At 55.5% G+C, this 243,793-nt stretch overlaps 11 protein-coding genes, 2 long non-coding RNA genes and 1 other non-coding gene across 41 annotated transcripts in view; 11 read left to right on the forward strand and 3 right to left on the reverse strand.

The window, feature by feature from the left end:
- The window catches only part of LOC112579898 (SEC14-like protein 4), a 15,015-nt gene extending 12,676 nt beyond the window's left edge, over positions 1-2,339 (forward strand). The window contains exon 12 of one of the 3 annotated variants that reach the window (XM_044929950.2): positions 1-2,320. This exon is cut by the window's left edge and continues 224 nt beyond it. The gene's annotated coding sequence lies outside the window, so the exon portion shown is untranslated. The other 2 variants (XM_044929952.2, XM_044929951.2) reach the window with 2 other exon arrangements.
- A 9,757-nt stretch (positions 2,340-12,096) lies between these two features.
- On the forward strand, positions 12,097-21,025 carry LOC102412653 (SEC14-like protein 3). 3 transcript variants are annotated; one of them, XM_006069817.4, is made up of 12 exons: positions 12,097-12,231; positions 13,081-13,156; positions 13,422-13,465; positions 13,572-13,631; positions 14,862-15,050; positions 15,925-16,020; positions 16,909-16,969; positions 18,209-18,292; positions 19,117-19,223; positions 19,615-19,754; positions 19,857-20,026; positions 20,887-21,025. In XM_006069817.4, the coding sequence occupies exons 1-12, from the start codon at positions 12,178-12,180 to the stop codon at positions 21,006-21,008; spliced, it is 1,203 nt and encodes a 400-aa protein (XP_006069879.1). In that variant the 5' UTR covers positions 12,097-12,177; the 3' UTR covers positions 21,009-21,025. The 3 variants fall into 3 exon arrangements, with proteins under 3 accessions (XP_006069879.1, XP_006069880.1, XP_044785888.1); XM_044929953.2 differs by having other exon boundaries at positions 12,111-12,231; positions 12,968-13,156; XM_006069818.4 differs by lacking the exon at positions 14,862-15,050.
- MTFP1 (mitochondrial fission process 1) lies at positions 17,076-30,235 on the reverse strand. Of its 4 annotated transcripts, none has more exons than XM_025267360.3 (4): positions 29,762-30,218; positions 28,609-28,736; positions 28,003-28,235; positions 17,076-17,103 (listed from the first exon to the last, which is right to left on the reverse strand). In XM_025267360.3, exons 1-4 carry the CDS (start codon positions 29,826-29,828, stop codon positions 17,091-17,093), a joined length of 441 nt encoding a protein of 146 aa, XP_025123145.2. In that variant the 5' UTR covers positions 29,829-30,218; the 3' UTR covers positions 17,076-17,090. The 4 variants fall into 4 exon arrangements, with proteins under 4 accessions (XP_025123145.2, XP_006069877.3, XP_006069876.2 ...); XM_006069815.4 differs by lacking the exon at positions 17,076-17,103 and adding an exon at positions 21,920-24,035 and having other exon boundaries at positions 29,762-30,224; XM_006069814.4 differs by lacking the exon at positions 17,076-17,103 and adding an exon at positions 26,321-26,922 and having other exon boundaries at positions 29,762-30,196.
- Positions 30,236-33,006: 2,771 nt separating this feature from the next.
- On the reverse strand, positions 33,007-54,492 carry SEC14L2 (SEC14 like lipid binding 2). Of its 4 annotated transcripts, none has more exons than XM_006069821.4 (12): positions 54,314-54,481; positions 52,081-52,156; positions 47,192-47,235; positions 46,786-46,845; positions 46,058-46,246; positions 44,139-44,234; positions 43,941-44,001; positions 43,451-43,534; positions 39,466-39,572; positions 39,239-39,378; positions 38,922-39,091; positions 33,007-33,308 (listed from the first exon to the last, which is right to left on the reverse strand). In XM_006069821.4, exons 1-12 carry the CDS (start codon positions 54,365-54,367, stop codon positions 33,178-33,180), a joined length of 1,212 nt encoding a protein of 403 aa, XP_006069883.1. In that variant the 5' UTR covers positions 54,368-54,481; the 3' UTR covers positions 33,007-33,177. The 4 variants fall into 4 exon arrangements, with proteins under 4 accessions (XP_006069883.1, XP_006069885.1, XP_025123138.1 ...); XM_006069823.4 differs by lacking the exon at positions 54,314-54,481 and adding an exon at positions 53,668-53,915; XM_025267353.3 differs by lacking the exon at positions 54,314-54,481 and adding an exon at positions 53,549-53,915.
- A 15,918-nt stretch (positions 54,493-70,410) lies between these two features.
- Positions 70,411-74,490, forward strand: RNF215 (ring finger protein 215). Of its 3 annotated transcripts, none has more exons than XM_006069907.4 (9): positions 70,411-70,725; positions 70,967-71,110; positions 71,613-71,684; positions 71,767-71,852; positions 72,291-72,447; positions 72,865-72,984; positions 73,073-73,216; positions 73,468-73,570; positions 73,660-74,490. In XM_006069907.4, the coding sequence occupies exons 1-9, from the start codon at positions 70,426-70,428 to the stop codon at positions 73,680-73,682; spliced, it is 1,149 nt and encodes a 382-aa protein (XP_006069969.4). In that variant the 5' UTR covers positions 70,411-70,425; the 3' UTR covers positions 73,683-74,490. The 3 variants fall into 3 exon arrangements, with proteins under 3 accessions (XP_006069969.4, XP_025123151.3, XP_025123152.3); XM_025267366.3 differs by having other exon boundaries at positions 72,868-72,984; XM_025267367.3 differs by lacking the exon at positions 72,865-72,984.
- A 1,822-nt stretch (positions 74,491-76,312) lies between these two features.
- On the reverse strand, positions 76,313-88,446 carry CCDC157 (coiled-coil domain containing 157). 5 transcript variants are annotated; one of them, XM_025267363.3, is made up of 11 exons: positions 88,228-88,446; positions 83,957-84,215; positions 82,070-82,241; positions 80,575-81,199; positions 79,826-79,903; positions 79,389-79,447; positions 78,726-78,902; positions 78,469-78,637; positions 77,256-77,395; positions 76,746-76,834; positions 76,313-76,646 (listed from the first exon to the last, which is right to left on the reverse strand). In XM_025267363.3, the coding sequence occupies exons 2-11, from the start codon at positions 84,202-84,204 to the stop codon at positions 76,397-76,399; spliced, it is 2,007 nt and encodes a 668-aa protein (XP_025123148.2). In that variant the 5' UTR covers positions 84,205-84,215; positions 88,228-88,446; the 3' UTR covers positions 76,313-76,396. The 5 variants fall into 5 exon arrangements, with proteins under 5 accessions (XP_025123148.2, XP_044785891.2, XP_044785892.2 ...); XM_044929956.2 differs by having other exon boundaries at positions 79,257-79,447; XM_044929957.2 differs by having other exon boundaries at positions 77,256-77,411; positions 79,257-79,447.
- Positions 88,447-88,480: 34 nt separating this feature from the next.
- Positions 88,481-107,504, forward strand: SF3A1 (splicing factor 3a subunit 1). Of its 2 annotated transcripts, XM_044929955.2 has the most exons (17): positions 88,481-88,620; positions 92,421-92,542; positions 96,867-97,074; positions 98,169-98,426; positions 99,397-99,471; positions 100,479-100,629; positions 100,956-101,149; positions 101,988-102,105; positions 102,363-102,548; positions 103,265-103,386; positions 103,485-103,730; positions 104,256-104,463; positions 104,967-105,121; positions 106,076-106,177; positions 106,289-106,360; positions 107,006-107,124; positions 107,359-107,504. In XM_044929955.2, exons 1-16 carry the CDS (start codon positions 88,558-88,560, stop codon positions 107,105-107,107), a joined length of 2,382 nt encoding a protein of 793 aa, XP_044785890.1. In that variant the 5' UTR covers positions 88,481-88,557; the 3' UTR covers positions 107,108-107,124; positions 107,359-107,504. The 2 variants fall into 2 exon arrangements, with proteins under 2 accessions (XP_044785890.1, XP_025123146.1); XM_025267361.3 differs by having other exon boundaries at positions 107,006-107,504.
- Positions 107,505-116,145: 8,641 nt separating this feature from the next.
- On the forward strand, positions 116,146-145,011 carry TBC1D10A (TBC1 domain family member 10A). Of its 3 annotated transcripts, none has more exons than XM_006069830.4 (10): positions 116,146-116,459; positions 123,997-124,029; positions 134,177-134,276; positions 138,309-138,416; positions 141,728-141,834; positions 142,432-142,546; positions 142,630-142,695; positions 143,264-143,453; positions 143,578-143,732; positions 144,177-145,011. In XM_006069830.4, the coding sequence occupies exons 1-10, from the start codon at positions 116,149-116,151 to the stop codon at positions 144,645-144,647; spliced, it is 1,656 nt and encodes a 551-aa protein (XP_006069892.4). In that variant the 5' UTR covers positions 116,146-116,148; the 3' UTR covers positions 144,648-145,011. The 3 variants fall into 3 exon arrangements, with proteins under 3 accessions (XP_006069892.4, XP_006069895.3, XP_025123153.2); XM_025267368.3 differs by lacking the exon at positions 123,997-124,029 and adding an exon at positions 133,231-133,431 and having other exon boundaries at positions 116,323-116,459; XM_006069833.4 differs by lacking the exon at positions 123,997-124,029 and having other exon boundaries at positions 116,151-116,459.
- Positions 145,012-147,265: 2,254 nt separating this feature from the next.
- CASTOR1 (cytosolic arginine sensor for mTORC1 subunit 1) lies at positions 147,266-151,812 on the forward strand. 3 transcript variants are annotated; one of them, XM_006069834.4, is made up of 9 exons: positions 147,266-147,527; positions 148,098-148,168; positions 149,381-149,568; positions 149,674-149,806; positions 150,081-150,207; positions 150,655-150,768; positions 150,936-151,018; positions 151,123-151,217; positions 151,306-151,812. In XM_006069834.4, exons 1-9 carry the CDS (start codon positions 147,415-147,417, stop codon positions 151,372-151,374), a joined length of 993 nt encoding a protein of 330 aa, XP_006069896.1. In that variant the 5' UTR covers positions 147,266-147,414; the 3' UTR covers positions 151,375-151,812. The 3 variants fall into 3 exon arrangements, with proteins under 3 accessions (XP_006069896.1, XP_006069897.1, XP_025123154.1); XM_006069835.4 differs by having other exon boundaries at positions 147,269-147,527; positions 150,084-150,207; XM_025267369.3 differs by lacking the exon at positions 147,266-147,527 and adding an exon at positions 147,890-147,908.
- A 5,715-nt stretch (positions 151,813-157,527) lies between these two features.
- LOC123329901 lies at positions 157,528-158,094 on the forward strand. Its single transcript, XR_006545469.1, has 2 exons — positions 157,528-157,640; positions 157,860-158,094. It is a non-coding gene; the product is annotated as an uncharacterized LOC123329901 (long non-coding RNA).
- A 7,938-nt stretch (positions 158,095-166,032) lies between these two features.
- OSM (oncostatin M) lies at positions 166,033-170,377 on the forward strand. 2 transcript variants are annotated; one of them, XM_006069836.4, is made up of 3 exons: positions 166,348-166,477; positions 168,071-168,204; positions 168,775-170,377. In XM_006069836.4, the coding sequence occupies exons 1-3, from the start codon at positions 166,444-166,446 to the stop codon at positions 169,318-169,320; spliced, it is 714 nt and encodes a 237-aa protein (XP_006069898.3). In that variant the 5' UTR covers positions 166,348-166,443; the 3' UTR covers positions 169,321-170,377. The 2 variants fall into 2 exon arrangements, with proteins under 2 accessions (XP_044785897.1, XP_006069898.3); XM_044929962.2 differs by lacking the exon at positions 168,071-168,204 and having other exon boundaries at positions 166,033-166,477.
- An 11,462-nt stretch (positions 170,378-181,839) lies between these two features.
- LIF (LIF interleukin 6 family cytokine) lies at positions 181,840-196,596 on the forward strand. 2 transcript variants are annotated; one of them, XM_044929844.2, is made up of 6 exons: positions 181,840-182,768; positions 185,558-185,680; positions 187,396-187,574; positions 188,322-192,758; positions 193,396-193,546; positions 194,347-196,596. In XM_044929844.2, exons 2-4 carry the CDS (start codon positions 185,662-185,664, stop codon positions 188,730-188,732), a joined length of 609 nt encoding a protein of 202 aa, XP_044785779.1. In that variant the 5' UTR covers positions 181,840-182,768; positions 185,558-185,661; the 3' UTR covers positions 188,733-192,758; positions 193,396-193,546; positions 194,347-196,596. The 2 variants fall into 2 exon arrangements, with proteins under 2 accessions (XP_044785779.1, NP_001277854.1); NM_001290925.1 differs by lacking the exons at positions 181,840-182,768; positions 193,396-193,546; positions 194,347-196,596 and having other exon boundaries at positions 185,662-185,680; positions 188,322-188,732.
- Positions 196,597-216,330: 19,734 nt separating this feature from the next.
- Positions 216,331-240,685, forward strand: LOC123329902. Of its 5 annotated transcripts, none has more exons than XR_006545474.2 (3): positions 216,331-217,696; positions 217,823-218,527; positions 240,086-240,685. It is a non-coding gene; the product is annotated as an uncharacterized LOC123329902 (long non-coding RNA). The 5 variants fall into 5 exon arrangements; XR_006545471.2 differs by lacking the exon at positions 240,086-240,685 and adding an exon at positions 221,847-222,343; XR_006545473.2 differs by lacking the exon at positions 240,086-240,685 and having other exon boundaries at positions 217,823-218,138; positions 218,279-219,479.
- On the forward strand, positions 230,431-230,502 carry TRNAG-CCC. Its single transcript has one exon. It is a non-coding gene; the product is annotated as a tRNA-Gly (tRNA).
- Positions 240,686-243,793: the final 3,108 nt, after the last annotated feature.

Genomic DNA, 243,793 nt, shown 5'->3' on the forward strand with positions numbered 1-243,793 from the left:
GGGGACCACGGAGAGCCTCCCACCTCACCTCACCTCGCTGTCTCAGCTCCTTGTGGGCCCGCCTGGCTCGGTGGCCCAGCAGGAAGGGGACCCCCGGTGTGTGGATCACGGGAAGATCCTGGCAGACACCCCATCCCCTGTTCACAGAGAGCCAGTGTCCAGGAGGAAAGATCCTGCCTGCAGAACCTGCCCTTGTGTCCTTCCCGACAAGGTCCCCGCATCCTAGGGCACACCCACGCCTGGCCCTGGTTTGGTGGAGGTGTGCCTGAGCCCCGGCTGCAGGGAGCACTGCTCAGGCCTGAAGAGCAGGGAAGCCCCATTCTCCGCACGTAGGGGCTCAGCAGGGATGCACCGCAGGGCTGGCTGAAGGCGGCTGGGGAGAGGGATGGGCAGGCCTGCGGGGGGGGGGGGTGGCGGGCAGCGGCGGGGGGGGGGGGGGGGGCGGTCTCTGTTCTGGCAGAGCGTCAGCTCTCCAGGTTGGCTCTACCGCCTTTGGAGGGAAAATCAGAAATAGAGAGTGAGCCATCAGTGAAGAGCCACACTCAGCCTTCCGCAAAGCCGAGTCTCCCGGGAATTCCCAGTTTGTCTCTCACCCCGTCCCCACCCGCTGTGATCCAGCCGACCTCCAGCCTGGTTTCTTTCTGGCTCTGAGTGGGGCCAGGACCCAAGCAGAGCTGGAGGGAGATGCAGTGGGCGTGCTGGGGTGCAGAGTGGAGCTGCCATCCCAGGGCACCCAGCCTGGACTCAGACTTGCTCCTTAGGAGAACCATCAGGCTTTTCCTCCATCTTTGCGTCTCACCAGGGGGACAGCTGAAGGTCGGCTGCCAACCCTTCCCCTCCCGCGCCCCAAATGCGACTCAGCAGCAGGCCAGTGAAGGCTTTGTTCCTCAATGGCTGGCTCTCCTGGGGCCCACAGCCCACAGTCAGGATCACTGCCGGCTCTGCTGGAAGGACTGCACCCAGCAGGAAGCTGCCAAGCTGACTGTGGCTCTGAGGTTGACTCTAGTTGTCAATGAAGCCATCCACCAGGGCCTGAGAGTGCTGCCCCACGACCCTGCACCCTGCCCCCTGCCCTCTGGCTGGGCCAGGCCAGCGGCCCCCAGTACCTCTGAAGATCCGGCCCCCGGCTCTGGATTCCTGCTCCCGTACTGCTATCCCACAGGGTGGAATGCTGGCCACTCGGGTGACGTCCCCAGGAGTGAATGGCCAGACGTCCCTGTGAAAGGGGTCCTTGCTGCCAAGTATTAGCATCCTGGCCGCCCAGGCCCTTCCCAGGGACTGCAAGCCTCCTTGAGCCCCACTCTCCAGGTGCTTCACCAGCAAGAAGCCCCCCTCTGGTCCCTTCCCCACTTTCAAACTCTGTGCTCTCATCTTCCCTGGTTAATAAGAGGTTTCTCGATTTCCCAGAGCCTGTTTTAGGCAAGGAAATAATGAGGCTTGGGAAGGTGGGGGTCTTCCAGTGAGCCAGGTGAGGCCCCAGGCCTCCTTCTGCGGACCCAGCCCTCCATCCACCAAGAACGATAGAGCACAGAGTCTGAGCAGGGTCTCTGCCACTATGCAAAGCAAACTAACTGAATGCCAGTACTTTCCTGGTGGTCCAGTGGTTAAGATTTCACCCTCCAATGCAGGGGGTGTGAGTTTAATCCCTGACTGGGGAGTTAAAAGTCCCACATGCCTCAGGGCTAGAAAACCAAAACATAAAGCAGAAGCAATGTTGTAACAAATTCAATAAACACTAAAAAAACATAGTCTACCTCAAAAAATCTTTAAAGAAAGAAATAAAGAAACTGAATATCATAAGCCAATGCTGCAAGGCACTCTGGTCCAAAGGAGTGTTTAAATCATTTGGCAAGAAAAAAAAAACAAAAAAACTGCCCCACCATCACCAAGGGGACGGCCTGGGTCCATCAGGAAAAAATTCACACAGCATCTCAAGTCCAAGAGCATTCCCACATCCCGGATGTGGTAGGCTTTCCCATCACCCCACTTGCACAGGTCACCCTCTGTGCAGCCTCCCAGTTGAAGGGACATCTAGAGCCCTCCAGGTCCTGGCTTACCAGGGCCATCTTCCCACCGCCCGTGGCAGGCTGTGGAGGGCACAGCCAGCGGGGGGAGGGGGACCCTGTGCAAGGTTTCACTGGGCCCAACTGTCATGACGGCGACTCCCAGTGCTTTCCTGCCACCTTCACATCCCTTGCCTAAAAACAAGAGGTTTGTGGATATGAATGCTGACCCTGGCCTTTCTAACCACCTTTCTAACCACCACTTTAAAAAGGAAGTAGCCCAGAAAGGGGCTGGTTTACCCGGAGCTTGTTTTCTTGTTTGTTCACTCATTCATCAATGTTTACTGAGTGCCCAGTGCCAGGCACTGCAGGCCGTGGGTATCCTGGGGACACTGGACTGATTTGACTCCGCTAATGGGAAGGCTGCCCACAGCGAGGGAGGCAGAAGTGACTCCTATGATTATCAAGTGGGAGGGTGCCATCACGTGGGCTTAGAGGGGCAGGAGCCAAATTCTATGGGACCGTTGAAGGCATAACTGAGAGACGTGGCAGGGGTGGGGGTGGGGGGTGACCAGATGCAACGGGCTTTCCAGACGGAGGAATGGGGTGAGGGCGCCTGTGGGGTGTTTGAGGCCGGAGGGAAGCCAGAAGGGCTCTTGGGCGGCGCTGCTAACGGCTCTCTGATGTTTGTCATTTCTGTGTGTACGCATCTGGTGGTTATTAACAAAGCAAAACCATTTTTTAAGGCAGGTTGCAAAACGGCCCTGTTGTTTGTCAGAAAAGAATGGCAAAATCTCCCAGTCCTCACCTGCCCAGGGGAATGGAGGCAGGGCCTGCCGTCCTGCCCTCCTCCTGGCTGCAAAGCCGCATGACCTTCTGGGGGGTCCAGGGGGAGGGATAGAGGCAAGGGGCCTACAGGGGTTTTTCGAATGTAGTTGGAAAGGCTCTCGGGCCCCTCAGATCTCCACTGCTGTCCAGCTCACCTTCCAAAAGCCCAGGCTGAAGGGGACATCACCATGAGACAGTCACAGCTTCACCAGCGCTCCGTGGCATGGCACTCCAGTTTGCACAGACCCTTTATATGCAACCCTGAAGCACCCAGGAATTATAGCCCATTTTACAGGTCCAGGAACCAAGACTCGATGAGCGGGAAAGCCTTGGCCAATAGCTCCATGTCCAACGGCAGAGGTGGAGCCAGAACTCTGGTCAGCTCCCAGCAGTGGCCCTGCCCTGCCTCTCAGGGGAAGGGAGGGTCCATGTGGGACGGTGGGCCCCTGCCAGGGAGCGCCAGCCTGGGGCAGGGGGCACATAGCGGGACTGGGCAAACGGCTAGGTTCCTGGGGGTGGGGTGGAGATGCCCAGGGTCTGGACAAAGCTGCCCGGGGATTTGTGCCTCCGTGGGACGTGACTCTACTCCAGCTCCGCCCCCACAACTGGGCACCAGGCCTGGGCTGAAGCTTCGCCTCCAGAAGCTGGGGAGAGTGAGGATCAGGGCGGGAAGAGACTTTTCAGGTCGATGAACAACATGAAGAGGAGGAGGGGACTCCCCTGGTGGCCCAGAGGTTAAGAACCCTGCCTGCCGGTACAGGGGACACGGGCTTGATTCCTGGCCCAGGACGATCCCACATGCCGTGGAGCAAACCAAGCCTCTGCGCCACAACTACTGAGCCTGAGCTCTGGAGTCTGCAAGCTGCAACTTCCGAAGCCCCCGCACCCTAGAGCCCTTGCTCTACAAGAGAAGCCACCATTCGCTGCAACTAGAGAGAAAGCCTGCACGCAGCAATGAAGACCTGGTGCAGCCAAAAATAATTTTTTTTTAACTTTTAAATAAATATTTTTTTAAAAGGGAGGAGACGAGATGTGAACCCAGGGCCATCTGTGCAGACAGCACGGAGCTTGCTGAGCACGCTCGGTGGGTGGGCTTTGCATCAGGAGGCTTCAGAGAGGAGGTGGCGACAGGCCTGGGCTGCGGGACTGGTGACTGTGGCAACCTCGCCTTCGGCCATCAGGGGGCGGTGTTGGGCTAGCAGGGCCTCTGTCCCCGAAGAAGCAGGAACTGGGTCTCTCGGCACTCTGCTCAGGAATGCATTGCCCTTGAGACCCAAGAAGCCAAGCTCAGCAGGCCCTGGGCTGTCTGGGGCCATCTGCAGAGGCAGAAAGAGGGGGTCCGACCGGGGTTCGTGTCCTGGTTCTCAGCTTGCTGGCTTGCTCACTAAATACGTCTGGACTGCACCCCCAGCCCCACGGCCACTGCCCTGGTCTGGGCTTCCGTCATCTCTTGCTTGGATGTTTAGAAAGGAGCACATGAGTTTCTCTATGCCGCTTCCTGCCCTCTTCTGCCACACTCCACAGGGCAGCCAGAAAAAATCTCTGAAATGAAAATCTGATCACATGGTTCCTTGCATAAGCCCTCCACTGGCTACCCGTTTCCCCCCAAGAAGGGTCATTCTCAGTGGTGGCTGACCAGGTCCTCTGGGACTTGACCACACTGGGCCTTAACCGCATCTCCCCCAACCCCAACAACCTGAACTCACCAATTCGTCAAGCTCTGTCCTTCCTCCCTGCCTTTGCCCAGCCTGGACTTCCTCCCCAATCTTTTTTTAAAATTTTTGGCCACACCATGCAGCACACAGGGTCTTAGTTCTCTGACCAGGGATCAAACCCATGCCACCTACCCTGGCAGCGCAGTCTTAACCACCAGGGAAGTCCATCCCTCCCTGATATTGCTGCGTGCACCCTCAAGGCTCCCAGAGCCCTCATCCGGGAGGCCTTCCCTAGGCCCCTTCCCGCCCCCCAGCAGGGTTCAGGTGCCTTCTCCGTGTTCTCGGAGCGATAGGACCAGCGCTCATCACACAGGGGAATTGTCACCTGCCTCGTGCTGACTCCTGTTGACCCCCACCTACACTATCTTGTGTTGATTCTGAGAAATAAACATCGTCTTCCCTGCTTTTCAGGGGAGGAAAGTAAGGCTGAGAGACACGTTCATTTGCTCAGTGATGGTGCCAGGCTTGGAATTTGGGATGTCAGGCTCCAGAGCCCTGCGTCCCCCCCACCCATCTACCCCCAGAGGTTGGGTCATACCAGGAGTACAGCTGGAGGAGGGCAGAACCTGGCAGCGTGACTCAGCACTCTGGAGAGACCCAAGGAGAGGGTTGGGTGGGGCAGCTGCAGAGAGAGAAGGACCCAGAAAGGATGGGCTCACCTAGCTATGTCGGTGTCCTGGAGTTGAGGGCAGGCGGGGTGAGCGGCCCAAACATAACCATAAAAACCAGGTCTACTGATCACTTGTCATGTGCCGGGAGGTGGTGAAATACCTTACTGGCCTCTTCTAACCATCCCAGTAAACTTATAAGAAGGGAGTATTATTAGCGCCAATTTACAGATGAGAAATCTGACACTCGAGCTCACCTAGCACATTAGAGGGGATGCCAAGGTTCAAACTCAGCTGTTTCAGCACCATATATTTTTGAACCATTTGAGGATGACTTGCTCAGTGTTGGGAGAGAAACTACAGCTGCTGGGTAGTTTGTTTGCAATCACCACCAGACTCGGCCTCCCCCACAGCAGTCTTGGGCCCTCCAGGTTCCCAAGAATGGCCATAAAAGCAGAGACCAGTTTGGCATAATCTTGGAACACTCCATGGCTTTAGGGTGGCCCCTGGTATCGTGAGCAGGGGTGTGCCAGCTCTGGCCCTGGACAGCGTACAAGCTCCTCCACTTTGCAGCCTCCTTAACAGCCCTACTCCATGCTCCTATCACCATAGCAACCCATTCCTATGGTAAGCAGCAAGGGCATGTTGGCTGAAAACACGGGGGACGGCTTCATGACATTGGATTTGGCAGCAATGACTTCTTGAAAATGACACTAAACACACAAGTAACAAAAGAAACAACAGATGAACTGGACTTCATTAAAATTTAAAACTTGTGTGCTTTAAAGGACCTATCAACAGAGTGAAAAGGCAACCCATGAAATGATAAAATATTTGCAAATCATGTAGCTGATGAGATTAAAACTCAGAATGTGTAAAGAACTCCTACAAGTCAATGACAACAACAACAAACTTCATTTAAAAGTGAATTAAAAAATAGATGTTTCTCCAAAGAAGATGTACAAAGGGGCAACAGCTCATGAAAAGATGCTGAACATTACTGATTATTAGGGAAAGCAAAGCAAAACCACAGTGAAACATCACCTTGCACCCCTGAGGATGGCTATTATCAAACAACAGAGAATACTAAGTATTGGTGAGGACGTGGACAAACTGGAACGCTTGTGCATGGCTGTGAATGTAAAATGGTGCAGCTCCTGTGCAGAACAGTATGACAGCTCCTTAAAAAATTAAACATAGAATTATGTTATGATCCAGAAATTCTACTTCTGGGTAGAATTGAAACCTGGGGCCTCGAACAGGTATTTGTACACCAATGTTCATAACAGTTTTATTCAAAGGCGGAGACAACCCATGTGTCCATTAAGAAATGGATGGATAAACAAAATGTATTCCATTCATACCATGGAATATTATTTAACCTTTAAAAAGGAATGAAATTCTGACACATGCTACAACATGAATGAACCTTCAATGACATTAAACTAAGCAAAAGAAGCCAGACGCAAAAAGACAAATACTATATGATCCTACTCCCAAGAAGCACCTGGAGTAGTCAGATTTGTATAGACAGAAAGTAGGATGGTGGTTGCCAGGGTTACTGACCTTTCCAGTCAGGCCCCAACACGGGTCCCCCTACCTGTAGTCATTCAAGTCAAAAGAATGGGACAGAGTTAAGTTTTGAAAGAAGTTTGCATGCATGCTCAGTCGAGTCCAGCTCTTTGCAAACCCATGAACTAAACCCCGCCAGGCTCCTCTTTCCATGGAATTTTCCAGGCAAGATTACTGGAGTGGGTTGTCATGTCCTACTCCAGGGTATTTTCCCGACCCAGGGATCAAACCCACGTCTTCTGCATCTCCTGCATTGGCAGATGGATTATGTACCACTGCGCCACCTGGGAAAGCTTTATTTCTTTCATCAAAGAATGAAGGGGTGCAAGCTCAGGCTCTGGAGTCCAGGGTCTCCTGACAGGCCGCGGGCAGGGCTGCTTTATAGGGTCAGGGGGGAGTGGGCGGAGTTCTGCAGAGCTGCGCTGCTCCTGGCTTCAGATCGCAGTGCGGGGTGCAGCATCTCTGCACACGGCTCGCTGCCGCCATCTTGAATTGAGTGTCGTGTGCAGCACTTCTGCACACGGCCCACTGAGCCAAGGCTTGCCGCAGCCATTTTGCACTAGGAACTCCGGTCTGAAGAGCCGATGCAAGGTCTCTGCATGCAGCCCCCTGTGAGCGATTGGAACTAGACTAAGCACAGAGGAAAAAGGAAAAAAAGTTAGCCTTTATTTCCTTACCCACATTCTATTTTAATTTCCCGAGAATTGTTCCTGAGCTTTGCCAATGACACCAGGGGCTTTAAGGAGAGGAAGCAATGGAAAGTTAATGTTTGATGGGTACAGAGTTTCAGTTTGGGAAGATGAAAAAGCTCTAGAGATGAATGGTGGTGATGGCTGCCCAACAGTGTGAATGTACTTAATGCCACTCAACTGCACTCTTAAAAATGGAAAATTTTGTGTTAGGCATATTTTACCACAATAGAAAAAAAATTTTTTTTTAAACAGAGAGACTTAAATATAAGAGCTAAAACTAAATCTTGGGACTTCCCTGGCAGTCCAGTGGTTGGGAATTTGTCTTCCAATGTCAGCAATATGGGTGTGGTCAGGGAGCTGAGATTCCCACATGCTTTGCAGCCAAAAACCAAAACGCAAAACAGAAGCAATATTGTTACAAGTTCAATAAAGACTTTAAAAAGGGTCCATATCAAAAAAAGAAAAGGTTGAACATAGAATTACTACCTGCAATTCCACTCCTAAAGATACACCCAAGAGAAGTGAAAACATGTTTTCACAAAAATTTGTACAAAAAATGTTCATAGCAGCATTAATTCATAATACCCCAAAAGTGGAAATAACCCAGATGTCCATCAACTGATGAATGGGCAAGCAAAATGTGGTGTATTCATGCAAAAAATGATTATTCAGCTATGAAAAGAAGCGACGTAGTGATGCCGGCTACAGTAAGGATGAGCCTTGTCTACATTATGCTACGTTAATGAAGCCAGTCAAAAGATCACATACTCTATGATTCGATTAATACAAAATTTCCAGAACAGGAAAGTCTCGCGCGATAGGAAGTAGATTAGTAGTTGCCAGAGGCAGGAGCAGGAGTGCAGGAAATGGGGAATGACTGATAGAGGGTACAGTGGTTTTTGAGGTGGGGATAATGAAAATATTCTGCAATTAGGAACTTCCCTGGTAGTCTAGTGGTTGAGAACCCAGCCTTCCGATGCAGGAGATGCGGGTCCCATCCCTGGTGTGAGAACTAAGATTCCATATGCCTCGGGGTGACTAAGCCCATGCGTTGAAAACTACAGAGCCCACATGCTCTGGAAGCCATGTGCCACAACTAGAGAAAAGTCTGCCAGCTACAAGAAGATCCTGCGTGTGCCGAAGCTGAGAACCCAACCCAACCAAATAGAAAATAAACATTTGTAAACAATATTCTGCAATTAGACAGTGATTGTATAAGATTATACAACCTTGTGAATATACTAATTTTACACTTTAAGAATGGTGAACTTGTATGTGAATTCACACTTTAATAAGAAGGAGGTGAAACTGCCCAGAGGGGAAACAGGGAAAGCAGACCGCCGCAGGGTTCTACCCAGACCACCACTGGGACCGGGGCAAGGCACGCCCACCTCCAGCTCCCACAGTTCCCCTTTCACCTCTCCTTTTCAGGCCACCCCACCTCACCCCACTGTGTTCTGAACCCCACCCTGGCCTCTTCCCCAGCAACATTCACCTCAGGGTGAGGCTCCCTCACCCCCTGGGCCCCCTCTGTACTCACCCAACTGGTTCTGATACGATGGCATTTCGCATTTCCTAGTAACTAGCGTCTGGAAGGAGGGGTCAGGGTGCGGAGCGGGTGGCCCTGTCTACCCCCTGCGATTGTTTGCTTGTGGCCTTGTTGTTGCCATGGGCCCCTGAGAGCTTGGCAAACTAGGACTTGGAGAAGATGGGTACTGTGGGTGGAGGTTCGGGGTGGTTCTTTTTCACCGAGGTCTTTGCTTTGAGGTAGGGAAATCTATTCTCCTGGGCTCAGAAAACGCTGCAGCCCGAGGTGCGTGGATCCAGGTTTCCTAACACACGATGATTATTCACTTTTACTGAGCGGCCTCCTACATGCCGGGTACAACCTTGAGCCGTTTGGGGGAAGGCGCAGCTGGGTGGTGGCTCCATTATAGGTTTCAGAGTCAGACGGGCTTGAGTTCAAATCCTGGCTTCCCATTTCTGGGCTGTGAGTCTTCAGAAAAGTTTCTTAATCTCTCTGGCCTTTCATATCCTTAACTGTAAAATGAGGATACCCTTACCTGTTTCCAAGCGGTTTGATAAGGACGTAATGTCCTCAGCACAGAAATGCAGACTGAGTTCCTTGCAGGCAGGGACCCGATCCATCGTGTTTACGTCCCCAGCTCTGCCCTCCCAAGACAGCCCAGGTGTGCTTTTCACCTGCCCCGCTCCACACCATGGCTCACGCCATGCCCTCTGCAGGGTGTCGGGGGTTGCCCTTTCCTCTACCCCAGTCTCCACTGATTGACATCCTCCCTTTCTTCAAGGTCTGGCTCAATGCCACCTGCATCCTTGTGGGGTGATTTCTGTGCCTGGATCCTCTCCCTGTTTGGGGTGGAGCCTCCAGAGCTGAGGCTGAGGGGCGGCTTCCAGCATGACAACAAAGTGATGAACTGCATGTGCTTCTCTCTGGATAGGCCACTGACCTCCTCTGTACCTCAGTTTGCTTGTCTGTAAACTGGACTTAATGATAGTGGCTACCCAGAAGGGGGCTCTGACGTTTAAATGAGGCGATGCGCTTAGCTTGGGGCCTGACATGTACAAAGCCTTCAATAAACAATGTAGATCTGTATTAATATGGTAGCCATGTGGGACAATCTACAATAAAATTAATCGAAATATAAGTTAATTAAAACTAACCACATGCCGGGAAAGATTGAGGGCAGGAGGAAGAGGCGACAGAGGATGACATGGTTGGATGGCATCACCAACTCAATGGACATGAGTCTGGGCAAACTCCAGGAGATAGTGAAGGACAGGGAAGCCTGGCGTGCTGCAGTCCACGGGGTTGCGAAGAGTGGAACACGACTTAGTGATTGAATAATAACAACAACCACATTTCACATGTGGCAACTGGCTACCAGTGATGTCCACTAGAAACCGCCCCCCCCCACCAGATACAGAACATTTCCATTGCTAAAGAAAGTTCCAGTGCATAGTGCTGTCAGTCATGATGATGATAATGTGAATTTGTGGTCTGGGTCAGGAAAAGCTCTTAAGGGTATCTCTCATACCCCTCAGCTCCTCATAGCTCCTGGGGGGACCCCCAACTCCTCCTCCTGGCCCTGCCTGCCCAGTCTCTGACGTCCCCAGGGGTAACCAGAGACCCTCCCATCAGGAGGATTAGGGCGAGAAAGGAGACTGGTGAGAACCAAGCAGGATTAGGGGCTAATGAGAGCGCAGTGGAGGAACCCAATCCCTGCCTGCTGCCCGCCTGGTGGGAAGTGGGTGTGGGTGGCGGCAGAAAGAGGCTGGAATGTGAAGAGGGGAGGGACCAGAGGGTGGAGAATTACCTAACTGCTCCAGAGTGTATGCAGTAGGCGCCCTGGACGGAGGGAGATGGCTCCCCTTCTCCCTCACCCGATTCTATCAGGGCCCAGAGCAGGGAGGTTTCAGCACTCACCTGCCTCAGCTAAATCGGTCCCAAGAGAGCCCAGGCATGGGGACCTGCAGTGTTCTGAGGGTAGGAGAGCCCTGGGAACAGGGCCTTGGGCTAGCCCAGCTGTTGGGTCCGAGGCTAGGCCAGGGGAGAGTTTCAGCCCACTTGGACCCGCCTCCCAAGGCCTGGAAGAGGTAGCCACATATCTATACTGTGGTCTCCAGCAGATGCACTCCTGGTTTCCTTACAGACAGTCATGGACAATGTGGCCTCTGCCCTCGGAGCTTCCGATAGCTGGAGGATAAATCTCTTAGAGGTGCACAACCCTTGACAGTCTCCATGTCTCAGTCAAAGGACAGGGGAACCTTCTGGGTTTCCCTCATCACCTGGCAGAGTGGTGGGGCACCCCTCACTGATCAGATGTTTAAAATCCTGAGGAACACCGATACCGCCTCCCGGGCATCAGCATGCCCCTCCTCCCCCTTAGGACGCAGGAGAAGGGGGATCTTGGACAAGGCCTCCTGTGTCCTCGTGACATCTGCCATGAGAAGGGAGGTCGGCAGGGCTGGGGGCCCTCAGCCCTTCCCTGTATTGAAGGCGCAGGACGGGCACCGCAGGAGAGAATTTGAAAGACAGGAAGAGCAGTAACATGCCCTGTAGAAAAACAAGCCTTTAGCGAGGACACCTTTTGAGTTCCATTTTTTCTGCCCAGCCTGCCTTCTCTTGAATATGGACACTTGTTGCAAAAAGCCATGAGCCTCCCACCCGAAAAAGTGACCAACATATTTACGAGACTAAGTCCCTGACTGCCAGCCAGCAGAGCTGGGTAAGGGTGATCTTAGCAGGACCGTAGGTGCAGGGTTTCATCAGTGAGAGCAGAAGACCGAGGGTCAGAGAGGACGGTGCCTGCAGGGAGCACACCCATTGTTTTGCTAGTATTTGCCGGCAGCACTCGGATTAGTACTCTTCCTCCCTGAAGTTCCCCTGCCCCTGGAGGCCTGGGAGCACTGAGGGGGTTCGACAGGCACCCAGGCTGCACACGCACACCTTGGGAGGCCAGCCTCGTTCCCTCCCAGCCTCCTCGCCCTGGCAGGGGACCTCTGACACACCCTGCTTTCCCCACCTGCTCCCCACCCACCCCCCAGAATCATCCAGAGCCAAGCATGGGACCTCAGTTAATCCCAATTATGTAACGTGCAATCCAACGGTTGGCCAAGGAGGAGGTGCCCTGGAGCCACGCCCAGGAGTGGGGTCAAAAGACCTGGCTTGGTCAGGGCCACAGAGCAGGCTCGGCCTCTGACTGGAGTAGCCCCCGCCCCTGCAGCCTCCCCCAGCGCCATGAGCGGCCGAGTGGGAGACCTGAGTCCCAAGCAGGCAGAGACCCTGGCCAAGGTGAGCTGAGGCAAGGGGCAAGGGCTGAGGGGCTGCGGGAGCACGGGGGCTGGAACCCTCCCCCTCTGCTGGGCTCAGCACGTCCTCGACACTGTCTCTTGGCCATCACCTCACCCGGGGTCAGGGCCTACGGTGTCCAGTGACGTCCGCCCTGTCCAGGGCAGCGGCCGGGGGAACAGCACCACTTGCAGACAGAAGGGCAGGTGCCAGACCTGAGAACTTTACCTGACCTGCCCCCTCCCCACCTCCCCATAGGTAGGTGCTGAAGATGCTGAGGCTCTGCCCTCGGACTCTGTTCCGTTTCACTTCCCGGGACCCTGAAAGCTCTTACCTGTGTGTAAGAGTTAAGAGTCAGGGCAGAGTGTGTATGTCATCCCCACGGTCAATGGGGAAGAGGATGCATAATTACCAGCCATGTTTTCACGGAAAATGGGATGGGAAGAAAGAAGCTTTGGGGGGCTAATGAATGAAAAGAACAAAGAATATTCACCCCTCAACCCAGCTACCCACCAACCCCCCCATCTATCTTTTCCTTCATTACTCCTCCCCCCCGCCCCACCCAACGATCTCTCCTCCTCTGTCCACTCACGCCCCATCTCTCCTTCTGTCCCTTCACTGGTTTCCTCTTCATTTTGTCCCATCCATCCACCCACCCATCCATTCTTCTATTTACTCATCCATCTAACCTTCCCTTCACCTCCCCATCCCTCCGCCCACCCGTCTTCCATCACTGCAGGCCAGACTGCACTGGAAGAGAAGGAACGAAACTGAAAAAAAAAAAAAAGTATCACTGAGTCTGAGCTCAAGGCTCAGTGTGAACACCTCTTCAACCAGCATCTCTCTTCCCAGTTCCGAGAAAATGTCCAGGACGTGTTGCCCGCCCTGCCCAACCCTGATGACTATTTCCTTCTCCGCTGGCTCCGAGGTGAGGGCAGACGTGGGGGAGGTCAGGGCGAGGGGCAGCAAGAGGGACCTGGTACCAACTGCTCCAGAAGAACCCATGGCTCGCAGGATCTGACCACATCATCTTGCTTCACGTTCAGGTCCCGGAGAGGGGAGGGGACAGGAAAGGAAGGTCCCCTCTAAGGCCCCAGTGCCCTCCATAGCCCCGCCTCCTGCCCAGGACCAGGACAAGATGACTGCAAGGCAGCCTCTTTCACACCTCACCCCTTCCTTCCATCTTCCCACAGCTCGGAATTTTGACCTGCAGAAATCAGAGGCCATGCTCCGCAAGGTGAGACCTATCCCCCCCAGAAAATTTGGTGAGGGCGTTTGTTGGGGGCAATTCCTGCCTCCAGCCTCTACCTCCATCCCCTTCTTACCACTCATTTCCCTTTCAGTACATGGCGTTCCGGAAGACCATGGACATTGACCACATCCTTGAATGGCAGCCCCCCGAGGTGAGCCAGCAGCACCCCCCACACCCCTAGTTTTTGACAGACATACCACCCAACAGCCTTGGCATCACTGGGGACTGTGAGTACAGGGCAGCAAGCCTGAGAGGCCTGTGGAACCCCCGGGAAACTGCAGCCAACTCTCCTGTAATAATTATGAGTATTTCCTATTAAGAGCCAAGCTTGAGTTAAGACTTTACCTGCATGAACTCATTTAATCCTCACAAATGCCTGAGATGGATACAGCTGGACCCATTGTACACATGAGGACACTGAGGCCCAGCAGCGGTTAAGCAGCCACCCAAAATCCCAGAGCTCCTAGGTGGAGCTGGGATTTGAGCTCAAGCCTCCAAACACAGGCTCTTCAGCAGCACAGTTAGCTCGTGGCTCTGAGCCATTACCCCCTGGAGCCTTGCTCAAAGCATCCTGTCTAGGGGGAAAAGAAACTTCACCCACTGAGGAGTCGGGAAGAACAGACCCATCGTGGTGCCTTAGCTAAACAACAGTCCTGGTTTCATTTGTGGAGCACAAGCTCTGAGCCAGGCAGGCTGCTATGCCAGTGTGATCTTGAGGACTTTCCCCAGCAGAGGAAGGGGAATGGGGCTCAGAGGGGTGATGTCACTTGTTCAAGGGTGCACAGCAGGGAAGCAGCCGCATCTGTTTTTTGAAGCAGGACTGCTCACCTTCAGTATCCGTGTTTTTCATCACTAAGCCCAACCCATCTCCATGGAAGGGGGCACGGGAGACTCTGTGGGCAGAACTCAGGAAGGCCTCCGGCAGGCCTGGCTGAGTCCTGCCTTTGCCATGCATCTGCCGTGAGCAAGCGCCTCCCCTGCAAGCCCCTCAGCTTTCTCACCTGGACGTAAGGCCGCCCTCCAGGGAAGGGAAGGTGATTGTACCATGGTGTGTATAGGCTCAGACCACCCAGGGCAGCCTGGTTTGGTGAGAGGGCGGGGTGGGGCGGCGATCTTTGGGCATGGTCACTTACTCGTGTCCGACTCTTTGCGACCTCATGGACTGCACCCCACCAGGCTCCTCCATCCATGGGATTCTCCAGGCAAGAATACTGGAGTGGTTTAGCCCTGCCCTCCTCCAGGGGATCTTCCCAATCCAGGGATCGAACCCAGGTGTCCTGCACTGCAGGCGGATTCTTTTCCATCTTTTCCACCAGGGAAGCCCAAGGTGGTCTCTGGGAGGTTGCACACTGCACAGTTCCATGTGTCTGGGCTCACGCAGGTGATCCAGAAGTACATGCCTGGAGGCCTGTGTGGCTATGACCGAGACGGCTGCCCCGTGTGGTACGACATCATTGGGCCGCTGGACCCCAAGGGCCTGCTCTTCTCGGTCACCAAGCAGGACCTGCTCAAGACCAAGATGAGGGACTGTGAGCGCATCCTGCACGAGTGTGACCTGCAGACCGAGCGGGTGAGGCTGCCCGGGCCCGTGGCCCCAGGAAGACACCTGCGCCCTCAGCGTCACGGTCAGAGGGCTCTGGGCTCACACGCCAGCTCCGACACGTCCCAGCTGTGCCACCTTGGAAAGTCACCTCACCCCTCTCTGAGCTTGTCTCCTCACCTCCAAAACTGACACAATAATAATGGTTGCAGAGATGAAGTTAGATAACAGAGCATGTGGCCGGCACCTGGGGCCTCTCAGCAATGCTAGCTACTATGATTCCCTCTGAGTCTTTGCCCTTGCTGCTCCTTCTGTTGGGATAATCCCACCCCCAGCACACACACATTCCCCCCACGCCTTCACTGGCTCTGCCCTATCCATCTTTCAAGGCTCAGACTGTCCCCTTCGCTGAGGCCCCCATCTGGGTTAACGTGCATCCCTACACCTCTGTGCGTCCAGTCGCGGCTCTCAGCTCAGGACCGTGGTGACCCGGTTGCTGGTCAGTCTCCCCAACCAGACTGAACTCTAAGGATAAGAACTCTGGATTATTGAGCTATATGCCATACTCTCAGTGCCTGGCTCAAAATAGGTGTTTAATAAATATTAGCTGGACAAATGGAGGGATGAGTGGATAAATGAACAGCCGTATGAAGGGAAGGATGGGTGAATTGATGAATAGGTGGGTCAATTAATGGATGGGTGGATAGGCAGATGGAGGGTGGATGGATGATGAATGGGTGATGGACAGTGGATGGACAGATGGTAGATGCAGTCACCGTTTTGTCTGCTCATTCCTCTGGGGACAGAGCAGGGAGCTGGGAGAAGCCCTGGGGGGGGGTCACGTGCTGAGGCACCATCTCCAAGTTCTGAGCCCGCACCCTGATCCTTGCTCTTGTCCTTGCAGCTGGGGAGGAAGATTGAGACCATCGTGATGATATTCGACTGCGAGGGGCTGGGGCTGAAGCACTTCTGGAAACCCCTGGTGGAAGTGTACCAGGAGGTGAGCAAAGGCCCCGGGCGCCCCTGCTTGCTTTAACCACCAGCTTGCCCAGCAGTGACTGGCTGCTCGCTCAGAGCCAGGATCTAGTGACAGGTGGTGGCCTTTCCACCACTGCAGCCCGGGCCCCATCACTGTGTTTCCCGAAGACTGCACAGAACAGGCCTCGGGCACAGCACGTACTGACGCCACAGGGGCAGCTTCCAACAAACCGTCCCCTGCCTGTCACCTCCGCTCTGTGACAGGGGCAAGTCACTCTATCCCACCATGCTCCATTGTCCTCACTTACAAAAGGAGGGTACTGATTGTCTGCACTCCAAAGGGACATAGCCACACTTCTGTGAGTTGATATATAAACTGCACACACCGCGCTTGGCAAACGAGCGTGCTTTCTCACTCGCTCCATCGTGACCGACTCTCTGTGACCCCATGGACTGTAGCCCGCTAGGCTCCTCAGTCCTTGGGATTCTCCAGACGAGAATACTGGAATGGGTTGCCATTTCCTACTCCAGGGGACCTGCCCGACCCAGGGATCGAGCCTGTGTCTCCTGCATCTGCTGCGTTGGCAGGTGAATTCTTTACCACTACCGTGAAGCCCCAGTAGTGAACACGCAACGAATAGTAGCCGTTATTATCACTGTACTACTGTTGAATAGTAGTACAGAGTAGAACAAATATAAGATTTATTCTAAAGATGCTTAATATTATGTAATTATTATGAGAGTGTGGTCACAATAGTCTGTGGAGAGGTTTCCTCCAGGGACCATGGAAGTGATGGAAAGAAGGGAATCCCTCTGCAGCCTTCTGAAACCTCCAAGGGGAGGTTGCAAAGGGACGGGGGTAGGCGAAGAGGAGGTACGGGCTCTGATGGGGTCTTTCTTGTTTCCACAGTTCTTTGGCCTCCTTGAAGAGAATTACCCAGAGACCCTGAAGTTCATGCTCATTGTGAAAGGTCTGTGGCAGGTGACTGCACTCCTCTGTGCCTCCAGTCCCTTATCTGAACTCTGGGGACAGTAATAGTGCCTTCTTTCTGGGAAGCAGAGAGGCAGGTTGGTTGCTTGGCTGCATGCAGATCACTCAGAGTGCCTAGAACAGAGTAAGTGCTCCATAAACGGTAAATTCTACGGTTGGTTTTCCTGCAAGAAAAGGCAGCTCCAACCCCAGCTTGTCCAGGAATCCCCGCTCACCTCTCCTACCCACGTCTATCTCTCCCTCCTCAAACTGCCTCTCCCACTGGCAGCCAGTGCAGCCCAGTCTGGCCTTTCCTGCCCACTGCCTTCTGAGCCTCCAGTTAGCTTTATGTATTCATCCTGCTTTCCTTGAGTTGTCTACTCCTTGAAGGCAAAGCCTTTGATTCTTCACTTCTATTGTATCCCTCACAGGCTTGGGGCCAGGTGGGAACTCAATAGTATTTGGGTAGTTGTTATCTGGGTGGGTGGATTGATGGAAGGATGGTTGTATGTTGGTGGTTGACTGGACTGGTTGACTCATTGCTCCGTCTGTTGTCTGTTTAACTGGCCAGTTGGTTAGCTGACTAGTTGACTGCCTGGTGGTTGATTGCATATCTGATTGGCTAGTTGGATAGTTGTTAGTTTGGTAGACTGATTGAGTGACTAGTTAGCATTCTGGTTGGCTATGAGGGTGAGTGTCTAGTTGGCAGACTGGTTAGTTGGTTTGGCTGGATTGCGGATGATTGACTGCTGGTTGTTTGGCTGGTTGGATGGTTGGTTATTTGAATGATTGGCTGACTGGAAAAGGCAGTTGGTTGGGCAGTTAGCTAGTTGTTTAACTGACTGATTGGTTTTCTGATTGACTGACGTGTCAATTGGTTTGGTAGGGTTTGATTATTTGGTCGGGTGGCTAGTTGATTGGTAGGCTGGTTGATGGGTTGGTGAGAATTGATTGGCTGTTTGTTGGCTGGTCTGCTGGCTGTTTGAGACATTGGATGATTGGATGGTGGGTTGTTGGCTGTTTGTTGGCTGGTCTGCTGGCTGTTTGAGACATTGGATGATTGGATGGTGGGTTGTTGGCTGCTTGTTGGCTTAGTTGGTTGGATGGTTTGCCAGGTGCAGGGCATTGAAACTTGCCAACCTAATTCATGGTTCCTCCATGCTGTTGGCTCTGACTGTTATGGAGAGAATGGCCCGATGGAATCATTTTTTCCCCATTATACTTGCTTATATCTCTCCAGCCACCAAACTGTTCCCTGTGGGATACAACCTCATGAAGCCCTTCTTGAGTGAGGACACTCGCAGGAAAATTGTAGTGTTGGGAAGTAAGTCGTTCCAGCTCCATCCCCTGAACTCTATTCATGAGCTCTGGAGTAAGTTGGTCCATCACCCCCATCCAGAGGTCCACATATCACCTGGAGTCAGAGGCTCCTCCTTCTCAAAGGTGTAGTGGGTCTTACACTATGGAGTCTATCCAGTTACCTCTGTCTTACTCCCTGCCATACCTCTTTGGCAACTAAGGCCTCCACATCTTCCTCCTTACCAGTTTCAGTTTGATTGCTGGTCAACCTCTGGGCTATGGGCTCAGTTTCTTTATATTAACCTTCTATGGCCATGTAGGGGGGATAACTTGGATTGGTTATAGGGGTGGGGCCATGTGACACCTGAGAATCCAGAACACAGAGCTTTGCACAGGGTGTGAAGAACAGTAATGGGCTTTATGATTGTGATGATGAAGCAGCAAGAGGGGGAGGTCCTTTCAACGATCCCAGGCTAACCCTCTTCCACCCAGAGGTCTGACTTGGGTGGGCCATTTGCACACTGCAAGGCCCCCAACATGGTCCTTGACCTCATTGGGATTTAAAGTCTCCTAAGGCACATAGACAACACTAATCTTGACTACTCATCACTGGGAGACCATCAAAAATGGGCAAACTGATCAGCCAGGGGAAACATGTTACCATAGCAACACAACGCCGGAAGACACTTCTACAGCCCAAGGCCTGAAAGGCTGGGGAATCAGCCCTGGCAACCCAGCTCCTGTAGGGCTTCCTCCACCTGCCAAGCTCAGGCCCTCCTGGTAGGAATAGGGGGCACTGGCAGGACCCCTCCATGCTCAATAGTCACCCTTCAACCTCTCTGCCCACAGGCAACTGGAAGGAAGGATTGCTAAAACTCATCAGTCCTGAGCAACTGCCTGCCCAGTTTGGGGGGACCCTGACCGACCCAGATGGGAACCCCAAATGTTTAACCAAGGTATGAAGAGCCCCAGAACGGGAGGGTAGAGGTGTCAAGCTGGGTTTCTTTCTCATCCACTCATTCATTCCACTAGTGTCTATGGAGAGACACCTGTGAGCCAGGTATTGAGTTAGTCCCAGCCCTGCCCTAACAGAGCTCTCAGCAGCTGTTCAGGCAAATGAGAAATGGGAGAATTTTGACCCAGAGGGATGAGCTGAGAGAAAAAGTTCCCAGAAGAGGCCCTGACCGAGGCTGGTGGGACACAGAAGGCTTCCTGCTGAGGGGTGGGGGAGGATAGGATGAGCAGAATACTTCCGGACGATGGGGAAACATCTCAGTCAGGAGACACAGCCTGAAAGATGCAATGGCTGGGAGCAGGGAGCAAGCCCATCCTGCTCTGTGTCCACAGATCAACTATGGTGGGGAGATCCCCAAGTCCATGTACGTGCGGGACCAGGTGAAGGCTCAGTACGAGCACTCGGCGCAGATCAGCCGCGGCTCCTCGCACCAGGTGGAGTACGAGATCCTGTTCCCAGGCTGTGTCCTCAGGTAAGGCTCAGGCCACCGCCCACACCCCAGCTGGACCCTCGCCCCTCGGGGGTCTCTCAGACTCAGCAGCAGCCCATGCTCCTTCCCCTCCCCCCAACACAGGTGGCAGTTCGCGTCGGACGGAGGAGACATTGGCTTCGGAGTTTTCCTGAAGACCAAGATGGGGGAGCGGCAGCGGGCCGTGGAGATGACAGAGGTGCTGGCCAGCCAGCGCTACAACTCCCACATGGTGCCCGAGGACGGGAGCCTCACCTGCACGGAAGCCGGTGTCTGTGAGTCTGCCCTGGTTGGGCCCCAGCTCTGGAAGGATGGAGCCACCTGTCCCGTGGTTTAGAGAAAGCAATGGAGAGGCAGTGACAGCCCCCTCCCAGGGACATACAGCCTGGGTCAGTGCTGTTCATCCACAGAGTCACTCATGCGGCCCACACTCCAGGGCACCTGTGGTGTGTGGGGAGCCAAACAGGCCTTGAAGGGGTTGAGAGCATCACAGGTCACAGGCAAGGGACAGCAGGGAAGATGACTTTCCCCAGGAGGAAACCAGGGCTCTGAGAAGCAAGTCAACTTCAGAGCCACACAGCTGCATGTGGCGCCAGGGTTCTAGCTCAGCCTGGTGGTAGCAGCATAACCCTGGGCAAAAATCCTGAAAGTCTCACCAACCTGGAGGCTTGGTTTGCTCACCTGTGAAGCAGAGGTTACGACTCCTACCTCTCAGGGTGCTTGTAAGGAGGTTTGTAAGTAGGGGAGGCAGGAGGTGTGTGCAGGCCTAGCCCAGCACCCCACTTCATCCTTGGGGGCTGGGAGGCCTCTGACATTCCCAACTGCCCCCCGAGGACACCCCATCATGTGAGTGTCCAAGTGTGGAGACAACAGGGTGCAGTGGCCATTGTTCTCGTTGCCAGTTGGTACAACTAAAGCCAGGCTGGGCATGTGCCAGGGGGAGGTCAGGGTCTGTTTACAGGCCCTGCTCAGGAGGGGTAGTTCCCATGGGGGAGAGAAGAAGAGTGGGAGGAGTTTGGCCCCTCTTGGCAAACACAACAGGTGGGAACACAACCTGTTCTCCCCCATGGCTGGGGCAGGGTGCAGGGAGTATGGAGTCAGGCCCAACTACCCATTTTTCCATCTGTCTCCCCAGACGTCCTGCGCTTTGACAACACCTATAGCTTTGTCCATGCCAAGAAGGTCAGCTTCACAGTGGAGGTGCTGCTCCCAGATGAGGGCATGCAGAAATACGACAAAGAGCTCACCCCTGTCTAGGCAGCTCCCTCACTTCCCAGAGACCCTGACCCTTTGCTTTCTGTCTCTATATTCTTCTCCCCACCTCCCTCCAAAAATAGCTCAGTTGTCCTCTTGACTCTGACACTAGTCAGAAGAGAAAGGGCTGCCTTGGGGAAAACTCAGGCGCTGTGATCAGATCAGGAAAAGTGGGGGAGGCACCACTTTGGAGGATGCTGAGGCTGCAGAAGAGGAAAAAGCAAGGGCAGGAACAAGAGTGGATGTCCCTGCAACCCGAGAAAGAGAAAGGAATCTCCCGGCCTTTGTCCTCACTTCTCCTGAGGCATTTGTGTGCTTGAATTTCTTCCCTATGAGTTATCAGCAACTTGGGTCAGAGATGTATCTAAATTCTTATAAGTAAATGCTCAACTAATGTGAAGTTGAATGGAGGTAGGGAGCAAATGGGTGTGCAAGATAAAAAGAATTCTACAAGGGGAGATTTCAGCACCTCGGACAGGGGCTGTGGCGGGGATGGTCTCTCCTGAGACTCACGTGACCCACCCCCCAGATTTCTGGCAGTGGCTGCCCCCTGGGGTAGTTAGGAGCTGTCTATAGAAGGCTTTGTCTGACTCAAAACACACAGCTTTCCCAACCTCTCACTCCCACCCTTACCACCTCCCCTTGGAACTCACAGCTTATGTTTCAAGCAATTAAAGGCACTTCCCTAAAAGCAAAGGAAGTCACATCTGGCTCTAGCTGCTGCCTGGCAATAAAAAAAAATCACAGCTGCCATTCAGTGAGTTCTCTCGATGTACCATAGATGGTGCCAAGTGCTCTATGAGTTTAGCTCATTTCACGCTCACGCCTGCCCTGGGGTTACATATCACAGCCACACATGCATAAGGAAACTAAGACTCAGAGAGGTGAAGTCACTCTCCCAACACCACACAGCATCCAAGACCCAGGTGTGTGTTTGTTTGTTTTTAACTCCAAAGACATTGCTCTTAATTGCTCCATAATACCACCACCTAAGACTCTACTTTTACAGAGAAGAAGGAATATCTTAGATTGTCCAGTGGAAATGTCTTGGATGTCACCCTCTCCAATCCCAGTTTGTGGGCAGAAGAGGATTATGCCCATTGAGCAGTTGGAACAATGGAGACCCCCGACGCTGATTAAGCAGGTCATCCAAGGAAACTCACAGCAGAGCAGGCAGGGCTTGTGCTTCAGAGCCCAGCATCCAGTCCACCGCTCACATGGCCGCTGAGAAGCGTGGCCTCTTGCTACCCACCATGACCCTGGGTGACTCAGGGAGACATCACGGCCCCAGGAGCTTTCTGCTTCGGGGACATGGAGCTGCTGGCTTGAGCCCCAGGTCCTGGTACATCTCTTGACAGGAGGAGAGGAGTTCCACAGAGAACATGGGTGGGTGGGGACCGAAGGTCTTGACGTTCCTTGGGAATGAGCTGAGAGCCCAGCCTGCTGGGGTGAGCCCCGCCACAGGCAGAAGAGGCCTGAGTCCAAGACCATTCAAGCTAACATGCAGCAGCGGCTAGCACTTTCCATCTGCACTTAGGGATACATTTTATAGATCAAAAACAGTACTGGCCTCGTTTCCTTCAGCCCATGGGTGGCAGAAATAGGACTGGAGCCAAAGCCTCCCTCCTCCCACCTGCCGCCTCCCTCCTCCCACCACTAATTCCCGTTACTGCAGCAACTTGCCAGAACAGGACAAGACCGCCGACTCTCCGAGCAGGGGGCTGGGAGAGGGGTGGATAGGAAGGAGGAAGAGAAGAAAGGGTTGTCAGATTTAGAAGAAGAAAAAAAGCAATACTTGGGACATGCTATTTATCTGAAACTAAAATTTAACTGGGTGTCCTATATTTTATCTGGCCACCCTACAAATAAGGGATGGGGAGGTAGGCAGAGATGGATGGATCCATGCTCTTGGAAGATGGTGGCAGTGTCTGCAGGTGGGGCAAGGATGTGGTGGGGGAGGATGGCTCAGCATCGGGTCTCACCCTTGCCCCCTGAGGGAAAGGTCCCACCCCTAGGCTGCAGCAGGGGTGCAGAGGAAGAAGGGGTGGACCCTTTCCACCCTTGGGGCCGAGGCTGCTGTGAGCTGTGTTGTCAGATTATCCACATCTGTCCCAGCTCCTTGACCACAGTTCACAGACCCCACTGTGGACAGAGGCGTGGACTTGTACCAGGAGGGAGGTCAGGGGTAGCACAGAGAGCCTAGCCTAGGGCTGCAGCCAAGAGCCAAAAGATGCCCCTTGGCATCCACCAATGCCCAGCTACAGTCAATGGGCAGGAGCCCTCCAGCTCCCAGCTTCCGGGTGCCCAGTCTCACTCAGGGGCCAGGCGCTTTGTTCTGAGTGTCCAGGAGGTGAAATGGGGAGAGAAAGAGACCCTGCTTAGCCTTGGCCAACAGGCACCCCCATTTCAGCTGTGGTCAGCGAGCAGCATAGCAGCAGGAAGACGGAGGCCTGAAAGCTGCCCACTGTGTGAAGGGGGGGACCCAGACTGCAGAGAAGCAAGACCTGAGCAACCCACAGAAGCCTCCTGGGGGCAGCCATAATGAGGAGACATTTTCCCCCTCCCCAGCCTCCTTAAATTGGCCCAGAGGAGGCTGAGGAAGGAACGAGCCTCACCTGGAGCCCACACGGGAGCCCAGGGCCTGGCCGAGCTGGGCCAGGCTGAGCACGTGCACGTTCCCCCACCCCAGGCCCCCACATCCTCCTGCCTGCAATGCCTCCTTTTAGAAAATGCTCTGAAGCCTCCTCACTCACGTGGGATTTAGTGACAGTTAACTGCTGACGGAAGGCTCACTGCACGTGGACTTCACTTTCTCATCTGTGGGATGATAACGGTGGCACCAGGTGCCGAAAAGGCCGTGACAGAGTTTCCGTAACACAGCGCCTGGCATGTAGGAAGCACTCCGGCTGTGTTCTCCGTGGGTGTCATTTGATGATTCTTGTCCAAGGAGAGGGGCTGCATGATGATGAAGTGGGGAAGGTGGCAGGGAGGGTTCAAGGAGCAGGTACCATTAGAGATGGATCTTGAAGGCTGAGAACAGAGGGAAGTGGGGGTGGAGAGGGCATTCCCAGCAGGCGGCATGACCTGAGCAAAGGCTCAGAGACTGGGGGGGTCAGGGGAAGGCAAGGACAGAGGTGCAGGATGTGTCATGGTGAGAGATGAGACTGCCTCGGCGGGGAGGCTCTGAAATCTGGGATGTTCAGACTGGATCCCGGGGACTTCCAGGAGTCATAGAAGATACCAGGACACAGAAAGGACTTGGGGAGACTCAGTAACAAGCAGGATCAGATCGGAAGAATGCTCCTTTACGCACTGCGCCTTTAAGGGGTGCCCAAGACTTTCTCGTATAAAAATAAAACCATGACGATCACCCTCAGATGCACATCTTCGAATCACCATCCAATTATTTCCTCTGAATAAATCTTTAGGGCTGGAGTTCCTGAACCATATATTTGGCATACTTGCTCTCTAAATTACTCATCTGATGGCACAGTCACCAATTGTGTGTTCTTCAAGTGTCTTGCCTATTATAGTCATAATACCGATTAAATAGCCCCCTCTGTGAGACCCACTCTGGCCGAATTTGCAAGCCATTTCTCCTGTAACCCTCTCAGCAGCTTCAGAGGGCCGTTACGGAGTATTGTACAGTGAAGGAACCAAGACTCAGAGGTTACGTAACTTGCCCAAGGTCGCACAGCCTGTGAGTCAGCTCTAGGTCTGAGTCTATAGAGAGCCATGGGCTGGAAGGCAGTAGGAAAGGGGGATGGGGGAGGTGGGGGGGGGCCAAGGGACTCCCACTCCAGGAAACAGAGACCCGACCACAACGTGGTTGTACAGAGTAAATACGCCACATCACAGGAAACATTTAGCATGGCTTCAGGTCTACTAGGGGCGATTCAATAGCATGTACGCTTCTCAGTCATCTTGAAAGTGGCTTGAACCAGCCAAGGTGGGCGGATCGGGAGGTGCTGCCTCCTTGTGGTGGTCCTGAGCATTGCATGACGCGGCCACTGGGGGACCTAACTCCCAGCGTGCCCCAGCTCAAAGGCCACCAGGCCCCAGGGTGGGAAGAGACATCTCCCCCAACCCCACCCGGGGTCTGCCTTATTCTCTTAGGCCCCAGGAAAGCAATTTCCTATTACACCCAGCATCTGCCACCTCCAGTCCGGTTGACCGACCTCTCTGTCTGTTTCCCATCAAATAGGATAACACAAGTTAGTCCAGTCACAAAGAACTGTCCCCTGTCCCGGAAAGAGGCAGCTGGAGACTATTTCCTACCTCTAGAGGGCTGGGGTGTTTGGGGGAGGTGTTCCAGCTCCATGGATGCCCGCCACCCCAGAGAAGAGTTGCAGATAAATACAGGATGCCTCGTTAAATTTGAATTTCAGATAAACAAGGAAGAACTTTTCAGTGCATATACATTCCATGCCATATTAGGGACATACTTGTACTAAAGTCTTATTTGTTGTTTAAACCAAACAAATTTAATGGCGCATCCTGTTACTTTATTTGTTATATCCAGCAGCCCTACCCTGCAGCATTCAGAGCAGAACCGGGAGGGGCAATGGCCCATTCTGTGCCTGGTGCTCCGGGCTTCCCAGGTCAGCTCTCACAAACTGGTAGGAGTCTGCTGACCCTACCTTACTGAGGGGGGCTTCCCTGGTGGCTCAGCTGGTAAAGAACCCCATCTGCCAGTGCAGAAGACTCAAGAGACTCAGGTTCGATCTCTGAGTCGGGAAGATCCCCTGGAGAAGGAAGTGGCAACCTGCTCCAGCATTCTGGACTGGAAAATGCCATGGACAGAGGAGCCTGGTGGGCTACAGTCCATGGCGTGACAGAGTCAGACACAACTGAGCACATACGCATGCGTACACACACTGGGGCTGCAGCTTCTAGGACAGATGGAGGCCCTGGCCCTAGGGACTCACATGGGGTGGGGCGGGGCTATAAGCACAGCAGTGGAGGGAGCCCCGAGGAGGCTGTGGAGACAGAGGTTATCTTGAGGGGGTGAACCGAGGGAAGACTGGGCTGCAGTCAGGCTCAGGTGGTATCTGCCCAACAGACTCCCCTCCTAGTGTGTATCTTAGGAGACTTGCAGAAAAAGGACAATGCCCATCCCAGAGGAGGCTGGCAGCACCAAGGTGGAATTCCAGGCACGTGCAGGGGACCACTGGTGGGCAGGGAGGTACCAGACAGGCCCACTGCTGGCCACTGTGAGCGGCGCATTCCCAGAGACACCAGCCTCCACCTCTGAGGCTCCCGCCCTGCTCCCCTTCACCACGTCCCTGCTCATCTCCAACAGAAACAGAGAAAACTCAACTTCTTGAGGATTTATTGGACTGAGAGCTGGCATGCCGTCCAGCCAGGCCCCAGCAGGCCTTGACCAGGAAGGGGCAGAGACTCTGTCCTCAGGGTCCCCGCGGGTGTACGCCTGTTTCTCTGAGTGACTTGCTGCTCCGCCCTCAGGGTGACCTGGCTGAGCCTTTGGGAGTCCTGGGTCCCCAGCTTGCTAAGTGATCTTGGCCATGCTCCTCGCCTTGGCTGGGCCTCAGGTGCTTTACCCTCCATGGGAGGATGTTATTGTCCTGGGCTGGGCCCACTCAGTCCAGTCCGGCTCAGCACCACGGAATCCATGGGAGCGGACGGGCTTCAAGTCCTGCCTGTGGCTCACTGCAGCTGCTGCTCTGAGGTCTTTGTCTTTTGGGTTCCGAGCAGCTTAAACCCACTCAGGTGCCAGGGCTTCGGACCCCAGAGAGCGAGGCATCCGCATCCCCTGGCAGGAGGAAGGAGTGGGAACAGAGCAGGGAATGGGCTGGCCCACAGGCCAGGGATGGCGGGGGAGGATCAGGAGGAGCTGGGCTTCTCCACTGAGGGGTAGAGCTTGCGCAGGCTGGAGTCCAGGAGGAAGTCCACCGACCTGTGGGGCAGTGTAGGGTCATGACCCAAGCTGACCAAGGGATGCTAATGGGGGAAGGGGAGGCAGGAGACCAGGGCTAGGAAAGGAACTCCTGGACACAAGGAACAAGTGCCATCCAGGTGGCGGCCATCACCCTCTTCCTTACCCAGTTGGGAAAACTGAGGCCCAAAAACATAAAAGATTCATGCAGGGCCTCAGGGTCAGCTCTGTTCCCGTGGGGAAAGACTCTTCCTCCCACTCCATGTTGGTCTGTTTCGGTTGGTCCCCTCTCTGGTTCTAAGGGCAGGCACATGACCCAAGCCTGGCCAATCAGAAAATGGAAACTGGTTCAGGGGTGGGCACCCAGTCCGGGATGAACCAATGACAGCCTTCCCTGGGATTTTTGCTGTCACTATTAAGACGCCTCCTATGGGCTTGCTAAGCTGGTGGGAGGGGAGCTAGGAGTTGCTGGGAGCCATCTCTGCTCCTCCTGCTGCTACTGCTGCTAAGTTGCTTCAGTCGTGTCCGACCCTGTGCGACCCCATAGACGGCAGCCCGCCAGGCTCTGCCGTCCCTGGGATTCTCCAGGCAAGAACAAAGGAGTGGGTATCTCTGCTCCTAGAAAGAGGGAAAGTGACTAAAGCCAAGACGGGATAGGGTGGGGAGAAGACCAGCAGAGAGACCTATACGCCTAAGAGCATCAGTTGGTTTCTTGGTCCCAAGCAGCATAACCCTGAACTTTTCAGTTACATGAAACAATCAATTCCTATTTTACTTAACCCAGTTTCAGATGGACTTCTGTCACCAAAACTTCTCAAAACCCATCCCTTCCAGGGTGCACCTGTTCCTGCCTAACTCTGGTTGTTTTCTGAGTTTTCTTTCTGGGAACTGACTTGCCCTGTGTCCCCTACTCTCATGGCACCTCCTACTTTTACTGCCGATGTACCTGCCAGATCGTATGACAAGGGCCCAGACCGTCCTTTCCATCTCAGGAGCCGCAAGAGCAGCGCTGCCTCTGCCGCAGGCGTTACGCTCCACCCCTCCCAAAGCTCAGCTCTGCCGGTACAGTGGGCGACCCCTGGGGCTGGGGGGCGCACCCACCTGTCGATGGGGTGGATGATGACGGGGATGGTGAGCAGCCCCAGCGTGGTGGTGGTCCACTTGCGGACAGCCAGAGGCCAGCGGGTGGCAGTGCTCAGGATGTAGAGGGAGGCCGCACACACGCGGTTGATAGTGAAGCCTGGGATGGCCACAGAGGCCAGAGCCTGCCACACAAAGGTGTCCACCACGGCCACGGTCACCCTGCTGCTGCGGCCTGCCTCAGGGCCCGGTACCTGGTGAGCACAAGAGACACTTAATCCAGCAGGGGCAGAGGCGGGAAACCCTGTGGACAGGGGGCATGAGACTGGACCAGGGAGAGGGAAGGGAAGTGGGGGTTGGGGACAGAGCCACATTAGTGTTGGGTTCTGGGCTCTACCAATTCAGGGCTGAGTGTGGACTCACATCCACAACCAGGGTATAGACTATGTCACCCGCAGGACTGGGGGCGGGGGTCACTACCCTACAAAGGAGAGGGTAAAGAGTGTGCCAGGCCAGGCTGTGGGGACTGGACTGTCCTACAAGGGACTTAACCATGTGCAAGGCTGTGGACTGACCACAAGGGGGCGCAGGCCAGGGTGAGGGGGCGCGGGGCAGGTTAACACTCACATCTCTGGCTTTCTTGCCCTTGTCAATGGCATCGGCCAGCACGTAGGAGCTGGACACGCCGTAGCTCAGCCACACGACAGCTGCCGGCACCAGGGAGCGGAAGGCCTCCCCCACCTCATTGGCGTAGCCTGGTGGGGAGAGGCTAGTCAGTTCCTGAGCCCTTGGGTTGTTCCACAAGGGGGCACTGGAGCCAGCTGGTTCTTACCTCAGCCTTCTGAGGAGCGGCTGGGTGACTGTGTAGATAGACAGGCGATCTTACCCCTCTGAGCTTCCGTTTCCCAGCCTATGAAATGGTACCCATGATGCCCACCCCAGCTGTCCTCTTGTGGAAGAGCTGAGCACAGACACCTTTCTCATCACTCACCTGCCTTCACAGCGTGGCTTCTAGAAGCATTTGAGCTGGTGGGCACAGAGGCAGTGAGAGAGACGAAGGGCCGCCCCACTGACCAGGCACTCACCACATGCCCGGCCTTTCTGTACCTTATCTCATTCTACCATTACAACTACCAGGCAATGAGAGAGACCCAGGGTTCACCCCTTTACCCTGAGGAGTAAACAGGCTCAGATGCAGCCAGTGAGGAGCCAAGATGGGAGTCCTCGTGCCCTGACTCTACAGCCCCTGAGGGGCATGCCAGAGAGGAGAGCTCGCTCACCCGTCCTCTGAGCTGGGCTGCAGCTTCCACCTGGGAGCTGCTGCTGCTGCTAAGTCGCTTCAGTTGTGTCCGACTCTGTGCGACCCCATATACGGCAGACCACCAGGCTCCCCCGTCCCTGGGATTCTCCAGGCAAGAACACTGAAGTGGGTTGCCATTTCCTTCTCCAGTGCATGAAAGTGAAAAGTGAAAGTGAAGTCGCTCAGTCCTGTCCAACTCTGTGCGACCCCATGGATTGTAGCCCACCAGGCTCTTCCATACATGGGATGGAAATCCACCTGGGAGACTGACCAGCAAAAACCCCAAGGGCAGGGCTGGGCAGACCAGAGCTGTGTGACCCTGAGCAAGTTCAGAGCCCTCTCTGTGCCCAGTCTCTGTCCCCGGCTGAAAAAGAACTAAAGATCCTCCCACCATCTCCAGGTCCCTCACCGGCCTCTAGCAATTCCCGCTTCCCTAGCCACGTGGTGTGGGGGTCGCTGTGCCCCTTGCCAGGAGCTCACCCAGGTACCGCACCCACGTGTCCCGGAAAAGGTCGCGCTCGGCCCCCCGCGAGGGCGGCTCGGACATGGCGCTTCCGCCAGGGTCTCAGCCGCTGCTGCAGGTCCTACCGCCTCGGCTTCCACCAGCTCTCCCGTTCGCCGCGGCGGGACCGGCCGAAGGTCCCGGACTGAAGGACAGGTCGTGCTATCCCCGCCAGAAGGGAGCGTCTGCAAATTCCCCCGCACACCGGAGCCCCTTTCCCTGGCTTGGGTTTTACAGATTAATTTTCTTCACGGTTTTCTCTGGAGTTAAGAGATCGGCACCATCTTCTTCCATCACTAACTGTGGTGTTGGAGCCCAAGAAAGGCGATTCAAATACGGGATGCTGCGCAGCACAGCTATGTGACCTTGGGCAAGAGCCTGTAACCTCTCTGAGCCTCGGTTTATTCATTTGTTACATGAGGAACAGGACAGGTTTACTTCTGGGACGATTTCCAGGATTAATTACACAGTCATTGCTGATTGAATTTACTACCGGCCAGACCATTGGCTAAAGAGTAGATGAATTGCTTCTTTTAAACCTTCCCACCAGCCTCCCCCACCCCCATCCCACTCCATTTTACAGGTGAGGAATAGAGACAGAAAAAATAGATCACTTCCCCAGGACAAAAAACTGCTGAGTAGTGAAACCGGCATTTGATTCCAGGCAGCGCAGCTCCAGTTCCCATGCTCCTAAGGCAGGGGTGGGTGAACGGTGAGAGCCCTACTGAGGAGGATGTTTGAACTTTTTTTTTTCCGGCTGTGCTGGGCAATGTGGGATGTTAGCTGCACAACCAGGAATGGGACCCACCTGCTACATTGAAGTGTGACAGAGTTTTAACCACTGGACCCCCAGCGAAGTCGCTGCTTGAACTCGTATTGGAGACCCTTCCCCGCAGGGCCCGTGCTCTCAAGCACTGGGGTCTCACTAGGCTGCCCTCCTTCCGGGCAGGACCTCGAATGAACTATAAAGGAATGAGGCCAGGGAAACAGAGCTGGGGTACAAAACTTCGGGGAAATGAGCGGAACAGAATCCCAGGACATGGGGTTATTGATCACTAAAGAGGAAACTCTTCGCCACCTGGACCCCAGTTTACCCACGTGAGGAATAAGTGCATTTCACTAAAGCTCTGTGACTCCCTTGGGGAGCAGGGTTAGGTATCAGCAAACAAAGGCATAGCCTTTAAACACAGGCACTCCTGGGTTCAAATCCCAGTTGTGCCACCTACGAACTGTCAGCCAGGTCTGTAAGAAATGAAAAGTGGCCAATATTTACTGAGCGTATCAGGCTTTCTAAGCGCTCTGCATCTATTATTGTTTCCTTGAATCCTTGCAGTAACGCTAAGAGGTAAGCACAGGGCTGTGGCCTGGTACCCAGGAAATGTTCATTAAAGAATTAGCTTTAGCCTCCCATTGAGAGCCGTTTTCAGCCCAGGGAGGCTTTATCATTGTAGGATCGTGTAGGGCAGCCAGGTCAGCGGGATCTTGCAGGAAGCTGGGCTCAGGACCTAAAGGCGATCCCCGGCCCCGGAAACACTGGTAGTGCCTGCGCGGAATTAGGAGACGGTCCCTAACGCCACGTGATCGTCGCTTCGCCGCCACCCTCCCAATCCAGGCCCACCACAAGCTCTGCGCGCGCTCGCCGGACCCACACTAGGTAGCTGCTTGGAGAAGCCGGAGCGGAGCGAGGCGGGGCCTCCGCCCTGACCTTGAAGGCAATCAGGAGGACCATTAGTGCCCTTAGCAAAGATGGCGGAAGACAGCCCACAGGCCGGGCCAATCTGGGGACGCGCTGGCCGTGGGGGCGCGCACACGAGGTAGCAGGTGGCTCCTGCGCATGCGCCCCGCTTATTGGCGGGTAGACGTTAGGGTCCTGAGGCGGAAGTTGGCCTGAGTGAGGAAGTGTGAGGAGCGAGACAGAGGGCGCAGACTTCCACGCTCTGCGCGCTGAACGTTCTTTATTCATTGGCTACTTTTCCTAACAGAGCGTTGTAAACAAAGGTCGGGATGTCCTCCTGAGGGGGCTGGCTGGGGCTTGTGCGGCCTCGGGCCTCCTGTCGGCGCCAGCCTCCCCCCTACTCCCGCTCCCTCAGCTTGGCCAGACCACCTCCCCAGGCTGGGCCAGGGCCTGGGTTTCTGAGCGGAAGGAATGCCCCAGGCAGTGAGGGCCGGGGCAGGGAGCCTTCCCCGGCTCTGTGCAGCCCAGGACCTGGTGTCCGTTTGGAAGACCTGGGACTGGGCTAAGGGTCGTGATTGCCCGCAGGGCCTGTGACCTGCAGCCCCTGGTCGCCGAGCCGCCACTCCTAACCGCCCCCTACCCACCGTGGGCGGAGGGGGTGGGGGCCCGCGAGGCTACCTGTGGCTGCCCTGAGCCCCTGCCGTGGAAGCCTCCCCAGCAGGCACCAAGAACCCGCGGCACCCACCATGTGCCTCCCAGAGACGGGACTGCTAAGGCCTCGCTCAGGTCAGTGAGGAAGTGGGCTGTCGGGCAGCCTGGGAGATTCAGCGCCCTCACTGCCTTGATCCCAGCTGTCACTTTTGGGTGGGGTGCTCAAATGGAGAGTTAATTGATGAAAGCCTGGCGGCACTAAAAATAGGGGTGGAAGCCTCCGAACTCGCTCCCACCACCAGCCTCTCTGGCACTTCCCAGAGCTGGGATCTCGGGAGGTGACTTCCCTGCGCTCTGTTTGCATCTGAGGACAGTGGCTGGGTACCAAAGCTCACCGTCCCAGGAAGCTCTGAGTCACTGACAATCATTAGTAATCAAAGAGGCAGCCAGCGGGACCCAGGGGTTGCTGGATTCCTCGAGGTGAGGGAGAGGCCTGCCTCTCACCATTAAAGGGGAAGATCTGTGCTGATTCAGGCCACTGTCCAAGACCTGGGAAAAGCCAAAAGAGCCCAGCCTCGGAGACAAAGGGCAGAAGAGCCTCAGAACCCCCACCATAACTCTAGAAACTGGCTGCCTTGCTATTCCTCATTACCATCTAGATTTACATGTTCATTTGGGAGCAAGTTCCCACCCCCTGCAGCTGGCTTCCCTTAAGTGTTAGGTCTCAATCTCTCCCCTTTTTCCTAATGTCTTCCCTGCCACCCCATGGCACCTGCCTTCCTGTCTCAGCTGACACTGGACAGGTGAAGTTGGCACAGTTTACAAGGCAGATACTATCTCGGTGCCCAACCCCTGGGACTCCTTAGTAATATGAGAGGCAAGGAGACCCACTCCAGCTACTCTCCCAGTCTTTCTTATTCTCAAATGAAGGCTCCCCAGATCCAGCTCCAAGGTCCTTCTTCTAGCCCAGTTTTTCTGGGTGTCTGAGTGCTGGGGAAATGACCATTACAAGGGGCAGAAACTGATGGGGAGACACTGAGGGAGCCAGGCCTGCTGTGGGGGGAGGCATTACTTTGGGGTGACTGCCCCCAACTGTTGCATCTTCTCTTCTGAGGCTTTGTCTGGAAGCAGGACCTCCACGGTGAAACTGACCTTCTTTGCGTGAATGAAACTGTAGGTGTTGTCAAACCGCAGGACATCTGAGGGGAGGCAAAAAGACAGACACTCAGGCAGCCCCACAGAGCTTAGAGACAGCGATATTTGTTGACTGAGCGAGTCAGTGTGGTAGGTAATGAGGATGAAGGTGGCGTAAGCAATGGTCCTTAACCTTCTGAAACCCAGTCTAGGTGGGTTACAAGATGTTCATGAAGAGGGAAAAAAAAAAAGAACATGCCAAGTGCCAGATAAGTGGCAGAGACAGTCACATCTGTTAACAGCTTGGAAGGAGGGGGCCTATAGACTGAAATCATGAGAAAAGCTTTTTAAAGGAGTTAGAGCTTGAACTGGGTCTTGAAAGGGGGGGAACAGAGTTAGTAGCAGCAGTACTTGTTAAAATAATGATAGTAATGGTAACAACGGCTATTCCTGTGACTCAGGAAAGGGTTGGCAATCTATATTATTCATGGTAACTCTTGAGTTCAACTTTAGTCTTGTTTATAGAAAAAGGAAGTCACTATGTCACATGTGAGGAAGGGATGGAGCTGGAATTTCCCTCTGGTCTGCACTGCTGCCTGACTTGGGCCCTGGAAAGCCCAGTCCTGTTCATTTTCTGAAAAAAGTAAAATAGGCAACCTTTTTTTTAGGCAAACTTTTTGAACCAGAAATTTATCCCACAGAAAGATAAATGGACAAAGATGCTCAATGCACCCCTATTTGTAATCATAAAAGATGAGGAAAACTAAAATGTTCAAAGGAGAACTGCTTTAAAAGATTTTATTGAAATACTATACTGGATAAAAAGGAGGTGAGCTTCATGAGAATTAACCAGGGAAACTGTTGACAATATATCCTTAGGCCAAAAAAGCAAACTGCAGAATAGTCTGTAGACTGTTTACAACATTTTTGTTAGTATCGGTGAGTGCTTAGCTGCTTAGACATATCCAGCTCTGTGACCCTATGGACTGTAGCCCACCAGGCTCCTCAGTCCATGGGATTCTCCAGGCAGGATTACTGGAGTGGGCTGCCATGCCCTCCTCCAGGGGATCTTCCCGACCCAGGGATTGAACCCACGTCTCCTGCATTGCAGGTGGATTTGTTACCGCTGAGCCACTGGGGAAGCCCTTTTTGTTAATATATGTAAAAAAAATTTTTTTTTGTCTTTGTTATTTGGCCCACCTACACTGACAAATTTTACAGTGTCAAAACTCCTTCAAATATACACTGAATGACAGATGTTAATTCCTATGAATGTGTATGTGTGGGCACATGTCCTATATATTATGGAGACATGTAATGCTCCTAAAGGGATGGAAAATATTTGGTAGGATAATTCACAAGACCTGTTAGTGATTTCTTTGGGAGAGAGAAAATGGGCATGCAGTTGGCAGAGAAGGCTTCCAAGCCTTGGCCAACAAACAGACTGCTTTTAATCTAACCCTTCTTTTTTTGAGTTGTTCCATTCCAGTCAAACACCCCTTCCAAAGAACAGGGTGGGAAAACAAAAACACTAGCTCTGCTCTTTCTGCATCCTTGTCTTCTCTCACTTTTCCCAGCCAAAAAATACCCTGTGTATTTAATCCTGAGATGTAATCTTCCCCTTTTCTGACCCTGGATAAAATGCATAGTTGAAACCAAGGGTAGACATACCACCCACCCTTTTCTTCACGGTATGGACTGAGTAATAACAGTCATCAATTTTCTCTCTGTGCCAGAGTTCTTCAGGACCAATGGTGCCTCTGGAAAGAAGGAAACTTCCTCTCTGCCCTGGATGACAGAGCCTTAGCAACCAGAGTCAGTCATGCTAGAAGTCTTTGAGCTCCTTGGACCAAGCACCAGGGCTGAGATGACTCTGCCTAGCATGACATTCTGCCCTCAGAAACAAGCAAAGGGCTGTTCTTAGGCCCAGGCCTGAGGGAAGTGGAGGTCATGAATTGCAGTGGTTCATTTTGACACTAATTATGTACTCACAGACTCGTAGAGGCCCCAGAGATCCTCCAGGCTAGGGCTTCTTCACTTTTGTAGGGGAACTGATCCCCTTGAGAATCACAGCATACAATTTCAGATCCCACAGAGCCCATCATGGACCCTCTGGGGCAGTGGTTCCCAGTAGGAAAGTTACCATTCTGAAGATAGGTGCTGGGGGTAACCGTGCCCTCTCATTCGTGAAAGAGTCTCAATTAGTGTCCTTTAATTTCTCTTTTATATTCCAGATTAAAATGACAGTGTTAGTTGCTCTGCTGCTGCTGCTGTTAAGCCGCTTCAGTTGTGTCCGACCTTGTGCGACCCCATAGATGGCAGCCCACCAGGCTCCCCCGTCCCTGGGATTCTCCAGGCAAGAACACTGGAGTGGGTTGCCATTTCCTTCTCCAGTGCATGACAGTGAAAAGTGAAAGTGAAGTCGCTCAGTCATGTCCGACTCTTAGCGACCCTATGGACTGTAGCCTACCAGGCTCCTCTGTCCATGGGATTTTCCAGGCAAGAGTACTGGAGTGGGTTGCCATTGCCTTCTCTGGTTAGTTGCTCAGTCATGTCCAATTCTATGCAACCCCATAGACTGTAGCCCACTAGGCTCCTCTGCCCATAGAATTCTCCAGGCAAGAATACTGGAGTGAGTAGCCATTCCCTTCTCCAGGGGATCTTTCCAACAGGGATCGAACCCAGGTCTACTGCATTGCAGACAGTCTCTTTTTAATGTCTGGGCCACTAGGGAAACCCTGTATTCCAGATAGGAGAGTGTATTAAATTTTTAGTTATGTGTGTAGGTGGGTTATAATATGTATGAATTTTATTTCAGGATAGTAGAGGAGACATTAGATACTATTATAAAAGGGAGATGGTTTGTCTTTAAGATTTAAAAGCCAGATTAAGATCTCCTGCTCTAGCCTACTCCCCTCATTTTAAGGAAAAAAAGAGGAAAATCTAATTACTTAGAGGCAGTTGCTCAAAACACCTGGAGGGTTACTTGCAAAGCTGGACTCAGAACCAGGTCTCCTGGTACCCGGCTGAGCTGTTTAACCTCCCTACATGTTTCAGCTCTCTGACCACACTGCACACTCCCGGCAGACAGAGTTCAGATCTTTTTTTTTTCCTGAATCTTATTCTTTCCTAGACAAGTACTCTACACTCAGGGCCTCAGGATATATTAGTTGGGAGGAAAACAAAGTGGAATTAGTTCAAACTTTGAGTATACTTGGGAAATGACCGGCACAGCCCAGGGAGGGTTCGTGGGCTCCTACCATTGGACTCAGAGCTGTAATTTCTCCACTGGGTGGTTATGCTCTACTTTACAAAGGGTTGCCTGGTTCCCCCAAGGCATCACCTCCCACAGGTGAGCTTGTAACCTAACATCGGGTTCTCAGAGGCTCAGCTCTAACCTCGGCCATGGCCCGGGCAGCAGCTGACCCCACCACACTGTCTTTAAACCTGGGCAGGGGGCGTGGATGCTGGGGCTCTGTGCCTCCTGAGAACGGACGATAAAAAGCTCCCAGTCAAGGCCCCACAGGCAGGTAAACACTCCATCTGACAATGTATCCACAAGGAACTAAAATCTGGGACTTGCAAACCTAAGCCTGATTATGTTAAAGAGTTCATGGTCCTACGTGGTACTAGAGAGAGGCAGTGGGCAGTGATGGAAAATGGGCTGGGCTCTGCTCCTGGGCTGGGCCAATTACTTCCTGGGTCTGGGACCGTGCTCTCTCCTCTGTCACGTGACCATCTCTAGGGTAGTCTGTGGTCACGAGATCCTGCCCCAGTTCTTGCCTGTATCTGACTCTTGGTGTCTACACACACTACACTGTGGGACAGTATACCTCTATACCTCAGCTTCCCTGTCCTTTAAAATAAAGAAGCTCGGGCTTGCATGGATGAAGTGCTTTACGCCCCGAGGACGAGAGTGTCTGGGCTGGCGCTCACCTGATGCCTGATGCAAGGTATACCGCCTTCTCCCTCAGGACCCAGCAGCTCGCTAACAAGCATAGCTCTCCTCCCCGGGGAGCCAGACCACAGAGCATCTGTGAGGAGGGGGCGGTAGAGACTGAGGTTGCCTGGGCTGCGGGGGAGGACACGGATCTGAGGTTTGGGCGGTGGTGTGGACAAGTACAGAGACAGAGACATCTGTGGGACTAGTTCAGAAGTGGTGGTGTTGCCATGGAAACAGGGTGCAGGGCTTCTCCCCTCTCCGGCACTATCTCCTCCGGGTCTTGCCCTAATAAATAATAATGGTGGCCAGGGTGTGCTGAGTGCCGTACAGCAGGTATGATGCTAAGTGCTGCACAGACCTGATCACATTTCATCATCAGGTGTCCCCATGAGGTAGAGAATCTGATCCCTGTTGGAGCAATCGGGGGACTGAAGCTCAGGGAGGCCAAGTCACTGGCCTAAGGACTAGTCAGTGGTCAAGTCTATTGCAGCTTGATGACAAAGCCCTTACTGATTTTCCATGCCTGGCTCCTCGGCTCAGACAGAAGAAACTGGAGATTTGAGGGGGGTTTTCTGTGTGTGTATGTGTGATTTTTCTGCCTAGAAATATAGTACATGTTCTTTGTAACATAAACTGTATTTGCAGAACCAGTATAGAAAAAACATAAGCCCTCTATGTTTTCTTAAGTTCCCAGAGATACCCACCACTAGCGTTAGCATAGAATCCGCAGACTTCTTTTGACTTTTTATTTTAGTCAAAGTGAGGACATACCATATATGGTATGTCTCATGCCTTATTTTTTTTTTAACATGTTAAGAGTCTGCCTGCAATGCAGGAGACCTGGGTTTGATTCCTGGGTTGGGAAGATCCCCTGGAGAAAGAAATGGCAACCTACTCTTGCCTGGAAAATCCCATGGACAGAGGAGCCTGGTGGGCTACAGGCTCCCATGGGGTTGCAAAGAGTCAGACACGACTGAGTGACTTCATTTTCAGTTTCAGATATCTTATACATCACTTTATTCTCTTTAATGTGATATTATGTTCTACTGTATAGACAGACCATAATTTATTTAATAAAGCCATTTAACTTATTGTCAGTATCCCAAACTGCTAGGAACATCTGTGTACCTGTATCTTTGTGTCATTGTATAAATATTTCTGTAGGATAAATTTTCAGATGTAGAATTGCTGAGTCAAAGGGAATTTGACCAATATTGCAAAGCTAAGTGAGGTTAAGCACCTTTTCCCATGCCAATTTACCATTTTTATTCCTCTTGAGTAAACTTCCTGTTCATGTTCTGTGGTCACTTTTTGATCAAGCTGGAGATGAGTGAAGCTCAGCAGAGTCAAGGCTGGGTTCTGCTCACCCTGTGATCCCTGCACCTGCCCAAACTGTTCTGCCTCGCTGATGTCTGGGGAAGGGGCATCCCCCGGAAACGTCTGATAGCGGCAGTCACAGCCCCAGGGAGACCTGGAACCAGAGAGCAGGTGTTCTGAACCCTTGCAATCACCCAGCACTGTAACTCACCTTTACCTGGGAGCATCAGGTCAGAGTCCTACCCTGCTGTTAACCAGCTGGGTCACCTTGAGCCTGCCCTCTCACCCCTCCATCCTAGCAAGAGAGGGTGGAACTGATGGCATTCTGCTTCTAGTGCTAACCGTCTGTGAGCTGAAATCCAGGGAGAAAGAGGGACCTCACAGGCAGAAGCTAGAGCAGGGGCTTTTAGAGACTCACAGATGCCAGGATCGCTGCAGGTGAGGCTCCCGTCCTCGGGCACCAGGTGGGCGTTGTAGCGCTGGCTGGGCAGCACCTCCCTCATCTCCCCGGCCCGCTGCCGCTCCCCCATCTTGGTCTTCAGGAAAATCCCAAAACCGATGTCCGAACCATCCGACATGAACTGCCACCTGCAGGGGACAACCACGCACTCAGACATGACTCCATCTGCATGTGCCCTCTCTAGGGTCCTGTCACCAAGGCTTCTCCCACCCCAGCCCTCCGACCGCCACCTAGGGTGGCAAGCTCCAGTCTCCTGGGAGGGTCCAGGACTTTACCTGAGGACACAGCCCGGGAAGAGGATCTCATACTCCACTTGGTGGGAGGAGCCCCGGGAAATTTGCACACTGTGCTCATACTGCTGCTTCACCTGGTCCCGCACGTAATACTTCTTGGGGATGTCACCCCCGTAGTTGATCTAGAAGTGGGGCATGGAATGAGCTGGAACAAGCACTGGAGCCAGGGATTCCCCGGTTACCTCCAGTCCCCCCAGGGAAGCACATACCTTGGATTTACATTTGGGGTTTCCATCAGGGTCAGTCATGGTGCCCCCATACTCCACAGGCAACTGGTCAGGGCTGATATATTTCAGCAAAACCTCCTTCCAGTTTGCTGGCAGGAGAGGGAAGGAAGGAGAAAAAAAAAGAGGATCAGCACTAGGCAGGATTTCATCATAGCCCAGGCAGTCTACACACAAGAGGCAGAACAAAACCCGTCCGCCCCCGCACACCAAACACGGGCCTTGGGAGCACAGGACGTGCACACAGCTCTGCAGGAGGTTCAAGATGGGCCATCACCCAGAGGACTGCCCTATGCTGTACCAGGAAACAAGAGCAGAGTCATGTCCCCATGGCCTCTGGCCAGCTGGTCAACCTGAAGCAAGCCACTTTGCTCTGAGCCTAGGTCCTCCTGCTGCCTTGCAAGATCATGGTGGGAGGGAAGTGAACTAAGCACTTAAGGAGGTCTTTGTCCTAAACTGTAAAGTGCCCTATCCTTAGGAGAGTGTATCATTACTCCCAGGAAAGGGACACAAACGTCTGAAGGGCAAGCAGGAAGGAACAAAGAAAGGGAAGGGCATTCCATGCAGAGGGCATGGCACGTGCGTCAGGCAGGAGGGGCTGAGTCAACGCGCTCTGCCCTGGTTAGACCGACGTGAGGGCCCGACCGGGGGTCTCGTCCCCCATCACCCTCTGTGCTCAATCATGACTGAATGAATGCGTCACTGTAGACTAACCTCTTAAGAGAGCTCCCTTGGCTTTACCCCCAGGCACACTTTCACTTCTGCTCTTGTTTAGGCTGTCTGGCAACCGGTGATTTAGGGTGTTTTTTTTTTTTTCTCTTATTTTAGTAATCAAACCCTTTCCTGGTAGGAGAGTTGGCCTCAAGTGCAACAAAGGCTGAGATCCACTTCTCTGCCATTTCAGATTCCTAAACGAGTGTCAGCCAAAGGACAGTGTTTTGATCCTGGGAACCTCTCTGTGCTAACTACAGACACCAGACACAGGCAGCAGCTCCGAGTCACAGGGTACCTGCAGCATCCTGTGTGGCTGGTGCGGCCTGGAAACCCATGAGCACAGTCCAGGGGCTCCCAGCCCGCAGGGATCTAGAGACCTGTGACTAAGCGACTCCAGGGCCCTGTGCCCGGCCTCGGGGTGCCCAGTCTTGCGGTGCCCCGTCTCGGGGTGCTTCCATCTGTGCTAAGCTGCAGCCTGGGGCGAATTTCTGCCTCGTCTCTGTTGAAGATCTGTGCCTTCCCAGCCCAAGGCGGGTTCAGCTGAAAGGGTTTCAGGTGTGGGTGGGAACATACTGAACCTCCTCCGCGGCCGCTGCCAGGAACCCGAGCTGGGCTCACGCACGTGGTGGGCGGCAGCCACAGAAGAGCCAAAACTCATCAAGAGCCTTTCGCTCAGACTTTTTCTTCCCCCAGCTCAGCTGGAGGGTTGGAATCTGGCCAGGAGCATTCTTCCCATCTTACAGACAGGAACTGAGGCAATAAGGACAGCACTCGTTGCGCCAGAGCCAGCACCAACAGCCAGAGGTCCTGTGCCCTCCAGACTGCTTCACGCCACACCCAGGCCTCAGCCCGTGTTTGCAAAACCTCCACATTCAATGTGGTGCCTGAAGGTGAGCATTCAGAAGCCTTCAGAATTAATTCCCTTTCCTCCCCCTCAAGTTCAACTCCGGAGAAGGCAATGGCAACCCACTCCAGTACACTTGTCTGGAAAAATCCCATGGACGGAGGAGCCTGGTAGGCTGCAGTCCATGGGGTCACCAAGCGTCGGACACAACTGAGCGACTTTCACTTTTCACTTTCTTGCACTGGAGAAGGAAATGGCAACCCACTCCAATGTTCTTGCCTGGAGAATCCCAGGGACGGCAGAGCCTGGTGGGCTGCCGTCTATGGGGTCACACAGAGTCGGACACGACTGACGCACCTTAGCAGCAGCAGCAGCAGCAAATTCAACTCCACAGGTGGCCTTAAGCCACCCATGAAGCCGATCTACTTTTCTAGGCTTTTCTCCCACCACTCCACGTCATGCTCCAGCCAGACTCGCCCCCTGCTTGTCCCTGGCTGCCTTGATTCCCGAGCATCTTCCCTCTTGGCTTTCCCTTGGCCCGACGTCCACCGGCTTCCCCGCCAACCACTTCTCCATCTCCCTGGCGAGCTCCTCTTTCTCTGCCTGCCCTCGAGCCTTGATATCCCCCATGCATCAGCCTCTGTTCTGCGGGCAGTCTCATCTCCTTCTCAAGGTCTCATCTGCCTTTGTCTTTGTTGTTCTTCCATCGCTATGTCGTGTCCAACTCTTTGCAACCCCGTGGACTGCCGCACACCCGGTTTCCCTGTCCTCCACCATCTCCCAGAGTTTGCTCAGATTCATGTCCATTGAGTCAGTGATGCTATTTAACCATCTCATCATCTGTCACCCCCTTCTTTTGACTTCAATCTTTCCCAGCATCAGGGTCTTTTCCAATGAGTCAGCTCTTCGGATCAGATGGCCAGAGTACTAGAGCTTCAGCATCAGTCTTTCCAGTGAATATTCAGGGTTGACCCTCTTTCTGAAAAGTCCCAGATCTCCTAACTGGAGTCTGTCCCTAAGCTTTAGGCCCAGGCCTCCCCAACATCTGTACATCTCACAGTCTCCTCAAATTCAACCTGGAGCTTTTCCTTCTGGTTGTATTATTCCCCAGTGGAAGTGATTGCAATGCTCGGTCACTCGTGCCAGACCCCAGGGAGCCATTCTAGATTTATCTTTCTCCCTTCCTATCTCCAGCCAATTGAGTTCCACCTCCTACAGAAGTCTGAAATCCATCCTCCTCTCTGTCCCTACCGTCCCCAGCCCTGCTCAGCCTTTCAACTCCAGGCGTGTGGACTTTGGCTGTGGTGTGCAAAAATGGTATCTCGTTCCTCACAATCAACAGAGAATCAGATCTTGGCACCTACCCCGCCCCCCGATTAGAACTCCTCTCCAGTGCCCAGGAGCCTGCCAGAGTCAGTGCCAGTGCCCTGGGTTCTCTGCCATCCAGCTCCTGGCACCCGGCTCCCTTCCCACATCATCTCTTGCTCCACCCTGGGTGCACGCTATAGCCACCTTTGCCACAGTGTGCAAAGTCTTTGCTAAGCGCCCTTCTCTCTGCCCAACGGCTTGCTGCCTCGCTTTATCCAGCCGCCTGACTCACTCCATAGCTCGTAGCTGAGGGAGGCATCGCCCCTACCCAGGCTGGGCAGGCTGAGTGCCCCATTCAGTGTTCCCATGGGCTCCTCCCTTTTACATGTAACGTCACACCCTGCTGTGGTTTTACCCAGGTGGCTCAGTGGTAAAGAATCCACCTGCCAATGCCGGAAACGCAGGAGATGTGGGTTCGATCCCTGGGTTGGGAAGATCCCCTGGACAAGGAAGTGGCAACCCACTTCAGTATTCTTGCCTGGAGAATCCCATGGACAGAGGAGCCTGGTGGGCTGCGGTTCATGGGGTCTCACCGAGTCGGACGCGATTGAGCACACACGCATGCTCACGCTTGATACAGCTGTTTGTCTCTCCCTTTCCCGAGAGGCCACCAGCTCTTTAAGGGACTCTGTCTTCCCTCTGTGGCCTTGACACCTATCGAGTCCAGGGCTGGGTGCACAGCAGGAGCCTGGGCAACGCGGCTGGCTCTGCTCCTGGGACCCCCTGCTCGGCCGCGTCCAGGGCCTCTTCTGGCTTGTGGCCCAGCTTTCTCTTAAAGGGCCCTGTTCTGTTTCATTGCAAGCTCACTGAGAATGAGGGCTGCCACTTCATCCACCTTTGATCCCCCAGAGCATCACAGGAAGAGTTCTCATGAAAACAAAGAGGAAGAAGCCCCTTGCTGGGGCCCAGCCTGCTTCCGGGGTGCCACTGCGCCCCAACCAGAAGAGGGAGCCTTGGCCCTGGCGGCTCGGGCCTTCCCTATGACGCCATTCCCGGCGGGGGTGCTGCCACGCAGCCATGGTTCAGAGAGAATGGGCTACTCACCTCCCAAGACCTGGATCTTCTTACGAGTGTCCTCACTCAGGAAGGGTTTGACGAGGTTGTAGGCCACAGGGAACAGCTTGGGGGCTACAATAGAGACCAGGGCACATGAGCCCCAGAGCATCCCTAACCATTGCCACGTGAGGACCCCCTGCATCCCTAACCACGTCCATCACGGCCACCAGCGTCGGGCCACACGCTCCCGGGACCATGGAGCCCACGTAGGCAGCCTGTGTGAAGTTCGGCTGGCCCATCTGTACAGGTGGAATGCTCCAACTTCCTCACCAGGCTGGGAGGCTCCAAGGAGGTAAATGCTAAAAGCCATGCGAATTATGAAGGCATCTGCATAGTCACAGGTCAGTCTTTGGAACGTGTCCCAAGACCGCCACCCTGACCTTTGGCTCATTCTATGTTTATTCTCCCCTGAATTTGTCCCAGGAACATTTTCGGCCCCTCCTTCCCATTTGGCTTCATCACAGGTAGCCCAACTTACCTTTAACGATAAAAAGACGCTTCAGCGTTTCGGGATAATTTTCCTCAAACATGCAAAGAAACTGTGGAAAGAATTCAGCGGGCTCAGAACTCTGCGCCAAGGAGAGAGGCTCTGCTTCCTCCAGCCTCCCCCACCCCACAGGGCCTCCGAGCACCCCCATCTCTCACCCTCCCACCCCACCCCAGCCCTGGCCCTCACCTCCCCGTAGGCCTCCACAGCCGGCTTCCAGAGATGCTTGAGACCCAGGCCCTCGCAGTCATAGATCAGGGTGGTGGCCTCTATCTTCTTCCCCAACTGCAGGGGGACAAGAGCAGAAAGTCACATCACACGGCCCCGCCCCCAGAAACACACACCGAAGGCCACCCCGGTTCAGGGGAAACACTGATTGTGCCTTGTGCCCACACTGCAACCAGATCTGGACAGGGCCAGACCTAGAGTTTTCCAAATCAGGATAATTACCCCCAGGCCGGAACTGTGGCCTAGACAAGGCCCCTTCCCGTCTAGATCGCCCTGCTCTCATCCAGAAAATGACTGGGTAGACCAAGATGACATCTGAGGCCCCTTCTGTTCTGCAGCTTGACCTGGTTCTGCAGCTCCCTTTCCTCTGCACTCCACACGGCCACGTAGCTCGCAGGCACGGATGCTCTCCGGCCAACAGGAGCCCTAAAGGGGCATCCCCATCTAACGCTCCTCTCAACGCCTCGGCACACACTAGGTGCTCAGTGACCGTGGATGACACTGCTGAAATGTCCCCAAACCTATCACATCGTCTGACTGCATGTTTACGACGGCTGAGGAGGAGGGAAAGAGAGAAGACCGTGGCGGCTCCAGCTTGCTCTTCAGTCTTTTTCCCGTAAGAGAGTCAGCTGTCCTTCTCTCTGTCTGAATTGAGTTAGACAAGCAGAGAATCTGAGCTCACTGACACCAGCGGCACCCAAATAATCATCCAAGGATACGGTGGTCCCGACAGACTCCACTGGTGCCCAGGCAGCAGGAGAAAAGCAACGACAACATAGTATACTTTTACTTCGCTCAGTTTAAAGGACTGCCTCTTCTTGCAATGGCTGAGTCAAAGATCTCTCGTGATGAATGTCACACTGCACTTGAAAATATGTGGGTTGTTTTCAAATCTTTTTTGATATTGATTTCTAACACAGATTCCACAGTGTTAAAGAGACCAGACTCTGCATGATTTCAATACCTTTATACCATGAAATTTTTGCACCTTGTTTTACGTCCCTTATATGTTCCAGTGTCTCCTGGTTTATAGTCTATGGGAACTTGAATAGAATTCATATCCTGCTGTTGTGTGGAAACTGTATAAATCTTAATTATGTTGAATTGGTTCATAGTGCTTTTTCGTCTACTGTATCCTTCTACTGGAGAAGGAAATGGCAACCCACTCCAGTATTCTTGCCTGGAGAATCCCATGGGCAGAGGAGCCTGGCAGGCTACAGTCCATGGGATCGCAAGAGTTGGACACGACTTAGCAACTAAACCATCCATCCATTCATATCCTTCTACTTTTCTATTAGTTTCTGAAGAGTCTGATATTGAAATTCTAACTAAAAATCTTAATTTATCTACTTAAAACAGTAATTGCAATATACAGAGAAACTGTAGTTAACTTTGTTCTGTACTTTCTAAGTCTCCTGTAAATGTATCATCATACTTCCATAAATTAAAAAATGAGAAAGAAAGAAAAATAAATCAAAGGACTGTCTCTTTTTTTTTTTCCTGACTGCACCATGCTGAACTTCCCCAACCAGGGATTGAACCCCCACCCCCTGAAGTGGAAGCAGGGAGTCTTAACCACTGGACTGCCAGGCAAGTCCTGAAGTTCTATCCCTTGTTCTGAGACAACACCCTCCCTATAGTTTGGGGCTTAATTATGGCAATAATAGCTGGTAAGTGTTTCTCAGTCCTTACTTGGAAAAAAAAGATGAAATCTGGAAACACAGGTCAGTCCCTAAAACTCTGTAATTTCACTGGTCAATGAAATCCACACATCAGGGCCTGAGCCCTGAGGCTGCACTTCAAGCCATGTGTGACATCCAGGCTCCGGCGTGACCGACTCCACTGGGCAAACCCCTCTTCGGCCATGCCGGCCCCCTCACCTTTTCGGTCTGGCGGACACATTCCTGCAGCAGCAGCTCACAGTCCCGCATCTTGGTCTTGAACAAGTCCTGCTTGCTGGCCGAGAGGAGCAGACCCTTGGCGTCCAGGGGACCAATGATGTCGTACCAGATGGGGGAGCCTTCCAAGTCGTAACCGCACATGCCCCCTGAAAGGTACTGCTGGACCACCTGGGCCAAGACAGAGGGGGGCGCCTGGTCAGCAGGCCCAGGGCAGCCACCCCTTCCCTGTGTCCAGGGCCTTCCTCTGGGTTTATCCTCCCCTGGGTGCCAAGGATACTCATTCAGTGACTCGGCATCGTCAGACCTTTCCTCTGAAGGCCCCAGGCCCACAGTCCCAGGACTCTGGCCCTGACAGCCCTCCCATGGGGTACTGTACTGTCCTACAGCAGTCCCTCCGGCGTGTCTGACTCTTTGTGACCCTATGGACTGTAGCCCACCAGGTTCCTCTGTCCATGGCCTTCTCCATGCAAGAATACTGGAGTGGGTTGCCATTTCCTCCTCCAGGGGATCTTCCCCACTCAGGGACAGAACCTGAGTCTCCTTTGTCACCTGCATTGCAGGCGGATTCTTTACACGCTGAGCCATCGGTCAACTTTCGGCCTTGTCAGACCTTTCATCTGAGGGTCCCAGTCCTGTGGATGCAGGATACAGGCTATGGCTGTAACCGACCTCCTCACGTGGGGTGGGGCGGGATAATCTGTCCTCACCTCTGGAGGCTGCCAGCTCATGATGTTGTCAATGTCCTTTTGTTTCCGGAACTCCACGTGCTGCAAACACATAATCGGGACTTTAAAAAAGCGGGGCAGGGGAGGGGGCTGCCCTTAACAGGCACCTAGCAACGGGTGACAGCACGAGCGGACCACGGACCACAGGTAAGTCACGAGAAAGCCACTGGCAGGAAGAGAAGGCAGTGCCTGTTTCCAAGGTCTCAGCAGCACAGATTGTAATTCCTGGTTGGCCCAGAACTAGGAAAGCTCTGCTTCCTGGGAAGGGACTGCACTTTGTCCCCCAGGATAAGGCAGTACAGGCTGTGATCAGGGTTGGAGAGGTGGACAGAAGTCCGGGCACGGTGTGATTCCAATGGGCAGGAAGAGAAGCAACCAAGGGTCTCACCTTCCGGAGCATGGCCTCGGATTTCTGCAGGTTGAAGTTTCTTGCTGTAACAGGGAAACACGGACAACAATTAGGCCAGTAGCTTGGGCACTGAGGACTAACAGACTGTCCTGCTCCTGTGCTGGGGCCCTGGGGACTCTTAGATCTCCCTGCGTGTGGAGGTGGGGTGAGGACGTTCACTGAGGGTTTGGGGAGCACCTCGACCCCTGGGCTTGCAGGGAGAGCAGGTCAAGGCTCAGGGCAAGTGGGAGCAGCCCTGCAAGTTCAGGGTCAAAAGAGCTCTCTCCTAGTGGATGCAATCAAGTGAAGGATCTTATCTCCTCTCAGGAAAAGCGAACCCTGGACTCCCTTATCATTTAGCCTTCTCCTTCCAAAAAGCTAATCTCCTGCAGGGTCTAACACTCAGTGCTGAGAACTTGACCTTGGGTTCAAAGATGAACACAGCTGCCGGTAATCTGGGGCAGGACTGGCAGTACATTCCAGTAGGATGGGGGTGGCGGTGATGAGCCTCCACTCATCAAAGGGCCCATGCATACCCCAGGGGGACAGAGGACCCTCCTCCTCCCAGGATTCCCAGAAAGTTTCAGAATCAGAGTTCCCCTGGCTCAACGGTTCAGCGCTGAAGAACTGATGCTTTTGAACTGTGGTGTTGGAGAAGACTCTTGAGAGTCCCTTGGACAGCAAGGAGATCCAACCAGTCCATCCTAAAGGCGATCAGTCCTGAATATTCATTGGAAGGACTGCTGCTGAAGCTGAAGCTCCAATGCTTTGGCCATCTGATGAGAAGAACTGACTCACTGGAAAAGACCCTGATGCTGGGAAAGACTGAGGGCAGGAGGAGAAGGGGATGACAGAGGATGAGATGGTTGGATGGCATCATTGACTCAATGGACATGAGCTTGAGCAAGCTCGGGGAGTTGGTGATGGACAGGGAAGCCTGGTGTGCTGCAGTCCATGGGGTCACAAAGAGTTGGACACAACAGAGCGACTGAACTGAACTGAACTGGGTCAACTCTATCTCACGCACAAACCTCGACGTGCTGTCCTGCTCACGGTTCAACACAAACCCCTCTCTGCCCACCAAGGCCACCTGCTCCCAGACAATCCAGGCAGCCACATGCACTTGGCCCTCACTGTTGTTCTGAGCAGAGACCCTCAGAAAGGAGGGGGTGCTTCCTCAGCCACATGACAACCCTTCCAAGCAAATTCTGTGCTGCCACCCTGAGTCCCCGCCTGCCAACATGCTGCCCATCCGTGGATCCTTTAACCATCCGGCATAGCTTGGTGTCAAGTCCATCCACTTCCCTTTGGAGGTTTTCCAGTTTCCCAGCGCCTCGCCTAATGTGTGTGGGCCAGAGCACAGGTGTTATCTACCCTTCTCCAATGAAGCCTAAGAACCTTCTCAGCAAGAGGCCAGGTCCTTAACTCAAGTGCAGCTTCCCGTCAACTGAAACCCCCAAATCCTTTTCACCTGGGCTACTGAGAAGCCTCTCTCCCACAGGCTGAGAGGCGGTTTTCTGGATCTCTCCCTATCAGATTTCACCCTGTTATGGTCAGCCACATTGCATTTCTTAAAGAGCCTCTGAGATCCACATTGTGGGCAATTTTGCCATGCGGCCTGTGAACTGCCCCTCCCAGCTCGAAGTCCTCTGTGGGTCACATCGACATTCAGATCTGCTGACAGCCCCGGGACCTGGGCCAGACAGGCTGCCCTCTGGACCGCCACCGGCCCCTTAATCACTGCTCTCTGGGAGCGGCTGGGCACATTCCCTGACTCTGCTGCCCTGAAATACAGTCCACTCTCCTGCACCCAAAGGATGCAACAAGAGATATGCCCAAAGCCACACCCGTCACTTGGGCCAGACTTGCGCCTGCAGAAACGAGCAGCCTTGGCTCTGGGGAAGTTCCTTTTCATGGTCCCCTTACAGGTGCCGTCATGGCAGTGGGGGGGTGGGCAGCTATCAGAGGAATATGATCTGGGTTTGCATCTCAGCCCTTCCGCCTTCTTCCTGTTTGATCTTGGACAAGATATTGCAGCATCTCTGGCTGAATCACCCAATGAGCTAAAAAACACTTCGAAGACACAAGGCACCACACTGTCATGACGGGGGGACGCAGTCGGACCTGAAAGTGGGAATCCTCCAGGCGAGGGAGGGAACCCCCAACTGTGAAGTCATCTTCCTGGGAAACAGGAGTGGTGGTGAATTGTGAGCCCCTTATCTCAGTGAATCTCTCTAGTTAACCCTTAGTGGCTCAGGCCCAATATTCAGGGTCTTCAAGGGCCCTCCCCAAGCTGCCACTGCCTCTGGCACTGCGGGCCTGAGGCCTCCCCGGGGCTTCTGCTCCTTGGTCAGGGGGCAGCTCAGGGCACAGCTTAGGGCACGGCCAGAGAGACGGGCCTGGGAGCTGGAGTCCTGGGTTCTTATTTCATCCCTTCCTAGTCCTAGGAAATAAGGAGGCTCAGCCCTGCCCTGCCGGGCTCACAGGTTTCCTCCACCTCCTGGTTTTATCTTGCCATCTGACCCTCCTCCTCACTAGCGTACCCAGAACTGGGGAGGGGAGGGTGGGTGGTCAGGGAGAGAGTGATGTGTGAGGGCCCGAGGGCCAGCAGAAAGCTGAGCCCGTGTCGGGGAAGCCCTCTCACACCTAAGGCTAGAGAAAGACATCTGGCTGGCAGGTGCCTTGCAAATGTTTTCTTTAGGATGAAAAGGGGAAAGAAAAAAGGATTCTTTTAAAAAGGTGGGGGGGCAGGGCGGAATTCCCTGGCAGTCCAGTGGTTAGGACTCTGAGCTTTCACTGCCAAGGGCTCGGGTTCGATTCCTGGTCAGGGAACTAAGATCCTTGCATGCTGCACAGCACGGCAAAAAAGGAAAAGAAAAGTAAGCGGACAAAAAAACCCTAGTTGAAATTCACAGTAGAGTCTGACCAGGCCTGAGCTCCTGCCCAGGAAAATGTGGGGCACGAATGACGTGCAGAGGAGATGCGTCCTGCGTTTGAAGAGGCGGAGCTTGGCCGGGTGGAGAGGCGGGTGGACAGCTGCGGCTGCCCGAGAGGGTGCTGGTCTGAGGACCAGGGGCCCGGGGTTGCTGCCCTGATTCTCTTTCACATTTGCTGTGTGGCCTCAGGTAAGCGCCCTCCCCTCTCTGAGCCTCGATTTTCTCATCTGGCAAATGAGGATGACCGCACTCCTCTATTCCTACAAAGAGAGGGACAGGGGCTATCCCAGGGTTGGGGGTTGGGGTGCCCGGGAAACCAGCTGCCGGCTTCTCTTAGATAAAAGAGAGCTGCAATGCTGTTCACCTCAACGGCTCTCTGAAACCACTATCTCCCAGCCTCAAGGTAGCTGGGAGGTGTGTCTGATCCTCACGCAGCTGGCCCTTCAGTAAAGGCTGTCTGCCCACTCTCCCCACCAGCCCCCTTCTAGCTGCAGCCCTTCAGTAAAGGCTGGACCAGAATATCCTCCCACTCTGGACTGACTCCACCGCCACCCCCCGTCGCTGCCCCCCACCCTCTCTGAGTGGGCGCAGGTAGGGGGGGTTCACAGCTTTTTTGGGGGTGGGGGAAATGGCAAGTGGCACTTTCTGAGGTACACAGAGCCCCAGGGGGGCTCTCCTGATGGCACGTGTCCGGAGCGGGGAGGCCTGCTAGCAGCGTCTCCAGAGTGCCCCAGCTATTCAGTTCCTGGACTAAAACAGAAAAACATGTCTCTCCACCTGTCCCAAGACTCGTAGGGGACGCACGTGTCTGTGTCTATAAACAACTAATCGGCCAGGACTTAAAACTTTAATACTGGGGGCTACAACTCTGTATCCCCACTCCAGTATTCTTGCCTGGAGAATCCCATGGACAGAGGAGCCTGGCGGGCTGCAGTCCGTGGGGTCACAAGAGTCGGACACGACCTAGCAACTAAACCACCACGATTCTGGGTCCTGATTTAATCTCTGCTAAAATAACACAGCAAAATGTTCTCTATTATTTCTATGTCTGGGAATAAAGTTTCTACAAAGGAAGAAAAAGAGAAATATGTCACAAGAATTGAGAGAGAGAGAGTGGCACCTGACTTGAATCACAGAAGAGGAGAAGAAAGAAAAGCTTTCAGGAGTTGCAGCGTAAGGTTGAGCCGGACCCCGACGCTAGCAGAAACGTGTACATTTCACCAGCACCTGCACAGCACCGTTATGGCCCACCCTGCAGCAGGCAGGACACCCGATCTCGTCCTGCTCTCCCACACAGAAGCCGAGGACAGAGGTTCACTCCTGACCCAGGTACAGGCCAGGCAAAGCTGGAAGAGATCTCAGGGCTCTGGAACCAGATGCTGGCTTGAGGGGAGTTTTGTAAACCTAGATCGGGCTGAATGCCACCCATGGTATTTCCCCACGCACTCTGCCCCTCCCTGACATACATGAACCTCTGGCAGCAGGCAGCCTGCCGTTCCCACGGAAGGGGCCAGCCTCTCCCACGGCCAAGACTCTGGTTCTGAACTTGGCTCTGCTTCCAACTTCCCACCAGCGTGGGGCCTTTCTCGGGGTTTCCTCAACCTGCTTCCTCACATCCATCAGCAGAGTGTGTTCATCCAGTGGACGGACAGGGCACAGGGCTGGGAGCCAGCCGACCTGGGCTCCGGTCCTCTGCCTGCAGCTCAACACTGTGCGACCTGGGGCAAGTGACCTCACCTCTCTGAGCCTCAGTGTCATTATCTATCCAATAATATCCAACACTATCCAACAGGAGGGTTGAAATTATCTAATAATCAAGAACCCTTTTGGTTCTAAAGGTTGAATCCTCCAGATTCTGAGAGCGCCAGGGGCAGGGTTCCCAGAGGGTGCCATTTCTGTGACCCAGAGCAAGCGTCTGGCCCAGCCTCCCTCCTGCAGCCCCTCTCCCCTCACCTCGGAGCCAGCGCAGGAGAAAATAGTCGTCTGGATTCGGCAGGGCGGGCAGCACATCCTGGACATTCTCTCGAAACTGCAGCGAGAGGCGGCTAGGTGAGCGGCAGGTCCCACCCTGACCACCCTCTGCCCAGGGCTCTCCATAGAGGCTTTCGCTGGGCTCCTGCTAAGTACGGGGCAACTCTGCAGACACAGGCTAAGCACCTGGGCGGCTCGGGACCCTGTGTGGGTTGTGCTGGTGGGAGCTGGGTAGCAAGAGGAGGTGGGCAGGAAGTATGACACCACCCCGGCCTGGCTGCGGGCACTTACACACTCCTTTGTGGCCGATGGGCAGACATGTCCCTAGATAACTGTCACGGTAGACAACCTGGGGTGTGCCACCGTAAGGGCATCTGTTTACCAAGCATTTCTGGTGTGCCCAGCACTGAACTTGGCACTGATTCACTCTTCACTCAGAGTCCCTAGAGGTATGACTGCTCCTGTTTTACAGATGAAGGAATCAGAGCTCAGAGAGGTTAAGTGACGGCCCCAAGGTCAACAGCTAGAAATCAGCAGAGCTGGTGAGCAAACCCCCCGGTCTGTCCCAGGCCAGTGCAGGCACTCTGTCCACCATGGTCTCCCCCTTTAGTGACGGGATGCGAGCAACGTGCTGGGGGGCAGAGGGAAGAGTTAGATTCTGACTGGGGCCAGGAAGGGGGGGGTCTCATATGACTTCATATAATAATGGCATTTGAGCTTGAAGGACTCCAGAGGCAGCAATCCAGGTGGAGGGAGCAGTTCCAGGCAGAAGCCACAAAGGGGAAAAGGGTGGCAAGCGCCAAACAAGAGCTGGACAGTGACCCCAAGGATGGCCACGCCCACATCCCACCACTCTGACCCTGGCCGTGAGCACATCCCCACGTGCTGTGCTGTCCCCAAGCCTCCTGCTCCCAGTCACTGACCTACGGGGCAGCCACAGAGGGACCAATGAGGACCCACCACCTCTGCCCCTTGCTGGGGTCAGCCAGGGACTGAAACCATCCCAGCCGGCAGACAGCTCCCAGAACCCCAGGGACTCTGGCGTACCGCCATCCCTTACCAAGGACCCTCCCCAGTCCCCGGTTCCTAGCTTAATCACCACCTAATCCCTTCTCCGCCTGGTTTCCCCTGCAGGTCAGCAGTAATATCTGAAACCTCCCTACCCCCCAGCCTCCTGGGATGGGGAGGCCCCGCCCGGGCGACACCTTCATGGGGCTGATGCCACAGCCCCACTATTACTGACAGAAGGTGTCTGCCAACCCTCCTCCCCCAGTTTCTCAGCAGTGGAAAAGTGCCCAGCTGTGGAGCCTCCAGCCCTTAAGGCTGGACCCAGTCGATTCCAAGAATGGCCACTCTCTCCTCTCCCCAAGGGCAGCTGGTGGGAGAGGGTAGGGCTCCGAAACTGCTATTCCCTTCCTCTGCCCAGGCACCAAGGCAAAGCTAGGCTTACCTACTGAAAAGCATCAGCTGGAGTCCCCAGCCAGGGAGGTTGGGGGTGGGGGAGCGGCTGGGTGGGCAGGACAGGGGAGTTGGGGTTGGGGTGAGGGGCTGGTCTCAGCTCAAACTAACCCCAACTCAGTCTGGCCCCGGTAGGATCTCAGGCTTTGCACCAGCAGGTGCTCCCCTTCCACCATCTCGTCCAAACTCCTCAATATCTTCCCTCAAGGAGCGAGCAGAGAAGGACCGCTTGTGCCCAAGGTCGCAGACAGCCTCGGGGCCAGAGCAGAAGCCATCCAAGTCTCCCAAGGAGCCCTCGGGAGGAGGCCCCTTCCATGTGCCACTCACTGCCCCTCTGCCAGAGGAAAGCCTCCCGGAAATGGGAGGGAACCTGGGGCCCTGCCCCTGCCCCTGCCCCCGGGGCCCGGCTGCCAGTGCCTGCGAATCAACGTTGCCTTTGTGCCCACCCCCACCCCCCCACCCCCAGCTGGCTCCGTGGGCTCCCAAGCAACCACTTCTTTCCCAGGTGGCAGCGCCGAGGACTCGCCCAGGGATGGGGCCGGGGCGGCCAAACTTCCCCGGGGTCCCCTCGGCCGGCGGAGGGAGCCAGGGAGTGTGGGGGTCGGCGGCCGCGGGCAGCTCAGTGCGGCGGTCGCCGCTCCCTCCGCCGGCCGCCCGCGGACCCGCGCTCGCCCCTCCCGCCCAGCCCCTTCACCGGCCCCCCGCCGCCGCCGGAGGAGCAGCCGGCCATCGTCGCCCGAGCCGGGGCGAGGCTCACCTTGGCCAGCGCCTCCTTCTGCTTGGGGCTCAGGTCGCCGACCCTGCCGCTCATCGTGGCTCAGGCTCGGGGTGCGGCGGTTGTCGCAGCAGATGGAGCACCGACGCGTTCTCCGCCGCCGCCGGAGTCGAGTCCCAGCCTTTTGCCCGGGCCGCGTGTGGCGGCCAAGCCCCGCCTCTTAAAGAATCCCAGGGGGCGGAGCAGGGAGCGATGCGCTGGGCGCGGGAGCATCCGAGGCGGGTCCCCTCCGCCCTCCTGAAGCGGGGACCTGGGCGGGAGGGGGCGCGCGCGAGTGCCCACCGGGGGCCGAGGCCGGTGGACCGCGGCCGGTGGACCGCAGTGGGGCAGGAAGTCTGGGTTGCAGTCCCAAATTTACCTTTAGCTCACGGTGTGACCTTGGAGGAGACACCTGAGCTCTCTGGGCCGTGTGACCCCATCTGAGAACTATCTAATGATTTCTTGTAAGATCAGGTACCCAGGGTGCCAGACTTCTCCTGCCAACCCGGGAGGGAGCTTGCCTGATGCCTTTGTCGCGGGGGGCCAGGTCCCCTAAGACTAGCCATCATCTCCAGGACAGTGGCTTTTTCTCTCTGGGGTCCTTGCCTGCCTCCTGTCCTGCCATGGATTTGGGGCCGCTGCTGCCAACCCAACTGGGGCCCTTGCAGGAGTTAACAGCCTTTCCCCTTCCTGCTGTGGGGCAGGCAGTCTGAGGGGTAGGGAAGCCCAGACCTCATCTCCTGACCCAGGGCCCTGTCCTCTGCTCCTGACCTTCTCAGCTCTCCGAGAGGGTTGCAAGGTGCTGGCACCCTTCGCTGGCATGGAGGAGTGCTTCCTCTCTGGGAATCAGAAGATCTTGGGTTTGAATCCTAAATCTTCCCCTTCTTTTTATGAGACTTCGGGGAGCAAGTTCAACTCTGAATCCAAGCCTCTTAGTTCACTAAATGGATTCGGATGATCTGGACCTTGGGTCAGCAGGAGAGGATAAAGCCAGCTAACATACATAATGCCCTGGGCGCAGTGCTTAGCCCAGGGGTCCCCTCTGTGACCACTGCCCTCATCCTCTCTGCTCAGCCTGCCTTTGATGCCTGCCTGGCCTGGGGGTGGGGATGCAGGGTGGACATGGAGGAAGCCTCAGTGAAAGCCGATGGCCCAGTGAAAGCTTATCTGCTTCCCCAGCCCACACCCAGGGGCCAGAGCTGTGTGTTCCCCAGGTAGTTGCAAGCCTGACTTGTGGGACAGAAGCCATCTGACGGTCCTGCAGTGTCCCCTCCCCATACACTGAAGCCATTTCCTACTTGCCAAGCTCACCAGACCTCCCTCTCTGCCCGGGTTCCCCCTCCCCCACGCTAACCCTACCGCCAGGATAGCAGCGGGTCACATGCCGTGGCCATTCTTTCCTCCTACTGCATGCCAGGCCCTGGGTGCTGTTCTGGGGATCCTGAAATGAGTAGGGTGCCATCCTGCACTCCCAAAAGTGAGACACAGGCAACAAAGGTGGTAGTGGTAGAGAACCTGCCTGCCAGTGCAGAAGATACCAGAGACCCAGGTTCTATCCTTGGGTCAGGAAGATTCCCTGGAGGAGGGCATGGTGACCCACTCCAGTATTCTTGCCTGGAGAATCCCATAGACAGAAGAGCCTGGCGGGCTATGGTCCATAGGGTCACACAGAGTCTGACAAGATTGAAAGGACTTAGCACGCACGCACGCATGCCCTGTTGTCTAGCACTTGGCCCTGTTTTCTGGGCCACAGATCACTAATACTCAGGCATCCTTAAGGAACTAGAATACAAGGGCGAGATAAATGCCCCAAAGAGAGCCAGAAAGTGCCTGACTTCAGGTTGGAAGCATCCTCAAAGTCTTCATGGAGGGAGCAACATTGGACTGGGCCCTAAAAACCTGGGGTGGCAGACTTCCCTGTCAGTCCAGTGGTTGAGAATCTGCCTTGCAATGCAGGGGACTTGGGTTCGATTCCTGGTAGGGAAACGAAGATCCCACATGCCGTGCGAGCAGCTAAGCTCGTGAGGGCCAGAGCCTGTGCACCACGACTAGAGAGCCCACGTGCTGCAACCAAGACCTGACACAGCCAAATAATTAAACTTTTAAGTTAAAAGAAGATCCGGGGTGGAAGGAAATGGAAAGGAGGTTCGTTCCATGCTGGCATAATGGCACGAACAAAGTCTTGGTGGTAGGTGGGAAGCATGGCTACAACCAGACAGGAGAGGAGAGAAGGGGCAAACTGGGAAGCCCAGCGGGACCTTGATGCGGCCTTGCTTAGGGGCATCTGTGCTGTTAGACCGTGAGTTCTAGGGAACAGGACCCTGTTTTACTCACCCCTGAATCCCCACAAGCGCCTTCCCCCACACAGCATACTGCACATGGGAGCTGCTCCATACATGAATACTGAGCGAATGAATGAATGAGGGAATGCAGGAAACATTCTCACGGGCACCGAGCTGGGAGTCCGGGGATGGAGACTTAAACATAGATCATTCAAGGATCAAGCAAGTAACTCACCTTAAGTAACAGCTGTGAAAACAGGCCTGCAAAGGCCGTAGCCTGCCCCCAAAGGCATCAGTGGCGTGACTGATGAGGAGAGCTTTGCCCGCTGCCTGGCGAGTTGCATCCTCCCTTTGCTGGCTGGAATTCACGCAGAGAGGGGCCCAGAGCCAGGGCCTGCCACCTCTGCGCTGTCTCCGGAAGAGTGGGAAGCAAACAGCCCCCAGCTCTCTGGGTTAGAAGGCAGAGGCAGGCTGCAGAAGGCTTCTGAAAGATGCGTGGTAGGACTTCGCTCTGTGCCTGGCACGGCTCCGCTGAGAAGGTGTGCAGCTGGGCAAAAGGTGAAGGTCTTGAGTCCAGCCTGGTGGCCGAGCGGCCCCCATCCCCACCCCTGCAAGGCGTTTTCAGGCAGTCCTAGTGGGGCAGGAGGTCAATGGGCCTCCCCTCCCCCAGGGTAAAGAAGTTGGGGATTCATTCCCTATTGACTGAAACTCCAAGACCAGAATAGTGGGACAATTAAAGCGAGGGGGCTGGACCCTGCCCAGACCACATATTTCTCGTTCTTGAAGTCAGGAGACCTCCCTGACTACACGTGCGCAGAAAGGCTCCCTGGAGGCCAAAGGGGAGTTATGTCAAAGGATGTTCTACCCAGACCCCTTTTTAGTAGAATCCATCTTGGCTAAGAGATGCGTGCGCACACGTGGGCGGATCTTGAAATATACCAATACGAACTGTGAACCAAGCAAACCAAAATGACTGGTCAAAGGAAACCCGGAAGAAGTGCCCCCATAAAAGTAATTCAAAGTGCCATGAGGGTATAACTCAGGGACTCTCTCTGAGTCTGCCCATATGTCTATCTATCTAAATGTAATGTACTTTTTTTTCCCCCTCTTAATACTTCACTGTTTCACTACTTCCTGTCTTTGTGAGAATTCTTTTCTGCAAAGCTAAAGGGCCAGGGCTCTTGTCACTGACCACTGGCTTAGCGCCTAGGATCTGGTACTTTCACTGCAGAGACCCAGCTAGGAACTCAAGCCCCGCTCCATGTCATCACAGGCTGAGGCCACCCGAGATCCCTGCAGTCCTGCCCTGCCTACAGACTCATCAGCTTTAGCTCCAGGCAGGGCACAGCCACCTGCCTTGCTGCGTGCCTGGCTGAGATCTTTCTTTAAGACCCTTTCAGGTGCAAGGTGAACTTTTCAGTGAAGGGCCTACTCAAAGGAAACTGGAACAACCGCTCGTGTGGGTTCAGCACTCTACAGACGACAAGCATTCTCAGAGCTGGCTTGTCATTTAAGTCCATGATGACCCTCTAAGGCGGGTGGATCAGGTGACTTCTTGAGGAACCCGAGGGAGAAATCTGGCCACGTGAGAGTGTCTACAGCTGTGACTTGAACCCAAGTCCTCGGCTTCTGGGCCAAGTGCTCCCAAGTGCCCATGAATGTGGACCACGCCAGGAGCTTCCTGGAGAGACTGCCCAGGAAAGCACAAGGAAAACGTTTACCCCGGCAGAAACATGACTCAGGTGCTAAAGAATCTACCCACAGTGTGGGAGCCCCGGGTTCGATCCCTGGGTCGGGAAGATCTCCTGGAGGAGGAAATGGCAAACTATTCCAGTGGTCTTGCCTCGAAAATTCAGTGACAGAGGACCCTGGTGGGCTACAGTCCATGGAGTTGTAAAGAGTTGGACACGACTGAGTGACTAACATTTTTCACTTTTCAGCAGCAGTCTCCAGCCCCAACCAACCCCCCTTTCCCAGGGTATCTGGAGTTACCTACTATGAAGGCCTAGATGAAGTATCCTTCCCAAGCCTTGGGGCTGCCTGTTTCTCCTTTGTCCACTGAAACTTACCTATCTCCAGCCCAGTGGAATGGCCAATCTGATCATATAAGTCCTGGAATCAAAATCTAGATTATATATTTATTTATTATATATTTTGTTGCTGTTCAGTCTCTCAGTCATGTCTGACTCTTTGCAATCCCATGGACTGCAGCACGCCAGGCCTCCCTGTCCTTCACCAACTCCCAGAGCTTGCTCAAGCTCATGTCCATCGAGTCAATGATGCCATCCAACCATCTCATATTCTGCCATCCCCTCCTCCTCCTGCCCTCAGTCTTTCCCAGCATCAGGGTGTTTTCCAATGAGTCAGTTCTTCGCATCCGGTGGCCAAAGTATTGGAGCTTCAGCTTCAGCATCAGTCCTTCCAATGAATATTCAGGACTGATCTGCTTTAGAATGGACTGGTTGGATCTCCTTGCTGTCCAAGGGACTCTCAAGAGTCTCCTCCAACACCACAGTTCAAAAGCATCAATTCTTCGGCGCTCAGCCTTCTTAACAGTCCTACTCTCACATCCATACATGACTGCTGGACAAACCATAGGTTTGACTAGATGGACCTTTGTCAGCAAAGTGATGTCTCTGCTTTTATTATCTACAAAAATGAAACTCCTCCAGGCTGGTTACTTAGTAAGACTCGCTCCTCCACATCCCCACCTTTTCTCCATCCCCCAAGCCCCATCTGAGTATGTGGCTCCCCTGCTCAAGAATCTGCAATGGCTCCCTAGTGCCTTCTGCAGGGGTCAGCCCAGCCTCACTGACTTGCAGTCAAGGCCTTACCCGCAGCTTGCTCAGCATCCCGGGGCCTCGATGGCCGCTCCTCCCTGCTGCGCACTGTTGTCTCCGTCAGAGAAGCCCCAGGCTGCTCCTCAGATTTGCCCTCCCACCTCTTCAGAGTTGCTTCCCTCTCCCGTTTCCTCCTGCCAGGCCCTCCCTGGCCTTCAAAGCCTGATCCAATCCTGTTTCCAGCAACCTCGCCCAGATCCTCCCAGCCCAGCATGACCTCTGCCAACCAGTAGCCCCCTCTCTGCTGGCCTTGACACTGACCGCTTTGTATTGTAGTGGTGACGATGAGGCACAGCCCAGCCCTACAGAAAGAGCCCAGCCTCGCGGGGCAGGCAGGCCCGAGGCACGATCCAGGCCCTGCCTCTTGCCAGCTCTGTGATGGGTGCGCTGTTCCCAGGGCACCCTGCCGGCATGGGCATGCAGACAGCTGAAAAGAAGGCTGCTGGAACCCAGAGCCTGAGGAGGTGTGGGGTAACAGTTTTAGTCTCGAGAGGTAATACCCGGAGCTGGAGATTCCTCTGGGAGGCGGTTCTGAACCCAGACAGGAGCCCTGGACTGGGAGTCCAGAGCCTGGGCTTTAGACAACTTTTTTTTTTTATGTTTTGTTAGTTTTGTTTTGGTTTTTATTTACTTATTTTTGGCCGTGCCGGGTCTTCATTGCTGCATGCGGGCTTTCTCTAGGTGCCGTGAGTGGGGGCTACTCTTCGCTGTGGAGCGCAGGCTCTAGGCACGCAGGCTTCGGTGGTCCACACTTCAGAGCTCACGCTTGCAGCGAGTGGTCTTGGCCATTGTGGCTTGGGGGCTCTAGAGCAGAGGCTCAGTAGCTGTCCCTCAGCATGTGGGATCTTACCGGACCCGGGATCGAACCCGAGTCTCCCGCACTGACAGGCAGATTCTTAACCACAGGACCACCAGGGAAGTCATGTTTCCTTGTTTGTTTTTTTTTTTAACTGAAGTATAGTTGATTTACAATGTTGTACCAATCTCCACTGTACAGCGAAGTGACTCAATTATACACTTATGTATATTCTTTTCTTATATTCCTTTTCATTTAGAATGGTGGAGCGAATGTGCTGCAGTGACCATTGAGCAGGGGGCCTCCTCAGGGCCGTCTGCCCTTGACCTCTGGGCTTCTCTGAAACAACGGCCTTGACTAGGTCAGAGGCCCCAGGGTGCCCTGCCCTCTGGCTCTGTGGTGCCAACGGGCAAGGGGTGGTGCGGAGATTGGCATGGTGATTCGAGAGTCAGAGAGAACAGTCCTTTAAACCCTTCAACAAATATTTGTGGAACGCTCTACTTGCAGGGGGCTGGGGCAGCTGGAACTCTCCGGAAAGCCCTTGTGCTTGTGGGAGGCCATGCAGAAAGGCCCAGACTCTGAGCCTCTGCCAGCCCTGCCACGTGCTGCCTCAAGTCTTCTTCTGACACAAGTGGGGGAAGAATAAACAGATCTGCACTGCCCAGGACAGCGGAGGGGACAGCAGCAGGCGGAGGCCCCTGCGGTGAGGGACTCGCTCCACTACCCGCCGGCCCGCCCCATCCAGGCGGCCCAGGCTCCCAAGTGGAGCGCAGAGCTTGAGCACCTGTCACACCTCGGCTCCACAAGCACATAGGCAGCAGGAGTGGGGCCAGGCGGGGGACACGTCAGAGGTCCTGCCCCCCGGGGAGTTCCTGGTCCACAGGGAGATGGCCAAGGCAACAGGCCATTCAGTACAGAGTGGTCGGTGCCGCCTTAGCAGGTGCAGACAGGAGGGTCCCTGTCCTGTCAGAGGGTAGGGACATCCTAGATTCCCCAGAGCTCCCGTGGCTGAGCAGGAGTTGGCCAGACAGGAGGGAACAGAGGAGGTCTGGAGGCCATTCTTTCATTCATTCATACACTCACTCACGTGTGTGTGCTCAGTCGCATCCAACTCTTTTGTGATCCCATGAACTGTAGCCCACCAGGCTCCTCTGTCCATGGGAGTATCTTGGGAAGAATATGGAGTGGGTCGCCACTTCCTTCTCCAGGGGATCTTCCGGACCCAGGGATCAAACCTGCGTCTCCTGCCTTGGCAGGTGGATTCTCTACCACTGTGCCACCTGGGAAGCCCCGTTCATTCATGCATCTGGTACATGTTTACCTGAGCACTGTGCTAATCGTGCAGTAAAAAGATGCCTTCGGGCAACCTACAGTGTTGGAGAGGGGCCCACCCAGACTGAGATCAGGCTGTGGAGAAGTGTGTAGGGCATGGGAGCCACATAAAGAGTCGGGGCTTGGGGGGGCGTGGCGGTAGGAGGGCCGGCTGCTGGCTGTTAGGAAGGACCCTTGAGCGGTGTTGTTGTTCAGTCTCCAAGTTGTATCCGACTCTTTGCGACCCCATGGACTACAGCATGCCAGGCTTCCCTGTCCCTCACCATCTCCCAGAGTTTGCCCAAGTTCATGTCCATCGCATCAGTGATGCCATCCAACCATCTCATCCTCTGTTGCCCATCTCTGAGTTGGGGGGAAGGGGCTATTCTGAAATCCTTGAGCTGGGAGTGGGTGGCTGGTCTTTCTCCATCTCAGACCTGGGGTATCCTGGATGTTGGACGACAGTGGAATATCCAACAGGGTGAGTTCAGACTGTGGATAAGAGTGCCTTCGAAGGTCAGAGGGCCACACAGGATTTCCCTTGGGGGGAGGGGTACATATCAGGGAGGTGGGGGGCGCTAAGGAGTCCCCAGGGTCCAGCCCAGAGTACAGGATGGCAATGTCAATTCCCTCACAGTTTGCTCTCCACCCCCCTGCTTTCCCTCTGGACATGCCTCGCTGCCTCCCACCCTGCACTGATGCTGCGAGAGCAGAGGCAGCAGACCGGGAGCAGCAGCGAGGAGTCTGGTGGCCAAACCCAGCTCCCCTGGTGGCAAGGTCACCGGCCCTCTCTGGGTGCCAGTCACCTGGGGAGAAAGCTAATCCTTGCCTCGCTCCCAGGGCTGCTGAGAGAATTCCGAGTGAAATAATGGCTGGAACAGTGGTGGGTGCATGCAGGGGAGGACTTCTCAGTGCTCTGATCTCTCCTGTATTATTCCTGAAGGCACACAGAACTGGAGAAACCTGGCCCGTCCTCCCCAGGAACCCCCTTCCTCCTCACTTCCGCAGTCCACCCAGGCTTTGCGAAGACACAAATCCTCTCCCCGCCCCACTTCCCACACCCGAGCCCCCTAATTAAGTCTCTTACCTTCCTGGGTATCGCTGTCTAATCCCTAAACCCGTTCTCACCAGTCTCCTGTTTTCTCCAGGAGTCAAATCCCTTTAGAAGGAGGTGGCCCAGTTAGCTGTGAACCGAGAGGCTGGGGGCAGGGAGCAGGCATTCCAGGGCTCCCAGAGGGGAGGCGTGAGGAGGGGAGGACAGAAGGGGGTCCTGGAGACCCTGCCCCGGCTCTGGCACCAGCTGGCATGGGCCTGGAGGCTTCCCTTGGGAGGATCGGGCTGCCATTTCTACCCACACCCCTGCACCCGGGTTCCGCCGCCAGGCTCGTTCACTCCCTGCCAATGCTTTTGAGAAGCGGAGCAGCCTGTTCTGCAGCCAGACTACCTGGGTTCAGGTAGGGTCCATCACCGACGGGTTACTTGACCTCGGTGCCTCAGTTTCCCTCTGTCAGATGGCAGTGACAATCTTCCTACCCATGTGGTGCCGATGAGATTAGAGCGAGTTCATGCAATTCTCTTGAACAGTGCCTGGAACATAGGAAATGTATCGGTTGTTTTACTTGAACTTCCTGCTTCTTCTCCCAGATATTTTTGCCATTCAGGCCTTTAAAAAGTTTTTTACACATTTATTTAGCTGCACCAGGCCTCAGTTGCGGCATGTGGGAGCCTCGATCTTCCCTGTGGCATGCAAGACTTTTAGTTGCGGCATGTGGGACCTAGTTTCTTGACCAGGGACTGAACCCCGGGCCCCTTGCATTGGGAAAGCGGAGTCTTAGCCACCAGATCAGCAGGGAAGCCCCTGCCATTCAGGTCTTAACCCTCACCACCCGTCTCTTGGAGAGGCCTCTTTCCCTGGCACTGAAGCTGAAGTGGCCCCCCAGCCCCGGGCACTCTCTAATGCCATTTTCTCTCCTTCTGTGGCACTTACCATGGTCTGAAATAAGTGGTTATGTTTGACCATCTCTTCTTGAGGGCAGGAGCCATGGCTGGTCATGGTCACAGCTACACGCCCAGTGCCTCAAACCCCACTGGGGTGGCCATCCATTTGTGGGCATGACCCAACACTCTGTCCCCTGAGGACTGGACCCTGACCATGCTGATCCCCCCATGCTATCTGTCCCCTGAGGACTGGACCCTGACCATGCTGATCCCCCCATGCTATCTGTCCCCCGAGGGCTGGACCCTGACCATGCTGACCCCCCATGCTGCAGCCCCTCCCCTCTCCACCTCACGCTTACACAGCCACTCTTCACCCGCCCGGTGTGACCTCAGGTGAGGCATCACCCCTCACTAGGCATCTGGATGAGTGGAGGGAGGTGGCAAGGACACTAGGCTGAGACGATTTGGTGTGTGTTCTGGGGCTCGTGCCTATAACGTGGAGACCTCAAGGACCTCTGAGTTCTGAATATACAGCCCTCCCTGCCACCGTCTAGCCTTCTCTTGTTGCAACTGGCTTTGAAGCCCCTGTCAACTAGGGGAGGGGGAAAAAAGCACAACCTAAAAGTTATGTTTAATTTGGTGGTCAAATCTAAGGACTTAAGCCCAGAACACAGCATCTCAGATAATTCTGAGAAACTGTTCAACGAGGAAGCAGTGGGGAGCCAAGAGGGATAGGAGCTTTTGTGACAAAGCCCAGGTAGTCGGGACATCAGAAGATTACTGTTAATAAAAGAAACTGGATGCCTCGAGTTAAGGGACTTAGCACTTTTCTGTGTCTGGGAAGATGCAAGAGTCTGGGCTCGCTGGAATCATTCCTTTGATCTGGAATCATTCCTTTGATGTGCGCCTCAACGATCTGGGGCCAGCAGCCTGTGGGTCCTCATCCGAGGGTGATGAGTTCCTGTGAGCAAGGCTTTGCCCTCCTGGAGGGCTCAGTCACTAGGTCGTGTCCAGCTTGTTTGCCATCCCCTAAACTGTAGCCCGCCAGGCTCCTCTGTCCACGGGATTTCCAGGCAAGAACACTGGAGTGGGTGGCCATTTCCTCCTCCAGGGCATCGTCCCGACCCAGGGATCCAACCCACGTCTCCTGCACTGGCAGGTGGAGTCTTTACACTGTGCCGCCCGCGGAAGCCCTCCTGAAGGCCCCCTTTGTAAAAACAGCAGAGACCAACACCTGGCCCAGTGTGCCCCACTCCCCACCCCCAGAAGCGCTCTGTGGGGACGAGCCTGCCACCTAGTGGTAGCTTTGGCACATTGCCGCGTCTCCATCACAGGGGCCAAGGTTCCCGCTCACTGGGGCCAACTTGTATTCTAAATATGGATTTGCCCTCTCCATATCCTGCCAGCACTACCATCCCTGGACTCGCGGGATGCTTGACCATTATATGCACAGCCTGGAATCACACTGAAGAATTCATTTCACAGCAGAGGAAGAGCAGCCCGTGCCAGCCACCGCCCCCACACATACCCCATTCCCGGTACCAAGTCTAAATCGTTTCCCTGCCCCCACCCCATTAGTGCATGGGACAAAACACCCTATGCGCCTCACACTTTCGTTAACAGCTTCATTTCTTCCTCTGCCCCCTTGCAACTTTAGCAGGGGTGAGGAAAGATGAGGGACACGGGGACCTCTTCCACACAATTCAGTCCAGCCCAGGGCCAGAAAACCTTGTACAGCAAGACACAAGCCATTTGGGATCACAGTAGGCCTGGTGAAAGGAACTCCCCTACCCGCCAACAACTGTTTAGTCCAACTCCCATTTGGGGACCCAGGGCAAGAAAGCTGATCTCGACTGCTGCCCCCCGACAGCCCCCAGCTCCACCCCACCCAGCAGCAGAAGGACCTGGACGGGGCTGGCCTGGGCTACACTCTCCCACATTAAGACTGTATCCTCAGGCCTCTGTCTCTTCCAGGATCACCAGGGTTACCCGTGGGAGGACAGACCGCAGGCAGTGACGGCTCGCCAGGCTTACAGCAGTCCTCAGGCTCCCTCAGATGGAAGGCTAGGATGTGGACACTGGTAGGGAAGCAGAGGTGTGTTCCAGGTGGGGGACGGGTGTGAGCTAAGGTCTGCATCTGGGAGGTGTGTGTGTGTTGGAGGGCCGCGAGGACCCCCCGCCTTGGGAAGAAGTGTGGGAACAGGGAGTCAGTGGTGGGAACATGGACAGGGACGCAGTGGAGCCAGCAGCCTGGCTGACTGCAGGCTCTGTCCTTGCAACCTTGTCACTGGGGCTGACACACAGGCTGCGACATTACAGAACTCTCCACGGACCCCACAGGGCCTCCCCAGGGCATTGCGCAACTTAGGAAGAATGATACCTTACAAAAGGTTAGTAACCTATGCAAAGCAGGATGATATAACAAACAATCAGGTGACTTAAAAGCACAACACTGAGACTGCGGGGGCCCAGGGTGCCCTTTACGATAAAACCCCACACTGGTGACCCGAACTTCGTGTTTCCCATTTGTTTGATTTTTAGAGTTTTGTTACTATACAGCCAGGCCTGCGTTATTTTTTTTCATTGAACTGAAATTCACACAATCTAAAATTAACCTAAATTCACTTTAAAGTGAAAAAAGATATTCAGGGATTTCCCCGGTGATCCAGTGGCTCAGACTTCGCATTCCCAATGCAGGGCCTGGGCTCGATCCTGGTCAAGGAACTAAGATCCTGCATGCCCCACGGCGAGGCCAAAAATTAAAGGAAGTAAATAAATAATATTGAAAAAAAGATTACTGGCAAAATAACTGACATCTTTAAAAAAATCAAAAAAGTAAAAACTTCAGTGGTATTGAGTATATTCACCATGGTGGGCAACCAGCTTCTCTGTTCAGTTTCAAAACCTTTCTGTCACCCCAGAGGGAAGCCCTGAACCGTGAAGCAGTCACATATCGTTTCCCCCTCCCCACAGCCATTCATCTGCTTCCCATCTGATTTACCTATTCTGGACACATCATACAATAATATTAACACATGGCCTCTCGTGTCCAGCTTCTCTCCCTTAGCATAATGTTGTCACAAGTCATTCATGTTGTCATGGATGTGAGCACCTCATTCCTATTCGTGCTGTGCTCACTGGCTCATGACTGCGAGTTGTGTCCAACTCTTTTTGACCCCGCGGACTGTAGCCCACCAGGCTCCTGTGTCCATGGGGTTTTCCAAGCAAGAATACTGGAGCAAGCTGTCATTTCCTACTTTAGGGGATTTTCCCATCCCAGGGATTGAACCCGAGCCTCTTGCATCTCCTGCACTGGCAGGTGGATTCTTTACCACTGCGCCACCCAGGAAGCCCCATTCCTATTTGTGACTAAATAGACTTTATTTTTTTGGGCTCCAAAATCACTGCAGATGGTGACTGCAGCCATGAAATTAAAAGACGCTTACTCCTTGGAAGGAAAGTTATGACCAACCTAGATACCATATTGAAAAGCAGAGACATTACTTTGCCAACGAAGGTCCTTCTAGTCAAGGCTATGGTTTTTCCAGTGGTCATGTATGGATGTGAGAGTTGGACTGTGAAGAAGGCTGAGCGCCAAAGAATTGATGCTTTTGAACTGTGGTGTTGGAGAAGACTCTTGAGAGTCCCTTGGACTGCAAGGAGATCCAACCAGTCCATTCTGAAGGAGATCAGCCCTGGGATTTCTTTGGAAGGAATGATGCTAAAGCTGAAACTCCAGTACTTTGGCCACCTCATGGGAAGAGTTGACTCATTGGAAAAGACTCTGATGCTGGGAGGGATTGGGGGCAGGAGGAGAAGGGGGCGACAGAGGATGAGATGGCTGGATGGCATCACTGACTCGATGGACATGAGTCTGAGTGAACTCCGGGAGTTGGTGATGGACAGGGAGGCCTGGTGTGCTGCGATTCATGGGGTCACAAAGAGTCAGACACGACTGAGCGACTGAACTGAACTGAACTGAATATTCCATGATACGGCTGTATCAAAACTCAGTTCAGTTCAGTCGCTCAGCTGTGTCTGACTCTTTGTGACCCCATGGACTGCAGGCCTCCCTGTCCATCACCAACTCCCGGAGTTTACTCAAACTCATGTCCATTGAGTCAGTGATGCTATCCAACCATCTCATCCTCTGTTGCCCCCTTCTCCCACCCTCAATCTTTCCCAGCATCAGGGTCTTTTCAAATGAGTCAGTTCTTGGCATCAGTTGGCCAAAGTATTGGAGTTTCAGCTTCAGCATCAGTCCTTCCAATGAATATTCTCCCTTAGGATTGATTGGTTGGATCTCCTTGCTGTCCAAGGGACTCTCAAGAGTCTCCAACACAACAGTTCAAAAGCATCAATTCTTCGGTGCTCAGCTTTCTTTATAGTCCAACTTTCACAACCATACATGACTACTGAAAAAACCAAGGCTTTGACTAGACAGACCTTTGTTGGCAAAGTAATGTCTCTGCTTTTCAATATGCTATCTAGGTTGGTCATAGCTTTTCTTCCGAGGAGCAAACATCTTTTAATTTCATGACAGCAGTCACCATCTGCAGTGATTTTGGAGCCCAGAAAAATAAGTCTGTCACTGTTTCCACTGTTTCCCCATCTATTTACCATGAATTGATGGAACCAGATCCCATGATCTTAGTTTTCTGAATGTTGAGTTTTAAGCCAACTTTTTCACTCTCCTCTTTCACTTTCATCAAGAGGCTCTTTAGTTTCTCTTTGCTTTCTGCCATAAGAGTGGTGTCATCTGCATATCTGAGGTTTACCCATTTATCCACTGATGGACATTTCAGTTGTGAAACTGAGGGTGATGAGTCAACCCATTTCACCAGCCTCACTAACCAAGGTCATTTTAAGATGCATGTCTTCTAAGCAGCACATAGTGTAAACAATAAGATGTTCATCTGAGTTGTTTTCTAGAAATGGAGTCAGCTGTGTCGAGTTTGAGCTGAGCCGGTTAAGACTGGATAGGACCACTGACCCTCCACCTGGGCATGTGCTGGGTTTGTGCTTTGAAACCTTTTGATTTCAGAGAGCCGATAATTCCTCCCTCAGATTATGCGATGAACCTGCAGAGGCTTGTAGCTTAGTTGCGCCTGCACAGAATGAAGACTGCCGCACTTTTCCCCAGTCACCTTTCCGGGCTCCCCACCCCCAGATCACCCTGCTGCTTGATTTTCATGCCATAAATACCCGGAGCCCTTGGCCTTCAGGGAGGCAGACTCAAGACTTGTTCTCCTATTTCCTCGCCTGGCTGTCTTACAAATAAACCCTCTCTTTGCTGCAAACCTCAGTGTCTCAGCGTTCACATTGTGCAACAAGCAAAACAAACCTGTTTCCATCTTTTGGCCGTTGTGAATAATGCCACTATGAACGCTGGCGTACCAACATCTGTTTGAGTTCTTGCTTTCAATTCTTTTGGATATACCAAGAAGTGGATCAGAGGGTAATTCTATATTTGTTTGTTTTTGAGGAACCACTATCCTGATTTCCACAGCAGCGACACCATTTTGCATTTCCACTGTTAGTCCATTTTGAGTTAATTTTTGTATACAGTGTGAGGAAGGAGTCCCATTCTTTTGCATGTGATAGCCAGTTGTCCCAGCACCATTTGTTGAAGAGAATGTTCTTGCTCTCATTGAATGGTCTTGGTGCCCTTGTTGAAAATCAACTGGCTGTGGATCTCTGGGTTTATTTCTGGACTCCCAATTCTATTCCGCATGTCTATATGTCTATCTTTCCCATACTGTTTTTGATTACTGCACCTTTATTGTATATCTTATTCTCTCCAACTTATTCTTCAGGAGCATCTTGGTGGTTCAATGTTGGTGGTTACACAGGTGTCCCCTGCAATATTCTTTCCATTTTTCTGCATGCTTGAAATCTTCCATAAAATACTGGGGAAAAGAATGTCACGCCTCCTTAGAGCTTTGTTCTTTTATCACGATACAGTTTTTCTAAAGGCTCAGTTTTCAGACTGAGCCAGCTCCCAGCAGCAGCAACCCCTGGGAGTAAAGGACAAGTTTTGGGACCATTCCCATAATTTTCAGATTGCTGGGGGCATCAAGAGATGACTTGTCAGGGGTTTGACGGTGCTGGTCTTCTACCCTGCCCGTTTCAAAGCCCAGGAAAGTGACTGTCCTGAAGACCCAGCCTCAGGGCCCCTCTGAGGCTCTGGGCCCCTGGGGCGGGAAAGCCTGGCACCTCTCTCTGCCCCTCCAGGACTCTTGTCTCAATCACCCCCTCCCCATCACCCACCCTCCTGCCAGACCAGTCTTTGGTCCGTCTCCTGGAGTTCAGTCTGGTAGAGAACTGGAGAACCAGGCCGACCTTGTGACCGTCAGGCCAGGCCGCTCAAGAGCAAGGATCAGCGTCCAGACCCCCAGAAGTTCCTTGCTGCTGCCCTCCTGGGCCCATCGGCGTGCCTCGGCCTCCCCGAGTCACCAGCTATAAAAATAGGGTTAGGGTCTCTGTTGGTGTCCTTTCTTCTGGTCTCTGCCATCGGACAAAGGAAAACTGCGAGCGCAGTTTTCTCTCTGACTTCCCACCTCCGCATGGCTGCCGTCGCTCCGCGTTCTCCGCGGCCACCAGGGGGCGCGCGAGGCCCAGCCTGGGTGCTGGCGGCGCCGAGGGCCCGCCCCGCCCCGCCTCCCGGCGCCCCGCCCCGCCTCCCGGCGCCCCGCCCCGCCTCCCGGCGCCCCGCCCCGCCTCCCGGCGCCCCGCCCCGCCTCCCGGCGCCCCGCCCCGTCCGGCTGCAGCCCCGCCCCCGCCCCTCAGCGCCCCGCCCCGTCCGGCTGCAGCCCCGCCCCCGCCCCTCAGCGCCCCGCCCTGTCCGGCTGCGCCCTCGCTCCCGCCGCTCCCCCCTCCCCCCCACGCCCGGGACCCACCCCCCGCCCCCCCCGGCGCCCCTGCGTCGTCTGTTCCCCGGGTCCCGCCATGGGCCCCGCCGCTCGCCCCGCGCTGAGGTCGCGGCCGCCGCCGCCGCCTCCTCCTCCGCCGCCGCCGCCGCCGTCGCCACTGCTGCTGCTGCTGCCCCTACTGCCGCTCTGGCTGGGCCTGGCGGGGCCGGGGGCTGCGGCGGACGGCGGCGAGCCCGCGGCCGGGGCGGGGCGGGGCGGGGCCCGCGCCGTGCGGGTGGACGTGAGGCTGCCGCGGCAGGACGCGCTGGTGCTGCAGGGGGTGAGGATCGGCCCCGAGGCCGACCCGGCGCCCCCGCTGGGCGGCCGCTTGCTGCTGGTGAGCGCCGCTGAGCCGCCGTAGACCCTGCACCCACATCCGGTCTTCATCCTGGACCAAGCCCTGGCAGCCCAGCGCCCCTTCCCCCAGGCTGCCTAGGCTCCCAGCCCTCCGGTTTCCAGAACCTGAGATCGGGTGCTTTCTCCTGCAAACTCGTTCCCGAACCCTGGCCTTGCATCCGCTCTGCGTCCGATCCCCTTCCTCCCTGCCCTCCCTCTACCCACGGCCCCTCGCCCCACAGATGGACATCGTGGATGCTGAGCAGGACGCGCCCGTAGAAGGCTGGATTGCGGTGGCATACGTAGGCAAAGAGCAAGAGGCCCAGATTCACCAGGAGAGTCAGGGCGCCGGCCCACAGGCCTATCCCAAGGCTCTGGTTCAGCAGGTGCGGGGTGGGCAGGGGAAGTGGCGGGGGTGGTGGTATGTGGAAGAGGGGCTGGAGGAAGGGTTTTCAAGGCGATTGCTAGGGCCAGACGACCCGATGGGCCTCTAAGGACCTTCCAGAGAAGCCCTGGGCCTGCGTGGGACAAGGGACCCCCAGGCGTAGACTAGGGTCAGGGTGTTTGGCAGCAGGGAGGTGGCAGGAGACCAGAGAGAGTCCAGAAGCTTGACCAGGCTCTGAGAGTATCCAATGGGAAGTTCTTGCGGGGGAGCCGATGGGCAGGCTTACTCTGCTTGGACCAGGGAAGGCACAGTGCTGTTTGGGTCCCACAGGGCGTCTGGAGGTAGGGGTGGGAGGAATAAGGGTTTCTGTCCTTGACCTCGAGTTGCTTACTGCTAGTCTGTCCAGGGGACGTGCTCACCAGGAGTCGAGAGCAACTGTGGCTGCCGGTGGTGGGGCGGGCGTGTGGGCAGGCTGTGTGCTGACCTCTGGCTCTGCCCTGCAGATGCGGAGGGCGCTCTTCCTGGGAGCCTCAGCCCTGCTGCTCCTCGTCCTAAACCACAATGTGGTCCGAGAGGTAAATCGAGTCAGGCTGGGGGGGGGGGCGGGGTTGGGGGGACGGTGACCCGGGCCGCCTGACCTCCCTGTCCCCCCTCCAGCTGGACATTTCGCAGCTTCTGCTCAGGCCAGTGATCGTCCTGCATTATTCCTCCAACGTCACCAAGCTGCTGGAGGCGCTGCTGCAGTGAGTTGGGGCGTGGGCTCCAAAGAACGGGGCTTGGGCGCTAGGCTCCCTGGCTTTGCCGTGAGCTCAGGGGTCTTGGGACCGGGCCCTTCCCTGTTCATCTGAGCCTGTAGTCTCTTGGCCTGAGAAATGGGTGAAGAGACTGGAGGGAGGTGCCAGGGCGTGGAGCGAGGAAGCTGCTTTCTCCGCAGAGGGGATTGGTTTCTACATGGAGGAAGCCAGCTCCTGATGGGATCCTCCCTGTGCTTGTGGGCCTCCTTGGCCGCCTGTTACGAGACCTGGAGAAACCAGTGGCTGTGACAGGCCTGGGGGCCAAAGCAGAAGGGCTATGATGGGGTGATACTCAGGGGATCCTCTTCCCAGAAGGCTGGGGCGGGTGGGCCTGAGCCTCTCCTCCCAAGAGCCCTTCCGTCTGGCGCCTCTGGCTTCCCCTCCCAGGAGGACCCAGGCCACGGCTGAGATCACCAGCGGAGAGTCCCTGTCGGCCAACATCGAGTGGAAGCTGACTCTGTGGACCACCTGTGGCCTCTCTAAGGATGGCTACGGAGGATGGCAGGACTTGGTGTGCTTGGGAGGCAGTCGGGCCCAGGAGCAGGTGGGTACTTGGGGGGCCGGGTACACACATGCCTTGTCTCAAGTCCTGTGGCCTCCTCCTCCCCGGGTAGGGAGACCACCTCTTGCACCTCCCGGGGCTGCTCTGAGGGTTCAGGCGCCGGGTGGGTGCTTTGTGTGGGTGCCTGACCCGGGGTCACGCACAGTCAGCGTTGGCTGCTGCTGTTGTCACGTCCACTTGCCTCTTGGAAGCCTTGACTCCCCTTCAGACTCCTTACCTGGGTTTCACAGTTTCTCCTGTGAAAGCCAGGAAGGACAGAGGCTTCAGAAAAGGAAGCCAGGAGCCTCCAGGGTCATGATGCCCGTGGACCTCACCTGCCTGGTCCTCAGGGTGGATTTGCTGGGGGATGAAGCGGGATGGGGTGGCCCCAGGGGCCCTGACGCCCGCTCCCCTCCCCAGAAGCCACTGCAGCAGCTGTGGAATGCCATCCTGCTGGTGGCCATGCTCCTGTGCACGGGCCTCGTGGTGCAGGCCCAGCGGCAGGCATCCCGGCAGAGCCGGCGGGAGCCTGGAGGCCAGGTGGGAGCCAGCCCTTGGGGGGGCCCATGGGAGGGGGGCCCGTGTCCCCAGTGCTGGGAACTGTGCTGCCTTTCCCCGCCCCCCCAAGGTGGAGCTACTCAAGCACCGGGTGGTGCAGAGGCTGGCATCCCTCAAGACCCGGAGGTGCCGGCTGGGCCGGGCGGCGCAGAGCCCCCCGGAGCCTGGGGCTGAGACCTGCGCTGTGTGTCTGGACTATTTCTGCAACAAGCAGGTTAGTGCCCTGGGCAGAGGGCAGCCGGGGCTATGATGCCTGCCCTGCTCCCGACACACCTGGGAAGAGCCCCCACCGGCCTTCTTCCCGCCCCACCAGAGATCTGAGAAGCAGAACAAGTTGTGGGGGGGGGGGCGGTGCGGCGGGCCACAGGGGTTTCGGTTCCCAGCTCAGGTGAGGGCACGGGGCCTGGCACCTCCACCGGAGGCCTTCCCTGTGGCCTGAGCCCACGCCCCCCCCGACCCCCGCAGTGGCTCCGGGTGCTGCCCTGTAAGCATGAGTTCCACCGAGACTGCGTGGACCCCTGGCTGATGCTCCAGCAGACCTGCCCGCTGTGCAAATTCAACGTCCTGGGTGAGCACCGAGGGTGGGGGCTCTTGGCCGGCTCCACCTGGTTCCCACCTGACGCCTCGCTCCCTGTCGTTTCTCCTCCTCTCCTGCAGGGAACCGCTACTCCGATGATTAGCTGCCCCGGCGGGGTCTCTGCTCGGGGGGAAGGGACCCCGCCTGCCTGCGCCCTGGGCGCCTGGAACAGGACAACAGCGGGGGGCAGGACAGAAAGCCCTGGGGTAGGGGGAGGGATGGGGCCTCCCCTGCTCAGGGGCAAGGCATCCCTCACTCACATCCACACCAGGAGGGAAGGACCACCGTCCCCAGCCTGAGGATGCACGGCCCAGACCTGGCAGGAAGAGAGGCGACTTTGGGGGCCTTGTCTGCCATCCTGGGGTGTCTCTGTCTGCCTCCTCCCAGGCAGCTCCCAGGACCCCCGCCAGGCGTTTGGGGAAGAGGGTGTGGGCAGTGCCCCTGTTCCCAGAGCTCTGGGAGCTCCCTGGCCTGGCTGGCAGGGCATCCTCGAGGGCTGAGGCTCTAGTGGCTAGGTTCTGTGCGTATTTATTGGGGGTTGGGTTGGGGGAGGCGCCATCTGGCCTTGGAGGCACTCTAGCCTGACCATCTTGTGGACACACCTTGGTCAAGGCTATGATGTTGAACCTAGAGGCCCCCGCTGTCTGCTGGCATTGGGCCTTTGGGCACTGGGGGCCGTGGGTCCCATGGCCTATCCGGCTGGGCTCGCATCTGGGGCCTGGCTGGGACCAGAGGCCTTAGAAACCATCTAGCCCTGTGCTTTTCTGTGGGGCTACAGGTTGCTGACCAGGATACTTGAAGCCACAGGGTAAATGTGGTACATTTTCTAGGGTCATCCGTTTTTATTAAAAAAATAATTGGGGGTCAAAGAGGTTTAATATTAAAATAAACATGGATATATTTTAATATAAGATGTAAAACTTGTGGATGTTTTAAGATAAACAAGTCACCTTGGGGGTCTACTGCCTGTGGGAGGTGGAGGACTCTAAAATGCCTCCGAAGGGGACTTCCCTGGTGACCCAGTGGTTAAAAACTGCCTGCCAGTGCAGGGGACACAGGTTCAATCCCTGGTCCGGGAAGATTCCACGTGCCCCGGGGTGACTAAGGTGGCGTGCCCTAGAGACCATGCTCTGCAACAAGAGAAGCCACCACAGTGAGAAGCCCTTGCGTTGCAACTGGAGAGTCGCCCCTGCTCGCCACAACTAGAGAAAGCCCACACGCAGCAAGGAGGACACAGTGCGGCCAAAAAATAAAACAGCCCCTAGGATGCCCCCGGCCCCCATGAACACACCGTGTGTGATCCTGGAACTGGGACTCTGATGGGGTCTACTCCCGTGATTAGGTTGCGTTGTGTGGCACGGCTGACCTTAACATGTGGGAAGGTGTCCAGGGAGGCCTGACCTAACCAGGTGAGCCCATTAAAAGCAGAGCGTTTCCTCCAGCTGGTGGAGGAAGAGGAAGTCAGGAATTTGAAACGTAGAGGGGATCGGAGCCTGAGATATTCTCTGTTGCTGACTTGAAGATGGAGGAGCCACGTAGCGAGAAGTTGGACAGCCTCTCGGAGCCAAGAGCGGCCCTGGTGGCGGCCAGCAAGGAAATGGACCTCCGTTCGGCAGCTGCAGGAGCTGGAATGTGGCCAGCAGTCAGAAGGAGCCTGGAATCTGCCCCAGTCCCTTGCAAAAGGAATGCAGCCTGGCAGATGCTTTCATTTCGGCCTGATTCTCAGGCCCTGATCAGAGAACCCAGCCATGCGGGGCCTGGACATCTGACCTACGGACCTGTGAACTGCTGAATGGGTGCAGAGCAGAGCTGGGCTGACAGGTTCGCCCCTGGCTCTCAGGCCCCTGCCTCAGGGAGCCACCCTGTGAAGGGCCTAGTTCAACGAGCCCCCCAGGCTCCACAGAAGCAGGACTTGGGTTCACCCCAACCACACATGCCCTCTCTTGACCTTTCCCTGTAAACTGAGGTGCTCTATCTGTTGGCATCCTGACCAGGGAAAACTCCCAGAAAGCCAAGAGCACCCCTCCACATCCCCAGAAGTCCTCAGCAAGGTCTTAGCGCCTGTCCTTCACAGGTGAGGGGGCTCAGGACAGGCCAGAGGCTTCATGAGGAAAACCGGACTACTGAGGGCTGGCAAGCCTGGAGGCCTCGGTGCTGGGGCCCCACGGGACAGGCCTGGGACAGCCAGTCTGGCGGGGGTGTCCCCTCTCTGGCTAGGTAAAGCCTTGCCCTGCCTCCAGTGGCTTCGTGGGGAACCAACCTCCTGGATTTAGAGAAAGCCTTTGTCACTCGTGTGTCCTGAAGGTGAGGCATTCCTCAGTGAAAGGAAGGCTGACTCTGGGGTTCTTAGTGTCCCCACCCCCGGGTGCACAGCTGGGTGGCCCCTGCCTGCCTCTGATCCCTTCCTTGCCTCGGGGTCCTCACCAGGCCATCCCCCTTCGCCTGCACACCCCTGACTCTGACCCTGCTCTTTGTTGGCGGGGGTCAGTGTGTCTACATTATCCCTTAGCCTTTGCTCTGGCGGCAGTGGGGGAATCAAAAGACTGCCTTTCAGGTAGCCCAGGTGCTAGAAGCTTCCTTCTGCCCTCAGCGTGTCCTTGTCCCCTGTTGCCCGTCAGGAGGGAGGTGGAAGGTTCCTGTCCACGGAGGGCATGCGGTGTGCCAGGCCTCTGCCAGCCAGTGACCCACAGGGCTGGGGACTCAGGAACGGAGAGGAAGGCAGTAAGGCCAAGGTTGAAGTGGGCAGATGGCCTGGGCTTTATTACACCTGGTGGGTTGCCAGCTGCCTGCCCTGCAGCCTACCCCCTAACTGGCAGGTTACGTGGGCCGCTCCTGGGGCTGGTGTACAGGGCTAGCCCGGCCACTGTTTGGTGACAGTCTCCTCCTCAGTCTGGCCAAGGCGCGGATGGGGCTGTGGGCGCAGTTGGTCAGGTAGGTAGCGTCCTGTGGGGAGGACTCGCCGGGCCGTCTGTGGGGCCGCAGGGGAGGGGATGCCCGGGGCTGGCCCGGCAGGGTCCTGCCTGCACTGGCTGGCCTGCTGCCCGGCAGGTGCCGCCTGCCCGGGGTCCTGAGGGAAGACCAGACGGCAAGATCCCCCGTGAGTGAGCGGGCACCGCCCCCGCCTGCCACCTGCCACGCGCCCAGCCTCTGACCAAGCCTCACTCACCCCGGGGACGTCCTTGCGGTCTGCACTGGGGGCTCTGCTCCCTGGATTCCCTTGCTGCGAGGGGCCCAGAGCTGGTCCTCCGGGATCAGCTGCAAAGAAAAATGAGATCAGCAAGACCCAGGCCCACTCTGCACCCACCAGAGAGGGTGCCACGGAGGGTGGGGCGGGGCTTGCACCTGTGACCCACCCCTTCCTCTGAGGGGCAGGTTTGGGAGCCTCCTGGGGCCTGTCAGCTCTTAAGCGTGGGAAGGTTTGCTTTTGGACGAGGCTCCTGGTGCACTTGAAATAAAGGATCAAAGGGCTGGAGGGGGCTTGGAGGGGGGGGACACATAGAGACGCTCGTGCCTGGCTGAATCGTGGGAGGCTTCACAGCAGGCACAGCTAAAGCCACCTGCTGGGAGGGCCCCAGGTGCTGGGAGCAGGGCTGGTGGCGGATTTCCCGGGGAAGCCCAAGACCTTCCGAGTCCCCAGGGGCCGGCCCCTTTCGGGCGGGGGAGCCATGCTGCCCACCTTGAGGCCCCCCTGCTGGGCCACCTCCCGGATCTTGGACAGCATGGACTGCAGCCGCCCGTTCTCCTCCTGCAGGACCCGGATGCGGATGTCGTTGGCCTGCACCTGCCTCTCCATGTCGTCCGTGACGTTGCCAGAGCCTGTGGGGATGCACACCTGGCACCGCACCCCAGCAGGTCGGCCTCTAGTGCCCAACGGGACAGCAGTTCCGAGGGTGGACGCATCGTGCCTTGGGCTGGTGGCCCCACAGGCACGGGGAAGTGGGCGGGGTCAGTGCTCCAGGCCTCCCGCACCTTCCTTCTCCTGAGGCCTTGCCCCTGCTCTGTAGCCCCCTGCCTGTGGGAGATGAACGCAGCCTTGCAGAATTTGAGAGCTGGGGTTGGGGTAGGGGAACTGGAGCTCACTGAAGATTTAGCAAATAGGTAAGGAAGTGAAGCTCTTCCAAGGCTACCCGTTTTTGGAGGGCCCGAGAGACAGCGACTTGCCCAAAGGCATGGCCAGCTCCTGGGTTTGAGGACCAGGAATTCAGCGAGGATGTTCTTTCCCACTGCTGGGGGATGGGTACTCCCCACTGACTGTGAACCAGGCAAGCTGCTGCTGCTTGTTATCCGTTTCCTGGTTCGTCACCTGCCTGTGGGGCGGTCGACAGGGCATCACGAGGCCCAGCACTCAGAATTGATGACCTACGTGACCAGCTAGATTGCAGTGGATCATCCTGCCAGCTCTGCACCGGATTCACCCGGAGCTCTAGGGGCTGGAGGGGTTGGGATGAGAACCCAGGTGGCCTGGCAGCCGGTCTTCTGAGCTGAGTCCCTAGCACTCCCATGCCATGGGGTCCCAGACACTGGACAGTTGGGGTCACTGTGCCCTTGGAGCTGGCCCCGTGGTGTGGTTTGGGGAGATGCCGGGACGGGGGACATGGAAGCTGAGCCAGGGCTGGAATGTGACAGGGCACAGGCTACAGAGGCAGCCAGCCCGGCGTCTGGACTTGGCTGTGTGACTCTGAGCAGTCACCTCACTGCTGGGCCTCCGTGTCCCTGTCCACACCAGGAGTGGACAACACAAAGCACCTGCGTGTCACGGGGCCTCTGGAGGCCACACGACTGCACCCCCCACCACCCTCGCTGCAGGCCCCAGTGTCCTGGCCAGACAAGCCCCCAGCCGCCGGCCCGCCCCAGGCCCCAGGTCCTCTGCACCAAGCCGGGGTCCCTACTTTGGATCTGGGCCTCCGCGGGCCTGTGCAGGTCCGGGAAAGCCACCAGCAGCCTTTCCCGCTCCCTCAGCTCCACGAGCTCCCGCTCCAGCTCCGAGATGGTCAGCCGCAGGTCCGTGGTCGCCTGCTCCAGGCCTTGCTTCTCCCGCTGCAGGCTCTGCAGCAGCTCCTGGGGGTGGGGCAGGCTCCGAGCTGAGAACCGGCTCGCAGCCCTGCCCCCGGGAGGAGCCGGCCCCGCCCCCCGCCCCGCCCCGCACCTGCTGGGCCCGGAGCTGGCACTGCCCCTGCTCTCTCTCGCCCTGCACGCTCTGCAGCTGCTCCTCCACGTGGGCCCGCTGGGCCTCGGCCTCGTCCAGGCTGCCCCGCAGCTCCTCGCGCTCCTGGTCCAGGCTGTCCAGCTGCTGCAGCAGCGCTCGCTGTTTGGCCTGCAGGGACTGAGCCGGGGGTGGGCGAGAGGCAGGCCGTAAGGGACACAGGAGGCGACCGTCCCCAAGCCCACCCCCTTGTGCTGCATCCCGTCTGTGCACCTGGGTGCAGTGCGAGGCGTGGAGGGCCGAAGGGAGCCCGACCGACCGCAACCCCAGGCAAGGCAGGCCCCCAGGCTTGCAGACCCCGCCCCCTGGAAAGCAGTTGGCCGACTCCCATCAGCCTGGCTCCGCCCACTTCTTTCGGGTCATGATCTCCACTCAGGAATTCTGAGGTCTCCAGCATGTCGCCCCTCGGTGGAGTTTTGTCTCCCCAGACCCTTTGTTGTGGGAGCCCAGGCGCGGAGGAGGCCCCAGCCTCACCTCCTGGTGGCGGACCATGCTGTCCACGCGGGCCTTCTCCTTGTCCAGCTCCGTGCTGGCCCAGCGGATCTGCTGGCTGGCCCCGTCCAGCCGCCCCGCTAGCAGCTCCACCTGCTGCTCCAGCTGCCGCACCTGCCGCTCGGCCTCCATCCGGTGCTCGGCCTCCGCCTGCAGCTGCTGGGCCTTGCTCTCTGCAGGAAGGAGCGCGTGTAGGAAGAGGCAGGGCCCGGGAGCGCTGGGGACTCCCTGCACGGCCTCTGACTCAGGATGGGACCTGGGACCTGGGCCCTGGGATCTCAGGGGGTACTGTCAGCAGATCTCTGGGCCTCGGTGTTTGTCCTCAGCCACAGACTGGGGCTCTGAGCCCTGCCCAAAGGTGGGTACTGAAAACAGAAGGCCCTCTCTGGGTGGGAGGTGGCATCACGCAGTGGTGTGGCCGGTCAGCCCCAACCTCCTCTCTGGTTCCCTTGGCTTTGCCCCCGAAGCCCGGGAGACAGAGATGGGGGGCTGATGGTCCGGCCACCGAGGGCAGGGCTCATGGTGCCAGGCTCCATGGCAGGACTCCTCACCCACGGCCTGCGTGGACTCGCGCTGCTGCTTCAGCTCCCCCTCCAAGGTGGCCACCTTCGTCTTGAGGTCACTTGTTTCTGTGGCAGCCGCGAGAGAGAGGCCCTTCAGAGGCTCCCCGGGGCCCGGTGGGGCTTCATGCCTAGTGCGCCCCGCGCCATGGTGGGACACTTGGGAGGCGCTCTGGGGAGGTGCTGGCAGGCCTGGCCCCTCCACCCTGCTTTCTCTTGGGCGGCTGCCACATGTCTGCACCTCTCTGGCCCTCCGTGTCCTCCAGGGGGGTTGACAGGGTGGCTCAGAAAGGGCGGCAGCTCGTCCTAGCTCCCTCAGGCTTCATGACCTCCATGGGGACTGGCCCACTGTGAGGCCCAAGGCCGTGTCTCTTGACGGCTTCTGCGGAGGCCGGAGGGGCGCCTCTGCTGGCTGAGGGTACCGGAGTTGGGTGAGCTCCCAGGAGTTCCCTTCAGTGACCCACAGGAGTGTATGAATCCCCCAGCTCCCTAGCCCCTCTGGTGGGATGACTCCTGTTCTCCAGGGGCTCCTGCGTTCCCCAGCGGGATGGGGCTTAGGCTGCCGGCAGGGTAACCGGCCTGGGGAGCGCACCCCTTTCCCTGCCTTCCATACCCTGTGTCTCCAGCCCACTCCCAGCCTAGGTTTCTTCCACACCCTTGTTGCAGGGTTGGCTCCCGGGGTAGCCCGCGCTCTGAGGGCGGCAGGGCCCGGCGCTGGGGGCCCAGCCTTGGGGGCTGACCTGCGAGCAGCTGCTGCCTCTCGCACTCCCACTGGGCCCGGCGCTGCTCGGCTTCCTCGGCCTGCCGCTGCTGCGCTGCCCGCTCCTCCTGCAGGGCCTGCTCCAGCTCGCCCACCTGCATCCTCAGCCTATCCTTCTGGCCCTCAGCCTCCTCCAGCTGGGCCCTGAGGAGCCCCACGAGCTTGCCAAGGCGTGCCAGGTCTTTGCTCTGCTCGGCCGCCCAGAGGCCCACGGTGGCGGCTGGCAGCGGCCTGTGCCCCATGCTGTCCCGCACCAGCTGCTGGAAGCGGCCCAGCGACGAGGGCAGGTTCTGGCTCTGACACAGGTTGACGACCACCTTGCCCACCTCCTGCAGGCTGCCCTGGACGCTGGTGCACGCGTCACAGGGCACCAGGGCCGTCTCTACGGTCTGGGAGTGGACGCTCCTGGTGTTCTCGGCTGTCCCGCCTGGATGCCGCAGCGAGACACTGACGGGGAGGCTGTCCTGCTCTGGGCAGGCCTGGGGCAGGCCTGGCACTGGGGAGGGTGGCTTGACGAGCTGGGCAGTCCCCAGTTCCGGGCTCCCGGACGGCTCGCCCTTGGCTGTGGGCTTGGAGGTGAGGGTTTCTTCTTGGTTTGCCCTTTTCTGTTGTCAGGGAAAGAAAGGGAGGCAGGCCTGGGTGGTGACCCCCAGGGATTTCTGTGACAGCAGCCTTGCCGAATGCTCAGACCCTCAGACGGTATCCGGCAGCAGCGTGAATGGGAGCGTGCCTTCTCCTCTCTGCTGCCTCTGTTACTAAGCCCAGGTCAATGCAGATACCTGCCTGGCACTGGGAGAGTGACATGGTAACAGACACAGCTGCTGGGCGCGGGGCCCTTGCTGGGTGGACCCATCTGCTTGCGTGTCACCGAAGCCACTCTGTTTTGGTCTCCTTCCCGTTATGGTGACAGCGGTCCTGCCCAGGTGGTTGTGAGGGTTATGGGGACCCAAGACAAATGGGGCTCATTGTAAACCCCATCGGGGCTTCCCTGGGGACTCAGATGGTAAAGAATCTGCCTGCAATGTGGGACACCCAGGTTCCATCCCTGGGTCTGGAAAACTCCCCTGGAGAAGGGAATGGCTACCCACTCCAGTATTCTTGCCTACAGAATTCCCATGGAGAGAGGGGCCTGGCGGGCTACAGTCTATGGGGTCACAGAGAGCCAGAAATGACCGAGTGACTAACACTTTCGTAAGCCCCATTACTCAGACATGCCCTGGGAGGCAAGGACTGTCATCACTCTCACTGCACAGATGGACAAACTGAAGTTCAGAGTGGGTAGGAGTTTTCCAAAGTCCCACACTGTAAACTACAGAGCTGGGCGGCCCAAATGTGCCCCTCAAGGCCTGCGTTGCTAACTTCCAGAGCGGAGCCAGCAGCAGGCACACGGCTCACATGGTGGACAAGGCAGCTGCTGGGGCTGATGGGCTGGCGTGAGGGTGACCGCAGTTGGGGAAGGGGAGTGGTGGACGCACCTGGAGGGCTGCCTGCTGGCTGAGCCTGCCCAGCCTCAGCAGACTGTTCCAGAAGCGCCGTACTGTGAGTCCCACAGACATGCAGGGCCCTGCAGCCCGGGCCGGGGGCACTATCTGCTCCAAGGTCAGGTTCTCCAGGTAGCTCGCGCAGCTCTGAAGCAGCAGCAGGAGCCTGCGGGCGGAGACGGTAGGGTCGACTGGGGCAGAGCCTGGTGCCAACGCGCCCTGGCACCACATGACCAGTGGCCTCCAGCTCTGGAGACTGGCCTGGGCCTGAGGGGCTCGGAGCATCTCACAGTATGCTCTGCACAGCCCAAGAGCCACTTCCTCCAGGAAGCCCTCCCTGAAGGCTAAGCTTGGGGCCTCTTTGGGGCCACCTGGGTGGCAGCACTTCTGCCCGGCTGCTCCCCGCTGGACTGGGAGACTCTGGGAGGCTGGGCTTTCCTCAACTGTGTCCTCGGTGCTCAGGAAGTGCTGGCTGAGTGGCCGCCGTACGTCACGGGGCTCAGAGCCTTTACCTCACAGAGGACAGCGCTGAAGCCCCACATGGGGGAGGCTGCACACGCCTCAGGGTGAGGGCGCGGCGCAGCGCGCCCTGTGGTCTCCTGATTCTAGGTGTGTGTGTGTGTTGCGGGGGGTGGGGGGGGGGCTTCTCCTGTGTGACGAGCTGCTTCTGTGACAGCAGAGGCTGGAAGGAGAGAGGTAGGTCCCTCTCCTACCCTGAGTGAGGGGCTAATTTTAAGGTAAAGGGGTGCTGGGAGAGACGCAGGCATTTGCATGGGAACCTGGCTGTTTTAAAAGAAGACGAAGGAACTGTGTTTACAAGACAGACCGGGCAGAAAAGTGACTTTCGGTTGCTGCAGATATAGGAGGGCTGTCCAAACCCCCCGGGGCCTTGGGCAGGCAGGGACTGGGGGAGGGGGTGCTGAGCGCCTCCCAGCCGTGCCCCTCTCTGGCCGAGGTGTCCTCCTCTGTGAATTGTGACAATGAATGAGCAGCCTGGGGTTGGGGTGGGGCAGACAGAGGGTGGCCTGGACAGAGCGGCCAGGTGAGGGCTGGGAAGACATGTCAGCACCAGCTTCCTAGAAGGCCATGGGTAGACTGGGCTGTGCCTGGCAGGTTGGGCTTAACCAGTCCAGAAAGGAGTGGGTGGGGCCTTCCTGGGAGAGGATGCAGCAGCGAAGGAAGGAGGGTGTGTTCTGGGCTCACACCCCTTCAGCCCTTCATAGGGTCCCAGAAGTGCTTTCCCGCCCACAGCTCCTGTAGGCCTCTGAGTGGTTACCCTGGGGCTCTTTGTCCCCAGGCAGGTCATCCCCAAGCCACTGGGGTCCCCGCCTGTCGGGCCCGTGACCTCGTTAGCATGCAAGGTTTGGAGCACGTGGAACCTGGGCCGCGGTCCCCAGGGAGTGGAGGCCGATGATCCTGCTAACATGAACAACGCTGTAGAAGCAACGGTGCTGCAGGCAGGGGAGTCCAGTGACCTCTTCCTAGCAGGGCCAGGGTGTGGACAAGTGCACCCCATGTCTGGTCCCATGACACAGAGAAGGGACAGGATAGAGCCTGTGGTGGAGACTCTGAGCAGCAGACGTAGCATCCTCGGCATGCAGAAACCCTAAGAGGCAGCTGGAGAAGCAGGTGGCAGAGCCGCGGTGCCACGTGGACCAACGGGGTGGCCGGCAACTCCCTGAAGATGGATGGTGAGACACGGCACGACACGGCACGAGGAGCGGGTGCCGTGAGGGCCTGAGCTGACCTGGCCCTGCATGGCATGCACTCAAAGGTGATGGCTGTCACCGCTGGTGCTGGAGGGGGCTCCCAGGGCTGCTGCCGGGCTTTGAGGGCGGGGGCCGGCATGCTGCGGTGAGCGGGTTCCGGCGAGGCCCTCACCTGTCGATGACCAGCTCCAGCAGCACAGCATGGGCCAGCTGCGTGAACTCGGGGTCGCCTGGCACGTGGTCGTAGTGCTCCAGCAGGGCCACCATGTCCAGGTCACAGGCTGCACGGTCGGGGAACTTCCAGGAGGGGAAGCGCACGGGCCCAGCGCGGGAGAACACGTCAACAATGGTGCCCTGCAGGTCGGTAAGGTCCTTGCGCAGGCTGTCCATGCAGGCCGGGCTGCCCAGCAGGTGCGCCATCCTCGTGGCTCCTGGGGTAGGGCAGAGAGGGCCCCCCATGAGCCAGAGCCGCATGGCTGCTGCTGGGGGAAGCTTCTGGAAGCCCCAGAAAACCTGCGAAATCCAACCTCGACAGTGGGGAGAAGTCTGATGCCTGGCCCCCTCGGGACCTGCTTGTGGGTGACCTCACCAGCCTCCCTCTCATCCGCCCCACCTCATGCCCATATGGCCGAGTCCATCGGTCCACAGCTCCTCTGAGGACCTGTGTGCCAGGGCCCTGCTAAATGCTGGGTGCCTAACAGCTGTGTTCCCAGGCAAGAATACTGGAGTGGGTTGCCATTTCCTCCTCCAGGGGATCTCCCCAACCCAGAGATCGAGCAAGTCTCTTGTGTCTCCTGCATCACAGATGGATTCTTTACCTCTGAGCCACCGGGGAAGCCCATTTATTTTTATTTATTTATACAGCTGTGCAGGAGGATGTACCTGCTGGCCACCCCTCTCTGAGCAAAACCCTGGACAAGCTGCTGACAACTAAGCCAGAGCTGTAGCTATAGCATGACGGGGAGCGCTGGGCCACCCCTGGCCACTGTCTCCTGCTTGGGCTGCTCCTGCAGCTGCCAGCTGGGCCACGGGCCTACCCGCTGGAATCGTATCCACTTCTGCTATGGAGATCTGGGCCAAGCCTATCTGACCACATTACACTGGCCGGCTGCCCCCCGGGACTCTCTCTGGCCCTGGGGAGAAAGGCCGCCCCTGGGTACACCCCTCCCCTTGTCCTCTCTCCACTCCCCTGTCCCCTCCACTCCGCACATCATTGGCTACAAGCGGCCGTTCCCGTGCGAGCACTCATTTCTGAACCTGTGCCCATCTGTTTCCTCTGAGTCACACCTCCCCCACTGCAGTGTGACCTGGCCACCTGGGCGGGGACCCTAGGGCCTGCCTGTACCCACAGGGACAGGGAAACCCAGAGGGCCCCAGGGTAGTTCCTGAGGGCCAGCCAGCCTCCCAGAGGACTGGCCCTGTCCTCACGTCTCTACAGGTGTCTGTCCGTGGAGCTGGACGTCTGAGTGTGCCTGGCTCTCGGACCTGCCTGCAGGCTCTGGGGCTCAAGGTCAGATGCTCAGCCAGCAGCCTGGCTTCCCGTGTCCAGCCCTTTGGTCCCTGGGAGTAGATTAAGGGAGAGTGAGGGAGTGTGCACTCTGGGGGGGCTTCCTGGGAGGAGGTTGCCGTGGAAGAAGCGGGCCGCCCCAAGCGGGAGAAGCAGTGAGGGCTGCTGGCCTTGAGCTCGGGGCACTGCTGGGTGTCACTCCCCAAATCCACCTCCTTTAAACAGATGAGGGAATTGAGGCTCCGGGAAGTTAGGCGGCTAGGCCGAGGTCACTCAGGGAGCTGGCATTCTTGCGTCCAACATCTCTGCTCTGACTTCAGGCAGTGCTACTCCTAGAGCGGCACTGTCCAAAAGAAACACAATGCGAGCCACATACGGGACTGAAAATTCTATAGTCGCCACATTAAAAAAAAAGTAAAAAGAAAGAGGTAAATTAATTTTAATAACATACATTATTTAACTTAAGGTACCGAAAATATCTCTTCAATGTGAAATCAGTATAAAGATATTGTCTCAAAAAATCCAATGCCTATGTGACATGCACAGCATATCCCAATTTAGACCAGCTACCATTTTCAAATACAGCACCACATGGGCTGGTGGCTACTGTACTGGACAGAGCGGCCTAGGGGGCCACATCCAGTGTTTAGTAAGTGGGAAAAAATGGGGACTGAGTACCTACTATGTGCTGGGCACTGTCTTTAAAGAATAGGGACAGAGCAGGGCACACAGCCCAGTCCACCAGCAAGCGCCACCTATGGCTGAGGGTCTCTGCAGGGAGTAAGTCATGGGTGTGACAGTACAGCAGTTCCACCCACAGGTGGGGTGATACGGGTGGACATACACACAGGTCACACACACACAGGTCAACGTCCCACGTACATATGTTGCCCCAGTGATGACGTCTCATGAGATATCACCCATGAGACATTATGTCCCCAAAGGATGAGGCAGAAACAAATGGAAAAACCGACTGAAACATTCCGGTTTCCCTTCCTGGAACTGCAAGGAAATAAATAAAGCAAGCGAGAAATCCCACCGTGGGAGGAGGGGTTCTCAGGAGGTAAAGGACCTGGAACTCAGGAGCTTGCTTGTGTAGACACAAAGACACAGTAACCTGTTCGCCCTCAAATAACTACAGTGGCCCTCTGGGGCCAGATGTTAGATCATGATTCTTTAAAAAAAATATTTATTTATTTTTGACTCTCTAGTTGTGGCATATGGGCTCGGTAGCTGTGGCGGGTGGGCTTAGTTAGCCCCTTGGTATGTGGACTCTTAGTTCCCCCACCAGGGATTAAACCTGCAACCCTTGAACTGGAAGGTGGATTCTTAACCACTGGACCACCAGGGAAGGCCCCAGATTCTGATCCTGATGAGCAGCAGCAAATGCCAAAGCAGCAGAATATACAAGAGGAGAACACAACACTGAAAAAACATCCGAGGTTACCCTACATCATTTCTTCCGAACAGCGGCAATTTGCACATATAAGCCTGGTTTGAGAACCGTGTGTGTGTGTGTGAAGTGAAGGAGCATTGGACACAAGCTTTCTCCATCATTCCTGGGTCTTGAGTAGAACCCTCAGCCGGAAGCTTCCAGCCCTGCACTGCTTCTGAGGTCACACAAGTGATGGCACTAGCTGAGCCACCGCTACCCTGGCGTGGGAACAGCTGGTAACCTTGCCTCTCCATAGGTCGCTCAGCCCAAGGTGGATTTTAACCCACAGAGACTGAAGGAACCTTTCCTTCGCTCCTGTTCAACATTCAAGTCCCTTCTTTGTCTTAAGCCCTGGGACCCTACCCCTCAGGTAAAGATTATGCCTACCTCCTGACCAGTGGGCTTCCCTGGTGGCTCAGACATCTGCCTGAAATGAGGGAGACCTGGGTTCGATCCCTGGGTCAGGAAGATCCCCTGGAGAAGGAAATGGCAACCCACTCCAGTACTCTTGCCTGGAAACTCCCATGGGCAGAGGAGCCTGGTATGCTACAGTCCATAGGGTTGCAAAGAGTCAGACACAATTGAGTGTTTTCACATATCCTGACCAGTGAACCCATGGAAATGCGCAGCGTCAGTCTCTGACTCAGGATTGCGAACTGCCTGGATACCCCGGGGGTTACTGAAGGAATTCAGTGAAGACAAAGCAAGTAACTGCACTAGTAGAACAGTAAGAAAGGCCTGGGTTTGGATTCCCACTCCACCATGTAAATTGAGGATCCGTAAATGAGTTGCTCTGGGAAATAAATTATGGAATGCATGTAGTGTTTGGCACAGAGTCTGGCTCATGGTACATGTTCAATAAATCCTAACTATCGTTATAATTCAACATTAACAGTAACACTAACATCAACCAGCTATGGTGTGAGAAAGAGACACGGGAGGAGACTTGGGAGGGCATCTTTTCCTGTCACTCCCCCCGCCACACCCCCATTTCATCAGTGAAGAAATTGAAGTCCAGGCAAGGCTTCAGAGCCAGACACATTCTGGAGTTAGGAGGGAGGGGAGAGGGGAAAGGGAGAAGTCCCCAGGAGGAGAAGCGAAAAGAGGGGGGTCGGGGTGTGCTAGGGGCGGGGAAGTGGCCCGCAGGGACCAACCTGCAGACGTGAGGGGTGGAGCCTAAAGAAGAAACCTAGATCTGAGTTGGTCCACCCGGTTCGAGGGCGGGACTATGGACGGCGGGGGTGGAACTGGAAAAGACAGGACCGCGGGAAAAGGGACCAGTGGGAATTAGGGATTGAGACTTGGGAAGGGGTCTGGAGTACGTGGACCTGAAGCAAAGAGGGGCTTGGAAGAATAGGCAGGCGGAGATTTGGCCAAAGTGGGAGGCCAATGGGAGAGAACCCGGGACTTAGAAGGCGGGGTCGGAGGGAGAGGGGAAATGGCCTGGCAGAGTAAAGGAGGGGGGTCCGGGCATCGGGGCGGGAGATGTAAAAAGTCTCACCAGTCTCCGGCGTCGCAGCCTCAGCCCCTGTGTCTGGCGGGTTCTTGGAACTGCCCCCAGGCGCTCCTGCAGCTCCGGTGATCCAGTGCAAAACCTAGCCGGGCTCCCCAACCGCTGCCATGGCAACGGCGTCCGCTCGCGGGAAGGGCGGGAAGTGACGTCACGGAGAAGGGGCGTGTCCGGACGTGCGTCAGCCTCGCCCCCTCGGCGACAATTCGGTCGGCCGCCGCCATCTTGAGAGCTTGTCGTACTGTTGGTGCGGGGAAGGCGCTTTGACGCCGCACCGCTCACCTACACCGAGGCGGACTGGCAGCCCTGAGCGTCGCAGTCATGCCGGCCGGACCCGTGCAGGCGGTGCCCCCGCCGCCGCCCGCGGCCACCGAGCCCAAACAGGTACGGCGAGGTCTGCACCTCCACCGGCCGCTTGAGCAGGCCTGGGCCCTCCCCTCCGACGCGGGCGCTCCTAACTCGTGCAGGAAGGAGCTGCCGTTTAGGAGGATTTGGGGGGACTCCAAGTCCCAAGAGGCAGCGCGCTTCCCGCCTGCCTTCGGGTAGCGGAAGAAGCCGTGTTAGAACCGTGGTTCTCAGACTGAGGTCCGCGGACCGGCGGCACATGGGTGAATTAGAAATGCTGATTTCCCACCCCAGATCTTCTAAAATCAGAATTTGCGTTTTTAATAAGATCCCACGGTGATTCATTAACGTTTGAGAAGCCCTGTTAGCGCATCCTCCGGTCTTGTGTGGTTTATTGGGCCTTTGCCCTGGAGTCCCTAATTACCCAGCCTGCACGGTACATCTTTGAATGTTAACTCTCAAAGTTTGTTTTGTGCTTACTGTAAGCCCAGCACCGTGCCAGGCTACGATGTTAGCCAAATGAGTGAAGCACAGTTCGTGACTTAGGGAGCTCACGGACTAGTGGGGAGACAGCTATAAGAGAATCCTTAGTAAATATATTTATCGTCTCAGTCACCGTAAATGATGCAGTTTCAGACAGCCCTTAAAAAGATTTCAATCAGCTAAGGAGGAAAGACGGGGGTCAATAATTGCAGAGTGATAAAGTACGGGTATTAGGAATGAGGCAGAAATTCTTTTTTTTTTTTAACTTTAAACTTTTTATTTTGTATCGGAGTATAGCTGATTATCAGTGTTGTGGTAATTTCAGGTGAAAAGCAAAGGACTCAGCCATGCATATACACGTATCTATTCTTCCCCAAACCCCACTCCCATGCAGGCTACCACATAACTTTGAGTAGAGTTCCTTGTGATATACAATAAGTCCTTGTTGGTTATCCATTTGGAATATAGCGGTGTATACATGACCTTCCCAAACTCCCTAACTGTTCCTCCCCTCTGGTAACCATAAATTTGTTTTCGAAGTCTGTTAGTCTCTTTTTGTTTTGTAAGTTCATTTGTATCATTTCATTTTGGGAGGGATTGGGGGCAAGAGAAGGGGACGACAGACAGAGGATGAGATGGCTGAATGGCATCACTGACTCGATGGACTTGAGCCTGAGTGAACTCTGGGAGTTGGTGATGGACAGGGAGGCCTGGCGTGCTGCGATTCATGGGGTCGCAAAGAGTCGGACACAACTGAGCGACTGATCTGATCTGATATAAGGGATGCCATACGGTATTTCTCCTTCTTTGTCTGACTTATTTCACTCAGTATGACACTCTGTGAGTCCATCCATGTTACTGTGAATGGCATAATTTCATTCTTTTTAGTGGCTGAATAATATTCCATCATATATATGTACCACATCTTCTTCGTCCGTTCATCTGTCGATGGATGTTTGGCTTGCTTCCATGTCCTGTGCTGTGTGCTGTGCTTAGTTGCTCAGTTGTGTCTGACTTTGCAACCCCATGCACTGTAGTCCAGGCTTCTTTGTCCATGGGGATTCTCCAGGCAATACTGAAGTGGGTTGCCATGCCCTCCTCCAGGGGTCTTCCCAACCAAGGGACCGAACCCAGGTCTTTTGCACTGCAGGTGGATTCTTTACTGTCTGAGCCACCAGGGAAGCCCAGGAATACTGGAGTGGGCAGCCTGTCCTTTCTCCAGGGGATCTTCCCAACCCAGGAATCAAACTGGGGTCTCCTGCACTGCAGGCAGATTCCTTACCAGCTGAGCTCCCAGGGAAGCCCTTCCACGTCTTGGCTATTTTAAACAGTGGAGGCAGCGATTCTAATCAACATTGCTTTGATGGGCTAGAGGAGAGCTTAAGGTAGGCGAAGCCCATGGGAGTGTAAGCTAAGTAGTGTTTAGAAGGATGAATCAGTAGTTGACCAGGTAGGTGATGGGGCAGGCAAATACCATTCTTTATTCATTCAGCAAATTTATTTATTAAGCATATCCTGTCTGTTGACCACTGCAAGTGCCTCTGTAACCCTGGCATTTTCCCAGTATTTGGGGAAAAATAAGCCAGATAAAGCCACCTAAGTGCAGAGATACCGAGGTCAGAATCAGACAGTGCCTCTGGTCAAGGGTAAAGAAGGTTAAAGCATGGAGTTGGGAAAGTGGTACTTAAGAGCTGTATTACTGGGGATTTGAACTTTTCCTAGCAGGCTTTTGGGAGAAGAAGAACGGATGTAAGCTGGAAATTGACATGTTTGTTTTGCAGAAATGGAGGTAGACAGTGATGTGGAGAATTGCTCGGAGGAACGATTGGTCATATTATTTGAAAGTTGAGGACCTGGCCTACACAGTGGCCGGGGTGTGGGGCAGAGGGCACTGACATCACAAAAGATGTGATGCTGATGGTGCAGGCTCTCCCTCTAAACCAATGCGTTGGAATCCCGGTTCTGCCACGTGGGCCTCCGCAGGGAGAGGTCTCCATTCCTCAGTTTGTCATGTGTAGAATGATAGTAGTAAGAATCCTTAACGTCACAGGGCTCTGTAAGGCTTATAGATGTAATATGCTTAAAGTGCTCAGAGAAGTATGTGGAACCTACTCTGTGCTTGAGAAATGTTCCTTACCACTGAATGTGGAGGTTGAGGAAAGGAGAAGAGACCCACGTTTCTGCCCTGGGTGACTGGAGGCACGGTTGGCCATCCACGAGGAAGGTGGTTGGAGATGAAATTGCCCGGGACCGTGGCTCTTACAGCTCTGTGGCCACGTGAGAGTGACGGGGGGCGTTGGTGTGGGCAGGATGGTGCGGCCTAGTGGTGCTGGGGAAGTGGAGGATGCGCTGTCAGTGCCTACTGAGGACTGTGTGAGTCTGAAAAGAGGACAGAATTTGGGGGACACTCACATTATAGGGCAGGGGGTGAAACGGGAGCCAGGAGGGAGACTTGGGAGGGACGGTGGGCAAGAGAGACAGGTGAGGAAAGGGCCCGGGAGGTGAGGCTCTTGTGATGGGGTGGTCACTGGTCACACGGCCAGATAACCATGGTAGCTGGCCGTAGGCTGTCTTTCTTGACTTTGACAAGAGCCCTTGATAGGAATGGGGATCAGGTGGGAGGTGAGGAAGTGGGGGCGACAAGCCTGAGGGCACACGGACTGTCGAGCTACCAGGGGAGGGCAGGGGGAGGGTGGTAGCAGTCAGGAACGTGAGGGCTGTGGAGAAGCTTTCTAACGTGAGAGGCTTGACCCTTTGTTAGAGGAAGAAGCTGGTGAGGAGAGAGTGTTGGAACTTACAGGGCAGTTAATGCTGAGCATTCCAATGGTTTCACAGACCTCCTGAACGTTGAATGGTGGTTTAGACTGTAGAATGGGTGTCAGGGGAAAGGGCATTCAAGGCAGGAGTAGCCAGCAAGGAGTTTCCCATTTCTTTAATCAGCAGACGGTGGTGAAATATCCTGTATTAGGCACATCCAAGGATGCGGGGATACACACACGGCCTTCTGGATTCTGGTTTCTCAGAATGTGGTCAGATCCATGTCCCATCGTCCCCCTGCCACACATCTGAATCACCTGGACGCTTGGTGAAAATGCAGACTCCAAGTGTCGCAGAGATGGTCCAGCGAGGGGAGCCAGGGAGGCTGCTCTTCTCATTGGTCCCTGGGAGAGTCCCGTGCACGCCCAGAGCAGTTGAGAGAAGTGGTTCTTCTGGAGCAGAGGTTCCGAACTTGAGGAAGTCGTGATGAATTGAACGGGAGAGAGTCTGTGTTCTCAGTAATATCCTAGAGGAGTTTAATGGTGGGCATCCGACACTAAGCCAGAGACTTCAAGGCCTTCCTTTTCCTGTTTTCACAGCCCACAGAAGAAGAAGCATCTTCAAAGGAGGACTCTACCCCATCCAAGCCCGTGGTGGGTATTATTTACCCTCCTCCGGAGGTCAGGAACATCGTTGACAAGACTGCCAGCTTCGTGGCCAGGTAACGTAGCTGCTCCTGCTCACGTGGGTCACAGGTGGGTTTTAGCACAGAACTGAATTCTCACGAGGGTAACACCTGGGGTTTTAGAGTGGCATTGTCGGCTTAGGCCTGTCAGCTCATCGGAGAGCACAGTATGGTGTGAGGTTGGCTGTGGGCAGGACTGGCATCTCTAACACAGTCTGGCGGTGGCAGAGGACAGGCCCACCCAGCTCCAGCGTCACCGAGAACCTGTGCTTCCTAACCAGGCCTGAAGAAGTGCCTGGAAGACTGTTTTGTCAGAGATGTGTGTCTGTTCTGAGCTGCTGGCCTGAGGAAGACAGAACAGGGAGTGGACAGTCTCATGGAGCAAGGACTGCATTCCTGACCCAGCTGCAGAATGGAATAGCATGCCCCCTGCAGAGTTACTGTGAGGCCGGAGAGAGGGGACCGGGTGCAGTTTGGGTGCATCGTGTAGCTGTCGGCCCAGATGGCATGGAGGTCAGCTGGATTTCCTCTTGTCCCTCTGCCCATTATACTTGAGCACACCCACGCTTCCTCAGATGGAGTCTCCTTGATGGCCACTTGACTCCAAAGGTCAGCCATCCCTGGTGTAGGGCATTTCGAGTATTCCTTTGGCAGCCAGCAGGCCACGTCCAGCCTTCAGATCTTTTGTTCGTTCTCAATGATTTCTCTAACTTTTGAATTGGTTGTCACTGTTTAGAAATGAGATTGCACCATAAGTCTGGATTTCTGGCTGCTGCTGAATTGGACGGTTGCTTGCATGGAAACGGTAGCCAGCCTTGAGCAGAGCGCTGCCCACAGTCAGGCCCGCGCTCTCCAGGGAACCACACCTTGACCTCGGGACAGTGTCCCTGCCTAGGAGTGGGCTAGCTTTGGTTTAAGGCAAAAACATCATTGAGTAGATGGGTCCTTCCTTTCTCAGCCTCCTTATGAAATGAAACATAGAAAGAGGCTCCTCTGGTGTCTTTCACTGTGTCAGGCTCCATGTAAATTAACCTTTCACATTTCCAAGGCTTTGATTAACCTGGATACTGGGTTGAAACGGCTCTGTGCCTGATTAAACATTATGGGGCCATGTCTGACCTAGGGCAGCAGGTATTGCGTGCATAACTTTAATATTTCATAGCAACACTCATTCTTCCCCTTTTCCCCGGGTATTCTGAAGACAGCAAACAGGAAGAAGATGTTAGAGGACGAGTCACCAGTCTCACAGCCAGAATAGTTTCTACCAGCTGTTTTTGCTTTCTCCTGTTTCCTCCTGGGTCTTGGCATCCTTTTTTAGGTCCTTGTACTGGTGGAGGCGCTTTCACACCCTGCTTTCTCCCATCCACCTGTGCTGAGCGTTCTCCTGGGTCGCCTCTGGTCTGCCACCTGCTCCTCTCCAGAGAAGACGCACTGTGTGCGGCGTTGGCCTTCCTTGACCTGGCCCACTCCTCTGTGTCTTCCTTGGAGGTTGTTCGAGCATTTCAGTTTGGCACATAAAGCTGGGAGGAAGTCTCTGAGCATTTTCATTCCCTTTCTCAATGTTTTCCTAGAAGAAAACTCTGTGTGGCACATTGCTGGCCAAAAGAGCATTTTTAAAGATTTCTTAAACATTTTGCCAAACGGCTTTCCAGTCATTTTGTGCCAACCACAGAAATAAGAATTCTTTCCAAGTTCCCTTAATAATAAATTTGTACGTCCGCATCTCTTGGTCTTGACTTTGACTCCTGTCTGACTCTTGGCGACCCCCTGGACTGTAGACCACCAGGCTCCTCTGTCCACGGGATTTTCCAGGCAAGAATACTGGAGCAGGTTGCCATGCCCTACTCCAGGGGAGCTTCCCGACAGGGGTTGAGCCCGTGGCTCCTGCCCTGCCTTCTACGTTGCAGATGGATTCTTTACCGCTGTGCCATGTGGGAAGCCCCGATTGCTTCGGAGGCGTTTCTGAAGTCTGTGGACTTGCTCTCGTTAGTGTTGCCGTGAAGGGACAGGTCAGCTTCTCAGGCTGGGTTCAAGCAAACGTGCAGGACCCTCTGCTTTACTTGTGTGGGGTTCACGTGTATTGAGTGAGTAAAATTCACCAGGCCAGTGTGGTTTTCCAAAAGGAGTTTTTTTCTCTCTAGGTTTGGTTTTCCCTTCCCTGCATTTTCCTGTCAAGAAACTGAAGTGGAAATTACCCTTAAAAAGTCCCACCAGCTGGGTTGAGTCAGACTCATGTTTTTTTTTTGTTTTTTTTTTTCTGCTGAAATCTATTCCTTATGTTAGAGAATATAATTCTAAACATAAGTGAGTGACACAACATTAGTTGTGTCCGACTCTTTGCGACCCTGTGGACTGTAGCCCACCAGGCTCCTCCATCCATGGGATTCTCCAGGCAAGAATACTGGAGTGGGTTGCCATTTCCTTCTCCAGGGGATCCTCCCGACCCAGGGATCAAACCCAGGTCTCCTGCATTGCAGGCAGACGCTTTAACCTCTGAGCCACCAGGGAAGCTAATTTAAAGCAACAGAGTAGCTTGGAATAAGCATGCCTGTCCTCTCGTCATTTATATTTCGGATCATTACCAGATGTGAGGTTACGGCTTAGGAGGTGGTGGTAGAGAAGACAACCAGAGCCCCTTTTTTAGCAGCCCTTTGGGTGGCGGCCTTGTTTAGCTGTATTTAAGTGGACATCGACCTTGTGTGGCTCACATTATTTTAGGGTGGGGGGAACCCTTTGTCCTCGAGCATAGGCTTCAGCTGGGCTAGCACACGGTCACACCCAGACCTTGCGGTGTTAGTCACACCGCCGAACGTGACCAGAACTTGGGGAGGAGCTAGCCGAGGTGCTGATGACCGCGGCCGCCGAGGTGGCTAAGGTGGGGCACAGCGTCGCCTGCGCCCTGCCTCCTCTTCAGCTGACTGGGCCAGGGCGTGGAAGTCTGAGGACAGGGGGTGGCCTGGCTGCCCCCGGCCTCTGGAGCCGCCCCTTGGTGTGTCTGGGGCACTCTTGAGAGCAGGGCTCTGGCCAGAGGAGTGAGGGAGGCCCCACAGCCGTCTCCTGGCTCCCAAGTTACCTCTCCTGTTTGTAGGGCAGCCCCTTTCACCCTTCAGAGCAGTAACAGGCCCTCAGGTGTTCAGGCTTGTGTGGTTCAATAGACTTTGGCTTCTCGTTCACGCATCATTTTCTCAATACTTCAGAGCAGAGAGAGAATGTGGTATTTAGCCATATTTTACCGTGGGAAATTGAGTCAAAGAGACGTCCAGTAACTTGGTAAGTCAGTAGTGAACCCCAAACTTGAACACATCCATATCTTGTGTCTTTAAGGTGAATGCACTTTCTGATACGGGTATTGTGGATGTATGACACCTTGAAATGTTACTGTTGGGACTCTATTAAAAAATCAGGGTTCCCTATACATCATGAGAGGGACGTTTTTCATTCTGAGGGTTTAAAGGCATACACACTGGGGACATAGGGTGTGTGTGGGAAACTCCTCCAGATACAGAGAGACCGGCCTCCCTGACGTCACATCACTGTCCCGTGAATGTGCTTTACACAGCAGCTCGGACCCCAGGCCCTGGAGAGCAATGTTTCCTGTATGAGTCCCACCCAGCAGTAAAGGAGGTGATTATAGCCATTACTTGGACAAGGTGTTAAACCCTGTTCACATTTTCTTTTTTTTTTTCCCATCCTTGCTGGCTAGAGGCCAGCATCTCAGTTTAGTGTTAACACGTCCTTGATGCCTCCAAGCACTCAGTCATCCTGCTTTTCGACTAAGAACTGCTTTCAGTCTCGGCAAACTTTGAACTGAACTTGAACCATGCTGCTTTGATTTCATTGTATTGACTCGTATGACTGCCTGTTGTTAGCAAAGCCATAATGACTTCTATTTGAAGTAGTAACATATGCCTTCCTCCCCCTGTTGCCCCCTTCCCCCCGCAGCACCTCCACTGCCCACCCCCCCAGAGCCCTCTGCAGTGCAGTGAGAGCGCGTGGAGTCCTAACCCCTAGACGCCGGGGGATTCCCGTGCCTTCCTTTGAAAGTATTTTTCTTTGAAGTGAATACATTTTATTAGAAGAGCGATAGTGAGCTGGTTTTGGAGATGGCGAGACTGGCAGAGGTGCTGCAGGAATGACGGAGGTCTGAGGCCCTGGGGTCGCTGAGGCCTGCCCGGGCTGTAGGAGGCAGGGGCGCCGGCCGCTGACGCCAGGAGCCTCGGGGAGGTGACCTGCTGTGCCAAGGGAGGGGCCCGTTTGAGTGGTGGGCGGTGGCAAGAATGGGACTTGAGTGAGCTGGATTCTGGTCCATGCACTTGAAAGGGCTGCAGTATTGATGCTTCTCTTTTTTCCCTTTTTCTAGAAATGGACCTGAATTTGAAGCGAGGATACGACAGAACGAGATCAACAACCCCAAGTTCAACTTCCTGAACCCCAATGACCCTTACCATGCCTACTACCGGCACAAGGTCAGCGAGTTCAAGGAGGGCAAGGCTCAGGAGCCCTCGGCCGCCATCCCCAAGGTCATGCAGCAGCAGCAGCAGGCCTCCCAGCAGCAGCTGCCCCAGAAGGTGGGAGCCCACCCTGCGCCTCGCTGCCCCGGGGCTGAGGGAGGGAGACGATGAACTGCTGTCCACACCTCACAGCCACGCAGGCAGAAACGTGAGGCCTCTGTCCACATCTTACAGAGATGGATGCTGAGGCTCACACAGCTGAGGGTTGCTGACAGTTGGCATGGGCTGAATGCCTGTCCAGCTCTGTGCTCAGAGCTTTGGCGGCCTTGTCTCACTGGTGCCTCACAGGCTGTGTGAGGAGGCCAGTAAAATGAGCCTTTTTCAGACGAGGACTCGGAGGCTCAGGGAAGCACAATCTACCCATGGCCACGGAGTCAGGACCCTAAAGTCCAGGCTCCCAGTGCCTGCTCCTTGCCTGACCGTGGCGTCGGGGTAGTGCCACGGCATGGCTTGTGGGCCCCTTCTTGTGTGCCCCTCTCTCCTGTCTTGCCTTCCCGGGGCCCCTGTGTGGCCTGCCCTCATACCCTCGTAGCACTGGGGAGGACTCGGGCTGTCAGTGAGGACACATTTTGCCTGCTGTGTAGACCTGGACTGGACCTTTCTCTTTGCTCCCTCCTGAGCCATGGTGACAAAGGCTACCCCTTGTGTTACTGTGGGAAATAAAGGTTGGAGAAGGCTCTGAGACCTTGCATTGCAATTGATTACTCCTGGTGCCTCAGGCAGCCTCAGCTTCCTCATCTGTAGAAAGAATTCCCAGTACTTGTGTCCACTCATCGTTCGTGTGGAGGTCAGATGAGGGGTCCTCTGCACATGTGTAGGGCTTACTACATCCTCTGTCCCCATTGGGTGGGATTTAATTAACTATCCCTGTTGGATCTTCTGCCACCCAGTTTTGGTCCTCAGTTTCAGGGCAGCAGTGGACATGCAGAGAGACACGGTTCTCACTCAGAAAGCCACTCAGGAGTCGAGGCCACCCTTGGCCGAGACATCGATGCTCTTTGAGTTGGGCTTCTCTCCCACCACGTGCTGGGGCATGCGTGTGATTAACAGAGGAGTAGAGAGCCATGCCGTCCTCCGGTGGTGCGTGCCTGCCCCGTCTCTGTAGCCAGTCCATCCCTTGCCTCTCGCCTCATATTCCCTTTCCATCTTAGGTTCAAGCCCAAGTGATACAAGAGACCATTGTGCCCAAAGAGCCCCCTCCCGAGTTTGAGTTCATCGCAGACCCCCCTTCCATCTCAGCCTTCGACCTGGACGTGGTGAAGCTGACGGCTCAGTTTGTGGCCAGGAACGGGCGCCAGTTTCTGACCCAGCTGATGCAGAAAGAGCAGCGCAACTACCAGTTTGACTTCCTGCGCCCGCAGCACAGCCTCTTCAACTACTTCACGAAGCTGGTGGAGCAGTACACCAAGGTGCCTGGGCGGGGCCCGGGGAGAGCACGCTGCCGCCAGTGACGGCTCTCCTCCATCCTTGGACTTGAATGGCCTTGGACAGCCATTCAAGTCACCAGACCCAAGGGTTATTACAGTATCAAGTTTAAGTGAGCCCTGGGTTAACTTCCGCTAGCGGGCTGCTTCCAGGGTTAACTGCTTCCTGTTTCTTCTCCCTCAGAACCTGGGTATGGACATTTAGCACTCTAACCTGAGGGCGCTGGTGTGTCTCTGGACTTGGGAATTCCAGGAACAGATCTGTTCTTGGGGAAGGGGGACAGGGAGGGTGGAGTGGGGCTGAGCCGCTTTGCCAGTGAAGGTGGGTACGGTTGGGCCGGTTGGAAAGAGTGGCTCTTTTACACGAGGCCACCATTTGCTCTCTCAGCAAATAAGCTTTGAGTGCCAGGCCCTGTTCCAAGCTCTGGGTATGCAGCAGTGAACTGAAGACAAAAATCTCTTATCTTTGTGGAGACTGATCTAGTGAGGGGACAACAAGCAAGCGCACCGTTAGTGTGTGTCAGATGGTGATAAACACCGTGGATAAAATGCTACAGAGAAAGCAGGGCATGGATGTCCAGGGACGGGGAACCTGTGGGCTGCAGTCTTCAGCATGGTCACTGGGGATCCTGGGGGCCTGTGCAGAAGCGTAAGGGCAGATCCGCCCCGGGGTAGTCACTGCATGCTGACGGTGTGGATGGTGATCTGCTGGTGCTTTTACTTACTCCCTGCTGATCCTCGCAGCCTTTTAAGTTGACAGTGCCATCTTTAAGTGGCAGCATCACAGTTTTGTAGAAGCAAACCAAGTTACAGAGGTTAAGTAACTTGCCTAGCATCGCCCAGTCAAGTGCAGCTGCGGTTGGTCCCGTCACCCCTGCCCTCCTTTCTCCTCCGCAGGCCGCTCTGTCCCATGTTGTGCTGCACTAACAGGTGCTTTAACTCTTCCGTGTTTCAGATCTTGATTCCACCCAAAGGCTTATTTACCAAACTCAAGAAGGAGGCAGAGAACCCCCGGGAAGTTTTGGACCAGGTAAACTGAATTTCTTCCTTTCTTCCTTTTTAATAGTCTTGCTTGTTTGTGGCTGTGCTGGGTCTTTGTTGCTTTGTGCGGGCTTCCGCTGGTTGTGGTGAGTGGGGGCTACTCTTCAGTGCGGCATGTGGGCTTCTTGTGTTGCGGAGCACAGGCTCTGGACACGTGGGCTTCAGGAGATAGAGCACACGGGCCCTCGAGTGCTCGGGCTTAGCTGCTCAGAGGCATGTGGAATCCTCCCAGATCAGGGTTCCAATCCACATCCCCTGCATTGGCAGGTGTGCCACCAGGGAAGTCCTAAACTGAATTTCTTACAACCAGTTACTGACCGCACAAGTTACAGCTTGTGGGTTCTGTTGTGTGTTTGGAAATGGTCTCTGAATTGGCACCTTGTTATGCTCCAGGCACAGTTGTGGTGGGAAGAAGGGCATTGAGGCTGCAAAGGCCAAAGAAACCTGGGTTCTCTGGTCCCTAACTTGCCACTCTTCTCTTCACTTCTCTGGGTCTCCGGTTTTCTTCTTTTGCTAGAAGCCAGCTTTTGAATGGGTTCTTGGGCAACAATTGCCTTTTGAAGTCTGGTTTTCAGAGTCAGGAGACCAGGCATGTTGATCTGGCGGTTCTGGGAGGCTGCTTGAAGCCTTCTGTTTTGCAGGCTGTCAGGCAGCCGCGGCTCCTGTGGGCACATGGTTGTCACACAGACTTCCTGGGAGGGAGGAGTTTGCTCGCCACCCGCCAACTCAAGCAGAAAACTTTGAGGTTCTAACAGAGAGCTGCCCTTGGGGCCCAGACAGAGGTCTCTGGCATTCAGATTTTCATCCTGTCCAGACTCTGGGCCTGGCTGAAACCAGATGCAGATTCCATAGTCTGCTCCAGGAAGTCCCTCTGGTGGGCAGAGCAGCCTCCTGTTCTGAAGGAGACGCTGGCTCTGGTGAAGGCCCTGGAGGTGACAGCCTCCTCAGGAGCTGACCCTGATTCAGCTCAGCACTGCGCCGTTCCCCTCCCTTCAGGTGTGTTACCGCGTGGAGTGGGCCAAGTTCCAGGAGCGTGAGAGGAAGAAGGAGGAGGAGGAGAAGGAGAAGGAGCGGGTTGCCTATGCTCAGATCGACTGGCATGACTTCGTGGTGGTGGAAACAGTGGACTTCCAACCCAACGAGCAAGGTCGGTCTGTGACTCCTGTTGGCGGAGCCAGGAGCTGGGCGCCATCGTCCTGGGAGAGCCGGCCAAGCTGTCCCCGGGGAGCGGGAGGATCCCGGGGAGGCTTCTGTCTCCTCCCTGTTTTCAGAAAACTTCGGTCCTCCCGCTGCCCCAGTTACACGCAGTTCAACAGATAGCATTGTGCCCGGCCCTGGGTGGGCCTCTGGGGGTGGGAGAGAGACCAGGCGGCCCCAGCCCTGAGAGCCGACGGCATGGGGCGGGCCGCCCTACAGGCCTCTGACGGGAGTGTCTGCGGAGCCCTCCCTTGACTCCTGCTCGCCCTCTGCCAGGGAACTTCCCCCCGCCCACCACCCCAGAGGAGCTGGGGGCCCGGATCCTCATTCAGGAGCGCTACGAGAAGTTTGGGGAGAGTGAGGAGGTTGAGATGGAGGTCGAGTCCGATGAGGAGGACGAGAAACAGGAGAAGGCGGAGGAGCCTCCATCCCAGCTGGACCAGGACACCCAAGTACAAGACATGGACGAGGTGTGCTCCTGGGGGGCCTGGGGTGACTCTTTCCTGGAGCCAAGGGCAAGGGGGTGCGTTCCTCTGGGTGAGTGTGCCAGCCTCCTCTTGATGCCTGAGAGGAGGCCTGGGTCCTGAGTAAGGCGTCCCTTTTTCCAGCTTGGGCAGCAAAGATCCCTTCGTAGGCGAGACTCCGCGAGCCGTGCCAGCTTGTTTGGTGACCGTCCTCCTCTGCCCAGAGGCCCCGCTCACTACCACCCCCAGGCTGGCTCTCCTTAGGGAACCCTCTGTGCCGGATACTTGGATGCTTTTGAGCCTAGGCCCAAACGATCAGCAGTTTCCAGAGCTTTTCTGACTGGAGCTTGTGCTTCCTCTGGGCACCTCTGCCCCTTCGAGCCAGGCCTCCCTGCAGGCTTAGAGTCTCCAGAGCCAAGCCACTTTCCTCCCCTCGGAAAGAATTTGTGTGCAGCCTGAGAAGAAAGGCCCACGTGTCTGTGGGAATTGACTTTTTCTCTCCCTCCCAGCATTGCTCCGTGCGTGGCTCCCATTGAGCGCTGACTTGCCCCCCATGGCCCTCCCCAGCACGTTAAGTGCCCTTGGCCTCTTGGGACTGCCTGGTGCCAGCTGCTGGAGATGCCTGGGCAGAGTGTCAGCACCACAGCCCCCAGCGCTGCCATTCAAGCTGTGAGGAAGCTGCTTGGCCTGCTGCCGGCTGGCACCGGCCGCCTGGGGAGCTTAGCACGGGGATGCTGGCTGGCAGGGGCCTCGGCTGCTTGCTACCCTGCGAGCTGCCAGGCTTGGCTACAGGGAGGTGGCTTCTCGTTCCTGCTCTGAGTCACGCCACTGCCTTGCTTTTCAGGGTTCAGATGATGAAGAAGAAGGGCAGAAAGTACCGCCACCCCCGGAGACGCCTATGCCACCTCCTCTGCCCCCAACTCCAGACCAGGTCATTGTCCGGAAGGACTATGACCCAAAAGGTGAGTTCCGTTTTTCTGCCTCGTGTTTCTCAGACCTGTGTTTGTTTCCAGGATGGGGGCTTGTCATAAGGCATTGGGAGTCCCTGTGTCGTGGGCCTCACAGCAGAGCATGGGACTTGGTCGTCTGTGGTGCCCTGGCTCAGCGCACAGGGCCTGGGAAAGCATGTTACTGCGTGGGCAGTGCAGGAATGAAGCAGCACTGTCTTAACCCAGGCTGCCACCCAGGTTCTCACTCGGCCATCTCTGTCGCCTTTCAGCTTCCAAGCCTCTGCCTCCAGCCCCCGCTCCCGATGAGTATCTTGTGTCCCCCATTACCGGGGAGAAGATCCCTGCCAGCAAGATGCAGGAGCACATGCGCATTGGGCTTCTCGACCCCCGTTGGCTGGAGCAGCGGGATCGCTCCATCCGTGAGAAGCAGAGCGATGACGAGGTGTACGCGCCAGGTGAGGTGGGGTGTTCCCCACTCGGACCACACCCCTCCTTTGACTCAGCCGTAACTCACTTTGGCCCATTGGGATCTCTTAAGTTAATAGTCAACTTGCTTTAATCAAATGCAGAAAGCTTTGAGGTCAGCAGGAGCTTTTGAGGATAGGTGTGGTCTAGGAAGCTACAAAAGAACCGCCTATTTTCTAAAAACCCTGCAGAGGATTCCTGCAGAGGCAGGCACCCGAGGTGGGTGGCGTGTGCCCATTGGCATCCTGGAGCAGGATCTGACTGCAGCCGGGAGGGGTGCTCACTCCCAGGCCATCTTAGAGTGGAGGCTGTGGTGGCTGGAGGGTGCTGAGCATCTTGAACTGAGACACGTTGGTCCCTTGATTGTGAGAAGCAGCCCTACAGGGAGGGAGGAGACTGTCCCGGAGGCTGGAGACCCCTATTCTAGAGTCTGGACTCTTCTCCTTGCCACGTTGCTCATGTGGCCCTGTCCTCTCAGATGCCTTTTGTTAAGTCGGGGTTGGACACGCTCCGGTTTCCAGGCCTAGTGCTCATCAGGCGGCCTTCCCCAGGCTCAGAGGGCCGGCGCGAGGCACTGGGACCCACAGACAGCTGTGTCCCGTAAGAACAGCCTCCACCTGCGCCGACTGAGCCGCCGTCCTCTCGGACGGGCACCAGGTTTAGTTTTCTTCTCTGTCGCCCGCCTTTGTTCTCGGACTCTATCCAGGTCTGGATATTGAGAGCAGCTTGAAGCAGCTGGCCGAGCGGCGTACAGACATCTTTGGTGTGGAGGAAACGGCCATCGGTAAGAAGATCGGTGAGGAGGAGATCCAGAAGCCGGAAGAGAAGGTGCGGCTCGGTGACTGCCACCGCCTTTCCTGTTGCCAGCACCCCACTTGCGCTTAGTTCCGGGAGCCCTGACCAGTGTGGCTTTGCCTCCCATGCAGGTGACCTGGGACGGCCACTCTGGCAGCATGGCCCGGACCCAGCAGGCCGCCCAGGCCAACATCACCCTCCAGGAGCAGATTGAGGCCATCCACAAGGCAAAGGGCCTGGTGCCGGAGGATGACACCAAAGAGAAGATCGGCCCGAGCAAGCCCAACGAGATCCCCCAGCAGCCGCCGCCGCCGTCCTCAGCCACCAACATCCCCAGTTCAGCCCCGCCCATTACGTCGGTGCCCCGGCCGCCCGCGGTTAGCCCGCAGCCACCCCGGACGGGTCCCTGGAGCTGGGTTCCCCGGGTTGGATGGTGCCAGCTCAGGGCAGCGGTCTCACAGGAGCCTGAGGGCAGAATGGGTCAAATCAAGAGAAAAGAACCCTTTAGTTAGAAGTGGGAACCTCCAGCCTGGCCTTCCATTTGTGTGGGAGGGCTGGAACCGGGAGGGAGGCGGGTGACGAACGTGAGAAGCAGGCTTGGGTCAGGGAGGCCAGGAGGACTTAAGGGGCCTTGGAGGACCGCTGGCCTGACTCCAGTGGACTGAGTCAAGGGCAGTCTGTTCAGTTTCTCTCTCAGTGGGTGGAGTCCCAAGCAGCAAGAGTGTCGCCCTGGGTCTCTCTCCGTGTGGTTTGTGGTTCTGTCAGAGCCCCGTGTGAGGCTGCGCTATCAGCCCCAGGCTATCCAACGCCGTCCCCAGAGGCTGCAGGGGGTCGGCTGCTGGCTGTGTGCCCTGGGGTGCAGCCTCGGCTTCCCGTGACCCGCAGGTCCCTCCCGCCCGCAGATGCCGCCTCCCGTCCGCACCACAGTTGTATCCGCAGTACCTGTCATGCCCCGGCCCCCGATGGCATCCGTGGTCCGGCTGCCCCCAGGCTCAGTGATCGCCCCCATGCCGCCGATCATCCACGCGCCCAGGATCAACGTGGTGCCCATGCCTCCCTCGGCCCCTCCTATCATGGCGCCTCGCCCACCACCCATGATTGTGCCGACAGGTCAGTGTCGCTCATGTCACTTTCCAGGCCACTGGTTCAGTGCTACAGACCAGGCCTCGAGCAGAGCAGCGGCTGAGGGGAGCGCCCGCTGTCCCAGCGGTGGCTCCAGCCCAGAGGAGAGCCTTGACTTAGCTCTGTGAGAGATTCCTAGGGTGGAGGGGCTTGGGCTCCTGGCTCCTGGCTCCTGGGGGAGATAAGCTGATGAGGCAGACCTGGGGTATGTGCACCCAGTGGGGTCAGGCCTGGACGGGCGCTGAGGCCTGTTGGCAGCTCCTGCTCCTTCCGTCGGCCCCGCCCTTCCTCCAGTTTCCTGGTACCCCGTCTGGGCAGGCGCCCAGGTCCCCTGCTGGGGAGCTCACTGGCTGCCAGACTCAGCCAGGAGTGGTCTTTCACGCCTCTGCCTGGGAGAAGTCGGAAACCTGTGCAGTCTCCCCTCACCGTCAGCCGCCGGGGTCCTGGGTGCCTTCCTCCCACTCACGTGGCTGCTCGCTCCTGCCCTGCAGCTTTTGTGCCCGCCCCGCCCGTGGCACCCGTCCCTGCTCCAGCCCCCATGCCGCCTGTCCACCCCCCACCTCCCATGGAAGACGAGCCTGCCTCTAAGAAACTGAAGACCGAGGACAGCCTCATGCCTGAGGAGGAGTTTCTGCGCAGAAACAAGGCATGTGACCCAGAGTTACCCATACCTGCAGCGTCTAGACAAGTCGGGGGGACCGTCCCGCCCCCATTACACGCCTTGTCCCGCCCTGTGCTGCTCCCATGGTTTTGGCTTCTGGCACCTAGGTCAGCTGCTGGAGGCCCAGGAGGCTTCTGAGGCTTCCAAGTGCCCAACATGCCTGATGTGGGGTCAGCCGCCAGCTGTCAGCGGTCCCCCTGGTGTGAACAGTCGTAGAGGCCAACAGGGAGACCCAGCTGCACAGGCAGCCGGGCTCCAGTATGAAGCGGGTTCAGGACACAGGAGGAAATCCTGGGGACAGTTCTTCGTTTCTTTGTGAACTTTGACTCCAGTTGCCGCCCTCAAGAGTCTTGTAGGGATCCTGTTGGGGTATTAGGAACAAAGGCTGGGAACCTTGGCACTTCCGGGGCCTGGGGAAGCTGGCAGGCTCTAGTGAGGAGGCAGAAACAGTCCCAGCCCCACTGCCCCAGGGCATTTGAGCAGATCCTTTTTTTTTTTCCTTTCTGACAGTAGTTTCCATTTCTTGAGTACCTACTCAAGTGCTGGGATAGAACCACGCCTTTTACTGAAGGCTCGCAGCCTCACCGGCCAGCAGTTGTGATCAGCTGCTTCACTGAGTTGGGAACCCAGGTCTTCTGACCTCACAGTTCATGTTCTTTCCCCTGTGGTACTTCCTGAGGCTTGCAGAGCACTTTCATGTCCCTTCTTCAGTTCCAGCCTCACCATTAGGCAGGCTAGGGATCATTCTAAAGAAGCGAGATCAGTTCTTGAAAAGGGGAGTGAGTTGTTCCATGTCACAGGTGGTGTCAGTAGTAAATCAGGCCAGAGTCCAGGAGTCCTATTGGACAGGTGACATTGTCTCAAGGGCCCGGGACTAGAGAGCGTAGTTCCTGTTTGACCCAGGACTTCCCAGGCATAATGGCCACTCCTGACTTGCAGGGTCCAGTGTCCATCAAAGTCCAGGTGCCCAACATGCAGGATAAGACAGAATGGAAACTGAATGGACAGGTGCTGGTCTTCACCCTCCCCCTCACAGACCAGGTAAGAGTTGCTGCCCCCAACTGGCCTCAGGCGCAGGGGCACCAAGGCCTCGGGGACGCTTCCTCCAGCTGACCTTAGCGAGGGGTGACTGACCGCTCCTCCATCCCACAGGTCTCCGTCATCAAGGTGAAGATTCATGAAGCCACAGGCATGCCAGCAGGGAAACAGAAGCTGCAGTACGAGGTGAGTTGGGTGTCAGCTGCCCTTGTCCTCTCTGTTGTCCCAGAAGCTAAGTCATTTGTGGGATCAGGAGTGGGGAGATGCCTGGTTGTGGCTGTGTAAGTCCATCCTAGAAGCCATGATGCTGGCGGCGGGTGCTGGGGCAGGTTAGTCTGACAGGGTGAGTGAGGCTCTGGCAGGGTCACAGCACAGTCTTGTGTGGGGTCTGGACGTCTCAGTGACATCTTGGGGGTGTTCTGGCAGGTTCCTGCCCCGGGGGTGGAGCCACCCCAGCGAGTGTGGCCTCAGGCAGCCCGGCTTTGTGCTCGGACACAGGTGGCGGCCCAGCCACCCTGGCGCTGCCAGATCAGGGGCTGCTGTGTTCACCCTTTTTGGACTTTGACTCTGAGCCCTACTCGAGGCCTCAGTTTCCTTCTCTGTAAAATGAGGCTCTTGGACTAGCTGGCCTCTCGATCTTATGATCTGAGAGTCAACATTCATGGGTTGATCAGGGCCAGATTCTTGGGAGTGTTTCACTCCCACCCAGCGCCACTCCTGTTCTGCCCCTCCTGCCTTCAAGCCCCTGTGTTAGCTAAGAGTGTTGGGAGCTGTGAAGCAGCTCATTGTGCTCACACTGCCCTGGGCTGAGGCACTCCTTCTATTTCCTAGGGCATTTTCATCAAGGATTCCAACTCGCTGGCTTACTACAACATGGCCAACGGTGCCATCATCCACCTGGCGCTCAAGGAGAGAGGCGGGAGGAAGAAGTAGGAGAAGCCTGCTGTCAGGTCCTGCCACTGTCGCTCTGCCTGTCCTGCCCCCACTCCCTGTCCCCGAGCCAGGAGACCCTGACTTGCACATTTGTGTCCCTCTTGCTAAGTTTGGAAATTCAAATTGGCCGGCAGAGTTCCCCACCCCCACCCCCAATTGATCGCAGAGGGCTTGCTCAGGCTCTCTCCCCCCAGTGGTCCCTGGAATCCCTTTGTGCTCAGGTCTTGGTTTGAGGGCATTCGTTTCTTCAGGCAGCCTGTTAGGAGACGTGAGACCAGGGATGCCCTGTAGGATGCGATCACAGCGCCAGGTGGCTCGTAGAGAGTGGCTGTCGTCATCGTTGGTTGTTTGGTATTTTGCCACGGGCTAATAAACCTCTTCAACCCTTCTTGTGAAATCAGTGTCATGAGACTTGTCTCCTGGCCACCGTGCCCTGTCTGGACCTAGGAGTATGGAGTATGGCATGGTGCCTGTGGCTCCTCTTCTGCTCTGAGAAATGCTGGGCTTCTAACTGAAGTCTTGCCTCCATCCAGTCTTCTATGACTGTTTCTTAGGTATGTTTTTATTGCCCTTTTGAAACACATGGATCTTCAAAAGGCATAGCCTTTTATGTATAACAGACTAACACAGAACACCTTCAACATGCCAGGACCCCAGAAGAACACAGAGCACTGGGCTGCAGTTCCTGGGTCAGTGGCAGCAAGCAGATGAGACCAGAGGGTGGCGGTTTCCCAGGCCAGGGCTCACTCATCACCTGATAAGTGACCTTGAGCAGGTGGCTTATGCAGAGTGAGCACAAGTGTATGATGAGGTTTTTTTTTTTTTTCCAAAAATGTATTTATTTTAAAACTACTTCGTTGTTCCAAGGCCATGAACCGTTTTTGTTAAACTTTATAAAATTATCCAACTACTTACTGTTTCAAGCACTTGATCAATTTTAATGAGGTAAGTGCTGTGTGGCTTGTAGGACCCTGGCTCCTGGCCAGGGATTGAACCAGGGCCAAGGCAGAGAGAGCCCAGAACCCTAACCACTAGGCTACCAGGGAACTCCCTGAGTCATGTGATCCTGATGTGGGCGTTCCTGTTTAACACGTGAGTGAACTGGGCACAGAGGCTGAATCACATGCCCACAGTCGCACAGTGAGAAGATAAAAAGAGAATGTGTGCAAAACACTTGCCACAGCCCTCGCCCCTCGTGGAGGCCAGGCTCAGGCGGTTGTTTGCGGGGTTGTGCTGTCACAGGGAGGTAGGTGCTGCTGTGCGTGGGTGTTCACAGGGAGGAAGGTGAGAGCCTGTTGAGAACCATTTCCTGGTTTTAAACCTAACGTTGATTTCATTCTGAAGATCTCCTGTGTTTCCCCCCTGAGAGTTCCCAGTGCCTTTTTCTTTCAGTGCTTCCATTTCATCCTGAGAAGTCATTTCCCGGGCACACAGGGGTGAGGCCATCCCCAAAGTCACAGTGTTCTAGTCACCATTCCCTCCACTGCCTCGCCAAGCTCAGTTTCCAGCCCTAGACCTTGGGCTTAAGTGGCCCTTTGACAGTGCCAGTTATGTGGCTCCATTACAAACTGCTCACGCTTGCAGCTTGGTCAGTGGGATGTTATTCCTCACTCTGACATTTGCTTCCCGCCTGGTAGCTAGAAATTTCCCCCAGGGGCCAGGACTGAAATTTGGCTTCCTGAAGCTCCAAGGTTTGGGTGCCAGAAGTAAGCCAGCTGTTGGTTGCTTCTCTATGACCAACACCAGAAACCCCCCTGGACAGCCCCTGGGTCTTGTTCCAGGGGGAAGGGGGTTAGTAGAGCTGGGGGAGTCCCACACTCCAAGCTCTCCTCTCTTCCCGGTATGGCTCTGGGACCAGCCTGTCCTCCACAGATGGGCAGATCTCACAGTCCTTCCGTGACTGAGGCTGTGCCTGGATGTTGGGAATGCTGCTGGCGGAATGTCAGTGAATGGGTCCTTTGAGCCGCCCTCCAGGGCCTGAACTCAGCTTCCCGGAGCTCCTGAATGAACATGTGTTCTGGCTCACTCAGTCGCAGAAGGCCCATTGACCAGGCGGCCCTGTGGTTGCCAGTGGCTGCAGGCCCGGCGTGCAGCCCAGCTCTCTGCACTTCTTGTTTAGAGCCTACAGCGTGTAGGCAGCCCCTTGCTTGCACAGCTTTTCTGACCTCACTTGCATTCCTCTGGGGATTATCTGGCCCATTTTCTAGATAAGATGGATACCCTGAGGCCAGCAAGGGCTCTGGAAGGCTAAAGCTGCTTTTGTATTCCTGGTGACCACAGCATCCTCACACCTTGCCAGACTGTGAAATGGGGAGAAATGCTCCTGCTGTGAGATTTCTGGGAAAACTGGGCCTGGCGCGGTGCTTTCAGGCTCACTGATTTTGAAGACTTGCACGAAGAGGGTTCTTCAAGTAGCAGACACTAAGGAATTTCAGTTCCACCAGCTCCTTGAAATGAAAACCATGTAGCCCATTGGAGGCCACTAATGATTAGACCCATTTCACGTTCTAAAATTATGTATTAAGAGTATACAAAAATTGTATCAGAATACTTGAAATATGTGGTACACTGTAATTACAGCCATCCTTATAGGTAATATTTCATTTATTCTTAAAATGCAAAGGGGAAACAATGGAAATAGACTTTATTTTCTTGGACTCCAAAATCACTATTTCCATTGTTTGTCTATCTATTTGCCATGAAGTGTTGGGACCAGATGCCATGATCTTAGTTTTTTGAATGTTGAGTTTTAAGCTAGCTATTCATTCTCTTTCACTTTCATTAAGAGGCTTTTTAGTTCCTCTTTGCTTTCTGCCATAAGGGTGGTGTCATCTGCGTTGTCTTAGGCTGAGGTCAACTAAACAAGTTGGTGCTCCCTATCTCTGAGCCGTGGTGATTAAATTAGAGATAGACCTGTGTCCTAGTACAGAGTGAAGGAATACAGCCTCCTCTCCACTGAACAGTCAGTCAATTCAGTTGCTCAGTCGTGTCTGACTCTACAACCCTGTGGACTGCAGCATGCCAGGCTTCTCTATCCATCACCAACTCCTGGAGCTAGCTCAAACTCATCCATTGAGTCGGTGATGCCATCCAACCATCTCATCCTCTGTCGTCCCCTTCTCCTGCCTTCAATCTTTCCCAGCATCAGGGTCTTTTCTAAGGAGTCAGTTCTTCACATCAGGTGGCCAAAGTATTGGAGCTTCTGCTTCAGCATCAGTCCTTCCAATGAATATTGAGGACTGATTTCCTTTAGAGTTGACTGGTTTGATCTTGCAGACCAAGGGAATCTCAAGAGTCTTCTCCAACACCACAGTGCAAAAGCATCCGTTCTTCATTGCTCAGCCTTCTTTATGGTCCAACCCTCACATCCATACATGACTACTGGAAAAACCATATCTTTGACTAGATGGACCTTTATTGGCAAAGTAATGTCTCTGCTTTTTAATATGCTGTCTAAGTTGGTCATAGCTTTTCTTCCAAGGAGCAAGTGTCTTAATTTCATGGCTGCAGTCACCATCTACAGTGGTTTTGGAGTCCAAGAAAATAAAGTCTCACTATTTCCATTGTTTCCCCATCTATTTGCCATGAAGTGTTGGGACCGGATGCCATGATCTTAGTTTTTTGAATGTTGAGTTTTAAGCTAGCTTCTTCATTCTCCTCTTTCACTTTCATTAAGAGGCTCTTTAGTTCCTCTTTGCTTTCTGCCATAAGGGTGGTGTCATCTGTGTATCTGAGGTTATTGATTATTTCTCCCGGCAACGTTGATTCCAGCTTGTGCTTCATCCAGCCCGGCATTTTGCATGATGTACTCTGCATATAAGTTAAATGAGCAGGGTGACAATATACAGCCTTGTTGTACTCCTTTCCCATCATTGAACAGAAGCTACCAGAAGAGTCATCCATTGGATGGATGGATGGAGGAAGCATGTGAGCCTGGAGCTGCTACCATGAGTTCTAGCTTGAGGATGAAGTGACCAGAGGAAGGAGGACAAAGAGAAAAGGGGGTAACAAGGCTGACATCCTTGGCGACAGCCTTTGAATCAAACTGCTTCTGAGGCTTATATACAAAAAAGTGAATGTTTCTAAGCTGTGGGACCTACTAACTGCACTTTTGTGCTAACCCCATTTGTGTTGTCTGCCAAAACAGTCTTAACTGTTATCCTCAGTGTAGGGATAAAGAGCCTCTTGATGAAAGGGAAAGAGGAGAGTGGAAAAGTTGGCTTAAAACTCAACATTCAGAAAACTAAGATCATGGCATCCAGTCCCATCACTTTATGGCAAATAGATGGGGAAACAATGGAAACAGTGAGAGACTTTATTAACTAAAAAGCTATGGTTTTTCCAGTGGTCATGTATGGATGTGAAGGTTGGACTATAAAGAAAGCTGAGCGCTGAAGAATTGATGCTTTTGAACTGTGGTGTTGGAGAAGACTTGAGAGTCCCTTGGACTGCAAGGAGATCCAACCAGTCCATCCTAAAGGAAATCAGTCCTGAATAATTCATTGGAAGGACTGATTCTGGAGCTGAAACTCCCAATACTTTGACCACCTGATGCAAAGAACTGACTCATTGGAAAAGACCCTGCTGCTGGGAAAGATCAAAGGCAGGAGAAGGGGACAACAGAGGATGAAATCATTGGATGGCATCACCAACTCTATGGACATAAGTTTGAGTAAGCTCCCGGAGTTGGTGATGGACAGGGAAACCTGGCGTGCTGCAGTCCGTGGGTCGCAAAGAGTCGGCACGACTGAACAACTGAACTGAACCGAAGGGATAAAGAAGCTTTATAGTTTGTTTGCTCTTCATAGGCTCCTGGGCACCAGCTATCTACTTTATGAACGTCAGCTCTGCTCTCATTATAGATAAAGACTATGATATCTGGACATCTGTTTGCTCCTGGCGAACACTGACATTTCCTGAGCATATTCTAGGATCCAGGTCAGGGTGCTGGCCAGAGGCCTGTGTCAGGGCCTCATACACTCCTACTTATGACACCAGTAAGATAAGACTCGCAGGTTTTCAACACATTCCTGTAGGTCTGGCCATGCACCTCTTATCCTTTAAAGAATACTGCAGCCGGTCTACCAGGGTGTTTCACGGTGTTGCCAAAGGCCTCTATTTTGTGCTCCAGTGAACCACGCGATTGTGCAGGGCATTCCTCTGAACCATCCATTCATTCACTTCTGCTTTCCTACTCACTCAGCTACACAGTCTTCTGAACCTGCTTCCCTTTCAGGGCCTTTGTGCTTGCTGCACACTGTTCTTCCAGAGCAGTGCAGAGAGCCTTCCTCATTTCCTTCTGCCTCCACTTCTGCCCAGCCCTCCCCCAGAGTTACTAGAGTAACATCAGATAAGTTAAAGAGCTCTGGAGTCGAAAGTAAAGAACTGTAACATTTATTTATTATCTACTGTATGCTGAAGGCTTCAGAGATGGTCCACCAATTCTTTACCAAGTAATGACTGACATTCCTATTTTTTAGAAGAGGAAACAGGATCTGAGAAGCTAAGCAAATTTTTTTTTTTTTTAAATTTTGGCCTCAATGCAGGGCATGTGGGATCTTAGTTCCCTGACCAGGGATTGAACCCACGCGCCCCCTGCAATGGAAGTTCAGTCTTAACCATTGGACCACCAGCCAAGTCCCAAGCTAAACAATTTTGCATGAGAACATCCAGTTACTGAGGGGCACAGCCATGAAGCGAAGTCTCCCAAGCCAAAAACTAGGAAAACTCCCCTGCTGCAGCCTCAGACTGTGGTGGGAGATACTCAAGACAATAATGAATTTGCAAATCTTTGGCAAACAACAGATGCCACCACTCCTGGCTCCCATTGACTGGGTGTTTCCATGTGCCAGATGCTTACCACACAGTATCACACTAAAAGGGACAACAAGGAGACATTTTTTCATTTATTTTCATTTTACAGGTAAGGACATGGGCTCAGAGAGAAGTGATTTGCTCAAGGTCACACAGTGACAGCAGAGATTCAAATCAAGTGTGGTCCTTTTTTTTCTTCTGCCATCCCCTTGTGGCTTGCGGGATCCCAGTTCCCTGTCCAGGGATGGAACCTGTGCCCTCGGCAGTGAAAGTGCCATCATAACCACTGGAGCACCAGGGAGCTCCCCTGGATGGTCTTATGTAAGAAAATTAGAAGCTGGAGCCTCAAGGCCTTAACTTGAGATCAACATCTATCCAGTCTCCTAAGGAAGGACACTGGATGCTTCTAACCTGCCCACCCCCACCCCCACCCCAAATGCCCCTGAAGTGAACTGTACAGGCGCCTCATAGAGCTGAGCATGTTTGGGATATGAGTGTAGAACCAGAACTGCAGTCAAAGGGCTGTGGATACTTTGCCAGACCTGGGCTTCACATTTGATCCAGGCATGTGACTTTCTCTCCCTCCCTTGGGATAGGCCCTCCTCCTCTGGCCAGGTGTACTCTGCCCTTCCTGGGAGCAGGGACTAAGAGCCCACCACTCTGGAGCTGCTAGAGAGGTGGAACACATCCTCCCAGAGTTTAAGACCAAAATAGCATGTGCTCACCCCTGTATCTGTTATTGCCCTGTTTATGGAAAACCAGAAGCCTATGGAATGTCAAGACTGCACAGTGAAGTCTTCAAGAATGTCTGAGCCACATGGCATTAAGGAATGGCTGGTGAAGTCAAGGCTTAAGACATTCCTTCTTGGGGCTGCTTTGGGCCCCTTAGCAGCCTATCCCAGGCTCTGCAACTCAGGCTTGGGTCTTCTGGTCCCTTCTCCTCTCTAAGCCTGTCTCCCAATAGGTCTGCAGGGGAGTGTCATGACAATATGGTTGTGACTTATGAGCCATAAAGTACTGGACTGAGGTGAGGAGTTACCATTACAATTCTATGAGTTGATAATCCCTGGGGTAAGAAGTTGGCTGCCAGGAGCAAAGTCTATATAAATACTGTTAGCCTGTGCTTCCCAATAGAAGCTGTTGGTAAGCAGTAGTGGTAGTAGTGTTAGTCGCTCAGTCGTGTCCGACTCTGCGACCCCATGGACTCCGGCCCGCCAGGCTCCTCTGTCCGTGGGATTCTCCAGGCAAGAATATCTGTTGCCAAGAATGCTGTTGGTAAGAGCTAGATTCAAATCCTGGCTCTGCCACAGGTAGCTGACAGCACTTCCCTGCACCTCAGTTTCTTTAATTGTAAAATGGGACTAAATAGTCTCTGGTGTTGTTTAGTCACTAAGTCATGCTGGACTCTCTTGTGACCCCATGGACTGTAGCCCGTCCATGGAATTTCCCAGGCAAGAATACTGGAGCGGGTTGCCATTTATTTCTCCAGGGAATTTTCAAGACTCAGGGATTGAACTTGAGTCTCCTGCATTAGCAGGCAGATTCTTTACCACTGAGCCACCAGCGAAACCTAAAAATAGTTATCTACCTCCTTGCTGAAAGATTGCAAGAGATGGTGTGATGGTGTGACCAGTTTGGGAAAACAGTTTGCCAGTTCCTCAAAAGGTTAAAGACCCAGCAATTCCCACTCCTAGCTATCTACCCAAGAGACATGAAAACGGATGAACCTTGAAAACATCTGAGGTGAAAGAAGCCAGACACAAGGCCACACACTGTATGATGCCATGTATGTGAAATGTCCAGAAAAAGCAGAACTATGGAGACAGATTAGTTGTTGCCAGGGACTGGGGGAGGAAGGATGGGGAGTGACTGGTAAGGAAGGAATGAATTTATTTCTTTTTGGAGTGATGAAAATGTTCTAAAATTAGGTTACAGTGATGGCTGCACAACAATACAAAGATACTTAAAACCCAATCATATATCTCAGTGAGGCTCTTGGAGAAATAAGAGAAAGTAGGTAGAAGTCATTCAGGGCAGTGAGTGGCTCAACAGTCCTTGGTCATTATTCTTATTGACATTGACAATGAAGTCACTCAGTCGTGTCCGACTCTTTGCTACCCCATGGACTGTAGCCTACCAGGCTCATCCGTCCATGGAATTTTCCAGGCAAGAATACTGGAGTGGGTTGCCATTTCCTTCTCCAGATCTTCCCGACCCAGGGGTCGAACCCGGGTCTCCCACATTGTAGGCAGACGCTTTACCATCTGAGCCACCAGGGAAGTCATTCTTATTAAATAGGTCTCCCTAATAAAGCTGAATCAGACACGACTGAGTGACTTCACTTTCACTTTTCACTTTAACGCATTGGAGAAGGAAATGGCAACCCACTCCAGTATTCTTGCCTGGAGAATCCCAGGGACGGGGGAGCCTGGTGGGCTGCAGTCTATGGGGTCGCACAGAGTCGGACACGACTGAAGCGACTTAGCAGCAGCAGCAGCAATAAAGCTGAAACTCCAGTACTTTGGCCACTTCACGCGAAGAGTTGACTCATTGGAAAAGACTGATGCTGGGAGGGATTGGGGGCAGGAGGAGAAGGGGACGACAGAGGATGAGATGGCTGGATGGCATCACTGACTCGATGGACATGAGTCTGAGTGAACTCCAGGAGTTGGTGATGGACAGGGAGGCCTGGCGTGCTGCGATTCATGGGGTCGCAAAGAGTCGGACACGACTGAGCGACTGAACTGAACTGAATAGGCCCCAGAAGCAGTGAGCAGGGGAAGGAAAGGGCTGCTGAATTTCTGTCTCAGCCTACCTCTTCAAGCTGCCATGTCCCTGGGCGAGTCCCCGAACCCATCCCGAGTCTCCTCAGAGCTACTCGTAAATGAATGGGAAAACAATCCTCACCCACATCCTTAAGGTCTCGCGAGGAGAGGGCGAGTACTCCCAGAGGGCGCCCTCGGTCTCTGCCTTCGCGGTGCTGCAGGTATACGCCAGGCAGAGGCTAATCCGGAAAAGCCCTAAAGCTCTTTCAGGTGAGCCCTCGGTGATTGGCAGCTCGGGGGGGAGGGCTTCGGGTGACGGCTGCCCCGCCCCCTCACGTCGGGCCTGTTGGCGCCAGCCTGGGGGAGGTGGGCGGGCCCTGGGGTCCGCGGCACCCATTGGGCGTTGCGGGGAGGAAGCGCCCGGGAAGCCCTAGGGCCCCGCCCCCGGCTTTGAGGCGACCAATGGGCCCGGCGCGTGGGCGGGGCGTCGGCGGCGTCGGCGGAGGTCGGGAGGCTGAGGCGGCTGAGGTGGCCGCTGAAGCTGAGGCGGCGGGCGCGGCCAGGATGGCGAAGAGCCTCGAAGAGAACGGGCCGCGCGCGCCCGCAGCTCAGGGGAGCCTGTCGGGGACCCGGGAGAGCTTGGCCCCGGGCCCCGACGCCGCAGCCGCCGACGAGCTCAGCTCTCTGGGCTCCGACTCAGAGACCAACGGCTTCGCCGAGCGCCGCATCGACAAGTTCGGCTTCATCGTGGGCTCGCAGGGCGCCGAGGGCGCGTGAGTATCGCTGGGGCTCGGAGCCAGGGGACCAGGGCCCGGGGCAGGACCCGCGGCGGTGCCTCGACGCTGACAGAGCCGCTCTCGGGAAGGACAGACACGTCTCCCTTCCAACTAGGAACAACAATCCCTTATCTCCTTTGCCCCACCCGCACCTTCCCCCCCACCCCCACCCCCACCCCCACCCCCGGCGGACTGACCCGCCCCTAGGAAGGGCCTAGAGTGCTCTCCTCACCGGAGCGCACAGGTCGACTGCTACCTTTCCCACCCCCGGCGCTGCCACCCTCGCCTTAGGGCTGGTTGGCTCGGCCGGCTCCTGACAGGCTCATAGGTGGTCTCCCCTCCCCCAACAGCGCGGTATTCTCCGTATCCCGCCCCCTACCAGACCCACTGACGTCCTTGTCTCAGCAGCCGCCACCGCCACATCAAGGGGACGCCTTAGGCCGACTTCAGAGGGACGGGCTGCCCTGCCCCCACCGCGCTCGGGCACAGACTGACCCTCATCTCAAGGCACAGGGACCTCTAGATAGACTGACATTGGTCACCTCCCTCCCACCTTGGGATAGAGAGTCACTTCCCCTCATGGAAGGGACAGAGAATGCCCCCCTCCCCCTCAGAGGCAAGTTTCTCCCTGTCACCAGCAACAGGTGGGCAGGCACTGCCCCTTCCCAATACCCGCAGGGGGATGGTACCTCACCTCCAGGACAGACTGTCCACGCTTCCTCTTCAAACGCAGACCAGAGTGCAGGCAAGGAGACAGCAGGGGACCCGCTCATAGCACACCTAGATTTCCCACACCCAGGAGCCCCCAGCTGGCAGGCAGAGCAGTGTGAGGCAGTGGAGCAGCACCTTCCCTCCAAGCCGGGCGAGCTGAGCAGCCACATTCTGCCCCCAGAGTACTCCCTGAGTCCAGTCCTCACAGGGATCATATGTATGGATTGGTGATCCCTTTAGGAAAGATGGACTCCAGAGCCCACTCACATCCCAGCTGTCCTGTCACTTGAGACCAGTGTTCTGCCCGGAGCTGACAAGCCTCCCTTGAGATGTGCCTCCCCTTCAATAGAGAGCACCACACAATCACCTGGAAGAGCCTACAGGACTCAGCCATGACCCTATTCCAGAGGGTCCTTCCTCCCCTTTTCTGACCAGCTGTGATCGTCTAAGGCTTCTTCAGCCTCTCTTATGACTTATGGAAGAGGCTTGACCATCTGTAAGATACCCACCCTACACAAGCAACCCCATAAAGTTCACTTCTGGGATTTTCCACGGTCCCAAAGCCTCGTATTCACCACACCTCCTTCTCCTTTGGAAAGTTGGAGAGAAATGCAGGCCCCTCCCCTAAGGAGAGTTCTCTTTTACCCTCCAGCCTCTTCCCACTTGCTCAGAGCAAGCCAAGCCTAGTCCAGTCCAGAACTCAGAGAACACCCCTTATTCTGATCCTTCACTCTGACTTGAAGCTTTGTCACAGTTCCCCAGGGAGTAGCTTGTGAGAACCCAAAGAGGACTTTGGGTATATTTTTGAATTGAAGAGCAAACACCAGAGATTAGGGTCTTGGGAGGGATGAGGTCAAAAGTGGGAAAGGAGTTACCAGTTGCATTTGTGGGTGCTTGGGAGGAAAGAGTTCAGATTTGCTGGTGAATTCTGGGAGATAAAAATTCCTACTTAAAATTCCTACTACATGCTTATCAGGAAGTTAACTAGATCTCAGGGTACAAAGCAGTGTGAAATAGTGGGAAAAGGCCAGATTTAGGAAGAAATCACACTTGCTGGCTGTGTGACCTTGGGCAAGAGCTTGAATCTCTGAGCCTGTTTACTCACTGTAAAGGGCAACAGTAACACCTATTGCCAGGATTACTGGATTACTGTAGAGATTAAGTATTCAAAAGTGCCTAGCACAGTGCCTGGTGCAAGTAGTGGCCTAGGAAAATGTTAGTTTCCTTTCTTTGCCTTCTAAGGGTCTGAAAATTGAGGAGAAAATGAGGGCATACCTCTGGTATTTGTGAACAGAGAGAGGCCCCAGTGGGAGCACCTCCCTTTGGCTGTAGTCCCCAACCAAACAGCCAGACATCTGTCTTTCCCACCCTCCAACCGCAAACCCGGGCTTTGCAGATGCCCTCTGCATCATTGGTGTCTATAGGGCTGGGGCTGAGGTGGGATTCCAGGTCTCTTCCTCTCTCCCTGCCTCACTTTCTTGACCCTGTTGGCCACCCTAAAATCTCTGGTGTCTGAAAACTTGGATGTACCCTGTAGAGTCAATATTGTGGTTCAAAAAAAATAGCCAAAAGTAAGTTCCTGCCCAAGGCCATAAGAGAGGAAGTTATGGGAAGTTTCAGAGTGACCGCCCTGAACCCAGTCTCGTGGTTGAGGGCTAAGAGTCCATGTGCTAGCCCAGAGAAGTGAAACATTAGCCCTGATGGCTGCAGTGGAGATGGCCAGGACTCTGGCTCCAGATTAAAGGTCTGTTTCAGCCATCTTGGGCCAAAGGTTGTCTTAAGACAGTTTTGGCAATTGCCAGGGGCTAGTGGGGTAGGGGAGGAAAGTAGATCAGAAGCTACCTCCTCAGGTGACTGCTTGGTGCCTGTTGTGAGTAGATCATAAAATCATAGACTTATATCCCTCCTATAGAAGGGATCTTAAGAATTTGACCAGTGTAACCCTAACTTCTTATACGATGAGGAAACTGAAGTCACAGAGAAGAGAGGAACTTGCTTAAGCTCACACAGTACACCAGTGGCAGAGCCAGGTCTTGAAACCAGAGGTTCTGACTCCCAAGTCAGGACCGTTTCCATTGCCTTTCCCACCCGTTAATATGGTCTGGTGGCCCCAGCAGTAAACCAAGTCCTGGACAGGTAGAACAGAAGGTCCCTAACAGGAACCTGTGTGCCCTTACCTTCCCTGGCTTAGCTCAGTACTTTGACTCCCTAAGCAGTGTGAGAGGTCCACAGAGATGGTCCAGCAAGGATAAGACTGTGTTGTCATTACCACTTTGTTACACTCATTAGACTGATGAGCATCAGAACTAGGACCAGGCCTTTTTTATTTGGCTGCAGCTTGTGGGATCTTGAGTTGGGATTGACCAGAGATTGAACACAGACCCTTGGCAGTTTGGCAGTGAAAGCACAGAGTCCTAACCAGTGGACCACCAGGGAATTCCCTGGGACCAGGCTTATTCACTTTGTTCTCAGGCCTGCAGAGAAGTAAATGATCAGTTAACATTTTCTGACACACATTTCAAGTCAGGAAGCTGAAAGCCACCTTAGAGATGGCCTTCATCCTATGGATAGGTAAACTGAGGCCTGAAGGAAATGATTAACCTCACCTGTTCAGTCAGTTGGGAGCAAAGCCAGGAAGTAAACCCAGAACTCCTGATTCCCAGCCCTAGGCCCTCTTTACTTCACCTTGTCTGTCTTTTGAGTCTGCAGGGAACCTTTGTGGGGCCTGAGATGGTCCCTGCCCGCCGTGGAGCAGTAGCCAGTGATAGGGAGAGGCAAGAAAGCAGCCAGCCAGTGAAGGGCCCTGTGGTGGTGTGAGCGCAGACCAAGTGCTGATAGCATTGGCCCCTTTGGCGTGGCTGGCAGCTGAGCTGGTTGTTGAAGTCCAAGGTGGACCAGAGGAGAAGAAAGAAGGATCTTCAGCAGGGACTGGTGGCCAGAGGACTCTGGGGACAGGAGGAGCAGACTTGTTTGTGGGGAAGGGGTCCCTTTTGGAGTTGGTCAAGAAAGGAAAGAAGGATACCAGTGGATACCAGGTCTCTGGCCTGAGGAAGATGGCCTGAGAGGGGTGGGTCCCTGGCCTCCCCCTCCTTTTCCTATGTGATTGCCAAGACTGGCCTCTTGAAGCTGGAGTTTCCCACCCAGCTTCACTGTGCGCAGTGCTACAAGCCAGATGAGGTGAGGAGCTGTGCTGTCTGGGATCCCGTGGGTGTTGGCTTCCTGTTAGGGGAGAAATGGATCTGAACTGGGCCCAGGGAGAAACATCTGGAACAGCAGTTCCCCTGTCCCCTGGGCCCTCCACTATTCCTAGTCAACTGTGACTTTGGAAATCATATAACTGGCTCAGCTGACATCCTTGTAGTTTGGTCTCTGCCAGTTATTGTTGGGCCAGGGCCCTCCTAACAGGCCAGGTCCTGCCTCCCTGCTTTCCCACCACTTTCTCCAGTTTGTAAGTTCAGGACATCCTCTTTTCTTGAGCTGTTACAGTTCCCAGGAGAGCCTAGAGCTGGGCGTGGAGTGGCCCCTGGGTGGCCCATCTGGAAAGAGACTACTGCACATGTGGGGCCCTGGTCCATGACTCGGGGCCACACGTCCTTCATTTTCTCTCCTCCTCCCCTTCCCCCAGCTTCAAAGGAAAATCCAGTTTGGTAGCCCTGTGGGTGTTCTAGGGCCTCAGACAAGACTTGACTTGGCGAAGGAGGGGGCCAGATCACCAGCTGCTGCCCTGGGAAGGTGCCTGTGTGCCACCTGCTAGGAAACTCTAAGCTGTGGGAAAGAGATAAAACAGTGGGACCTGCTTGATATTTTGTATTCCCAGCATCTAGGTTTGAAACAGGACCTTCGGGGGGCCAGTAAGGCCTGGCTCTGGTCCAGCCCCCCAGTCTGTTTACACTGAGGGAGGGGAAAGAAGGTGCTCTGTTCAGCCTCACACCTAACCCTTTGAGCCCAGATGTCTGTGTGACCTTGGACATATTGCTTCACTCTTCTGAGCCTCAGTTTTTCACTGTGAAACGGTTATGATAACACTGACTTTGAAGGATTGTTGTGGGGGTTAAAAGAACTAATGCTTGCAAAGAGCCTGACAACACTGTAGCTGCTCAGTGAATGTTCTGCCTCCTCATAGAGATTGGAGTACCTGGTGGTCCTGTCTTTTCATTTTCTACTTTGCATCTCTGGTTGAGCATCAGTGAGATCCATCCCCTGTGAGCAGAAGTGAACACTAACCCATGATGAACCCTCACTTTCCCCAGATAAGTGTGGTTATCCCATTTTGTAGATGAGGACACTGAAGTTCTGAGAAGAAAGCGTTCAAGATTTGCCAGCTGGTACATGGCAGAACTAGGACTAGAACCTTTTTTCTTGACACTGAATCCAGTGACTAAGCCTTGCTAAGGTGTAGCAGGTAGGGTGCCAGGTGCTCACCATCCCTGAGGCCCCACACCCAGGGCAGGAAGCCTGTGGTTAATATGGGCATATATAGGAAGAAGCAGCCAGCTCCACCCATAGGAGCTCAGAAAAAAGAAGTGGCACTTGATTCAGGCTTTGGAAGGAGCAAGGAAGGGCAATCCGTGGTATGGGAGGGGAAGTGTGTGAAGAAAAGCCAGCTGTTTGAGAAATGTGTGCCAGGAGGTGACAGGAAGAATGGGAGGTGGGAGGATGAGGTGAAGCATGGGGAGGGGAGGGAAGTGGATTTGGCAGAGGTGACTGGCCTTGAGTGTCACACTGAGGCTTCCTGTGTTTCATTAAGGTCAGTCTGGTGAGGGCATGGAAGATGGTATGAATGGGAGCTGGACCACAGGCAGTGAAAGCAGTTGGGAGAGTTTGGGACAGCCCAGAAGGGCTGCAGAGAGGTCTGGAAGGTTATGGAGCCGAGAGGATGAAGAGTCAGCGAGTAGGGCATGGTACCTGATCAGCTGTGTGGACCTGCAGGGACTTGGCAAAGGCTTTGGCCAGGCTGAAGTCTCCTTTATGTACAGTTGGGAAGGTCCCCTGGAGGAGGAAATGGCAACCCACTCCATTATTTTTGCCTAGAGAATCCCATGGACAGAGGAGCCTGGCGGGCTACAGTCCATGGGGTCTCAAAATGTCAGACATGACTGAGCGACTAATACTAATACTTTGGCCAAGCTGAAGTGGCCCTCGCCATCCCAGGGCCTCTGACCACAGGGAAGGAAGGCCATCTGCGACCTTCCTTTGAAGCAGACAGTGGGCTGCTGCTGACTGCTTTGTCACAGCCCTGGGCTCCCCGAGGTGCCTGGCATGGCTGGCACGCTCAGGGCCCATCAAGGGGTTCTTTGTATCTCTCCAGTAAGAGAGCGGATTAGCTGGCCTGGTTGGGAGGGGGTGGGTGAGTGGAGCTGAGCTTTGTGGTCTCTCCTGGTAGACGTATTGGATGGCAAGGAAGGCTATCGGGAGAGCTAGCCACCTCTCTGTGCAGAGAGGAGGAAGTCCTGAGGGCATGGAAAACCTCCCTTAGGGCAGTGTGTAGCTGGGTTGGGGAGGGGGGGATGTTTATAAGGCTTTCAGGCACAGCATAAGCTCATCGGGGGTTTCTCACCTGGTTCAGTGGTAAAGAATCCACCTGCCAGTGCAGGAGATGCTAGTTCGATCCCTGTGTCGGAAAGATCCCCTGGAGAAGGAAATGACAACCCACTGCAGTATTCTTGCCTGGGAAACCCCGTGGACAGAGGAGCTTCTTAGGCTATAGTCCATGGGGTCGCAAAGAGTCCAACACAACTTGGCAACTAAAAACAATAAAAGCTGATCAAGAGGAGGCAGCCTGGCAGTGGAGGGCTGACTTCCTCTCACTTCCAGTCTTTATTATGTTCCTGGAGCTGGTGCCTCAGCTGGGAAGTGGAAGCAAGTCCAGTGCCTATGAGTACATGAACCCCTCAGCCCTTATGGGCACCACCATGCACTTCTCAGAGATGATTCTGGCAGGACATGTGGATTTATGCTAGTATGGGAAAGGGTTCTGAACCCAGGGACTAAGGTGCCAGGGCTGGCTCCGCCACTGACCCTGGTGGTCTATGAGTAAGCATGTCCTCTCATTGGCCGTAGGGCTAATGCTCCTTGCTTTCACCTAGCACATGCTGCGTGTGCAGCCGTGTGCTAGGCTCTGGGGGTGCAGACTTGGTCCTGACTTCCCAGGACCTGGAGCATAGCAGGCAGGAGACACAGGTGTGGTCTGATGATGAGGATCAAATAAGATGACTGGATTAGGAGCATGTGTAAACAAACACTGCTGACCAGGGATCAGGAAACCCAAGTCCTGGGCTTCACTGGGCCCCTAACTAACCCTGTGACCTTGAGAAATTTGCTGAATCTTTCTAAGCCTCAGTTTCCCTTACATATAAACTAAGGCAGCCTTAATGAATGAAGTTGAAGAGCTCTTCTGCTTCTAACATACTGAGACTGCCCTTGGAGTATACGAAAAGGGCTTTGAGAAGTTTATTCCTCCTGGGTTGGGAAGACCCCCTGGAGAAGGACATGGCAACCGACTCCAGTACTCTTGCCTGGAAGATCCCATGGACGGAGGAGCCTACTAGGCTATAGTACATGGGGTCGCAAAGAATCAGACATGACTAAGTGACTTCACTTTCTTTCTCACTTTTGTCAGGTACCTCATAAGTGCAAAGGTCGTCAGGGCACAGCCCACAGAGGCCAAAGCCTGCAGCATGCTCTGTTTTTCTTATGAGAGGACCTCTCTTTGTCTGTCAGACCAATGGCCCTCATGTCTTTGGGAGTGCAGTCAACTCAAAGAATGCTTTGGTCTGTCTGGCTCTTTGGTCTGCTCAGTGCTTTCTTTCTCATTGCCTTGCAGTGATCCTAACAGGAGCAGTGGGAACTCAGGAGGGTAAGTTTTATTTTGCCCTGTTTACAGACAGGGAAACCTAAGCTGAACAAGCGAGGAAACTGTGCCTGGAAGCCAGGGTTCTGCCTTTCCAGTGTTTTCCATCTTACCAAAGCTGGTTGCTTCTGTGTGGCCGCTCCTCCCTCTTCCTGTCCTAGCCTTAGGACTTTCAGTCCAGCTCCAAATGTCTATACTTCTCCTAGTGGGTTTCTCAAGTTGTTTTTGTTGGCTTTTTTCTTTCTTTCTTTAAAAAAAAAAAAAATTTTATTTGACTGTGCTGAGTCTTAATTGTGGCGTGCGGGATCTAGTTCCCTGAGTAGGGATCAGACCTGGGCCCCCTGCATTGGGAGCATGGAGTTCCAGCCACTGGGCCACCAGGGAAGTCCTGTTTTTGTTGTTGAGTTGTTACAATGGATGGCACACTTCCTATCCCAGGCCCTCCACACACAGCACCTCATGCAAGATGAGGCAGGAGCAGCTGGATGCTAAGGGAGCCCAGGAACATAGAATGGAGAACTCTTGTTCCTCCTCTCTGCCCTCTGGGCCCTGGATTCTGTGTGTCCAGAAGCGGTCCTTCTTAGCCAGCCACATTTGGAGGATGCTTCCCTCTCTGTCTTGATTTCAAAAAAGGAGAACCTAAATTTGGGAGATCCTGGGTTCAGGACACCAGCAGACTGGCTTCAAGCCCTGGCTCCGTCACTTTCTAGCCATTGACCTCTCTGAGTCTGCAAATGGGCCAGATGGTGGCGTTGGGAGTGGGAACTGGCCCCGTGTGCGCTATGGTTGTGAGTATAAGGAGATGATGTTGGTAAAGTGCCCAGCAGTGTCTCCCACCAAGTGAGGGTTCTGTGGTGCACGGTGGCTCTCACAATTCGAGTGTGATTATCCTCTAAGGGTTACTCCAGGCCTTTGACCTCATGGTGAGAGAACAAGGCACCCTGGGTTTGAAGATCCACACCCCTCCTTGTGCTCTGCCTATATACCCTTGGACCCTGGGGGCAAGACGGGAGCCAGTCCCACTCAGCTTGTGGTCTGAAGCTTTCTGACCTGCCAGGGCAGGTTGGGAATCCCCCAGTTAGTTCCTCATTGAGTCATCTGGAACAGGGCTGCAGGTGACCCTGACTCTGAGGGCCCTAATGCGAGGGCCTCGTCTTCTCTTTGGCATGAAGATAAAGCGGAAGTGAGAACAGAGGTGGGTCTCCTGAAAGATTCAATTGAAAGCATGCAGTCATAGGGCTGCCTGGGGCCTCTGCCCTCTTGGGTAGAGATAGTCACTTGGGGAAGAAATCGGAGTTTGCTTCATAATTGCCACCATCCTCCTGTGTTCCTCGTGGACTTTCACCCTGGGCTCCCTGTCCTGCCTCTGAGTGACCCCCTCCGTCCCCCTAGCACAGTCACTTGATCATGCCACTTCGCAGAAGCGCCTGCATCGTGGACCAGGCTTTCACCAAGACCACTGTATTTAACTCCATGAGATATAGTTATTATCATCATAATCTCCATTTTACAGAGGTAGATCCCGGATCCCAGAGTGGTGAAGTGACTTGCCAAGCATCACACAGCATATGGCATCACTCAGTCAGTGCCAGAGCTGAGTGACAGAGCAGAAGTAGGGCCTGGGTACACCTCCCAGGTGTCCTCTGCTCCCCTTGGTGCATAGTTACTGGCTTGCTGAAAAACCTGAGTTTCTACATCTGCCCAAGGGCGGGGTGGAGGTGATAATTAGAGGACCTATTTCATATGCTTGTTGTCAGGATTAAATGAAATAATCTAAGTGCTGAGCACCATGTCTGGTCCATAGCAATTGCCTGGTAAGGGTTATAACAGACATTCAATTATGTTAATTGAATATAGAATTAAAACGTTGTAAAAGGCCATCATCAAACACATCTGGGCTCAGCCCTGTGCTGGGCTTCAAGGAAGATCCATCGCTGGACTCAGGCCGGGGAGGGAGTGCCCTTCATCAAGCTCTCTGTGCTCCTGCTTTTCCCCTCTGATTTCAAGGCAGAGGATAGTATTCCCATCTCACTGGGGAGAAAGCTGAAACTTAGAGCGCCCGAGGTCACAGAGCCACTGAACCTGTCAACATACTTTTATTGAGCACCAGCTAGGCACCAACCAGGCCTGGAGAAGGGAACGGCAACCCACTCCAGTACTCTTGCCTGGAGAATCCCATGGACAGAGGAGCCTGGTGGGCTATAGGGCTTGGGGTCGCAAAGAGCCGGACATGACTGAGCAACTAACACAGGCCCCCAGGCTCTGTTCTAGGGTCGGGACACACTGGGGAGAGTGGTTGGCAGAGTCCCTGCCCCCAAGAGCACACCTCATGGAATGCTGCCTCAGCAAACGGACCGGACAGTCAGGCAGAGAAGCCAGACTCGCTCCACTGGACTGCTCACATTCCCCAAACACACCAGGCTCTTTTCCATTAATGTGTGCTTTCTCATCCTGGGTCTTCTGCCTGATGTGCTGTTTCCCCTTTCTCACCCTGGCTACTTCCTGTCACCCTTCAAGGATCATCCCAACAAGTCAGCTCCCTTTAAGGTTTTCCCTGAACACCCACACCCCCAACCTGGGGCCTTCTTGCAGTCTCGTAGCGCTTTCCACACTCCTCGCTTCTGTGATAGCACCTCTGTATGGGCTAGTTATTTACTCCCCCATCTGTCTTCTCTGCCAGATTGACCCCAAGGGCAGGACCTACGTTTTATTCAACTTTGTAGAGTCAGGGCCTGGAATGCAGGCTCTGGAGAGATGTGCATGGAATGTAATGAGGCACTGATTGTGTTCTGTTCCTTTAGTGGCTAGGAAGGACTTTGTAGAGATGAGAGGCTGTTCTGAATGAGGCCTCGGGAAACAAGTACTGAATTAGAGTCAGGGTAGGGGTGAGGGTGGGCAGCTTAGAGAGAGGGCCGTCTAGAAATAGGGCTGGGGATGTGCAGAGGGACTAAGAAGGCCTGGGAGCCAGAGCCTGAAGTTCTGTTGAACAAGGTGGGCAGTAGGGATCCTTGCAGGAGTCTTGGCAGAGATAAACAGTGAGTCAAGACTAAATTGATAAGATCTATCAATCAAATTCAGCAGTTTTGTAAGGATGGGTAAGGGGTTGTACATGAGTCATGGTGCCCACAGTGAGATTGTGACCTGAGGACCCAGTTGCCAGAGGGGAGTTTCAAGTAATACTCTGCCTGGTAGGGGTGGGGGCTTGGAGAAGGCATGTCTCCAGTTGAGAATAGTCTCCATTTTTGTTGTTGTTTCGTTACTCAGTTGTGTCTGACTCTTTGCGACCCCATGGACTGTAGCCCACCAGGCTCCTCTGTCCATGGGATTTCCCAAGCAGGAATACTGGAGTGGGTTGCTGCTTCCTTCTCCAGGAGAGCTTCCTGACCCAGGGATGAAACCCGCATCTCCTGCACTGGCAGGTGGATTCTTTACCGCTGAGCCACCAGGGAAGACCCAATAGTCTCCATACCTCTCTGCACTGGTCAGAGAGAGCTGCCCTGGGGGTTTTTGCTCTGGTCTGTGCCTTTCCCTAGCTGAGTGGGAGTCGGGGATGGGGGGATTCCTTGCTTTTTGGAACCAGCAAGGCTGGTGCTTAAAGGAACCATTTCTTGCCTCTGACGTCAAGGAGGTGGGGCTGTGCCAAGTGGAGAGTTGGGGAGAGGCCCAGTGCACCGAGGCCAGAGAAGGGTGGCGAGAACCTGTTTACCATTATGCGCTGACCCGGGGCTGCAAGGAGCAAAGCCAGGGAATTCCTTGTGGGAAAGGGAGGCAGGCCCAGACCTAGCTTGCATGGGGTGTCGGGGAAGAGTGAAGCAAGCGGGACTCTTTCACCTAGACAGGGAGCCCGCACGCTGCCCTGCCTCCAAGTGGGGGCTGCCAGGCCGCAGGGGGGAGCACCAGGCTGCTGCAGATCATCCTGCTTCCCCGCACTGACTCACAGCGCCACCTCAGGCAGATCACGTACCCTTTGGTCCCTAGGCCTCTCTAGCTGCCTGGGGACTCACTCCAGAACCTCACAGGCCTTCCAGCCCTGACTGTCGGCCATTTGTAGATCACCAGCCCACCCTCTCCTGCCTTCTCGTTTCCTATCATGGGTGACTGTGGAGCTGGCATAAAGGCTATTTATACTTTTAGTCATTACCACCACTTAGATTAATGAACTCCAGAGGTTGTTACTCAGCGTGCAAAGTAGGTCAGCCTTTTTGTTTAGCCTCACTCCTTTTTCCAGCTCTGGGTGGGAGAGGGGAGTTCCCCCACCCTTGTTGTCCCTGGATCTGTGATTGCACATCCATTTCCCAATTTTCCACACTTGCATCTTGCTCACTCTTGCCGTCTCAGCACAGAGAGCAGTGGTTGTCTACTGGGTGGTAAAGGAAGAGGAAGGGAATGTAACAGATACTGAGGCCCTGTTACATGGGGATCACCTTATATTTATTGGATGGCTTAGTGCTCAGCTGGCATCTCTGCTTCCAGGCTGTGTAACCTTGGACAGATTACTCAGCTGTGCTAAACTTTAGTTTTCGTGTCTGTTAAGTAGAGATAGTAAAAGCTGCTTCCTTGGGGAATTGTGTGCATATGTAGTGCTTGGCGGGAATGGTGCAGAATGGGTGCTGGAAGTGTGTTAGTTCCTCCTGTCTCACGTGGTCTTTCCTGCTGCCCTCCAAAGGGGTGGCCTTGCCCACATGTTACAGGTGGTGAACTGGAAGCTCAGAGTGGCAGAGCTGGGTCGGAAGCTGACAGTCACAGTCCGTGTATCATTGAGTAAACGGCTTAATCTCTTGGGGTTTCAGTTGCTTCGTGGGTAAAATGGGGATAGTCCTGCCCTGCTGTGTGTGTGCAGACCAGTCAGATGAGAAGAGGGATGGGAAAGTGCTAGGCAAGCTGCAAATACTGGTCCCCTCAGAGCTGCCATTAGCTGGCCACCGCCAGGCTGGGCCCTGACACACATGTATTCTTCATTTAGACCTTACATGTGTGGTCCCACTTGAAGATGAAGTGGAGACTTCAAGGTCTGTCTCCCAGGTGGAGGAGCTGGAATGGAACCTCGGTCGGTTGGCTTCAAGGTCCCCACTCTTTTTACTGTCTCCCACACTCCACATGGCCTTCCTGATGGTTGAGATGAGGAGAATTCATCCCGAGGTCTCAACCTTGGGCCTTATGCTTGGGCTGTGTTTCTTTTTGTTTGGGCTGGTTTGGAGAGGAAGGCTTAGCGGAGGGGGGTTACATTGGTTCCCTGGGACCAGGTTTTATCTGACACCTTTGAATAAAGGGGTCATGGGCACAGGCGCCACACCTGGCTGAGTCTGCCAGCCAGAGGGGCTGAGGCGCTCTTGGGTGGAAAGTACATGGCTGGAAGGACAAGGCAGAGAGAACCTGGGTCTCAGGTAGCCTTGGGAGCTGGTCCTGTCCGTCTCGTCTCTTGGAAGTCTTCAGCCTCTGGGTTTGGGGAGGGGGGGGGCTGGTGTCAGTGGGCTGTCACTGCTGCCTTGGGCTGCGGCACGGCACGGCACGGCACGGCTCAGCTCAGCTTAGCTGAGAGCCCAGCAGAATCTGGGCTCAGTCACCCTCTAGCTGCATGTTTCTGTCTCCTCTGTGCCTCCTTCCCCAGGAGGGGGTGGTCAAGGGTGTGCTTGTGAGCTTTGCCCATCCAGCATATTGGCCTTGCTGAGCTTTGCTAGGTTTGGGCAGGGTCTGGGACAGTCAGAGCACTGGAGGAAGGCTTAGACTGTCTCTAGGGGGTTGAGGGCCAGAGATAGAGCCCCAGGGTGGCATCTGGAGAGCGGCCTGATTTCCTCCCAGTCTTCCCAGGGGAGGGAGAAGCAGCACAGGAGTCACTGTGGCAAAGAGAAGCTCTGGTTTTCCACTTAATAGCTTTGTGACTTTGCCCAAGTCATACAATCTCTCTGGGTCAGGTTTCTCATGGGTCCAATGGAAATAGTAATTAATCTGTGAGGCTCTCACTGGGCTACTAGGGGCACAAATATAATTGCTGTAGGCAGCAGTGGCTTATAGCCCTGAAGGCAATAGATGAAAGTAACGATGTCATGGAGATAACCAGGCAGGCATCTGTCGGTATCCGAGAGGTACACAGTAGGAGTTACATAGCTCAAGACCCAGTCCGGTTAGGGAGTGACAGGGCTGAACAACATGACCAAGTTGTAATGAACTGCTCATTTCACATCACGTCTTGATTCATTGGTGATTTAGTGCTGAAATTGATTAGGAGATTGTGACCAGCATAAAAATAAAAAAGAAGTAGGAAGTAGGATAGAATAATACAAAAATTGAACTGAAAATATCAGGTGCTTTAGTACATGTAGGAGAAATTTTTTTCATAAAATGTATTTTGGTTATGTGTGTGTGTGTATAGTCTCAGTACAAAATGTATTTCATACTGTGAGTTTCAGTTTAAAAGCTTGGAGAAATGGTGTTGTAAGTAGTCAAGATGAAGGTCTTCAGGTTGGAAGACAGCTAACGAGATCTGGGCAGGCACAGCAGCTGTGTGGAGGCTAAGGGCTTGACTTTGGGGTTCAGAGCATGCACTGCGGAGTGAGGCAAGCCTGGGTTTGAATGCAGCTGCATGGCCTTGGGGGCTTCCCTGGTGGCTCAGAGGTAAAGAACCTGCCTGCAATCCCTGGGTCAGGAAGATCCCCTGAAGAAGGAAATGGCAACCCACTCCAGTGTTCTTGCCTGGGAAATCCCATGGACAGAGGAGCTTGGCAGACTACAGTCATGGGGTCACGAAAGAGTCAGACACGACTGAGACTAAACGGCGACAACATGGCCTTGAGCAAGGCACTTAACTTTACTAAGTCTTGGATTCGACTTCTGGAAAATGGAGAGAATGTTATGGTTGGGTTATTATGAAAGATACATGAAAATGATACATGTGTATATATATATTAGTATTTTAAGTAATATATAAATATTTTGAAAGATATTGGTAAGTAGTAAATGATGTAAACATGGTAACTACTGTTGCTGCTGTTATTGTTGAAGTTGTCATTTTTATTATGTTGGGCCCCAAAAGTGTTGCTGTGACTTGGAGAGGGGAGAAGAAAAGGCATTCCAGGTAGGGGTGGGTGAGTGATGAGGGATAATTACATTTGTCTAATATGAGGCTGATCTGGCTGAGAATTGTGCAGCCTTAGAAGGGGGTGTTGCAGTAGACAGAAAGTACCAGAAAACTTAACAGTATGGCTTCAGCAATGAGGGTGACTTCATCTGGAGATGATGAAGGCCCAGCCCTGAGGAGTTCCACTAGAGACTGTCCTCATTAGACTCTTGGTTGCGGAGACTCCTTCAGGCCACCTTAAGGACAGGAGTTTTCTGCAAGGGTGAGTGAAACTCTCAGACTGGAAGCATCTCCATGGGCCGTTTGGTCCCTTAAGTTGGCTATTTGGTCAGCCTCCCTGTCACTGGAAACTGGCTCACACTCTCCCCCCATTATTAGGAGGAAGCCACCTCAGGGGCTCCACACCGTCATGTCATCTGTAGAGATGCCCAGACCCCAGTCTACGTCACACCTCCTTTCTGGGCATCTTTTGAGGGTCAGTTCACAGGGCAGGCCATCCAGCTGTATAGCAAACAGGCTCAGAGAGGGCAAGGGGCTATTGCAGAAGGAATTTCTGTATCAGACAGCACTCTAATCAGATGCCTTCTGAGATCCTGACCCACCAGACTGGATGTGAACCTTCTGATTTTTAAGAAAATGGGTAGTGTGCAGCCATTCAGGAGCACATTCTGTGTGTGAAGAGAAGTTCACCTGTAGTTAGAAGGTGAAGTGCTGAGTGCCGGGTCCAGCAGGTGGTTCAACTCCTCTGCTGTTGGAGGAGAGGCCACTCAAATGACCGTCTTTCCTCCAAAATTTCCCAATTTGAGGTTTTGAAAATAAAAATAGATCTTTCGATGAACATGTACATTTAAAGTAGTAGTGGATTTTTTGTTTGTTTCTGAGATGATCTTACCAAATCAATGGTGCAGTTTAAAATCAGTAGTGCCTTAGAATCCAGGAAATATGGTAGTTTGTTTTGTACCCATTTGAAATTCCGGTTTGAGGTTTGATGCTGGGTCTTTGAAACTGCAAAAGCTGTTATCTGACATCATTTAAAAGAACACTGAGCTTGAACGTGTTCCCCTGTGTATTTGTAGTTGGGAGACTGGGTATCTCTGTGGCCCTGCTGTCAGATCTTATCAACAGAGACAGACTAGAGGGTCAGGGTGTCAGATGGGTATGTATTTAATCAGATGGGAATTGTCTGGAAACTGGTAATCTCAGGCAAAAGCCTTGCCCTCTTATGAGCCTCCATTTTCTCTTCTGCTCAGTGGGGCGATTGGATCAGATATTATCCACATTCATAGCTGCCAGAACTTCCTGTTGACTCCGTGTGGCTACCTCCTTTAGTTTAGATAACTAGAAGGCTCATCCCCTGACTTGTGTGAGGGAGTGCTTTGTAGTGATGGGAGGCGACCTGGCCTGTGATGCTGGACGTGGGTGTTTGGGGGCTGCCTGGAGATGTGCACACATTTCTTTGTAGATTACCTGATCTAAAGGTGTGGTCTCTGCTTTTCTCCTGAGGGGAGGGATAGGAGGGGGCCGGTCCTTGTGCCCCACTTCTTCCTCAGGTGGTGAGAGGTGGGCGGGTGGCCTGTGTGGAGGGACTGTTGTCTCTCCTCGGCTGATCAGCACCAGGGCTGCTCTCAGGCCTGTGCAGTTCTCCAGATAAAAAACCGAAGAAGAGGACCTGCCCTTTTGTGTCTGGGAGCTCTGCTCTGCCAGGGCCCCTCCCACTGCTCGTCCAACCAGTAAAAGTTCTAGCAGTGCATTTCCTTCCTGTAGAAAGAGAATCAGAGACTCAAGGCCTGGGCCAAACCCTGGCCCCGCTGTGTCCTGTTCCTGAGAGCCTCCACCCCACGCTGTGTTCTGGGAGGTCAGGCAGTGCGGAGTGCAGACCCTTGGCTATGATCTGACTTGGATTTGAGTCTAGGTTTTTCCACTGATTTGCTGTTTGACTCTAAGCAATATACCCTTCCTGGGTATCTTACCTCTCAATAATGCCAGTATTTTTTTATTGGAAAAAAAGGGGGAGAGGCACAAGAAAGAAATTTAAAAGATCCGTAATCTACTACTTTAAAAATAATTCTGAGAGTGTGTATGTGTGTGTAGAGAAGGACACATACACGTTATTCTCACTGTTTTCTTACCAGTATTGCTCTGTAGGCTGAATACAAGGAAGCACGTGTAGAGGACGCAGCCTTCAGATGCTAGTCTTCTTCTCTTTGCCCCGTGGGTATGTGAACTCAGGAACTTCCAGGGACTCCCTCCTCCAAAGGAGCTCACTCACTCGAAGCACCCTCTAAGCCAGGGGTCTCGCCCAGCCTGCCGCAGCTGCTTCGGTGCTGCCCGGGGTAGGTCTCCAAGCTGAGGTGTTTCCCCACCAGCTCTCGTGGGCATTCAGAGCCTGTAGAATGTCAGCGCCGTGAGGGCTGGGACTTGTTCTAGTCACATGACTGTACCCCACAGTTTATCCAGACGCCCTGGCCCTAGAGCTCCGCCTGGATAGCTGTGGCAGTGGTTCTCTGAGTGGATGTGCAAATTCAAGTGGTGTCTGGTGGGGCTTTGAAGTGTAATTGAATTTGGATAGGCAGAGACAACTTGGAGTGTGTTTCCGCAAAGGGACTGGCAAGAGCAAAGGCTGAGAGGGGAACAGGGCCAGGGCGTAATTGGGGAAACCATGAGTAACTAGCTTTGTTAGAATGCAGAGGTGAGCATGGTGTCCCTGTACTTGTTTGACTAGTTTTCCGTCCAGCTCTGTACCGTGCACGCTGGTTCTCTGAAGAGGCTTGTTTATCAGCACAGATCCAGGGTGGGAATGCTGTGCTTTGGTGCACAGGTGCAGGCACTGGGGCCCCTGGTCCCTTGACACATGGGGGAGTGAGTGCTTGAACCTAGTGTCTCTTCAGCCTGTGCCTTCTAGGGAGGGCGTAGTGTCCCTCGCGTCTGTGTTAGAGGGTTCTTGAGTTAGCCCCGTAGGGGATGGCAGGATGAGGGGCAGGGGGAGGGACGGGGACTGACCAGGCTGGTACCTGGGGCCTCAGCCAGGGCCTTTGCTTCTCTTGGCACCTCTGACGGGCCCTGCCCTCTGCTCCACAGGCTGGAGGAAGTCCCCCTGGAGGTGCTGAGGCAGAGGGAGTCCAAGTGGCTGGACATGCTCAACAACTGGGACAAGTGGATGGCCAAGAAGCACAAAAAGGTGAGGGGCCTGGCCTTAGGCCTGGGGCTGGGAGTCGCAGTGGGGGAGGCAGGGGCTGCATTACTTGGAGGAGCAGAAGGGTCTCCAGCCGCCCAGTGTCCCCCCACCGGCTTGGAAATGGGGACAGAAGCTGGTCCTCCCAGATGACTTCAGACTGACGCAGATTCTTTCCTTGAGTCACACTGCAGAGCCGCGCTCAGCTGAAGGCCCTTCAGGCAGCTTTCCTGCAGTGCTCCTGGGGCAAGTCTTTACCACTGCCTACCACCTAGGGGCGGACTTGATATACTAATAGTGGCTAATGTATGTGGACGCAGCGTGCTGGGCACTGAGCTGGGTCATCCTTACAGCACCCCAGTGAGGTTGGTGGTGGTGGTATCCCCACTTATGACTGACAGCAGAGTCAAAGTTTGAACCCAGGAGTCTAACTTTAGTGCCTGCACGCTTCGCCACCACAATAAGGGGCCTTCTTTACCCTCTAGATTAATTCGATGAGTTCCCTCTTGTCCCCTAGCCAAAGCAAAAAGAAGGAAAAGTGACTTCACAGTTTAATGGTCTCATAAAAATGAAAATGCCAGTGGTTCTTTTCTGGTGGGCTGTATTTAGGTGCCAGCTCTGCCACACTGTAGGCACATCCTTGTCCACCACACGTGTGTTGATGCTCTTGTTCACCTTAGCAGGGTCTGCTTACTCCCTGGCTGAGCGGAGGCCTGCCTGCAGTCCCACTGCTGGGGTCTCTCTGCACAAGTCGCCAGTGCACAGTGACCCCCTCGCCTGCATCGTCAGCTGACATGCTGGTCTGGGCCAAGCTGGCACAGCCACGGCAGGGCTTAGCAGAAACCAGGGCCAAAGGTCACATTTGGGCTTGGGTTCAGCCACACAGCCCCAACTCTCCAAGCCCATGGCTAGCAGAGTGACTTTGGGCAATCATTTCACTCCCCCAGCCTCAGTTTCCCTGCCCAAGTGGGAATGAGCGTCCTGTTGCGAGGCTCCTCCTGTCAAGCCCTGTGCCCGTGGGAGGAGAGGGGCACCCAGACCGGGGCTCTTTCTTACTGTTCTATGTAGACTTTCGGGCTTTCATTTTTTGCTTATTAGAAAAAATTTCACTTAAAAAAATACTTTTTTAAGGCAGTTGTTGCCCAGCTGCTTCCTGCCTGACTCTGGGGGTCTGTTTTCCTGCTTCCTCAGCCCTCGGGCCTTTACCCTGAGCTTCGCTCCTCTCACCGTCTGCGGAGGTGACTCGAGGCTGGCAGGAAGATGGCTATGGCATTCTCACCCCCGCCTCCTCGCAGATGGGAATTCCACAGGGGAGCTGTGAGGAGCTCCTCTCCGCAGAGCAGCCAGCATCACTTCCTCTTCCCCTTTGCTTCCCTGGTACTGTGGTTAGAGACCAGGGCTACCCGCCCAGCCGGGGCCACCAGAGGAGCCTGCACTCCACCCTCGCAGGAACCCTAGCGCACGGCTTATCTGCTGGCACTCTGGCCCCGGAGCTCTCACTGCCTTGCTGTGCCAGCTGGGTCGGAGGTGGTGGCACAGGAAGGACGACACCTGCACCCAGAAGTGGATCCAGACCCCCACCCCCTGCACGGATCCCGAGTCCCCGGGACCCGCCAGGCCCTGCAGAGAGACAGGGTGTTGGCTGGAATGCTGTCTTCCCCTGTCGGGCTCTGCCCTCCTTGAGCTCAGCAGGCTAGGTGTGGCTTCTCTCAGTTGTCATCAGAACTCTCCTTTCCCAAGGCCTTACCTCAGATAATGGCAATTCCTGTGCTTTGCGTTTGCTGAGCACTCCCTCTGGCTTTACCCTTGCTCATCCCCACCTCTGCCTCTCCCTAAGAGGTTAACATCTCCAGCACCCCGAGCTGAGGAGGATGCCAGAGGCCAGAGGGGGAAGGTTAGTTGCTCAGTCGTGTCCAACTCTGCAACCCCATGGACTGTAGCCCGCCATGCTCCTCTATCAATGGGATTTCCCAGGCAAGAATACTGGAGTGGTTGCCATTTCCTTCTCCAGGAGATCTTCCTGACCTAGGGATCGAACCCAAATCTCCTGTATTGCAGACAGATTCTTTACCACTGAGCCACCGAGGAAGCTGGCTGTATTCCCAGCTCTCCATCCCCACCTCCCCCACCTTGGGCCTGGGTGAGGCCGGGCCTCTCTGAGAGCTTAGTGGACTGAAGGTATTCCTGGACTCTCCTCGGTCCTGAGCAGACCGAGGGTGATGGGGCTGCAATGATATGTGGGGGCCAGCTCAGCTGAGCTTGGCCCTGGGGAGCCTGAAGGGCCTGTGGTTCCAGGTCATGTGCACCCCTTTGCCAAAGCCCGCCCAGACCACATGGCTTCCTTCAGGAGACCCCAGTCCCACAGCAGCGGGAAAGTGTTCATGGAGTCAGGCCGGTCCCTTCTGTTCCCTTCCTCTCCCCACTTTGCAGGCAGTCCCAGAAGCGCAACTTGGCTCCTCTGACCAGCCACTCTGTTCTTCCCCCACTGCCCTCAGCCTGCCTGCCTGTCTCCTTCCTGGTTCTTGACTCCCTCTGACCCTTGGAAAGTTTTCTCTTGTTTATGCTGGTCATTAGGAAGCCGGGCCTCCTGTGCTCCCTCCTCAGAGAGCCTCCCAGGGGACTCTCTCAGGGGGTTTCCAGATGAGGGGACTTAGGAGTGAGCCCGGGGCCCAGGGCCTCTGAGGTGTCCTCCCGGGATTGGAGAGGCAGAGAGGAAGCCATCATTTATTAACACCGACCGTGTCAGGCCCCGTGCTAGGCATGTGCCCTGTGCACCACATCTGATAGAATCCTAGTTGTTACCATTTTCATCTTACAGTTGATGAGAGGCGATGGGCTGAGGTCAGCGCTGGATTCAAACTCATCATCCGGGCACCGTCCACTTCCCACTGCCCTGAGCTTCCATCTCCACCCCAGGCCAGGCTGCTCGGTGCAGGGGCCGAGGGCAGTGTCACCGGACAGTTCCCCACCCTCTTTCCAGAGGAATGGTGCCTCTGCCTTTGCCCTCAATCTCTTTGACCCTTGGCCTTGAGGTCAAGGAGCACGATCAGGGCACCTGCCTTCAAGCCTCACTCTGCCCTCAAGCCCAGAGGAAGCTCATCTCCCCATGTGACTTGGAGAGGCCTGAGAAGTGAGCACCCAGGGCTCGGTCCTCCAGCCTGTGTGGTGTGGCTGGAAGTTGGCGTGGTCCCTGATGGAATGACCTTAAATATTGTCCCCACTCTGTGCCTCAGTTTCTCCATCTGTAAAACATGATGCTTTCTCAAGCCAGGTTTGGCAGTGGAAGCCTTTTTTCTGTTGAAGAGAACAAGCGTACGCATTGAGCACTAGCTCTGGGTCGTGAGATCGCCAGACACTTCCTCCCTCCCCTCTCCCAGGCCGTGATGGGGAAGGCCGGGGTCACTTTAGCCTGGGATCAGGACTCACACCCAGACCAGTTGCCTCCACCCTGGTCTGGAAATCGTGAGAGCTCGGGGCAGGGAGAGCAGAAGAGAGGGGATTCTTGACCAAACAAAGGGGAGCCATTCTGATCAGTTCCCGTCTTCTTCCTGAATTCTGCTGAGATCTTTCCTCTCTAGGCTGGATGTATCTTGCCACACAGCTGCTTAAACACTCCCATGAAAGCACCCAGGACACGTCTCTGGGCACATTCCGGGTCATCTTGTGAGCTGCTTTCCCTATGGCTGAGCCATGTTCCACATCGTGCAGATCCCTTCCTGATGACGTCCCAGGGGCTCCTCTAACTTGTCTGGTTCCATTTGGATTCAGAAAATTGAGATGGGGATTCATAATCCTGTGTGGACTTCAAGAATCCCTGTGTTGTCACTGGGCCAGGGAACACAGGGCCGCTGCCGTCACCTGCTGGCAGCAGACCCGGTGCAGTGTTGGAGCAACAGAGGTGGAGTCCGCTTTTCCCCCCGTTCCGCTCTTGCCCCCGTGCTCACGAAGGCCTGATGAGCACCAGCCTCTTGGGGGCTAGGGAGGGGGCAGCGGGCAGCCTGGCTGGATGCACAGGCATGGCCTCCCTTTGACTTCCAGATCCGGCTGCGGTGCCAGAAGGGCATCCCACCTTCTCTGCGGGGCCGCGCTTGGCAGTACCTGTCAGGAGGCAAGGTGAAGCTGCAGCAGAACCCTGGAAAGTTCGACGTGAGTTGCCCTTCCTTCCCCTGCCCTCCCTTCCTCGTCTCTGGACATCTTCCGAGGGGGCAGTGATCCTCTGTGCTCAGGGGACCTCTCCCCTCCAGAGCCGACTGCCAGGCCTGGTCAGTCTGTGACTCTGGGGGCTCCACTCATCTGAGGCGCCAGCCCTGAGCAGGCCTCAGTGGGGTGGACAGATTGGCAGCCGCCCAGATTTGCTCTCTTGGACTTGGTGGACTACCTCTCAGCTCTTGGTTATTGGGAGGGACACTCAGAGCCCTTCCCTGACCACCTGGGGCCTGAGCTCTGGGCCTTCGGGGGCTGCCCAGCAGGGTTCACAGGACCCTAACGCCTTTTGACTTCCCGTTCTCTACTCTTTCTCTTGCCTCATCCAAGCCAGCTAAACTTGGTTCACCCATGTTGCTTATGGGCTTGTCTGTTCTGGGGGTGGCAGAGCCAAACCAGTGTCCTTAGAGTTTAGAAGCCAGTCAGGGGTCAGACAGGATACCCTCTGACAGCCATGCCTTACCTTCCCACTGCTCCCCACCCCAGATTGCCAAGGTGAAGAACACCCCTCCATTCATGAGGCTTCTTGGGGCCCCCGTGGCCCGGGCTGCTCCTCCAGCCTGCTTCTCTAGGGAACTCGGCAAGTCAGTTGGCTTTCCCGGGGCTGCCCCAGCTCACCTGCCAGACTTGGCCCCAGGCCTCAGGGCATCTCTCAGGCTCTTGGGACTGATGCTAGGCAGTGAGAGAGCTGTCAGTCAGCAGCTCCCTGTTGACAAAATTCATGCTTCAGTGAACAGCCCTCTCCCGCCAAACCTATTCCTGGAGCTGCTGCTGTAGACCGGGAAGTGGGGAGAGTGGCCCAGGGGACGGGGGTTGCTGGAGTGTCTGGCTGAGGGCAGGCCTGAATCAGGGGTCAGGCTGTCCCACAGAGCACCGACATCATGCCCACTCAGGCAGCCTCTTGGCTCCAGAGTCTTCCTCCCTGTGGCTACATCACTTCCATGTCAGGGGGCTGCCTTCTGGCAGAGTGGGAAGCTCAGGGGTGGGGTGGGAACGTCACCAAGGCCCTAGGTTACCTTCAGCAGCCAGAGCACAGCCTGAGAGCTGAGGGAGCTCGGGGGCCTGGTCAGCCTCCTGGTTCCACAGTTAGCAGACATGATGCCTCTGAGGAGCAGCGGAGTGCAGAGCTCTCTGTGCTGTGTGTGTCTGGGGAGTGGTGTGTCCCGAGAGGGGTCGGCCGCCTCTGTGGGGTCTGAAGGTTGCTTGTGGGAGGTGGTAGACTGGCCCAGAAAGCCCTTCATGATGTTTTGAACCTTAGTGGCAGGGCCCCGAAGCGATCCTGGGGGCCAGGACAGTGGTTTGTGAGCACAGCAGGAGGGACTCTGCCTGCCTGTGGGGTGGAGGAAGTGGACGGGGAGAGAAGCTGCCTCCGGCTGCTGGGGCAAGAGGCCAGAGGCAGGGGCGCCGTGAGGGGCTGTGGTGCAGCAATCCTGCCCCCGCAGGCCCGCACTGACCCCAGCCTCCGCCGTCAGCGCAGGCTCCACACCCCGGCAGCTCCTCCTCCTCTGCGCTGGCCACTTCTTCCTCCTTCCTCAGGCAGGACAAGACCTTCCAGTCTTTTTCTTCCCTGGTTTTCTTCTCCGATTTCCCTTCTTGACAACGCCAGCACCTGCAGGCTCCATGGGGGGCTGCGGTAACTGCATCGCCCCCAGCGGCCCCTATCTGCCTTGGACTCTCGGCACCCTTTCTCCCTGCAGGCCCTTCGGCTGCACGTTTCCCTTTCTGAGGGGTGGTGACCCTGTGTGGCTGAGTGCTGTGAGCTGCTGAGGAACCCAATGAGCGTGTTCTAGGAACCTTGGGTTCCCAGGTCCACACCTCAGCAGAACCTTCAGGAGAACTTGTGGGACCCTCCTTTCCTTCCTGACAAAAGCAGACCTGCACTGTACTCAAGACAGTGTCTCGGATCAGGACCGCATCCTGACCTGCGGCGCCTGGGGCATGAGCGGCCCCCGCCGAGGGGGGTTGCGCAGGCACAGGTCGAGTGTGCACCTGCCCCAGGGCCCACTGTCCAGACCCTGCGCCCCTCCCTTCACCCTCCAGCCTCCAACACTCCTTTGTCTCAGTGTTTACCCTCTTGTATCAAGTTACCTGACACCCTAGGGTCCTTATTTCAATCCTGGGACACCCCCACTGAGGAGGCACAGATGGAAAGGGACTTGTATGAAGTCACCTGCCAGGCAGGGGCCTGGGCCTACACCCACTGATGTGTTTGCTGCGGACCCAGACTTCCTCCTGGGGCCCTCCTTGCACTGCCCAACACGTAGACAACGAGGGCTCTGTCTGCTTCCCTGCGCAGCCCTCCAGGCATCCTTTCCACTGAGTTGTTTCTTTTTTGAAAGCTGAGGTTATGAACTTACATAAAGTAAAGTACACAGATCTTAAGCACACAGTTCAGAGAGTTTGGACAAATAATATATACCCCTGTAACCTACAAGCAAGTAAGATAGAGGACATTTCAAGTAATTGAGAAAGGATCTTTCTTTGTGTAGTAGCTTTGTTTTCATAAATGGAACTCATGCAAAAATGTTCACGGAAATTCAAAGAAAAGAGTAAAAATTTGCTGAAACCCCAGCACCCAGAGATGGCTCTGAGGCTAATGGTGTGACAGATGTCATGACGTTGCTCAGGGTAGCAGAACACACACACACACACGCTTCCTGAATGGGTGGCACCTCTTGTACAGGGAGGTAGGTAGCACAGGAGTTGGGGTTGACAGCTCTGAGTCAGCCTGGCTTCCAGACCCAGCTGCATCATTTTTCTAGCCACAAGGCATCAGGCAAGTGGCTTTTCTTTGACCCTCAGTTCCTCACCTGTGAACAGTGTAACAATAGGACCTGTCTCTGGGGGGCTGAGAACAGTCGGCAAGGCCCACGTGTGCCATCTCAAGTGGTGCTCAGGGTGGTGCTCCCAGGTGGGAGTCGTTGCTTCCAAGTTGCCTTCCATCTTCAGGGGGTAACAAGGTGTTTGAGTCCTGAATGAAGTACCTGGAGGTTATCTCAAGCTACAGCTATGTCAGGCACTCTTACCCACGTGGGTCTTCCTCCTGGAGCCTAGGTAGCCCCTCAGGGTTTCCAGGACTCTGCTCCCCTTGTCTGTGCCCCGCCCAAGCTTCCTGACTTGTCCTTGGGGAGGCCCAGTCAGGATGGGATCAGGTGGACATTGTCCCTGGTGATGGGGCCTCCTCCACAACCTGGGACGGTGATATCCTCCCAGCCATCCTAACTCCTAAGAGATGCTCTTGACCTTGCTTCCAGGAGCTGGACATGTCCCCTGGGGACCCCAAGTGGCTGGATGTGATTGAGCGTGACCTGCACCGGCAGTTCCCTTTCCACGAGATGTTTGTGTCCCGGGGGGGCCACGGGTGAGCAGGCTGGCCCTTGTGGGCTGTCCCTTTCCCTCAGAAAGAGAAGGTAAAATGAATCTGGCGGCACGTTGGGGGTCCCGGAAGCTGGAGGGTCCTGACTGCACTGTTAGTTCCCTCTTTGGTTCAAACCAAAGATGGGTCCTCTTAGGTCTGGGGCACTTCACCCTGTACTTCCCAGAGAGCTAGGCTCGCCTGGCCTGGCCTTCCTCTGGAAACAGGAAGATGCACAGATCGAGTGGGGAGAAAGAAGGCTGGAGAGAGCTGGGTGGGTACAAGGTATGCAGGAGAGGAGAGACGTGGCGGCCAGGCCAGGACCGAGACAGACCTGGGACGGGGCTGGCCTGGCCGAGGGGCCACAGCTGCTAAGCCAGGAGCCACGCGCTCTGCCCCGGCCCTGCTCCCCGCTTTCTTTTTGAGCCTCTGCCCTCACCTGTCAAAGGAGGGTGCAGGGGCTGCAGTGGGGGACTGACCCCTGGTGACCCCAGTCTGCAGGGAAGTGCAGCCTCTGAGTCAGGTCTGGCCCAGTGGGGCACAGGTGAGTCCTGTGGGTGGCCGAGTCCACCCGTCAGCCCTTCCCTGCTCACCTCTCCACAGCCAGCAGGACCTGTTCCGGGTGCTAAAGGCCTACACACTGTACCGACCCGAGGAGGGCTACTGCCAGGCCCAGGCACCCATCGCCGCTGTGCTGCTCATGCACATGCCTGCCGAGGTACCCCCAGGCCACGGGCGGGCGGGCAGACGGGCGGCTGGGGAACACCCAGCAGCCAGGCCTCACGTCTCTCTTGCCCACAGCAAGCCTTTTGGTGCCTGGTGCAGATCTGTGAGAAGTACCTGCCCGGCTACTACAGTGAGAAGCTGGTGAGTGCTTGCCAGCCTGGCCCTGGCCTGAGACCTGCCCCAGATCTGACACCTTTGTGGCCTCTCCAGGCCTTAACTCCCTGTGCCCGTGGAAGTCCTTCCCGGCCTCCCACTTCCACCCTCCCTCCACCTCTGCCTCCCTGTGGCTGTTTCTCCAGGGCACCACGCTCCTCCTGCCTTGGCCTTCCAATAGGCTTAATCCTCCACCCCTTCCTTCCTCTGATAACTCTTCTTTCCTCTCAGCTTTCAGCCCATGAGCTTTCCCTGACCTGACAGGCGGGGCCTCTGGCACATGCCTCCCAGGGTCTTGTTCCTGCCGTGCCCTTAGGGGGCACTTAGCCCCCTCCCTCCCTCTACTCCCTCAGCCCTCGATGCTTCTGTGGTTTGTGTCTGTCTGCCTCTCTGCAGGACACGCTCAGTGAGGGGGACTAGCTGTGTCTGGTGTGCTTATCATTGCAACCCAGCACCCAGCAGGAGCTTGGCACCCTGCAGCATGAGCCGCCTGAGGAGCCAGGGGTGGCTGCCGCGGGCCCTCGGTCACAGCCCGGTGGCTTCCCTGTCCCCCCAGGAGGCCATCCAGCTGGACGGGGAGATCCTCTTCTCGCTGCTGCAGAAGGTGTCTCCCGTGGCCCACAAGCACCTCAGCCAGCAGAAGATCGACCCGCTGCTCTACATGACCGAGTGGTTCATGTGCGCCTTCTCGCGCACCTTGCCCTGGAGCTCCGTGCTGCGTGTCTGGGACATGTTCTTCTGTGAAGGTACCGGGCTGGGCTCGGGCCAGCACCCCTGCCACCAGTCCAGTTCACGGGGGGGGCCTCTGTTTGCAGAGAAACTCCCCAGAGCAGCCCCCACCACCCGCATTCACTGCCTGCCCCCCTGCAGGAGTCAAGATCATCTTCCGGGTGGGCTTGGTGCTGCTGAAGCAGGCGCTGGGCTCCCCCGAGAAGGTCCGAGGCTGCCAAGGCCAGTACGAGACCATCGAGCGGCTGCGGAGCCTCAGCCCCAAGGTCATGCAGGAGGCGTTCCTGGTCCAGGAGGTACAGCCACCCCTGCCCCTCACCCCCGGAGGGAGGGGGAGACTGAGGGCCTGGTGGGGGCCTGCGGCCTTGTGCTCAGCAGCCCAAGACGGCATGGACAGACCTCGTCCTTCTGTCTGAACAAGGAGAGGGGCACAGAGAGGCCCAGATCCCCCTAGAAGGAATGAGAGTAGGTGCAGCCCCCACCCATCAAGCCTTGGCTTTATTTTCCCGTTTTTCTCTCTTGTGGATCTTTGTCTCTGGGGGGCTGGAGTGAGGCGATACACAGGTAGGGAGGAGGACTCGTGGCTTTCTCCTCCGAGGCGGTGGGCCTCGAGGGCCTGGCTCACCTGGCAGTCACTCTGGGGCCTGTGACCACCATCCTGTGGTCAGCCCTCATGGCCCGGGCTGGGAGGCGGAAGGGGACAGCTCTTCCTGACGCCCCCCGCCTTCACCGCCCCACAGGTGGTGGAGCTGCCAGTGACGGAGCGCCAGATCGAGCGCGAGCACCTCATCCAGCTGCGGCGCTGGCAGGAGACGCGGGGGGAGCTGCAGTGCCCGTCCCCACCCAGGCTGCACGGCGCCAAGGCCATCCTGGAGGCAGAGCCGGGCCCACGGCCCAGCCTGCAGCCCTCACCATCCATCCGCCTGCCCCTGGACACCCCCCTCTCTGGCTCCAAAGGCAAGTCCAAGGCATCCAAGCAGGTCCAGAGGGAGCCGCGGGAGCCGGCGAGGGAGAGTGGGCAGCGGAACCAGCCACCCGCCCTGAGTCAAGCCAAGGCAGCGGCTGCCACGGGAGACGCATCTCCCCCACAGGATATGCCCGTGCAGGACCCAGCCCCCCAGGACCCCCAGGGCTCGGCCCCCCGGGACTCAGCCCACCACCGCTCCCGGGAGAGCCTGACGTCCCAGGAGAGTGAGGACACCTACTTATAACCCTGGCAGCTCAGGCCCCTGGGCTGGGGTCTCCACACACCACACGGTTCACTGACTGACTGACACTCCAGGGCCCGCGCACCCTCCGAGGGCCCGCTGCCTGGCCCCGGGCGGCAGAGAGTCTGGCTGGCCCAGCACAGATTCTGCCTGAGTCTCCTTATTTATTTTCTCCAGAGTGGAGCTCGGGCCGGCCCAGTTGGGGCGGGTAGAAGTGCGGGCCGATGGATGGGGCCTCACCCAGCCCCTCCTGAGGGGATGCTCCCCAGGGCCAGGGCACGGATGTGGTGGGGGTGGGGGGTGGGGAGGTTCTTTGTGTAAAATAGAAACATGGTTTTGTACAGAAATAAACAGGCTTGTGTAGAGAGCTGGTGTGTAGCTTGGGACTGGGAAGGGGGTCCCACCTCTAGGGCTCAGCATCTCCTACAGAGGCCCCCATCCCAGCCCCAATTTCCCCTACTTCATCCCCCCGGCCCATGGCCACCGCCTGCCAAGGGTGAGGGTCACCAGGGCTAAGGCAGAGCAGGGCCTGCTCCCCAGGCCTTGATCCCTGCCCGTCACAGAGGTGAGGGGCTCCGTAAGTCCTTCCGGAGTCCTCCTCCTCCAGGGGCTGGCCTGGATGCCACTTTGGACCCCAGTAAGGTACTCGTTCTGGGCCGGGTGCTGGTGCCAAGGGTGGGTGGTTGTGAAGAACTGCCCTCCCATGCTTAGCGCAGGCCTCCATCCAAGTTAGAGGGGTGCGGGGCGAAGTCTGAATCTGTGATACGAGGTGCCTGCTGGCCGCTTACCGAGCTGAGCACATGCCAGGCTGGGCTGGCTGATTGACGACTGGGTGGGCTTCATCCCTATCCCCGTTTTACAGAGGAGGAAGCAGAGGAGCTGACTGGGAGAGGTGAAGCTGATCCAGATTGGGACCCAGAGCCCCTCACTACCTCTCCTGACTAGGGTGACCTGACTCCACATTGAGGACCCAGGCAGGCAGTGTGGTGACCAGCAAGGGTGAGAACAGGGTGTCCCTGGGAGAGGCCCCCCTTCTGCTGAGGAAGCAGCTTTTCCAGTCAAACAATAGTGGCTGTTCCTGGCAGGCCACCAGGCTGGGCCGGGCCGGGGTGGGGGTGCGGGGGGAGAGGGAGGGAGGAGCAGAGCCTCCCTGGGAGCGTTTAGGCATCGCAGGGCTGCGGCCTTGGCCTGGGACACCCTGTTCTGGTAGAACCAGGGATACTGAGGCTGAGGAGGTCAAGGGTCACATGAACTTTTCAGGGCAAACCACCTACTTCTCACCTGCCACTCCCCACTGTGGCTTCCTATGCCACCTGCCCCTGAATTGAGGGCTCGGCCTCAGAGGACACTCCCCTCCCCTGGCCCTCCAAGGGACTGGCCAGGATCGGTGGCTGCGGTGTTCCATGGGGACCCACTGAGCCGGAGAGTCTAGGGAGGGCAGGTGCTGCCCCTCTTCCATCCGCCTACCGTAAAGGCTGCCGAGTGGGCAGGAGGCCTGCTCAGACCTGCTGGGTCCATCAGACCCGAGTCCTGCTCTAACCTGTTTGATTCAGAGCCTTGGCAGTGATGCCTGAGGACGCTTGGGCCAGGCAAGGGCCCCTGGAACACGTTCTGTCCTGCTGCAGGGCCAGCCTCCGTGTGCTCATGCCTGTGCGCACCGGGGTCTTTGCAGGCCTGAGGACGCCTGAGCAGAGCCCAGCCCTGATGTGGAAACGAGCCCAAGTTGGCACTCACCAGCCTCGGATCTGGGGCGTCTGCCAGTGCTGGGGGCCTCCTTGGGCATGAAGCATGTTTAGGTGTGCTCAGGCCACGTCAGTCCTGCTCACGACTGCAACCTTATGTCTCAGCGGAGAACCTGAGGACCCAGTGAGCCCCAGATGCATGGGCCCTGTTCCCCCAAAGGTTGGGAAATGCCCAAACAAGTGTTCAGCCTGGTGGCCTTCAGCCCCCTCCCCACCACGTGCTGCTCAGAGAATGGCTGGGGCCCTCCCTTCTGCTCTGGAAGCTGGGTGAGAGTAAAAGATGTTGAGGCCACTGAGTCAAGCTTCACCTTGTCAGTCCACTCAACGGGGCTCACGAAGCAGGGAGGGTATGTGTCAATACTAGTCCCGGGCAGCCCTCGCTGGGGAACTTTTGTCCCCGCCACCCCTGCCAGCTCTGGTAGCCCTGCCAGTTCTGAGCCACGAGAGGAAGAAGGGGCAAGGCACCAGGACGCTCTCAGGGCCTAGAACCACACGGCTGCCTGGGCTGCGGCAGCGGACCCCGCCCCTCGCACGTTCCAGGAGTTTGGGGGCTGTGTTCTGTCCCAGGCGCGCCTCCAAGGCTCAGCGAAATTAATTCTAAGGCCCAAGGACAGATACGACTACCAGTCTCCGCCGGCTCGGGACCCCAGCGCAGCGGGCGTCCTACAGAAAGCGCGGAGTCCTGAAAGGGGGCAAGGCGCGGCAGGGCCCCCCACCCCCGCAGGAGGACTCGACGCGGGTGGGGTCAGCGGCTGATTCCCGAGCCCAAACCGGTGGGGCGGAGCCAGCAGGGGCGGGTAGGGCGGGCCGGACGGAACAGAGTGAGGCTCCGGCGCTAGAAGGAGGCGTGGCCACCCTGGATTGGCCGCCCGGTCCGCGTGGCGTGGCTTTCGGGGAGCTGGCGTAGCTGGCGGCGTGCGCTCGGCCGCGCAGCGGCCCCTTTAAGCCCCCCGGCACCGCCCCCAGCGACCCGCCCCCAGCACCGCCTGGGTCCTGTGGGCTGCGGGGTCGGGTCCGCGCGGGCCGCGATGGAGCTGCACATCCTAGAGCACCGGGTGCGGGTGCTGAGCCTCGCCCGCCCCGGCCTCTGGCTCTACACCCACCCGCTCATCAAGCTGCTCTTCCTGCCCCGCCGAAGCCGGTGCGCGCCCGGGTTCGCGGCACAGACGGGGGTGGGCTGCACTGTCGCTCTGGGACGGGGTCGGGAGATTAGGGCCGTAGTGGGGCCAGCGGGAGCCGACGGGGAGAGCCCTCCCTGGCCTCCTCCCTCCCCCGCCCCGGCCGCCATCCGGCCTGGGCCTAACCTCCCCGGGACCGCCGCCTATCCGGCCCCGTGAGGCCCCCTCCCAGGGCCGGTTAAAGCGCAAACAGCCTGGGATGGTCAATGCTTAACCCTAGTGGTGTCAGGTGGGGGCATTCTTTCCTGGCGACTGCGTAGAACTTTTTCCACTTGCCTCCCGTCGGGTCAGAGGGGCTTGGTCTAGAGGGCTCAAGGTTCGACGGCCTGAGTTTGCAGCCGCGGGTGAGCCTCTCCTCCTGTCCCGGCGTGGAGGTCGGGGAGGCGGAAAGCAGTTCACAGTTCTGGAAACGGGGCACACACCCCACTGTCCTGGGGAGAAAACAGGCTTGAGGGGGCAGGGAGGCGCCCGGCCGGGGTCTACCCGCCCCCTCCGCCCCACCCAGGCTGAAGATGCCCCCCGCCCCCAACCAGGTGCAAGTTCTTCAGCCTGACGGAGACCCCCGAGGATTACACGCTCATGGTGGACGAGGAGGGCTTCAAAGGTGGGGGCTGGGCTGGGGAGGGGGTCTAAGGGAGGAGACTGCGCTCGTCCCTTTGCGAGGTTCTCACCGAATGCTAAGATCCATGGTCGCAAGAGCTGGGGGCCGAAGGCGGATGGATCTGGGTTCGAATCCATTCCCACTTCTCACTGGCTGTGTGCCCTTAAGCAAGTCACTTCCCCTCTCTGAGCTGTTTCCTCTTATGTAAAATGGAATAGTTACGGCGCTGATCTAATAGGGTCCCTCGAGGGCTTTATAAACGGGGCTGTGTGTGAAGGGCGGTTAGCAGCTCCTGGCCGGCCAGCAGGGCCTCAGTTACAGTTCTGGGGCAAGAATCGGGTTCCTGCGGCTGTTTCACCAGCCCACCCCAGCCCCGCCGTTATTACCCCCACTGACTCCTCTCTTCTCTGGTGTGTGTCACCCCCTCCCCAACTGGTCTGGCGGCTCCAGGAGTCTGAGATGGTTGGGGAAGGAATGCAGGAGGAGCAGCCAGCCAGCCCAGGGCAGGGACCTGGCGGGCCTCCTAGCTGTGCTTGGGCAATTAGCAGCCACCCTGGCCGTGGCCCCTGCTCCGGACTGGACGCTAGCCTGGTCCGTCCCTGATCCCTGGAGTTGACATCTACCTCCTTACTCCTGCCAGCCTGGCCCATGCTGACAGGCCTGGAGTCTCAGGCCAGATCACTGGGGCTTCATCGGCAGGCATAGCGCTGCTTCAGGCCTTAGTTTCCCTATTTGTGCAGCAGGGAAGTTTGGATCTGCTCAGAGTAAACGGCATCCCCTAGCCAACTTGGTCTGCTGGCTCCCCCTGGTGGTGCCACGTGGTATAAGGCTTCTGTTCGCCCACGGAGCATTTGTCTTGAGGGCCACACCGTCATCCCATTTTACAGAAGAGGAAACTGAGGCTCAGAGAAGTTAAATCATTTACCCCAGGCCAACAGAAAGTAGATGGTGAGGCTGGGATTGGAACCCAGCTCTGTCTGAATTCGGAGCTCCGATCCTAACTGGGAAGTTTCAATCCCTGACAGGCCAACACCTGAAGCACCTCTCAGTCCTTGCAGACATGCAGGTCTCAGGACCAGAACTTGGGGGAGGAAGACAGCTCCAGTCTCCAGACCTGACCCGATCTTGGTAGAGCTCCCCGTAAGGCTCAGACAGGGAAACAGGGCAGGGTCCGCCCTGTAGGCCCTAACTGGGCCTGTGCCCCCTGCCCCACAGAGCTGCCCCCATCCGAGTTCCTGCAAGTGGCCGAGGCCACGTGGCTGGTGCTGAACGTGTCGTCCCCCAGCGGCGCGGCCGTGCAGGCCGCCGGGGTCACCAAGATCGCCCGGTCAGTGATCGCACCGCTGGCCGAGCACCACGTGTCCGTGCTGATGCTGTCCACCTACCAGACAGACTTCATCCTGGTGAGTCCCGCAGGTGCTGGGTTGGGGCGGGGGGAGGAGGGGTGCGGGGCAGGGCGGGCCCCATAGGTGCTTGGGGACCCATGCCTTCTGCCTCTCCTGGCCCAGGTGCGGGAGCAGGACCTGTCCGTGGTGATCCACACGCTGGCCCGGGAGTTCGACATTTACCGAGAGGTGGGCGGGGAGCCTGTCCCTGTTGCCAGGGACGATTCCAGCAACGGCTTTCCCCGTGCCCAGCATGGTGAGGGTCGCTCTCTGACACCCGGGCCTCGGCGGGGGCTCCTCTTCCCACCGGGGGCCCTTCCCTTGTGCAGGTGGGGCTGTGGGTTTGGGGAGACCAGCTGACACGGACCCCCACCTCCTCAACAGAGGGCTCCGGGAGAACCCAGGCAGCTTCCTGCAGGTGCTGCCTGACCCTACTCCCAGCCCAGGCCGTCTCTCTCTGGCTGGCCACCAGGGGGCGCCCCCGCCCACAGTCGGCCTTTCACCTCCGCCACCATCTGGTCCCTCCCCAGCAGGGCCCAGCCCCACGGTGCACCCCATCCAGAGCCCACAGAACCGATTCTGCGTCCTCACGCTGGACCCCGAGACGCTGCCAGCCATCGCCACCACCCTCATCGACGTCCTCTTCTACTCGCATAGGTGGGCCCCTTGGCATTGGTCTACACACCTTGTTCCTGGGCTTCTTCCCATCACCTTCCGCCCACCCCTGGGATCTGCAGTTCTGTGTCCTGTTCCATGGCTGGGGTTCCTGGCTGTCTGTGACACCCCTGTGCCCTGCACTGAGGTCCAAGCAAGGCCCCAAAGCCACAGCTGGGGCCCCCTCCCCACCGTGGCATGGGCAGAGCCCCCTGAGCTATGCCCTAGTCAGGCCCTCTGGACCTGGGGTAAAATCCTCTTTGTCACATTCAGGGTTCATCATCCTCTCCCGTCCCCAGCCATACCAGCAGGTCAGGGCCCTCAGACGAGGGGGGAGGACAGGGGGCCAGGAGGGTCTGCCCAGGGCCCCCTGTGCCAGCCCCTTTGCAGGTGTGGAGCCCAACTGGGAGGTAGAGCGGGCAGATCACCTGAGCCTCCCATCCTCCCCAGTCCCCCTAGGGAGGCAGCCTCTGGTGGTCCGGGATCCAGCTCCATCACCTTCTTTGCCTTCTCCCTCATCGAGGGCTACATCTCCATTGTCATGGATGCTGAGACGCAGAAAAAGTAAGTGACCCCTGACCCCAGGTGGTACACAGGCCCTCGGCCAGCCCCAGGGAGGGGGCAGCTAGAGCGTCCAACGCTGAGGTCAGCAGGCTGACCTCCTCCCGGGCTCACAGTGGGGGCAAGGGTGGACCACGGTACCCCGGCCCACCACCCTTCTGCCGCCCTAGGTTCCCCAGTGACCTGCTGCTGACCAGCTCCTCGGGCGAGCTGTGGAGGATGGTGCGCATTGGCGGACAGCCCCTGGGCTTCGGTGAGGGGCCGCACCTTGTGTCGGGGGCTGCGGAAGGGCTGGGGCTTGGGGGGGTGGTGGGGGGTAGACTGCGGTGACCCACACAGCCCCTCCTCGACCCTCAGACGAGTGTGGGATCGTGGCGCAGATCGCGGGCCCCCTGGCTGCAGCCGACATCTCGGCCTACTACATCAGCACCTTCAACTTCGACCATGCCTTGGTGAGCCCCCTGGCTGGGGAGGGGGCCCTGGGCGGAGGGGGAGGGGGCAGGGCGACCCTGACGCCTCCCTGTGCCCGCCGGCCCGCAGGTGCCCGAGGACGGCATCGGCAGCGTCATTGAGGTCCTCCAGCGCCGGCAGGACGGCCTGGGCTCTTGAGGCTCCGGGGGCAGGCCACAGCAGCCTCCGGGGTCTCCCCTTGCCCTCTGGCTTCCAGAGACTTCTCAAAGCTGTGTGCTCCAGCTCTGGGACGTTCCTGCCGGGGGGCCCCCTCCTTCCGCTCTGTGTATGTAAGCTGCAAGCAGACGCCGGCTCTCAACGTGGCCGCCGCGTGTCTGCCCAACGCAGGGGACGTGGTGCTCTGGGCTTCTTCCAGGAAGCCCTCAACCCTCCCTGCGGGGCCTCGGGGTTTGCACATTCCCTGCCTGAGGCCTGAGCCTCCCCCATCTCTGCGCCGCCCCCGGCTGGGTTGCCTGACCCAGCAAAGGAGTTCTGACTGTGCCTTCCCTTCCTGGGGCCTCCAAGAAAAGTATTTTTACACCTCTCTCTCTCTCTCCTTTTTAAATCAACTTGTTAATAAAGAGCTTATACCGAGCAGACCAGGTTGTGGTCCTTGGGGTCGTCCAAGCCTCAGCCACGGGACTGCCGCCTGAGGTCCTGGACTGTACCCGCCTCTCCCACCCCATCCTGTGCAGCCGGCTCTGGGCCGGGCTCACCTCAGCCTCCCTCTGTGCTCACCTCGAGAGCCAGCGCCCCCATTCTCAGGATAAAGTGACTGGAGCGCCGGCAGGGGGAGTGACCCAAGCCAGGGCCATGTGATTCCCTGCCGGGGCTGCCCAGCTCTGAGGTTCAGCCTCTCTCTTCATTCCTTTCTGGGTCTGAACAACCCAGGAGGTTCGGAGCAGAGCAGAGGCTCCCAGACCCTCCTGTCTGGGGTGGGGGTCCCGCATCCCCCCCCACCCCACCGCCACCTTGGCTGTGGCTGGCCTGCTGTCAGCTTTCTCTTGGACCACACCTGAGTCCTGGCCATCCCTGGTGGGAGTGATCACTCAGTTCTTGCCCCCAGGGCTTTCCCGGAGCAGTGCTGGGAGGGCCCGGCCAGAGTAGGCAGCTGAGAGTCCATGCTGGGCTTGGGCTTGGCTTGGCCACACAGACCGGACAGGGGACTGGAGGCCCCCAGGAGCCTCTGCGCCCAGAGGCTCCACAAACCTGGGCCTGGGTTTCCTGTCGCTGTGGGGCCACCTCCCCATTCCGTGGGCTGGGATTCCGCTGTGACCTGGTGGGGCCCTACAGATGCGCGGGGGAGGTTATCGGGTGCCCTCAGCCCAGACCCGCCCGTGCACAGAAAGGGAAGAAGGGTGTGACTTCGGGGTACTCAGAGGTCGTGGTGGCTCCCCAGAAAAGCCAGAGCGGGGCCAGGCCTCTGGCAGCACGCCCGCCCTGCCCCTGGGAACCTGGGGGCTGCAGATCAGAGGAGCAGGGAGCACGGCCCAGCCCGGTGAGTGGCGGTCGGGGGCCCAGGCCAGCCCTTTCCCCCCTCCCCATGGCCTCAGTTTCCCCAGTGCCTGGAGACCTGGGAGGCAGCCCGCTTAGGATCCAATACCCCTTGGGCCCTGGGGAGAGGGCATTTGTCTGTGGATTGTGTTTGGGGTGGGGGGAGTCTTGCTTCTCTCCCTGGAGGACCCACCCTGGGCCTTGGCTGGAGGGATATCCCAGGCTGAGATGGGGGCTTTAGAACCAGAATTCCCGGGGCTGCCTGACCTGCATCTGGAGGGTTCCTGGCCACCTGTCCAGCTCTGGGGGGGTCTTTCTATCTCTCTGTTTGTGAGTCATTGCCTTATTTGGGTGTTCCTGCCACCCCAGCTTTCCAAGTGGGTCAGGCCTCTCCCAGTCCTCCAAGCTGGATTTTAACACATCGGTTAGTTCTGGGGCCTGCCCTCAGAACTGGCCTAGGCAGGAGCCACAGGTGCCCCGCTGGGCCGGCCTGACTCAGGCCCAGGCTTTGAGGCCAGCACGCCAGCCTGCATCTCCTGCACACGCGCGTGTGTGTGGAGGGGGGTCGTTAGCTCTCAGGGCATTAAAAGTCCTTGGGGGTCACTGGGCTGGCTCTCGGCGGGTTACAGATGGGGAGACTGAGACCCACAGGGCTTGGGCAGCGCCTGCAGCTAGGAGATGGGGATGTGACTCTGGCCCTCTCGCAGAGCTGATGCTACGGGTGCTGTCAGACGGAGGGGTCCAGGCCGGTGTCTCAGGCCGGTGGGGTGGGGGGGGGCTCACGGAGTGACCTTCTTAGCCTCCCAGGACCCAGAGAGTTTCAGGGCTAAGGAAGTCGGCTTGGTCAGCCCAGGCCTGGGCTTGGGTAATTCATAACTGAGGCTGGGGGCCCTCACTGGCACACCCAGAGCCTCGGGGCGGCCGCTCCTGAGAGCAAGGTTGAGGCCCCAGATTTCAGAGCCTGACGCTTGTCTTCAAAGATCAGCCTGTGCCCCGGAGGGGAGGCCGGGACCAACCTGTGGCCCCTCAGCCCCAGGTCCCTCATCTCCGGGGTTGGGGGGGGAGGGGGGCGTGAGCCTGGGCCGGGGTTGGGTGGGGGGCTCTGGGTGGTGGGGACAGGAGATGAGCACACCTCAGGGGGGAAGAACCCGAGGCGCATTTCCATGCTTTCTGGTCTCCACGGTCGTATATAAGTGACCTCGTCAGCCCTCCTCCAAGCGTTTGAACAGAAATTCAAGGTTTAAGGTCCTCACCCACGCCTCAGCCAGGCTGGGCCATGCAGTCCTGTGCTTGCAAAATTGCCACAAAGAGGGTTTCTTTTCCTACATAGAGGGGAGGACAGACCTACTCCCCCAGCATGGTCTACTGGTCCCACTGGGTGGGACGGGTCCAAGCAGGAGGCAGGAGGAACGGCGCCCAGTCTGCAGCAGGCCAGCCGGATGCCCTGGGAGGTCGCGGTCCCAGCTGCGTGTGGGGGAGGGGCGTGACATGCTGCATTAATTCACATGTTCACCACGTGCTCCCATCGGCCCCCTTTACCGGGGAAATGAAGCGCAGAGCAGTGAAGCGACTTAGCCAAGGTCTCACAGCTGGGCATGGCAGAACCAGAATTTAACACGAAGGTCAATAGTGCCCATGGGGCCTGGGGAGGTCCCCAGGGCGGGGGGGCAGGGACAGTGTGGCTGACCCCTGAGGGACCCGGGTGATTTTGCAAGCTCCGTCGCAATCCCGGCTGTCTGCGTCGCTGGCTGGGCGTCTGCCGCCAGTGCGTGGGCAGGCACGCGCGGCCGGGCCCTGGCTCCTCCCTGACCTCGGGCTGGGTGTTGGGCAACGGCTGCGGTTTGTGTCTCCCTTTCCCAGGCAGGCCCTGGTGCTGGGGTTCCTGAATCCAGGGGTGTCTCAAAGGGGGATGCCCAGAGCTCCTTTCCCCAAGGGGAGGGGGTCGGTGATGGTGCTGCACGTCGGGGCAGGGGGGTGATGGTGTGTGCACTTGTGGTGTGCAGGCCTTGTTTGTGCAAAACAAGCGAGCAAGTCTGTTTTGGCCAGAGAGTGTGTCCGTGTGTCTGTCTGTCTGCACATGCTTCTGAGCGTCCGTGTGTCTGTGTACTTGCGCTCCCGCGTTGGGGGTCTGGGTGTCCGCGGCTGTACGTGCACCCAGCCCCTCGTAACCCTCAGCCGTGTGCCTGGCTCTGTCTCGGCACGTGTCTCGTGTATGCGTGGCTGGTGTGTGCAGCTGCTCAGTTGTGGGCGTGTGTGAGCGTTTGCGGCACGTGTTTCTGCATGTCTGTTTTTACCTGTGGCTGGTACCGTTTTCCTGTGTCCATGTGTGCGTGCACACGTCTGCCCCTGTGTACCCTCGTGTCCACTTTCCTTCCATGGACTCACATCCCCCTGGGCCCCTCTGCCTCTCCCTGAGGCGGAAGGCCCAGCCCCCTGCAGTCCCCCGGGAGCGGTGGGCTGTGCTGCCCTCCTCAGCCCTGCCCTCTGCCTGGCCACCTCCTGCCTCCACCCTCAGCCTCCCCGACCCCCTCGTCACCCTCTGCCCACGTCTCCTTCCCCCCTCTTCTGCCTGCAGCCCCTAGGGAGCCTGGCTCTGCTTTCTGGCCCCAGTGTGTGCGGCCCTCAGCCTGAGCTCTCTACAGGGCCCCAGCCTCGCTGCCCTGAGTCAGCCCAGGGCTGTCCTCGGCAGCGTGGCTGCCCCGGGCCGGCCGCTGGTCTCCCTGCCTGGGTGTCCTCCTGGCATACCCTGGCCTCGTACATTTAGGTGTTCCCTTTCTTTCTTTCTCTTTTTTTTTTTTGACTGCGTGGCATGTGGAATCTTAGTTTCCCAATCGTGGATCGAACCGGCGCCCCCTGCGCTGGAAGCGTGGAGTGGTAACCACTGGACCGCCACGGAAGTCCCTACGTGCACCTTTCCTAAGTTGACAAACGCCAGCCCAGTGTGCAGGCGCTGCTCAGGCACTCACACAGGAGGGGCTGTGGAGACCCCCTGACTCTCTCCTGCCTCTTTGGAGCCCACTTCCTGCCTCCCAGGCTCTTTGTTTTCCTGGAGTGGTGTTTTTTTTAACTCTGCCTTAATTTTTTTTTTTTTTTCTAATTGAGGCGGAATTCACACAATATCAAGTTGACCATTTAAAAGTGAAGAGCTACCTCTGGGCCATTACCTCCGCATTCACAGTGTTGAGCAACCGTCACCTCATCTAATTCCAGAACACTTTCATCACCCCAAGAGGGAACCCCGTACCCCTCGGCTGTCACTTCCCATTCTCCTCCCGCAGCCCCTGGCAATCACTGGTGTGTCTTTATGGATTTCCCTATTCTGGACATTTCCCACTAATGCACTCATCTCATATGTGACTTCTGACGTCTAGCCTGTTCACTCAGCGTGATGCTTTTGAGGCACATCCAGGTGAACGCATGTGTCAGCACTCCATTCTTTTCAATGGCTGAATAATATTCCAATGCATGGACAGAATCACGTTTTTTGGACAGAATCATGTTTTTTGGACATAATCGCGTTTTTCAGACATAACCACTTTTTAAAGATTTTACCGGAGTATAGTTTCTTTACAATGTTGAGTTAGGTTCTGCTTTACGGTAAAGTGAATCAGCTGTATGTATACCTATATCCCCCCTCTTTTGGACTTCTTTCCCATTAAGGCTGGGCTTCCCCTGTGGCTCAAACGGTAAAGAGCCTGCCTGCAATGCAGGAGAACCGGGGTTCGGTCTCTGGGTTGGGAAGATCCCCTGGAGAAGCAAATGCAACCGACTCCAGTATCCTTGACTGGAGAATTCCATGGACAGAGGAGCCTGGCGGGCTAGAGTCCATGGGGTCGCAAAGAGTCAGACATTACTGAGTGACTAACACTTTTTCCCGTTTAGGTCACCACAGAGCATGGAGTGGAGCCCCCATGGTGAGTGGCTCTCACCAGTTACCTATTTCATACCCGGCAGTGTGTATGACATAAGCGCTTTTCTCGTCCACTGCTCGTTGATGGGCATTTGGGCTGTCCCCGCCTTTGGCCTGTTTAAGCCCCTCCTTCTTGACCGTGGGGTGCACAGCAGTTGTGTTCAGTGACTACTCTCCTCCTCCTCACGCTCTTGGCTGTGGATGGTCCCAAATGGACACACTCTGTCACCCAGCTGAATGGCCACCAACCAGTCAGCCCTTGGACAGAACAAGTCTTTTCTCCCCTCGGACCTGGAGCATGTTTCTGTTTCCGTGTCAAAATGAACACTCAGAGATTCCTTAGCGCGTCCCCAAGAACAGAAGGAGGACGAGAGCAAGTCTTCCCAGTGCCCACCCCAGGGCATTTCCTCCAGGGCCCGTAATCGGCGTCTCTGCAAAGTGAATCCTGCCTCAAGTCTTTACCACTTTGTAGACACTGGGCCCGCAGCCTGTTCCCCCGTCTCCTTCCAGTTGTCAAGCAAAGCTGGTGAGCTTGGGCTGCAGCTGGCACCCAGAGCAGGCTCAGCCATCCCACTTCCTCCCTCCACGCCCTCCGCCCTGAGGACTGAGGACTCCCCGGAAGTGCCGGGAAATCAGCTCAGCTAGCAGAACTGGCCTCTTGGCACGTCCTGTGTAGCCGGAACCTGACTTTGTGCAGGGACCAGGGCTCAGGAAAATCCCTTGGCCTCTCTGGCTGCACCAGCCACGTTCTCACCCGCACGGCAGGACCCCACTCTCACCTATGACATCCCGGTTCAGAAACTCCAGCCACGCCAGGGAGGCGTGTCTCCTGGGTCTCGCCATCAGTCCCGGGAAGGACTCCGACAGGGAGCGGGGGCAGACAGAATGCAGGTTCATTGCTAGACCCTGGGGTACCACGAAGATCAGGCTGGGTCGGCGTTCACTCCTGCAGCAAGAAATGGGCAGCCTGGCAAATGAGTCTTCCAGGTCCCTCCAGGCTTCACGGTAATTTCACTCACCTGTGAGTAAGCCTTGTCTTTCTTGGCGATTTATCCCTTGCACCTGGCTTGGTGCCCCACACGCGCAGCAGGTTCTTTATTACCTAGAGGTTGAACGAGAGACGGTAGGCTTGTCCCCTCCAATGAAGGCTGGCGCCTTTCTATGAGGCTTACGTAGAATTTGTCCTGAAATGCGTTCTTGAAAGGAAGTGGGAGAAATGCCTTGCCTTTTTCCTTTTCAGTTTGTTTTCGCAGGGAAGTGTTGAAATCTGCAGCGGCTGAAAGAATAGATGTTGAATTTGCTTTTGAAAAATCATCATAAAAGAAAAAGTCAGCGTCTTTTGTTGTACCCACACGTTCCGGGAAACAAGCTCACTCAGAAGGACAGTGCAGATAGTGGAGTGCGGTTTATTACACCGGCGAGCCCAAGGCAGAGTCTCCTCTTAGCCAAGGACCCCGACCAGTTTTTGTGAAAACCTTATATACCCTAAGTGTACTTGCCCAAACCCACCTCCCCAAATTCTTTGAAACTAGTCTGGACAAGGTGAAAGAGAGATATGATCAAAGTTAACCCATGAATCATGTGCTTTAGTAGTTAACAGTGTAGTTAACAGCGGACAATTATCAATAGGCCTGTGGTCATACCCCAATAAGCATAATAGAAGTTATGATTCTATTTGGTTACACAGATAATTAGGGTATTCTTTTAGGCAATGGAGAGTCTAGGTATGAGCCCTGGGGTTCTTCCATCCGGGAGGGCCTGGTTTTCCAGTTGGTATGTCGTTTCCATAGATACTGGGCATATAGGTCAAAGTCCACAGTCGGGCCCAAGCTGGAGTCCTGCTTTCAAGATGGAGCCTGTTCTGTCTGTTTCCTCTTTCACTTTAACCATCGAGGTTTCCTGAAAAGGAGGGATTACATGCCTTGGTGTATCAGGAGCGGTGCGATTCTGACGTTCCTCGGAATGCGCTAGAAAGGCTCCAAGAGGCCTGGTCCCACCCGGCGGTGAAGCCGGCCTGCACTTGTGGAGGTCCGGCTGCAGGGGGCTCTGCACGGCGGCTGGGGACACACCTGGGCCCATAGCCGCAGCTGCACGGTCATGCATCCATCCAGTCATCAAGGATTTATTGAGCACCTTCTGCATTCCAGGGCTTCCCTGGGGCTTAGATGGTGAAGAATCCACCTGCCAATGCAGAAGACCTGGGTTCAATCCCTGGGTTGGGAAGATCCCCTGGAGAAGGAAATGGCAACCCACTCCAGTACTCTTGCCTGGAGAATCCCCATGGACAGAGGAGTCTGGCGGGCCACAGTCCATGGCATTGCAAAGAGTTGGACACGACAGAGCAAGTAACACTTTCACTTTCACCTCTACCTTCCGCGGCCTCTGATGTGCTCTGGAGACAGGCGATGGGGAACCACCACCACCATTTCACACCCTCTTGGAATTTACAGTCTGGCTGGGGACACAACCCCACAGTTGTACAAGTTTATGGTTCTGAAGAATGCTACAGAGAGGGGTATGTGGTACTCTGGGGCGGGGGCGGGGTGTAAACTAGCCCGGGGTAGAGGAAGGCCACTTGAAGAGCTGAAACTCGGTGTCCGATGGCAGTTCAGTAGTGGGTACAGCATGTGCCAAGGCCCTGAGGTAAGAGCTCGGCTCCTCTAGGGGCTGAAGAAGGTCAGAGAGAGCGGCGGGCAGGCTGGAGAGGTGTTGGGGGCGGGCAGGCTGGAGAGGTGTTGGGGGAGGCTGGGGAAGTGGGCAGGGACTGGGGGCCGTGGCGATGACTTTGGCCTCATCCAAGAGGCAACAGGAAACCAGGGAGTGTTTTGAGCAAGAGGATCAGACCAGGCTGTGTTGTACAAGCCCCTCCGGAGGGTGGCTTGGTGTCCCCCGCCCTTTTTTTAAAAAAATTTTTATTTATTTGGCTGTGTTGGGTCTTGGTTGCAGCACACAAGATCTTCATTGCGGGCTTAGTTGCCTGCTGCAGGTGGGATCTTAGTTCCTCAATGACCAGGGATCGAACCTGGGTCCCCTGCATTGCAGGCATCACTGAAAGAGGGATTCTTAACCTCTGGATCTCCAGGGTAGTTCCTCTACCCCCCAACCTTCCCATTCAACTTCCAGCCACACCCTTCATTCTGTAAACTGTTCCATGAGGTCCTGTTTGCCCTTGCAATTCTCTCAACCTGGAATTTGTAGCATTTCTGTTCTGCCTTTCTGCCAATGAAACCTGGAATTTCACAGGTTTCACTGTGGAATTCACAATTTCAGCGATGTCTGTGCAGACCCGCGGAAACACCCACCTCCGTCCCCAACCTCCCCAGGCAGCCAACCGTGTGAGAGCACTCTGGGAGCCGCTGGCATTTGTTTCTGTGGCATCTTTGCCTCCTCCCCGCTGTGCACCTTTCCGCAAGCTCCCACCTCTCAGGCCTCAGTTTCCCCACCTGCAGGGCAGGGACCATGGACTCTGCCTCATTAGGGGGTTTTGAAGATGCAGGGAGCTGACCCATGAGGGAGTCCTGGTCCCGGTCCCCAGAAGAGCTGCAGAAATAAGCCCGTTTGTCACCACTGGGCACACAGCACATGCCTGGGCCACCAAAACAGTTTTGGCAAGAATGTGATGTTTCAAAATAGGCCTCGTGTGTTGTCATCATGAGAAAAGCCAGGACTCCGTTCGCTGAACTCCTTGATCCTGCTGAGTGTTTGCCAGGTGGTGGACTATAGCCTGCCAGGCTCCTCTGTCCATGGGATTTCCCAGGCAAAAATGCTGGAGTGGGTTGCCATGGCCTCCTCCAGGGGATCTTCCCAACCCAGGGATTGAACCCAAGTCTCTTATGTCTCCTGCATCGGCAGGAGGCTGCATGTTTAGGATTGCTTTTATTTACGGTGACGTCTCAGTGTTTGGAGCCTCCACGGGACCCCATGGCGCTTTATAGGGTTGTGGACCCTCTGTGGTCATCTCTCCTGTCCCAGCACCTCACAGAGGAGACCCTGGGCTCAAAGAGGGTGGCCCAGGGGGGTGGGGGTCATCTGCACGCTCGGCTCCTGTTCGTTGCACCTCAGAGTAGATGAAGCAGCCCCCAGTAGCCTTCACCTTGGCCTGTGTGGGGGTGTTCCCCGTGGCAGGGCCTGGTCTGGGAGCTGACGGCTGATGGCTAACGTGAGGTTGCTGCAGAGAAGCAAGTCCCTCTTCTCTCTCTCTGCACTTCCCTGAATAGGTGTTCAGGCTCCTGGAAGCGGGGGTCAGTCACCCAATTTTGGGGAGCCATGGGGTGCAGGGGAGGGTATGCAGTCCGGTCCCCACGGACACGCCAGGTCCCAGGAGAACCCTGCCAGGTCTTGAGTCAGATGACCCCCAGGCCAAGGGTGACCTCGCTGACCTCACGGGGCCCTGGAAGATCCTTGCTCACCCGGTGTTTATGTAACGTGAGTTTCCCAACCGCCCTCAGAGTCACCCTGTGACCTAAACAGATGTGCGCCGTCGTCCGCCCCAGTGGCTGGTGGGTAAGTGCTCACTGGACACTCGCTGTGGGCCGGGCATTGGCGCGCCCCGTCCGCGGAATTACAGCACCAGCCATGTAGTTAGTAGGCAGCGTTTGGCCCTGCACTTTCACAATCGAGATGCAATTCACATGTCATCGAGTGCATTTACATTTACTTTATTTATTTATCTTTGGCTGCCGTGGGTCTTCGTTGCTTTGTGCGGGCTGTCTTCAGTCCCTGTGAGCCCAGAACTTCACTCTTCGTGCAGTGCGTGGGCTTCTCATCGCGGTGGCTTCTCTTGTTGCGGAGCACGGGCTCTCGGCAGGAGGGCTTCCGTAGTTGTGGCACTCGGGCTTAGTTGCTCTGAGGCATGTGGAATGCTCCCCGAGCCAGGGATCAAACCTGCGTTCCCCTCGTTGGCAGGCCGATTCCCATCCACCGCGCCACTAGGGAAGTCCCCATCGAGTGCATTTAAAGTGTATATAATGCATGGACTTATATCCAACTGCTGGAGCCTGCGTGCCTTAGAGCCCATGCTCTGCAACAAGATAGGCCACCACAGTGAGAAACCTGTTCTCCACAAATGAAGAGTAGCCCCTGCTGGCCACAGCCGGAGAAAAGCCTGCACGCAGCAGTGAAGAGCTAGCCCAGCCAAAAATAATAAATAAATAAAAAGTAAATATAATAAAAAGCATAATCCAGTGGTTTAAGTATATTTATAAGAGGGTGAAATCATCTGTTTGATAGTTAAAAAAATATTTTCATCCCCCCTAAGAAACCCTACCCATAAGCTATCACTTCTTGTCTGTCCCCATATCCCCCAGCCCCTGGCAACCACTAATCCATTTCTGTCTCTATGGATTCACCATTTCTGGACATTTCATATAAAGGGATCATACGTGGCCTTTTCTGACTGACTTGCATGGAGCATAATGATTTTGAGGTTCGTCCACGTTGTAGCACGCATCAGTACGTCATCTCTCTTTCTGGCTGGATAATATTCTATCGTATGGACAGACCACATTTTAAAATCCATTTTCTGTGGATGGAATTGCATTGCTTCTACATTTGGGCTATTGTGAATGAATGCTTCTGTGAATATCTGTGTGCAAGTTTTTATGTGATTATATGATTTCAGTTCTCTTGCGTACATGCCCAGGAGTGGCATTGCTGGGTGTCTGAGATTTCTACGTCCACCATTTGAGGACGAGACTTTCTTTTTCCTATAGCGGCTGAATGTACCCTCTTCCATTGCCACCAGCAATGCACACGGGCTCCGACGTCTCCACGTCTTCTCCGACACGTGCTATTGTCTGTGTTCGGTCGCAGATGCCCTAGTGGAGGTGCAGTGGCATCTCGGTGTAGTTTGGACGTGCATTTTCCTGATGGCTAATGATACTGACTTCTTTTCACGTACTTATTGGCCATTTGTGTCTGGTTTGGAGAAAAGTCTTTTTAAATCCCTTGCCCGTTTAAAAATTGGGTTGTAGGCACTTCCCTGATGGTCCAGTGGTTAAGACTTCGCCTTCCAATGCAGAGGGTGTGCGTTCAAACCCTGTCGGGCGGCAAAGACCCCACATGCCTCGCAGCCAAAAAACGGAAACAAAACAGAAGCTGTATTGTAACAAATTCAATAGAGACTTAAAAATGGCCCACATCAAAAAAAATTTTGTTTCAATTAAAAAAATGGGGTTGTTTGTCTTCTCTGTTGTTAAACTGCGGCACTGAGGTTCAGAAAAGCGGGGATGTGACTGGGCCAAGAATTCTGGGCCCACAAGCAGATGGAGACCGGAACCTGGGTTGGTCTCCACCCATAGCCTGCAGGCCTCTGCTCCCAGGCCTCTGCATCTCCTGCATCCACTGTTGACCTGCCCCTCAGGTCACACCAAATCCTATCCTTGTGTTTAAAGGTAGGTGGGGGGGGGGGGGGGCGGCGGGGAGCTCCCCAGCTGGAGGGTGGATCGGAAAGGCGAGGAAACAGCAGTTCTGAGGAACCAAGCGGGCCCTCTCTTCCCCTCCGGATCACGCGGACCTGGCTGACGTGGCCCGGGAAGCGGGGACAGCCCGGGCCCTGTGGTCGTGGAGCCTATTTATACTGGCGGGGGCCGTGTCGCAAGCCTTTCCTGCTGGCAGGAGGGACGTCACCAGGCGCTGACCTCACCAGAAATGCTGACGCATCTTCCCCTTACACTTTGCTTGGATGGGCTGTGGGGCCGCCTCACCTCAGCCTCCTCCAGCCCAGCTCCGGGCTTCTCCCCAGTGTCCCCACTCCCTGCAGCCCCCCAGCCACACCCTCTACTTGAAGCCATTGACTCTCGTCCCTCAAGTGTGTGCACCGAGGTCACGACCCCCAGCACCTCAGAATGTGAGTGTGCACAGAGCCAGGGCCTGCAAAAAGGCAATCGGGATAAAGTGGGGCCATTGGGTGAGCCCCACTGCAATGTGACAGGCGTCCGTAGAAGAGGAGATCGGGGCCTCCCTGGTGTGGCTCAGTGGCAATGAAGCCACCTGCCAGTGCAGGGGACGTGAGTTTGATCCCTGGTCCAGGAGAACCCCACGTGCCGGGGTGCAGTGAAGCCCGTGCACCACAGCTACTGAGCCTGTGCTCAAAAGCCGCGCGAGCCACAGCTACGGAAGCCCATGAGCCTAGGTCCTCTGCAACAAGAGAAGCCACCGCAGTGAGAGAAGCCCGTGGATCGCAACTAGAGAAAAGCCCATGCGGCAATGAAGACCCAACACGGCCCCAAATAATTTTTCATGAAAGGAGAAGAGATCTGGGCACAGACAGACACGGCAGGGCAGCTGTGGGAGGAGATGGTGAGAAGCTGGCCGTCTGCAAGCCAAGGAGGGCGGCCTCAGGATGAAGCCAGCACCTTGAGCTCGGACTTTCAGCTCTGGGACTGTGAGAAAACACCTTTGGATCATTTCTGTCTGTGGTACCTGGTTATGGCAGCTCCAGCAAATTCATTTGTAAGTTTAAAGCTCCGTGCTCAGAGCCAGCTCTTTCAGATGTGAAGGCACCCTTCTTCACATAGAGATGTTTTTATAAAAGGCACACCACAGGTGGAGCGATCGCAACATCTCTGGGTCTTGGAGGCCTCTTCAAACCGGGGAGACCCTACTGCTTCTGGACCAAGGGGTGAAAACACTGGGCTGTCCCCTGAGCATGGAGGCTGCTCAGCAAGGATCCCGTGAGAGGGGCATGAGGCTCTCTGGCCAGACCTGGCTCTCCCACCTGGAGCCCAGCCCTGAGCTTCTCCAAGCTTCGGTTTTTCTCTCATTACCAGGAGCCGGGGAACTTCCCTGGTGGTCCAATGGTTAAGAATCCACCTTCCAATGCAGGGGATGCAGGTTTGATCCCTGGTTGGGGAACTAAGATCCCACAAGCCACAGGGCTACTAAGCTCAGGCACCACACTCAAAACCCACTCACCACAACAAAAGATCCCACGTTCTGCAACTAAAACCCAACGTGGCCAAATAAGTACATTTTTTTTTTTTTTTAAAGCAAACAACTATTAAAAAAAGGGAGCTGAGGCACGCCTGCCCGGCCGGTATCCCTCCCAGGGCTGCAGCGAGATGAGATCAGAGATGTGAAATGAACAAGGATCCGGGCCTGGCCTGGGCCCAGGAAGCCGCCTTGTGGGAGTGGGCGCCGGGATGCGGAATCGAGCAGAAGTGACGTTCTCAGGAGGAGACTCCAGAACTGGGCCTTATGGGTGCCGGGGGTGTGATGGGGACCAGGGAGTAGGCAGGGGCGGGTGAGGAGAAACCTCCGGGGCTTAGGGTGGCGGGTGCCCCTGGTGCTGCCCATTGCTAGTTCCTCAGCACTTGGAAAAGAGCAGGCCAAATAAACGTTTGTTGACTGCGTAAATGAGCGAGATGGGCGTGTCTCCAGGGGGCGGGCTGGTGGGAATGGCCTTGGGGGTATTGATGGGTGCTGGGATGGGTGCCCGACCTTCCTCCTCCTGGCTACCTTGGCATTCCTGATCCGGGCTCCACAGGGCCCAAGCAGCTCAGGCTTCTTTGGCCCCACGCCCCCGCTAGGGGCCCCACCCCGCTCCTCAGCCTTTGACACCCTCCTCCCCACGGCAGTCCTCAGGGTGCAGGCCAAGGACCCCCAGCCAGTCTGCTGGAGGGGCTCGGGTGGCCAGGCATGGCGTGCGGGCCAGCGCAGGCTCCGTCTGCGCTCTCATCCTGTGGAGAAGCAGCAGGTTGACTCAGGAGGCGCTGTCTCTGGGGCCCCTCCTCTCGTTTCTTTGAGAAGCAGAGGACCTACTCGAGATCACTATCTTTCAGAGAAAGTGAAACCTGGCCCCCACCCGTCACCAGCGACTCCCCCTCCAGCTTCCCCTCTGAGCTCACAGCTTCCCCATCTCCTCCGCCCCCCTACCCCGCCTCCCCGACAGCCAATACTTGGAAGCAGACTGCTTCATTGCCCCTTTTTTCCTTCCAAGGGCCTTTGCCTTTTATGTCCATGATGGCAGCAGCCCAGTGAGATAGCTGAGAGATACTTTTCAAATCTCATTTTACAGGTGGTGGGGGCCTCCGTGGCCCAGAGAGGCGAAGCAACTTGCCTTGGGTCACATAGCATGTCAGTGGGCTTGAGCCCTGATCTCCCTTTTTTCTTGCCCCAAGTGCCTGGTTCGATGGGCCTGGGATGGGGAACACTGGTTATATGAGGGGTGCCTCGCGGGGGAGAGGAGATGGCGGGGAGCCCCACCGAAGGATGCAGGTCTTGGGGCCAGAATCACAATCTCGGGGCTGCCAGCCTGGGTCTGGCTCTGTGCCCAGAGCCCCGTGGTTTCCGCTCACAGATGTCCCAACAGCCCCGCGGGAGGGCGGGAAGGGCACCCAAGAAGGAAGATGTCTCGCTCCCCTCACCCCCAAACCACAGTGGCCTGAAGCCCAATGGCCCCCAGGCAGGGACCCGGCTATGGGCCCTCCAGGGGCCCGGCTGGCAAACCCTCCCATCTATCCCAGACGCGCACCCCCTGCAGCGGGCATAGACCCCCTTGCTTCCCCGCTCACCCCAGGAAGGCTGAGGCTGTGGTTTGCATCATCCTTGGGCGTGGGGGGCTGACCTCGAAGAATGAATTCGAAGAAAACAGGAGGAGGCGCGGGCATGCCACCGCACTGGGCGCCCATTGGCCGCCTGCAGAAACTTTGGTTTTTTTTAGGGTCATGTTCCCAGAAGGCCTCCCCTCCCCCACCCCCTCCCCACCCACCTCACGAGGTGTTGGCCAATCACCCCGACGGGCATAAAGTGGCTGCCAGCCCTCAGGGCTCCAGGCAGGGAGGTGTCACCCCCAGCGGGCGCAGGCCGGAGCTTGGTCACCCAGCATGCGGGCACAGCGTATGCAGAGAACACTGCTCAGTGAGTACTTCCTTCCTCCCCGCCGGCAACTGCCTGCCGGGCTCACGGGCACCAGTAGGGAGCAGGGCCACCCTTTGCCCTCTGGGAACTGGGCAGAATGATGCTGAGAAGGGGAGAGAGCCAGGGGGCAGGCAAAGAGAGGGATCCACTGAGAACACAGCATCTTCACAGCAGGAGAAGCGTATCCCCGGAGGGCTTCCAGGTGGAGGTGATGCAGACTCGTGGACTCTGGGAGCAAGGGAGTGAGGGAAGGAGATCACCACTGCAGGAGAAGCCAGGGAAGCAGGAGTGAGGCGGGAGATGTGCTGGGGCAGAGGAGGAGGCCGGGGAAGCTGAGCGGGATCGTGGTGTGATGTCTGGAAAGGCGGTGGGGTGCCTCCTTTTTTTGGCCCGGATTCACAGGCCCTGGGATGGATGGGCACTCTCAGCTGGGTCTGGGGGCCCGGGAGCCCACACAATCACACAGCACCCATAGCCACACCCACAGGGTGACAGGCACACAGAGCCGCGTGACGTCATCCGGTGCCCTTGGTCTCAGCCATCTGGGAAGCCCTGCACGCAGCCCGGGGCCCCTGCGGCCGATGGGTCACAACAGCTGGCCGTGTGTAGCGGCTGTTCCCTTGGGCCTTGCGCAGACCCAGACACACGCCCACACAGGCGCCCTGGCCCCATGCGCTCGGGGCTTACCCCAGCCCCCGCCGGCCAAGCCCAGCAGCAGGTACCTGAGGGGGCGGCAGGGGGTGCCCTGTGGCTGCGTTCCCCTGGCGCCCAGCCCCCTGGGCCCTGGCTGCGGCGTCTTCCCCAAGGGGCCATGGTTCCTAGGAAGGGAAAGTGGTGTCACTGCCTTCCGGGCCATTGCACCACAGGCCCTTCCGACCACGTGGCTGGCGGTGCCGGTGGGTGGGTGGGGGGAGGTGGTGGAGGGGGGGAGCTGTGACGGTGCCCGCCCACCGCGGGGTGCTCTGGCTCACTACATCTCTGGCGGGGGGCGCCTGAAAGAAGTGGCCGTTTCCGGAGAGAGGAGGGAGGCCCGAGAGATGGGGGCAGAGGGTGGCCTTGGGTGACCTGAACAAGTCCTTCTCCTTTGGCGCCTTGGTTCTCCTGTGGGTCAGATGGGGGTGTGGATGAGCTTATCTCATGCATCCTCTCCAGGTGGAAAGGCAGCCCCTCCTGGTTCTGCAGATGGAGCTCAGGGCCAGGGCTACAAACCCCTCTGGAGGCCCCCTGTAGGGTTGGGGGTATTGGGGCCTGCAGCAATGGCGGATCCTTAGCCCAGAGGTCTCGTGGGACCCATCCGGGCCCCCGTAGGTCAGCTCCCGAGGTTGGCAGGCTGGACTCGGCTGGGCCCCACCGCCTCTTCTCAAAAGGCTTGGTGGTGAGCCACGGCCACTGTCAGGTGCAGGGCAGCGGCTCTCTGGACGGTGGTGCTGGCCGCCGCAGGTGTCCCTGGGCACGCGCAGAGCCCAGCCCCCGCCTCCACGCGGATGAGGGACGGGCTGTGCCCTCCTCTGAGGCCCGCGTGAGCGCCCTCCCCTCTGCAGGGCGCCCACTGGCAGAGACTGAAGCCGGTCCCTCGTCTTCCCTCTGCCCCAGGTCTGGTCCTCAGACTTCTGTTCCTGTGCACAGTGGCCACAGGCAAGTGCTCGGGCAAGTACCACGAGCTTCTCCTGCAGCTCCAGCGCCAGGCGGACCTCATGCAGGAACCCAGCATGCTCCTGGATCCCTATGTGAGTGCCCAGCCCCCCCGGGGGGCACCTGAGTCTCAGAGAACTGTGGGTGGAGCTGGGGCTGGAGCAATCCCCAGAGAGGACCCTCTCAGCCTGGGGCTGGTGGGGGAACCGAGGCTCCACGTTATTCCAGGGCCACAGTGACTGTCGCGGGTCTAACCCTGAGACGTCAAGGAAACAGTGGGTGGGCCTGGAGGGTGAACCCCGACTCCATCACCTCATTCGTCTGTTTGCCCAGCGTGCTCATTGCACATCTACCACGGGCCTTGTTCTAGGCACCTGGTCGTCGCAGGGAACAGTCCACTCTCCTAAGCTCAGGTCATCTCCCATCACTTCCACAACGACACACCTCACACCACCATCACCACGTGTGTGGTCACCCCCGCCAGCCCCGCCTGCAATGACCTGGGAGTCCTCTCCCTTCTTGGGCCTCAGTTTCTTGATCTGTACAATGGGAGGGTTGGATGGGGGAGGGGTGCATGTGGTCCAGCAGCTCAAGGCTGAGCAGGTGTGTGTGTGCTGTCGGGGCTCCAGGGCTCACCTCTGTACTGTCCTTTTCGCTCTCCCCAGATCCGCCTCCAAGGCCTGCACAGTCCCGTACTGCAGGAACACTGCAGGGAGCGCCCGGGGGATTTTCCCAGCGAGGATGCCCTGTGGAGGCTCAGCAGGCAGGACTTCCTGCGGACCCTCAACACCACACTGGGCCTCGTCCTTCGCATGCTGAGCGCCCTGCAGCAGGACCTCCCGGAAGCAGCCCACCAACAGGCGGAGATGAATGTCCGCGGGTTCGGGAACAACATCCACTGCATGGCCCAGCTGCTGCGCGGCTCCTCGGACCCAGAGGCCGCTGAGCCCACCCAGCCGGGCCCAGGGCCCGCGCCGCTGCCGCCCACGCCGCCTTCCAGCACCTTCCAGCGCAAGCTCAGGAACTGTGGGTTCCTGCGAGGCTACCACCGCTTCATGCGCACAGCTGGGCAGGTCCTCCGGGGCTGGGGGGAGAGACAGGGCCGCAGCCGCAGACACAGCCCCCGCTGGGCCCTGCAGAGGGGGGCCCGCAGGACACGGCCCTTCCCGGAGGTCAGGAGACTCGCGCCCAGGGGCCAGCTGCCCCGGTAGCCTTTGGGGCACCCCTGCCAGGTGAAAGGTCAGCAGGTGGCGTGCAGGACGGCAGGCCGCCGCCACCCATCTCCTCTCCGCTCCCCACATCTCTGAAGCGCACTTTAAGGGGTGTGAGCCAGGCAGCCCCCTCTAGCTCCCCCAAGGCTGGGCTGCAGGGGTACGGTCAGGCTGTGGAGTGCCCCCAGCCCTGGGTTCCTCGGCCCTCGGGGGGTGGCCGGGCCAGGTCCATACAGGGCCAACTTTCCATTGATTCAGGGGTCGGATGACACAGGCTGACTCACGGCCAGACTGGGCCCCCCCACCCCCGCTCTGCTCCCCGGAGACCGGCCGGACTGTCCTTCTCATGACTTGCATGGCTCTTGCCCCCATACTTCCTCCTTACCCTAGTGGCCCAGCTCCAAGGCGGTGGGGGTCAGGGCCTGAGTTGGCCGACTATGCCTCATCGCGTCTGGGGCCAGATCCCTGGATGCCTGGGAGGCCTCACTTTAGGCAGCTGTGATGGAGCCGAGGGCACTGGAAGGAGCACTGATGGGGGTGGGGGGTCGGTCCGAGGTTGGCCTCTAACTCGCCGTGTGACCTCATCAAGGCCACCTTGCTTCTTAGGACCTCAGTTTTCTCTTTGTGATTCGAAGGGCTTGGGGACCGCGTGCAGCCCTCTCTGCTTGTCAGTTGCTGGGACTCTGTGACACAGGGTGGATATCAGATTCTCTCCATACATAGGGACACACGGTGCAGACGGCGCCTGGGCACAGGCTCCGCTCTCTGGAGGAGACCTACCTAGTGCTTGGAAGCGCCTGGTCTTGGGTCTCGGCTGCCACCTGCGCCCCCTGGTGGTGCATCATGGTATTTTTTTCGTGCTGAAATCATCGCCCTCCTGGAGGGGGGGTCCCAGAAGCTTCTGGGCCAATTCCTTGGAGGGACAGGACTAATTTATAGATTTTTTTTTAAATCAGTTTTTTAAAAATCTGTTTTCTATTTATAAGGCTTATTTATGATGTGTATTTAATGTTAATATTGTGCAAACATATATTTAAAATTTGCATGGTTTCTAAAGCCCCTGTGTGTCTCTGTTGCATTGGTTGGGGGGGGAGTTGGGGAAGCCTCTTGGAGATGGGGGGGTCCCTAGGTGGCAAGGCCACAAGCGTCCACCAAGGAGGGCTGGGCTGGGGGTCCTTGCTCTATCCGGGCAGGGAAGCCGCACACCCGTCAGCTGTGGGCTCTGACTGAGGGGGCATCTCAGAGAAAGTGCCCATTTTCTCAGAGTGGGTCTCCCTTGAGAAGCTGGGGACCAGAGGTTTGGGAACCAGAGGGGACAGGGGAAAGATGGAGTATGTGGGTTGCTCTTGGTCTTCGTGGGTGAGTGGCTGGGGGTATGTGTCCTGTGGGTGTTGTGTGAAACAGCGAAGTGAAGTGAAAGTCACTCAGTTGTGTCCGACTCTTTGCAACCCCCATGGACTATACAGTCCATGGAATTCTCCAGGCCAGAATACTGGAGTGGGTAGCCTTTCCCTTCTCCAGGGGATCTTCCCAACCCAGGGTTTAAACCCAGGTCTCCCGCATTGTAGGCAGATTCTTTACCAATTGAACCACAAGGGAAGCCCAACACTGGAGTGGGTAGCTTATCCCTTTTCCAGCGGATCTTCCCGACCCAGGAATCAACCCGGGGTCTCCTGCATTGCAGGCGGATTCTTTACCAACTGAGCTACCAGGGAAGTCACTAAGTCATGTCCAGCTCTTGCGACCCCATGGACTGTAGCCCACCAGGCTCCTCTGTCCGTCGGATTTCCCAAGCAGGAATACTGGAGTGGGTAGCCATTTCCTTCTCCAGAGGATCTTCCGGATCCAGGGATAGAATCCAGGTTTCCTGCATTGCAGGCAGTTTCTTTATCATCTGAGCCACCAGGGAAGCCCCTGGTGTGTTGTGTGAAACAGACAAGATAATAATAGATCTTGTCTCAGATATGGCCTACAACCTGGTAGGTGCTTGAAACTGTTTCCTGAAGGGCCCCAGGTCGGGTAGGGATTCCACCTGGTTGCCCCCGATGCTCAGGGCCTCACCCCCGGAAGGTCATCTATAGATCAGTGACATGCGAAGCGGCAGCTACAAAGGAAGGGCTCACAGAATTAGATGAACTTGACCTAGATCAGTCCCTGGCCACGCCCATTTCTGGTGGGAACAAGACTTAACATGGGGTGGAAGAGAACTCCACCCACTATGACCCACTTTGCTGATGAGAAGACTGAGGCTCAGAGAGTTTGAGTGACCTGCCCAGGTCCTCAGAGCCAATTTCCTGGGGGCAGGCACATTTCGAATTCCGGTCCATTGGACGTCAGGGCGGGAGCATCCTCCCATCACCTTTCAACCTCTGTAACTCTGCTGACAAGCTCACGAGTCCCCCGGGGCACAGAGCTCCCAGAAGAGGGGTCAGACAGATGACAGACAAGCAAAAGAACGGACAGGAGCACCTGAGGTTGCAGTGCGAGCTTGAGCTTGGCAAAAACAAAGCAGTGATGAAACAGAGAGTGAGAGTCTGGAGATGCGAGTGGTCAGTGGGGCACCTGGAAGAGGTGATGTCCACTCTGCAGCCTAAATGACGCACAGGAGGAGGGGTGGAGCCTCTAGGTGGCGGAAAGGGCCGGGGCAAAAAATGCTCTGAGCATTCAAGAATCGGTGTAGTGAGTGAGGGTATTGCTGATTTATCAAAAGGGCCCAGAGGGGGACAGCCTCTTGCTCAAGGTCACAGAACAAGTTAGTGCAGGGCTAGGGCTAGAACTCCAGGTCTCTTACTCGCAGCCAGGGCGCACCCTCTGTATCCCAGGCTGTTTACAAAGTACTTAGTAAAGGCTCTCCGTTACCTGCCCCCCGCCCCCTGCCTACTGGCCCCACTGGGGCTCCCTCTTGCTCTTGGGCTTCCTGCCATACCAGCCACTTTTGGATCCCAGTGGACCTCCCCCCACAAGGCCCCTGCCGGTGCTCTTCTGTCTGCAGTGCTGTGCTCCTTCTGGTTAGCTCATCCTTGGCTGGGTCCAGCAACATGGTAACTTTTCTCAAAAGTGTCCAACGGGGCGGCGGGGGCCTCAGCTCGTGTGGCATTTGCACTGCCTGTCTGCCTCCCTGCTAGCCTGGAGCCTCCGAGGACAGAGTCCACCTCTGTCTTCTCTGCCCGGTCCCAGCACGCAGCAGGAGCCCAATGAGGAGCCGGGCAGGGAGCCCAGCCTAGACTGGTGCTCCCCAGGTGCCCTCGACGGCAGACGGCCGGCCTCGCTCTTTGCGGCCCTGCTCAAGCGTGGTGGTGCTGGTGGGGGTGGTCTTTCCTCGGATCGGGCTGCTGGGAAGCTGTGGGTGGAAGGTGGGCAGATCCGGAGAGCCAGGCACCCGCGGTCTCCCTGAGCGGAAGGGGATCCGGCTCTGTAGCTGCCTGTGGAGAGGGCCGAAGAGGTTCTGGGCGAGGAAGAGCTGGCAAGGGAGCTGGCAAGCCCAGGGTGGTGGCTCTCCGCCCTGCCTGGCACCCACCCGGCAGGAAGCAGATCAGGGAGCCCCCAGATGCTGGGGTGGGGGCCTTGGGGGTCTGTCAGGGAGGACGTGTCACCTCCATGATGCTGTCTCCCGAGGAGGCCCCAAGCTGCACCATCTCCAGCTCGGTCCCAGAGCTGCAGACCCGGCTGCCAGAACGTCGGCCGGGTGCCCCGTGGATGCCTCGAGGCCGCACTCAGCCCCAGGCCTGCACCTCACCCCACGTGCCCTCACGGACGCTCCAGCAGCCCAGCGCACCTCCCGCAGCCTCGGCCTGAGGGTCATTTCTGTCATCTGCGCCTGGAGTCAGGAGAAGCCCTCTCAGCTCCCCTCCCCGCTCCCTGCAGCCACAGCTGTGTGAGGCTGGGGTTTGGGGCAGCCGCTCTAGGAAAGCTTTTGCACCTCAGCCTGCGTGGACTCCCCGCGCCCCGCGGGCCTGCACACAGCGCAAGCTCCCCACGGTGGCGGCTCGTGTGACGGGGCCGCCATCCACAGGCCAGCTGGCCCAGGGTCAGGGAGAGAGAGGGGCCTCTGGCAGCTCTGCTGCTGGAATCGACCGGAGCTGGGTTTTCTTTCTTGTCTTAAGCTTTTCAGGGTGACGGTCACAGCCCCTCAGTCGACCCTGCACGTCGCTCACACACACACACACACACACACACACAAACACGGATGAAAAGTTCCCTGGGAAACGGCAGCAAGGGGGCCCGGCACTTAGTCTGCCTCCAGAAAAGACTCCCTGTGTGCTCGGGGCAGAGCTGGGCCTTGCGCCTGCATGCCCTCGCCGCCCGCCATCTCTGCCGCGACGCGTCCATCCCTCTCGAGGGATGGGAGAGGATGTGAAGGGTCAGCAGAGTGACCCCACGCCCCCGCCCCGGGCTCCGTGCACCCTCCGGCTGAGCCCCGGCGTCCCCGGCAGCTTGGTAGACTCCGTTACCAGGCTGCCTCCCAGGTGGGCCAGAGGTTTTCCCCAAGACAGTGGAACACGGGGCCTGCGGGGCTATCATTAGGCAGGTGCCCGAGCCACGTCTCCTTTCTTTTCTCTCCCTCTTTTTCCCTTTTCCTCGCTGCTTTTCTTTCTTTGTAGCTCTCCTCCTCTTTCTGTCCCTGTGGCCCCCCGCTCCCCGCCCGCCTCTCCCCACTGCGCACGCCAGGCCTGGGACCCGGAGTGCCCACAGAACGCCTTTTCCATGCCGAGGAAAGGGTCACAGTCCATGGTCAGAGTGGGGAGGCCCCCGGCTCCGCCGGCGCAGCTGCCGGCTTCCTGGGGCGGCCCGAGGGCTGGGCTCTGCCGGCTCGGGGAGGGGCGAAGTTCTCGGGAGCGGGTGGGGTTGGGCAGGTGGGGCCCCTTGCCCATGGAGGAAGGCGGGCCAGGCGGGCCGGGGCGCCGAGGTGGGTGCTGGGGCAGGGAGAGGTGGCTCAAGGGGCACCGTGTCCGGGGTTGGGGGCTGGCTGCAGCCCTGTGACTCCTCCAGCGATGGGGACCAGGGGACACGGCCCTGGTGCACACGGCCTGTGGCAGGTCTGAGTCAAAACACCTAAGGCCGACCCCGGCCGGTCATGTGGAGGGCTGCCCAGTCATCGCCTTATGCCGGCCTGGATCACCCTGGCAGGCTGGGCGCGGCCCAGTCAGCTGTGAGTCAGGCCCCGGCGGCCTCGCCACGCAGCACAGGGCAGGGGCCGCCCGGGCACAGGGACGCCCCCTCCCCAGCCCTGGCCGCTCTTCTCTCCTCAGCGGGCCTGAAGAGCCTGGCCCACCTGTGTCAGGGGCAGTCTGTCCAGGAACCTGGGCCGCCCGGCCCCCGTGGCCCCCAGCCCTTCAGCTGGGGGTGGGGGGAGTGGGGTGGGGTGGAAGTGGGGGGAGCCTCCGGGCCACCCGGCCCTGGACGGGAAGTCAAGTCGGGGGCGGAGTGAGGAGACGTCTCCAGAGAAGGTTCAGCAGGCGAGGGAAGCAGCAGAAGGCCCAGCCCCACGTCGATGGTACCCCACTGAAGACCCAGCCAGTGCCCCGCCAGACAGCCAAGGGTCCAGCGTGCCCTGAACCACGGTAGGCTTCCCCCAATTTATCCTCAGCGCAAGTAGACATCACCCGTCCCCTTGTGTGTCGGGGTACCTGGTGGCCCACCTGGCTCTCCAGGCCTCAGTCTCCCCATCTGCATAATGGGCATGGTAAGACATGCCCGCACAGCTCTCTCAGCCCAGGGAGGTAGAGTTTGGACCAGATGTGAAAGTGCTATTCATGCAGACACCTGGGGGGTTAAAGATCATGGCGGGGTTAAAGGGCAGAGGAGAGAGCACTGGATGGGGAGGCTGGGACCCTGGCTTTGTGTCATTCCGAAGGGGTCACCCCTCTGGAGGGGGGGGTGTGGATTCCTGGATTCCCAAAGGACCCTCAAGTTCCCTTTTCCCCAGAACAGGGAAGGGGTCTGAGCTCATGATGGCCTAGCTTCCCTTGGGATGGAGACCTGGCAGGCAGAGAGTCCCTGTCCCTCCCAGAAGGGGCTGCGGTGGGTCACGGGGTGGCCCCCTGCCTGCCTCTGTTTTGGGGAGAAGAGAGAGAATCTTTGCTAAAGTGAAGTCTCTGATGGGAGGCTGTGGGGTGTGTGGTCTGTCAAGGTCATGGCCGCTGTGCTTTTGACCTTGACCCAGAGAGGACTCGACCTCTGTGTGCTTTGCTCACTCTGTAAGATGGGCTTAACTGTGGTGTGGGGGCCCCAGATCCTGGGGCCACATAGGGGTGGAAGGAGAAAAGTAGTCTGCACAGAGCTTGGCATCATGTGGGGAGGGCCCCTTGGCATAAATAATTGGACAAGGGGCTGGACCCCAATTTTGCCATCAGCAGTTCCCCAGGACTGGGAAGAGGCTTGCAGGGGTGGTGGCTGGGGGGTGGGGACACTGTCCCCGGGGCCCATCCTGGGTACGGACGGTCCTGGGTACGGGTAGGTGGTCCTGGGCCTGAGGTGGGTGGGAAGGGACAGCAGTCTCCCACCTCCCCTCCCTGCCACCTCCCCTCCTCACCCCCTGAGCTCCAGCTGCAGGGAGGCACAGAAGCCCCCTCCCCCAAGCTGCATGTGGTCTTTGGCGCCCCCTTGTGGCCCGCGCCCCGACCCCAGGTGCTCAGCAGGGCGCGCGCCCCTCCAGGAGCCCCCCACCCCCCCGCCCCCAACCTGCCACCTCCCACGCCGGGGCTGACGGCCTCTTCGGCCTACCCTCTGTTCCCAGTCCCCCGCATCTCTGCCCACTTCCTCAATCCCCAAATCCCGCCCTGCCCAGCCCTCGGGGAGGTACTGACCCAGTCAGGCGGACCTGGGACTGATGGTGCCTCGGCCACGGTGCCTGCTGCCCACTGGTCAGTGGGGGGCGCTGCAGCCCGCGGCTTGGAGCTGAGCTCAGCCACTGAGTGCTGGAGACCTCGGGGCGGTGAGCTGGGGACTTGGCCCTTACGCTGGGCCCAGCTTTGCAGGACTCCTGGGAGGCTTTCTCTACCCTCCACCACCCCACCTTGTAGTCCACGCCTCAGAGAGCCTTTCCAGCTCCTTGGAGACCGATGGCCTTCTTCTTAGGCTGGTTTTACAGATGGGGAAACTGAGACTCCTGAAACCTTCTTTCTGGAACCCTCACAGCTAATCAGGACTAAAACCCAGGCTTCTGGACTCCTTGTCTGGGGCCCGAGGGAAGCAAGCAGCTCACCTGGCTGTTGGGGATGCGTCACTAACTTGCTGTGTGGCCTTGAAAAAGTCACTTCCCCTCTCTGGGTCCCACCTGTGACGTCTTAACTCATGCATGCTAAGTCGCTTTAGTTGTGTTCAACTCTTCGTGACCCCCTGGACTGTAGCCCGCCAGACTCCTCTGTCCATGGGATTCTCCAGGCAAGAATACTGGAGTGGGTTGCCAGACCCTCCTGCAGGGGATCTTCCCAATCCTGGGATGCAACCCTTATGTCTCCTGAATTGGCAGTGGATTCTTTACCACTAGCGCCACCTGGGAAGCACCTTTAACAGCTCAGATAATAATGTCAGTCACTCAGGCCTGTCTTTGGTGCCTGCCTGGGTTTTCCAGAGGGTAATTGCTAACCTCACAGGTTGACAATTGTCCCGATTTATGCTTGGAAAACCCAGTGGACAGAGGAGCCTGGTAGGCTACAGTCCATGGGGTCGCAAAGAGTCAGACACGACTGAGCGACTTCACTTTGTCCTACTTTGTCCGTTTGCTCTTGGAACTGGGGTCTGAGCAATGAGGTCACCTGTCTGAGGTCATGAGTGGCCGAGCTAGGACTACACTTTCGGCCTGGCTGATCGCAGAGACCACCGACCTCACACCCCTGCAGCCTCATCGTTCCAACCTTTTCCAAGTCAGGGCGCAGAGGAAGAGGAAGCCAGGACGGTCTTTAAGCTCCCCAGGCTAACGGCGCTTTAGGAGGCAGGTGGGCTCTTGGAGGGGACCCTAAGGCTGGGGATCTACAGGCCACCATCTTCCTTCAGAGGGTCTCCTGCTGTCACCCTGCTGGCCAGAGTGGACTCTGGGGAGACCACAGCCACCGAGGGAGGGGCTTGTAGGATTCTGGCTCTGTAGACAGTTCACTGTGATCCCGGGGCAGGCTTGGTCCCACCCAGAAAGGGAGGAAGCGGAAACAGGGTCTGGGGCGGGGCGGGGGTGGAGGAGGCCCGGTTGGGCAGGAGATCAGAGCAGGATTGTGTCATGGAGTCCTGCAGCTGATAAGCAGCTGAGCCGCCGGTTCAGACAGAAGGAGGGGCTCCCCAGGGTGGGGGTGGGGCTGAGACTCATCCTGGGGACCCCCTGGCCCCTTGTTGCCCATGAGCCCTGGACCACAGCTGGCCTCCTGCTCCAGTGGGAGGGAGGTTGTGGGGGTCTTGGGGTGGAGAGCTGTCTCCATCACACCCTGGATGACCTCAGGCAAATCGTTCGCCTCTCTGAGCCTCAGTTTCCATGTATGTAAAACCAGGGTTCAAAGGTCTCCCGTGGGAATAGGGATCCAGGCTGCAGATAACCGGAGAGTCTTGTGGGCGCTTTGCTTGCTTGGGGGAGGCAGTGGGATGGATGCTCACGAAGGCCTGTGGGGTCTGCACTGGGCCAGCCACGGGCCCCAGAGAGCGGAGGAAGCAGAGCTAGAGTAGCCCAAGGGCGGGGGTCAGGGTAGGGGACGGTGCTGTCTGGCAGTTCCCGGAGGATGCAGGAGGCGGCCTGGCCCTCCCCTACCTGGTCCCGTCCCACCTCCCCTGACTTCAGGGAGCGCATCTCCTCTTCTCTCTCCAGGAGAGCAGTTCGGCCCCAGCTGGGACTCGTCCCCTCCGTCCTCCCCGCCCGCTGGGGCTGGGCTTCTCTGCTCTTTCCATCTTATCACCCGGCCGGAGTCTCACATCACCTCCCACCCACCATCCTCTGGACACTTCCTCAGTCCCCACAGGCGCCCAGGGACGGTTCGGGGAGAAGGCCCGGCCGCTTCCCTGACATCATCTCTGGGGTCGGGTCAGGGTGGCCCAGGGAGCTGGAGCTCGGCTGGGGGAGGGAGGCTGGGCTCCACCTCAGGGCGGCTGGTTTCAGGCCAAGTGGGTCTGCGGGACTGCTTCCTGTCCTGTTTATGGCCTCCGAGTTCAGGAAATCATTGAGTGAAACATCCTCACCCCCCCACCCCCGACCCCACCCCAACCCCCAACCTCGGCCCCGCGATTATTTAATAGGAGCCGAGCTGTGGTCTCTCTCTCTTTTGGAAAATCCAGTGGGAGAAGGAAGCTGTCAGCTCAGCTCTGACCTCAGCTTTGTCCCTGAGCCAAGAGTCAGGGTGGCCAGGGCAGGGGGGCGGCGCTGGGGCGGGGTGGGGAGGAAACAGCTGCCGGTGGCCCCGTGACGTGACGCGAGGCCGCCGCACGGTTCCCAGGGGCGGGGGCTTGCGGGTGCGGAGCCGGGGCGCTGGAGACGCACTCAGGGGCACGCGCACGCACTCTGCGTCAGGCCGCCCCACTGGTGTCCAGAGACCCCTGCCACGCACAGACTCATACAGGCTCCGGGCACACGGCGACACACACACAAGCGGAATCACACAGGGGCTCAGCCAGGGGTGGGTGGTGGGTCCACCCCGGCTCCCTCCCAGCCTCCCTCACACACACAGGGCCAGACGCAGCCCGACGCAGACGTGCAGACGCACAAGGGGCCTCACCACACACACAGACACACACCTGCCTGCGAATGCCCACCCAGGCCGGGAGACACAGACCCACGGGGAGCCCGGCAGGGCTCCCAGACACAGGCTGGGCCTCTGGGGCTGGGGGCCACCCTATCCGACTCTTTATGACCCCATCGACCGTAGCCCGCCAGGCTCCTCTGCCCATGGGATTCTCCAGGCAAGAGTACTGGAGTGGGTCGTCATTTCCTTCTCCAGGGGATCCTCCCGACCCAGGGTTCAAACCCTGGCCTCCTGCATGGCAGGCAGATTCTTTACTGTTTGAGGGCTGACGGTAGCCCCTGAGGGCTGCCCTGGACTCGGACCCCGGCCGCGTTCCCCTCCCGCTGCCCGCAGCAAAGGATGAAGGGCTCTGCGGCTGACAAGGAGGGGCCTGTGACTGTTCCGGGGCCCCACCCGGGCAGGGCAGCAAGCCCGGGGATCTGAGGCTGCGGAAGGGAATGAACGGTGAGAGGAGAGGGCCTTTGTCTCCGCACCGGCACTGGTGATGCCAGGCCTCCACCTCCCCACCCCACCTTGAACACCCGCCCAGCCCCACCCTACCTGCGGCACCTCCTGCCACTCCTGGTCCTCAAGGGACTGCTGCGGAGGACTAAGTCCGGGGCCCCATGCTGCCAGCTGCCTAGTGACACTTGACCACGGGCAAGTCACTCCTCAGCTCCTCAGGGCCTGGCTTTCATCATCGATACCAGCGGCTTGCAAACGTTTTTGACTGCGACCCACAGTTAGAAACACATTGCACCTTACAGCCAGAGGTGATGCACACGATGACACATACAGGCAACGGAAAAAAAGAAGTTTCACAGAGCAGCGCTTGCCCTTGCTCTGGGCATGCCCAGTGATTTCGTTATTCCATTTTCTTTTGAAAGTGCTGGCGCCAACTTTGTAGATTTAATCCGTCATCTACTAAGAGGCAGAGATCTACAGTGGGAAAATACTGCTCTTTCTCTCTGCCTGTGATGGTCTCAAGCTAGTTTGAAACTCAGGGAGAACCCGGGGGAGGCCAAAGTGCTTGCAGAGGCTAGCATACCACGTCCATGAAGGGCTGATGCAAGAACAATCTGGGAGGAGAGACACCCATTCTCTAGATGGAGGCAAGGAGGACAGGGCCCCAAGTTCAGTTAGGCCCCGTGCAACTTGGCATGGACCCCGGAGGCAAGGCTCTGACCCCACTGATGATCAGAGCTCTGTGGGCTGCAATTTCTATCAGAATTGAAGGAAAAAAAAAATGCAGTCACTCTGATTCACCTCCAGGGGGGTGATTCCTGACGCAGAACCAGTCAGGAAATGTCAGGGTGATGCTGGGGGCAGTTGGCAGGAGACCAGGGTGGTTTCTAGCTCCTGCTCGGCTCCCGAGGGTATGTGGCTGGCCCCTGACCGAGATTTGATGGGATGAGGGTGAGAAGAGCAGACTAGAGGCCCTGGCACTGGACCTCAAGTGCCCCAAAGACAGCTGGAAGGGAAGTACCGCTTATCCCCAAGGCGGGAAGTATTCCTGTCCCCCCGCGGAGGCTCTGGGAGGTTGCCTGTTCCCCCAAGGATCCACGCCACGCTCTGTGTACTGAGAGGTCCCACGAGCCCTCCTTGGCTTAACTCTCAGACCACAGGTGGTACACTGATCCCCGAACCCAAGCACAATCCAAGCCCCTGACTCAGGCTGGGGTTTGAACCCCTCCTGTGTCCACTGCGGAGCTCTGGTGAGAAAAGCTGCCACGTGGCAGGCGCTGTGTGTTTCCCACTTAATATCCCCCTGACCGACCCATGAGCCCAGTATTACAGCATTCCCACTCCCAGTGGGGAATGGAGGGAGACTCAGAGAAAGGCAGTCACCTCAGGTCACACAGTGACCTGCAGCATGGACAGGGTTCAAATGCAAGCTTGCCTGGCTCTAAGCCACACCCTTACCATGGGTACCAGAACCACCCGGGGCCGCGGAGGGCCCAAGGTGACTTGCAAAACTGAGCCAGAAGCCACAGGAAAGTACACGAGAGCTTACGTGAGAGCCTGTGGACGGTGGAAGTGGGCGGCCCCTCAGGTGTAGTTACCAATACGTCCTCCTTTCTCAAGTGCCAAATAACGAGGTACTTTTGCCTTTGGGGACAGGAAACCCAACTGCCAGGGCTGTGCCAGGAATTCCTGGGCTTCTCCTGTCTCCTCTGGCTGCCCCTCACCAGCCCTGGTCCCGGGTCACTCCCTCTGACCCCCGGCTTCCTCCCCTGGGCCTATCTGACTGCCCTGTGCTCATTTCCCAGGTGGGAGCGTCAAGGCGAGGAGCGGGGCGTGAGCTGATGGTGCCAGCAGCTGCTGAGTTTCAGAGAACTGAGATCTGAGCTGGGGACAGGGAAGAGACATGGGAAGGGAGGGGGGGCTGGCCCGGCGGTGGGGGTTGCCCGCAGGACTCCGTTTCTGGGTCACTAGTCTCGGGGAATTCCCCGATGCCCAGCAAGCTGCTTACCTGGTGAGTAACTGCTGCTGGCTGCCCACACAGGATGCCCGGCTGCAAGGGTACCTCCCTGCCACCCCCTGCCAATGGCCACTGCCACGTTGCCCTCTCCCCTGAATGCCCCGGGGCCCAGGAAAGAGACAGACAGGCAGGGTGCTGTCCCCCACCCCCGCAACTCCCCACCCCCCCGCCCCGCCAGGGCTCTGCAGGGGGCGGCTGGTGATTCAAGCCCCTCTGAGCTGAGCTATGTCTCCTTCCTTCTCGGATGGGGCCGGGGGGTGAATCAGCTCCTGGGGGTGGTGAGGCCGGGTCAGCTGCTGTTTCTTCAGCTCAGGCCTGGGAAGGGGGTGGTCAGGGGCCAGGATGGGCTATAGGGAGAGAGAGCCCACCGCCATGCCACCCCTTGCCCAACAACCCATCTGATCTTCTTGGGGCATCCCGGAAGCTGGAGGCTCAAGGTTGTTTTGCTTCTGTTATCCATCAGGAGAGAATGAACAGGCTCCTCTCCTGTCCCGCATTCCCCCTTTAGCCCTGGAGCATGCCTGAGTTTCCTCATCTGTATAATGGGGACAAGAACAGGGAGGCAATAAGGAGGAATGATGCTGACAGGTAAAGGGGCTTGCTGGGTGGCCAGACCTGCGATGAGCCTGAGCCTACAGAGCAAACCCACAGCATAGATGCCATTGTACCCATTTTACAGATGAATAAACTGAGGCCAGGATGTGGTCACTTCCTCAAAGTCTCTAAACTCAACACTGGCAGAGCCAAACCTCTAACCCGAGTGTGACTGAGGCTGAAGTCCATGCTTCCAACCCACAGACTTCATGTTTCTTTTCAGCACAAGAGACTTGGCACAGATAGCTTTTGGAAACTCAAATGCTTTTAAAAAATACTTAGCATCTACTCTGATGTAACCCCAAGCCAGGTGCCTTGAAGAGTCCAAATGGAGGATCAGACCCTATCCAAGCACTCAAACAGCGAGGAATGAGTCTTGTTCCCACTTGAAAGGAGAATGGGCAGGATGAAGCAGATTCAGCTGGTCTGGGCTGTGAGAGGCCAGGGAAGCCTTCCTAGAAGAAGCGGCCTGAGCGCAGCCTACCACTCCTGATTCCCCTCTCAGTGTGAGGGGCTGCCAGCATCGATGTGGCCCTCTTTCGGGCCAGAGGCTGGGGGCCCAGGCCCGGTTCTATTGTTAACTCTCTGTGCTGCTCTGGGCAAGTGCCTTCACCTCTCTGAGCCTCAGTTTCCCCGTCGGAAAAATAAGACATGTGACATTCTAAGGCTTGTGGCTGGTGAGTGAGAATCAACAGAAAAGGAGGGGCTGGTGGCTAAAACGAGTGGGAGAGAAATTGCTCTGAGGGGCCCGGGGAGGCCCCAGGCCGGCCCTGGACTTGGTTCCTGGAGAAAGGAGATGAGCAGGTGGATGGCACAGCCGCCCAGAGGAGCACCCCCTGGCACCGGCCGTGTAGGCCTGAGTGTCCCCCTCACCCGAGGCCGATCAGATCCCCAGCAGGCCCAGTGGTGCAGGAGCAGGACAGGCTGGGGATGAAGTCACAGCTGGAAGGGGCCTGGCTGGGGCTGCCACTCCAGGGTGGGGCCTGGGGTCACGACCCTGGGAGCAGGCGGCCAAGAAGGGAGGCTGCCTTCCGTGAGGAAGTTGGGGTGGGGGGGAAGCACACACACACAGCAGCGTGGAGAGGGAGGGAAGAAAACAAACTCCAGGAGACCGAAGCCGGCCTGGAGCGCGGCCTGGGCCGCAGATTCCCAGGGACCGCGGCCACGTTGCAGGCGGCTCCGAGACCCTGCTCGGCCTTTGTCCCCGAGAGGCCCGGCGCGGGTGGTGGCCGGACATGGACAGGAGAGGGAGGCTGGGCCTGGGGTGCCAAGGGGTCCGGAACACTTGGGGAGCACGGACCAAGTCAGGTACCGTGAGAGGGGAAACTGAGGCAGGGGAGGGGGCCCGTCAGGGCACAGGGGGTGGTGGTGAAGTGTCTTGCAGACTCGGCCCCATTTCCTGTTTCCCGCGGGGTGGGGCTGAGATGACATGGCGTTCGGGGGGGGGTTGTTTTATAGGGCTGAGAGGGGGTGGTCTGGGCAGCCAGAGTCCGCTGGGAAGGAGATTGGAGGGACTGGGCCCAGAAGGCAGCGGGACAGGAGGGAGATTCAGGGCACCTAGTGAGAGACTCGGGGAACCAGAGGATCCAGAGATGGGGGCCTCAAATGCATTTGGGGGTCCCCGTCCAAAGAGTCAGGTGGAGTCAGATGACAGGGAGATGTCGGGGGTGCATGTGATCCTGAGTGGTCAGGCCCCTGTGCAGGAGAGACTCGGGGTGGGGGGGCTGATGAGAGGGAGGTGACCTGGGATGTCCTGGGGTGTACATACACCCCAAAGCAGGTGTTGGAGTGGGGTTAAATGCCAGGTGGGGCCTCCTGCGGCCCCCAGGGAAGACACGAGGTGCAGAGCGGACAGGGAGGGGAAGGAAGGCCAGTGTGGGCCCTGCCGGCCTCCTCCCCCACGCTGGGAAGTGCCCGCTGTGATGGGCAGTTTTATCAGCCCCACATCCAGGCCCTGCTGGGAGAGGGAGAGGGAGGAAGCAGCCTGGAGAGGGCAGGGCGTGTGTGAGGGGAGGGGGCATGGCAGCCGCAGGAGGGCTCGTCCTGGCACGAAGCGGGAGGAAGGAACGCGTGGCTGGGCAGGTCCGGGATGTGGCAAGAGGCGGGAGCTGGGGGCACCGGGCGGGGGTTGGGGGGGATGGTTGAGGGAACTGGAAGCCAAGGAAAGGCTGCAGGGTTCCCCGGCCTTGGAGAACCAACTCTCCCGCCCTGCTCGCTTGCTGCTCAGGGTCAGGTGGGAGGGCTATGGTGGATCCCAGGGGCAGGAGAATCTCCTGGGATGGGGGTGCCCCTGGCAATTTTAGGGGCAGTGTGGCCCCAGATATGTGCCTGGCTGGCACTCCCCCACCTCTGTTTTTTCTTTTTTGAATGCTTTTTAATGGGAGGGGTTGCCAAGCTCATTCTCCCTAGTCCTCACCATTCCTTCCTGCCCCTCATTCATTTCCGAACCTACCTGCCGCCAAAGACACCAGAATCTGTGACTCTGCCTAAGAGGCTCCGGAAGTGCCTTTAGGGGGCCATCACCCTGCTCTGAGCCCCAAGGGCCCTCCAAGCCGCTTCTGTTCTCCCCAACCATCTCTCCGCATCCCAAGGAGCAAGCCCAGGTTCAGTTGGCTAAGTCTCTGCTTCAAATGTCCTTTCCACATGGAAATGCAGGACCACCCTCCCTGGAAGGGAGCCGAGAGATCAGGCACACGCCAGACGCACCACACTTTCCCCGAAGCTCCTCCCCAGGATCTCCCCAGAGAAGGCAGTCACAGCAGCCCCTCAGCTTTCATCTTGCCAGCCCCTCCTGGGCCCCACCGGCGGTCAGCAGTGCCGGCTTGCTGATGGCGCTCAGGAGGCTTGACCGTGTGGGACCCTGGGCAACCTGTCCTCTTGGGAGCCCGCTTTGCCCGGTGGCAGCGGGCAGGATGGAGGAGGCCATCCCTGTGGTGGCTTCCAGGGCCCACGTTCGGTTTCGCTTTATTGCCGTCTAAAGTCCACGTCAGGGCCCCAGCCCCTCTTCCTGGAACCTCCTTCTCAGCCGAGCCCCAGCCTGCCTCCTCCCCACTGCCCCCTCCAAACCCCTTGACCAGGGCGCTGCAGGTGTCAGCTCCCATCTCCTTGCCTAGTTTCAAGCCACCTCCCCAAACCCAGGTGAGTCAGGGTTGTCTGGGGTGCCCACTTCCCCGGGGGAGGGGGGACCCTGATGACTCGGGGACCCTCCCCCCCCATCTTCAAACAACTCCCAGGGCAAGCCGCTCAGGAAAACCGCAGGGTGTTTTGTTGAAGAGTTCATTATAATTTTATCAATCAAATTCTTAGAAGAGGGAAAAAGTCTGCTCTCCCCACCCTCCCCCCTCACTGCCCCCCCCCTCCACTCTCACTTTCTTCCATTCATAATTTCCTATGATGCACCTCAAACAACTTCCTGGACCGGGGATCCCTGCTAAATATAGCTGTTTCTCTCTCTGTCTTACAACAGAGGCTCCAGTATATAAATCAGGCAAATTCCCCATTTGAGCATGAACCTCTGAAAACTGCCGGCATCTAAGGTCTCCTTCAAGGCCCTCTGGAGTGCAGCCCATAATGAAGGTCTTGGCGGCAGGTAAATCCACCCGCCCCCCGCCCCGGGCTGGCTTCCGCAGGGAGCCCCGGCCGCGGGCACCGCGGCAAACTTGGGGCCCCTGGCAATCGCGAGCGGGACACCCACCCGCCGCAGACACACGGACACTTGGGGCGCCCGCGCAGCCGAGAGCCCGGGCCGCCGGAGGCGCCGGGTGGCGGCCGCCGCCGGGGGCGAGCGCGGGCACATGGTCCCCGCACCTCGTGCCCAGCCCGCCCGGGGCCCCGCAGGTTGGCGGGCCAGGCAGGGGGCGCCGCTGCCTTCCTCCTCCTCCTCCTCGCTCCTGCCACTCTCGCCGCTGCTCTTCCTGCTCAGCTTTCTCCGGGATTCACCCTCCCTCTTTTCTTTCTTTCTTTTTCTTTCTTTCCGCTTTCTTTTCCAACCGCGTCCCCGGCTGCTCCCTGGGAGGGGCGCCGGCCGCCGGAGCAGCTCGCAAACTCCGGCCCGGGACGGGAGCAGGTGCCGCCTCCATCTGCTAGAGCCGGGAAAGCTGTGGTCTGTGCTAGGTGAGCCCGGGGTGTGGGGCACCCCCCGCCCCTCCGCCAGCCATCCTGGGGCCTGAGCCCTGCCTGGAGATGCTGGGAGGCACAGGGGACCCAGAAGTGAAGTCGAGGCTGCACTGTCCCAGCCAAGGAACGGGCTCCAGAGCGCCTCCCCTTCCTCCAGTCTCCTCGCTTCTCCAACTCTCACAGGTCCCCGACCCCAGCCCTTGCTGCAGGGTCATTTGGAACACAGAGAGGGGTGGGTGGCAAGCATGGCCCCCCTGCCCTCCCCCGGTGGGGAGGGGCGCTCCTGGACAGGCCTGGACAGCTCTCCCCTCTCCCTCTCACCTTTCACTTTCCTCCCTCCCCCGCCCACCTGGCTGCCTGCAACCTTTTCCCTTTTTTTCTTTCCTGGTTGCACCATTCCCTCTCCCTCTCGAAGGCTCTGAGGGCGTCTGTGGAACCCCAGGATTCTCCTTGTCCTAACCCGCAACCTGGGACGAGGACCAGTGAACAAGAGTGTGGGGGGTGGGGGGTGGAGCTCGGAGGCCAGGAGCAGCAAGGAGCCAGGAAGGGAGGTTCTGAAGGATGCCCTGGCGCTGGAGAAGGGGGCAGAGTTGCAGCCCTGGGGTGGAGTCCAGGGTTCCAGATAGGGGACTGGCCACATCTGGAGGAGGAGGACCACAGAGAAGCTGGGGGAAGGTGACAGGATCAGGGGGAAAAAGGCCCAGTGAGCCCACATCACCAAGACAAGTTTGGGAGATGAGGGTCAGCAGAAATTCCCACTCCCCGTGGGCCTGGTGGGAGCCCGCTCTATGAGACAGGAGCATGAAGTAACACTTAGGAATCTGGACCTTCCTGGGGAGTTAAGGATCTTTTTCTTGAGACCTGGGGCATCGTCCCCTCCTGGCAGAGGCCTGGAGGGTTGGTATCACTCTGAATCCGGTTCTCAGCTGATAGGAACAGCTCATGTCCTGTCCCCCTTGGTCCCCTCAGGAGACAGCAGGGAGTGATAAACAGGGAGATTTAGCGATCTGGGGAGGTAGATGCAGGGACATTGCGAAAATCAGAAACCGCCAGGTCTGGAGAAGAGAGAGCTGGAGCCTGAGAGGGGAACGTCCCTGCAGGACCAGAGTCGCAGCCTCTCCCCTAAGCCGCTTGCCCGCTGCCCAGCTCCCCAACCCCTGCTCATGGCTCCCCACCGCTTGTCTGCAGGAGTCGTGCCCCTGCTGCTGGTTCTCCACTGGAAACACGGGGCCGGGAGCCCCCTTCCCATCACCCCGGTCAACGCCACCTGTGCCACCCGCCATCCCTGTCCCAGCAACCTCATGAACCAGATCAGAAACCAGCTGGGACAACTCAACAGCAGTGCCAACAGCCTCTTTATCCTCTATGTAAGTCTCCCCCTCAGGGTGCCGAGGAACAAGGCAGGGAGGGCTGGGGCCTGCAAGCAGGGACCTGGGCTGGTGCGGCTGGTCAGAGAAGGGAAGGGTGTATGGTTTTGTTCCACTGCACCCAGATCCCCCCAGCTTCCTCCCCATCCCGCAGCCGAGGCCCAGCCTCTTTCCCCGGGTGCCAAGGTAGATGGGTGGGGGGGGCAGAGGCGCCTGGAGAAGAGGTGGCAGGCAGGGCTGGCACTTGTAGCATTGGGATTTGTCCACCTGGTGGAGGGAGGCAGACGACAGAGAGGGAGGCAGCGGAAGGGACTGGGGAGGTGCTGTTGAAAGAGACGGCGGGCTGTGGGTGACGGGGTGCGGAGCCGCCCAGGAAGAGGGTGAATGCGGTGGGTGAAAGGGCAAGTGTGTGTGGTGCACACGGCTGGAGGTGAGACTGGGTGTTTCCCCCCTCTCCCTTGTGGTCCTGATGCGGGTGATGAGGAGGGTACCTCCTTGCGTGGGATAGAGGCTGGATGCTTTAGCAAGTGCATTCACGCCCACTGCTACTTCTGGCTCTCGGGACAGTCCCGAGATGCCTGCAGGGCAAGTGATTGGGTTCTCAAGCCCCTGTGTGTGTGTGTGTGTGTGTGTGTATTGTTGGGGGGCGGCACTGACGCCCAAGGGCTGACCACAGGCTGGGCAGCAGGGCTGGAGCAGCCGTCCCTGCCTCCCACTTCACCACCCCTCTGCCCCTCTGCTCCTCAGTACACGGCCCAGGGGGAGCCCTTCCCCAACAACCTGGACAAGCTGTGCAGCCCCAACGTGACTGACTTCCCGCCCTTCCACGCCAACGGCACGGAGAAGGCCCGGCTGGTGGAGCTGTACCGCATCATAGCGTACCTGGGCGCCTCCCTGGGCAACATCACGCGGGACCAGAAGGTCCTCAACCCCTACGCCCACGGCCTGCACAGCAAGCTGAACACCACGGCTGACGTCCTGCGGGGTCTTCTCAGCAACGTGCTCTGCCGCTTGTGCAGCAAGTACCACGTGAGCCACGTGGACGTGACCTACGGCCCCGACACCTCGGGCAAGGACGTCTTCCAGAAGAAGAAGCTGGGCTGTCAGCTCCTGGGGAAGTACAAGCAGGTCATCGCCGTGCTGGCCCAGGCCTTCTAGACGGGAGGTCTTAGATAGTAGGGGACTCTCCAACTGCAGCCGTGGCCCAGAGCACTGCCAGACCTGAGTGGGGGCCGCTGGCAGACCCCTGAGGGGGTTCCTGGCTGGTCCACTCCCCTCCAGGGTGGGCCGCCACGAAGCCGAGCAGAGCCAGAACTCCCAGAGGCAGAACCTATATGTGGTGCCAACTAGAAAGGAAGGCGCCCCTTCTTCTGGGAGACTACAGCCGGGCACGCAGTGTCGGGCTGGATTTTGGCCCCTGACTCATCCCCTCGGCCAGGGTCTTTGAGAGCAAACCCCGAAAGTTGTCTCTGGTGACCTTGACCACGGGGCGAGACAGCAGGGGTCGGGGGCACTAACCTGCGACCCCCCAGCAGAATGACCACCATCAGTGCCTTGGCTGACCTTGAAAGGTCTGGTTGGAGCTCAGGCAGCCCGGAGGGGCTGGGATCCGGAAGGACCCTTGGCTCCTGCAGGTATGGCGAGTTGGAAGTCTAGAACGGGAGCTGTGGTTTGAGATGCTGCCTTGCTTGGGCGAGACTGGGGAGTTCAGGCCTACAGCTCTCAGGTGGAAGGTTCCAGAAGGAGGCCACATAGCCCTCCAGGCTCTCGGGGAGGCAGAGAGAGGCCACATGTAGGCCGGGGAAGGAAGAGAGGCCCTTGAAAGTCTTGACGGGCTCCCCTTCCTTGAGCCCAAAGTCTGTCCTGCCATCCTCACTGGCCACGGGGTCTAGGGGCTGGACCTGGAGGCACGGTGTGTGGGGGCGGGCAGGTTGCAAAGTCAGGTGAGGAGGTTCTGAGGGGATCCAGAGTCTTGTGGGCGAGGGTGTGCGGATGGAGTAGGTCAGAGTGGCAGCTCCCGTCTGAGGCCCACCGAGGCCCCGTGAGGTCACACAGAGGTACGCCGGGGGCACCAGAGGCCATCCGTCGCTGGTCCCTGGAGCAGGGGGACGGTGGGAGTTGAGGTCAGGGTCTCAGAAGCCTGAGAGCCGAGAGTGCCATGTGCCTGACTCAGCATGATTGTCTATTTATTTTGATGCCCTATTTATATTAACTTATTGGTGCTTCAAATGGCAAAAGTTCACCCCCTCACCCCCCTTTCCCTGCTCCCCTTTCTCCAACGGAAATAATATGATGGCTCCTCCTATGGGAGCTGGGGGCCAGGCCTTCGCAGGACCTGGTCTGGAAGTCAAAGATGTTACAAGGTACGGTGAGCCTTACGGGTGAAGCTCAGAGAAGGGTTAGGAGCTGAGAGCACTGGTCAGTCTGGGTGGGGGCAGGGGACCTGACGCCAACCCCCACTGCAACTGTGACCGGCTCTGGGGGCCGTCATGTTCCTTGGCTCCAAGGGACTCAATCAACACTGCGTTCTCGGTGCCCCTGGGACTGTGCTGCTGGAGGAGACCTTCACGGCGGAGACAAAGCCCTGGGCAAGGCAAGCTGCCGCTGTTTCTTTTGCCCCGGGCGCCTCTAGACCAGCAGTCCAGGGGCCCCAGAACAGTCCTGACCAGCACCCAGTGGGAGGCGCCTTCTCCGGTGGCCTGAACACCCGCAGAGGGCAAGCGGGCCTGGCTGCGTCTCGGGAAGCCGGGGCGGCCCTGGGGAGGAGGCCCCTGCTCCGGGGAGGAGGACGAGGAGGCCCCGGGACGCAGACCAGGAAGCTGTGGTCCCTCCTGCCCCACCTCCCCCAAACCCCCCACCCATGTCTGGGTTCCCAGGCAGGGAACCGGATCCTGTTCCTTTGTGCCGGGGCCAGGCGCTCCGATCAATGCCCTCCGGTCTGGGAGCTGGGGCTGCTGCTAAGATCAGGGTTCTGGCTTCTTCTCAAACCCTGAGCGGGGCGGCGAGCCTTGCCGTTCAGCCAGCGCGATTATGGTACTTTTGCACTCACTTTGCACCTCTCTGTCACCTCTAAGCACTTTACTTGTGCCCAGTGCCCATCGGGACGGCCCGTCCCATTGGCAAGACTTTTGCGGCGGGTGGCAGAGCAGACCACGATGGGTTATGTGCTTTCCGACACCGTCTTAACGAGGGTCACCCCCAGCCTTGTCCAGGATCTCAGCCTGCCGTCCCCCCCCATCACTCTGCTCATCCCATGAACGTGGCTCGGAAGGCTTGGGGCCGCCTGGCCTCCCATCATCTCATCACCCCTGGACACAGACTCCTGGTGCTGGGCCCACCTGGGCAGCCTCCGAGGCTCGGGGGACCAGCAATTCACCCCACTCCCACCCCTCCCCAGGCCCGGCCCCGGCTCTGCCTCTCACCCGCTCCCCCAGCCTCAGTGCTCTTTGCAGACCCCGTCTGGCAGATGGGCACCCACTTTGCACAGCATCTCTGAAATTTTGGAGCCTTTGTATGGGAAAAGCTTGGCAGGGCAGGAAGCTGTCCACTTCCTCCTTTGTTTCATCTGCTGGTTTTGACCTGCACCTGTATCCTGGGTCACGACCCCAGCCTGCGGAGGAGAGGGCAGCAGGTGGGACTGTCTTTTTTTTTTTTTTTTTTTTTTTGCAGTTGATTGAAAGAGCGGTATTGGGGACCTTATTTATTTAAAAAAGAAATTTAAAATGAGAAAGCACCACTATTTATTTGTCTCTCCTCCTCCTTGTCCTTGTCCCCCTCTTCTTGTCCCCTCCCTGGGGATGTGCCCCCAGATAGAAGTCCAGCTCTGCCTTGGGGCTCTCCACAATAGACATCGCGCGTGGGGCTGGAGGCCAGAACCAAGCAAGAAATTAGCTTCCCTTCAGATGGTACAGATGCCTTTCACTTCTGGATCCCCCCACCTCCCCCCCCCCCCCCCCCCCCCACCGCCCCTGTACCTGGGCATCGCTCCCATCCACACGGTGAGCTCTGCGCATCCTTCCCTGCTTCCCTCCCTCCTTTCTACTGGAGAGGACTTGGCCTTGGGGGACAAATTCCTCTTTGATGAATGTACCCTGTGGGAATGTTTCATACTGACAGATTATTTTTATTTATTCAATGTCCATATTTAAAATATTTATTTTTTATACTGAAGGAATACTTTTTTTTTTAAAAGAAAAAAAAAGAGAAATTAATAAAGAATCTGCTCTTGGCAAGCTTTCTGGATTGTATTCTTGTGGGGAGACAGGGCTGGACGGGCCGGCGGGAAGAGGAGGTGCTTCCACTGGGCCAGGGTGTCCGCGTGGGTGGGAGCAGGGTGGGCAGATCGTGGGCGCAGTCAGGACAAAGTGGGTGTCGCCAGGAGGCCCTGTCCGGCTCTCCCACTGGCGCCCCTGTTCACCTGGGGACCCCCTTTCCCTGTAACCTTCTTCCCAGCCACCTGGGACCCCTTCCTTGGGGAACAAGAGAGTCTGGAACTGGACGGCCACAGATTTAGGGGCTCTGGAGAAGCCCCCAGTGTCTCTTGGTCCTTTGCTCTGGGGTTTGGGTCCAGGGCTCCCCCAGCTGAGATTCCTTTAGGGGTGTGGGCAGTTTTCCTAGAGCCATCTACATGCTCTTTCAGGAATGTTTGTCAATGGCAGGTCACCTGTAGATTTCCAAAGGTGCGTAGGATACAGTTCATGCCTCTGGAAGCTCCCAGGCCAGTGGGACAGTGACTGAGTGTGTGTGTGTGTGTGTGTGTGCTCCTAGGCCAGTGGGACAGTGAGTGTGTGTGTGTGTGTGTGTGTGTGCGCGCGCGTGTGTGCGCGCATGCTCACTGATGGAAATGGCACAGAGAAGGCCCTGAGCAAGGTGGAGACGCCCCGGCTGCCCAGCTGGCCGAGACCCTCTGCTCTCTGCTGCTCTATGTACAGTGAAGGGCCTGGGCTCGCAGCCGCACTGGCCTCGCCTGGCGGGGATCACGAAGGCCTCGTCTCCGCTCCTTGTTAAAGGGCAGGTTTCAATTTGGCACATTTGGGTGGGGAGGGGGCGGATTCTTGCTGAATTGAAAGTTGCCCTTGAAAAAGAGTCCAGGTGACGCGAGTGTACCTTAAAGCCCAGGAAGGGCTGCCCTACCCCTCCTCCACCTCTCCCTCCTCCTGAGCCCGTGACACCAAGACGCCAAGCGTGAGTCTCCAAGGGCCACAAGGAGGGGTGCTGCTGGGAGGGAGAGGCCGGGGCCCCCTGGGAGACCCCAAACCCGTGCCGTTTGCGGGTTTTCCTCCTAAAAGTCCTGGTAGGGGCTAGGGGATTGGCTGAAGGCCACAGCCCTCAGCGTCCCCCAGCTCTCCTTCTCTTGCGGGAGACAAGGTTGAAGCTTTTGGAAAGAAACCTTTACTAGAGAGAAACTCAGTGAACGCCAGAGCCCAGACAGGAGGGAGGTGAAGGGGTGTCAGGCCCTCAGTGCCGTCTTGGGGGCTGGGCCCCGGGGTGTGTCCTCACCTCTGAGGGGAGTTCTCACCCCAGGAGAGGGCAGGTTTTCTGTTCTCTGCCCTGCCGTGCCCCATTCTGGCCAGAGGAACCAAAGGTGGTTAATTGGTCATAGGTGACCCTCCCGTAAAAGATGAAACAGCTGGTGGAGGCGGAAAGAAGGCACCCACCTCCGCCCCCTGCTCTGCTGGCAAGGCCGTGCCCTGAGGCCCGGGTCCTTGTGGTGCCGCTGCTGCGCGTGCGGTCCTGTGACCTCCCGCATGAGCTCAGCTCTCTTATCTGTGAAACTGCAAGAGGGACAGTGAGCAATATCGTCTCTCTATCGACCTTGCAGGCTGCCAAAAGGCACCCGTGGGCCAGGAGCTAGAGGTGCTGCGATGGATCTGATGAATCCGTGGGAGGAGATGGAGAAAAGAGAACCCAGCTCAGACCCTGGTGCCATCTCTGCAGGGGAGAGGGGGGTCCTCGCCCCAGGGAGGGCAGCAGTGAGTGATAACGCTGAGTCCCAGGCTGGGGGCCAGGTTGAGGAAGCAGGGGGCTCAGGGCAAAGCAACTTTCGGGGGATCGGTCCTCCAAAGCTCCCCTGAGCTGCAGGCCTGTAGGAGACCGCCCAGAGAGGAGCCAGGGCAGCCTGGCTGCCAGCTGAGCTTTCTCCCATCCTGGCTCTCAGGAGGTCAACAGGAGAGACCCGCTCCTCTCATCCCAAGGCTGCTGGGGGCGCAGTCCCACAGGCTCTGTGATGGCCCTGCACGTCACAGTTTACAGCGCATTTTCTTACCTGTCAGGAGATCCTCCCAACCATTCTGAGGATGGGACTAGATAACAAGCCCATTTTACAGATGGGGAAACTGAGGCCCCAGGAGGCAAAGGGACAGAGAAGACAGCTTGTTTAGAGAGGCTCTTTATATTTGTTCATCCTTATGATCATCATCTGTCCACTCACCTGGTCAAGACTCTACAGGCCAGGCTATATACCCAAGGAGCTCAAGGGTTAGGGGTGGAAGAAAGACTTTCCCAGGTCAGACGGAAGATGGTGGCAGTTGCACAGCGATGAGAATGGACTCAGGGCCACTGAAGTGCACAGTTAAATATGGTTAATATAGTATGTTTTATATTCTGTGACTTTTACCGCAGTAAAAAAAGAAAAAGGCTTTCCCCGGTCACCTCTGCCCTAAATTCAGACTAGGCGTTAAGAGGAACATGTTATCATGCTAAGCAACCACATTTTCAGCCATAAAATTAACGTCATGATGGAAACAGTTAATATTTATTTCCTTATTTATAGTCCTCTTTGTCCTAAAGAGCAGAGAGAGCATCTTACACCAGAAGGCACGTCATAAAAATACTGATAAAGAGGATCAACGTGGGAGAAGACAGAGACAGAAAACGAAGTCCACAGAGACAAAGAAAATACATGTTTCCCATCACAAGGGGCTACATAATGACCATGGCTGAGTTTCAGAGTTGGCTCTGAGATTCCTGGCAGTTGAAGGAAAAAGGGAAATGTGATCTATTATGCAATTCTCATCGTTAGAAACGAGGAGGTTTTCTTGAGCCTCAAGGAAAACAGCCTGTCCTGGGACTGTGTTCTGAAGGGGCTTCCTCCCTGGAGCCCCACAGAGGTAGTGGGTGATGTGATGGGTCCCACCTGCAGCGAGTGAATTCCTGGGGGCTGTTTCTGCATTGGTCTTTGCAAAAGCAAAGGCTCAGTATCTACTACAAATCCAGTGATGGGGTTCAGTGAGAGTTCTGGATGACACAGTTACAGACCATGGCCCTGGCCTGACACCGGGAGTGAACTTCTGGGTCCCTAGAGTGCTGAGCATGCCTCAGAAGCTCCCCCATCCCCAGAATTTCCAAAAACATTTTTATTGATGTATCACATGCCTACATCATCTAATGGACATCAGATGAGTTCCTTCCTCCTGGAGGATTCTGTGAGGCCAGAGTGATGCCAGGTATGCGTGAGGAGACGGGGTGGGACGGAGACGTTGTGATGAAGACGGGCGTTTGGGGGGGTCCGTGGGCCTCCAGCCTCTCTCCCCACTTCCTTCCAAGGCTACTCGGGTCCCGGGGGCCCCCGGCCTCAGTGTCCAGGACACTTCCCGTGCACCCTCTGGCCCGAGCACAGCCCAGCTTGAATCTGTCGCTTTGACTTGGGGGAAGCACCGCCCTGCCCTGGCCAGGCTTCAGGGGCCAAATATTTCAATTATGAGGACGCGGTCAGGCCCTGCCCACTCCAGCCTCAGTGATGGCGGCGAGGAGAGGATGTCCCCGGCGGGAGCGGTGGGCGGCGTGCGGGGGGAGCCGCAGACGGGAGAGGGGATGAGAGGCTGAGCAGACAGGCCCTCTCCGCTGGCTGAGAACAAAACCGCTGGCTGGGAGGAAAATATGTGTGAGGCATTCTTGCAATTCCAAGAGGCTCCGTCCAGCTCCTGCCCAGACGGTCAATGAATCAAAGCCCGGGGGGCCCTACCTGTCAGCAGGTTTTCTCCGGCCCCACCACTCACCGGGCCCCACCTCTCCAGCCCCACAAGGCCAGCTGGAACACTCCCAGTTCCCCAGGAGGACGGCTGTTCAAAGACGAGTGACTCACCGGCCAAGAGCAGATGAGGGCAGCCCTCCATCTCCACCTGCTCTGCTCCCCCTCCACCGCCTTGGAGAGGGGGCATCACCCGCTGCAGGGGTTTAATGGTGCCCCCCCACACCCCCCACACCCAGGAACACACACGTCCACGTCGGAATCCCTGGAACCTGGGCAGTTGTGTCCGTATTTGGGAAAAGAATCTTCGCGGGTGTCACTGAGTTAGGGATATCTCGAGGTGAGCTCATCTGGGGAGTTTTCAAGTGAGCCCGCAGAGCAAGGACAAGTGTCCTTATAAGAGACACACAGAGGACAGGAGAGGAGACCCAGGTGAAGGCAGATGCAGCCACACGCCAAGGAATGCCTGGGGCCACCAGAAGCTGGAGGAGGCGGGGCGGATCCTCCGCTGGAGCCTCGAGAGGGAGCTCAGGCTTGCCAACCCCTTGATTTAGGACTTCCAGCCTCCAGAACTGTGAGAGAGGAAACTGTTCAAGCCACCCAGTTTGTGGGAATGTTACAGCCGCCCTAGCACACTCACACACCCGTCTACCCCCTCGAAGGAGCCCTGCGTTTTCATGTTGCAAATCACGCTGCCGGCCCTGCCCAACTTCACCTTCTCCGCTGACCTCCCTGACGAGGCTGCCTCCCTTCCTCTGGCCACGTGGCGTAGTGGTCTGCTAAAGGTCCCATCTGATCACCGCACGACACCTTTGCTCTGGCTCTTGCCTTTGTTGAGAACGTCCTTCCTCCTCTGCTACGTGGGAAATTCTGGTCCTCCAAGGCCCAGCTCAAATGTCACCTCTTCCATGAAGTCTTCCTTGACTCCTTCCCTTTGACCATCCTAAGTCCGTTTTAGCTCCAATTGTATATTCACACAGGGCTCTAGAATTCACCAAACTCTTCCTTTATATGATCATGTTTCACAAGGATAATGATACCTACTGTTGGTTGTGTACCTACTATGCACAGAGCATGCAGTAGGCACTTTACATGGATAATAAAAATAATAGGCCCGTGCTGGGCACTTCACCACATTACAGTGTAAAGTGAGACCAGCCTCGTCCACAGCTCTTGGCAGCTAAGAAATACAGAATCTTGGAACTTCCCTGGCGGCCCAGTGGTTGAGACTCCGCACTCCCAATGCAGGCGGCCCAGGATCTATCCCTGGTCAGGGAACTAGATCCCACACGTTGCAACTAGGGATGCTGCGTGCCTCAAGGAAGACCCTGTGCAGCCAAATGAACAACAGCCGCACAGAGTCGTGGCCCCACCTCGGACAAGCCCGCTGGAAGCTGCATTTCTGTGCAGGTCTCCGAGGATCCCATTCACTGGAGTCTGAGAAGGGCTGACCTGCTGCGCCCAGCGTGGGGCCAGGACTCTGACACCCTGGGTTTGAATCCTGGCTCAGCCCTTTCCAGCTGGGGGAGCTCGGGCAAGTTTCTGCCATCTGCTGGGCCTCACTTTCCTCCTCTGTCTCGTGACTCTCCGACAGCCTTTTCAAGAAATAGAGGCCGTCATGCTCGGCGCACAGGGTGGGCCAGTCAGGTAGCGTCTGATTATCCAAGTCCTAGCTGCCTCCTCCTACCCTGACCACAAGGACTATCTGTTCTGGATTGATTTCCAGACCTTCTGAAAGCCTCCTGCCACGGCGACCCTGACCCTCCTGAGGGAAACCTTGGGTGTCCTGGAGGCTGCAGAGGTGGTACTGGGGTGCAAGGGGGGCCTTTTCATCTTCCCCCTCCTACCCCTGGCCCGGGCTGGGGACCCCAGGACCCCCCACTCAGTTCAGCCTGCTGCATCCTCTAGTCACCGCCCCTCCCCCGAGGGACTCCCCCCTCCCCTGGGGAGGTCCCGCCTACTAGCAGCAGTGAACCCCCAGGGAAGCACTGGAGGAGGAGGGTGGGGGCTGGGCATGAGGTCAGCCCCCACGTCAGCCCCTCTCACTTTCCCTGGAAGAGGCCGCTGAGTGGGTGCCAGCCCTGGCGGAGGTCTGTCCCTGCTCCAGGGCCAGACCACAGGCAGCCACGCTGGGCCACTGCCAGGCCTGGGGGAGGCGTTCTCAGCCCCCCAGCTCCTCTCCGTCTCGCCCTGAGGACCCCTCCCCGACCCCAGATCCAAGCAACCAACGAGGCCTCTTCCAAGCAGGTGAGGTCATTCTCTCCACCAGACCAGCCCGAGGCAGAGAAGCACCACCCACGTGGCAGGGTTCCCACACCCCCCATCCTGGAGTCCCCCATCCAGGCCTCCTCTCCCAGCAGCCCTGGGCCCCCGACTCCCTCCACTCCCCGCCCTCCAAGGGGCTCGGAGGAGCGGCCCCCAAACACCTGTTGGAGGCATGGACTTGGGTGGGCTGAGTGGAAACACGGGACAGACCCCCTTCCAGACCACCTTTCAGCGTCTGAGTGGGTCCATGCAGACAGGCCCAGAGTGGACCTTTGAACAAGCTTAGGGTGCTCGGGGCGCAGACAGGGCCCAGAGCCTCCAGCTCCAGGCATCATTTGCTGCCTCCAGAACCCGGCCTGCATTGGCTGGGCTGATTCTGTGCCCACAGCTTGGCCAAGATAAAGTCTTTCTCCCAATTTTTAAGGTTTCCCCATCACACTGGTCAAGATAGCCAGAATGTTTCTGCCAAAGGCCTGGGGAGGTTCATGGGCCTTGACGATGGGTGAGCACAGGGAACCTCAGGAGACTTTCGAGGAGTTCAAATCTCAGAGTTGGAGCTTCCCAGGTGGCGCTAGTGGTAAAGAATCCGCTTGCTGACGCAAGAGATGCAAGAGACGTGGGTTCGATCCCTGGGTCAGAAAGATCCTCTGGGGGAGGAAATGGCAACATACTCCAGTATTCTTGCCTGGAGAATCCCACGGACAGAGGAGCCTGGCAGACTATAGTCCATGGGATCACAGAGTCTGACATGATTACTGAAGTGACTGAACACACACGCACGTATCTCAGAGTTAGTCAAGATCAGTAGTTCTCAGCTGGGATGATTTCATCCCAACCCTCCCCTCCCCACGGCCCCAGGACGTTCGGCAACACCTGGAGACATTGCTGGTTGTCACACAGAGCTGGTGGGTGTGCCCCTTACTGGCATCGAGAGAGTAGAGGCCAGGCTTGTGGCTAAACATCCGATAAACCACAGGACGGCCCCCCTTGCAGGACTCATGGGCTGCAGTGTTAAACGTGCAGAGGCTCAGCCCAGTTCAAAACGACTCCATCAAACAAACCCCTCGTCTCTCGGCATCTAATCTGCTCCTGGACAAGATGCCCCCCAAAATGGACCGTGGCTTCAGGCCTCGTGTTGTGTGAGCACATGCAGGTAGGCAAACGCATAGGAAGTGATCCGAGAGGGCAACAACAAGGTGAGTTCACACACAGAAGTGCGGGGCAGCTCCGAGGATGGGGGCCAGGAGGCCTTCATCCTGGTTCTGTGTGCCCTGGACCTGCCCCCTTTCTTCTCTGAGCCCTGGTTTTTGCATCAGAGAGATTGGCTTAGGGGAGCGCAGGCTTTCAGCCAGACTACCGTGAGATCGGATCCTGGATCTCTTCCTCACCAGCTATGGGAACCTGGGCTTATTACTTTTCTTCTGAGTCCCATTTCCTCGTATGTAAAGTGGGGACCCCACATTCTGCCTCAGAGGGCTGCTGGGAAGATGAAAGGAGATAGTACACGGAAGGCGCCTCCCAGCCCAGTGCTGCCTCGTGGCAGGCACTCCTTGATGGCACCCTTCCCTGTCACTTCCGAGGTTCACGCCGACCCAGAATCTCTGCCAGGGCTGGCATGCTGCAACCCAGCAGCTTGGGGTTGCAGATAAAATCCAGCACACTGAAATTCAAACTTAACCGGATGTCCTGTATTTTTATTTGCTAACTGTGGCCCGCTGCCTCCTTTTGCAAATAAAGCTTTATTGGGACACAGCCTTGCCTGTTGATTGACACATCGTCTCGGGCTGCTTTTTGTGCTATAATAAGAGTTAGAGACCTGAATGGTCTGCAAAGCCTAAAATAGTTTCAGTATCTGATCCTTTAACAAAAAAGCATGCTGAACCCTGGCCTAAGTTGGGAAATGATCGCTTCAGGGCAGTGGGAGTGTGTCTAGAGCCCATGAAGGAACTGCTGCCCTTTCTGGGCAGTGTGGGAAGGTAAGTGCAGAGGAAGGTGGGCCCTTTCATTTACCCTGTGGCTGCAACCTGCAAGAAATCAGAAAGAGCCTTGGCCTCAGGGAATGGAGGCCAGGGTTCTGTACCTGGCCCTCTGCTGACTTTCAAGTGACCTTGGCAAAGGCCCTTGCCTGCTCTGGGTCCAGGCCCAAGCCTCACGGCTTGCGGGATGTTGGTTTCCCAACCAGTGGGCGAACCCCTGTCCCCTTGCCTTGGAAGCTCGGAGTCCTAACCACTGGACCGCCAGGGTAGCCCCACTGGGCCCAGTTCTTACTGCCTTCATTTGCTCCATGGATGGTTATTAAACATGAACTGCTTACATGTACAGATGCCGCTGGACCCGTGTCCCTGCTCTCCTGGGGGTAAGAGAGGATGATCAGACCCATGTGTCCACAGGCTGGTGTCAGCAGAAGAGGCGAAGACGAGGAAGCTGTGGCAGACCTGGGGATGGGAAGAGACGCATGAGTGGAGACCATGATGGAGGAGGAGCCCACGATTTCCCCACCTGCTGCCTCCTGGGGGTCGCTGAGGGCAGGAAGGGATCGACTCTGGCCAAGAGGCAACGTTTTCTTAAGCCCCTTTGCATCAGAACCCTAAGAGGGGGACCTGTCACATTCTCCTCTGGTCTGGAGAGAAGCTGCCGGCCAGCAGGGCTGCCCCCTCGGGGGAGTGGAGTGAGGCAGGGAGCTGGGGGAATGGAGGAAGGCCCGAATTCTGACAGTGGCCAGCAGCTACCCTCTTCCTGGTTTCCTGCGCCCATTCCCAGGAGTGTCCTGTCCCGAGCCCGTAGCTGGCCAAACTGGGGTCAGCCCTGTGGCCAGGCCAGGGGACCAGGAGGGCTTCACTAAGGGGGCTTCCTGCACAGCGTAGCTCAGACCCCCCTGGGCCGACCCGCAGCCCCGGGCAGAGTGGGTCAGAGGCTCCTCCCAGCCTTGGCTTGTCCCCCTCCAAGGGCCTGGCCTGGACACCCTAGAAGGTCAGGAACCTGGCCCTGTCTGGAGGGGAGCGGTGGTTGACGGGGGCGGTGAGACAGCTGTCAAACCTGCCATGTAGCCCCACCCGTGCTCCCTGCGCCCCTAGAATCTCCAGCAACATGGTTTTATTCCCTTTTCCATTGAGGAGCCTCTCAGTTCTGAATTCTTTCACCTGGATTGGTTTTCTGCTGGATCGATCTGATGCACAAGTTACTAATGATGATGGCACGATGCTGTGCCAAGGGGTGCTGGCAGCTCAGCAGAGACACCACTAAGTCACACATTTACATTTTAATTGGGGTCTATGGCGCCCTAAGGCAAATGAGTGACTAATGGTGGAATTTTAGACACATGGCAAGTCTGTAGGGGGTAAGACCCTTGGATTACAGTGTGTATGAAAAACTAGTTCCTTAGGTGAGCAGGGCTATAAAGTTTACTAATGTAAAACTCATCTCATAGGCATTCATTTGCTTAATTTCCTAATAGCCCGATTGAAGAGTCAGGTCTCATTTGAGACTCTCATTCATGTATTTATTCAGTGCCTGGCTCTGTGCCGGGTACTAGAACCCCGGGGGTTGGGTGGAGTGGGGTGGTAAAAACACAGGATCCCTTTTAGGGACTCCCCTGGTGGTCCAGGGGCTGTGACTCCGAACTCCCAATACAGGGGGCCCGGGTTCGATCCCCAGTTGGGGAGCTGGAGCCCACATCCCGCAACTAAGACCCACTGCAGCAAATAAACAAACAAATACTGAAAAATAAATAAATAAATAAAAACAAGATCCCTTTTAAAAGGAGGCCATGTAGTACAGAAGACATACCACACACCGTGATAGAGAAGCGTGCATGTGTGCTAAGTCACTTTAGTCGTGTCTGATTCTGTGCAACCCCATGGACTGTAGTCCGCCAGGCTCCTCTGTCCATGGGATTCTCCAGGCAAGAGTACTGGAGTGAGCTGCCATGCCCTCCTCCAAGGGATCTTCCCGACCCAGGGGTGGAACCCACGTATCTCTCGTCTCCTGAATTGGCAGGCGAGTTCTTTACCAGTAGCGCCACCTGGGAAGCCCATAATACAGAAGACAACCGCTCAAAAGGAGATGGTGAGGAGGAAATGGAGGCTCGGAGATGTGGCGGGTGTCCCTGCAAGGGACCAGTGTGGCCCTGGGCGAGGAGGAGGACGGGCGAAATCTACTGCTCTTCACCCTCAGGGGAAGTTCACTGGTGTTCAGAGAATGAAAGGACGTCACATCAAAAACTTTGGGAAACATTGTGTTAAACAAAATCGAAAAGATGTCTTTGTTGCAGGACTTCTCAGAGCCTTTAGGTCAGGTGGGAGGGGTGCGTACACCATTCCATAGATCTAGAACTGTATTCCATGGACACGGTCTGGGGAGCACTGAGCTGCCCACTTCCTTGAGTGTCCTGTGAGGCATCTTTCCTGGAGGCCTCCGCCTGCCTACCCCACATGAATTCTGTCTGCAGACTCTTCTCTTCCACTTTCCCAAACTTTCCGCACTACCTGGGCTTCCTGAACAGAAAGGGAGACAGAGGGGAGCCAACCAGGCACACGTCCTTCTGCCCCAAATCTCAGTTTGATCTCCCACCTGCTAAGCCAGGGACTGGAGCTGACCTCCAGGGCAGGCACCTGGCGCCCTTGCTAAGGGTCCCTGTAGAGGTGCCCCCAGACGCACTAGCCCTGGCCCCAGGGCCCTGAATCAAGGCTGGGGCCCCAGTAATCTTTCTGAAACACAAATTGGCCCGCACAGCGTCTGCTTAAAGCCCTCGGTGGCTCCCTGGTACCCTCAGGATCAAGTCCGCGGCCTCAGCTTGTGCTCCACCCACCCCAAGCCTCATTCCCCATCACCTCCTGCTTCACTCTCCAGCAAGACCAAACTTCCTGTGCTTCCAGGACCCGCCGTGCTTATCCCTGCTTCCCTGTGCGTCCAGCATTCCACGCTCCGTGCCTGGTGCATCCTTTGCATTCTTTTATCTCTCTATGACATCACTCCCCCTGACTGGGACTCCTACTTGGGCCTCTTCTCCTGTGAGCATTTCCCCTTTACCCCCAAGCTGGTGTCTCCCCAACATTCTATTTTCAAATTTTTATTTACTTATTTATTTGTGGCGGTGCTGGGTCTTCATTGCTGTGCGTGGGCTGCTCTCTGGTCGCGGAGCGCGGCCTCTAGGGTGTGGTGCAGGGCTTCGCTACGCCGCAGCACATGGGATCTTCCTGGATCAGGGATCGAACCCGTGTCTCCTGCATTGGAGGGGAGAGTCTTTCCCACTGAGCCACCATGGAAGCCCTCCCCGACACTTTTATGTGTGTCTCTGAGGCCCCATTCTATCCTGGCGTTATCAGAGCTGCACACAGGACTATTCCACAGCCGGCACTCACAATGTGTACCGACTCCCGTGTATCAGGAGACACGTGGCGTCCCCAGCAGGGGAGCGTAGGACCACAGACTGGCTGTGTGGCTTTGGGCAAGTTCCTGGACCCCTCTGTGCTTCTCCCTTCTTCTACAGATGTACAAGATAGAACAGTATCTGGCCTGTGCTAAGAAATGCGCACTTTATGGGATTTCCGTGGCAGTCCAGTGGAGGCATACTGTCCCGACCGTCTCCATCTGCCACTTGACTACTCAGTCTCTCGATGAGCTCAAACACCCCCATCTTCATGAAACCTTCTTCAAACACTCACCCCCCGACCCTGGCTGCCTGGCACAGTAAAGCCTCAGCTCCTCTTCCTTCTGATGAAGCAGGGGCCACGTCTTTGTTCATTTCTCTGTCATTAGCGCCTCACTCAATCCCCGCCCCTGAGCAATCACTTGTGCTCATGGGAAGGCAAACGCCTTCCCGTCAAACACCCCCCAGCATCCAGGTTAGGAGACTGAGCCCGGGTTTGCTCAGGGGCACTTGGAGGAGGCCCTCGACCTCCTCCAGTCAAGGAGGTGAGAACTCTGGCTTCAGCCACTTGCAAGCGATGCTACTTCCCTGAACCTTGTTTTCTTAATCAGTTAAAAAAAATGGGGTGGTGGTGGGGAGAATGCACAGCAAACCTCAAAGGGCTGAGAAAGCGCTTGTGCAGCATCTCACAGGGAGTTGCAGCCTCCTGGCCTCCTGACAGCTGTTGTCTGGGGGCCGTGGCTGCTGCCCGGGCTGGGACCAGCCCTGGGTGTCTCATCCAGAGACAGCGGGGCCTGCCTGGGTGTGCTCACGTCCTCGGCCTGTCACCCTCTCTGGGGTAATGAGTTCCATACGTTTATCTTTGCTGGGTACTGTGCATTCCTGTTTATCCCGAGACCCACACAAGTAAACACCGTACTCAGATGACCGGAATTTTCCATCTCAGCATGTTGGAGGATAACGCCGGTCCCAGGCCATCCCCTGGGCCCTGAGACACCCCGAGGGGCCGTCACATCCACATTCTCCCCCACCCCCGTCCCTGGCACGTTTGGTTGCGTTTCACCATTTGGTGGGGCCAGTTATAGAACCTCAGACCATGGGAGCTAGAAAGACCTCAGAGAAACCCTGGTGGGTTTCAAACTGGGCCCTGAGAAGCCCTGGTGGGGAGCAGGGAAGTGACCCAGGGCTATTTCGGGAGGAGGGGGAACTGGGCCCTGAGAAGGCAGAGCTCAGGGTCTTATCTATCGGGCCATTATGTGAGATTTTTCCTTGGGGGGAGGTTCTTTTGCTAAAAACGAAATGAAACCACCCGTAAAATGTCAGAAACCACCAACATAGTTCAAATCTTCCTCACTTGACAAAGGACACCTCTGGGGCCTTAAGCACCTTCGCTGAGGCCACGTGGCCAACTGCACTCTGATCACTGGACCCCCAGGCCCGGCCTGAGCCCATGAAGGGCAGTGGGTTTCCCACCATCCTGCACCTTGATTCCCACCTAATCGGAACACCCTCTGCCCTGACCTGCCCACCCCCGGATGGGACTTAGCTTGGCTTCCCCGGGTATCCCAGATAGACTTCCCTCCGGCTTTGAAGAAAAGGGCCTGGTAGTGTCCGGAGTGGGAGTTCGGGGCTCCTGAGAGCAGCACAGGGTGGTCACAGAAGCCCCACTGACCACTGGCGGGATTGGCTTAGTGAGGCACTGAGTTAACACTCAGCCTCTCTCCCTAGGGGTGTGTGTGTGTGTGTGTGTGTGTAGCCCATGCCATGTGGAGTCTCAGAGGTGAGCAAGACTCAGTGACCCTCCAGGAGCCCCCTGTCCAGTAGGAAGACAGAGGTGGAGGTGCTCAGATGCTCTGCTATTTAGGGGAGCAGTGGGGAGCCGGACTGAAACACTGAAGGGGGACATAGATGAGATGAGGGGGCAGGGAGGGACTCCAGGGACAGCGACACTGGATCTGGGAGGAACGGGGGTCAGCCAGGCAGAGGAGCAGGGGAGCATGGTGTAAGAAGACAGAATGACCACGGCTGATTACGACACGGTGATGCGTGTAAGATGCTCACAGCTGCAGGGGGGCCTGAAAATGAGTGACGCTTGCGGCTCCTTGTCCAGAATGACGGAATCATGGGCTCTCGGGAGATCTTAAAGGTCATCAAAGCCAGTGCTTCTCAGAGAACATGCCTGGTGGTCCAGTGGTTAAAACTCTATCCTTCTACTGCAGGGGTGAGTTCAGTCCCTGGCAGGGGAAATAAGATCCCACATGCTGCATGGTGTGGTCAAAAAAAAAAAAAAAAAAAGGTAAAACTAATTAAGCCAACGCGTCTCAACCAGGAAGAGGGGCAATGGGGGCATGATTTTGCCCCAGAGGACATATGGCAATGTCTGGAGACATTTTGGATTGTCACAGAAATCGGGGAGGGTGGTGCTGCTGGCATTAGGGATGAAGGGCAGACATGTTGCTGAACGTTGTACAGGTGCTAAGGACAGCCCTCATCACCCCCAGGGGCGGGGAGCTCATCACCGCCAGGGAGCCTGCTCCTGTCCGTACTCTCGGTGTATTCGCAGTGTTCCTTTTCACCATGATTTGAAGTCCCTTCTCACGTCCCTTTAACCTGCAAGCATTTGTTCTAGTTCCCGCCTCAGAGCTCGCCTAAGCCAAGCACCTGCTTGCTGCTGCTGCTGCTGTTCAGTCGCTCAGTCGTGTCTGATTCTTTTGTGACCCCATGGATGGACCTCGCCAGGCTCCTCTGTCCATGGGATTTCCCAGGCAAGAATACTGGAGTGGGTAGCCATTCCCGAGGGATCGAGCGCGGGTGTCCTGCTTGGCAGGTGCATTCTTCACCACTGAGCCACCTGGGAAGTGAGCATCAGCCTGAGACGCCTTCAAATGTTTGTAAATCTTCCCTGTTTCAGGCCCCTCCACGTGATCACGAAGCTTGACCTGGGTGCAGGGTGGTCTCCTGTCTCTATGAAAAGCAGAAGGATCTCATCACCCCAGCTCGGGAGCCAGAGGCGCTGGCGGAGAGCAGTGGTGAGGTCAGACCTGAGGAGCCCCATGTCCCTGGGTTCTCCTGCTGCCACTTGATGCTCTTGGTCATGTGGCTTCTCTGAGCCTCAGTTTTGTCTCCTGTCAAGTGGGTAGGAAGACAGCCTGGCCTTTTTTCGCTTAGTGCCACGATGCTCAACGGTGACAGTAGGTGGGAAGATCTAGAAAGGAGAAGACTCTGCACAGAACAGGATAAGAGGTTGCCACTGTGGGCCGGGTATTTTCACGTATGTGACGGTCTTCCTATTCCCTGATAGCAGAGGGAGAGCCGCCATCATCATCCCATTTCACAGAGGAGTAAACAGAGGGGAAAGAGACCGCAGTTAAGAGCCAGCAGGAACCTAAGTGTCCATCAACAGAGGAATGGATACAGAAGATGCAGTAGAACCCTCCAGTGGGATGCTGTTCAATAATCAGCCATAGAGAATGAAAACTTGCCATTTGCAAAAAACATGGATGGGCTTGGAGGGTATTACACTAAGCGAAATAAGTCAGATGAGGCTAAATACTCCATGATGTCACTTCTATGTGGACCCTAAAAAATAAACTAGTGAATAAGCAAAACGAAACAGGCTCACAGAGAATAAATTAGTAGTTACCAGTGGAGAGACAGAGGGAGGAAGGGCAAGATAGGTGCAGGAGATAAAGAAGTACAAACTGTTATATAGAAAATAAGCTACGATGGGGACTTCCCTGGAGGCCCAGTGGCTAAGACTCCGAGGTCCCAACACAGGGGGCCTGGGTTCCATGCCTGGTTGTGGAGCCAGATCCCACATGCTTCAGCTCTCCTCCTGAAGGCCTCAACTAAGACCCGGCACAACCAGATAAACAAATAGATTGAAAAATAAATTAAGCTATGAGGCTATATTGTTCAACACGAGGAGTATAGCCCATAGTTCAATAACTACAAATGCAGTATAACCTTTAAACATGGTGAATCGCTGTGTTGTACACCGGAAACTTGTACAATCTTGCACATCAGCTATATCTCAATTCAAAAACGCAGCCCTGATATCTGGCCCTCGGGCCCGAGTTCAGCACCACGAGGGGCAGAGCCAGCGGCCGAGGGCAGCAGAGGCGCCCATCGGCGTGAGAAGTCGCCAGGCTGCGGGCACCAGCTCTGGGAAGCACCTCCCTCACATGGCTTGTTTCCCCTCTGAAGCTTCCCGGAGCTGGGTTCACCCGCATGCCGGGGTGGAGGGCACCTGTACGCAGGGCACCTGCCCCTCTTTCACACGCCCCCTCCTCTTCCGCTTCCTCTCCAGGCCTGCTTCCTTCCTCACTTCAAAGCTCACAGTTTCTCTCCCTTACCAGCCACTTTTCTTTTCTTTCTTGGAATCTGCCCAGGGAGAGACACCTGCGTTTCTGTTTCGAGTTCCCCTCAGGCCCCGTGTTTCTCGTTTCCTGGGGCGGTCAGGGCTGGGGTGGGGGCTGGGGCCCACAGGCAGCCACCCTCAGGCTGGGAAGCACGGTCCCCCTGTTTCCAGGCCCTGACATCCAGCCACCTCCTCTCATCTGACTCCCCATCTGTCGTCAGTCTGCCCTCTTCAATCTCCGGCTCTGAGACCCACTCACAGCTTCAGAGACAGGAGCGTGTCTGTTGGAATCCAGGCCCAGGGACTGACAAAGGCTTGTCTGGGGGAACGCTGGATGAGTTAGGGGGCGGCTGGGAGTCCCCTGCCTTTCCCACCGTGCCAGGCCTAAACCCTCTCTCAGCTCATCCCCCACTGCCGCCCCGCAGGACATTTTCTGGGTATGCTTCTGCCCCCTTCACCTGGGACTTTGTTTCCCACCCCCTCGCTTTCTTGTCCGACTCATTCTTCAAGAGGCAGTCCAGTGTCACCTACTCCAGGAAGCTTCCCTGGATTGCCTCCCTCTTTGCTCCAGCTCCCTGGGCTGTGAGACAGTCCTCCTCTCTTCCCATAGCACTATGCCCTCAGAGTCTCAGATGGAATGACCTGTGCTTTCTAAGGTCATGAATGGAATTGTTGGCGTTTCTCTCATTGCTTTCTTCTCTCATCTGTGAGCTCCTTAAAGGCTACACCATAAATCCTTTCCTTCTTAAACATTTTTACTGAGATGGAATTTACACACCATGCAATTACCCCATTGAAATGATTTTTTAGTGTATTCACAGAGCTGGGCAACCACCATCACAGTCCATTTTAAGACATTTTTGATCATCACCCCCCCCCAAAAAAAAAGTAGATCCTGGACCTTTTGTTTGTCTCACCCACCCCACATGTTCCCCCTAACCCCCAATCCCTGACGCTGAGCAAGCACTAACCTCCTGTGTGTCTCTGTGGATTTCCCTAGTGCAGATATTTCACACGAATGGAATCGTACAATATGTGGACTTATGACTGGATCCTTTCACTCAGCACAATGCTTTCAAGGTCCATCCATGTTGTAATGTGTATCAGCACTTCATCCTTTGTATGGCTGAATAATATTCCATTGTACGGTCAGACCACAGTGTGTTTGTGCCTTTGGCTTGTTTCCACGTTTTGGCTTTTATGAATAACGCTGCTATGAGTATTCCCATTGAGTCTTTGTGTGGACATGTGTTTTGGTTTCTCCTGGGTAGATACCCAGGAGTGGCAATGTTGGGTCATACGGTAACTCTGTGTTTAGCTGAGGAACCGCCAGACTGTGTTTCAAAGCGGCTGAACCATTTTCCATTCCCACCAGCAGTGTGCAAGGATGGATTTCTCCACATCTTGGCCATCACTTGTCATTATCTGACTTTCTGACTCTTGCCAACCTAGTAGTTGTGAAGTGGCGAGTCTTACATCTTTTGTGTGCCGAGCAGCAAGGCCTGGCAGGCGAGCGCTGGAGGCAGCCCCAGGGCTGGAAGCCCGGGGAACTTCACCTGGCTGAGATGAACATCTTTCTAGTCTGTAGAATGGAATAATAGCAGGTGGCCCAGAGACTGTGGCTGGCAAGCAGTTGGCACAAATGCTGGCAGACATGTGCTCGATCAGTGTGAACCACAGTTAACAGATACAGTGACCACTCCAACGCTTGGCAGTTTCTGGCACAAGCGGGAGTGACCCCTGTGGACATGGCTAGAGTGACCAGCGACAAGCTAGCCCTGCGGAGATCCCAGCTGCGGGTCTGGGATGGACACATGGGGGCCCAGGGAGGTGCTCAGTCTCGCATCCAGGGACCCCTTGGCCATGCCCACCCTACCCCACCTCCCCTGTCCCATCCAGGCCAGCTCTTATCTGGCAAGGGGCAGCCGTGTTCTTTCTCGGGGGTTTTGAGACTCAGCACATGTGAACCTCCTCCTGATGGTTTGAATTAGAAAGCAGCTGATGCTTTCTGGAAACCCAGGGAAAAACATTATTGTTGGAGGCCAGTCTCCTCGTTGGCAGAGCTCACTGCCCTGGCCTGGCATTTCAGAACACAAAAGCCTGCGCTGGCTAAATCTGAGCCTTCCCATCGGGGGCTCCCCTCCCCGCCTCCCTCTTTCTCACCCAGGCCCCAGCCGGGCCTGCCAAACGCTGCCTGGCTGCCGGAGGGGAGTCGGGACAAGAATCCCCTGGCTGTCTGGGCCCGTCCACCCCGGCAGCACGTTGGTGGACCGAGGTCTGAGTCAGCTCCCCGCCTGGCAAAGGCCGGGTGTCTGGTGCGGTGCAAAAGCAGCACCCTGGAGGGGGGGAAGGAGGCAGCAGGGCCAGGAGCAAGGCAGCCACAGGCTGGCCAGACATGCAGCCATGAGCCATGGGAAGAGAGAAATGGCGTTGCTGCTTTCATTGGGCAGAGGAGGAAACTGAGGCTCAGAGAGGTGAGGTCTGGGGGTTACAGGCCAGCAAAGGGGTGATCTGAGGCCTGGATCACCCCAGCCTGGCTCCCAGGCCCTACCCTTCTGTTTCGTGCTGAGAATGGGATATAGAAGCGCTTTGTGAACCAAAAGGCACACTCAGCAGGGGTTTGGAGGATCCTTCTTACTGCAGTTTTCCTCCTCAGGTTCTGCCCCAGTCCCTGGGGGCGGGGGTCGCTTGGATAGGCAGTCAGAAGACCCTGGAGGGGCTTCCCTTCCAGCCAGCCATCGGCTCTGCAGCGGCTTCGACGGTTAGAGCCCCGTGATCAGGGCTGCCTTATCACCTCCAGGGTCGCAGGCCCTGCTCGGGAAGCCGGACTGTAGATGGGCAGGGTGATAGTCAGGGCCTGTAGTGCCCTGATAAAGCCGCCGCAGCACGGGACCGGACAACCCAAGGGCGCCTCCCGCCCCTGCCTTCGCTGGCCTCGACTGCCCCGGGTGCTTAAGCTCCCTTGCCTTCCCCATGAGGACGGTCAGCACCCCAGGGTCCCGGGCGTGGAGCTCAGGGGGATCTCTTCCCCCAGCACGCCCCCAATCCCCTTCCTGGCTCCTTGGGCTCAAGACCAAGCCAGCCCTGAGTCAGGACCATGGCCACATCTCCATTTGCTCGCCCTAAAAATGGGGCTTCTCTTGCCTCCTCCCCACAGGGTGTGGGAAGATCCAGTGAGGTCACACGTGATATTCGTGAGAGGAGAGGCTGGCACGCGGGAAGGTGCCATTTATTCACGTGCCTTACCCAGCCCCTCAGCCCTGTGCTTCAGCACTGCCGTCCCCTGGCCTGGAAGCCCTCTGGTCTTTTCAGACCCTGCCCCTCCTACAGGGTCCGTCTGAACCTCACCCTCTTCCCAAAGCCATCCCGGCGTCTGGCCCCAGGCCCGTCACCTCCCCAGGCTTCCGCCTCCCAACACTCGGCCTACAAACAGCAGGCTCAGAGGGTGTGCTCTGCTGGGCTGACCAGGGCTATCCGGGTGGGTGGGGGTGGGGGTGCGTGTGCTACAAATGATTTGGACACTTTCCCCGTGGTGTGTGTTTGCGTTCGCTCTTTCCCACATTGTACATCATTTGTGTGTATAATTAGAACAGAATTCCAAACAAATGCTATCGTCACAAGGATCTGCTCCACAGGGCTCACTGAAGGATGTGGCGTGTGGCTGTCGTGGCTATGTTGACCGTGATCGTCCAGGCAGTGGTCCTTAGACCCAACCCCCCTGCACACCCGCTCACCATCCCCTCACTAACGCGCCAGCCTCAGCTCTGTCGGCCCCAGCCCCCGGGGGACACCCACCTAACCATCTGAGGTGTTCCCGAAGTCCTCAACCTGCTCTCCCTTCCCGAGGGCCAAGCTTTGGTCCAAGTGTAGCTCAGATTCCATCCCCCCTGGGCTTCCCCTGCCTTGCCAACCCAGAGGCACGGCCCTTCTTCCTGCCTAGATTCCCTCTGCTGTGTGGGGGTGGCGTGGGGGTCTGAGCCCTGCTCACCTTTGCTCCCTCCACGTGGTCACAAGGGTCAAACAGGACCAAGAGCATGGTGTCCAGTGCAAACAGCCGTGCAGATGCGCAGTGGGGAGTGGAATCGATGCTTATGGGAGGACCCATCCAGCCCCACCAACTGGGGAGGAATGGCAACTTCTTTTTTTTTTTTTTTTCCGGTGAGATCTTAGTTCCCTGACCAGGGATCGAACCTGAGCCCCCTGCAGTGGACGTGCAGAGTCTTAACTACTGGACTGCCAGGGAAGACCTGAGGAATGGGAATTTTCAATGTTCCCTTTCACACTTGCTCTTTAAGGATAACAGTGCCAGTGAGCTGATTACAGGAGCCCGAGTTGCTAGGGGAGGAGTCAGGTGCTGGCCCCCACGCCCCCAAAACCCCTAACTCCCCTACTCCTTCCCATTCTCTCACCAGCTCCAGCCACAGCAGTTTTGTTCTAGTCAGAGCCACGCCACTGCCCTCTCTGCTTGGAAAGCTCTCCCACTCCGCTCACCTGATCCCGGTCCACCCTTCAAATTTCAGCAGAGATGTCAGCTCCCCCAGGCCAGGCCTGTGCCCTAGGAGGCTGGTAGAACCCAAACCCTTCGAGTGGCACTCATCTTTGCTCTGATGAGACAATTAGCCATGTAATTAAGACATCGGCCTCTCCCACCAGGCCAAAGGCTCTGCTGGGGTGGGGCGAGCCTCCGTCCTGGTCAGGTCAAGCCCTGGGGACAGACACTTGGTCGAGCTCACGGGTGTGGCTCAGCACAGGCTTGCTGACCAACAGAATGAATGAGGGTGGGATTCGGCCCTATCTCTCTCCAAAGTTCAGCCTGGCTGTGCCGTGGGTCCAGCTGACGATGCTAATCGGTTCTCAAGTGTTTAGTGGTGTGTGGCCTCTGGGCCCTGGAGCCGGCTGGAGCCTGAATCCCAGCTCCGCTGCCTCTGAGCTGTGTCCGATGTTGAGGCACTTACAATTGAACTTCCAGGCCTAACTGAAGCCCTGAGATAACATTAGTGCCTCATCGGTGCTATTGATACAGGTTTATATGAGTTAAAGATTGCAATGAGTATGACTGCAATTATTATTATTATTATTGCTGGTTATGACTCAAAGTGTTCCTGCTCCCAATTAATTATCCTTGTTCTGTAACATCAGGGTCCCAGGCCTCAACAGCTGAATTGGAAAGGCCTGGGAAGGGAGCCAGAAGCCTGGGGCTCCACCTTAGCGGCCCAGCCCGGCCGTGTGACCATCTTGCCTGCTAGCCGGATGAGTAAGACCGGCAGCCATCAGATTTCCTAATTATCTACTTCACAGGGCTGTGGGGGATGATCAGACAGAGACATGAATGAGAACTAGCCTCTCTGCAAATATTTGTTGAACACCTACTGTGTTCCAGGGCTTGAGGAGGGCCAGTTAGCGAGAGAGACCACAGGAGCCCTGCCCCAGGGAAGCCAGAAATTAAGGGATTACTATGAAGTGAGCAAATGTGCTGTAAACCCGCCGGCCCCAGCCTTTTTGGCACCAGGGACCGGTTTCGTGGAAGACAATTTGCACTCGGGGTGGGGGGGGAGGTTTCGGGATGATTCAGGTACATTTCATGTACTGCGCACTTTATTCCTGTTGTCATGACCTCAGCCCCACCCCAGTTCATCCTGGAGGCTGGGGACCCCTGCTACAAACAATCACTCTGCTTGTGGCCCATCTCTGTCTATAGTACAACCTAACAGCTCAGGGGGGAAATACCTCCTGCTTTGCCTCCATCTAGCGATGCGATCTGGGCACATCCCTCAACTCTCAAAGCCTCTGAGTCTTCATTTATGAACTGGGCTTTGAGGAGGGCATGAACTACCCCTTCCTCACCACGCTGGTGGAAGGATGAAGTGAGTTCATGTGTGTTAGGGTTTAAGCCCCACAGGAGACACCGCTGAGCTCTTGCCAGATGGTGGTTATCGACCTTGCCACCTGGCGCTGGGCTGGCACCTGGGGTTAGTGAGATGCATGTGTCCTTCAAAGGGAGAAAGACCAGGAGTGTGGCGGGCACCCTTCCCATCACACACTGACTTTTTCTTAAAGTCACATCTATGATTGTACAGGAACAGAAGTAAGTCTGAAATATTCCAGAGGCTGGGGTGAGGACATTTACCTTTTACATTAAAAACATTTTTTTAATTCATTTACTTATTTGGCTGAGCCAGGTCTTAGTCTCGGCACTCAGGATCTTCAATCTTCGTGGCAGCAGGCAGATTCCTAGTTGCAGCGGGTGGGATCTAGTTCCCCGACGAGAGATCGAACCCAGGCCCCCTGCATTGGGAGCTCGGAATCTTAGCCAACAGGGAAGTCTCTACTTTTTCTACTTTTCTGTATCGTTTGAATAATAGATAATTTTTGCTTTTGTGATAAAATATACAAAATATAAACTTTTATGGTTTTAAACATTTTTAAGTGTATGGTCTCAGTACATCAGTTTTGTTTTGCAACCATCAACCCGGTCCATCTCCAGAACACTTTCCACCTTGCCTAACTCAAACTCTGCACCTTTAAAGCACAGTCTGCTGCCTTCTCCCCTTGACCTGTCAACCTCTACTCTAACTTCTGTCCTGAAGATTTTGACTATTCTAGGAACCTTGCAAGCACGGACTCATACAGAATTTGTCCTTTTGCAGCCGGCTTATTCACTTCGCATAGTGTCCTCAAGATTCATCCACGCTGTAGCGAGGTCAGTATTTCATCCCCTTTTAAGGCGGAATAACAGTCATTAGATTACTTTTGCAAATTGGAAAAATAAAGATTGACGCAAAACAACAATATGAAAAAGAATGACTGAAAGACTGAAGAAGGGATGGGAGGTGAATATGCTGGGGGCCTCAGACGGAGGGGTGATAAACCCTCAGCAGGGTGATAAACTGGTGAATCAGCCCAGGGCGTCCTTTCTCCCAGGAGGAGGGAGTTGGGCCCCGCTGTCCCCTGGCCGAGAGGACAATGAAGACACTCAGCCCGCCAGCCGAGGGCTGTGACTCACAGGCCGTGAGGCCGGGCAGGGCCCCCGCGCGTGGCCCCCGATGCCTGGGGCCATTCAACCTGGGCAGTGAGCAGCTCGGAGTTCCCGGTCCCCTTCTGATACCGGCCCTGCTCCCGCTCTCTGGGGACAGCCCAGTTGGCTTGGTGAGTAAGGAGGCTCCGGACAATTCCTCCTTTCATAAACCTCCACCGCTGACTAATGCCTCCCAGTCACGCTGGGCCCTTCCACTCCAAAGCCAGTCCCTGCCCCAGAGCTGGCCCTGTGGGGTTTGGAGGGAGCCTCCCTCATCCCCACTGGTGCTCCCTCATGCCCTGTCCTGCCAGCCTCTGGGCCCCGCCTCCCCCAGTCAGCCTTTTCTCTCCTGGGCCACTTCCCCTGCCCCCCAAGCCCTGGCCCCTGGGGCCCAGGTTGGTCCTACCCTGATCAAACCTTTGTATACCCTCCCCCTGTCCATCCCTGGCCTTTCCTGCTTAAAAGGCTGGGGTCAGCAGCAGATGACTCCAGTGGGGGGGTTTCAGGCACCCAGGCAAGCCAGGGGGGACTACTTCTGAGCACGGGAAGGGTGTCTTGAGATGCTTCGAGCTCCTTTGGGGCACGTGGAGGGGTGCCACTGAAAGAGATGGGTTGGAACCAGAGTTCAAATTCTGACTCTGCCCCTCACTAGCTGGGTGACCACGGGCAGGTAACTTAACCTCTCTGAACCTGGATTTCCACATCTGTTAAAGAAAAAGTAGGGAGGGGGAGTTCCCTGGTGATCCAGTGGTTAGTGCTTTCACTGCCAAGGGCCCGGGTTTGACCCCTGGTAGGGAACTAAGGGGCTTCCCAGGTGGCGCTAGTGGTAAAGAATCCACCTGTCAATGCAGGAGACGCAAGAGATGGGAGTTCCATCCCTGAGTGGGAAGAGTCCCTGGAGGAGGGCATAGCAACTCACTCCAGTATTCTTGCCTGGAGAATCCCATGGATGGAGAATCCCATGGACGGAGGAGCCTGGCGGGCAATGGTCCATAGGGTCGCAGAGTCAACCAACTGAAGCGACTTAGCATGCACACCAGGGAACTAAGATCCCATAAGCCATGCAGTGTCAGTCAGTCCAGTCGCTCCTCCGTGTCTGACTCTTTGGGACTCCAAGGACTGCAGCACACCTCGCTGCCCATCACCAACTCCCGGAGCTTACTCAAACTCATGTCCATTGAGTCGGTGATGCCATCCAACCATCTCATCCTCTGTCGTCCCCTTCTCCTCCCGCCTTCAATTTTTCCCAGCATCAGGGTCTTTCCCAAGGAGTCAGTTCATCGCATCAAGCGGCCCAAGTACTGGAGTTTCAGCTTCAGCATCAGTCCTTCCAATGAATATTCAGGACTGATTTCCTCTAGGGTGGACTGGTTGGATTGCCTTGCAGTCCAAGGGACTCTCAAGAGTCTTCTCCAACACCACAGTTCAAAAGCATCAATTCTTCGGCGCTCAGCTTTCTTTATAGTCCAACTTTCATATCCGTACATGACTACTGGAAGTGTGGCCGGAAATAAAAAAAGGACTGGAGGTGGGAATAGTCCTCCCTTCCAGAATGGATGTGGAGCACCTTCCAGAGACTCTAGACTTGGCTTGGGTGAAGGTGACTGGCCAGGAAATGGGGTTGGGGCTCCTTGGGGAGCACCTGCCTTCCAAGGAGAGACCTTGGCCAAGGAGCACACAGCTGGTAAGAGCCGAGCACAGTCTCTCTGATGTCTTGGCCCTCAAGGTGGCTTGAGTCCCGGCTGAGAAACGGCCTTCTATGCTCAAGGTTGGCAGGAGGGTGAATTCTTTTATGACACCATGTGAGGGCAAGGAGCTGTACCCCTGGAGTGGAGCCTGGCATAGGCACTCCCAGACATCAGATGGCAAGCAAAACCATCCTGGCTCTGTTCTGGAAGAGCATCTCCTTCCTTTTTCAAGAGGCGGGGGGTGGGGTGGGGGGAGGCGGGGAGGGGGATGAGAAAGGACCACAGCCAGCTTTTCTTACTAATGAGGCCTAAACCAGGCCAGCGTGGGAACAACTTGGCGGATCCGAGAGGCAGCTTGGAGAACTGGGAAAAGCTCTGGCCTGGGAAGGGAGAGCTGCAATCCCAGCTCCCCACCCCGCACCCCCCACGCCGTGTGGCCTTGAAGTGAGTCACGGCCTCTCAAGTGACACGGCTCTTATCTCCGAAAGAAGGAGGTGAGATGTGAGGTCTCTCAGACCCTTTTCCAGCTCTGAGATTCTCTAGTGTTGCAGCCATCTCTTTAAAGATGAGAAGCAGAGATGCTGAGCTGAAACAGATGTGGAGGATAAAGCCAAGATAATCAGCCCAGTGGTTTCTCTCTCTCTAGTGCCCTGCGTCAGCAAGGGCCTGGGTGAATTCTGGCATTTCTTCCTTGCGATAGGTAATCGAGGCAACATCTGAGGGCCCGAACTTCCGGAGGAGAGGCTGATCAGTCAGTTTTTTGCCCTCAACCCTTCGTCTCTCCTAACCAGCCTGTATGTGTGATGTGGCCTTTCTGAGTCCACCAGCCTGTGTGTGTGACGTGGACATTCTGGGTCCAGTGCGGCTCCCGGGCTGACTTCCGGCATGGACGGTTTCCTGAGCATGATTACTTTGCTGACAGCCCTTCTTCCTCCTGTCCTTCCTACAGTCAGCTGGAGTGTGGGGACGCCCATCCCCTCAAGAAGTATTCTTTATGTGTCTCCCCAGTGCCTGGCTTCGAAATCAAAGGGATCTGGGCCACATGCGTTAGACGGAATTCCCATGAGTCTCCAGAGTGTGAGATACGACCAGGCTTCCTGGCCCCCGAGGGGCTCACCAGGCAGTCAGAGAGTTCAGAAGGTGACCCAGGATCCACCGGGCAAAGTGACAGGCGGGCCACAAGGGCTCTGGGTGGCTGGCAGGAGTTAAGGCCTCAGACACACGTGACAACTTTAACCAGCCCGCCGCAGCCCTAAAGGGTTAGATTTCATTTTAAAGGAACCGCCTGCCCATTTCCATCCTGCACCTGGTTTGTCTCCCTCCTCACCTGATCCCATTCTGTAATTACACGCTCACACGTTTCTTCTCTCAACCTGCCTCTAGAAAGCAACTGGAGAGGGGAGGGCTGCGGCCGCCTTCTCCACCACCTTAACGCGCGCGCCGAGGCCTGTGAGCAGGTAGGCGACAAACTCCAAGTCGTGTACTTGGTGGCGTGGCAGGGCCGAGTCAGACTCAGGCAGGGGTCGAACATTCAGTCTTTCGAGAAGCCGGGACTTTTTTTTTCCTTTTCTCTTCCTAATCAGTGGCTTAGTGCCCTTCGCCGGAGCCCGGGGCGCGGAGCATCCGGGCCTGGAACGCGGACGTGCGTGGGAGGGACGTGAACTGTGGCTGCAGCCCTGCGGAAAAGAATCGGTCTTTGTCCTCATGTTCGCGTGCACCTGTCGTCCCAAGCCCTTGACAAACACTGTGTCATTCACCTTGCCAACCTGGGGGCGGGGCGGGGCGGGGGCACGCGGGAGCCCAGGGAGCCGCATTCCGCGCATTCCAGCCCCCTGACAGCTCCTGGTACCGCGGCTGTGAGCCCGGGGTGTCCAAAAATTCCAGCTGACTCATCCGTGGGTGAGCGAGGCCAACGCGAGGGGACGGGTGGAATCTCCTGGGGTCTGCCTCCGACCAGGCCCCCCCAGTTCAGAAGGGAAAGTGGGGCGGGGGTGGGAAGGGGCGATGGCCCGGATTCAAGCTTTTTTTTTTGGCTTAAGGGATGCTCAGGTATCCCTCGAGGCGCCAGGAAATAGTGAAACAGGTGCAGCGCGACGTCGTGGCCGGGAACTTGGGCCGGGACCTCGGCTACCTCAGCATTTGAGTTCTGGCTCCATCGTTATCATTTTGGAAGACCTCATGAAACCTCTCTGGGTCTCAGCGTCCTGGAGTGGGAATGCGGTGGGAGAGGGAAGGCAGTACTGGTTCCACCTCCACCAAGCGGTGGTGAAGATGAAGCAAGAATGTGGGTAAGACGCTGATCACAGTCCGGGACAGAATTGCTTAACAATGGTGACTTGTGCTAGGACTCCCCCCCACCCCCACCCCTTCGAGGCAATGACGTGAGACTGTTCGCAGGCGGGCGGGCAAGTGTGTAATGGGGCCCCGCTTGGCCCTTCAGGACAAAGGCTGCAAGACAGGTAGGGAGAATGTCCCTGCCTGGCCTGGGATCGTGGGTAGAGCCACCACTCTCTGACTCTCCCCAGTCCCCGCGGAGCTTCCAGGAGCAGAGGGCTGTGCACATGCTCAGGAATGAGCGCACACTGGCCCCGCAGAGGCTTTTCTGGTACTCACATCGGCCTCCAGATGCCTTCTCACCAGATCCTGCCAAATTCCTCTTACCTCCGCCCCCCAGGACTTGTCTGACGCCAGAGCATTTCTCAAAAGGGGGAAACAGTCCCATCGTCACCACCTCATCACCACACCATTACAGCCCTGGCGCGCCCTGCCTTCCAGCTGTCTTCCCCAGGGATATCTCTGAAGGTTTTTCCCCAGCTCCTTCCGGGGGTTGCCGGGGAGAGTGAAGTCCGGGAATGAGAATGGGTCGCAGGACGAGACCTTGGGCCAGTCCCTGGCCCTTTCCACTTTTCCCATCGTCTGTGAAACAAGAAGGCTGGCTGAGGTCATCCATTTCCGGCGGCTCAGTCCCAGGGTTTCCTGGCTCCTGTGGGCGGCAGAGAGCCGGCCAGATGAACACTTGTTCCTCTTTGGCAGGAGAGCACGGAGGTTAGGCGACAAGTGGCTCTGGGTTTGAATCCTCACCTGTCCCCTCGCCAGCTACGTGATCTTTGGCAAGGCGGACACCCTCTCTGAGCAGTTATCCTACCTGTAAAATTGGCATACTAATAACCACCAGATGATGCGAGTGTAGAACACAGCAAGGTGCCTGGCACTCATGATATTACAATTTTTTTCCCCAGACGTATGGGCTTGGTCATTGTCCCTGAGCCTCTCGCCTTAGAGACCGAGAAACTGAGTGCAGGTGGTGGTGGTTGGTGGGAAGAGAATTCAGAGCACGTTTCGGTGTTTCAGCCGCTGCACTGGGCGGCTTCAGAGAGGAGCTCCAGCTCCTGGGGCGGCTCTTGGTGCCCCTGCCAGGAGGTGGCTTGGCGCCGGGCTGTCTTCCTCATGCCCGTTCCCGTATTTCCAGATGTTTCAGGCAGCAGCCATGGAGCTCTTTCAGGTTCCGCTCCTTTGGATCTCCTTTCTTGCAGCTTCTCTTTCCTCCAACTGGCCAGACTTCACAAAGGGAGGGCCCCCCCGGGGGATAGCCAGATACCTCATAAAATGCCCCTTTTACCAGCAACAACATGACCTGCTTTCAGTACTAGGATTTCATTGGTCCTCCCCTGGATGTGCTGGAGGCCCAGGGAAGCAGCAGCAAAGCACGGGTGTGTGCACATGAGGGTGAGTGGCGTCCAAGTGTGAAGGTGTGTTTTCTTTGTTTTTGTTAACTTGTTTCACGCTTTATTAGTTTCTTCTTTTCTTTTTAAACTTTTTATTCTATATTGGAGAATAGCGGATTAACAGGCTTCCCAGGTTGCTCAGTGGTAAAGAATCCACCTGCCAATGCAGGAGACATGGGTATGATCCTTGGATAGTAAAGATCCCCTGGAGAAGGGCATGGCAACCCACTCCAGTATTCTTGCCTGGGAAATCCCATGGACAGAGGATCCTGGTGGGCTCCAGTCCATGGGGTCACAAAGTCGCACACGACTGAGTGACTGAGCACGCACGCATGATTGATTAACCGCATTGTGATGGTTTCAGGTGCACTGTGGAGGGACTGGGCCATACATACACATGACTCCATTCTCCCCCAAACTCCCCTCCCATCCAGGCTGCCGAGTGACACTGAGCAGAGTTCCCTGTACTGTATGGTAGAGGATGTGTGTTTATATTAGGGTGTGTGTATGTGTGTGTGTCCGGGGAAGCGCATATGGGTGTGAACCTTTGCTGCATGTGAGGACATGTTGTGGTATGAACATGTGTACCCACATGTGTGTTTCTGTGTAAAGGTGTATTTATGTGTGAGGGTGTGTGTGCACATACAAGTGGGCATACGTGCATGAAGACTGAGGGTCTGTGTATGTGTGTGCACAGTGGATGTTTGTGGATGCAGGGATGTGTGAGAATACACTGTGTGCATGGTGAGGCCACGTGTGCCTTGTGTTCGAAGATGTGCGTGCACACAAGTTTGTATACGACGGTGCACATGTGTGTCCTGTGTGAAGTGGATGTGTGCACACCCGTGTGGATGTATATGCATATCTGTGTGAAGGCATGTGTCTGTATGTGTGAGAATGTGTGTGGGAATGTGTGTGGCAGGGTGAAACAAGGTGAACGCTGGCAGGCTGGTATGTGCGCCCGTGTGTACGTATGCATACGCGTGTGAGGACGTGTGGTCCCGAGTGCGGCTGCGCACACACGTGAGGACGTCTGCGCATGCGTGGAAAGCTGGGCGCGGATGGACAGTGCGGGGCGGAGCGCTGTAATGGCGACCAGATGGTTTCCTTGTTTTGCGAGACCTCCTTGGTGTTTTGTACCAGGCGCTTCCCAGCACCGAGAACAGATCTTTTTTTTCTTTTTTTAAAGTATTTATCTTCTCACGTGGTCAAAGGGCAGCATGCAGGCAAAGAGGGGGTTTCTCTTCCTGGAGGGCTGGGCCCGCCCACCCTGGGCATCGCACAGGAAGGTTTACCTTGGCCAGCGGCTGGACTCTGCGGGCCCAGCTCTTGGGCCCGCCGTGCCCGGTCCAGGGCTCCCGCTCCACCCCGGGCGTGGCTGCCCTATCTCAGCGCAGATTAACTTCCCTGGCACCGGTTTTGTTTAGGCTCATTATGGAGGAGCAGCCGCAGAGAGCGCAGGCCTCTCCCTTCCACCCCGGGGGCCCTGGTTTTGCTGAAAACACTTGATTTAGAGCTTCTCGCTCTGCTCCTCGGGGCTGGGAGTCCCGGCATAGGGGAAGCACCCAGGGCCCGGGCTGTTTTGTCTGCTGAGAGCGGAGAGGGGTTCCGTTTCCCCATTGCTGAGCTCTAGCAGCCCTGGTGGGTTTGGGCTGTTTGTTGAGTGTCTGCTCCTTAGGGTGGGTGGGGAGAGGGAGCCTCCGGCTTACGAGATAAAAACCCTCCTCTGCGTGATGGTGCGAGAGAACCTGCTTCTCTGCACGTGTTCCACCAGGAAAAACCGCTTGGGCTCATTGAAACCCTTTAAAATGTTTTCTTCACTCATTCTGCCCCCGCACTCCGGGCTCCAAACCTCCAATTTCCTCTCTCTTTCTCCTCTCAGGGATCATCAAGACTGCAGTGCCTTAGCTCTGAGGGGATGCGGTGGTCCACACCCTCTCCGCAGAGAACCTTCTGGGTAACACCCTAAGCATCTGCCCACCCAGGTGGCCTGGACCTTTTTGGAGTCACTAGTCAGTAAGCCTACTGAGAGCAAGACCTGTCGCTGCCCCAGACGTCTGGCCAGGAGCCTGCTGCATGGCTGCATAATGGGCCTTGGTACAAGTTTATCCGATGAATGAAGGATGTGGTAACTCACGGCTGGGTAGACGACAGCTCTTGGTAGATGGCCTTCATCCAAAGATCATTGGGATATTTGAGTAAAATTCTATTGAGCCAAAATGTGTTTCCCTCAATCAGTACAGATTAGGTGTACCACAAAAGCCATAACTAAGGGAAAGCAAAGATACTGTTGTTGAGTCGCTAAGTCCAGCTCTTTCTGACCGCATGGACTGCAGCACACCAGGCTCCTCTGTCCTCCACTATCTCCTGGAGTTTGCTCAAACTCAAGTCCATTGAGTCAGTGATGCCATCCAACCATCTCATCCTCTGTGGCTGTCTTTTCCTTTTGGCTTCAATCTTTCCCAGCATCGGGGTCTTTTCCAATGAGTTGGGTCTGCATCAGGTGGTCAGAGTATTGGAGCTTCAGCTTTGATCTTTCCAGTGAATATTCAGGGTTGATTTCTTTTAGGATTGACTGGTTTGATCACAAACATTTACTCCTCTTTTATTTTTCTTTTAAAATTTTTGTTGGAGTACAGTTGATTTATAATGTTAGTTTCAGGTGTACAGCAAAGTGAATAGGTTATACATATACATATATACTCTTTTAAACATTCTTTTCCCATTACAGAGTATTGGGTGGAGTTCCCTGTGTTATATAGTAGGTTCTTACAACTTACCTACTATATATATAGTAGTAATCCCAATTTCCTAATTAATCCCCCCCACCTGTTACCCTTTGGCAACCATAAATTTTCTACATCTGTAATTCTATCTCTGTTCTTTAGATAAGTTCATTTCTCTGTTTTAAAAAATTGCACATATAAGCAATATCATATGATATTTGTTTTTGACTTCACTCAGTGTGACAATTTCTGGGTCCATCCATGTTGCTGCTGATGGCATCCGATCATTCCTTGATGACTGTGTAATATTCCATTATATACCACATATTCTGTGTCCATTCCTCTGTCGGTGGACATTTAGGCTGCTTTCGTGTCCTGGCTATTGTAAATAATGCTGCAGTGAACACTGGGGTGCCTGGATCTTTTCAAATTATGGTTTTCTAGACATGTACTCTTCTTAATGCTTTCTGGATCTAGCCTGAATATAGATCCTATAACTGCTCCTCATATCATACAAATGTAAGCAGTTTTTACACTGAACATCTTAAAATACGGCTCATGAGCTGGACCCCAAATTCTAGGTGTAGCCTGATCGGAGACCGGCATACTGGATGTTGGAGGAGGTTAAAGTCCTAAGCCTGGCACCTGTGAGTGTGACCTTGTAGGGGTTTTGCAGATGCCATCCAGTCAAGATGGCCGCATTGGAGTAGTGTTAGTCACGCAGTTGGTCCAACTCCTTGTGACCCCAGGGACTGTAGCCCACCACGCTCCTCTGTCCATGGGATTTCCAGGCAAGAATACTGGAGTGGGTTGCCTTTTCCTTCTTCAGGTGATCTTCCGGATCCAGGGATCGAACCCGGGTCTCCTGCGTTGCAGGTGGATTCTTTACCGTCTGAGCCACCAGGGAAGCCCATATTAGGGTCGGGTGGGCCCCAGATTCAGTGACTGGCATCCTTACAAAGAGATTTGGAGATGTGCAGATGCACTCATGGGGAAGAAGGCCTTGTGAAGACAGGAGAGGCTCTTCCTCCCACCCCGCCCCCCGAAAGAGCTGGAAACGGGGAGAGGCAGGGAGGGTGAAATCTCTGCATATCTGCTGATCATCGCTGCATCTCCCTGGCTGGTTCTGTCCATTGCTGTGCTCTCAGAGATGGGGTTTTGTAATCACCAGGACATCTTTTTCTCAACCCAGTTGTTTGAGTTTCCAGACCTAAATTAGGTTGGGGAAGCACCCAGAATCTGCAGACTCAGTTGTCTCTGTTTCATCAGAAGTTTGCTGAGCCTCTTTGATGTGCCAGGCCCTGAGCCCAGAAGGTTGGCGACAGATCGTGATGTGTGCCGCACACGGGATGGATTCTCACTGCCCACTAAGGACGCTGGGGCGTGCACTTGCCAAGGAACGGTGCCGCCAGGCTGTTAGTGCCACCGAACATAGCTTGGTGCTTCCCACCTCCTCATGTAAGAATGACCAGATGTGTTACAAACACAGTCGTTTCTATGGAGTGTGAAGGAGTAACTTCTAATGTGAAATTATGCTCGTGGGCATTTCCAGAACTTTTTTTTTTTTTTTGCCATGGTTGATGGTCACAGGGGATGCCAGATCCCAGATGGGGTGAAGCCAGGGTGAGGACCACAGAGAGAAGTGCCAGTGCCTGAGTAAGAGGGAAGTTGTGCAAGGCGTGTGGCTGACTGTGGGCCCGTGCAGGGAGGCTGCGCGGGGGCTGGCCGCGGTCAGTGGATGGTCACCCTGGATGCGCCCCACAGTGACCTGGGGAGCTTAAAACAAATCTGCGTCCAGATCACAGCACTGCCTGATTAAATCAGAATCTGGAGGGGAGACACTCAGGCTCTGCAGGTGACACCAAGGTGAAAGCCAGCAAGAGAACAGAGCTTGGCCAGGAGTGAGGTGGTTCCTTCTTGCTTAATTGCACTTGATGTGGTACAGTGAAAACACACCCACATGCGTGTATATAGACATGTAAAAACCCTGTCATTTTAAGCAAACAAAATCTAGCATATATGTTGTCAGGCAGCATTGTGACTTTTGGGAACATGCTGATGAAGTTGGGGGGCAGAAGACAATTGCAATGGAATTGCAACCTTCGGCTATTCCCTAGGGCATACGCTCGTAGCATGCGAGTTCTTTCTTTTTCCTGCTCTCTCCTTTCTTTCCTCCCTCCTTCCCATGAACGATTTCCTTTTGGATGTATAGGGGGAAAAAGAGATTCTGGAAATACGGAACCAAGTAAATTAGGGCTTTGGGTCAACATTCCTGTCATTCACCCATCATGATCCTGATCTGGTTTCCTTTGACTGAAAGTAGTGAACCCTTTCTTTCTTTGAGGGTCTCTTTTGGCCTGTCTCTTGGTCGGGGGCATCAGCAGAAGTTAAGAGGGATCCTCTAATGCCTTTTGGAGAATTTGCCTAAAGAGTATGCAGAGATGGGGAACCCCCAAAGGCTTTTTCTAGAAGTTTCTATCTTAGAGATTTGCTCCAGTGGAAGGTGGGAGTCATGGTTCTGAATGAGGCATCTTCTTGTGGATGCCAGAGGATGACCACAGTGTGAGCTGGTCACCAGGTGCTTAAGCTTAAGAAAAAAAAAAAAAAAAACCTGAAAAGGTTTGGGGATGGGGCTTCCCTCTCTGTGTGTAGAAGAAACCAACCAAGGTGGAGATCAGGATGAAAGAAACTGAAAAGAGAAACATCCAGCCCTTTTCAGAAGACCCCACCCTTCTGTGTTCCTGGGGGGCCCTTGGCCCATCTCCTAGTGTCCCCTTCACGGAGGAACCTGCCTCAAACTGGTCCTCCGGTCCTAAGAAAACCCGACTGAGAAGGAAATTGGGTGCAGCTGCTCCCATGGAAGGAGCGAGGGATGACAGGACAGGCCTCTGTGAAAATCTTCCAAGGAGGTAAGGAGGAAAAAAAAAGAGATTCCTCATTTGCATCAAGAGTAAACTTCCTGTCCCATTAAACAATGAGGCATTCAAACTCTGCCTGAGTAAAAGTCCCCTGATGCAATGCGAGGGTGAGCAATTTCATGTCAGGCTGTTGTTACGGGATTTATACATGTCCTAGCTAGGGCTTGAGGTGAACATCGGAGCCAAAAACAATAGCCCTAAACCCCACATGCACAGGAACCTCATTCCAGCGGAGTTTCCTTAAGAGAGGCGCACAGCAGACTTTTCACAAACAAAGTGACTTCAAAGGCAGGCTTGCATCACCAGCCTCCCTCCCTCTCCTGACGCTTCTCTTTAGGCCAGACCTGGCCCTTCTGTTTCTTGGTTTACTTTATGAGGCTCTCTCCTTCACACACACACACACATCGCAAAGCAATTATCCGAGCTCATAGGCCAACAGGAAAGTAATTGTAACTGAGTACTTCCCTTTGCCACTGCAATGGGGATGGGACCCAGTGCCTGGGCAACAGCTGCTTGGAGGCTCCCAGACTGAACTCCCCACCCCCCTCCACCCCCCGCCCGGCCCAAGCTCCCTGGGGGAGGAGGATGCCAGGGGGTGGGGGAATGGGGGGGAATTTTCTTACATCACATGACGTGCTTGCTTTCACTACCCGAACCCTGAGTCACGACTGAAGCCAGATTGCCTCGGGTCTCTGGCTGAAACCAGAGGTTCTAGATTTGGAAACCTGACTCCCATCAGCTGACTCTTGTTCAGTTCATCAGAGGAAACGTGTCTTGTCTTACTGGCCCCCTCTTCGAGCTGAAGTGCCTTCTCATGAGGGGATTACATGAGGCAAAGGCGCTGTGTAGTGGCTTAGTAAGCCGATGCTGGGCGAGTGAACAATATTTGACGTTGGGTGAGTTTACAAAAAGGGCAGTCTCTCTGTTTGTTTAAACCGAGATTAAGCGAAAGGAAAAGTTTTTCTTTCCCATCCCAGGACAAATGGGAAACATATGTTTTGCCTTTGGACTTGGTAATACAAGGCACAAATGATGCTCCCTGCCCCCCTCCGCTGTGAGTCTTCGAGCATTGCAGAATGTTTCCTCTCTTTGGTGGCCAAAGCCAATACGAGCCTTTAGATTTCCAGACAGCAGAGCTAATGGTGATGACCCAGTTGATTCCAGGTAATTGTGTAGGGGGCTGTTCCCAGGCCATGTGTGAGTAGGCAGGATGTGATCCTGGGCACTGGGTTTAAGTCCTAGCTCTGCCTCAGTCCAGGTGACCTCATGTGAGCCTCAGTTTCCTCACCTGCAAAATGAAATTGATTGAATGTCTCAGGTCATTTCCAACTCCGGAAAGACTGTTTAGGTTGGTTCCTCCTGTCCGTGGGAGACTTTCCTAGCTGAGGGTCTCCTTTGCATGGGCTTGGAGCAGCGTGGGAGACCTCGGGTGAGGAGCCTGCCCTACCACCGCGCCCGTGACTCACTGTGACCTTGGACAACTCACTGGCCCTCTTTGTGAGTCCTTCTCCTTATCTGAGAGGGGGGGTTTGATGGTCTTGCCCCTGACACAGCAGCTCAGATATGTGACAAGCCTGAATGAGACAAGGGTGTAAAGTACTTTGAGTTCCTTGGGCTAAATGGATCATTCATCTCCGAAGATAAGTTAAAAAAAAAATGCTAGTCCCCAAATATTTTTTGGATTATCTCAAGAATAAAGTCATGAAAATCTGAATTCTTTACTCTTGGCTTTCCTTAAAAGGCTACTCTGATGCGAGTGCAAGCATCGAATGACCAGTGTGGGCTGTCAGAATCAGTCCTGTAAACACCTCCTTACAGGTGGGCAGGTGGGCAGCTGATCCCTGCTGGGACACAGCGGCAGGGAGAAACCTCGGATCCTGAAGCCATCTGGCCTCTTCCAAATCATCCCTGGTCATTAGGAACGTCTCCCCTCTGTTGATTCAGAATCTGCCTCGTCGAGTAAATCTGAACCGCCCATCACCCTTGTAGGAGTTACTCCATTCCAGCTTCATTCCTCCTTCACAGTGCTTGAAGACGTGCCACCCCCAAGAAACCTCTTTTCCAGACTAAACAACTGTGGTGTCTTAAACAGATTTTCGTTGACTTGCTTTTTGGATTCCTAAATGTTGTTGTGCTTTACATGCTTCAAATGGTCAGTGCCCCTTACGAAGAAAAAGTGAGACTTTGAACCAAATGCAGTGTTCTAAACGTGCACCCGTGGGTGTGCCTCCTGTTTCTGTAATAGGTCAGCCAAGAGACGTGACAGCAACTCAGTGACTTAAAGAATATAGGATGTTTTTTCTCTGTCTCGAGTACCTGGGTGAGGTGAGTGATCCAGGTATCGGCAAGTGGCCCGGTTCTCTGCAGTCATTCAGGGACCCAGGGCCCTTCCAGCTGGGGCACCGCAGTTCCATGGGGTCCAGGCTGCCTGGCTGCCAGGTCCCACATGCAACCAGGAGGAAACCCAGAGAGTGAGGAGGTGTGTCCACCTCTTTAGGATCCCTGGTCCCAACACAGACCACCTCTTAGCATCTCACTGCTGAGAACTCAGCCCAAGGTACTCAGCTGCAAGGGAGGCTGGGAAAGGCGGTACCATCCCCAGAGAGGAACGGGAGAATGGACGTCGGCAGCCACGAATATGGACAAGCCTCACTGGGCTTTCAGTTCTGGAAAGACAGCGAGCTCCTTCCATGGTCATGGCCAATGCACCCCTTGTCCTGCCTGGAATGTTCCATCTCCCTGTCTCCCCTTCCCCTTCATATGGTCTTGGCTTCCATGCCACTTTCCCAGAGAGGCCTGGCCTGGCCTGGCCACCCCAGGAAAAGTACATCCCTCATCACACTCTTTCCGACCTTAGTTTATGTCCGTCACAAGTTTCAGCAAATCTGTGTGTGTTTGCTTCTTTGCCCTAGAAAACTATGGACCATATGTGGGTAGGTACCTCACCTGGATGGTCCTCTGGTATATTTACTGCCCAACTCAGTCAGTGCCTGAAGCACAAACTGCATGGCGAAATAAGAATTTGCTGAATCAGAGAATATATAGACACTGCGTGCTTAGTTGTTCAGTGGTGTCCAGCTCTTTGCAACCCTTTGGCCCGTAGCCCACCAGGCTCCTCTGTCTATGGGATTTTTCAGGCGAGAATATTGAATGCGTTGTCCATTTCCTCCTCCAGGGTGTCTGCCCGACCCAGGGATCGAACCCGCATCTCATGTGTGTCCTGCATTGTAGACAGATTCTTTACCAGCTGTGCCGTCAGGGTAGCCCCATATAGACACTGGATGCTTCCTGAATATAGTCTTCCAGGCACATCACACTGGTTTCACTTGCCGCGAACTAAAAGCCCCAGGTCTCTTCTTGCAGCAACTCTTCTAAGACATATTTCTCCATCTGCTTCTTATGAAGTTGACTTTTTGGCCACAGATCCAGCATTTATGCTGAATACCTATTGTATTTCTGCTGCTTGTTTTAGATGTTGCTCTAGTCCCCAAAGACCTTTCTTGGATATATCAGTGAATACATTTATTTTTCCTGATAGATCAGCCTGTGTGTGTTTCCTTATTGCCGTTGGCAGACATTGATGGAGACGGGGAAAAAGGGTCAAATGTGAAGCCCCTGTCCATACTGCAGCCTGTCCTCCATCCAGCCATCAGTCTGGCACCAGCTGCCTTTGGGAATGAATGTTCTCTCATGCAAACCCCACTCTTGATAAGCATCTCACTCAGCCTGGCTGTCAGGCGCCCTGCTGAAATGAGATACACATTAGAACTCAGGGCCTCCGGTTCCACTCCTGCCCAGGACGATAGAGACTTCCAGCCAATGGCAAGAATGGCCTTGACAACACCCTCTAGTTTACCAGTCTGGTGATCCTAGAAAAAACAGGAAATGACTCGTTCTTAGTGAATCCATGCTTAGTGACTCCTAACAATTACTGTTCTCTCATAAGTGTTTGCAAACCTTTAATTCTTAATTTCTTCTGTAACGTTTCCAGGATCTAACCTTCCTGGAAACCCTGCCACATGGGTCCATTATCTGTCCTCAAATGTAACACCTCTATCTTCACACCTCTGTAGGAAAGGTTTTTCCTGTCCGGCTCTGAGTATCTAAACCCTGACCTCCTTTCTAGATCTAGCTGGAGGGGGCCCCCTCCGCATTCCAGGTCTCTCTCTGCTCTGGGTCCTCGTGGAATTCGTTAACCACATCCCTCCTCCTCGGAGCTTGTTGCTGCCACCTGGGCAGACTTTCGGATCTTCCTCTCATGATGCTCAGCGTGGCCTCACTCCAAGCCCTCTCCCAGCAAGGTGTATGGCTTGAGTTGACCACTGAAAACCAGCTTCCACTTACGCCTACTGATTAGCCCTTTATTGGAATTTCAGCCTAAGCTGTGCTCTAGAGCCAGGTGGTGTGGTCTTCCAGTGTGTTTGAAAAACAATTTTTTTTTTAGAATAAAAATGTAGTATCTTGTAAAATTCCAAGGAAGCCATAGACTTACTGGATCATCAACTAAGGGAAACCAACCTGGTTGATGTAACAGTCTGGGTAATCAAGATTAGGTCATGACAGATGGTCCAAATACAACACTTAAAACATCCTGAATGTTGCACAGGCAAAGGAGATGAATCAAAAATCAGAGCCACATGCAAAATATTTTCTGCCTTTCAGAAACAGATTTACAAAAAGATTTCCAGTAGGGTTTCTTGAACTACCTTTGTAGATCTAAAACAATTTAATTTCCATAAATGAAATCCTCCTGTTTAAACTGCACCGCCCCCCCCCCCGCCCCCTCCCCGCCAGCAGCATCAGAATCTGGTAGAGGGGAACCTCCCTGGTGGTCCAGTGGCTAAGACTCTGTGTTCCCAACACAGGGGCCCAGGTTCAATCCCTGGTCGGGGAACTAGATCCCACATGCCTCAACTAAGAGTTTGCATGGTGCAGCTAAGACCCCACGCAGTCAAATAGATAAACATTTTAAAAAAAGAATCTGGTGAAGGTGCTGATGCCACATCACACCATATTTGGGGACTAGGTTGGGGTGAGGGGGAGTTAGCTGTTTCAGATCTTTGAGTCCACTCCCTCTCAACTGCAATGGAACACCTTGTACCCTTCAGGGGAGGGGGCTTAGAAGGGAGCGATTCTGCCCCTCCAGTCACTAAAGGAGCCCTCCCTCATCCCAGCCCTTTGAGACAGCCAACTCCCTCAGACCAGAGAGAAATTTCCTTTCTATCAAAACACTGATGACTCTGATTATCAAACCCTTTCTGATGCTTGCTTTCTGACCTTAATAAATCTGGGATTAGTATGAAAACCACCCAGGCACTGACTCTCCACATTTCCCAACTGGCTGTCTGGAGGTGGCTTCTCCTTCATGAGTAACTTCCCCAAATATTTGGGAAATTGCCCGATGCTTACGACCACCATGTGAACTCTGGGCAGAGAGAGAAAACTCATCCCAGGGTCAGCCCCGACTTCTCCCCTTTTCCTTTCCCCTCCTACCTCACTCTCTTCTTGCTCAAGGCAATTTACATCCCTTTTTCCCACTAAGAATGGAATTTGGGTTCCCAGCTATCAGCAAGGACTTATGTGGATTTCCAGCTTTGCCCACCACCCCCTTAAAAAAATTTATTTATTTATTTTAGCTGTGTTGGGTCTTCGTTGCTGCATGGGGTTTTCATCGCGGTAACTTCTCTTGCTGCAGAGCGTGGGCTCCTGGGCACGTGGGCTCAGGAGTTGCGGCTCCCGGGCCCCAGGTGTACAGCCCTAACCCTAATTTTCAAAGTACAGTACAGGCTCATTAGTTGTGACTCACGGCTTAGTTGTTCACTGCATGTGGGATCTTCCCCAACCAGGGATCAAACCTGTGTGTCCCGCAGTGCCGGGTGGATTCCTTTACCGCTGAGCCATCAAGGAAGCCCTGGCCTTTCTTATAACTTCTCTGTGACTGGACGTTCCGATATCAGGAGGAAGCCCATTTTCAGGGATCTTCACTCCTGGCTTCACCACCCTCATCCATATTCCTAGGACACCACAAACCTAGAGCAGTTCTCAACAAAAGGACAGAGTTTCCCATCTTGACACTTTCCCTGGCTTAATCGCTTCTTGTGAGCTCAAGACCACTGTGACCATTTCTGGAGTTTCTTTCCAGGCCCTACTTTTCCCTCCCTTGTTTCACAAGATCCTTGTGAGCCTCCAGGACCCCAGGACCGTTGTTGCCCCCTGAGCAGGTGTCAGGCTGAGGCGAGAGCTGGTGCCAACGCTGAGCTTCCTGGCAGCATTCAGAGTCAGCAGCATGAGAGAGGACCGTTCTGGGGGTAGCTGAAGACACAATTAAAGCAGTGGGTGAACTTCACATCCAAACCTATATCCAGAAGCCAGCTGATTTTTTTTTTTTTTGGCCTTAATCAAAACTTTATTGAAACACTGACACCGAAATAGGAGTGCGCTGTTGTATGCCGTACAGAATGAAATGTAGTTACGCTGTCTGGGTAGATTAACTGGAATTACTGAACTGATTAGGCTTTCCGAGAGAACACAGACTACGGAAGCTGTGTGGATCGTCACTGTTGCTTCCTTCTAAGTGAACAGCCTGCTGAGAGTCTGGCCTCCCCTCCTGTTGGCCCAGAAGCCAGCTGACCTGTCAGTGTCTCCCGTCCACAAAGCGTAACGTCTTACAGAAAAACGCGAATGAACTTTTGGGCTGACCCAAATCTGCTTGTGGGGCAGAGAAAAGTTTGATTCCTTTTTTTTTTTAATTGTGGTAAAAGGATACAGAACCTAAAATTTTACTCTCTGGACCATTTTTGAGTATACAGTCCTGTGGCAGTAAGTACATCCACAACTGTTACGTGGCCAACACCAGCTCCCATCTCCAGAACTTTCTCGTCTCCAACTGAAACCATGCCCAGTAAGCAAGGACTTTCATCCTCTCTCTCGCAGCCCCTGAAAATTACGATCTACTCTCGGCCTCTGTGGTTTTTACAGCCCTAAGTACCTCATATGAGCGGAATCACACAGCGTGCGTCCTTTCGTGATTGACTTATTTCACTTAGCATAGTGTCCTCAGGGTTTGTCCCTGTTGTAGCACATGTCAGAATTTCTTTCCTTCTTAAGGCTGAATGATACTCCGCTGTATGTATAGACCACATTCTGTTTAGCCCTTCCTTATCATTTGATTTTTTTTTTTTAAGTAGTGAAGTTTGTTATTTTTAACAAATGGAGAGTTGAAGAGGCAGTGGAGTGTGGTGGGGAAAGCCGTGACTTGGATATCAGGGAACCTGGGTCTCCGTTCTGGCTCTGCAGCTAGTGACCTGGGCCCAGTGGCTCCTGCGAAAGGGTGTTGGAGGAGCTCCTGTATCAGAACTGGCTGGGCTTCCTGGGAAGATCTCAGACTCCTTGCATCTGGTCTCTGGGAGTGGAGCCTGAGAATTCCTTCCCAAGCTCTGTCTGTAAGCCTGGGGTTCCACCCCTGCACAAATAAAACAAACTCTCCTCCTTTTTTCCTTTTTTTTTTTCTTTTTTGCTTAAGCAAACTGAGGATGGTTCCTGCCACTTGCAGTTGCAGAATTATAACTAAAATATCCTGTAACAGATGAATCCAATCCATAGAATTTTTTTAAGAATAAATTGAGATATTTGTATGAATACACCATAGAGGTGCATACTCAGTCACTCAGTCGTATCTGACTCTTTGCAACCCCAGGGACTGTAGTCCACCAGGCTTTTCTGTCCATGGGATTTTCCAGGCAGGAATACTGGAGAGGGCTGCCATTTCCTCCTCCAGGGGATCTTCCTGACCCTGCATCTCCTGCATCGGCAGGCAGATTCTTTACCACTGCACCACTTTTATGAAGCTCACACCATAAAAGTATTAACCCTAATTTATTGTTATTATATATGGCCCCCCTCTCCCTTTAGAATAAAAAGTACTATATTCACTGGCTAGACTTAATATTCCCAAGTTACTCTTTTATGTGGCATAAGGCATTGAAGGCTGAGGGCGTTCTGAGATGCAAAGGAAAGGGTGGGCATTTTGAAATGCAAATATTTTCAAGAAAGAGTAGAATACTCTTAAAAGAAATCACATGCTTCAGGAAAGTTTCCAGGATGAATATTCACTGCTCTCTTGCTTGTTCTGGGTCAGGAGAAGGGCTGGGGGCCCCCTAGACAGCTACAAGCAAGCCAGGGGTGAGCAGCCAGGCAGTGACGGTATGGTCTAGATGCCAGGATGGGGAGACAGACAGGACGGCAGGGGAAGTATCGGAGTCCACTCAGGGAGACTTCCTCGAGGAAATGATGCTAAAAAAGGGATAGGAATGAGAGAGGCCACGGGGAGAATGTCGTAGGCCAACAGCCTGCTCAGAGCCCTGGAGGCAGAGGAGCGCGTGGTCCCCGCTGGGCTCTGAGCACAGGACGCTGGCGAGGTGAACACAGGCCAAGGCTGCAGGTGCGTGGGCTGAGCCGGGAGCCCGGACTTGACTCTGGGGCCCTGGGCTGCCGCTGGGGGTTTTCGGGAGGGTAAATCTGTTCATACTTATTCTCTGGCAGGATTGCCTCAGCCGGGGTGGAGAATGCGTGGTGGGGCCTTGTCTGGAAGCAGAGAGACGGGTCAGAGGACGCTACCAGTGATCTGAGTGAGAGAGGGCGGTGCTCCGAGATTCGCTTTAGGAAGGAAAGACAGGTTGAGGGAAGAGAAGGAATTCCGTTGACTTGTGACTTCACTCGATCCTCGGCTGTAAAGCACTAGTATCTCCATTTTGCTGGTGACATTCCGGAGGAGGGGTTGCCCGCTGAGTTGCTTGTCCGAGCACACACAGTCAGCAAGGGTTTGGGGTATCAGAATGTTTTGTTTTTTTTTAATTGGGATATAGTTGCTTTGCAATGTTGTATTAGTTTCTGCTGAACAACAAAATGAATCAGCTATATGTATACATATGTCCCCTCCCTCTTGGACCATCCCACCCCTCTAGGTCATCACAGAGAACCAAGCTGAGCTCCCTGCACTCTATGGAAGCTTATTGCTAGCTACCTGTTTTACACATGGTAGCGTATATATGTCAGTCCCAACCTCCCAGTGGGGTATTAGGACATTATAGCCTCTTAGCACAAATTGCCCCCTACATGGGACTTGGAGAGATGAGGCTCAGAGCGAGTGGGTTTAATCATGGGAGAAAAGGCCTAAGTTGATGGCCCACGTGGTTGTCCAGGACGGGGGCCTGGTGTGCTGTTGCCTCCGGGGTCCTAGCAGAGGGGCCTTCAGGATGGAGTAGACAGCCACCAAGATCAGATGTTGACTGTTGAGCAGAATCATTTAATTAATCAGTGTGCCTTACTGAAAGACAGCCTTCGGGACTTCCCTGGTGGTCCAGTGGCTAACACTCTGCACTCCCGATGCAGGGGGCCTGGGTTCCATCCCTAGTCAGTGAACTAGACCCCACACTGCTGCAACTAAGAGTTTGCATGCCAACACTAAGACCCAGAAGAGTCGGGTTTATATTTATTAAATATAAATAAATGTATATTTTTAAGAAGACAGCCTTCAACTGTAGGGAAGGCGCTGCATTGAGCTGGACAAGGTGTGGACCAAGCAGACAGAGGGTTGGGGGAGCAAGGCCAGTGAAGGCCCTGCAGGCCCCACACTCAGGTCCCAGGTGAATGCTGTGATCCAGGCCAGCCAACACAACCTCTCCAGGCTGCAGGCCACAGTCGTTCTCCACCTCGAGATAGTTACGGAACTTCAAAGAAACAACAGATGTTAGAGGTACTCTGTACATCCTATGAGAAGGCGAGTTCTGTGTGGTCCTGAGTTGTGGTTTGGTTATTTTATCTGCTCAGGTCCTCTCCAGGGACAGGTTATTAGTCTGGTCCTCACCTCTCACTTCTCCCAGATCAACCCCTCCCTGAAGGAGGCTCTGTGGAATCTGGGAGAAGTGGGAACCCTCCATCCTTGCCAGGCTGATGGTTAGAAGAGTTGGTTAGTTTCCTGTCCCAGTGCCTTGTCATTCCCCTGGGATGAGAAGACTCAGACCGAAAGAAGTAGAACTAGTTTTCAAAACACTCGTAATGGAAAGGAAGAGGAAACAGATTTGACCTGAGTTTTAGGGTCAAAGAAAAATTTCATTTTCTCCCTTTGGCTGCTTAGTATTGCACCTTACATTTCAGACAGCTCCTGCCTCATTAGCTCCAAGTGGACCTAGGACCAATGACTATGGGTAAAATATCTTTTAAAGGGAAGACAGGGCAGTGGGTTTAGGGGCTCAAGTTCGTGAGATCTAGTTTCCAGAAAAAGCCAAGTCTGACCTAGCAGTCAAGATGCTTACCTGATTTTCTGGTTGCACAACTCAAGTTAGAACATTGGACAGGAAGCTCCGAAGTGTTTAACTCTGTTGTATGCAAGCTCCAGAAGGTGCTTATTGGGGAAATTTATGTGCATGCGAGAGTGATTCCCAGTGAGGGCTCTCTGAAAATCCTGGCCCTGGGCCCCCGCTCTCAGCAGCCTCATCTGTAGGTGGGCAAAACAGCTCAAGAAAAGCGTGAGGGTGGGTGCAGCTGTGTCTCTAACGACTCTGTGACTTGTCTTTTTCAGAAACGGGTCATTCTTTGACTTCCCCTTTAGAATATTTTCTGTTTCTGCCGTTGTAATTAGAGCTAGAAATTCAATTAAAAAGGAGGGGGGTAAAGAGAAACGGTCTTTTCAAGCCAGTTTCCTGGTGCTCCCGAGAGGTTTTGAGGTTAGGTCAGCCCATCGCTGTGCTGTTTACTTCTCTGGCTGTTGACGGGATGGCATGTGACTCGGCCAAACGCTGTCACCATGTCATAGCAGTGGCCACTACCGTCTTGGCTTCCGAGACTGCTCTTCAGTGTCTTGGTATATGATGCCAGTTTTTAATAACAGCTCTGTTTACCGGGCAAATGGTTCTTTCGAGCATTTATTATTATTTTTGCAACACCTGTCAGAGAAAGCGGCCAGGCCGGGCTGTGATTAGAGGCCACCGTGCTGTATCAGGGACTTCGGGTTTCCTGTTGACTAGCCTGCATATCTCTGTGAACCCAGACGTGCTCCCCCTGCCCCGCCCCGAGGAAACTGAACAATATGAAGTGGACACAACACAAAACGCTTTGAAGGGGAAAGTCACGCTATGTCTCCAGACACAACACGTTTTTTTTTTTTTTTTTCCAGGTCACTTAAAAGAAACCATGCTGAGTCCATTTTCAGAGAAGTTCTTTGTGTTTGGGGAAATAAGGCCTCTTCTCAACCAGATGCCCCCGACCTCCCCCTCCCCAGTCATATATGTGTGTGTGCACTCCATGGCTCAGTCGTGTCCAACTCTTTGCGACTCCCTGGACTGTAGGCTGCCAGGCTCCTCTGTCCATAGAATTTTCCAGGCAAGAATACTGGAGTGGGTTGCCATGTCTTTCTCCAGGGGGTCTTCCTGACCCAGGGATCGAACCCTCTTCTCTTGTGTCTCCTGGATTGGCAGGTGGGTTCTTTACCACTGTGCCACCTGGGTAGCCCCTGCCCCCCACCGACCTCCAATCATAAGTGCTTCTGAAGTTGACTGGTGGGTATTTACAAAGTAGACTCAGGAAATTGAATGTTCACTCAGATTAATATCTTTCCATGGGAGAAAATGTTCATAAGATACAGAAAATTGAAAGAGGGGAGTTGATGAGAAATTCCACTAAGTTCAATGCTTTCGTACATGCACACACACACACACACAGGAAATACTCTGAAATGGGTGGGGAGACTAGGAGTAATTGTTCTCTTCTTCATGTTTTCTTCTCTTTCTAAACTCTTTACCGTAAGCAGGGATTTATGCCCATAGCAGAGCATGGTGAGTGGAAGCTCAGACATTGGAGCCAGACTGCCTGTTTTGAGTCCCGGCCCTCCCACTTCCTGACGTTCAGTGAATTACTTGATTTCTCTGTGCCTCATTTTCCTCATCTGTAAAATGGGGGTAAGGATTGTACCTATTATATAAGGTGGTTATAGCAAGTAGAGTTTGTGTGTGTAAAGCGCTTAGAACATGTCTAGCACTTTTGTTCAATGAAGAAAATTTTTACTTTCTTTTAAATTTAAATTGGAGTATAATTGGAGTATAATTGCTTTACAATGTTGCGTTAGCTTCTGCTGTACAACAGTGTGAATCAGCCGTAGTGTATACACGTGTCCCCTCCCTCTGGAGTGCCCCTCCCGTCCCGACCCTACCCTCCTCGGTCATCGCAGAGCCGGGCTGAGCTCCCCGTGTCATGCGGCAGCTTCCCGCCGGCTGTCTATTTCTCACCTGGTACTGTGTATCACCCTCCCCATTCGTCCCACCGTCTCCGCCCCTCCCCCTCCCCCAAGTCTGCTCTCTATGTCTCTATCGCTGCCCTGCAAATAGGTTCATCATTATTTTCATCAGTACCGTTTTTCTAATTTAGTCGAATTGTGGCTAATTTTCTTTGGAATGCTCTCGGCCATGGCATTCACGCTTTATGACACCGACTGCTGAAGAGAGGGTACATATAACCCTAGGCCTGTGTCTGCCCTCAACTAACACAGTTAGGGTGGACACGTGGGATTTGCTGGGTGGCTAAGATTCTCAAAGCTCTTTGCCAGGTCGTGACAAAGAGCAGGGATTTCCCAAGGGTATACTGTGACCTCCCCTCCCCCTCCCCACCACAGCCCCCCATCGGTCATAGCCGAGTGACGGCAAGCCTAATTGTCTCCTAAACCACAAGTTAGACTATCACAGTTTGGCTGGTGACGTCCACAGAGCTGGAAGGATCCTTGACCTTTGGTAAATGATGCCCCCTTGCCCAGATTGAAATGCCCTGGGTAAACCTGTGCACAGTCGTACGTGCTTCACTTCCTCACGTAGGCCTGGGAGGAGCAGAGGGAAATAGGAGCCGGCTTTGTGGCAGATAGTCAAATAATTGTGAAATTGTTCATGAACTGATAGGAGAAGGTGAAGGAGCTAATGATGAGGCAGAATGAGCTGGGGAGATCTTTTCCCAGCACTCAGAAGAGGATCCACCCAAAAGCACATCTGTGACCATTCACATGTTTTGCCGACCACAGACTTGAGTGGTGGAGCTCATTTTTCATTTCATAATAATAATGATATATATATATATATGTGTGTGTGTATGGTTGTGAACTGTAGCCTAAGAACTGACAGAAAGAGAGAAAGGAAAAAAGAGAAAATGCCTGAAACAGGGGATCCCTCCTGCTCAGGGGACGGGACAGGATGGCACTGGAAACCATGTCAAACCACACTGAAGCTGTTTCCTTTCAGCCAAGGGGAAAATATTCTAGAAAAAGGAAACTCCAAAACTCTTGTTTACCCAGCTGTCTGTACAAAGTGAATTATTCATGATTAAATGTGAATAATAAACCTATGCAAATATTTGTTATATTCTCAGTTTTGAGGAGGTTGGGAGAGCAGCAGGAAATGAAGTCACTTTAAGGTGATTTTGTTAACTATTTTCTTTAGAAATATATAAAGAATATAGATTTTGATTTTTATTTATGTTCAGTCTTCTGAAAACAACCCACCAGGGTGTGTTTTCTTTAGGAGGTTGTGTCCTATTGGAAATGACAATCTAAAGCTTTTCCTCTTAGTTATTATGACTTTTATATAATTTCCTTAGAAACTAATTGTGAAAGTTTGTTTTTTTTTCTCTCTGACATTAGAGGGTTAAAAAGCTTACAGCAGAATCTCTTCTCTAATGGGAAATCTTAACTGACAAGTTTCCAAGTACCTGCTGCTTACTGTAAATTCTTACCTATAAATTTCAGTTATAGGTTTTTGATAAAGGGAATATTACAATAATACTGATACCTGGCAGTTTGAAGCTGTTTGTCTCTTTTTGCAGAATTGGTTTAACAGTTTCCATCAGAACTGTTAGCCTTTTAGCTGGAACTTGGTTAGGTTTTATGTAGCTTGCCCATTCTAAGAAACACTTAAAAATCCAAGCAATTGCCAGACAGTGTTTAATCATCTTGTAACTTTTCAGTCACTTAGCACAGCGTGTCACCATTATCTGATAGAGAGTTTAAAGCATGCAAATGACCATTCTCTGTACTGTAATTGTAAATGAGTTTCACTCACAATAATAATTTTTAAAAAACCCTTTCCCCTGGGCTCCATCCTTATGGTTGAGTTCATTTCAAGTAAAGCCTATGTTACAGCTGACCATAGACTAGGTTCAGATAAATCTCACTTTTGCTCAACAGTAACCTCAGTCTCTGGAGGAGGGGCCAGAGGACTGGTGTGGTCCCTTCTGACTTGTGAGGATCAGGCTTTCTCTAGTTGTTGGTCAATCGCTAAGTCGTGTCTGACTCTTTGCGACCCCATGGACAGCAGCACACCAGGCTTCCCTGTCCTTCACTATCTCCTGGAGTTTGCTCAAACTTATGTCCATTGAGTCGATGATGCCATCCAACCATCTCATCCTCTGCCACCCTCTTCTCCTTTTGCCCTCAATCTTTCCAGGTGGGCCCCCAAGAGAGCTCGCCCTCCCTCCCCGCAAACTGCCCCGAGGCCAGGCTGAGGAATTCCGTCCAGGCGCCAGGCTGCATTTAGAGTCGCCTGTCAGCACCGCTGCTTCTGCCTCTCGGTGGTCCAAAGCCCGAGGTGGGCGCCGTCTGCTTTTTGCTGCTAATGGAACAGAAGAAGAGAGGGGATAAAGGCCTTGTCCAGAAATATAGGGAGAACCAAGATTACGATGAAAACCGACTTTGACAGGATCTCTAGTCAATGCTGCACATCACGCTACCCTGCCCCCACCTCAGTTTACCTAGAAACCAACAAATTGGTGGCTCATCAGTAACCAGCGCTGTAGTTCATCTGCCGTTATCTCTTTCTTCTGCTGTCGTCGTTTCCGGAGATTTGGACTGTGTGACACAGGCCATACAGAGGAAAGAGAGACCAGAAAGTCATCTAATCTACTCCCCAGGCTTTAGGCTGCGCTGAAACCTATCTAGACTTCCAGAGCGGGTAATTCTACCACCTTCTCTTGAGTTTGAATGAAGCGTAATCCATCCTAAGTCCCTCATCTCTCTCTTTTTTTTTTATTAAACTTTTTATTTTGCATTGGAGCATAGCTGAATATCAATGTTGTGACAGTTTCAGGTGGACAGCAAAGGGACTCAGCCACACATACACATGTATCCGTCCTCCCAATCCTAGGTCCACTATCGCTTATTCTGTGTTAAGTGGAGAAAACTGGGTTTTTTAAAAAATATATATTTTTAGTTATTCGGCTGTGCCGGGTCTTAGTCACAGCATGTGGGATCTAGTTCCCTGACCAGGGGTTGAACCTGAGTCCCCTGCATTGGCAGTGGGGAACCCTAGCTGCTGAACCACCAGAGGAGTCCTGAGAACTATTTTCTTATTAAAAAGAAAGCACATTGAAATTGCATTGTAAGGTTAATTGGCAATATTTGTAAGTGGCAAGCATAGGTCTCAAATAAGAGGAGGTAATAAAGAACTAGAAATTTTTAGAAAAATGTGATCTACATTTAATGAAACCCCATCAGTGAGTAAAGGCTTCCCAGGTGACATGAGTAGTAAAGAACTCGCCTGCCAATGCAGGAGACGGGAGACTCCGCTTTGATCCCTGGTTTGGGAAGATCTCCTAGAGGAGGGAATGGCTACCCACTCCAGTGTTCTTGCCTGGAGAATCCCATGGACAGAGGAGCCTGGCGGACTACAGTCCATGGGGTCAGAAAGAATTGGACACGACTGAAGCGACTTAGCACACACTCACATCAGTGAGTGAACTTTGGTTTCATTGCTAACATTTCACTATCCTGTTTTTCCCAGGATCTGCAGTTATCTGAGCAAACTTGCCTCTCCCTTTATAGGAACTGGCCTCAGGATTTAGAACGGTGGTTTCTTTCTCAGACTGTTTCAGCTGGGGAGCCATTTCATTATGTGCCAGGAAGTTTCTGAACCTGCAGTGTAATTAATTCCTTTAATAGGCGCCTCTCTAGGGAAGGCCCATTAGCAGACATCATTATGAATTAACATCTGAGTCCAGGAGAAAAGCCCTTGGAGGCAACAGTGAAACAGATCAATCTTTGTGGAGAGATGTGACCGGGGGACTTAACCACATTCCTTGTGGTTTCAGAATGACATGCATGTTCTTGGACCTGTAGATAGTCAGAGATAGTTGTCTTCTCAGTAATACCCTGACCACACCAGCTCTTTAACATTAAGAGATAGTTCTCAATGTTGTAATTTCTTAGAAGAGAGCGGCGTGGTGAGTGTGCACGCTGCCTGCGCTGACTGATGCCTGTGAAGAAAGGCCACCAGCCACTTAAAATACACTTGAGGCTGCTGGACAAATCCATTCTAGAGTAACGTAAAATTCAGGGTTCCCCCCACTCCCCACCCGCCTTGATCTTGTTAAATAGTAATGAAATCTTTCTTGGGACTTCCCTGCTGGTCCGGTGGCTAACACTCCATGCTCCCAACATAGCGGGCCCTGGGTTCAATCTCCTGGCCAGGGAGCTAGATCCCACATGCTGCAACTAAGACCTGGAGCAACCAAATACATAAATATTTAAAAAAAAAAAAAAAAGGAATGAAGTCTTTCTGCTGGAGTCTGAGTATTTTCTTGATTATTTTCACATTGCTTTGGGTTCAGAAAAGACCCTGATGCTGGGAAAAATTGAGGGCAGGAGGTGAAGGGGGCGACAGAGGATAAGATGCTTGGATGGCGTCACCGACTCAATGGACATGAGTTTGAGCAAGCTCTGGGAGATCGTGAAGGACAGGGAAGCCTGGCATGCTATCGTCCATGTGGGTGCAAAGAGTGGGACGCGACTGAGTGACTGAACAACAACGCCTGTGTGCCCTCGGGCAAGTGGTTTTGCTTCTCTGTGTCTTAGACGTCTCGTCTGAAATCGAGATGACAGCAGGCCTGCCTCCTTTGGTTGTGGGGGGATTAAATGAATGAGCATGAGTGGGTGGGTGCTCAGCAGAGCGCCCGGCCCAGCGCGAGCCCCACCGATGCTGACTAATACCGCGATTAGCTCAGCTGAGTGGAGGTCGCACCGCAGCACGCAGGCCTGGAACACAGCAGCCGAAAAACTCTGACAGAGCAGAGGGGTGGGCGTGTGGGTCCAGGGTGGGGCCCAGCTACAAAGGGACATGAAAGAACTTCTGGGGGTGACAGAAAGGCTCTGTATCTTGATTGTGGTGGCGGTTACCCTGGTGTAAACTTAAAAAAAAAACAACTCAGACCATTCTTTCCCTGATCACCCCCTTCCATGTATCAGCCCAGGCCGTGTGACCACCTGACGTCTGCGCTCATGCAGAGTCTGCCCGGTTGATTCTACGTCTCTGAGCGATTTCTTCTCCAACGCCCCTTTGTGTGCGCGTGTTCGCCCTCGCTTCTGTGACCGTGTCAATAAACGCACCTGGAACGGTGTATGTGGCCGTTTGTTTAGAAAGGAGGGAAAGAAACAGACGTGCTACTTGGTTTACCTGTTTATGCCTTAAAATAGCTCTAGAAAGACATATGAGAAAGTGCTTATCTTAGTCACCGGTGGGGAGGGGACCTCGGGACAGGGCGTGAGGGATGTGTCTCGCTCTATTGCCTTTTGTTCCTTTTGAATGTTCAATCCCGTGAATGAATTAACCTAATCAAAAAGATAAATAGATAAAACGTAAGCAATAACAAGAACCCTAACAAGAACCCTGCCGAGTTCGTCTGTCCGTTCGACAAATATTTACGGGCACCCACCACTTGCCAGGCAGGCAGCAGGGGAAGGTGTCCAGGGCTGTGTTTCTCCCGTGCGATCCTTCACCAGCGGTGCGTCACAGGCCCTGTGTGCTTGTTCAGCCTGAAAGCTTGCTTACAGGAGATAGAAAGGGCCCGGGTTAATTACAGTGGCCGGGCCTGGCGTATGATTTACGGAAAAAAAAAGGTCAGGGTCAATTATGGTATGAGGGACTTCTTCCACATACTGAAAAGACGCAGAAAGCTGCAGCGTGGCAAGGGCATGGGATAATACCTTGTCCCTAATGTGTCTGAAGCATTAACTCTCTCTGTGCCAGGCATTCTCCTAAGGGCTTTACTTGAATCAATTCACTCAGTTTTCACGATAACTCTGAAGGGAGACACCATCATGGCCCCCACTTTTACACACGGGGAAATTAAGGCACAGCCAACTTGCCCAGGGCCACACAGCT

Source organism: Bubalus bubalis, chromosome 17, assembly GCF_019923935.1.
Source record: "Bubalus bubalis isolate 160015118507 breed Murrah chromosome 17, NDDB_SH_1, whole genome shotgun sequence".
NCBI classification, from domain to species: domain Eukaryota; kingdom Metazoa; phylum Chordata; class Mammalia; order Artiodactyla; family Bovidae; genus Bubalus; species Bubalus bubalis.

Excerpts from the sequence above, each read along its gene's own strand:
- LIF (XM_044929844.2), top strand. Across the intron at positions 187,575-188,321 it reads ACAGCCTCTTTATCCTCTAT|TACACGGCCCAGGGGGAGCC; the intron begins GTAAGTCTCCCC and ends TCTGCTCCTCAG.
- RNF215 (XM_006069907.4), top strand. The coding sequence starts at position 70,426 with ATGGGCCCCGCCGCTCGCCCCGCGCTGAGGTCGCGGCCGCCGCCGCCG. Across the intron at positions 71,685-71,766 it reads ACCACAATGTGGTCCGAGAG|CTGGACATTTCGCAGCTTCT; the intron begins GTAAATCGAGTC and ends TCCCCCCTCCAG. Across the intron at positions 72,985-73,072 it reads GGCGGGAGCCTGGAGGCCAG|GTGGAGCTACTCAAGCACCG; the intron begins GTGGGAGCCAGC and ends CGCCCCCCCAAG.
- SEC14L2 (XM_006069821.4), bottom strand. The coding sequence starts at position 54,367 with ATGAGCGGCAGGGTCGGCGACCTGAGCCCCAAGCAGAAGGAGGCGCTG. Across the intron at positions 39,573-43,450 it reads GAAGATCCAGGTCTTGGGAG|CAAACTGGAAGGAGGTTTTG; the intron begins GTGAGTAGCCCA and ends CTCTCCTGCCAG. Across the intron at positions 33,309-38,921 it reads CTGCAGCGATCCTGGCATCT|ATGTCCTGCGGTTTGACAAC; the intron begins GTGAGTCTCTAA and ends GCCTCCCCTCAG.
- TBC1D10A (XM_006069830.4), top strand. The coding sequence starts at position 116,149 with ATGGGCCCGGCGCGTGGGCGGGGCGTCGGCGGCGTCGGCGGAGGTCGG. Across the intron at positions 134,277-138,308 it reads TGGCCAAGAAGCACAAAAAG|ATCCGGCTGCGGTGCCAGAA; the intron begins GTGAGGGGCCTG and ends TTTGACTTCCAG. Across the intron at positions 143,733-144,176 it reads AGGCGTTCCTGGTCCAGGAG|GTGGTGGAGCTGCCAGTGAC; the intron begins GTACAGCCACCC and ends ACCGCCCCACAG.
- LOC102412653 (XM_006069817.4), top strand. The coding sequence starts at position 12,178 with ATGAGCGGCCGAGTGGGAGACCTGAGTCCCAAGCAGGCAGAGACCCTG. Across the intron at positions 19,224-19,614 it reads ACCCCAAATGTTTAACCAAG|ATCAACTATGGTGGGGAGAT; the intron begins GTATGAAGAGCC and ends CTGTGTCCACAG. Across the intron at positions 20,027-20,886 it reads CTGCACGGAAGCCGGTGTCT|ACGTCCTGCGCTTTGACAAC; the intron begins GTGAGTCTGCCC and ends CTGTCTCCCCAG.
- CASTOR1 (XM_006069834.4), top strand. The coding sequence starts at position 147,415 with ATGGAGCTGCACATCCTAGAGCACCGGGTGCGGGTGCTGAGCCTCGCC. Across the intron at positions 150,769-150,935 it reads GATGCTGAGACGCAGAAAAA|GTTCCCCAGTGACCTGCTGC; the intron begins GTAAGTGACCCC and ends CTGCCGCCCTAG. Across the intron at positions 151,019-151,122 it reads CGGACAGCCCCTGGGCTTCG|ACGAGTGTGGGATCGTGGCG; the intron begins GTGAGGGGCCGC and ends CTCGACCCTCAG.
- CCDC157 (XM_044929956.2), bottom strand. The coding sequence starts at position 84,204 with ATGGCGCACCTGCTGGGCAGCCCGGCCTGCATGGACAGCCTGCGCAAG. Across the intron at positions 82,242-83,956 it reads CTGGAGCTGGTCATCGACAG|GCTCCTGCTGCTGCTTCAGA; the intron begins GTGAGGGCCTCG and ends CTCCGCCCGCAG. Across the intron at positions 76,647-76,745 it reads ACCGCAAGGACGTCCCCGGG|GACCCCGGGCAGGCGGCACC; the intron begins GTGAGTGAGGCT and ends GTCTTCCCTCAG.
- SF3A1 (XM_025267361.3), top strand. The coding sequence starts at position 88,558 with ATGCCGGCCGGACCCGTGCAGGCGGTGCCCCCGCCGCCGCCCGCGGCC. Across the intron at positions 100,630-100,955 it reads CTTCCAACCCAACGAGCAAG|GGAACTTCCCCCCGCCCACC; the intron begins GTCGGTCTGTGA and ends GCCCTCTGCCAG. Across the intron at positions 106,178-106,288 it reads CCCTCCCCCTCACAGACCAG|GTCTCCGTCATCAAGGTGAA; the intron begins GTAAGAGTTGCT and ends TCCATCCCACAG.
- OSM (XM_044929962.2), top strand. The coding sequence starts at position 166,193 with ATGAATTCGAAGAAAACAGGAGGAGGCGCGGGCATGCCACCGCACTGG. Across the intron at positions 166,478-168,774 it reads TATGCAGAGAACACTGCTCA|ATCCGCCTCCAAGGCCTGCA; the intron begins GTGAGTACTTCC and ends CGCTCTCCCCAG.
- MTFP1 (XM_025267358.3), bottom strand. The coding sequence starts at position 29,828 with ATGTCCGAGCCGCCCTCGCGGGGGGCCGAGCGCGACCTTTTCCGGGAC. Across the intron at positions 28,737-29,761 it reads CACGTGGGTGCGGTACCTGG|GCTACGCCAATGAGGTGGGG; the intron begins GTGAGCTCCTGG and ends TCTCCCCACCAG. Across the intron at positions 28,236-28,608 it reads AGGGCAAGAAAGCCAGAGAT|GTACCGGGCCCTGAGGCAGG; the intron begins GTGAGTGTTAAC and ends TGTGCTCACCAG.